This window comes from Talpa occidentalis, unplaced genomic scaffold (assembly GCF_014898055.3).
Source record: "Talpa occidentalis isolate TD23 unplaced genomic scaffold, MPIMG_talOcc4v2.1 talOcc4.14, whole genome shotgun sequence".
Classification (NCBI taxonomy): Eukaryota; Metazoa; Chordata; class Mammalia; order Eulipotyphla; family Talpidae; genus Talpa; species Talpa occidentalis.
Genome location: NW_023601433.1, coordinates 8,743,790 through 9,032,147, shown reverse-complemented (window position 1 = coordinate 9,032,147; position 288,358 = coordinate 8,743,790). Strand labels below are relative to the sequence as shown.

The 288,358-nt window shown below is 43.7% G+C and overlaps 1 protein-coding gene and 3 long non-coding RNA genes across 15 annotated transcripts; 3 read left to right on the top strand and 1 right to left on the bottom strand.

The window, feature by feature from the left end:
• Nucleotides 1–58,053: 58,053 nt before the first annotated feature.
• Nucleotides 58,054–71,435, bottom strand: NR2F2 (nuclear receptor subfamily 2 group F member 2). 4 transcript variants are annotated; one of them, XM_037510046.1, is made up of 4 exons: nt 71,260–71,435; nt 70,869–70,976; nt 62,292–62,819; nt 58,054–59,536 (listed from the first exon to the last, which is right to left on the bottom strand). In XM_037510046.1, the coding sequence occupies exons 2-4, from the start codon at nt 70,909–70,911 to the stop codon at nt 59,262–59,264; spliced, it is 846 nt and encodes a 281-aa protein (XP_037365943.1). In that variant the 5' UTR covers nt 70,912–70,976; nt 71,260–71,435; the 3' UTR covers nt 58,054–59,261. The 4 variants fall into 4 exon arrangements, with proteins under 4 accessions (XP_037365943.1, XP_037365944.1, XP_054550728.1 ...); XM_037510047.2 differs by lacking the exon at nt 71,260–71,435 and adding an exon at nt 71,068–71,101; XM_054694753.1 differs by having other exon boundaries at nt 70,869–71,435.
• On the top strand, nt 69,682–271,165 carry LOC119244320 (uncharacterized). Of its 9 annotated transcripts, none has more exons than XR_008551642.1 (14): nt 69,682–70,215; nt 91,479–91,654; nt 107,123–107,284; nt 108,900–108,990; nt 110,396–110,537; nt 114,220–114,340; nt 160,019–160,172; nt 199,719–199,992; nt 202,896–202,961; nt 203,570–203,693; nt 249,177–249,255; nt 254,574–254,636; nt 269,145–269,293; nt 271,043–271,165. It is a non-coding gene; the product is annotated as an uncharacterized LOC119244320 (long non-coding RNA). The 9 variants fall into 9 exon arrangements; XR_008551643.1 differs by lacking the exon at nt 271,043–271,165 and adding an exon at nt 270,319–270,335; XR_008551641.1 differs by lacking the exon at nt 271,043–271,165 and having other exon boundaries at nt 69,684–70,215; nt 269,145–269,861.
• Nucleotides 160,234–176,034, top strand: LOC129145709 (uncharacterized). Its single transcript, XR_008551649.1, has 3 exons — nt 160,234–166,394; nt 171,741–171,980; nt 172,766–176,034. It is a non-coding gene; the product is annotated as an uncharacterized LOC129145709 (long non-coding RNA).
• Nucleotides 271,166–271,300: 135 nt separating the features above from the next.
• On the top strand, nt 271,301–285,240 carry LOC129145710 (uncharacterized). The gene is made up of 4 exons (XR_008551650.1): nt 271,301–273,231; nt 273,548–273,612; nt 282,032–282,098; nt 284,543–285,240. It is a non-coding gene; the product is annotated as an uncharacterized LOC129145710 (long non-coding RNA).
• The last annotated feature ends 3,118 nt before the right edge of the window (nt 285,241–288,358 follow it).

The following is a 288,358-nucleotide window of genomic DNA, read 5'->3' as shown; positions in this document are numbered from 1 at the left end:
TGCCTGTCGACGGCTTTTCTGACCGTAGGGAGCAGCTCAGATGACAGGCACACAGATGGACGGGGTGTGTGATTAATGGCCTGCACCAGGCCTGGTGGTGAGGACACAGGAAATGGTGGGGGGCGTGAGCTGCTCCCCTTTTTGGTTTAGTGCTCCTTCCAAGCTTTGAAGTGGAGAGTGATCAGGAAAATTCCTAACTGTATTCTTTGTGAGACAAATATGTAGGCATCCACATTCTTTCTTCAGAATGGCTTTCTAAGAGGAGCCCCTGCTCAGGATGTCAGACCAAATTCACTGTTGCCCATCACCCCCTGTTCCCTCCCCCATCCCTTGTTCATTCCCCACTTTCTTTTGCTCTTTTTTCCTTGCCCTCTTTCTCCCCAACTGTGCTCCATTTCAACAACCCTGAGGTGCACCCTGGACCACCAGAGTGGGTTCCCTGAAAAGTCTTTATGGAACAGGCAGAGGTGTGCAAAGTGGAGACACATCAGAGCAAGTGGCACCAACTCTGTAGCAACCCCCTAGCCAGTGCCATCCGAGCAGACCTTAGACTTTCTAATCAAGTGGGTCCTTCCTCAGCACCAAGAATGCAAGACACTCAACTATATAAAAGATGAAGTTTGTCATCAGCTGTGACATGGATGGAATTAGAGGGTGCTGTGCTTAGTGAAACAAGTCAGATGAAAAAGCAAACCCTGCATGATTTCACTCGTGGACATAAAAAACAATGGATAAACAAAACAAACGAAAAACTCATAGACTGTAAAAACAACATGGTAGTTACTAGAAAGGGGTCATGAGGGTGCGGGGAAATAATGTTTTGTGATGAATGAAAGTAGAATTCTGGAGGCAAACATACAGATGTTTATGTATGTATGTATGTACATTTGTTTTTATTTATTTATGCATACAAGAGCTGGGGTATAGGCCTGAAGTGCAGGGGTGAGAGGATTCACCAGAGACAGAGTGGGGAACAGAGCAGGCAGATTGACCAAAGTACACTGATGAGGGGAGCAGCGGGCGAGACAGGAGAGGTCTGCTGCACCATGTGTGTTGCTCCTTGGCCGGCCGGGGATCGAACTTGTGCTGCAGAGGCTGCGGTTTGCTTTGTAGTGCAGTGCTTAACCTCTTGTGCCACCAGGGAGGCCCATCTTGATTAGTTCTAAACTGGGGCAGAAATGAACAAAGATGCTATAAACACTTTGCAGGTGTTCTGCATGAATATGCATCTTCAACTCATTTGGATAAATATCAAGTAATGTGATTGGTAGTTCATATGCTAAGAGCATTATTTAGTCTTACAAGGAACTGCCAAACTGTCTTCCAATCCAGTGCATTTTTTGGTGATTTTAAAGTACCCAGTAAGGGGCCTCCCTGGTAGCACAAGGGGTTAAGACGCAACCTATGAATCTGTCTGCAGCCTCTGCAGCATGAGTTTGATCTCTGGCCGGCCAGGGAGGTGACCCACATGGCGCGGCAGACCTCTCCTGTCTCCCCTGCTGTTTCCCTCAGCAGTATATTTCAGTCAGTCTGCCTGTTCTATTCCCCACTCTGTCTCTGGTGAGTGCTCTCACGGCCCACACCTCTGGCCTGTACCCCAGTTCTTATATGCATAAATAAATCAATCTTTAAAAAAGAAATAAATAAAGTACCTAGTAAGCACACCAGGTACGTAACAAAGATGAAGACCCAGGCCCTGCCAAAGGCTCCTGGAAGACGTGGGGAAAAGCTGCCACCATCTGGAGGAACACAAGGTCACTGTTCAGGGCCTGGACTTAGACCAGCCCACCCAGGTTTGCTACTTGCTGTTGCCACATGCTTGGGCTGTGACCTCAAGCAAGACACTTAAGTTACCTTTTAAGTGTTCTCAAAGGACATAGGCTTGGTAAAAGCACCCAGTGGAGAATGACTTGAGATACTGCATGCTGGTCTTCGCACAACTCTCGGTACAAGAAAGTGCTCAGTGCTTTCTAAATGCTAACTGTTTTTCTGGTTTGTTTTTTTTTTTTAAGATTTATTTATTTATGCATACAAGAGCTGGGGCACAGGTCAGAGGTGGGGGTGGTGAGAGGAGTCACCAGAGACAGAGTGGGGAGCAGAACAGTCAGACTGACTGAAGTACACTGCTGAGGGGAGCAGTGGGGAGACAGGAGAGGTCTGCTGCGCCATGTGGGTAGCTCCCTGGCCAGGGATCGAACTTGTGCTGTACAGACTGCAGATTGCTTTGTAGTGCGGTGCATATCACCTTGCGCCACCAGGAAGGCCCTATTTTTGTGTCTTTTAACAAAACCCAACGTCTGCCCCACTTAGTGCATTCTTTGGTGATGAATTTATGTAATTGTTCATGCAAGAGCACCACAGACAGAACACGTTGATACTTTGTGAAATTCGGAGAGAAGATACATTCAGCAGCTAAATGAAAATAAAGAAAAACCAGGAAGGAAAGTCTTTAGGCAGAGTCTTTGCCATAAATTCCCTCACTCCACTCTCGCCTCTGGCTCCCCTCAATGACTTGCAAGTCTGAAATCCTCTGGGGTGAGTCCTGGGTTATGAAATGCCCTCTCTCTGGTGGCCTGCCAAAGACTGCGCCACAGACACCCCGCTAACCTGGCACCCCGCTCTTCATGAGCAGGCTCCTCACCCCCAGGGCCTGACTAATGCTTGTATTTTCCTTTTCAGACAACTCGACAGACCAGCGGCAGAGGAGGAGGGCCATTAAGCAATCCATGTGCTAATGTTTTTTTTAGTTTCTTTGGGCAATTCTTATATGATGACATGAGGGTATGTGCTAACAATGGAAAATAAATGCACCGTGGCTGTATCTCTCTGCATCGGGTTTATTTTGGAAATTAACAAACACATAAAAAAGACATCCTCTCTGTGTCTTCCTGATTAATAATCTATGGTTCCCCACAATGCCCACACACCAGAAAAAAATAGAAACATTTGACAGCATCGACCAACTGATTTGCTTTCACGGTATCAGATGACTAGTTTTCCTGTTTTAACTGCCTGTGCAGGGTTTAGCTGTCATGAGGTCAGAGCGCACAGAATTTTTTTTAAACTAAGGGTAAACAATGAAACCTGAGAACTTTTTTAGGACATATGGTTCATAAGTAGGCAACTTACTAATGTGAGTCATATTGCATTAATAAAGCATCATACTGAGGGCATATTTGGATCAAAATATTTTTTTGAATAATGTCGAAGTGAAATATGACATCAGGCTGCAGAATCCTGCTGAGGAATGAAAAACAAGGTAGGTGTGAAAAGTTAAACACTAGGACAACTGGGTCTGCCGGTGTCTTCTATGTTTTAAGACCCTTCAATTGAGCCAGAAGGAAAACAGGAAAAGGGCAGAGGATGGAAATCGGCAGGATATTCCTTATTCATCTCTGTCCCTTCCTGGTACCACTTAACACAGCCGTGAGGAAAAGGAAATAAAGAACAAAGGAAAGACGGAATCAATCTCAAGGAGAAGTTTGCCACTCTAAGGTTGTTCGGGATGCACTAGGCCCCAGGGACATCTCTTTTCCTTTCTAGCACCTTCTGCATCTTAAGATCCAGTCTGATGAGTCCAAATGATGATTAACAGCATACTGTTCAGAATCAGACCACAGAACTGAACTTGGAGCTCTAGTTCCACCTCTTACTTGTGCCATGACTTTGAGCCATTCTGTCTCTAAGTCTCAGTTTCCTCCATAGTAAAACAGAAATGGTAATAGCTATTATTCCAGCTGCTGTAAGGATCACAGAAAATAATAGTGCTTGACCGTCTCTGGTGCATAGTGAACGCTCAGTCTAGGTCGTTACTGTGTGATTATTGTCATCATTTCTATTCTGAGTCAACTACTCCAGTTAAGGATATATTTCTCTCTGGAACATGAAATAGGCAAGAAAGGAGTCAGTGCAGTGGATTTTGGGCAGTGTCCCCAGGGCTGGGGATTTTAGCATCTTGAGATAATTCTGGCTATGCCAGGTGAGACATTTAATTTTCTTCAACAAATGTGCTCTGAGGCCCTTCTCTATGGAAGATTTAGTGAAGGGTCCTAGGGACAATGCCAGGATTCTGGGGAACATGGCTGATGACTGATTAGCCAGATAAGAGTGTTGCCTGTACAGGGCCTTTCCAGAACATGGCCTCCCGGTGCAGCCATGCTAAACTGGAGATAGTTCCTCAGGGTAAAGCATTGGTCTCTTTAGACCTGAATTAGCACACACCCTATTCTCTCCAATATATATTATATTTTAATAAAACTCTCAATTTAAACTCCTTTTAAAATATTATCTGAAAAGGGCCTCCCCAGTGGCGCAGGCAGTTGAGCGCTGGGCTGTGAAGCTGCCCGCAGCCTCTGCAGCTACGGTTTGATCCCCGGCCTGGAGGGCGAGGGTCCCACATGGCGCGCAGACCTCTCCTGCTACGCCCGCTGCTCCCCTCAGCAGTGTACTTCGGTCCTTCTGCCTGTTCTGTTCCCCGCTCTGGCTCTGGTGAATTCTCTCACCCTCCTGCGCTTCTGACTGTACCCAGTGCTCGTATAAATAAATAAATCTTAAAAAAAAATTATCTGAAAAGTACTTTACAATGTCTAAGCAAAAGAGCTTCATCTGTACTCCCCCTGAGGAAAACTTTACTCCAAACGTTGAAGCAACATAGCCACCCAAAGCATTAAAATGCTGACCATATACCAACTGTCCCTTGGCATACAAAGCATGTGTCTGCCGTGTAAGAAATGGTAGTCTCAACTATTGAATAACTTGGCACATAACCTCTGCTTCCACTGTAATGTTTTCTGGTTATAAAAGAGTGTTTAGGAGCCTACATTTCTTCTTCTAACCAAACTGTAGAATATATTCTTACATTTGCACAAAAAAAAAGAAAGATATCTTAGATATCTTTACTGCCCACTTTCCTTTGTTAAAGTCAACAGAAAAATATATTAGGGGCTCAACTAAGATAGACAAGCAGATAGTCTGTTAAATTGACAGATTTTTTTTTAAAAAGATTTATTTATTTATGCATACAAGAACTGGAGTATAGGTCAGAGGTGTGGGGGGTGAGAGGAGTCACCAGAGACAGAGCAGGAACAGAACAGGCAGACTGACTGAAATACACTGCTGAGGGGAGCAGCGGGTGAGACAGGAGAGGTCTGCTGCACAATGTGGGTAGCTCCCTGGCCAGCTGGGGATTGAACTCATGCTGCAGAGGCTGTGGATAGCTTCATTGGTTGCGTCTCAACCCTTTGCACCACCTGGGAGGCACAAATTGACAGATTTAGTTGATTGACCGGTTATGATTTGAGAGCCGTGGGGAGGAGGGGACAGATGGCATTTTGATGTCCAGTAAGTCCAACTCTCTCAGGCAGAGCTATGAGGAGCTCTGAGGAGGACTCTCCAGCGAATTTTCTTTCCTGCTTGCAGTGGACTGTCCTTTGGTCTCCTGTCAGTCTTGGGGACATGAACAGATGAATGGATAGGGGCTGGGACTTTTATTTCCAGGGGCAATCCAAGCCCTGCAATTATCTTTATGCAGCAATAAGAGGATATGCAGGAGAATACGACCTTGACCTCTAATTTCCTCTCATTGTCATCAGAGTGACCCTCCTCTTTGATGGGAACACTCAGAAGTTCCTTAAATTTTTGTGACTTTTATGACTTTGGTTACAGAAAAAGAAAAGATTTGGAAGATAGCATTGTATTAAGTACATGGGAAAAAGTGCTTTCTATGGTGACTCGAGGTTGTCTGTGCCAGATCTTGAGAGGTGAATCCTTAAAGAAAAATCTCTCTTTATGAGATGAACCTCTTTGTCAGTTTACAGCAGAAACAATGCTGCACCCAGCTAGTGTCCCTGGCTGTCCGTAGCTCATAATCAGGTCCTCATATTTGGAGGAAGACACAGTGATACAGATGTTTGGTATATTCTTAAATTCCCAGTATTCTCTTCTTTGAAGTTCTAAAGCTACTTCAAAGGAATGTTCGGTAATGATTCCAACTCTACTGAATTGTTATGAGATTGGGGGAAAAGAATACATTTTTCCATATAGCTTTTCAAACATACTGTCCTTGGTTTTATTTTCAAAGCAACAGCTGCACTGCAAGTCCTGTGTCCTCACCAGCAGATGCTCCCCTGAACTCCCCACCACTCCAGCCCTCCTGGATCCCAACCCTCCACCCCTATTAGACTCCTTTCAGTTCTTCTGCCACATGCTCATTTGCTTTGTGGGTGACTTTTTCTTCCCCTCACTCATGTCCCTGGATGATTTCCACCCACCCCTCTCAAGACCATTTTAACATTATTTCTCACAGTTAATCTTCACAGACCCATCAAATAGGACATGTCTCCTCCAGTTCTTCTGGCTCCCCAAGATGACGCTCAGCAAACTCTATGCAGTTGCTTTTTTTTATTTTTTAAGATTCATTTATTTATGCAAACAAGCACTGGGGTCTAGGTCAGCGGTGCAGGAGGTGTGAGGATTCACCAGAGACAGAGTGGGGAGCAGAACAGGCAGACTGACGAAATACACTGCTGAGGGGAACAGCAGGCGAGACAGGGGAGGTCTGTGCCATGTGGGTAGCTCCCTGGCCAGGGTTCCAACTCATGCCACAGTGGCTGGTGATAGCTTGATAGTGCTGTGTCTTCAACATCTGCACCAACAGGGAAGCCCGTTGTAGCTTTTTGATGGCCTTCTTGCTCTGAGTTCAGGGACTTTTTCTGTCTTAGCACTGCACCCCAGTCTCAGTGTCTAGCACAATATTTACATATAGTAGATGCTCAATAATCTTTGCCAAAAGTAAAAGAGAGCAGAGACTATAGGAGGTTGAGGAAGGGAGTGGGAGGAGGAGTAGAGGCAAGAAGGTGGGTAAAAAGAGGCGAAGAAGGGCAAATAAATGGTGTCATGGCAAAGGCATTCCTAATTCTTCATGCCCCACCCCCCACACACACACCATGTGCACGCACGTGCACACATCCTGGCCTGTCCTCTCCTTTCTCTTTTTTCCTTCCTAATCCATCTTCTCTTTAGAGAAACACCAAAATTAAAACCATCCCTCCTCACTGCATACCCCAATTTGATCTGTGTGTGTGTGTGTGTGTGTGTGTTTAGGATTCTCCACCCTGCCTCCAAAATTCCAATATTTTCCCAAGACTACTGACTCAACAATACAAAGTATCATGTCTCTCTCACTAGTATTTCCATAAATAAATGACAAACTATGTTTTATTCAAATACAACTTTTTATTTAAGGTTTGAAAATCTTTTTTTTTTTTTTTTTTCAGAACACAATGAATTGCTTTATTTCGGTATGCATCCACATCTCAGCATTTAGTGGTCCTGACATTTGGGACCCTCGCGGGTGGCCCGGGATCGAACCGGCGCTGCAGAGGCTGCGGGCAGCTTCGCAGCCCAGCGTTCAACTACTGTGCCACCAGGAGAGGCCCCAAAGTTTGAAAATCTGAACAAAAGTTTTCCTAAGTCATCAAGTAATTCCATCTTGACAGTGAGTTTGCGAAACTACTAAAATAGTAAAAATTTACCTTATTTGGGAGTACAGGTGGAAATAAGGCACATCTTGGCAAAAATCTCGAGAAAATGTATACTGAATAGTTAAACAGATATTTGTAATGTTGTTTCATTAGTAACAAATGCTTGGAGTGCTGTTTACTTAATTAAATGGATGCCCATACTATTTAATAAAAAAAAAAAAAAAGGCTTGGCTCCTCCCCAGGGGATGTAGAAATTGAAACAAAAGTACATCAAAGTTCCTCTAGGACTTTTCCCATAGGATAAACCATCCCAAAGTGCATAGCTCTGTATGAGGGCATATTGCATTGCTTGTGAGGATGAACTAGGAAAAAAATCTTTCAAAGAGATTTCCAATTAGTTTCAAGGAACATTTTTGCAGAGAAATCAAGAAAATGATGAGAGGGCGCTTAGGGCAGTAACATCACTGAGCAAAATGGGGCTTGTTCATCTGCACTGCTGTCCTGTCTTCGCTCCCTCACCTTGAGGAACACAGTTCTGGGGGTGACAGAGCGCCAGAGCAGGGCCAGGAATCGAATGCACGGTAGACTCACTCATGGCAAGAGATTTCAAAAGTTAGAATTACTAAATCTGGGATGGAAAATAAGAGAGATTTACTTAGGCATTAAAGCAATGTCCTGGGCAGTAAAACTGATAGATCCTTATTACATTGCCCCATAAGAGACTGGGCCACTCAGAGAAGTTAATGCTAAAGAAATTTAAAGCAAGTTATAGGAAATACTTCTTCACCTGATAGAATTCATTCTGAGGAATTTGCTGTCACAGGCAGTCATAAAATCAATCACTGAGTTGGATTTTTCAAAGGAGCAAGATAATGTATGACCCACTTCTCTAGCGAGTTGTAGAGGACAGAAGCAATCAATTCGCCTGCTTCTGGAAGATCAGAGTTGATTACAAGTGGGGTCAGCAAAAAGATGTCCCCCCACACTTGATCAGGATAATTAATAAGTGTTTGCCCATGCTCACATGTCCTAGAATGAGAGTGGAAATAGCAGATAAAGATTCCATGACCTGGTTCAATATGATCCATGTTTTATTTTTATTTTTTGGTCGGAACACAAAATTAAACAGTGTCGAAATTCAATTTAAGAACTAATTTAAGGATGTTCCCCAAACACTTTTTCACAAATCACTTTTTACCTTGGTAATATAAATATCACTTTAGGCTTTTGTTTTTTAACTTGATTTCCTCATCAGTATTTTCCCAGTTCATCTGCAAGACTTGAGTATCAGTTAAGAGGCAAGACTTTCTTTTTGCCATGGAAAGTTGAGTTTAACCAAAAGCTGTGAATACACTGTAAGTATAATCAAGACGATGTTAATTTTGAGGTTGTCATCATGTGGAATGTCCATAACAAAGCCCTCGGATAATGGAATGGTAATTTAAATCCAGCAGCTTTTTTTTTTTTATCTACTGCCACCTCTTTAACTTCTATTTCTTGAAAATTTGGTGTCCTCTAGGACATCACTTTATCCTATTGCTGAAGCATCAAAAGCAATATTGCACCTTTGACATTCTAATTTCTGAGCTTCTGAAAGAGACACTGTAGAGGGATTTCAAGTATGGTTGGGGTCCCACATTTTCATTTGGGGACAAAAGAATGTCACATAATCTATTAAAAAAAAAAAGAGAGATTTTGCTTTTAAAATTACCAAAAAAAATCTTGAATAAGTCATAGTAAAACCTAGTCTTTGAATTTCAATAAAATGTAGCAGTGATAAAAAAGCAAAAAAAAAAAAAAAAAAAAGGAAAGGCATCCTTGTCACCTCCCGGAAACTAGGATATGTTACTGACTTTAAGGGCCAATGACCTGTCGAGTTTCATTACCCATGTTAAAGAAAAAGCAAGAGTAAAGATAAAAGATGTCTGGAAGTTATTCCATGATAAAACCACAGTAATTTGCAGTAGTAGTTATAATTTGGAACTGAAGGACACCCTTATTTTCATAAGCACATTTTATTAAAACACTGTCCTGGCCAAACAATTAAAATGATGAGAGTAGATATCTCAATGTTAATGTCAAGGGAGGTTTTCTGCTGTTGCCATGGAGCTGTGCTGAGAGTTACAAGGCATCCCTGAATCAACTTATGTGGGACACCTTTTTATTTAAAGATTTATTTATTTATGCATACAAGAACTGGTGTGCAGGCCAGAGGTGTGGGGGGTGAGAGGAGTCACCAGAGACAGACAGATTGACTGAAATACACTGCTGAGGGGAGCAGCAGGCAAGACAGGAGAGGTCTGCTGCGCCATGTGGGTTACCTCCCTGGCTGGGGATCGAACTCAGGCCTCAGTGGCTGGCACTGCTGGCTACAGCTTGATAGCGCTGAGACTTTAATCCCTGCGCTACCAAGGAGGTCCCTGTTTTGACCATGCTATTGGAGATTGAACACTTCTCTCTCCAATCTTATATATAATGTTTTGAGTACACACAGTGTAAACATGGCAAAAAGATAGAGCAAGTAGTTAGAGCTAGAGGACTGGTTCAGGCAGTTCCCTTCCCATTTCATCCACACCTGAGAGGTGCAGTGACGAGAAGCAAAAGCACAGAGCAACCTGCATGAATGACTCAGTTCTTCATTTCTCTTTGTGGACACAGCCTGACTACATTTAAAGAACTGGGCCTCCCTGGTGGCACTACCAGGGAGCTACCCACATGGCACAGCAGACCTCTCCTGTCTCTCCTGTTGCTCCCCTCAGCAGTGTATTTCAGTCAGTCTGCCTGTTCTGCTCCCCACTCTCTCCAGTAAATCCTCTCACCCCCGCACCTCTGGCTTACACCCCAGGTTTCGTAGGCATAAATAAATCTTTAAAAATAAAAATAAATAGGGCCTCCCCAGTGGCGCAGCAGTTGAGCGCTGAGTTGCGAAGCTGCCCGCAGCCTTGGCAGCGCTGGTTCGATCCTGGGCGAGGGTCCCACATGGCACGCAGACCTCTCCTGCTGCCCGCTGCTCCCCTCAGCCATGTACTTCGTCTGTCTGCCTGTTCTGCTCTCCGCTCTGGCTCTGGTGAATTCTCTCACCTTTCCGACTTCTGACTGTACCCAGTGCTTGTATAAATAAATAAATAAATCTTTAAAAAAAAAAAAAAAAGAGAGCTTCCTTTTAATAAATAAATAAATAAATAATAAAAATAAATAAAGAGCAATAACTAGCACTTTCAAGCAGGGTCTAGATATATACAGAACTGCAGTTAAGAGCTGTGGATACATCTTTTTGCTTAATCGTTCCTAGACTCCTAGGGGTATGGAAGGATTACAATAATACAGGAGAGTAATTTGAGACTATTTGATTAAGAATCTCACCCAAGGCCACACAGCTAACAACTAGCAGAGAGAAGTTTCAAACCTTTGGTCACTGCATTCCAGAGATTTCCCTCTTAGCTTCTAACCAACACTATCACCCTCACCCGAACTTAGATAATGAGATATGGTGAGAAAATAACCGAGGTCTGGAATCCAAAGATTCACATTAATTATTGGTTTGAGTAGGTCACTCCATCTGTGTTTCATCATTTGTGATATGAGAATAATGATATTATTACTGCCCTGCCTACCTTCTAAAGTTCCCATGATCATCAAGTGAGATGTTTTTATGCAAGAATTTAGGGATCAAAGATGTGCTAAACAAATATTAATTCATAGGATTTATTTACAAGCATGGTCCACTGATGGATGTGTATGAATTTAATTGGTATGTGGAGAGTATTTTATGTGTGACAGTTGAAAATGAGTTCCACCCAAAACAGATATAAAAAATGGATGGAAATAGTGGATTTTGCCCACACAGATAAATGGATGCAATTTGAAGGGAGTGTCTGCCCCGTAACCAAGGGGATCAGATTTGGGGAAACAGTATTGGTGTCTACAGAAAAGTAGAACAGCAAAGACAGCGTTCCCTTCTGAACACAGGTGTGCTTGGAACAAACATTGCCTTCAGCTTAGATAAAGGAAAACCCACATGAATAACAGGGATTTCCAGAGGATTTAAAAACATGATCTTATCTGAAAAATAGGCCAACATCTCCATATATTTCTATTTGGAGAATACAGATCACTTTCAAGTTTCAAAACATGTTTTGCAGCCTATGCAACTTCTCCTCAATATCCCGATACATTTTTCTATAAAAAAATGTAAAAGATGTTATCTACCTCTGTAACATTTGCAATGCTCTGGGAATTGATAGTGTTAAAGGGAAGAAGGAAACTTGAGATCCAATTTCATCTATCAGATTTTTCCACCTGTCCTTACCATCATAACTCTCCTTGCTTTCAGCATAAAATAACACCCTTGGCTACAATAATTTACTTTCTCTCTAGCATTTGTTGAGTTCTCAAGCATATCGCTGAGTGCTAGAATAGATATCTGTAATTTTTCTCTGTCCAGCATCTATTCCCCCTTATGTAGGAGCACCTCCACTCTTCTTTAGGACACGCCCCCTTTCTCTTTTCTCAGCCCTTGAGATTTAAATAGGGTTGATTCCACCCATTGGTTCCAGCAGGTGGCAGGTGACCTAACCCTGACCAATCAAAATGACAGCAAATTTTTAAAGACATGATTTAAGACCTGAAGCCATAAAATGCATTGAAGGAAACATAAGCAAAACACTCCACACTATTGGCCAGAGGGATATCTTTATGGAGTCATCCATTTGCAACTGCAAGAGAAACAAAAGCAAATATAAACAAACGGAACTACATCAAATTAAAAAGCTTCTGCATAGTGAGAGGAACTATCAGTAAAACAAAAAGAACTTACTGAATGGGAGAAAATATTTGCATATCATACATATTACAAAGGGTTGATATCCAAGATCTACAAAGAACTCATGCAATTAAAAAAAAAAGAAAACAAGTAAGCTCATCAAAAAATGGAGAGAAGAGCTCTCTAGACATGTTTCCAAAGAAGACATGCAGGTGCCTAAGAGGCACATGAAAAATGCTCATCATTCGTTATCATCTGGGAAATACAATCAAAACCACAATGCAATTCTACCTCACACCTGTGAGAGTGGTCCACATAGAAAAGACGAAACAATAAGCACTGGCAAGAATGTGGAAAAAAAGGAACCCACATACACTGTTGGTGAAAATGTGGATTGGTCCAGTCCCTGTGGAAAACAGAATGGAGAGTTCTCAAACTATTAAAAATAGAAATATTATACGATTGAGGACTTCCACTCCTAGGTACCTACCCAAAGAATACAAAACACTAACAACATATAAGAGATATGTGTACACCAATGTGCATTGCACACCTATTTACAATAGCCAAGTTATGAAACAAACTAAGTGCCCAAAACAGAGGAGTGGGGCACTGGTGGGGCAAAGGTTTGAGCACAGCACTATGAAGCTATCAGCAGCCTCTGCAGCACGAGTTCGATCCCCAGCCAGCCAGGGAGCTACCCACGTGGTGCAGCAGACCTCTCCTGTCTCACCCGCTGCTCCCCTCAGCAGTGTTTTTCAGTAGATCTGCCTGTTCTGTTCCCCACTCTGTCTCTGGTGAATCCTCTCACCGCCCCCCAACCCGGCACCTCTGGCCTACACCCCAGTTCTTGTATGCATAAATAAATAAATCTTTAAAAAAAATCTGACTGGAGAATTTAGGCTACAATACACCGAGGGAGGAAACAGTGGTGTGTGTGGTGTGGGGACAGGCATCTGAGGAGGTGGAGCCTACCTCTCTGAATCATGTACAGTGTTGTAAACCCACGTTACCTCAATAATAATAATAATAATAATAATAATAATAATAAAAGATGGTGAATTTTTTAAAGTCTGGACATCTGACCCAACCAAGTCCTATAGGAATTAACCCTGGAATGTTTGGTGCAACTATTGAGAAAGAAGCTAAACTAGTAAGATAAAATCTTTGAGCTGCTATTAGCCATCTTTGCTGCTACTTGAAGAGAATCTACATAAGAATGAAGCCAACACAGCAGAGAGCAGAGCCAAGGATTAAAAAAAACTCATATCCTTGGGGCATCATTTGCACATTTAGCTCTTCCCCTGTATTTTTTTTTTTCCATTGTGTGAACTTCTGTGTGCTCTTGGTAATGTAGCCAGCTTCTGGTGAGCTTCTATTACTTACATCAGAAAGCAGTCTCACTAATCCAAGGAGATTTATCAGTTGTGTAATGTTTCTGTGGATACAATATAGTTTCTGTCAAGCTCTGATAGCTTCTCAGGAATAGAAAGCAGAGACAGAATTTGTTGAGCTGAATTTACTTTCTTAGTTTTCCTTCTCTGTTTATCATCATTCTAGACTGTTGAGTAATAGTCAGGGCAGACACGCATAGAGAGCAAGTGCGATGTGACAGATAGTCTTCTAAATCCATGTTTTGGGTATAAATATCTTTATTGTACCAATTAAAGAAACCAAAAATCCAGAATTATATTCAGAGTTTCAAAAGACCTCCAAGTACTTAAGACAGAGATGGATCCTCAATGTAATACCTCCAGATGTTAACAGCTAGTGTATTTTTATCAGCATCAAGATCTAGTCCAATGATGTTCCTCATTCTGCTACTGAAAAACTGTTGAAGTTTATGGAAAGTCACCTAAGTATTCCTTTCACATCAGAAAAATCAACAATGCCAGGGAAAAGGAAGGAAATGCATTAACTTATGCTGTAGCATTCGCCTTGAAGATCAAAGTTTTGGATTCTAGTCCCTATGTCAACATTAACTGGCTGTGTGAGCTTGGGGAGTTCACACCATAGCCCTGGGTATCTGTAATGCTAAGCCAATGACCTTCAATCTGCTTATCTCTCCCACAATATGTGTGAAGCAAATGAGAACAGATACTTTAAAATGATTTGAAAAGTTTCAGGTTCCCAAGTATGTGCAATATAGTGCTCCTACTTCTAGTAGCAAAATTCCTATTTGCCTGAATGAGAAAACTTCTGTCATGGTAGTGAAGGGCATGACCTGGAGATCCCAAGGCCATAATGAGAAAATAAACCTTGCCTGGGGTGGGATAGAGACAGAGAAATTAAGATCACAGCAAGGTCATCATTCATCATTCATGCTTGATGATTTATCTCACATATTCTTTAGCTCAGCAATATTTTTGAGCTATCAACTCCAGCACAGAAAAGAGTATACTGTAAAAATAATAGCAGGAATAATAGTTCATATCAAAAGACTGGTTTCTAGTGCTGGTTCTTTCACTAGTTTACATGGTGACCAAGGACAATTTCCCTTTAGCCTTCAGTCTTCTTGAAGGGATTGAATGATGTAATGTGATAGACATCACTGATGCATGCTGGACTTTAATATCTATAAGCTTTCATTTTCTTGCAAAGACATAGAAAACTGTACTTCACAGACCCTTTGTAGTTATTCTGGGCCCAGTGACTATTCCTGGCCAAGAGGATATAAGCAGAATTGCTGCTCATCAGTGGTCTCTTTTCCTGCTGTCTCCATAGAGGATGCCACTAATTTGAGATAGTCTAGTTATAGATGATGGAATCTCCATCATCTTAGATCCTTGACTGGGCAGATGGACCAGTAGTCCCTTGCCAAATCACAATTGATATGCTGCATGAATAAGATATAGCTCTTTGTTTTGTTAAGACACAAATACTTTAGTGCTAATCATTACAGCAGTATAACCTAGCTTATCCTGTCTAATACAATCACTTCCATTTTGTCTCTCAACTCTAAGTATTGATATAATTTTTATGCATATGTATTTTCTAAGCTGAAATAATAGATCTGGAACAAAAATAAGCTATAAAGCACACAGATCTGCATATATATATATATGTATATATATATATATAAAGAAACCAAAAATACAAAATTATATTCAGAGTTTCAAAAGGCATCCAAGTACTGAAGATAGAGATGGATCTTCAATGTGATACCTCCAGATGTTAACAGCCAGTGTATTTTTATCATCATAAGGATCTAGTCAAATGACGTTCCTCATTCTGCTACTGAAAAACTGTTGAAGTTTATGGAAAGTCACCTAAGTATTCCTTTCAGATCAGAAAAATCAACAATGCCAGGGAAAAGGAAGGAAATGCATTAACTTACACTGTAGCATTAATTAGCCTTAAACATCAAAGTTTTGGATTCTAGTCCCTATGTCAACATTAACTGGCTCTGTGTGTATGTATGTATGTGTGTGTGTGTGTGTGTGTATATATACATACATATATATATATATATATATATATATATATATATATATATAAACCATAAGGGGAAACAGGCATAAGGAGAGGCCTCGTGGAGTTTCTTTGCCCCCAGAAGTGGGCATTCAACAAGATTTCCCCAAATGTGTCTTTCAATTGCCCCCACCAGGACAATTTAAAATAAATAAATAAAAAATTGTGTTTTATCTTATTAAATATCAAAAGCAGGGTATGAAACTCAAAAGACACATCTATTGATGGAAAAGTGTGCAGAAGAGAAATGTAGGCTAAATATAATAAGACATTGCATTGAATTTATTAGTCATATTTATTTGAAGATGTGTCCCAAAGGACTGAATAAGTCCATTTAAATATACCCACTCATTAATATCCTCTTCCTGAGTGGGCTCATTATATCTTTACTCTCCAAACCAAGGAGTATGCACAACCTGGCTGGTGTACAATAAACTGTATGTGTTCATGTTTTGCTGCCAAAACATAGAAGACCTATTCAAGAAAAATACCAAAAGGTTGAGAATAGTAATGATGGTGTTCTCACAGCCAAGGAGTAAGCGAAAGGATGTTTGGAGCTTGGAGAAAATGAAAAAGGTGAACAAGGTAAAGAGAAAGGCTAAGAGAACATGCAGCCGGCCTACACATCTGACATAATCAAATCAAGGTGACACAATCAAGTGATGACCCAGTCACTTCTTCCTTGACTCCCTCATATAGTCTTGAAGATTTTTGGCTTTTTCTGCAGCTCCCCATGTAACTTGAACCTCAGAATTGCAGTTTAGTGACACACTGGATTTACCCTCAGGGTCACTTTGAGTGGCGCCAAAGGAGCCTCCAAATCGATCAAGAGAGACCAATGGAAAGACAGACTCAGAGCTGAACAGAAGCCCATTGGCAGTTGTCTGGGGCAGCAGGATGTTCAGCATTTCTCAAAAGTCAACCCTGAAGATGGCAGGTGTGGCCATGTGACCTTTACCCTACCTCACAGGTTCCTCTTAGGGCCTTGGAGAAGCCAACCAGTGCTCGAGTCATCCTCCGTGACTCCAGGATTGCAAATAATCTACTCCAAGGAGTAGAGGGAGAGGAGATGCATGGGAGAGAAAAGGGGTCTGGCAATGTAGGAAACATGAAAATGCACCACTATTAAAATGGCTGACAACTTTTGAAGTGCCGACAACATGCCACCTGTAAGTTAAAACTTTTAAATGTCTTGTCCTTTCAAAATTCCTGTATCATACAATTGTTAGGGGGAAAAGGATGTCCCAAAGCTATTTCCATATAGGCTTTGTGGACTCCACCCCCACCCCAGGTCAAAGCCAAAGACACTGGGAGCTCCAAATCCCATCACCACCAAAGGGAAGGTGGCTGGGACCTGAGGGTGGGGTTAAGCAGCCAGGTGGATAGAAAAGGCAGACACGTGGGCTTTGGGGGACCCCATTTTGGGCTCTCCACCAGCTCGCAGCGTCCGGCCCGCTCTGAGAGTGACTTTGGGTTTCCAGGTCGTCGGATCGGGTAGGACGCATTAAAGACTTCATTTCCCTATTTTCTCCCTGAGTTGCACATTTTCCTTATTTCCTTTCCTCTTGTAAATAAACCTTTTATTAACCTTTTTGCGTGTGTCTGTAGTAGAGTATTCATAAGTCCCTTTAAAGTGCGTGGGTGAGGACCCACAGCCAGGAACCCGTTTAATATCAGGGTTGCTCTATAACACTATTTCTTGGCTTTCTTTATAAATGAAGAAAACGAGGCTCGGAAAGGATGAAATGATTTCTTGAAGTTCTCACAGTTGGCCCAGGGGTAGAGGTAGGATTCCGGGCCAGGTTATCTGACCCAAATGCCAGCTGCAGGCGCTCTCACACCTCAGAGAAGGGGAGCTACATCCCCCAAGCCACTCTCCTGACAGTTGGCTACTTTGCATTAATCATATCCGCTGGTCTCATTCACTGTTGGAGGCCTTGAGCGTGGCAGTATAGAAGTAATGTCTGTCCTTCCAACAAACCTTCACTTTTTCATCAGTTGTGTCTATCTAACCCAAAATCTAGATTTTAACTTCTATTAGCAGAGACTTGCAAAGAGACCTTCAATAAATATCTCTTCATAAAAGCTTGGCAGATGTTCAAATGCACTCAGGAGTATTTCCGAGCTGAAGAGCTGTTCATTGACAATAGTAATGGCCATAAATATTTGTTGAATGACTGAACTTTTAATAATTAAAGAGATCCTCTCTCAGAAACACACTTCCATGCAGGTACTTTAGAAGAGGCTATAAAAATAAAGACTTGGATGGATATAAATTAAACTTTTCATTTATTCATTTTTATTCATGGACTCCACAAATATGTATCTGTACTCTGGTCAACACCTGACACTATAAGTTACTTTTTAGGCATGTACTAGTTATCTAGTGCTGTGTAACAAATTAACCCAAAACGCGTAGTAGGTGAAAGCAATGAACACTGTGATCTCACAGTTTCTGAGGGTCTGGAATCTGAGAAGGCCTTGGCGGGTGCTCCTGACACCTGCAGGGTCTCCCCTAAGGTTGAGACAAGCTATTGGCTGGTGCTGAGGTCATCTTGAGACTGGCCAGGTCTGAATAATCTTGTTCCAAGTTTGCTCACATAGTTACTGGCAGACTTCAGCTCCTTGCTGGCTATTGGCAGAGCTTCAATTCCTCGCCATGTGAGTCCTCTTGAAAATCTTCCCAGAGCCAGAGATCCAAAAGAGACATAAAGAGAAACCATCCACCCAAACCAGAAGCCACAGTTGCCTTTTTATTACCTAATTTCCAACATCCCTCTAGGTCACTTCTGAGAATTAAGCTCCATTTCTCAGAGACGTATCATTTCAAAACCACAGAGTGTGGTTGGTTAGAAAAGAAACTTAAAAAATTTCTTCATATGCTTTGCCTTAGTTTTTTTTACAAATTAGAATGAACATGTCTTTGGTTGCAACATAATTTTCTGCACAGGGTTTTAGAGTGTGTACAAGGCAGCTCTAGGGTGCCTCTGGCCACATGTCAGGGGTAGGAAGGGACATAGTTAGACATGGGTCAAGAGGATGAACCTCTTCTCCGTTATCATTCTCTCCATCAGAAATCCAGTCACTCCTCATCAAAACATTTGATGGGGGCCTCCCTGGTGGCGCAAGGGGTTAAGCACCGCACTATGAAGCAATCCACAGCCTCTGCAGCACGAGTTCGATCCCCGGCCGGCCAGGGAGCTACCCACATGGTGCAGCAGACCTCTCCTGACGCGCCCGCTGCTCCCCTCAGCAGTGTATTTCAGTCAGTCTGCCTGTTCTGTTCCCCACTCTTTCTCTGGTAAATCCTCTCACACACACCTCACACCTCTGGCTTGTAACCCCGTTCTTGTATGCATAAATAATCTTTAAAAAAAACACATTTGATATGTTTAAATGAGAAATGTTATTTTCCACTCATGTGACAAGGTGTTGCAAAAACCATGCTCTAGTAAGGTTGGGATCTTATTAGTTCAAGGAGAATAGGTAAAAATTAAGATGACACCAAAAAAGACCATCCAAAAAGATCATCGGGGAACCTAGAAATTGCTCCATTAATGCATTTCGCGATGATTTTCAACGTTTCAAGTCATTTAACTTGTAATGGCCTAACGGTATATTGACCTGTTGAACTGTTTTGCAGATTCAAATTTTCACCATTGTCCTCCACATCAAATAATGAATTCCGAAGCAGAATTTCCATCCATCAGTCTAGAGGAGGCAGCAGCTCATCTCCGCCTTGAAATCAAGTTCCCCTCACCTTTCAACAGCCGAAGCACCACTTCATCCTCGGCAATGCGGAAAGTCACAAATCAATTAAACTTACCTTGCATTTATGAGCACTCATGAATTGCACTTACAACGCTGCTACAAAAGCGGTGGTCGCACTGGGTGCTCGGCACGGGCAGGCAAGTGGGGCGATGGCTGGCGGGGCCGGTGCCACCTCCTTCTGTGTCCTGTCTGTGACTCCAGCTGAGTGCTTCGTCTTTCTTCTCCTCGGGCGCACTGCCACATCAACATGGCATTACTCCTTGTTGCTTTATTTAAATCTAATAAGAAAAGTGGGTCTCCCTGGTGGAGCAAGGGGTTAAGCACCACACTATGAAGCAGTCCGCAGCCTCTGCAGCATGAGTTCGATCCCCAGCCGGCCAGGGAGCTACCCACATGGTGCAGCAGACCTCTCCTGTCTTGCTTGCTGCTCCCTTCAGCAGTGTATTTCATCAGTCTGCCTGTTCTGTTCCCCACTCTGTCTCTGGTGAATCCTCTCACCCCCTGCATCTCTGGTCTGTACCCCAGCTCTTGTATGCATAAATGAATACATCTTAAAAAAAAATAAAAAATAAACCGAAGAAGAAAAGCACATGCAGGATTCTGAAGAGCTGCGTGGGGCTAAGAAAGCCTCAGGTTGGAATGCAGTCCTGATAATCCCCTCAGAGGGTGGAAAGGAAACTACCCCCAGAAGGCTGCAAACACAGCCCATACCCCTTGGAGCTAGATTTTGCATCTTGTTTTCTGCTTTAAAATCTCTATTGGCTGCACATCTGAGAAGGCTTAAGAACATAATTTATTCCATCCAAGGTTCCCAGTAATTTATGCTGTCTAAATTGGCAACCTAGGAAGAGTGTGTCCACGGGCCCATGGCAGACTAGGAAGGGGCATCTTGGCCCAGGCAGCCCACACCGCCCTGCTTGAGGCAAAAGGGAACTGACCAGCCTCCTGAGTGTGATACTAAAATAATCTGTATCATTTTGATTGACAAATTTATAATGCCAGGTTTGGGATAATTGCCCCTTCACACAAAATCCTTTTCTGTATTCAACTCCAGGACATATTTCATATTCTTTGGGCCCTCTTCCTCCAATCAGGTAAATAAAAGAAAAAAATCCTATTTTTATAACTCATTCCACTTGCATATTTGTTTTCAAGTGTAGATTTATGCCAATATAATAGCTCATGGCAGGCCTTCCTGGTGGCACAAGGGGTTAAGCACAGCACTATGAAGCTATCCACAGCCTCTGCAGCACAAGTTTGATCCCCATGCCAGGGAGCTACCCACATGGTACGGCAGACCTCCCCTGTCTCGCCCGCTGTTCCCCAAAGCAGTGTGTTTCAGTCAGTCTACCTGTTCTGCTCCCCACTCTTTCTCTGGTGAATCCTCTCACCCCCCCCCCTTGCCTGTGGCCTGTACCCCAGTTCTTATATGCATATCAATAAATCTTAAAAAAAATAATAGCTCATGGCTCTGAAATTCTTGCTTTCTTGACAGGTAAACATTAACTGCTCTCAGCTTTACTTTGCTCAACACAGACAGAATTGACTACCTGTTCTTTCTTGGCTTTGTCCCTTGGTGAAAAACAAATTATATCCATGTGTACACACTAATGGTGATAAGGTAGGACATGAATTCCATGATTTTCATAAAGCTCCCAAACTTCTGGATATTTAGTACCTATTCAATCATTAATGAATTTTCATTTTTCTCCCAATTTTGTTTATATTCAACAAATGCAATCACAGGCAAAAGAATGTTAATTGTGATTATTTGTTCATTATAATTATTCCATAATGCTATAATAGAGCTTCCCCATTATTTCCTGGGAATGTTTGCATTGAGAACATTAAATCAATACATTGGTTTTAATAATTATTTATATTCCTAGGTGTAGACATGTATGCCTGCACAGAATTCTCCAGGGTAACAGTGAATACTAAATTGGTTTCACATCATAATCTCAAAAGTGAAATCCCCACTTTTTATAGATTTCATTGAGTCATCAGAATGCAGAAAGGATTGCCAACTCACCTAAAGATGGATTTCCAACTTTTGCATTTATGGCAGCCAATCCCATCTGAAACCCTCCTCACAGACCTTCTAGAATCATATTATAAAACTGCTAATAAGAGAGTTTGATTCTATCCTTGCCCCTGGAGGCCCACAGCCTACAAAGTTTCGCCTTCCGAATCAAGCGCTGATGGTGGGATGGTATTTGCACAGTGCCTCAGCTCTCTGGGTGCCCAGGCACAGGCCAGCACCTCAGAGATACTTATCGAGGCGAACACAGCCTCTTCCACTCAAAGCAAACAAAAGCTATAAACTTCGTTGCTGAAAACTTCTACTGCTCCCCAGAGCTGTGAACACCAGTAAACACAGGGCTCAGAAATGTATTCTATTTCACTTGTGAATTCCTTTGCAATTTGAATTGTAAAAAGAGAATCCACAAGAGAGATGAGGTGGTGCAGAGGAATTTTTTTTTTAAAGGAAGAATGCATTTAGAGAAGAATGAGAAGATGTCTTGCCACTAAGCCAGTGGGAATTTGAAATCACTCCAAGTCAAGGAGCCAATAGACTGGCTGAAACATAAGGTAGAATTCAGAGGGAGCTGATCATGTTCTGATCTCATTTTATGCTTTTCTTCTTGCTTGTTTCCAAGATCTAATCAGTGCCTGTGTTGGAAAATGTTAACTCACAGCAGCAGTGCAGAAGAAAGGCATCAAAACATCCAAGATGAATCCCTCACCCTACCTAAATCTTTGCCTCTGTGTAGGCCAGTGACATAAAATACTAGTTTTTAAATCGGGCTGTTCTTAGGACACCCAAAATTTAATATAGAAGCCATGGCGAGAGAGATTGTTTTCTTGACCACATTTTAGTTCAATTAAAAAAGTATATTGTGGACCTCTCCCTTGGTGAAAGGGTTTAAGAGGCAATCTATAAAGCTATCCGCAGCCACTGCAGCACAAGTTCGATTCCCGGTCAGGGAGCTACCCACATAATGCAGCAGACCTCTCCTGACTTGCCCGCTGCTCCCCTCAGCAGTGTATTTCAGTTGACACATCTGTTCTGCTCCCCGCTCTGTCTCTGGTGAATCCTCTCACCTCCCACACCTCTGGCCTATACCCCAGCTCTTATATGCATAAATAAATAAATCTTTTTTAAAAATTTAAAAAAGTATATTGCTCAGGACCTCCCTGATGGCACAGAGGTTACATTCTCAGTGCTATCAAGCTATCAGCAGCCACTGTGGCATGAGTTCGACCCCAGCCAGGGAGCTGACTTACATGGTGCAGCAGACCTCTCCTGTCTCCCCTACTGTTCTCCTCAGCAGTATATTTCAGTGAATATGCTTGTTCTGCTCCCCACTCTATCTCTGGTGAATCCTCTCACCCCCCACACCTCTGGCCTATGCCCTAGTTCTTGCATGCATAAATAAATTCAAATAAATAAATCGTTAAAAAAAAAAGTATATTACCCAATGTTCAGACTAGAAGTAAAATGACAAGAAGACATGCACAAAGGTCATACGAGATTTTATTATAGTTCTGAATGATGCAAGGCCAAAATGGGGGTGTGGTTGACCTATTGTCATGCTGAGAAGCGAGTAGGGCAATAAAGTGGACAAAAATGATCTGAAGCCTCTGATACAAGGGTTTTCAAACTTGCAGCTCTTGAGGCTCTTGGAGGTGACTGCCACAGTCAAGAGCACAGTTTAATATCTATTCTGCTCAGGTTCTTCTCTACAGCCAAGCTGGTTCCACCATAAGTAAGAACTAGTTTGTAGAAGAACTAGTTTTTACTGAGGTTGTTCTGTGCAAAATGACAAACATCAAAAGATATGGAGATGCTCCAATTACCAATGAGAGAAATTAAAACCCAATATTCTTCAACTTACACCATTCATTCATTCAGAACGTACTGAGCAGTTATGGAGTTCTGGCACCGTGCCAGGGACTCAGAACATAAGTGAATCAGCTATTCTCTCAGCCTCCGTGGAGTTTCCAGCCCCAAGGGAGAGAGACACACAGAACTAACCCAAACAGCGTGTCTCATCTGTTCTGATGGAAGCACGTACTGAACAGAGCACCAAGGTGCCAGCACTTGGCCTGCGCGCCAGGTCAGGAGCCCTTCTGGGCAGGAGTCTGGGTCTGTTGGCCTCGACCCTTCTTGTACTAATTTCCTCTGATATTTCCACAACCCTGTCTATGTTTGTATGCTCTTTTCTGTCTTAAACCCTCAGGTAGGGCTTCCCTGGCGGCTCAGAGGTTAAAGTCTCAGCACTATGAAGCTATCACCAGCCACTGAGGCATGAATTCGATCCCCTGCCAGGGAGCTACCCACATGGTGCAGCAGACCTCTCCTGTCTTGCCCACTGCTCTCCTCAGCAGTGTGTTTCAGTCAGTCTGCCTGTTCTGTTCCTCCCTCTGTCTCTGGTGAATCCTCTTACACCTGCACTTCTGGCCTGTACCCCAGGTCTTCTAAGCAAAAATAAATAAAATAAATCTTAAAAAAACAAACAAAAAAAACCTTCAGGTAAATGCCCAGGGTACAGGAAGCTGGATTTGGGAATCTAACGTGTCTCATCAGTGGATGGTGGCTGAAAAGTAACTCCATCCTAGGGCCTCCCCGGTGGCACAGCAGGTTAAGCGCCACGCTGTGAAGCTGTCTGCAGCCTGGGCAGTGTGGATTCGAACCCGGCCAGCTGGGGAGAATCCCACATGGCGCAGCAGACCTCTCTTGTCGCCCCTGCTTCTCCTCTCAGCAGCGTTTTTGGTCATCTGCCTGTTCTGTTCCTCACTCTGTCTCTGGTGAATCCTCTCACCCTCCGGCACCTCTGGCCTGTACCCCAGCTCTTGTATAAAAATAAATAAATCTTTAAAAAAAAAAAAAGAAAAGAAACTCCATCCTATTGGAAACAATTTCAAATCCATCCACTCCTCTTGCATGAAAATGATGAGGTGGCTGAGGACATTCCCTGAGGACAGCATGTGACACCTACAGCTTCTTTACAGGAACTCCCAATAATCCAAGAACAGTGACTTTGACCTCCCAGAGAAGAAACTAGCCTGACCTTTTGGGCCTTCACTTGTGCTACCCTCCAGCTGGAGGTTCTGTTCCTCTCCTGTCCCCTCCCGTGCTTAGCCCTCATCTCCCTATCTTCTGAGTCCCTGGGAAAAGCCACCTCTGCCGTGAAGTCTCTGCTGGGCAACTTCCCGTGGCAGGAGTCTCACTCTCTCCCAAGCTCCTGATGGTCTTGGACCAGCTATCAGTGTATGACAATGCCCTGTCTTGCCTCCCCCCCACAAACTTAAAAATTTCTTGAGGCTGAGATCCATAACTTGTTCATCTGTGTATCCACGAGTGCTGCCCCATGCGGGGGACATCCTCCTACTCAAAAAATGGATGTTAAATAACTGCTTAAGGAGCCTCCCTGGTGGCACAAGGAGTTAAGACGCAACCTATGAAGCTATCCGCAGCCTCTGCAGCATGAGTTCGATCCCTGGCCCGGGAGCTACCCACATGGCACAGCAGACCTCTCCTGTCTCACCCACTGCTCCCCTCAGCAGTGTATTTCAGTCAATCTGCCTGTTCTGTTCCCTGCTTTGTCTCTGGTGAATCCTCTGACTGCCCCACCCCCCACATCTGGCCTGTACCCCAGTTCTTGAATGCATAAATAAATAAATCTTTTTTTAAAAAAAGTTAACAGCTGATGCCACAAGTCTTAATAGTAGCAATGACAGGGTACAGCCAGAATTATCCTCATAGTGCCCATAGGAAACCATAAGTTTTGTTATTTGCCTGCTTGCGATAGATTGAATGGATGGATGGATGGATGGATGATTAAACAGACAGGCAGACACAGATACAGGTACACATAATCATAGGCACATAGGAATAGAAGCAAAAAGAATAAATATATCTATAAAGAAATGTTTTACTTATTGGATATTAATATATTAAGACATATTATGGATAATACAAAATATAAACACACACACAAACACACACACATATATACACACACACATCAAGGAGAGTTTCAAAGAGGATGTTTTCTTATATTCACTGAACACAGGCTTGCTTAGCTCACAAAACCACCCTGAAGAGGAAATCAACAAAAGAAAAGGTTGGTCACCTATGATGTACACCAGTTGGATAGGACCCTTGCTAAATGGTCTTCTGTGGTTGCTACTACATAAATCTGTTGCAATATACACAAGACATAATCTGCTTTCTCAGCTGAAAAAAAAGAATGATTTCAGAGTCTGATTTCTTATGAATCTCTGAAGAGCATGGGTGTAGATCAAAAGGGAAACATGGGGAGATTCTCTCCTTGCCATCTATCCCTCCCTTAGTGCCCACACACAGGTACCTCTGTGACATAAAAGGACAGCTCTCTGCTCCACCCTGAGCACAGTTTCCTGGGGTCCCCTGAGGAAAGTGGACCTCTTCAGTAAAGGGGAGTTCTCCTGGGTGCATTTTCATCAATGAGTGCTTGAAACCTAACTACTTGTTTTGATGCAAATTGCACTGTTTGCTAAGCACCCACCTGTGTTCATCTCCCAGGAAAAATTTGTCCAAATGTTGCCCCATATCATAGGTGCTTGCTTTCCTTTTCTCCTGCTCCCTCCCTTACTAATTCAAATGCTCTTTTCATGCCCTCTCAGAAAGGAATAAGTACACTGGGAGTTCTTTTACAGGGATCCACAGAAGGACAAGCACCTCTGGTTCATTTCTAAAATACAAAGGAGCAAGATCCTAGGACTTCCAGCCCAGGTAGCCTGGGTGGAGAATTGCTGCCCTTCTGCCATCTGTCAATAGTTCACAGCTGAGCAGTTCAGGCACCAGGCAAGGGAGCTGCTAGGAAACCCCTGAGGACTGCTGGATGTCCTCTCTAGGGAGGGATTGGGAAGAGACTCTATTTGGTGCTCTAAGTTTTCTTCTGAGTGCAAAAGCAGACTGAGAGGGCCTCCCTGGTGGTGCAAGGAGTTGAGGACCACACTATGAAGCAGTCAGAAGCCTCTGCTGCCTGCCTGGGAGCAACCCACATGGCGCAGCAGACCTCTCCTGTCTCGTCCACTGCTCCCCTCAGCAGTGTATTTCGGTTGGTCTGCCTGTTTTGTTCTCCACTGTCTCTGGTGATTCCTCTCACACTCCACACCCCCCCCACCCCCATCTCTGGCCTGTGCCCTGGCTCTTGTATGCATAAATAAATCTTTAAAAAAAAAAAGGGGGGGGCATACCGAGAGAGGGTAAGCAGGGGTTCCACCCTGGGTAGCCTGTTCCTAACTGGCTAGCTTGGACACGTCTGCTCACTTCTCTGAACCTCAGTTTTCCCAGCAAAAAGGAGACGATGGCAGTACCTGCATCGTGGGTGTCATGAGAGTGTAAAGAGATACAGCCATGGGATCCATGGTTGACTTCTGCTCTACAGATCTCTGGAATTCCCTGCCTGCCCCACCCCCCAAATAATCTGTCTAGTTGCTAGCAATCAACTTGTTGTATAAAGATTAACACCCGGTGAAAATCCCTGCAAAGCAAAGTTTAGAGATGAGGAAGTCCAAATTGCCAGATAGGGATTCATTGGCAGGAGGGAGGGGGTGCAGATGGCTCACGAGAGGGGGAGCAGGAGTGAAGGAAACAAGCACCTCTATCTAGCTCATTCTGGCCTGAGATGAGGGTCTCTGGTCAGCCAGACCCAGCCCGGCCTGGGTACTGACCCAGGGCAAGCAAAATGAGGTTCTGATCTGATTCCCCAAAGTGCTCTGACGCCCCTTCTTTCTTGGGCACCTCCTTGTCCTCAGTCTGGCCAGGTTACCAACACCCAGGTGCCACAGGTGGGGACCTGTCCCGTCTCAGGGATGCTGGGGTGCAAATCAAAGATTCCCGGGATCCCTGATGAGAAAACTGAGTCGAGATGCCTGAGGGCCCGGACTGGCTTTTCCTCTGCGCTCTGTTGAGCCTTGACTCGACCTACTCCCACTTGGCGCTGCCACCCAGTCTAAGCCGGGGCCTCACTTTCCTGAGTTCCCCTGGATATTCCTGCCTCCCAACTCCTGTATCCACCCCTCCCCCCCACACCAGGAGGCCACAGGGGATTAGAGGGTAGGAAATGTTCTCCACCCCCTCTCCTGGTCACTCAGGAAAAGAGAAGAACTTGGCTTCTGCAGAGAATTAGATAAGGAGGGAGGTGGCTCAGCTCTCAGGGCCACAGCCCTGGCTGGTGTCCCTGAAGGCCTCCAAGAAGGGTAGCAGGCGTTTGGGTTCTGGAGACTTCTGGTAACCTGTCTGGCAAGCCTGTGGGAAATGGATCTCCCAGGAAAAGAGATCAACTGGTGTCAAATGATGCATTTGGGGAATTCAAACAGCCCCTACTTCCCCCCTACACACAGGCATGCTTGAGCGCACGGGCACACACACACACACACACACACACACACACACCTGTTAGGTGAATCCCAAAGCCCACAGCCTTCCCCACAGGGCAGCAGAAGACCAGACCGCCCTGTGCCTCTTCTCCCTTGAGCTTTTGCTCCCTCTGGCTGGTTTTACTTTCACTCCCAACCCCCGCTGGGCAGCTCTTCGGAACACACAGATTTCTGCCAGGCTGCCTGCTGTGTGCTGGGGGGAGGGGAAGGAAGGGGGTACTGTGTGGCATGGAAGCCTCAGCCTTCTCTGGCTGACCCACCACTGAGAACTGAGGACACCCAAATGCAAGCTGAGGAGTACCCTCTTGGCCCAGTGCTCTGCTCCCAACCACAATCTGGGCACCCCCCAACACACGCACACCACACACATACACACATGCACATATGTATGCACTTCTCTTAACTTGCTTCACTCCTGGAAACCTTTCCAAAGACTTCTGATAGCTGGGAGCCCTTGGATGTCCTGGGAGAGGTGCATATGGATCTGAAGTCTGCTCTCTGCACCTGAAAAGCAGTGTGGACCCCTTTTGGACCTGGAATGGGTGAGGGGTGGCAGAGAGAAAATCTAGCCCTGGAGCCACAGCTGGATCACTGCTGGGGGGTGGGGGGAGAGGCCCAAGAAGGGTAAGAGAAGTCCAACCGGTAAAGCAAAGGTGTGGGCTGAGGAAGGAGGCCAAAGAAGCCAGAAGCTGTTCAGGGCTTAAACCCCAGGATGAATGAACAGGTCGGGCCAGCAGGTGGGGAAGTACACAATCCGGGGAGCTTGGCACCCGACCCCATCCTCTGGGCCCTAGCGGCAGAGCAGGACACCTTCCTATTTCTTTGGGGAGAATAGGTACCAAGAAAGGCCAGCCTGAAGGAGGGAGAGGAGGTGGTGCTGACAACCCACACTGGTCAGCGGGCAACACCAGAGAACCACATCCGAGGGAAGAGTGAAGGCAAAGATCTTGGTGAAACACTGATTTCCCTCGTCTCTGCAACTCCAGGTCCTGTCTCCATGCCTTGCACAGACTCAGCTTTGGGTTCTGCCCCAGGGTATCAGGGATGCCCACTGCTGGGATGGTTCCCCACGGGCGGGATCCTCCCGTTGCACTGAGGTCGTGCCAGCGCGGTGTCCCCAATCTCTGTGGGGCAGCTCTGCCTGGCGGGCGGCCGGTGACCCCAGGAGGAGGACAGACAGCCGAAGGCCGGAGGGCGCAACTTTTTTTAAACGCATTGCTGTCCCCCTGAAAGGTGTTATAACAGCAATTCAATTACAGTAAATGGCGCACATAGTCCTCACAGCTGGAAAGTAGGTAACAAACTGTGACGACCGGTGTGTATCGGAATGCAACTTAACACAGGCTACTTTTTCTTTACTTCTCCCCTTCTAATTCCAGCTCTTTACGACTTTTCCTCTCTCTGTATTAATTATAGCTGGACCAGAGGTTAATTAACTCCAAAGAGCTTAGTCTATCTTGACAGAAACACACTGCGAAATTGGCAAGAGATCCCAAAAACTGGACCTGGCTTCAAAAACATCTTCTGAAGTTGCTGGCGTTCCCTTCGTGGGCTACAGCCTTTGGCTCCAAGGCAAAGCCTCCTGGGAGTGTGGTCATCTGGGTGGGTGTGTGGCCCCAGGAGGCCAATTCTGGGCTTAGATCATGGAGCCTCATACCAGGACATGGTGCCCACCAAATCCCATATGGCACGAGAGGGGTCCCCTCCTGGTGTGTAGCCACTTCAAGTTCTTTGGAGATAAGGACAGATTCGCCATTCATGTCATGGCACATGCATTTCGTGCTAAACTTTAAATAGCACCCCATGAAATTAGCATTATCAACAAAAATGAGGCAAGGTGTTGGGGGCGCAGGGGCGGGGAGAGCGGCTTGCTTTCCAGAGGGGCGCGAAATCATTACTGTACTCCATATGTTAAAATCTAGAGGGAGGGCTGGAGAAGGGGGGAGCCCCTCACCTGTCAGCCTCAGCAATCATTTAAATAAAGGTAAAATTAACATTCGCGCCTTTGAAGTTTGAGTGTAGATGGCTTAAAAGAGGATCGCATTTCGTGGATGTCATATCAAACGGGAAGAAAGGCGCTGCCTCTCCTGGAGTTTTCAGTTTCACGATTTAAAAAAACAAAACCCACATCATTTTAGAAAAGGCCCCGGTGGCAGCGCGGGAGTTCGAGTGCGCTCCTGCCGCCCGGCGGGGCCGGCTTCTCCCAGCGCCGGGGGGAAGTTTCCAACCCTGGAAACGCACAGTTTTCCGCGCCAGTGGCAGCACAGCCTGAAGCAGCTTTGGGTCGCTCTGCTTCTCCCCATCCGGCACTCGATAGGCCCCGGGGCAGTTCATTCCAACTCCAGTGCAGAGCAGGGCGCGCGGCCGTGGAGCTGGAATGGGCCCCGCGCAGGGGCTGCCCAGCCTCCGGCGCCCCTGGGCTCTCCACCGCGGTCCCCAGCCTCCCCTCCCCAGGGGGCCAGCAAAGCGGGTGCCCTGGGGTGTCCTGCCTCGAGGTCAGCCCGGCAGAGGCGCGCCGGGCGCGGCCAGGTTGGGCAGGGGACGATCCCGAAGCCCAGCGCTCCGCGCCCGGCTGCCCTGGAGCCCCGCGCTCGGGTCCCTGCGTGGCCAAGGGTGTTTAGATCGTTTTCCGCTTCGCTTTAAAGCCTAGAGCTCGGGTTCTCTCGAGCTCCGGGAAGCCCCTGACCTTCCGTGTGCGATTCTCCAGTGGGGCCTGGCTTTTGGGGGGAAGGCGACAATTAGGATGTGCAGAGGAAGGTGGCTCGGCGCGTGCTCGGCTCCTGGGGCAGGCGAGGCCCCGTCCATGTGACCGGGGGTCGCCCGCACGGCGGCTTGGAGGTGTCGCCGCCGTCCCGCCCGGGGAGTTGGTGGCGAAGAGGTTGCGGGGGCGCATCCCCGCGCGTGGCCGGCGGGACCCGGGAGGCGGAGGCTCCCCTCGCCTCTCGGCGGGAGAGAAGCCCTCCGTGGTGCGCAAGCGGGCGGCCCTCGAGGCCGCTTCGTTGTGGCATTTTTATTTAATGGAGCCTCCTGCCCGCGCTGCCCACCGCAGAGAGGTTACCCCGAGACCTCCCACATTCCACCGCAGCAGCCTGGCGTCCTCGGCGGCCCGGTTCGGGGGGAATCCCCGGCCTCTCCACCCGCCGGCGGTGGCGTCGGTCTCAGCGGACCCCGCGCCCCGCGTCGCCGCCGGGGCCCGGACGCGCCTCGGGCGGTCCCCATTCGGCCCAGGCTCCCCTCCCGCCTCTCGGCGCTTGCTCAGGTTTTCCACCCCGGTCCTTTTGCACTCCAGAGCCTTCTCCTGGGAGCCGGGTCCGGCCCCGCCGAATTCGCTGCAAAAAAACCCGGCTTTGAAAGCCCAGCTGGGGGCCTTGGTCCTACGTAGGAGACAGAAAATGAGGGGAGAGCCCCGGGGGAGGCCCTTCTGCAGAAACGAGGCTCTCCTTCGGTTGCATCTCTGTGCAAGTTTTCCCAAGATGTACCGAAGACCTGCTCTACTTTACTGTGGATCTGGAAAAAACACATTTGGCGAAGCCGATCTGAGGATCGCGGTCACCACGAGCAGAGAGGGCCGCTCGGAAGGTCCTGCGGCCGGAATTGGCAACGTGGGTGTCTGCGAAAGCTCTAGCCGTGGGACTAGAGGGGCTCCACACGCTCCACTTGCCACCCCCCCACCTTGCACGCGCGCGCGGCGTCTTCCCAGAATCATCAACCCTGGGTACCCGGGCCCGGCTCGCCCCTCGGCCTGGCGCACAGAGCAGAGGCAGCTGGGGCCTGTCCTGCCTGCCTGGCAGTCCTCGGGGTCTTACTGCAGCACCCCAAGTCCGGGGCACCCGCTGCGCCCGCCCCAACCGGCAGACGCTAAAGGAGTGTAGGATTTGAACTTGTAAAACCAGTTAGAGCAACTCTTACTCGCTTCCTTTTCTGTCCACCTGTTAAGGAGCCGCCATTGTTAACAGTCTGAGTGGATAATCCAGGGAACCGGAGTCACACTCGACGCGGGTTTTCCCCTCGACCGCGGGTCCAGCCCCAGGCGAGAGCTCCTAATTTATGTACTTATGGGAAGTTCTCGGGAAATCTAACTTCTGTGCATGTCTGCCTGGGGGTTCATGAAACCCAATTGTGATCCAGATATCTACCCCCGGATACGACGTTGTTTGTCTCAGGTGGGCAGAGAAAAATGAAAACTGATAAGATCTCGATCCTTCCCCTTGCACGTCCTAAAATTCATTAAACCCATGGAATTAATTTTAGAAGATTCCCATTTTGACATAATTGGCATTACTTTGGGTTGTTTGCAATGTTCTCCAGCCCTGACTGTTGAGCCAGCTTCTTTGCATCTGCTCAGCCTGGTCCCATTTCAGACTTCCTCGGTTTGATCTGGCTTCATAGAAACCACCACAAGCCACCCCCACCCCACCCCCAGCTCCTTTTATTTTCTTTCCCCCTGGTGAATCAATCACAGAGACAATTGATTTTTCTGTGTCCTGTTTGAACCAGAAAGTGCTGACATCTTAGAGGTTGGGCAAAATATGAGTGAGCATTAACTCCCAGGAAATCTGAGGCAGCCAGGCCAGTCTGCAGGTTTAGCGATTAACCTTGTAGGCATATACATGGACACGTCAGCCTCGACTCGTGTTTGCCCACCAAACTTGCTCTCAGTTGACAGTGGGGAGAATCGGGAAGAAATTTCAGTGTAATACGGGAACACAAACTAAATGCGAAACCATTTTAATCACCTGGAGAAAGGCAGGGGAGAACCAGACCCAAATATAGAGGTGTTGGTCATTAATTATGAAATAAATACGAAACCCTTGTGAGCTAGGGTCCTATGCTCGCTAGAAAAGAATCATTTTCCCTCTTTTATTGAAAATAAGACCCTAAATTCCCTTTGACTGAAGGGAAGTTATGAGGCAAGATGCAATTTTCTCTTTCTTTTCTGACAACTCTGTCATCCAGAGGATCACAGCCGTGTCAGAGTGTCTGTCTTGGAAAGAAAAAAATAGAGCCAGTGCGAGTGAGAGAAAACCTGCAGCCGTGGACATCTTTGCATCAGAATTTTCCAGACCTCTATTTTTGATTGTGATCCCACTGATCTGAGTTTGAAATGCGAATGCAGTGAAGCCCCTAAGCCTTCAATCGTGTGAAATTTTCAAAAGATCTCTAGAAGCAATCTCAGACTGCCTGACCCCTGACAGGCACCGATCTCTTTATTCCTCTCTCTGCCAGCACTTCATTTGTTGGAATATCTTTCAGATTTGCACCTCCAGATGACAAACCTGAGTGTTTATTATGTGTACATGAATCGGAAATCTTCAAGCCTGCACAAAAGCACCATCTTAAACATAATATTTAATTTCCCTGCCTGAGTGCTGGCTTCTTTATTTGCTTTTCATTAGCTTAAATTTTTCCCCAGGTCTCCTTTTGTGCCACTTTGATATTTAGATGATTCCCTCTTTAATCATTTTCCCCTTGAAAACTCTCCTGTCTCCCATATCTGTGGGAACCCCATTGCAACGTCACTGAGCAGAGGGCAGCGGGGCTGCAGAGCAGGGTGCAAAGCCATTCTGGGTGGAGCGAGCCCCTCCAGGCGGGGTGGGGCCCTTGGGGTGACAGAGACGCACTTGCTTTTTTAGCTAGTGTCCAGGGCTGGGGCAGGACCTAGTGATGATTCTCCTTCCTCATGCCACCTCTCCTCCTTCAGGCCTTTATAATTCTTTATATTATAATTTTCTAAAAACCAAACCTCAGGCGGCTTGCAGAAATAGTGGAGCAGCTTTAGCCCAGCTGCTGAGGTCTCCCAGCAAATTGGAGGGGTGGCAGTAGGGGTGGTGTCTAGATGCCCCACCCACAACAACCAAACACTGCTTCCCGTGCTGGCATGCCCTCCCTCCCTGTTGCCTTTTTGGGGCCCCCAAATCTCCGGGACTTGAGTGCTCTAGAGGGAGAGCAAACAGGGTGTGGGGGCTTCTTGGAAGAGGGCTGCTGTCTTGTTAAAATGCTGCCTGCCACTTAATTCCACAGACAAGATTTTGGGTGGTGAGGTGGCACACCTTTCCCAATCTCAGCCTGGGGTTTTCTATCTATCCCAGCCTGGCATGCAGGTGGACTGACTTGAGACAGGGTCGCACCTCTCCTCTGCATAAACACCCCACCCCTGCATAAGCCAGAGGTGAATCGCCAGAGGAAGCAGAGTCCGCAGGTCGGGAGGTGCTGGATTGTCTTTTGACGCCCCTCCTTCTGTGTTTGGATGGGGCCGTGTTGCTATGATTAACTTATTAAACCCCCTCGTAATTATTTTAATTTGACTGGAAAAAATACTTTGGGCGGCGTTGTGATGTGTTTGTATTTATCCATCCCCCCCATAAAACCTGTGTTAAAACAAATGTTACTTTTCTCTCTCTGTACATAGCCCCTCCCTTTTTGAAATAGACCGCAGGGACTGCCATTAGATCGAATGCAAGTCTTTATGGAAAGTGTTTTGCATAATTACATACCAAAGCCAGAACAGTCACCTCCACATTTTATGGGTCACAAACCATCAACAATTGCCGCATTATTGTCCACGAAACCTTAGTCCCTGCATTGATGGAGCGGAGTCCGCGGCCTAATCTAGAACGAGAGAGGATGGAAATTTCTTCTAATAAGAACCCGAGAAGATTATGTCCCCACTGACAACGTGTTTACATATAGTTATAAAGTTCAGAGAATCGACAGGAAGAGAAAGGGAAATCGCACTAGCAGGCCTGATTGAGAGCGCCATGGGCCTAACACAGATAGTGCATCAAAAGGAGCGACTGAATGCCTCTCCCCTTTTCAGACCCGACCCCCTTTTCTACCTTTGTGATGCAGTAATTAAGATATTCTTATTTAGACAGACAGCTTCTCTGGCAACTGAATGATATTAGCTCCTTTGATGTCAAACTTTTGACAGTTATCACACCAGCACTGGGCAATTTAGCACAAATGCCCTCCTTAAAAAAAAAAAAAAAAAAAAGATAGAAAACCCCCATTGGCTTTGAAGAAATCTAATAAGTGTGATCCTTATCACCAAATGATCTAAATCGCCGCCGACAGGCCGCCCGGCTATAAATTACACTCGGTGTTACATAATGAAGCCGAATTTGGGTTGTAGCTCATGGAGAAAGCATGGTGCAAAGTGGGGCGGGAGGTCCCGGGTTCCTGCTCCCCGGTTCTCAGGCCCAAAGCCGCTGCGGGGAGCGGAGAGACCACCACACACAGTCTCGGGGCGCGCGGCGGGGCCCGGGGGGGTCCAGCCGCGGCGGGGGCAGCGGTGGGCCCCTCCCCGCGCCCTCGCCCCGGCTCCGGAAGGTCGGGCGCGACCCGCCACCTACTCCCGGGATGACACGTCGCCGAAGCTTTCCGAGCTTCGTCGCCAAATTTGGGATTTGCCAGATGGCTGGATTATCTCCGCGTCTGTTATATTATGTGCGTTGGGGGGTGCGCGGGGGGGGGGCTGGAAAGCCAAGGCAGGAAAGGAACCGCGCTGGTTCCTTTCAAACGCACGCACGAGTCCTCGGGGCCCGCGCCCGGGCGGCCGCGGTGGGGTCCCCGAGCTCCCGGCACGCGCGAGGCCCCGCCGCAGGCAGCAGGCGCAGCCCCGGCACCCCGGCCGTGGGGCCGGTCCCCCGCCCGCGCCTCGAGACCCGCGATCCAGATGCGCGGCGCTGGGGGAGGGGGCCGGGGAGCCTCCCTCGCCAAAGAAAAGGGGGTGGCGAGTTGGAAGGGAGCGGGGCACAGAGGCGGGGGAGGAAGGACAAGGCGGTGACGCGGACACCTGGAAGGCATTGTCCTCGCGAGCGACACCTGTCAATCTCCGCTCCGGGGTCCGCGGCCGGGGCGGGGAGGCCGCGGGTCTCCACGGTGATGTCATCGCCAGCCCCGGCCCCGCGGAGGGCTGGGAGGGGCGCGGAGCCCCGCGGGCCGGGAGAACGGGGGGGGGGGGTGGGGTGCGGAGGCAAAGCAAGCAATAAACAGGAGTCGCGCTCGCCCGGCTCGGGGTTTACATGAAAGCAAGAATTCACATTTAGGGTTATTCCTCCTCGAGGCTGACCCGTCTCGCCGCCCCGGAGCGGGAGGCGGAATCGGGCTGCAGCTCGCGTCCCGCAGCCCGCAGCCCTCGGGGGAGCCCCGTTATCCCAAAGCCTCGAGGTGCCTGACCCTCCCTCTAGACCCGGCTCCCTCTAACCCCGGCGGCTGCTCCGCGCGCAGGCTGCAGGCTTGCGGAGGAAACACTCGAGGATGAGTTTGCAAAGTCTGGGGCTATTGCAGGGGGCGAGGGGAGAGTTAATTAACGCCGGGCTGGCTCAGCTAGTGGCTGAGGGGGCCTCGGCGTGGGTGGGCGGGCCGGATCCGACGTGGGGGCGAGCGCCCGGCTCCCAGGCTCTGGGGCGAGGGGTGTGCGCGGAGGGGGGCGCGATCAGCGCGGGTCTGGGGTGGGGTAGGGGTTGCAGGGTTGCTGATCTGCCCGGGAGGGTTCGTCCCGGGGTCCTGCGGACATTCAGCTCTCCCACCTGCAGAGCCCCAGCCCCACTCCCCCAAACCCTCCTGGGCTCTCCCAGTTCCTATTCTTTTCGGCCTGAGCTAATTAGCAGCCTGCCAGCGGCCTGATTTATGGAAACGCGCGGCGGGCGGAGACGCGCCGCCAGCCGAACCCCGGCTGCCCGCGGGCGGAGCAGAGGAGGAGACTCCCCCGACCCCCTCGGACGAGTGACCCTTTAGCCTCCGCCGGGCCGGAAACGAGAAGTCGCCCCCCGCCCCCCACGCCACTCCCCACTCTGGCGGGCTCGGAAGCGCCCGCCCCTCGACGCCCCAGCCTGGGACGTTGCCACCCGGGCGCCAGCGGGGCGGGCTTGGGGCGGCGGCCGCGCACCCCGCTGGGAAGTCCGGGCGGGCCGGCTCCGGCTCCGGCTCCCGCTGACCCCGAGGGCGCGCGGGCGGGACGCGGCGGGTGGAGCCGGACGCCCCAGCGCTGCGGGTGGAGCCGTGCAGGTCTCCAAAGAGGGGACTCGGACCTGAAGGGAGCGGGGAGACGGCACCCGGCGGGCTTCAGGCCCCCAGGCCGCGAGGAGGCGTCTCGGACCTGGGTGGGCCCCGAAAGGAGCCGCCAGCTGCGCTGGCCCCCCAGTCGCCTAGGAGTAGCCCAGGGGAGGGCGTGGGCCTCTAAACTCTCCCTCCCCTCGACTCCCCCGGGGTCTCATCCTCAGGGGGGTCCTCTGAGCGGAGCTGTCGGCCAAAAGTCCAGGCAGGTCCAGACGAAGGTGGGGCCCCAAGTCGTCTTGAGGGCCCCCCAGCCAAGACACCTTCCCTAAAACCCCAGCGCCCACTCCTCGCCTTCAGCTCCGGGGGGCCCGGGGGAGGAGCCGAGAGGTGAGCCTTGCCTCCCCTTTTGACCCCAGACACTCGGAGGGAGTGGAGGGGTCCTGAGAGCAGGCTCGGCAGGGCCTGTGGCTGCCTCGCCTCTGGGGAGACCTCCCGACTTCTCCCGGAGCCACCAAGGAGGTGGAGGTTAGGAGAGAGGGGCGAGTCCTCCCCACCTCGTGCGCGAGGAAAGACAGACTGGGGGACCCGGCGGGGCAGACAGCAGCCTTCTCCTCCCAGACTTGGGGTGAGATCAGCACGAGGGGTTTAAGTCCCTGGGGAAAGCCCCAAAGCCCCCAGCCCCCTGGGGGGCTGCAGACAGGAGCTGCAGTGTGAGGAGTGTAGATCTAAAAAAGAATAAAAAAGTGTAAAAGTTTATCTTGAAACACCTCATCAGTGCACCTTCCTCAGGAGCCAAATCTGAATTCTCCCACAGGTAGGAACAGAACTGAGCCCCTCGCCCACAGCACAAGACCACTGGAGGCCAACCCCATCCTGCCTCCAGACTGGCAGTATCCCTCCTTTCCGGGGTTCCTTCTAGATGAGACCCACTTGATGTCACTGACAACGCAACCCCCCAACACCTCCCCCAGAGACCCCCCAAAGTAATTTTCTGTTCATCTTCCTTCCCTTCCTACCTGCCCCTCAGCCTGCGCTATTTTCAAAGGGTTATTAAAACCCCAGGTGTCAGCAGGCCCTGGCCCTTCCTCCACCCCCCTGGGGGAAGGACAGCCTCAGTCTGGGGGTGCTGGGCAGAGCACCCTTCTATATTGTGTTTTTCTGTCTCCTTCGGGTTGCCGCCCCTCTCCATGCCCCAATGTGCTCAGGGGCAGCTGGGGTCACCTGCCCTCACACTGCAGTGGCCCAAATCTGAGGGGAAATGGAGACCCGGCCCTCCACCAAAACATCACCTTTCCTCAGCCTGGCAGGGGATGGGGGTCGCCCGGCTGGTTAGGTCACCCAGGGGGCCATGCTCAAAGCAGGGCCCCCCGCTGTGCCCCCTATGCCTAGGACACCCAGGGGGACGACAGGACCAGCAGCCCGCTCAGCAAATGCTGGCAGTTGGGAACCTAAATAATATTCTCTATTCGTCTTTTTCAAAGTTGATTTATAGCAATCGACAGGTTAAAGCCTCATCTGACTTCATTACTTTTAAAAGCTGTCTATTTCACAACTGTCACTTTTCATCACTTAACTCAAATAAATACTTGAAGAAATGAATTGGAAGAGACTTTTAGATCATGTTTATAATTTTTGGTTGCCACGTTAACATTCCTAATGACCTGACCCTCGGAGTTTCTGCAGACTCCTAAATTGGGCTGAAAATTCCTGCATTTATACCAGAAAACTTCAAGGGGATGAGATGGCTGGAAATTTGGACTAGAGGAAGTGCAGCTGGCGATGCAGTGATGACCCCGCAGGCTCCGAAAAACTTCTGGACAGTGGCCAGTGCCCAGGCTCCCCGGGCCCCCCAAGGTCACTGTAGAGGAGCAGCTCCCCATCAGGGGGTTTGCCTGGAAGTACTGCGACCCGTCCCCCCAAAGCCGGGGAGACCACGCCAACTGCAGACTAACCTGGAAATTCATGCAGGATGGAAATGCTATGCATTTTGACTATTACTATGATTATTTCTATCAACGTTTCAAAAATGGTTTTAAAGGGCCCACTGGGGAAAGTGGAGAGTTGGGGTGGGGGAGGCATTTCTCTAGGTCATCTTTAACTTAGAGCTCGTGAGCTATCCAGGGAAGGGCAGAGCTTGGAACAGAAATCACATGAATGGAAGTGCGCTCAATAAATCGAAATAGTTTCTTCCTTCAATTTTACTGCCATTTTCCCAATGCTGGGTCTTCAAGGGTCTCTCTCTCTCTCTCTCTCTCTCTCTCTCCCCCCCCCACCTACCTGCACAAAACCAGCTCTCAACAGTAAGAAAATGCAAGGATGGATGGAAAGGAGGGACAGAGAGGGAAGGCGAGAAGGAGCGAGCGAAGCAAAGAACTAAAGGAAAAAAGAAGGAAAGTCGCAGAAAAGGAAAAGGAGAAAAAAAAAGCCATCACACTGGGAAGCTGCCTAGTTTGAGGGGTGTGTGTGGGGGGAAACAAAGCAAAATCAAGTGCATTAAAATTTCCTAAAAAAAAAAAAAAAAAAAAAAAAAAGACAAAGAAAGAAGCGAAGCCTCCCGAGCCGGGCGTGCAGCGGGCGACTCCGGGTGCCTGTGTCCGCGCGGGTCGTGGGGTCTGGGCCCTCGCCCCGGCGGCCGCCCCCACTCGGGTCCAGCGCGCGCTCGAACGCGCGGACTCCGGGGAGCCAGGGCGCCCCGAGCGTGCCCGGAGCTCGGCCCGCGCGCTCCCGCCTCCCCGGGTCGGGGCGGCCGGCCTGGGCCCACCCCGAGGACCGGGGGGCCTGGAGGGTCTGAGCGCTGCGGGACTTGGGCGCCGCGGCGCGAGGAAGCGAGCGCGACCGAGCCCCGAGCCGCGGCCTCCCGGCGGGAACGCAGCCTGCGCGCTCGGCGCCCGCCCGCGGGGCGCTGCCGTGCCCTGGAGCGCCACCTCGCTGCGGAAACTGGAATGGCGCGGCCGGGCCTCCCTGCCGGGGCGGTGCAACTTGAACGTCACCGCACTTAGCCTCCTGCACCCCGGGCTGAAGCCCAGCGGCACAGCCTACCCCCCACCAGTGCAAACCCAATCTCCAAGACCGACCGATCGCACAAAGCCTGCTCTGGGACGGAGGGACTATAACAGGAGAAAGTGGGGAAATAGAGAGGCTCGGCAGGGTTTCACCACGACGAAGCTGCGACGCTGCTTTCATAGAAAAAAATAAAATAAATGAGTGGTGACTTTAGGGAGGCCACGGGTTCGCGGCCGCCGCGGTACGTTTCTGGTCCCTCAGCTGGAACCAATGCAAATATTTCCCAGGAGGCCGGCGCCTCTCCAGTTATCCCGTCCCAAGCACGACTGGCACCTACACCCACTGGCCCTGGTCAGGAGGGCATCAGCGAGGGGCTCTGTCCTGCCAGTCGCTCACGCCGACACTGTCCCTCGCATCTTTCGACTAAGATGACGAAATAATCCCAAAATGCAGCCCCTAACGTGTGCACTTTGCAGCTGCCGAAAGCAGCCACCGCAAGAGTTACACATTTCACAGCATTACCCCTCGAGGTGCCACTGGCCACTGGAGCCTATTTTATCCAGGTGGTAACTTCAGAGATTTGCCCCACGCAGAGCCATACCACTAAAAATAAATATACAGAATGTTTAATTCATTCGTATGGGGAGTCTTGGCTTCGATTTGTTTTCAAAATACACAGTAACAGAGATAGGTGTTGTAAGTAAAAACCAATTTCACTAAACAAGATTTTTCCTGTGAAGTTGCCAAGTATTAAAAGTAGGGTGTCTATTTCGTGGTCCTCGGAGGCTTTCTGTGGTTGCTTTGTTTTGAGGGGAGGGTACAGACCCTTTTCCTAGTGTAGTTTTGACCACACATTTTGGTTTTCATTTTATGGCGTTTAGTGGATCCACGTATAATGAGGGCGCAGCGGTAGAGTATTATGTGGCTGTTTATGAACCCCTGCATGTTTCTGTTCTAGCAAATCTAACATCGAGCCTCTCCTGACAACCAGCCGCCCTCCCTGAGCTGTGGGGGTGACCTCCCAAAGGACAGGCGGAAAGTGGAGGCAGTGCTTCTTCTCCCTGTAACCTGCACCCCTCACTGCAGGTTAGGGGGCTCTGGGATCCCTGGCTCAGAAATTACAGGGCTGTGCCAGGAAAATAGCCAGGTTGGCTTTCTGGGTGGTTTGTCCCTTCTCCGTCAAGGTAGAGAAGATTCTTGAGCGAATCAAACAAGAAAGAGGCCTGACTTCCTAGCAGGAAGGAAGCTTCCTTCCTTGAAGGGGGATTCCTTACCCCATTCAGCTGAGCCCCCGGGGGCTCTCTGGCCTGGCCCTGGGAGGATCAGCTCCCTTTTAGAGAGTAGGGAGCTGCTGAGAGTTCCTAAGAACTAAGAGGTGATTCCTGAGAGGGTCCTGGGGCCACTGAGGGACAGCAGTGAGAAGCAGGGGCAAACCCGGAGGAGAACAGAGCACAGAAAATGACAGGCTTCAATCTGCACGTCTAAGATTTTGAGAAGGGGAGTCTCTAAATTGCAAAGGGCTGGCGCTGTCTCTCCGCTCTCCCTCTGTTCTTCGCACATTCAGATTTTCTTTTCCCCCCGCCGAATAATGCCTGGAGATGAAAAATGATTTTTATTGCTATTACACTTCCTACCGCAAGCTGCACTGCAAGGCGGCAGAGTTTGTATTACAACTATGTCATAATGTTTCACTGATGCAAAACATGTAGCCAGAGGGTGTTGCTAATGACTCCTGGATTAGAGAGAGATTGAGCCTGGGAGCAGGAGAAAGAGCGAGAACAAGGGACAGAAAGTGAGAAGAGAGCAATTTCATTAGAGAAGAGGGCTTCCCCCAGAATCAGGTTTCATAATCTAATCGGGATATTTTCAGATTTCAAGGTATTCTGCACGCCTGAGAGTGTGAGCTAAACAGTACAATCTCCTTCTAAATGCCACAAAGGGCTGGGTGTTTTTTGGATTTTTTTTTTTTGCATGTTAATAACTATGAATTACGTTTCGAGCCAGTTAACTGAAGAAGTCTCCTTTGGAAAGAATCAAACTTCGGCAAACGCTTAAGATCCGATTAAAAGCTTTTTTCCAGGAGCCCAGGCCGCTCGGAGGGAGGTGGGGACCCGGTATGCACCCGAGGGCGCCTGGAGCACCGCGCGCGCGGCCGGGAGAGGCTCCAGGCCCGGCCGTGGCGAGGCCCGCGCGGGGACACCTGGCGCGCGCCAGGCTTTGGGGCCCAGGGCGGCCCCCGGGCCGTGGCCGGGCGCTGCGACGCCGCCTGCGGCTGGGGCTCGGCCTGCGCTCGGTCTTGGCGAACAGGTCCCTCCGGGCTCCGAACTCCCCGGCGCCCTCCCCCGGGACGAGCTCTACTTAGGAAAGCGGGAGGATCGCGGTTCCTACCGTGGCCCAGGCCGGTCCCACCGCCCAGCAGTCCGCTTCTGCCCGCGGCGCGCAGCGAGGAGGGCATTCCCTCGGGGCTGCGGCCCTTTGAACCCGGGGAGCCCTCGGCGCCCGCCCGGCCGCGCGGAGCTCGCTCGGGGCCGGGCTGCGGAGCGGAGTGTGGGTGGCGGCTGGGGTTGGAGGGGAGAGGGGGAGGCGGGAGGGGGCGGAGGCGCGGGGGCGGGAGCCGGGCGTTAAGCCTGGAAGCTTGGCTGTTTACCCAAACGATTTTCCTTTCAGGCCCGAGACGCCAATGAGACAAGATCAAACTCCCCTCTTTGCAGTGCGTGCGTGCGTGCGTGTGTGTGTGCGTGTGTGTGTGTGTGCATGTGTGCGTGTGTGTGTGTGTGTGTGTGTGTGTGTGTGCGCGCGCGCGCGCGTCGCCTCCTCCAAGCGGGGCTTTGTGAATGGGGCTTGGGGCTGCAGGCTGGGCGAGCTCAGAGGCCGACCCGGGCACCAGCGCCTCCTCCCGGGGGCCAGAAGCAGCCAGGCGAGCGCGCGGGGTCTGAGCGCACGGAAGGGCGCCCCGGACGCGCAGTGGCCCGGAGCGAGAGGAGCCGGCGACAGGGGCGCACGCAGGCCGCGGGGAGCTGCGCGCCCAGTGCCCCCAGGCCGTGCGGGAAGGCGCGCGGCGGTGGAGGCCGGGGGCAGGGGTGGACAGTCTGGCTCCCCTCCTCCTACCAGTCCCTGGAGTTCCGATCCAGCCCCCCCAAAGCAAAATCGAGCTCCTTAGACCACTGCTTTCTTCCCCACCCAACGCCAGAGCTCCATTAGCTGCAAATTAGGCCAAGGTTTTGGCCACTACGGCGCAAGGCAGGCCGTGGGACATGCGCCGCTGGGCCTGCGCCTGGGTCCTTCCTCGCGCCGCAGAATGATTAGGAAGCAAGAGAGGCTGCATGGCCTGTATTGACAAGACATTTATCATTTTTAAAGGGTCCACAACCAGGATGATCCAGCGGCCTCGTAGGAGGGGGGCGGGGAAGGGAAGCCACCATGAGGAGGGCGAAGTCCCAGCCGCTGCGCAGCAGGTGATCGCCGTGCTGGGCGTGGCTCCTGCTGCTGTCCGGATTCGTTGGAGGTGGAAATGTCTTTTGCAAAATAATGATAACAACAACAATGTCATTAGTATTATTGATAGGAAGAATCAGGACAACGGGATTATATTTATTTAAGGTCACAAGATTCAATCGAGCTGCAGGGATGTCAGAGGTATATTTAGTGGCGCTGTCTCCAACAACCCCTTCCCACCTGCCCCAGCTGTGAAAGGCTTGCCCAAAGAATTGTTCCAGAAAGAACAGGGTGGCATTCTGATGCTTCTGACTCAGCTACTTTTGCTCCTCCAGCCTCGGCCTGCCCCTGGTTGCCTCCCCCACCCCTCACACCCACATACACTCTTGTCCACCAAAGGAGTCCTTTTTTGTTGTTTTAAAACGATGAACCCCCGTCCCCGTTCTCATTTCACTGAAATTCCCTCCCCTGGCACTGACCTGGGCAGGGTCCATTAGGGACCTGCTCACATTTGCTCTGGGGCTGGTGTCTTCGGATCAGGATGGCTGGACCTGGACAAACACCTGGGGGAGGAGAAGGCGGCTGGGACTTTGGGTTTTCCCCCAACTTGTCAGGAGTGAGGGGCTGTGGCTCCAGGGTTCAGAGGAGGTGGGGGTAACTTGCAGGCCCCCAGCACGGCGACTACAGCCGTGCAGCAGTTGGTCTAAGATACAGGTGTGCCAGAGATGAGATGGTAACAGAGGAAACCAGACGTTCCTAATAATACCAGTTAACATTTATTGAGTGTTTACTATGCACTTGTCACTGCATCCACATGTATCTTCGGAGCCTCCCAACTCAACAATAAACCACTGTGGCTAGTGGTTTGAGCAGGGAGGCCTAGACAAGGCAGGTGAGACTGCTGGGCAGGGGGTTGGGGTGTGGCCACCCCACCCTTCTGCACCAGGAGAAGTGGGGCCCAGTGGCAGCCAGGGGCCGGGTTCCTGGGCCGTCTTTCCCAGCCTGCATTCCTCTGGCGACCATCCGTCTGCCCCACTTGGCGCGGCCTAGTCTGGGCCCGGGAGAGTGACTGTTCCATCTTGTTCTCGCTGGAAGGAACCCTGGAGGAAATTAGGCCACGGGGGCCCTGACGGCCGTGACAGCCTCGAAGGCCAGGCTCCGGCTAGTAGCGAGTGCCAGAGGGCTGGTACTTGGGGACCAGGCCCAGCCACACCAGAGGTCCGGGGCCTGGCCTCCGCCCCTGCAGGTCACCGCAGCTTCAGCAGACGAATCGCGCCTCCCTCGCGGTGCCAGGGGGCGCCTGACCGACTCCCTGGCCTCAGCCGCTTATTAGGGAGAGTCTCGGGACGCACGGCCAGGGCAGTTGCCCGAGGAGGCGCTGGGAGGCCCTGGCCGCTCTCCATCCAGTCTCCAAGCCCTACCCCCTGGCCGAGGCCGCGGCCAGAGCCGGAGTTTTGCTCCATTCAGAGTCTCTCCCGCCCACCCCCCCTAAAGCAGGGGCTGAGACTCGCCCGCCACCCCGTGTCATGCCCCGCGAAGGTGGGAAAAAGCAGGCGCTGCGCGTTCTGGAGACAAAAGGCCTCCGCGCTCGGGCTTCTGCGCGGCGCTTTTCGCACCCGCCGCCACCTGTGCAGAGGAGGCAGGAGCAGGTGGAAGTGTTTTGGGTGGCTGGGAGTCCAGTCGAGCCCCGACTGATCCCAGAAATTGGACGCCGCCCAGGTCCAGGGCATCCTCACCTGGGCGCCTGCCCCAGCGCTCCCCGCCAGCACCCACCCGGCCATCCTCCTGTACACCAACCACCCCCCCCCAACATTTCTGGTGTTTCCCCTTCTAGTCTCATTGCAGGTCCCCTGACAGCTTGGATCCGCACGGCCCTGAGATCGACTTGAAGAGGGCGGGTCATTCTTTCCCTAAAAATGAATCTGGTTTTCCATCTTCTACTAGACCCGAGGGAGAATCGCTGGTTTTAACATTAAAAAAACAAACAAACAAAAAAGAAATCTTTAAACTCTCTAGGTGTGAGATGTGGTTGGAACGCAGGGCGTCTCCTGCCTCCTCACACCGACTCCCTCCTGCACCTGGGCAGTTAGTCCTGCGATGCAGAAATCATATTTTCCTGCGGTCTATCATTTCGGTATTACAAATAACAATCCGGGAGTGAGAAAGACCCCCCCCCCCGCCAAGGATATTGATAGATGATAGTAGCGATATTCACAATCGATCCTTTAATAGGCAGACGTCATAAATCATGTTCAAGTCCCTGACAGCACAGTGCTTCACTTAATAATATAATTAAGATTAAAACTGGAGAGGTATTGGAGGCAGCATGTATTGATAGCTTCAAAAATTGCCTTCTAGTGGAAAGGGAAACTTTGGACAGTCTAACCCCCTCCCCCAAGAGGTGGGGTCTTTGGGTGTTTGCCACCTGGGAATCCTTCAGGCTGTGCCCCCCCCAACCACACACACATTTAGTGATCCCCATCTCTGAGAGAAGTGCAGAACATAGGCCCACTCTTTCTTAGAAATGGTATGGAAGAGGGCGAGGAAAAATGGGTCTTGGCTCTGGGGAGGTTCCTGGAGTTAGGAATCCTTTTAAAATCCATATCTTCCGTCTTGGATCTGGAGAGTAGGGGGCAAAGTGGTCAAGGGAAGTAGGCGATGATGCTGTACAGTTGTTTCAGGACAACTAATTTCCTTGAGAATGTTTGAAAAAATTGCATAGAAATAACTGAACCTTTCCAGTCAGCATCATGGACCTCAGGATGAAAAGCAAAACTTCACATCAGAGGAAAGTCAGTGGAGCAGGAACCCAGGCAGAGAGGAGGGTCTGCACTTGCTTCATGGGTAGAGCTGATTGTAAGTGCAGCTAAAATTATTTCCAAGAGTGGAATGTTAATCAAATCAATCAGAGCTGACAAATGAGAAATATTTGAAAGTCGGTGGTAATTTACAACTTTGTTATTAGTTAAGGATTGCCAGCCTTGTAACGGTAATTAACAACACTTAGAAAGGAATGATTTGGAAAAACCCTTCCCATTCTTTTTATTTTCCACTGTCTCTTAAGGCAGGAAAGGGAGAAAGGAAGCGAATTGAGTGATCAGTCGAAACAGGAAAAACACTGAGTCGTTTGTGGGGAGAACAAAACTGGAAAATATAAAAGAAAGGGAAAAAAGATTAGCCCCATAGGAGGCCATCAGGAAATAAAGAAAATATAGGAGGAGGGGTAGTAAATCAGAAAATGAATTCTGTAACCATACCCCATGAGCAGGCTGGCTAAAGGTTGAATTTCAAATGGCTCAGAAACCCCATCAAAATGAACAGTGCTGCTAAAAAAAATCTTGAAAGTAGCTCAGCTCTGAATCAAGGCAGAGCTCAAGGCATTGTCTGTTTTGTTGTTGTTAACAATGTATTTCTTTATAGCCCAGGCGCAGCCCATGTGCAGGCTCTTTCCCAAATTCCATCCCTGGGGACCCGACTGGCTTTCATGTTCCTGGTTTAACTCTCCTCTGGGTCACAGACAATCCCCTCCCCCCGGTCTTACATTGATTATTAGATTGTCTCGGCCCCACCTAAACAACACACCAAAATAATGACTTGTTGAAAAACTATAAATCATTGTAGTGTCTGAGCTAGGAAAACCACTTCAGTCAACAGGCTTGTTATGGAAGGCAAAGAAATTCCCAACCTCTTCCTCACTCAGGAGAAGCTGCTACTTTCCTGAACTTTTATTTGTTGGAGGAGGGAATTTTTCAGATTGGTGTTAAAAAAAAAAAGGATGGGGGGTGGTGGATAACTTTGGGAAACTTTATCTGGTCTTTATTATAAGCCCTTGTCTTGTCTCATGGAGCTCAGGCTGGGGATTGAGATGTATGGGTCCCTAAATGAAAAGATTCATTTGATATAAGAGGTTAACTCAAAGTTCCTATACCGTGACTAGCTTCGGCAATGGCCTCATAGTCAGCACAAAAGCAGTTCAAAGAAATCTTAAACACACACACACACACACATGAGATATAGACACACAAGCACACTCACCCACTTAAGCTGCAAATGCAATTCTCTTTTCTTTGTTGCATCTTCTGTCATTACCAAACTCCAGCTTCTTCCTAGGTGGCTGGGATGGTGGGTTCCCTACACATAGTCAGCTGAACTTTGCCATTTTGTATCTTTTGCTTTTACCAGCAGTGAATGAAATAATAAAGGGGGGAGGAGAAAGTAAACTGGGAGCAATGAACTAATTCAAATAAAGCAGACTATGGTTGTAAATGAGGTGCATGGAGGAGGCAGAACATGGAGGAAATGGGCACTAGGAGTAAAAATAGGCAAACTGGCTGGAAATGGATTAAATGAGTTTTCTGTGATCAGTGCCTATGGGTCCAATAGGAACCTGGCAGAATGTAAGGTTGTGAGGAGGGGAGCAGAGCGAGAGAGGCTGTGCCAGAGGCTTGGAGAGGGGAGCAGGGAGGGACCCGAGAGCCAGTGCTAGGAGCGGACTATGGAGATGCTAATGAGGGAAAATTAACCTTCGGGTTGGGTCTGTGACACGGGCCCTCTGCTGAATGCCTGACCCAGGGGCTGCAAGCGGCTTCGCTCTGCACCAGCGAAATGAGATAATCACTCTGAAACCCACCGGCCTTGGTGCAAACAACCTCTGAGACACTATGGTGGAAAGTAGCTAGCAGCTCTGTGCAAAGAAAAGGGAAACCCACGGAAAGTCACCAGGTGCGGAGAGCGAGACTCTACAGTCAGTTAGGTACCTTTGCTCGGCTCCAGCTTTAGGGAGTTGGTGCTTTAGGGAAGGAGCAGGGCCTGGCAAAGGTGAAATATTGCCACCGCTCTTGCTCCCGTCTGTCACCAAAGCCCCGATAGCTGGGCCTCGGTGCGCCAACACAAGGGATAAATGGATTTTATCTCCCGGAACGTGGCCACTGGGCCAGGGGATTATTGCTTAGCCAGAGAAAATATATGGGGGTGTGGGGGAGGGAGAAAGAACAGAGGGAAGTTGGAGAGGACAGACACAAAAACACAAAAGAAATGCAAAGGGAAATTTAAAAAGCGGAGTGCCTATGGTTCCACGTCACAGACACTGAGATATTAAAAAAAAAAAACACAGGAATTTTATTAAACAAACAAGCCAACAACCAAACGCACATCAAAAACACATTTGCTCCTGCTGTCACAGTAAAGGAGGCTGGAAAAGATGTGGGGTTCTGGTGGGGACCTTCTCGCCTTTATGGCTGTTTTCTCTCTCTGTGTCCCTCTCTCCCTTCTCCTCTCCTTACCCCACGCTTTTCACAGACCCTGAGGTCCCCGCTGGTGAAGGGCCCCCGCAGAGGCTGCCTGGGGAGGACTCTCCCTGTTGGAGGCAAAAGGGTCGTGTTTCCAAGTAGGGACATCAGCAAACCGCAATCTTACTGACAGTGACAGCGCAAAATTATGTTTAATGTTGCAAGGGGAAAAGGGGAAATATAAAATTAGCGCAGAGAAAATGTTTCCCAGACCTTCATCACAATTAGGGCAGCGGCCTATGGACCGGCACAGAGTAGAGAGGAAGCCAGGAGGCCGCCACCAGACAGGGGCACTGCGCTGGACGGAGGCAAAGGCCCTCCCACCCCCAAGAGCGTGCTTTTCCTAGGAGGAGGGATAGGAAGGCTTCTAGAGAGTTCATGGCACACCACCTATTCTCGGTACTCGGTTCAGAACCATTTTTGGAAAAAGAGAGGCTCTTCTAGATGGCGCATCCTGTTGGAGATGATAAGTCAAAGTCTGGTCTGCTTGGTCCTAAAGCCACAGGTTTTTGTTGTTGTTGTTTTTTAATTAGTGGTGGGGCTAGTGAAGGGGTGACCAGGGGGCATGGGAAGTGGAAATGGAATGGGGGGTGGGGGGATACTTATGCAACCCAGACTCCTCCGCATCCTTTCAGGGAACTTGGATGACAGTAGGATGATGATGGGAAGGAAGCAAGATTATTTCATACATTAGCAAGTCCCTCTTTGGAACTTGCTATCAGCCCCGGTTCAGCTGTGTCTGTACAAGGAACAACACCCCACCACTTTCTGACAGCCCCCCCCCCTTTATGGGTCACCCTCGCCCCCCAGTGAGGGCCAAAGTAAAAGGCTGCCAGGTAGCCCTGGGGTTGGCCCAGTGAGAGCCAGGCAGGTGGGAGCTGTGGCATTTCAAGGAGGAAGCAGTTTCTGTTCAATGCAGATTATTTCCTAAACTGCTTATTTAAAAAGACAGAGATGGGGGTGGGCGGTGCAGCCAAAGAAAGAGAAAGAAGAGAATCACCTATCCCTGGCTTGTTGTGATGATAAAAAATATAATTTTGCCTTTGTCTGGCAACCACTGTATTATTGTAGTTATTAAACAACATGGTTTCCCTTCTTGGTGTGTATGGGGCGGGGGTGAGGGAGAGGACACATGGAAAATTCATTGTCCCATGATACAAATGAAAAAAATAAATGCATTTAAAAACTAAGTCTGACTGGTAAAGGCAGGAGACGAGAGACTGCAGTAAGAGAGAGAAGAAGGAGGAAAACAGAGAAAATAATCTGCTTTTCCAACGACTAATCTGTGTCGACTCATCAGGAAAACAACTTGGGAAAATAAAAGTAACTGCCATTTCCTATGTGGGAGCTGCCCGACCTTGGCGAGGTGGGGAAGCAGCTATATGGTGGAGCTGGAGTTCTACACTTTGATTTTCGCAACAAGTATCAAAAGATCTAAACTAATTGATTGTCGAGTTTCTTTTCTTGGCTCTTCTCCAAAGAGCAATATAGATTTAATTGTATGTTGCTTAAAACTCTATTTCTGGAACAGTGTGAAACATGTCATAAAAGTCATAAACCGTATCGGAGATTCCCACCCCCTCCCCAGCACAAATACCCAACTGACATTTGGAAATCTTAAGTAATACTCCTAATGGGTTAAAAAAAAAAAAAAAAAGCAAGCATCCGAGACGGGTAGCCACATAATAAAATCTAAACTGTTAATCCATTTTAACTCATTCAAAAAAGAACCTGCGGTTGCAGATGGGATGTTTTGCACAGGAGGGGTCGGGGTAAGGAGACCCCACATGAGACATCTGACTTGTTCCAACGCGGTGCATCTAAACCGCACTCTCCCCTGCAGGAAAGCAAGTTCGGGTCTTCCACAACACGCCAGAAATCTCCCTGCCCAGAAAAAGGGAGCTGAAACTTGCAAGCGAACAGTCTGGCTGGAACGTTCCTCTCCCCGAGCCGGGGCAGCCACTCGGCGGGGTTGCCCTCCGCGGGCCTCCACCGGCTTCCCCCGGGGAGAGAGAAGAGGAGCCCGGGCTGGGCTCCTCTTGGAGGCTCCGCAGGAGCGCCCCAAAGCAGCGCGGCGCCAATCCCCCAGAGGGCCTCCCCGGCAGGCTCCCCCCGCCCCCCACCCCGCGCCGTATTGTGCTCCTCAACCCGGCGATCCCCATCTGGGCGCATCCCAGGCGGCCCCTGTCCTCGCCCTGCGCCCCGGCCCCGGGCATCTCCGGGAAGGAACGCGCCCCGGGCGCGCCAGCGATCTGGTCCCGGATCAGCCGCTGCCGCCAAGTTCGCGGCGCCACCAAGCTGGTGGCGGCGGCGCGCGGCGCGGGCAGTGCCCTGGCGTGGCCGTGAGGGTTGACTGCAGGCGGAGATCTGTAAAAATCCACGTGAGCAACCCCCTCCTCCTGCTGCCCGAGGCCCCTGACACGGCAGCATTGAAGCCGGCCCGGAGGTCCCTGAGGTCTCCGAGTGTGACAGTACTCAGCATAGCGGGTAGATGGCACAATTTTCTAACATTTAGAGAGAGGAACCCACGCTGGGAGCAATAAGTCCATTTAAAAGCCCTTTATTTAAAAGGAACAAAGATAACTGACAAGCGAAGTACAGAGACATCTCAATGAAATTTCCAAAGAAGAAAGAAATCAGAGGCCAAAGCAAATGCGGACTGGGCTTGATGGAACAGGCCAGCACTTCCCTCCCCCTCGAAAGGAGAGGAAGATGAAAGACAAAAAGAAAGAGGCAGTGGTCAGTGGGCCTGCGAGCGCTCAGGAACACAGTCGGAAAACTCCCAGGCGGCACAAACTTTAAAATGGCCTGGTCAGCCCTGCCTCTCCAGGTGGGGAAGAAGCCAGGTCTGCTTAGGGGGAGAAACGTGCAAGTTTTGCCCAGGCCTGGAAGGCTAGCGCTCAGCTCGCTGAGAGCCCCTCTAGCTTTAGCTTGGCAGGGTCCAGAGAACCCCCGGAGGGTGGTCTCACAAGGCTCCCACTGTGGGCATACCCTGGCCTATCAGAGGCCTGGGGGTGCCCAGCTCGATGGCCTCCAGCTGTCTCTCCTAGAGAGGTGCCCCCGCTCGGGCTGCAGGACCCAGCCAGGATCCCACGGATGAGCTTTGGTGAAAGCCAGGGCACTCGAGAGCCCACTGGCAGGCTCAGCGACAATTGCTACCCTTTCAAAATCAAGAAAGGCGTGAGGGCACCCACTGACTTCTCCCAGGGTCCTGTAGCACTGCTACCGAGGCACTCCCCGCTCCAAACCTGCAGGCCAGGCCCCCCAGGTCCACTAAGAGACCGGCAGGTAGGCCGGAGAGAAGGAGGCAGAGGAGGGGCCGAGAGGCCAGGGTTGGGGGAGCGGTGCCTTTCTGGTTCTCCCGTGTGGCGCTCGCCCAGGGCGACCTTGGCCCCGCAGACTGGCAGCGGGAAGGGGCGAAGCAGCTAGGGCCCGCAGGGGGTCAAATGATTGTATTTGGGTGGGTGCTCGCCGACATATTTGCTGAGTAAACCTCCCTCGCTGTGCTGAAGGCGAATCCCCGTTGATAAATCCATCATTACCGTTTGGATTCAGGGAGGCAGCCGCGCCACTAAATTCATCTTACATTTGTAGCGCTTTAATAGACATTTATTAAATGCTTTTAGAGAGAGGCATGGGGCGCGTGATTACATCCTAGTTATAGACAGAACATAAAGACCCACGTTAACACCCATTTGCAGGAAGGAAGGAAGAGGTGGGGAGGGAGCAGCGAGGCAGAGGGATGAGGTAGAAGAGCCGAAGAGAGATGAGACGGGCAGGGACACAGAGCCTGGGCGTTATTAGCAGCTAAGGCAGCCTGGTGAGGACAGAGCCCGGAGCTGCGGGAAGTCACAGGCTTCAGAGCGAAGTCCCTTCTCGCCTCACCGTTCCCTGCCTCGCTGGAGTTCGTATTCTCTGCGCCAGGGCACAAGGGACACCTGAGCTGCCTTTGCTGACCCCCCTTCTGTTCCCACCACCCCTATCCTTTACTTTATTCTAGGCCTCTCCAGCTGAGACTCTTCGGAGCAGACACACTAGGGAGAGAGGGAAGCCCCCACATTTCAGGACTCCAAGAGCCTCTTTAAAGCATTCTCTTTGCCCCAGCTGCCCTCCAAACTAGTTAGCCAGAGAGCCCGGCCAGGCCTCCTGCTGCACAAAGTGGCCCACTGGGCACAGAGGCCTGGGACAGCCCGCTGGAGCCGGGGGTGTTTTTGGTCTCACATGCTTTGCTTACAGATCTCTCTCCCGATCATCGGCGCCAGGAGGAAGCAACGCCAGCCATCTCTGCACCTTTGACCATCTCAGGCCTGAGGACCTGCCTTGGGCTTGCCCTCTGCCCTTCAACCCTCAGGGAACTGGGCCTGTGGGGCCGCCTGCGCCTCCAGAGGGCCTACTGCCTTCCTGAGTGCCCCAGGGCCTTCTAAAGGCCTGGGCCTCGATGCCACCACTCCCGCACTAGCCCCAGCCCCACCCCAGCTCCCTTGGGACACAGCCACCGACCCGGACAGCACCGGTCAGTACTCGGAGACCCTCTCCGGTTCTTGGGAAGGAACACTTCGGTTATCTCAAAGTTGCCATAAGAAAATAAATACAAGTGACACTGCAATGGGCTAAAGCTCATTAGTTCGTTGTCCAGGCCTAATAAAGGGACAGAAGCGCAAATTATAGAGTTCAGCTTCAACACACCCTCTGTCACCCGAGATCAGCGGACCGCGAGCCTGATTCCAATTGCTTCGAACTTGCTGCGCAGTTCGCCTCTCACCCCCTCCTCGCGAACAGGAGGTTGGGTGGAAAAATATAGTTCCAAAGGGGGTAATGATCAAGCTTTTCCTCTCGGAAGCCCGCGCCACCTCATTTCCCATCAGTAATCCCAATAAAATTAACGTCGTGGCTGCAATTGAAAAGAGGAGGGCCCGCGACACTCCTGAAATAACACACTCTCCCCCAGCAAAAGGTAAAAAGCAAAACGGCCCTTTGTTCAGCTAATTAACGAAGGCCCAACTCCGAAAGCAGATGTGTTTGCTTAGCTAATCACAAGCATGTTTCTTTCAAGGAACGTCATTTTGAGGGGCCCACTGGGGGGGATCCGAAAGGGGGACCCTGCTCCCTACCCCCTGGCCCTCTCTGCCTCTGGGGTCTCTCACCCCAGACTAAGACCCAGAGGCTGCATCCAGGCAGCTCCCTTGCACCTTGCACCCTTGGCCCCAGAGGCACCTCGAGGTGGTGGGAATGCCAGGCCTGCAAGGCGCAGGGGGTGTGGGGGGGGGAAATAAAAGTTTTAATGACACAGATGCCATATTAAATGAGGCAGTTTTACAATTCACTTTGAATAGGACGCTAACTTATTACAAGTGTGTTATCAGAAGGACGATAAGATTTATAACGCCAAGAGTCAGCTTTTCGCCTTAATGACAATGGATGTGAAGGAGAGGAAATCTGTTCTCTATTAGAGGAGATGGGAATCCCTTCCATGTTTTCGGATATTTACAGATGCGTGGAGGAGGGCAGATACCAAGCCCCTTTGTGTCTCCTTATTAAAAATTCTCCCTTTCTCCTCTGGCCATGAAATGGGGTCTCCTAGCTGGGTTAGCACTTCACTCAGCGTTTGAGGGTGAGCATGGGCAAGAGAGTGAGAGACAGAGAGAGAAGAGAGAAGAGAAAAGAGAGAGAGAGATAGAGAGAGTGAAGGGCCAGGGATAGAGGCAGGGATGGGGATGGGGGGCCGGTTCTTGCAGCAAAAACTATTTCCCTGGCTTTCTTTGCCTTACAAAAGATGGCTTTCCCCTAAACCAACACAGTAAGCAAACTTTTAAAAACTGGGGTCCTATTACAAACCAACGCCCAGCACTAACTGCTTTAAAATTACTGCATAATTAGATTTAGTTGAATTTCACCATTAATTAGGCAGCCGCACTGCAGGGAGCCTTTGAAATCTGAGAAAATGGGAAAAATCATCTAAAGCACGTTTTTTAAACCCAACTTCAATAAATCTTGACAAGGCCCTGAATTCAAAAGTACGCGCTCCCCTCCCAGGCAGCTGAGGGTAGGGGTCTCCAGGCCCGGGCTGAGGCTGGCATTGAACGAAAAAGGACAACTTCCCGGTGGGCTGCGAGCCGGGCCCAGGCCCAGCCACGGGCTCTCCAGAGGCCTTCTCAAGACCCTCTCTGGGAGGCCAGGTCTGTCCCTCCACCAGCCCCGCTCTCCACCCTATTAGCGAGACGGGGTCCTGCGCGGCAGACGCGCTCCTGGCACGGGCACGGCCCCCGCGCGCGCGGACATCTCCAAGGCCCGCGACCACCCGTCCGGAACCGGCTCTCGGGCCCTGCCTGGCCCCAGCCCCCCATCAGCACCGGCCCGGAAAGCCGCCGCGCCTCCAACTTGGACACGCGAGCAGCAAGTTCTGCCCACGTCCGGAGGGGTTCGCCGCCGGCCCCCACCCCCAGCCCCAGCCCGGCGCGCCCGCGCGCAGCCCCGCGCAGCCCTTGTGCATTAATGAGCGCGAGACTGACCGAGGTCTGTAAATACTGGCCTCTCCCCTCCCCCTCGGCCATTCAAACACTTGAGATCGTTTGCGGATACAGAGTTTTTCTTTTTCTAATTTGGTTCTCCTCGAGAGGGGAGACATGAAATAAACTCTCCAGATTACGCAGGGGAGGGGGCGGGAAGGTGGAGCTGGGGACCCTGCGTTGCCCATCTCTGCCCTGCGAATTCTGCTGCTTTAATTACAGAATAATCCAAGACCGCACTCACTTGCCAGCCAGAGTTTAAAAGAGGGTTTTCTGCCTGCAGATGGAAGTGCCTTAGCCCCCCCACCCCCTTTTTTTTTTTTTCTTTTGGGTAACCAATGTGTTTTCTATTACCCGGCCCTGCCGTGCCTGGCAGCCCAGCGCTCGCGGTGCAATGGGAGACGCCATGTTGGCTCAGCTCATAGGACCAAGTCAAAAGCGAGCTTCGAGGCAGAGTTTCACACGCTCCGGCTCCCCCTGACCGCCCCCCGCCCCCCGCCCCCCGCCCCCGCCTGTCGCCGCTTAATGCACATCCCCGGAGTGCAGCTCCGCGCGCCCGGCACCCCGGACTTTCCGGGGGCGCTGGCGGAATTCCGCCGCACGTAAGTGGGGGGCGGGGGCTGGGGGGGCAGGCACTTCTCAGCTGCAGCCGCAGCAGCAGCAGCAGCTGCTGCCAACTCCAGGCCCCCCGTCCCTGCAGCCCGCCGGATGCTGGCCCCGCCGGCTCCGCGCACCCGGCCCCGGACGCCGCCCGCTAACTTTAAGCCCCAGCCCCTCGCGGCCGGGAGGGAACCCCAGCTTGCAAGGCCGAGGCAGGGCGACCGCGAGCCGAGCGCACAGGCTGGGGATCCCCCTCCCCACCCCCCGCCCCCAGCTCAGTCTTGCCCCAGGTTTGTTTGAAAGTGGCCAGAAGCAGCGAGCGCCCCACACTCTCTCTCTCTCTCTCCCCGGACTATTGTTGCATTTCGCGTCTAACTGGGTTCTCTCTCACACCCCCGAGCGCCCAGGGGTAGGAGGGGGGGCAGGGTTGGGAAAAGAAATAAAGCGAGCTCAGATCAGATGGAAAAAAAAAAAAAAAAAAAAAAAACAACACCCAGCAAGGAAAAAGAGACACTTAAAGGGAAAGAGTCGCCATGTTTAGCAGCTTTTTTAAAGATCTCGTCAATTTCACACAGAACGCACTCGCTGGGTCCCAGCCCTCGTCTTTTGTCCAATTCAGTCGCAGCAAAGATCTTTTGTTCTAACTCAGCGTGAAAAGAAAAACTTTCTTTAAATGCAATAAACTTAAACCAAACTCAAGACTCTAAACAGATCCTCCTCCGGCCACTCCAAACATATACAAGGGGTTTTGTTTTAAGCGTTTGAAAATTTTGGGTCCTGTTTTTCTGCCTCGCAGACCCCAAGCTCCCTGCTGAAACTTAGGAGTGAGAGAGAGATTTGCAACGTCTAGCACACATGCTTAAAGCGTAATAAAACAGGGACTGTCTTTTGCTTTGAAAATCATAAATTATAATTTAATGCCAATAATAATTTACAACAAATGGCTGTTTACAATAAACTAACACAAAACAAACAAGGGGAAAAGGGCCTGGGTTTTACTTATTAGAGAAACTTCACACACTCACATGGATAACACTTGCAAGAGGAGAAAATAAACAACCACCGACAAAACCTGCCTCTTAAGGTCAGCGATCTCCTGCCGTAAGCCCAGACTTCTATTTACGTGTGGACGGAGCTACAGGGAGAAGCTGGGGGTCCTATGAAGAGCTCTTGCTCGAATGCACACATCAGACACATTTTTCTGGTCTGCATGTATTGACTGGAACTGAATATCAAAGTTTAATACTTTGCAAAATGATCCCTTTTCTGTGTCCTACCCACCCCCAACCACCCCTTTTAAAAATTAAACCACAACACGGGGGAAGTATGAAGTGGGGGTGTGGTGGTCCTGGAAAGACTCAAAAAGAACAAAATTGCCAGCTCCCACACACTGAGCTTCCCCCTCACCCCAAGACTGAAACAAAATAGTTACATCCAAATCAGCACTCTTTCAAGTTTCCTTCTTTCTTTCTTTTTTCTTTCTCTGTTTCTCTCTTTTTTTTTTTTTTTTTCTTAACTTGGCTTCTAAGGACAAAGGATCCCAAGAGCAGTATAGATTGTATCTACACAATCTGAAATGTCAAAATGTCGATGTGTTTTTATGTACATAACTCCAATGGAAAAAGATTCCCTTGACCTGTGGTCACGCTCTCACAGAATGAACGTAAAGGGGGAGGGGTAAGAGGCCAACTGCAAGTTATCATATATACATTAAAAACAGACCCTTCGGCGCTAAAAGCTCTATCACTGAATTTGAATTCCTCTCAACAACCAGGCTAGATGAGAACCACAAAATATTTTTTAAAAATCACACCTACTTAAGGAAAAACTCATTGCAACAACTGCCCTCTATTTACAAGGCTGTGATTAGCTGGCTTGAAAGATTCTCTGCGTGACTGTCAGAAATGTACAAAACAGTATTTTTTTTTTCTGATCATAAAATAGATACTGATCTCAAGATTTCTAATACTTTTCACAATACCTTCCCTAAGCAGGCACTTAAGTGTGACAAATATAAGGGCCTTTTTTTTTTTTTTTCCTGGAAAATCCATTTTTAATTAAAAGGAGGATTAGGTGAATGGGGCTGGTTTACTATATCAGTATGGCACTTCCTAAACCATAGATAAACCATTAACTTCAGCTCCCCCACACACACCCCCAAATTAAACAGGCAAATACACTAGTCCACCTTTGAACAAACTGACTAAGGGGAGCAAACAAATGCAAGCCCCCCGGCGGGGCTCAGCGAGAGCCCACAGAGGCTCTTCTGGAGGCAACACAGTGAGTGGGGACAGCCAAACAGGTTTCAGATATCAAATAATATTTTAATTTCTGAATACTTTCAATTTTCCTTGGAATATAACACACAAAGACTCGACCAAACAGTTCAGTTATTATAACTTTTACAGTATACAGAAATGTTGCACTTAAAAAAAAAACCTTCAGTTTTTTTAAAACACAAACTGTAAACTCTAAGATACTGAATCAATCACGTTACCTATAAGTGCCAACAGTGTTATTTTGTCATGCTGATTTCAATGGTATTTTTTAAAAAGGGAAAATATCAACAATTATAATACAAAGGGTTTGCAAATATACAAACAGATAGAGGATTTTCATAACAATTCAAGAACTAAGCGGGACCCAATTCAAATTACAAAAGTTCACTTTTTATTCAAAACCTCAGCATGTGTCTTGGACACATTCCTTGGCTGTCAATAAATTCCACAGTTCATTCTCTTTCTTAAAATATTTTTAAAAAGCTAAGTTTGTCATGGTGTCTTTTTATTTGGGGGGGGGGCAGGGTAGGGGAAGTTAAGTGTTGTATGTGGTTCCTCCAGTTCTCAAATTAGAGTGCTCAACATCACCTAAATTTTTTTTTTGGTCACCACTTCTAAGTGCATTTCCATCATCTTTGAGTTGCCTTTTAAAGTTTTATGTCTTCCTATGATATTTTCATGGACTCAGTTTTAATTCTTGCAGAACATATATTTTAAGGATACACAGTTTTTAAGAAGCCAAGATTATATCAAAACTTATTATAGAACCACAGAATAAACTGGTTTGGAACCAGAAAAGTACAAAAAAGAACAGCTAGAGGTACATAGACACAGGACAATTAATAATTTGGAAAAAAAAAAAGACTTACTTTCTCCATTCTGCTAATTTTCTCCCAATCTCCTTAAATGCACTTTTAGCAATATTTTTCAAAAATTTACCAAAAAAAGAAAAAGACCAATTTCCTTTTTATACAAAAATGATAAGTAGCAAGTTGTTCTGACCGACACAGGAGTTTTTTTTTTTTTAATGCATTCTGTAAAAGTTCATTTGACAGTCTTTTTTTTTTTTTTTGAAATTCACAGTCCATTAAATTCTTCCCCTCTCTTCTTTTAGCAAACTTGTAACATCCTTTTATATCCTTTCTTAACAGAAGGAATTTAAGCAAACAAACCAGTCTTTTGCCTTTTCTTTCTCTCTGTTTCACTCCCCCTTCTTATTTTGATTTATTTATTTATTGAATTGCCATATATGGCCAGTTAAAACTGCTGCCGGACAGTAACATATCCCGGATGAGGGTTTCGATGGGGGTTTTACCTACCAAACGGACGAAAAACAATTGCTCTATGACTGAGGAGGACACGGTGCGGAGAGAAGGGAGACGGAGCAAAAGCTTTCCAAATCGCGTTGGCTGGTTGGGGTACTGACTCCTAACGTATTCTTCCAAAGCACACTGGGACTTTTCCTGCAGGCTTTCCACATGGGCTACATCAGAGAGACCACAGGCATCTGGAAGAAAGTTTCAACAGAAAAAAAAAAAAAAAAAAAAGAAGAAGAAGAAGGAGGAGAAGAAGAAGAAGGAGAAGAATTCAGTCATCAGATTAAGGGGTTTGAAATGGGTCACATGAGGTGTGTGTACAGTGTTCTGTCAAACTGCCCCAACCGGAGTTGGAGCAAATGCCTTCGAAGTGAAAACTTGGGGGGTGGGGGTGAGCATGAGCTGGTCCTGGGGTATTTGCTTTAAAATCAAACACAGCTCAGCCCGCTGCAGGCTGGGTCACTGGGAGGCCCAAGCAAAGTGCATTGGGTGAATCTGGCTCAAGTCAGTAAACAGACAAACAGATGAAACTCAACTGGCTGTGCTCCTTCCCCTCCTCCTCTGTAAATAACAGTTTGGCTTATAATTATATGGGGTGGGGGGTGGGGGGTGGGCAGGCAACAACCTGGCCCAGCCCCTAGTAATGGCCACCAAGACCCAGCTTCAGGTTCTCCCCAAAGAGGGCGACTCATTTTTCTGCAGTCTTTGAAACTGATTTAAGTGGCCCTTTAAAACTGATCTTGTCAGTTTAGCCTATTGAAGGGCAGCCATGCAAACTGTGATCTCTCTGTTCATTTGAGCTGTTTCTTTTCCCCCCTTTTCTTTTCTCTCCCTTTTTCTACTGCTCCCCCCCCTTAAAAAAATCTTGGCCCCTCCAAGAAGAACCACCACCCCCCCTTCCCGTTATCTTCAGGAAAACACTTTTCTTTTTTAGATACGTGAAAATACAATAGGTGCCTTTGAAATGAGAGGCTTCTCAGTGAAGGCGGTGCAGGTTGTGACCTGACCTTTGGGGGCTCCCCAGACAAGACTGGGGCTAACACATGCATATTGTGAATCCTTAAAACAGAGATTCTGAAACAGCCGCCACTACCTCCACCCCAAGGAGCAGAACACACAAGCTAGCTCCTCACGTGTCTATCTAGGCTCCGTATGTCTACAGCAGGCAGAGGTGTCTGTGGCCAGGAATTAAAAGATCTGTTTGCATAGGATCCTTCCCTCTGCATGGGCACTGTGTGTCTCCCTCTGAATCAGATAACAGAACCTTTATCTCTTTGTGAGGCGATTTGCATTCTCCACACAGGCCTCTACATTTTGCAAATAGTAATAAATTAAACTGTTACGACAGTATCAGGCATTTCTTTCCCTGAAAGACCAAGGGTAAGGCTAAGAGCTAACAATGATATCAAGAAATTAGCAGCCACCCCCATCATCTGGGGATGTGGGCTGGGTGGCAGGGTTGTGGGACAGTGTGAAGGTGGCTGTGAGGTAGGGGGATACCCTGCTGTACATCTGCATCAAGCAAATGGTCTAGAGATGTCAACCCCCCCCCCCACCACCACCCCCCCAAAGCATCCACATCCCAGCCTTTGCAGAGTGCTCTGCCTTGCCCAGATAGTGCCCTTTAGTTGATGATCTAGGACTCTCCAAGGCAGGATTTGGGGTGGCTGTGGGAGTGGGGGGAATTTCACGGGAAAAGCAGCAATGTATAAGACAGTGGGTTAAGAACTCGGAGCCTGCAAATAGCTACAGCTAATGACTTGGGCCCCCACATTGCCTTCGAACAATAAAAAAGAGATTGTGGATCTTTTTGTTTGCCACACCAACTACACAGCTCTCCTAGCTGCCCGGCTACAAGCGGAGAAAAACGCAGTGGGTGCTGAGGTGCCAAGCCCTACCAACATCCAGTGTTTGTTATTCTTAATTGGGAACCCCTCTTCCCCTCTCAGCCGTGACAAAGGGATCAGCTGACAACTTAGAACAAGAATGTGGAGGGGGCTGATATCCACCCACCTGGGCTGTGCTGAACTCCGCCTGGAGGCAGCCAAAAGGCTCAGGTGTGGCCCAAAGTAGAAAGCCAGACACCTTCACAACTCATTTGGCCTCAAGAGTTCATTAATATTAGATCTATTACTCACACAGGTTAAACTACATGCAAACTAATTAGATTTCATAATGCAGTCAGTGATGGTTTTCTATCTCCAGCAACATTTGCATCCAGCCCATGTTGGCATACACTTGGGGTTGTTTGAAAATCGCTTTAGGTGTGCCTGGGCAGGGCAAGAGATGGGCCGGACTCCTCAACACCCCCCTGTAGATGCTCTGGAGAGCTCTGATGCCCCGTCCTTCCTCTCGCCCTTGCTGACAGCTCTGCCCCTCTCCTGGCACCCTGCATTGTTTTCATAAGAATATGATTCTGAAAATTGCTGCCCTCAGGTTGGGTTTGTTTGGTGCCCCAACTCCTACTGAGTTAGCAGACCAACTTTTCCCCTGCAGGGGCAAACTTTCCCCAGCAGGGATGATGCCAGGACGATTCCAGTGCCCAGGGGCATCTCCTAGGGGCTCAGCCAGGGTGACAGAGCAAGCCTTGGGGCTGAGGAGTTTCCGCAGGCTCAGCTGGCCCAGAGGGCCTGGGCCAAGGAAGGGGGGCAGAAACACTCATCTCAGGCTGGCAGGAGAGAAGAGGCCTCAGAGGCTTCAGCCAGACCCTCTGGGAGCGCCTGTATCCCAAGCATCCTTCCGGCCACCCAGCAGTCTTCAAGAGGATGATGGGCCTGCTGGGGGCCCAGCAGCTGCACAAAGTTCCCACTCCAAAAAGCACTACCCCGTGGGGTCTGTCAAGGGTTGTGGGGGGAGGCTGGGCTCCCTTTGGGGAGTCCCAAGTTCTCCTGGCCCTAAGTCTGGGCTAGGGTCCCTTGGGCAGGGGAGGGCAGGGCACCTTCCTACCTGAGGTGAACAAGACTATGGCCTTGAGGCAGCTGTACTCGGCGGAGTCGACGTGCAGCGCCTTGAGCTTCTCCACTTGCTCTTGGAAGATCCGTATGTGGTCCATAAAGGCGACCACCCGGTCGGCGGACATGGGCGAGGCGTGTAGGCCGGCGGCGGCCAGGAGCGGGGCGACGTGGAGGGGCATGGAGCACTGCGCCGCGTTCAGCACGAACAGCTCGCTCCAGGTGAGGCGAAGCAGGGCCACCTGATCGGTGATCTGCAGGTCCGGGAAAAAGGGGATGTTGCGGGCCCACTCGACGGCGCTGAAGAGCATCCGCGCGGCCAGTTCGCAAATGTTCTCGATGCCCATGATGTTGTTGGGCTGCATGCACTGGCTGCCGAAGCGCGACGTGGGATAGGGCTCGGCGCGCAGCAGCAGAGAAATATATCCGGACAGGTACGAGTGGCAGTTGAGGGGGTCCCCGTTGGTCAGCGCGAACTGCCCGTGGGTCGGCTGGGTGGGCGGCATCCTGCCCCTCTGCACCGCTGCGGGGAGGAAAGGAGACAGTCGGCAGTGAGTGACCAGCCTTGGCCCCGGCTCCCCGGGCAGGGTCGGCCCCAGCCCGACCCCCACGTGTCCCCCGGCCCCTCGCTGCGCGCCAGACCGCGCAGGCTGGCCCTGCTCAGCGGCGAGCCAGGGCCCAGGCCTGGGAGTCGCCGGGAGCCAGGCAGCTCTGCTCCCCGGCCACCCCCCAGGCCAGCTCTGGCGGCCGGAGCCGCACACTTGGCTCCGAGGCCCGCTCGGGGCTGGGCCTCCGAGGCCCCAGAATGGGCCACTTTGCCTCCGGGTCCCCGCTGCGGTGGGCGGGATGGCGGATTCCGGGGGCATCTTTCTTCTTTACTGCTAAACAGTTGATATTTCTTATTGATTGGAGGAGAGGGAGCGGGAGGGGCGAGTCTGGGGTGGGGGGGGAGGGCGAGACGCTTTTGCTGGAGACACCAGGGTTCACCCCGGACGGCCTGTGGCCACCCCGGAACGACTCTCCCCCCTCCAAGCCGCGCGCAGCCCCAGCCCGGCGGAGCCCCCCGATGAGAGACGAGAGGAGAGCCGAGGTCTGGCGGCAGCGCGCTGAGTGTGCTCGGAGAGAGAGAGACCCGGGCGAGGGGAGGAGACAGAGGCCGGCCGAGGCGAGGGGAAGCCGGGGAGAGGCGGGGAGCAGGCGGCCGGCGCCGGCGCAGCCCGGGCAGGGCCCGCGAGGGCCGGGGCGAGCCGGCGCAGCTCGGGCCGGGGCTGTTATCTGACGCCGGCCCGGGAGAGCCGCTCTCGCAGGAACACAAAGAAACCCCGGCGATCGCTCGCCCCAGCCCGGCGCCCGCGCCCGGCGCCGCGCGCGCCATTGGCCGAGCCAGGCTCGCGGCGCTGGGCGCATTTTATGGCACAAAGACCCAACTCGCGCAGGGCGAAAGCGGCCGCGAGGGTCCCTCGCCCACCCTCGCCCTCCTCCCGAGCGCGCTCTCCTCCCTTCAAAAGTGAAAGGAAAAAAGAAAACCGAGGTTTTTTTTTTTTTTTTTTTTTAAAGCAGAATGTTAATCCACGGAGGGTCACATGAGCGCTGCCCGGGCGGCGGCGTTAATACGGCGAAGTGCATAAAATTGCCATTTGTAATTTGAACCTCCCGTACAAAAGTACAATCTCAGGTTGTTGTTTTTTTTTTTTTTGGGGGGGGAGAGGGTGGGGGCTGGGGCGAGGGGTGGGGAGGAGGGACATATGTTGAACATGCAGGAAAAACAAGGAGAGAGAAACTGAGCGAGGAAAAGAGCGAGAAGTAAGGCGGGCTGGAAACCCACGGCGGCCGCCGCCACCAGCACCACCCCATCCCTTGCAGAGAGGCGACCTGGCGAGAACTCTCTCCATGCAAAGCAAAGCAAAGCAAACAACCCGAGGGGAGAGAGAGAGAGAGAGAGAGAGAGAGAGAGAGAGAGAGACAGAGGAGGAAACCAGTCGGCCCGAAGCAAGCGGGTGTGGGGTCTGGGTGCCCGTGCAGAGCGCGCGGCTGGTAGCCACCCCTTGGAGCCGCAGCACGAAGAGACGAGCTCCGGGGGCGTCTGTGTCCTTACCCAGAGCAGGCTAGCCACACGCACCCCAGGGCCCCGGGACCCCAGGCGAGAGGGGAGAAAGAAGAGGCCGATACCTTCCCGTCTCATGCCCACTTTGAGGCACTTTTTGAGGCGGCAGTACTGGCACTGGTTGCGGTGGTGCTGGTCGATGGGACAGTTCCGGTTGGCGCGGCACGTGTAGCTAAGGTTCCTCCGCACGCTGCGCTTGAAGAAGCTCTTGCAACCCTCGCACGTGAACTGGCCATAGTGCTTGCCGCTCGACTTGTCCCCGCACACCACGCACTCGATGTGCTGCTGCTGCTGCTGCTTGTCGCCGCCCGGGCCGCCCGGGCCGCCCTGGCCGCCGGCCGCCGTCTGGGCCGGGGTGCTGGCCGGGCCCCCCTGGCCGGGCGTCTGCGGCGTGTGCGGGGCGCCGGGCGGCGGGCCGGGCACGGGCGGCGGCTGCGAGGCCTGGCTGCCCTGCGAGCCGGGCACCTCGTCCTGGGGGTCGCGCCACGTGCTGACTACCATTGCCATATCTATGGGGGCCGCGTCCGGACTTCCTGCTCCCCTGGCTGCGGGCGGCGGCGCCTCCCGGGACCCGGGCTCCGGCGCGCCGCCTTTTGTGTGCGCGAGGGTGCGCGAGGGCGCGGGAGGGCGCCCCGGGTGGCTCGGGGGCTGGTTGGTTGAGGTTGGTTAGTTTTTCCTTTTTTGTTTCTGCTTTTGCAAAGTTTTGTCGCCGGCTCGTCGGGCCCGGTGTGTTTGTTTTGTTTGATTCCCTTGGCTCAGCGTGGCTGGTTTCGGGGGGCTCTCCGCCGGGAGGGGAAGGGAAGGGGTCGGGGGAGCGCGAGCGGGAGCGGAGCGTGGAGAGAGGGAGGGGAGGTAGAGCTGCAAGTCGATTGTCTGGCTTCAAGACAGAAGTAGGAGGCAGCAAAAAAAAAAAAAAACCTCTCCCAAGATCTCGCTCGCGCTCACTCCCTCCCTCTCGCTCGCGCCCTCGCCCTAGAGCGGGTGTGCAGCCGCGGAGTCGCAGCAGCAGCAGCAGCAGCAGCAGCAGCAGCAGCAGCAGCAGCAGCAGCAGCAGCAGCAGCAGCAGGAGGAGGAGGTCGAGGAGCAGAGGCGACCGTCCGGGGGCCAAGTCCAGGGCAGCGCACAGTCAGCCATTCAGGAAAGCCATGGAGACCAGGAGGACTCGGGGCGCGGAGGCGCCGCGCGCGGGTGCGCCCGGAGAGCCGGGCAGGCCGGGGCGGAGGCCGGCGGCCCGCGGGGTGGCCGGAGCGCTGCCCGGGTCCGGGGGAATCAGCATGAAAGTGGTCCGCGTCGGGCGCTGCGCGGCGTCGTCCTGGCGCTGGGCCGCTGCTGCTGCCGCCGCCTGCCCGGGGGCGCCCGGCGCGCGCCTGGCCCGCTCCGGCCGCCGCCGCGCGCCTTCGCCGGATGGAGGCCGCTCGCCGCTCCCCGCGGGCCGCCGGGGCCGGAGCCGCCGCCGGAGCCGGAGCCGCCGCCGGAGCCGCCGCCGGGTCGGGCCCGGAGTCGCCGCGTCTAGCGCCGCCGCCGCCGCTGGAGCCGCCGCTGGAGCCGCTGGAGCCGCCGCCGGAGCCGCTGGAGCTGCAGGCGCCGCCGCCTCACACACATAGGGAAAGAGTCAACTCGCCGGCGGCGGGGGAGAAATGATAAAAGAGAGAGGAGCGCGGATCACCACCTAGAAGCACATCCTCCGTGCGCGCAGGGGGAGGAACTCGGAGAGGAAGAGTCGGGGAGCGGGGAAGGCGGCTCGGCGCCCGGAGAAAGGAGGCAACTCGGGGAGAGGAGGAGGAGCAGCGGGGCACACACGCGCGCACGCACACACACACCGCGGAGAGAAAAGAACAGAGAATCAAAGTGATCAAATATGCTAAAAAGGGGGGCGCGGGAGGGAATGCGATTTATAGGCGCCGGGGCTGGCAGAAGTGGCTTCTCCGCGATCAGCTCACTGAGCTCTCTATATAGTGAACTTTGACACGACTGCTGCAACTTAGCGCACGTTGCCATGGCGACGGCGCGCCTTATAAGGCAGCAGCCGGGGTTGGCCTGGCCAGGCGCGCGCGCGCCGCCCCCTCGCCGTCATTGGCCGGAGCGCCATGGCGGCCGCGGGCGCAGCCCGGTCCTAGCGCGAGCGGCGTCGCGGCCGCGGCGCGGGGCGCGCGAGGGGCGAGGTGGAGGGGAGGGGAGGGGGGGGGGGGCGGGGGGCCGGCCGGGCCGCCGCCGCCGAGCGGGGGATGGGCGCGTGCCACGGCCCCGGGCGCGCAGCCCCCCGCGCTCTCTCCGGCGCGCCCCGCGCCCGAGCTTTGCGCCCCGGCGGGGAGAGGAACGCGGCGCGCACACACGACGCCTCTTAAAGGCTCCGCGAGAGGCTCGGGGTGGAAGCCAAGACTCTGCCTTGCGCAACTTGGCGATGCCACGAAAGCCGCCGCCGCTCGCTCGCTCGCGCACCACCCGGGACGCCCCGCGCATCCCTGTGCCCGCGGTGCCAGGGCGGGAGAAAAGTTCCCCCGGGGTCTCCGCAAGAGGGGTCGGGGGTGGGGGCGGGACCGTGCCGTTGATGGAGCGCGCCCGCAGGATCCCGACCAACGATTTGGCCAAATCCGGGTGATGGTGGACCCTTCTCTTGACTCTGACCACTCGCTTGGGTTGGTGGCTCTTATTATTTACTTTTTTTTTTTTCTCTCCCCTTTTACAGGGGGGAAAAAAGTCCTTCCGTGTCTGTCTTTTTCCTTTTAGGGTTAACACTTCGCAGGTATGTGGCCTGACATTTTAATTGCTCAAATAAAGCATCTCGGATGCTGAGAAGCAGACGGAGGCTTCAGCTCATTGTCAGGACGCAATTCAGATCCGTTTTCCTCAACTTTAGCCTCGCACGTTGGTGGTGGCTCACTCGAAAGCCCACGTCCTGCCACACACACCCAGCCATGGCGAGAGGGGCAACGACCCCTCTGCCCGCTGATGGACAAGCGGAGGCCGCCTCCCAACCTCCCCTGTGCCTGCCCTCTGTACACACATGTAAGCGCACATGTATCAGATGCGCATTTGTCAATGTACACAGACAAAGACTTCAGCGACTATGCTTCTAGGTCATAGAACAGTTGAGTATGGACTTCATTGTTCCTCAAGTTCTTTTTAAGCATTCATATAGTCATTAAAGCACACCCAGAGATCCTGCCCCAAACTGGAAATAATGCCAGTACGACTCCCAAGAACCAAACACACCAGCCACAGTCTACTTGAGAAATCCTATGCAATAGCAGCAACTTCACAGCCTGTGCTATTCTGCTCAGGGGGCTAAAATCATCCCCACGAGTAGTGTTTTCCGAATTCCGGGGTGTTTGGTTTTAAACATCAAACGTCCAGAATATACAGCGCCCCCAGACCCCCTCCACCAAGACGCTCTATTCCAACGAAGTGATCTTTCTGTTGGATGATGACAACAACTTAGTGGATTGTGATTATCCCACATCTATAGAAGAAATCTGTGACTCCGTCACACACACACTGCACCAAGAAAAAACTGAACTGGCGAGCCATGCAGGTTTATGAACAATTAAAATATTTTACAGCAAACACGCAGAACTACAGGAAATATGGCCACATGTAAAGAGCAAATTGTCGACCACAGGAAAGCATCCTTGATAGTTTAAAAAAATAATCGACGGAGACGAGGGATTAAGAAACAGCCATTTGTGCAACTGACATGTGTAGATTGCACTTTGCATTGAGTACCCTTTACACAGACACAGGCAGAATACAAGGTAGGGACTAGGTGAAGGTGTGGGCAGGTCTTTAGGGAAGGAAAAATCCTCTTTATGTTTTATCCTTGAAACCCGCGACCCTCTTAGCCCTCAACTCTTTTCCCACTGAAATCACATATTTCACCAAAGCTGCAGGTGCGGGGATTATTTGAAAGTTGTAAAAACAATCAAACAAACAAACAAAAAACCTACAGTAGACACTGAACTTCATAAACCTGGTGTGTAATGAGATTGCTACAGAGCGAAGCCAAGCTGAGGATTTCAAGTTGATGAAAGACACAATATAACTTTCTTCTAAAGAGGACAAGAAGGATGGAAAAGAAATCATTTCAGATAAGGTTTTGTTTCCCCACCACCACCACCACTATGCATGGAGGAATTGCATAATATCACAAATGTCAGTAGATGAGAGGAAAACTCAGCAGAGAGGTGGTGGGGCCAGGGTTGAGATAGGAAATCTAATGTCCATTCCGATCTCAACTTAATAGAAAATGGGAATAATTGATTATAGGGAAATCTTAATCTTGCCCCTGGAGTGCAGACACTTCCATAATAGGATCACCTTTTATAAACATGCAAAGTGAAAATTTTGAGGATCAAGAGCTTCCTCGGTCCATGATTTTTTTGGTGTTTCAAGGACGCTCTGATGGCCTCAGATTTAAAATGAATTTCCCAGTCATCTCCACCAGAACTGTTGCCTGCTAGGCACTAGGCACAAGACCACATCGTGTACCACGAAGCCAGAGGTGTCTGGCTCCTTTAGGACTCATTCAGTTATGGGGATGCTATTCAAGAGAAAAAAAAAAAAAACACCTGTATACATGGTATTTAATTTTTACTGCACTGAGGAAGACAGAGGACTACAGACTGAGGGAAAAAAAAAGTGTGTGTGTGTGTGTGTGTGTGTGTGAAACATTTTTAAATGTCTTCTTCAGGGATGCTCACTTCCCTTGAATAAAACAACTCTTAAGACTAAAAGATAAATACCAGCATGTTGTTACTGTTTTTTTTTTTTTAAACCCAGCCCAGTCTTTTATTGCAGATGTAAATTTATTTTAATGAGAGGAATGGCAAGCTTTAATTTGGCCCGAGAAAGTTGGATAAACATTTGTCTTACTCTGGGAAAAAAAAAAAAAAGGGGGGGAGGTGAAGAAAAAGAAAACCCACCCAGGAATATGATTTTCTTGCAGAAAGTGTCCTGATGGCTGTAATTCTTCACAGATTAAATCACAATATGAATACAGACCCCAGCAAACGCCGAGTTTAACTCTGAACTCAGTAGAAACCAGTTCTGTCCTCCAGGATTCATTGAATTCCACTTTCCCCCCAATCTAGTCCGTGTGTGTTTTTCTCTTCCACCACACTGGAGCTCCATGAATAGGCAAAGGGGCTTCCATTGTGTCCTTCTGAACTTCCAAGTCAATGCAATTTTTAACCACTGGCTTGTGGTACTTTGAAAATCACCAGGGGCTGTCAGAGTTGGGTCCTCTGAAAAATTTACAGTGCTAAATCACAGCATATGCTGGGAGGGAAAAAATTACTTAAGATTGGAGCAAGTACAGTATCTGTCTGCCCCCTAGTGTAAGAGTCCTCGCTGCCTAAAAATGCAACTTTAAAAGAAAAGGACCTCTTAAAGGGAAACGACTTTGGGCTCACGTAGGCAAAGGAGAATGAAACTTCTGTACATTTTAATCCGAATCATTCTCCAGGATTTAAAATTAATTGGCTCTGGCTTGGTTGGACCGGCCTCGCATCTCGCCACCTCTGCGCTTCCCGAGTCACTGGCTGGGAGCTGATGAATTTTTTTTTTTTTTTTTTTTTTTTTTTTTTTTGTGAACTGGGTTTATGTGAGTCCCCCCTCACCCCCTCCTCTGCTCTTTTTTTTCTTTCTCTGTCTCTGTCGTCTCTCTCGCTGGCTTTTTAAAAATGAGGACCCGTTCCCTGAGCGTTCTGGACAGAGCAAAGCATTGCTTCCAAAGTCAGCCCGCCGCGGTGGCAATAGACAGCCCCAAGGTACAGGTTTGCCTGCGAGCCGCGCGCCAGCTCCACCGCCCCGCCCGATGGTGAGTACCCTTCGGCTTGCGGTTCTCCTCCTAGCTTAGCCGGGCGCTCGCCTCCCCGAGCCGCGGCCGAGGGCGCCGGGCACAGCTTTTTCCTCCCGCCTGGCTGACTGTCAACTGCACAAGGTTGCAAAATGAAGCGCAGAGGCAAATCGCACCGTAAATTCTGCTACTTAGGGCGAGCCTAGCATCTCCTTTGCGAGCCAAGCGAGTCGTCTGTGGCTTGCAAAAAAAAAAAAAAAAAAAAAAAAAAACACGCTTCTAGCACCGGTTTTTAGTTTTGCTCTATGGAAGGAAATGAGTTTGAGGAGATGAGGAGACAGGAGGAAAGAGCTGGGAGGCTCCGCAGTCTTTTACGCTTCGGTTTAATCATATTTTGGCAGCTTCGCAATGGTCTTTTCCTCCGCTCCCCCCACCCCCCTCCGGCACCTCTCCTACCACACACATGTAATAAAACATGGCAATGCATTGAATGGACGCTCTCCCCACCCCAGCCCCACTTCCCCGAGCCCCCTAAAACCACAGTCCTAGGCATTTCATACACGGTAGCAAAGCGAAATTTTGAAAATCCCCAAGTCATCCCCAGCCCCACACAGCACAAGGACAAAAGTGAGACAGGAGAGAGAAGAGAGAAAAAATACTGTAAGTAAACATACCAAAACCATATTTGCCTTGTTCAAGGTCCCACACCGCTTGCATCTTCCTTCTAAACTGGAATAACTCTCCTTTAGTTTGGCGGGTGAAATACACGCTTTGTTGGCCCCCTGAAAAGATATGTCTTTGATAATTAAAGAGGATCTCCTCCTCGGGGTTTATCTAAGCGATTGTGCAAACTGATAAAAAGTAGGCACTAGCCTGCAGGGGAAAAGCGGAAAGGTGTAGGGAGAGATCTTCCACCTCAGGGAAGTGCTTCCCCATGTATTAGGCGCTCTCAGGCTTGGAAAAACCCTGCACGCTAACTTTAGAGAGACAGACGAGGTTTCAGGGAGCTGTGTACATAGCTGCTGAGGAATGCAAGCCTCGCCTTTAAGAAAAAAACCCCCAAACCGTAGGTAGGAGATGTCTGGAGTGATCCTTGTCTCTCATCTCATTCCTTAGAAGGAAGAGCGCGTTGTTACACCTTGTTTGGGGCTGGAAAGACGAGACTTTAAAAACACCCGTCCAATTGAAAAAAATCTCCCAACTTAATGAGTTTAGTCGGAGGCTGGAGCAAACGGCTCAGCCTCAGCAAAAAAAAAAAAAAAAAAAAAAAAAAAAAAAAAAAAAAACCGCCAACAACTATAGGCGATATTGCAAAGCAAGACGACCAGAGGCACAGCCAAATTCCACTGTTTGGGGTCGAGAGGGATGGAGGCTAATCCTAAAGCAAGTTGGAAAAAAACAGAGGTGGGAGTGGAGGGGGGAAAAAGCAGCAGCCTCGCAGACTGGCAGGCAGACTCCCCTCACCCCGGATCAAAGATAGAACTTGGAACAGGAGGGCAACATTTTCCTAGGAATCTGTGGGATTCCTCATTTTCTACTTTTAACTCAGGACCCCCCCCCCAACTCCCCAACCAAGTGATTTTTTCCCTCTCCCCTGCAGACTTGTGATTCTCCCCCCACCCCCACCTTCCTCTGTCCCTATTCTAGAACTTTCCTGGGGAGGAACCTATTTCTTTTGGGGGGAGGGGTTCCCCATTTCATGTCTTCAGATAATGAATGCTGAATTCACCCCCTCCCTTCATCCACTCCCCAAAACAAATAAAGGAAGCAGAAATACAGTAACCAGCGAAAAATTGAGAATAAACTAGGCTGCCTCTCGCAGTTTAATACAGTTTTAACTAATGGATTTTTTTTTGTTTTGTTTTGTTTTAAGAGAAGAATAATGGGAAAACACGGATCTTTTATTTTAGGAAACTGTTATGGTAAGATGTATGTCAGACTTGACAAATGGAACTAACGCTCTTCGGCTGCTTCTTGTCCTTGTCTTAAACAGGAATTAAGTTAAACACAGTGCTGAATGTTAATTACATGTTTACTGGCTAATGAAAATTACAAATGGTTTTGCCACCTCAAACAATGATGAAAACTCTGAAGACACTGTAATTATATACTTTGAGGGAAATAACTCAGAATATTGATCATAAGAAGTGTAAATCTTTTTTTAACTATTCATTAATACCATAAATATGGGCTACAGAAGTTTTTCCTTGCGGTTTGTCTCATCAGTTACCCTGAGTAGATGGATGTTAAGGCTCCTCTGGGGAGGTGGTGAACTCATTCTCCCAGGAGAAGGAGGTGACTTGTGTAACTTGGGGGTGCCCCCCTCCCAGCCACCCCCACCCCCTTTAGCCCCAGCAGAAGGTTGAGGGGTGGTGGAACAGGGGGGGCTGGGCTCAGGGCAGGTGAAGGTGATCACAGCCAGTCTCTTGCCCCTCCCTTCCCCTGCCCTCTCTCCCCGTCTCCCTGCCAGGTCTGATGGATGACCGCCTTCCCCAGCCTGGGCGCCTGGCAGATAACCTGGCATTCAGGGCTCCTAATGGAGGACAACTCACCGCACCCCAAGTGACGCAGCCCTGCCTGACAACTGAAGTTCCCTCCTTTAGAGGTGGCTAGGGCAGTTCGTTGCAAGAGAAGGAGAAAAGTTGAGAATGGAGGTGGTTACTTGGGGAAGGTGGCTCAGGCTGCTGAACCAGAACTGGTTTCCCTGGGTTTTGGGGGCACAGAAATGTTTTGTTTTGTTTCGTTTTGCTTTAACTTGGGGTTAAAGACTTGCAGCTCTGCACTCTGCAGAGTGGCATTCACTCCGATCCTGGGGGTCAAAGGTGAGGGCTGTACTAACCCTAAAAGCCCGGTCTGGTCTGGTCTGGCCTTGCCAGAAGGCCAGGCCAGGAAGAGTGGTGAATTGTCAGCCACACTGCCTGGAGCTTCTAAGGGGGTGCCTACGAAACCCGCTTGCGGGGCACACTCGGCACCAAGATGGGGGGTTTTTTAAGTGCAATATTGAGGATTTTAAAAAAGTGCCATAGACTTGTGGGATTGGAGCCCTCTTTTCCCCTGAGAATTCCCAAGGCTCCGGTCTTTGTCTTAGAAGGAATGGAGTTTCTGAATGGTGTGAAAGGGACAGAGAGGGTCGCTTCAAATCGATTTTACTTGTCCTTTCTGTCTTTTCGGATCAACGCCCTTCAATGGGCACAGAGGTGCTCTTTCAACCAAAAACTTGTGCTACATTTTCTGCCTGTATTGGTGCTAAATACAATAAGCACTGGGCAGATTTTTTCCCCCCTTCGCTCGCCAAAGCAAGAAAGCACCCTAATTAAATTGTTTGATATGGACAGTCAAGACGGACCAATTAAGTATGCATTAATATAAAGATAGAGTCTGCAGATAAGGCGGTTTAGAAAATCAGGCGTAGGACAAAGGCGAGGGCGCGAGCCTCGAGGAGGGGTATGTGGACTCGGCAAGGTCATTCACCTTCCTCCCTGGGCCCCGGGCTATTGCAGAGGCCGGAGCCCCAGGTGAGAGGGGAGCGAGCCGGCTAACAGGTGGCGACAGGGCTGGAGTTTTTCAGGCCCGCGCCCTCGGCCGTAGAGCGGCGGCGCCCCGGGGATTGGTGTCCCTCCCGTCCTGCTTCGGGGACCCCGCAGCCGTCCCGAGGTGGCAGGGCCTGGAGGAGGGGACGGGAGCGTGTCGTGCCCACCCCGCCTCGGCTCCTCGCCTGGAGTCTAGGTCCAGGGCCCGGCCTCGCCATCTGGAAAGAGCGCGCGCCCAGGGGAGACTCGGAGGGCCCGGGGGCACCGACTCTGTCACCGGCGCGGCCGCAACTGCCTGGCAGTCAAGATCAGGGTAGGAGGCCCCCCTTCGAGACCCCTCCCGGCTCCCCGCTGTTTCGCTTCTGAGGAAACGGGAGCGTCTCTGCGAGCCAAGCAAAGTTCCCACCCGACGCCGCCCGGCCCTAGGGGCGTCGAGACTCGGTGGCAGAAATGGGGGAATGGCCGAGGCCGGAGGAAAGGGCGCGAGCGAGGAGCTTGGCGCCCAGTTCGGCGGCCGCAGGCGGCTCGGGGCTTCTCCAACCCCTCTCGGCCCTCGGAGGTGTGGGCGGGCGGAGGGCCTCTGGCCCCGAAGGCGGCGACCCCCGACCGCGGGGCCCGGCCCTCCGCGCGTCCCGGCGCGGGGCTGTGCGAGGGGGTCCCCGGGCCGCTGGGGCGCGAGCGCGGCGCGCTGCTGGCAGGGAGGGCGCGCGGGGCGCACGGGGCGCCCCGGGGCAGGAGCCGAGTGTGCGCGGGGTGGGGGGGGGACGCAGGGCTGAGAACCAGAGCCCGGGGAGGTGGCTGAATGTCAAAAGCAAAAAGGTTGAAAAGCCCATTTTCCTGGCGCGCTTTCGCCCCCCTTGGCTGGTAGCAGAGGCTGTAAATCAGCGGCCGGCGGCGAGGGCGGGAGGAGCCCCCTTGGCGGGCTCGGCTCGGCCCCACCCGGGCCGTGAGCACCTCCCGGTGGGCCCCTCATCGATCCACAGCCTCGCTGAGGATGTCACCGCACTAAATATTTACTGATCACACACAAATAGCCGGGGCTCGAACGATTTTCCTCTGTGAGGAGAGCGCAGAGAGAAGGGTAAATCATTTTATTAGTGTGGATAAAGCCCAGAGCACACTCCGGGCTGGAGTGTTTTAAGATGTGTCTTCAACGGGATGAAAAGAGTTAGGGAAATCGATACCGAGTGATTAGAAGCCCCCGGGGTGACCGAGGGGGCCGGGGCTTTCAGGGATTTGGCGAGGCTGGGGGTGGGGTGGGAGCCGGCCTCGCGGGGGGCGGCAGGACCACCGCCGGGGCGCGCCGGGGCGCAGGCCTCGGTCCCTCCCTCCTCGACGGGAGCGGAGTCCGCCGCGGCCGGGCGGCGCTGGGCCGAAGCGGGGCGCGGGCGGAGAGCCGCGGGCTGGAGAGCCACGGGTCCCCGCCGCCAGGGGCCCTGGCCAGGCCGCGGCCGCAGGTCCGGAGCGGGGCCGCCGCTTGTCCCCCACGGCGCGGGCTCTGCGGGCCGGCGCCTCGGGCGAAGGTGGGGCCCAAGCGCGCGGCGTTTATCCCGCGGGCATCTCGGGCCTCCCCGCGCGTCGCGGCCCAGGGCTCTGCCCCTCCTCGCCTTTCGTGTTTCTCGAGAGGACGCCGCGGCCCGGCCCCGCTCTACGCCTCTCCCGGCCACCCACTCGGGGTCAAGGGCGGCGGCCGCGTGGCCGAACCCGCAGGGACCGCAGGGCGAGAGCATGGCAGGGTCGGGGCTCGCGGGCAGGTGGGAGCAAGTCGGAGGCCGAGGAGGCCGGCCAGAGGGCAGGGTGCCGGACCCCCACCCCACCCCCAGGCCGCCCCAGGGCGTCTCTGCTCTCCCCGGGGCGCGCAGCCAGCGCGGGAGGATGCGGTCACGCCCCAGCAGTGGACTTCGGCCTGGGGACCCCCAGGCCGGGTGCAGGCGCCCAAGGTGGCTGGGGTGGGGAGGCTCAGCAGGGCTGGCTGAACTTAGCGAGGCTTGCGGAGCCCATGCTGGGTGGCAGAGGACTGCCCTCGCCCCCAACTCCAGCAGCAAAGTGCTGGCGCGAAAATGACTTTTCACTTCTGGAAGCGGGAGGCTCGCTCGCTACTGTGAGCAAACCTGGAGGTTTGAAACAGCTGCAAATAATCAAGAAGGCACTAATTTCGGGGGGAAAGGCGGGGCGTGAGGTGAAGAGAGGGGAGAATCTTTTTCGTTTCTTCTTCCCTTTTCGCTCTTGACCACTTCCTAAAAATCTTGTTCTTGCTGAAGAAACTGATTGCTTGCTCTCTATCCATTTGTCTGTCGGTCTATCTATCTACCTACCTACCTACCTACCTACCTATCTATCCATCTATCCATCTATCCATCTATCCATCCATCCATCCATCCACCCATCCATCCATCCATCATCCATGCATGCATGCATGCATCCATCCATCCATCCATGCATCCGTCCACCTTCTTACCTTCCTACCTGCCTGCCTGCCTACCTATCTGTGTATTATTTTCCCTTCCCTCCCAATGGCTACATCTTATTGGCAACTTGTGGTATTCAGTTCATGTTGCCTTGTTCGACTCCTCTGTGCAACAGGAAATGTAAGTGCATATCCAATTAACCGTTTTCCAGAAGGGAGAAATTTTTTTTTTAAATATGAATCCCAGTGGATTGGAGCGGTGTGTTCAGGTGTGAGGCGATTGGTGCCTGGAATTCCTTCCTTGTAATCCTCTAATTCCTGCAGTGGAAGCTCCAGACTTTCGCTGACCTGGAGGCTGTCAGGAGCCAGGTCTCCATTAACCCTTCTTGGTCTTGGCCGGAGCGAAGGTTAACTACACTAACGGATCCAAGAGCTGTAGCTAGAAGGGAGGGGGGTGTGGAGGAGGAGGAAGAGCAGGGGGGAAGGTGGATGAATTCACTGGACTTGCAAGGTTTTTACTACCCCGCCCTGCCCTTCACTGGTATCCCCCACACCCACCCTGTGAATGCAGGTTTCCATTCAGACATGCAGGGTCTCATCCATCAAGGCAGCCCCCATCATGGAACTGGACTTTAGGGAATAAAAAAATACAATGTAGTGAAATATTTGCTTCCTTTTAACTGACCACCCAACTCACTTAAAAAATATATTTCTAACATATTTTCAGCAATAGATAATTCTGGAAGGGGGCTAAAAAACCACAAACAGAAGTCCTATTCCATATTTTACCTTCTTTCTTTTAAGTAGAAGCTAATTTAGAATCTTGTCAGCAGCCAAATGATAACCATAAAATCTGGGTGAGATTAGAAAATATATATTCTGTTGGCTTCAAACCCGGTGGCATTTTAATGGGTGGTTATGTAATAGTTATGTGCATAAAGGTGTATTCACATAGATGTGCATGTATTCTTGTGGTGTTAAAAGTTCCTGCATGGATTGAAGGTTCATATACTCAAGCATTAGATAGAGGCTGTCACTCATGTGTACATTGTTGGGGGGGGGGGCATCTGGCAGAAAGCAGTGCAGAGAAGAGTTTTGAATGAGCTCCTTGCAATCACTATTGTTGAAATACAAGCTGAAGCAACTTAGTAATGGTAAAGCTATTGTGCCTTGCAGAATCACAGAAGAACACTTCAAAGTAAAACTGTCCATTTTCAGTTTGGTAGCTTTGTCAGGGCATTTAAACAAAAGGTGAGCATCTTTTGTCTAATATATTTATTTTAAAACTCAACAATATGCTACTCTGTTTATTTTACTTTTCAATGAATCGAAGAATTTAAAGAGAATAGACTCTAGCTAGAGAAGGTGGTATAGGGACTCACTGTCCATTTAACTAAGTCTGATGCAGTTTCTACATGCTTTTAATGTTCTATTGCAAGGCAACTCTTGCTGAGAAAGTTCCAAAGACATCTAAAGACATGTGGACATCACTTCTTTTTTAGAAGTGGGCAGTGAGGAAAGATCTGTTTACTTTTTTCTTTTTTTTTTTCAAGAGCCAGGGAATGAAATCTTTAAAATGACAGTTAATTTTTGGTATGTCAAAAAATGCATTAATCAAATGGTACCAAGTGCCAGTCACTTAAATGTGGAAGGTGTTAGGAAGGCAAATATCCAGATAAAATAATATTGTTAATTAGCTGCATCAGTGTACTTAAAATATAAACAAACAACAAAGCAGAGCTTTCTGATTTAATTTCCTTTAGCTATAAACTCAAGGTGAATTTCAGAAGGAGAAAAATAATTTAAGGACTAATTTCCATTCTGTTGGTTTTTAGAAGGCTAAAAAAAGAATCAGTTTCAACATAAAGCATATAATTAGAGAAGTAAGTAGATGGACAAAGGCAGGCACACTGCCACGATAGAAAAGCATTAGGTATGAATTTAGAAAACATAATTAATTAATTACCACTACATTTCTTCTCTTAAAAGGTTGGTTTTTTGAGATGTTAAAGGTACCCATTCAAAATAAAGAACTTCTGTGCAAAATTAAGAGGAGTCTCTTCAACAAAATACCAGCTTCTTACTATAGAAAGTCTCAGTTTGAGAGTTTATAAAGTGTAACACTCAAATGAAATGTACACAGGTCTTTTTATTTTGAATAAGGAACAGAGAAAGATATTTTTTAAGCCATCCATTACAATTTATAACAAATTAATCAGCCTTATCGAAGAGATTACGATGTGCTTGACTGAGGTAAATTGATTGAGATGATATCACTTAAAGTAGTTAAAGCAAAACTGAAAACAAAAGGAAGGGCATATTGACTTCAGTGAAAAATGTCACATTGGATATTTCTTGATGGGACCATATCACATCCCATGTGAGGGAGGACAAGGTAAAAAACTCAGGTAGCCCTATTTCTTTGCGGAATATATGTCAATAACTTAATTGTTGAATCCAAAGTTGTAGGGCAAATTGTCATTTTGCACATAGGCTGTTGTCATATTAACAAGCAATTAAAAAGAAGCTGTATTGTGAAATTTAAGGGGGGAATTTAAAAAGATATTTTTCTTCATAGTCTCTCCTGAGAGATAAAGACTTATGCTGCTTTACTCAATGATTTTTATATGATTTTAGCTAAGTGACTGGCTTTTAGAATCATATATATTTTGCAGAAGTCGTATTGTTTATAAATTGAAACCAAATTCAAGGTATCAGATCCTTTTCAGAGAGTATAATTAAATGTTCAGGTATTGAAGAATTTAAGTCTCCCAGGTTCTATTAAAGACACACATATACACAAATCCTTATACCCATGCTTGCCTTACAATGCTGAGAATCATAAACGGCATGGCTGTGAGTGGATATTTTATATAAGAGCCTTTCACACTTTTTTTCCTATTTACCCTGGAAATGTCTTTTATGTTAGTTACACTTTTAAAAGCAGTTGTCAGTATGTTAGACTTATTTGCTCCTTTTTAAAAACACAGTTATATAATTAGAATAAAATTCTTATATAAAAAGAGGTGTGTTGTTTACACTGAAGTTTTCTTAATAAACTAGAAGAAAACCTATCCCAGATATATTTAAGTAGGGCAGCTACTGGATATGTTTTATATTCCTGTCATTCTATCTTCTTGCCTTTTACACTAGCATAGATGGGTTGTTTTGGATTCATATACTGACTTTTATTAACAGTGAATTTTTGACATTAAAAATATTTTTAAATTGTTTACCATTACACCTTAATGAGGTATTACATTAAAAAATATTTACCCTATTCAAATTTGAAGAGATGAGGTCTGTTCCCTTCCCTCTCAGCAAAAACAACAACAACAACAACAACAACAAAAACCTATATATTAGCTAAAGAGAAAAAAATTAGGATTCAGGAGGCTGGAAATGCATGCACATGATTTTTACAATGGAGCTCTTAATTAGGATGTTTTCATCTTAACTGTTTACCAAGATGAGAACACTTCAGTTTTATGAATAATTTTTGATTTTTAAATAATTTTTAACAACATATCATTGGAGGCTTTCTGATTTGAAGGAAGATTTGAAAAATAAGCCTTCAAAATAAGAGAGAGCGAGAAGTGACAGGACACAATGGCTTACCTCAGTGTTTAGTGATATTATATAAGTTGTATTTTAACAATTACAATAACATGGCTTTTTTTCCCCACTGAGTATAAACTGAGAGGATTGTAAGAGAAAAAAGAAGAAAAAGATTTCCCCCCATACTCTTCCTCACTGAAAAACCAAACCAACAAAACAAAACAAAACAACACACAAATAAACCCCGATCCTAAACCCCACACAGGAAGCCCGGTCCCTACTTTAGGGAAAGTTTCTGTGTAAATGTGGGTCGTGCCAAAGCTGCTTGGTCGACTTTTTAAACTCGGCAGGGAGTGGTTAGACTCTGCCAGGAGGCTTGCAGCCTCCAGAAGCAGGAAACTTTCCAGCCCAGCTGCAGATGACCTACCACTTAGAGGTAAACTTTGCAAAGCAACTGTTGAAAGTTAACCTTTCCATTCCAGAGGAGGTTTTCAGAGGCAGGTCCACGAGAGCTGATATAACATATTTTATTATTTTCTAAGGCATGCCTAACTTTTATGATTCCCCCCTCCTTTACTATCTGTCTTTGTTCCTCCAGAGCCACTGAAGGAGCAGGGCAGATTCTAGATTGCTTTCAGAGTTTGCCTTCTCTGATGATGGATTACCATGTCAATTTAAACGGCATAGGATTAATTTGTTTCAATGATTTCTCTTTAGGCTGAATGCCAGCCGTTTTTCCATCTTTTTCCTCGCTCTTCAGAACAACCACCACCACCACCACCACCACCACCAAAAAAAAAAAAGCTTTCTTTCCAGATTCTAAGTTAGGAGACAATAATAGAAATAGACAAGTTAGGTGTAATGTTGCAATGCAGTTAAAGGTCTGAGTGTTTTTATCTCCACCTAAGAGGCTGAAACATACAGTCAGTCACATTAAAATGAAATTGGACTCAACATTTATTCAATAAATACTTGTCTTGTAGATAATCCAGTGCAGAGTGCTTTTGACACATAAGGACTTAATTTGTCTTGGATAACAGGTTATTAATATGGCACATTTAAACTTGCCACCTACAATAAGGTTTTTGAGATCTATAACAAACTCAAATCATCAGTGAGAAAAAAAATTTATATGAGGGAGGATGCCATTTTTAAGGGTGTCCATGTTTATCCCATGCACACACACATGCTAGTAATATTTCTTTCCAATCACAGATGGACACAGAAGTTCAATGAAGTTAAGGAAATTCCATTTATTATGCAGAGGTACCTAACCTTTTAACATAATAATATACCAGAGATAGTATTGTCAACCAATGTTACCTCAATAAAAAAGAAGAGAAAAAATGAATATCAATCGCATTAAGAAAAAGAATATGCCAGAAAATTTTCTCTTCTGAAAGATTTCTCAAGTGCACGAGAAAAATGCTGTTCAAATCCTATTTCTTTGCAAGACCAAATCCATTATGAGGGTGAAAATGGCACAAAAAAGCACTTAGGTACAATCCAAAATCAAATGCCCCCTCCATTTTTTTTTTTTTTTACCTAGACTAACCTCAGAGACAGCTAGAGCATGCTATTTGTTGGGTCAGGACAATTTAAGTGAAACAATCTATCCCTAAAGTGATTATTGTATTTCCTTCTCTAGCGGGAGGTTTCTCCAGTGGCTGCAAAGGTACAGGACAGGGGTTTTTAATCCCCTGGACTGAACACACTGAATAAATGTGGACATTTGAATTCCGGCTTCTTTTTGACCACTCTCTTTCCCAAATTGCCACTCCTTTCCCCAGAATTCCCTCCACGTTGAAATTAAACATCATCATTCAGCATTATAAATTGCTTTTAGAATATGGACACGAGTGGATTTTATTGCCTCCCTATTCCTCAGCCTTCTCAGTGCACAAGCGGACTTTCTCAGGCCGTGACGGTCAGAACTGCAATCTACGCAATTTTAATTTGCAAAAAAGTTGTTGGTTGTTAACCTTGGGGGGAGATGGGGCATCTCTAAGAAACCAAATCTTTGAGAGCTCTCCCTGGGAAATGATGTTACACATGAACAGTAAATCCAGGCAAGAAAGGCTAATTGAATGAAGAGAGAGAATTAGGTTAAAAAATAGAGTACAATCTAGTATCACAGTTTCACTAGTGTAACTCGAAATGAAGGTGTCTTCAAGTCGCTGGTGATGCCGAGTGTTTAGATGTTGGCCACAGATGGGAACACCTATTGAAATGTGTCTGAAGAAGATTAATAGGGCTTGTCACTGTTGGGAAAGCACTGCTTTGCTGTAAATTTCTAACAGCACAAGATGAATTACCGATGAATGCTCACTTATCAACCCCATCACTATCGTTCGACACTAAATCAAATTGAGAAGTTATCTGCAATCAGAAAATTTCTTTTTAAAATAGACATACACCTTTAAGCTCCAACTCTTTAATAGTCCCATGCAGAAAACAATCCCCCAACCCATGATACTTTTTTAGCTTAAACAAAATTAGATCTCAATAATGAATCTATTTTTAAGTTCCTGGGTAAAGTTATCGTCGAGACCAAAATTTGACAGTATTTCAATAAAGGTAGGAAGGCCCTTTGGAAGGCACTATTTAGTATATCACAAAAGGTGTTTTCTTTACTTTGAGATATTAGAAGGGTGTTTACTGTTTTTCCATTCCAAACCCTGTGCTTGAAACCTAATTGTCATCTAATCCTCTGGTAAGATAAAATTATGAAAGAACTGCAAGTTGAGGTAGAGATCAGCAGGATAGGATTAACTGGGTGACAGTGATAATGGAGGAAATGCATTTATCCTTTTATGATTTAATGGTGTCTCATTTATCTCATTTCTAAGGTGATTTGTTTGAGAAACAATGTCATGACGTTATCTCTTTGTTTGCTACCCAGCTCTAAGCATCCAGAGGCGTTCCAAACTAGCAATAATCATGTTTTAATAGCACCATCAACCCTTGTATTTTTATGGGGTTTGATATGTTAAAAAAAGTTCTGTTAAGTGCATAACTCATGTAATTTTTACCAAACTCCTGTATGGGCAGATATTTTTGAATTCCCATTTTACTGTTGAGTAAACTGAGGCTGAGATGTTATCTGAGACCATGGAACCAAATAGGAACAGTCAGATTTCAGAGCTGGGTCTCCTAGGTTCATTTCAGGATTTTTTTTCATGGAGAATTATTATGGAAATGAAAAGATGATAATACTGAAAGTAACTATGTATCAGTACTCTGGTCAAGGAAGATATATGTTATTTCACCTCTGTACAGCTCCTTAAGGTAGATACTGTTATCACTTCCATTATCTAAGAGAAACAATGGGAGGCTGACTGAGCTTGGGACTTGCCTGAATCTCACATGGCTAGTGAGTTGGGGACCTTTTACTTAAACCCAGGAAATCTGAATCCGAAGCCATCGGCCTAGGCAATGTTCCTATTTCTTTTTTTTTTTTTTGAGATTTATTTATTTATGCATACAAGAGCTGGGGTACAGGCCAGAGGTGCAGGGGGTGACAGGATCCACCAGAAACAGGGTGGGGAGCAGAACAGGCAGACTGACTGAAGTACACTGCTGAGGGGAGCAGTGGGCGAGACAGGAGAGGTCTGCTGCACCATGTGGGTTTCTCCCTGGTCGGCCCGGAGATCGAACTTGTGCTGCAGAGGCTGCGGATTACTTCATAGCGCGGTGCTTAACCCCTTGAGCCACCAGGGAGGCCCCAATGTTCCTATTTCTCTACACAAGGAGTCTTCAAATATAGTAAATGCTCACAAGAAACTTTACTTCCTTTGGCATCTAAGGATCTGTCAGGCTCTGTAGCGGTGTGTCACGGTGGGATCGAGCCTGGTTTGGAAATAAGGAAACTGGGGTTTAGATTCCACCTATACCAGTTACCAAGTATGTGACCTCAACTTCTCTGGCCTTTACTAAATTGAGGAGTTTGAGTCAAAGGAAAGAAGATCATTGCTTTTGGAGCGTCCCTAAGGGAAGGAAGAGAGAAACAGCAGCCACCTCTGAGAGGGCCAGGAAAGGTGGTCTGAGGCTCGCTCCCACCTCTCTAGGACAGGCACTGGGGATGGTCAGCATCCTGTGAAGTCTTTGTTTTCTTCCTCTCTGCCTGCAGACAGGCCGGATGACTTCAGACAATGGAGATGCTTTAGAAAACACAGAATTTAAAACTTACGGGAAAACCTTTACGTCCCTTATTTCCCAGACAAAAGCAAAAAGAAAAACCTGAGGTTGGGAGAGGTTAGGTGACTCACCTAAGGGCACCTCATTGTTCGATGACAGACTGAGGAAAGGTGATCCCTTTTCTCCTTCTGCCCAAACCTGAAACTCACCCTCTCCTTCCAAATGCCTCCCCAGCACCATGCTTCTTATTCGCTAAAACCCATACTTTTGACGGTCTGGTCATGTTCCTGTCATTGCTGTCTTTCTAGTTTATGATAAGAGATTTTTATATGGGTTGTCACTGGCTGTACTATGAAACCTTCTTAACTCCCTCCCACAATAATTTTTCATAAAATCTGTTAAGCTGGCCAGCCAAATAGTGGAAGCTGAGGTGAAGAACCACACAATAATAAGAATATTCTATAATCTCCATTAAGTCACTGTAATATTCAACCTGTATTTATTACCACCCTCCTGTGATGCTTACATAACCCAAATTGTTAGATTTATATTCTCTCTAATGGTTCCCCAATGGGAAAAACCTGTGTGTTTTATCTTCGTTTTCCTGTCCCAAATCACCCTTCCACATACATTGCCTGCATTGGGAGCCCCCGTCTGGGTTTAATCAGAACTTGCAAGACAAAATGTGCATTATTAAGAAATATAAATATTTTCAGAAGCAATCAAAGGGATGAAAGATTGATTCAGCATGTAGATTGGACCTAATTCGAAGCAGCTTTGTTCTAATGAGGGCTACCGGGATATAAAATCAGGAGCTGTTCGAGCTGCCATTTAGAAATTCCAACTCATTGGAATAATCTCCGTCAGGGTTTCTCTGGCTAGGTATGCTGAAGTCCTGTGTTTGCAAGGTGTATTTCCTAGTCTTTGGACTGAACCACCTTTCTGGCTACCCTTTGGGACTTGTAATAGCTATCTTGGAGAAATTATGACTAATTCCTTCTCTTCTTTAGTTGAGATCAGCCAGTAACTCCCTTTTCACAACTCGGAAGTTGGCTTAGCATTAACTTTCATAAGAACATTTTGACCTGAAGGCATCTGCATTACAATTTCTTTCTTGGCTTAATAAAAGGTATCACATTATCTACCTGGTCAATCTCTATTGGCTTTCAAAATAGAGACATGGAAAAACCTAATAAGCCTCATTAGGATATCTGCTTTAAAAACAACGGACTGCCTCATTTAGCACGTTGCTTTGAAAAGTCCCGGTAGAGCTGGGTGGTCATTGCTTGAATACAGGTATTGCTAATTTGGGATCTTTGTTAGCCTGATAGCTCTGGGAAAAAAAAAAAAAAAAAGTGCCTACTGTGTAGGTGGAATTTTAATACACAAGGGATCAAATCCTGATTGTTGTATTTTGTTTTTGTTTTCTTTCTTTCCTTTAATCCCACTTTTTGTCCACATGGCTATGTGTGAGAGATGGCTTGATTTTCTTGATATAGTTCACCCATCCACAGCTGGAATTCCAAAGAGGACTGAAAATGTCTTTAAAATCAACACAACTCAGGGAGCCTGAGAGAACAAGTTTTCCTTTGTTGTAGGGTATAGTATTATTTGCTGTAGGTTTTTTGATATACATTCTAAATTAGGCCTGCAAAGGCATGCTTCATCTTTAATTCATCACTCTCAGCTGAAAGAGATTAGCAATGTCTAGCACGCACCCCTCGTATGGTGCTGACCTCATCAAGTATGGCCTGAAATTAATTAGCCTCATTCATTCCAAATGGAAAAGGATAATGGAGCAGCATTTTAGAGATGACCATCACAAATTGTATGCAGCATATTTAAAAGGCTCCTATTTTCAAACCATGTAGATTAAAATTCTTTCCAGGGCTTACAATATGCCAGAGTTATCAAGGACTCAGAGCAAAGCCGGGCCAGGTTGCGCGTGTATTGGTGTGTGCGCATGCGTGTGGGCACGCGCGTGCACGCCGAGTTGCTTGTGAGTGTTGAGTTTGTGCAGAGATGTGTCTGTGTTTAGCTGCTGGCTGTCCAGGATGATACCTGAAATCTTTGCCCAGCCACCATCTGATGTTTAATATTGTTCTAAATGACTCTGTAATAGAATATGCTAAGTGGCCTTTTTTTTGGGGAGGGAGGGTGTGGGTAGATGTAGACCTGCCAGCAAAAACTTAGCTGCTATTTTCCAGTAAAACGCTGTTCATCTTCTAATTTAGAAACAGAAAAGTCCCTTAAAGAAATGCTCAATTTTTCTATTTTGAGTTATTTTTAAAACCTTTCTATGTCTTTTCCCAGTCCCTACTGTTTGATCATATTTCAAAACATGATTGAGGACTTAGATTACAGAATCACTTAAATTTACCATCTTTCTAAGATTAGCTGATTTTTCCCTTTTGGGGATTGACTCAGAGAGGCCAAATTTTTGAATATCAAAACTGCTTTCTTTTCTAGCCAAAAAAAATCTTGACCGGGGTTCTTTGGGATTCTTAGAGATGTTGTAAAGTTTATTTTTATGAGTCGTCCTTTTGGGACTACAGATTAGAAGGAGAAAACAGCCATGACTTTTTTGGTGTGCTTTTAGATTTTAATTTTTAAAACAACATAAAATGTGATCAGTTTATGAGAAGATATCAGTGGTATGGGGAGGGGTGGATTTTATCTAGTGCACGGTGTTAAGGAAAAACAATTTAAACCCAGAATAACTTTGTTTAGTTAAATTTAGTAGAAATCCAAAATAATGGAACCATAAAGCTTCTGATTACTTGTGGGAGTAAAAAAATGCATTTTAGGCAAATAAGACTTTTAGACTTCATTTATATATTAATCTTGTGTACATTTTTAAAGATTATTTTGTCTTTTAATAAAACACAAACTGGAAACACATTGCCCATATCTCTGCAAATTCAGGACCTAGAAATTTCTCTAAACTCACTTTTGCCTAATCTTCTCGTCCCAGAGGTCTCCTTTATCTAATAGGCATATGTCATTTATATGTACAAGATCATCAATCATGAACCGTGAACCTATCATTTTGACATAAAAGATCTATCCTTAAATCTCCCCAAACCTCTAGCATATAATTTGAGGAAATTAGCTAGCTTAAGGTCTGGGATTCTGACTTCTGGGGGATGAAATGCAAAAATGGAGAAAGCTTAAATTATACAAATTTGATTTTAAAGTCACAATTTAACTGAGCCAGGGATAAAAAATGATATGGTGCAGCTCTTTAAATGTTGACAGAAATAGATGATTTTGTTAATTATAATCTGGTCAATCTTGAATCTCATGCCTAAGAAGCATAGTTTGAAATGAAGGGGAATATTTGCAAAAATAGTTTGACTCATTCAAGCACGCAGTACCAAAACCATATTTTCCTCAGTTATTTATTATTGAGACAAAGAAACACATACATTCATAATGTTGCCACTTGCTTAAGTATGGAACCACCACTTGATTTTTAACTTTTTTTAATCAACTGAGGTGAAAATGGCAGAGAAACCATAAATACAAGGATTAAGACTGCATGAAATTTGAGTTCATTCAAATGACAAAGCCAAAGTAAAACTCAGATGAACTTACCAAATTTCATTGGGTATCCACCTGAAACTATAAATCCTCTTTTGGCATTTGAGAGTAGAAAGGAGGTTCACCTAAAATTCAAACCAGGTTTTTCTAAACCCAAGCCAGCGTCTGTAGCTTTAGGGTAAACTACAGCTGTGCTTTTGGTTCATAATAAAACTTTCATTCCACTTTAGCTAATGATGCCTTGGTCAGGGGCCGGGGGAAGCAAACCAGAAGATGTTTTTGGAATTGCTGTGTTGTCTTACTTCATTTCATATTTCCTGTAAGTAGTTCTGAAGTAGGAAAAAGATATGAAGCAAATTTTCAATGATGTACCTGGGATGAGGACCACCTGTGGTATACTAGAGGGGAAATTGAGTTAAATATGCATAGAATTTTTTAAAAAGGAGAACCCTAGATGAACAATTACCTAACTTTTTTTAAAAAAAATTATTTATGCATACAAGAGCTGGGGTACAGGCCAGAGGCGTGGGGGGTGAGAGGATTCACCAGAGACAGAGTGGGGAACAGAACAGGCAGACTGACCGAAGTACACTGCCGAGGGGAGCAACGGGTGAGATGAGAGAGATTTGCTGTGGCATGGGGGTTCCTCCCTGGCCAGGGATCGAACCCGTGCTGCAGCGGCTGGGGGTAGCTTCATAGGTTGCGTCTTAACCCCTTGCGCCACCAGGGAGGTCCCTAACTAACATTCCTTGAATGCTTTCTATAACTCAACTGTTTCAAGCATTGTGCAGGTATTAACTTAGTTTAACTTAACTGTATCAGGCAAACACTATTATTTCCATTTTGCAGATCAGATACACAAGGCACAGGGAAGTCACATGACTTGCTCAAGTTTTTGCAGCTCCTGAAAGGGGCTAGAAGGCTCACACATCTGGTCTGGCACCTCTGTACTCAAACACAACGCCATGCTGCCTCCCAGAGAAAATACAGTTGCAACGTGGTAAAAGAAACTTCTACCAATGATGAATGGAGAGAGATTTTCCCATTTTTTTTTAGATTTATTTTTATTTATTAATGCATACAAGAACTGGGGCATAGGCCAGATGTGCAGGGGGTGAGAGGGTTCACCAGAGACAGAGTGGGGAGCAGAAGAGGCAGATCTACTAAATACACTGCTGAGAGGAGCAGCAGGTGAGACAGGAGAGGTCTGCTACGCCAGGTGAGGGTCAGCTCCCTCTCTGGGGATCGAACTCAAGGTGCAGTGGCTGGTGATAGCTTGATAGCGCTGAGCCTTTAACTCGCACGCCACCAGGGAGGCCCAGATTTTCCTATTTTTTCAATCAACTAAGAGCAGTAGTGAAATTAATGGGAAAAAATCAATGAAAACATGGTTCATTCTTGTTTAATGTCCTTAGCCCAGAAGTAGGAAGGGAGTAGATTTTCCAAATCTCTCATAAGTCTTTGCCCGTCTTCCCCTGGAATGCTACATATGTAGAATACCATTGTGCCAAAGAGCAAAAGATAAACTGAGTGGAATTCAAAGAAAAAAAGTGCAAAAGTGACAGGGTGAGAGATTGACTGGGGAGGAAAGGTCAAAAGAACAAAATAAGTAAAACTTGGAGGAACGATAGTTAATATAGATCTCAATAGCATTCTAGAAATATTTACAAGAAACGTGAAGGCCTGAGAAATGTCACTAGGAGATTGGAAAGAGGTAAAGAGGAAGGCCTAGGAGAGAAACAAATTAAAGGAACTCAGATGTTGTTGCCATTCTGGAAGATCCAGCAAGAAAGCAATTGTTTCTTGGAAGAATGAGGCCCAAGCCAGAGATTTCACAGGAAAAAGCACCAAAAAACTATTGTTCCCTGTTTTGTGTAGTTGAAGCAGAGAGAGAGAGGCTAAAAAATTAGAACGAAAAAATAAAAAAGAGCTTTCCCTCCTCCTGTTAAGTGGAATGTCCCCTTAACCTTTACCTTTACTTCCTCATTTAACCCCCACGATGAGTTTGCAAGGTGTAGATGATAATCTCCACTTTATAGGTATGGCCACTGAGGTTCAGCGAGGTGGTGTTGCCTGCCCAGAGGCACACAGCCAGCAACCCTTTGAGACTCCCCAAACCCCACAGCCTGTCTTTTCTCACTCATCATCCCTACAACTTAGCCCAGAAGATGGTGTTGCAAAACCACTGGTGTTGGGCCAAATTCATTATGGTGCATTGCCTTTAAAGAACGCACCGATAAGAGCCATAACCCTGCTTCTGAGACCTGGCTGGCATCCTCCGGGGTGGCCCTGTGTGCTCAGCTCTTGCAGAAGCAGTGCGTGTTAAGTCAACACACCACCGTGGGCTCGCGTGTGGGAGCAGACGATAGATGGGTGAACATGTGTGAAGGAAGTGGAAATCTCCACACAGGTCCCAGCCCCTGTGTGTACAGACCGCCCCCCCCAAAAGAAATCACCTGACTGTTTGAAGGCATCTCAGTGCTGATGAAAAGACTGAATTACACTCCCAACTGTTTCCCTGCCAAAGAGAAAAGTTCCAGGTTCTTTAAAAAATATGTAAAGCATCTGATCTGAAAAGTGGGAACAGCATTTGGGACCAATTACCCAGATTAAGAGGCAACAATGCTCTGTTTACACGTTGTAGCCAAGAGCCTTTTGGCTCCCGCCCACAAGCTGGAGATTGTAAATTACAGACATTTCAGCCTAGCGCTGACTTCTCTTTTGACCCGTGTGTCTAGTGCAGAAAGCAGCAGATAGGAAAACCCTCTTGCTACTTGGCCTAAGACTCCAACGAATGGGGAACTGAATACTGTCTTCCAGGTAGCACATGTAACACACAGGTCTCTGCCGTGAAAGTGTGGATTTTATCACGCAGGGAGGAGTCTAATTGACCGTGTATGATGTGTCAGGATGTGGTTTTTCAGTTTGCCACTCGTCAAAAGTGATTTTGGTGAGAGAAGTTAGGAAATAGAAGATCGCTGACATCTTTTGCTTAATTACCATAGCACTCCCATTTAACTCCATTTTCCAATACACTGGTTTAATCAGTCACAAATGGGGAGCGGGTGAACTCACTACCGCAAGAGCAGTGTGGTTAGACACAGCAGCCATCAGAGGCAAAAATACAACATCATTTGGCCAAAACGCAGAAGCGGATGGGGGTTGGATCATTTGGAACTGAGATGTGTGTAGTGTCTCACTCGACAAAGAAGTACCAGTCCTACCCCCAGTGTAACCCTGATAATTCCAGAAGGTTTTTTTTTTTTTTTAATATTCGTCTTTCGGTTAACATACTCCTGATGTTAAGGGCTCGACCTTGCCAGGGGGGCAGGAAACACAGAGGTCAAACAGCAAGGAGGAGAAACTCGGAGGCGTGTATTCTGAGCACAGGCCTGCCAAACGCAGTGATGTGGAAAAGACCAGTCATTATTTTGCTGATAGCTGGGATGCGTAAGTGTGCGGTGTTTGAGAATTTAGTGCACAAAATACCACCTTGGCACCATCAAATCGGGACTATCCAACTTGGATATCAAATTAGAACTATCCAAGGCCTCCTTCTTCAGGTATTGTAGGTTGAGTCCTCAGTTAGAGGAAAACATCATTGAAATTGTGATTATGGAATAACACGGAAACTCAGAGCTGGAAAGTATTTTTATCCAGTCACCCAGTGCCTTATATGGGGGAGGTCTGAGAGTAGAGGCAACTCACATTTGATGCCTTTCCAGCTCCTCCCGAGGTCAACATATATTTCTGATAAAAACTACTCAAAAAATGTAACTTTATTCAATTTTGGATTTTTCTGACCCTGGTCTATCTTGATGTTTTACCATTTTCTGCAGTGTCCGTGCTTCCTGACATTTACAATTAACTCACAAATTAACTTAGAAATCATAGTAAGCTCTCAGCTAAATGACATAGAGGCCACTGGGGACCAGACCAATTTTCTAGAATAAGGTTAGGACTGAGTGGCTCTCTAACAATGCTAAGGCTGGTTGTGCAGAAGTGGTTATTCAAGTGTGAGCAGGAATCTAGGTGTGTGAGGGGAGATGTTATTTGCCTCTAATTTTGTCGGTTACTCAACTCTGACTATTTCTTCATCTGTTCAACAGGGATCACCAATCTTAACAATGTTTTAGAATCCAAGGCTCCAGAGTGGAATTAAGAAGTTACGGAACCCTTGCGAGGAAGTTTGGAGAACACTGTTCCAACTTCCCACTGACCCCAGAGGTCTGGAGATGGGCAGATATGGATTCAGTCCTTTTTGGGAGCTGTCACTGCAAGGCAGGTAATAGAAACGTGTGAAGGTCTAGGTGAAGCCACCAGCTTGGCTAACTAAGCTCAGTCACCTACAGAGATGGGAGGGGCAGGACTCCCTCTCCCCAAAGCTGCCACTATTGGGAGCTTTGTTTTGAGAAGTTTCTATTCCTTCTCTGGTTGTAAATATCTGAGTTTCGAGCACCTCTCCATTAGGGTGGGATTCTGTCCTCAGAAACGATATGACCAAACTTCATATGACAGACATTCAAATATTTGAAGATAACTTTCATTCTTTCTGATCCCTCAAGCCACCAATTTTGTTTTGTTGGCTAAATTCCCCCGTTCCCCAGATGACGAGGGCTCAGAGGTTTTGTTCTTCCCAGTTGGCCTTAGTTGGCCAGACTCTTTGAAGAAGTGTCCAGAAACAGATACAATACTCAGAAGTCGTCTGACCGGCACAGACAACACTGTCCATTACGTCATGTGACTGGCTGGAAGCAGAGCTGGAGTCAGGGAGTAGCCCCCATGCTGTGGAGGCAGAGCTTCAGCCTCGAGGGCTTGTAGAGGGGATTTACTGCATTTAAGAATGTCTCATGTTTATCCCCATTAAATTGCATTTTGTTTTGGCTTTTGGGGTAGCTTTTAGAGTCTGTCTCTCTCATCTTTTGTTCCTTTGCAAATTGACTAGCTTGCCCTTTTGCAGTTTTGCTGACTCATTGATCAAAATATTTCAGAAACCAGGGTCTCTAGCTTTTCATGCCACAGGTAACTATGTGGAAACTAGTTACAGGTGTTATGTCTTCAGCCAGCTCATAAGCAATATTAAAAATACTAGAGTCTCTGCTAGGCTTGCGTGCTTTTAAATCCTGGGTCTGCCAGTCTACCAGGTGTGTCATCTTGGATGTGTGGATTTATGTGTGCCTCAGTTTCCTCATCTATAAACTGGGACTAATAATAATAAGTAGCACCCGCGGTGGTTTTGATGATTAAATGATCTAATATATGTAAAGCACTTAGATACATAGCAAGTACAATTAATTAGATAAAGAAAAAAATTCAAGACAAGGCCTGTATGCATAGAGATGGCATTTCCTTATATTTCTACCTCCAGAGACCAGCACAGTGCCTGGACTTTGGGGCAAATATATTGAGTACATGGATGAATGAGTTTCCTTAGTGTCTGGACACAGGAGCGTAAGCAGATAATATAATCCTTGCTATGGTTTCTAATGCTAACAAATCTTTAATATTATAGAAAAGAAGATCGTGACCATGGAAAGCGATTATGTATATGCATAATCAGATCATCCTCATGGTGGTGATTTTGCCACTAACTTTTCTATGAATGTCTCCCTTTAGCATGGGACACCTGAAAAAAAATCACACCCTAAAGCCCACTCTCAGAGAAAGGTTTTTGGCTGACTTTGTGTCCCTCAGTCTGAGAAGGGGACACTGCCTATTTTTAGTATAAAAAGGAGTGGAACCAGGGAATTCTAGGTTTCTTAGTCAGGTCTTTGTTTTGTTTAAACTTCTGTAGCTTTTGAGATCCCAGGCAGATTCACTCCAAAATGCATGCTAACAAAACTGAAATGGGGGCTCCCTGGTGGCGCAAGGGGTTAAGCATCAGCACTATGCAGCTATCACCAGCAGCTGCAGCACAAGTTCGATCCCCGGCCAGGGAGCTACCCACATGGAGCCGCAGATCTCTCCTGTCTCACCCGCTGCTCCCCTCAGCAGTGTATTTCAGTCAGTCTGCCTGTTCTGCTCCCCGCTCTGTCTCTGGTGAATCCTCTCACCCCCCACACCTCCTGCAACCCAGCTCTTTTATGCATAAATAAATAAATGATCTTAAAAATGATCTTAATAAATGATCTTCAAAAAAATGATCTTAAAAAAATTAATCCGAGATGTTCCCACACCATCCATTCAAGTTTCTCCCTCTCTCTCCTCCCTACTGTGAATCCTGACGTTGCAGGGCCGCCAAGGGTGGGTCTGGATTTAAGCTGCATAATACTGCCCTTGCTTCAGCTCAAGTTCTCATAGGGTTGAAAATATAAATCTTTCAGAGATATTTTATACCTGTAATTCCCTTTGAACTTCCATCCGTGCTAATTTAAGCACGTTTGGTGTTTTCCTCTTTCTCTGTGAATACAGGCAAGCTCAAAGAATAAGACTCACCAGTGTTTTCTCCTTTGTGTGTGCTCAATAGGTGTCCCCGAAGCAATTACCTGCGGGAGACGGGGAGGAGCCAGTGCAGGAGCAGAGGCCACCGGCAATATGATCTGTGGTTGTTGTGTGTGCAAAGTGCTGATACTTTTGACAGCTCCCATCCTAAAGGGGTGTAGCAAGTCATTTGAAATTTGTACACAGACGGCCCTATCCATTACGCATCGCCAGTATCATACCCCTAATCTCCCCAGGCAGAGCTGCTGTTACACTCAGCGGCCCAAGGTGTGTCCCGGTGTCTCCTCACGCCACTCCCGGAGCCCCGTGCCTCGAGGCCCTTCCCTGGGGGGCACCACAGCATCTGTTCAGCTCAGGACAGTCAGAACCACTGGGGTGCAGCTGAACAGAGAGACCTGGCTGTGTGTGAAAAAGGCAGAGGAAGAACAAAAAAAGCTGTCAGTTTTCATAAGAAATTTTTTTTGAAGTCATAGGAATTTTATTTAATTTATTTTTATAATTATTTTATTTTATAGAATTCTTACATCATTTTTCATTTTTGCACAATGTATGCATTTCCATTTTGGTTAGATTCCCCATACAATTCCCACCCTCCTTACTCTGACCCCAATCCCTCCTCTCCTTCCCTGCTCCCAAGTGTGGCTCTGGTTTACAGTTGCTTGTTGATTTTGATTTTTACTTTATTACAATTAGTCTTTTTCCTGGTTTCTTATTTAGGTTTTCTAAATTCCTGCTATGAGTGAGACCATCTGGTATTTTTCTTTTTCTTTCTGGCTTATTTCGCTGAGCATGATCCCTTCCAGCTCCATCCATGTTGCTGAAAATTGCATGTGTTCATCTTTTTTGATTGCTGAGTAATATTCCAGTGTATATATGTACCACATCTTCTTGATCCAGTCATCTATTTTTGGGCATTTGGGTTGTTTCCGCATAAGAAATCTTATCCCTGGAGCATTAACTGTAGCCTGAACCTCACTACATGATCGTCCCACAAATCTGCCCACACTGGACTGGGCTTTAGAAACAGCAAAAACAGAGTGGAGTGGAGGAGAATGGCCTGCTACAGGGCATAAGACTTTGCATCCAAACTTATTGTCTGTGTGTGTGTGTGTGTGTGTGTGTGTGTGTTTGGGTGGGAGGGGTTGTCTCTCCATAGTGCAGTGTCAGAGCCTTTATTTACCAAAATTTAAAGGAGCATTTTGGAACCAGTGACCCTTTTTATATATGGAAAATTTTCTTTTTTTTCTTTTTAAAGATTTATTTATTTATTTATACAAGCACTGGGTACAGTCAGAAGCATGGGAGGGTGAGAGAATTCACCAGAGCCAGAGCGGGGAACAGAATAGGCAGAACAGTGTACAACCAAAGTACACTGCTGAGGGGTGCAGCGGGCGTGGCAGGAGAGATCTGTGTGTAATGTGGGACCCTCGCCGGCGGCTGGGGATCAAACCACTGTGCCAACTGCTGTGCCACTGGGGAGACCCATGGAAAATTTTAAATAAAATTTAAAACAAAGACACAAAGATGCCCAGCCTTGGAAAGTCACCTGGCTGTGTGTCTGGAGTCACATCATCACTGGGGTTAGAACAGAGAGCGTAGGTATCGTCAGGCTGACTCAATCTCTGTGTATTCATCCTCTCCTGGTGTTTTCTGGCGTGTGTTATCTAAGATGAGTCTCTGGAAGGCCTTTCCTGGCCTGTCCGTTCCTCAAATCATACTTTATAAGCCCCCATGTGTCACTGACATGATCTCTGAACTGAGTGACTTAATCCTCATTCCTTAGAGTCACACCCTGGCAGTTGTGAATCACAGAAAGTGCTTTTGTTTGGGGAACAGAGCTGAGTTCCAATCCCTGCTTCTGCGTGTCACGCTAATTGTGTGCCTGGGAATGCTGCTGACCATCTCCAAGGCCCAGTTTCCTTATCTGCCAGTGGTGGTTAGCAATATTTTCTTCTTGGTGATGCTTTTAAAACACCACCACTTAGCACCACACAAGAGCTCACTGTATGAGCGGAGGCCTATGTCACTCAGTGTGGCTCCTAGCAGGCGCTCAATAAAATCTTCCTCCACCATCCTCTGCTTTCTTCCTATTTTCTTCCCTGCCATGGCCCAGTAAGTTCACACTCATGCAAACCTATGTCTATTAAGAAAAATACTGCCTTCAAAGACAGTAACTTAATTAAATATTATCCTGTGAAAGACAAATGACTGCGCATTTAACAGAACACCTTTAAAGCTATACTCATCCTTAGATTGTTGTTATAAAACAGATAAGAACAATCTATTCCAAAGGAAAATAAAAAATAAAGAGTAAGCAAAGCACCAAATTAGACATTCCGTCAAGTCTGATTAATGGCTGCTTCCAGTGGAGATTTTAGCTGAGTTTAGTATCCTGGCCTCTCTGTTAATGGACAGTGGGTAGGGGTGGCCGTCTGATGAAGCTGAATGCATAATTCATTCAAAGTTCACATAGATTTTTTTTCTTCATTTGGGAAAGCCCAGAAGCCGGGTACAATTCTGTTAATGCTAAACTACTAGTAAGTTTCATGATAATGAATGTAAATATAGAAAACTATCTTTCTCCTGCATAAATTTAGCTTCCTTGTCATTCCTTTTCATTTCTTCAGTATGAGGACCCTATTCAGAGTAGAATTAATCGTGAGTTAAAATATTACATCACTCTAAAAAACGTCCACTCCTTCTGAAAAAGGTAGTCTAGGTCACATTAAAAAAAGAATGCACTCTTGAATAGGAAAAAGTGCAATAGGTTAATTTGAAAAGTATGAATAATTCAACACAGAATCATGCACTTCTTTTTACATATTTTCCCAGATGAAAATGTTGCTTTATCATTGTTAAGTAAATTCCCATTGGCACGTGTAACTCCCTGAGAACTGGGATAGAAAATGCAATATTGTGTTTACTAGAAGAAAGTAACAACTGAAGTTTAATAAATTTGGGAAGGGCCCATGCAGAGTTGCATGTGTGTGTGTGTGTGAGAGAGAGAGAGTTTGTGCGCCTGTGTGAGAATGTGTGTGTGTGTGTGAATTGTTTCTTTCAGTTCACAAAGTAATCTTCTCTGGTTTGATGTTGCAGTTAGAAAATGTTGAACAGGAAAAAAAAATGGACAAGATTTTTACAAAGTTCTAGAGTTCTGGAAAGCGTGGGAGTTAGAATTTGGGGGCACCGATGACAGTGCTGTCACTTCTGTTTTTGCTATAAAATCAACAAAAATAAAATAAGATTTACTCTAAACCTAAGTTTAGGTGGTAAGTCAAGCTCTAAATGGAAAATAAAATCAATACACATACTCCAGATAAGCACCACCAACTCTTTAAACTCCGCGTCTTATCAAAGATAATAGAAAAAGAATAAAACTCAAAGCTGCCTTCTGACCCTCTCAGCTCTGGGTGTGTGGTCAGTGAGTTTGGTTTAACAGAAACTCCTTTTTTTTCTTTTTAAATATTTATTTATACAAGAACTGAGGTACAGGCCAAAGGTGCAGGAGGGGCAGAGGATTCACTAGAGAGAGTGGGGAGCAGAACAGGCAGATGGACTGAAAACACTGCTGAGGGGAGCTGCGGGCGAGACAGGAGAGGTCTGCCGCACCATGTGGGTATCTCCCTGGCTGGCCGGGAATCGAACCCACGCTGCAGAGGCTGCGGACAGCTTCACAGCACTGTGCTCAACCCGCTGTGCCACCGGGGAGGCCCAGAGAGAAACTCTTTTTAAGAAAGCAAGGTATTCCCCCTTCTCCACAGTTTGCCTCCATTTAACTCATCCCTCCACATGCCTTCGCCTGTCAGGTCATCCTCAGGCACCAGCCTGCATCAAATCAATTTAGGACACCAAGCATTTCCTCAAAAATTAAAGTCCCCATGAAAACTTAACAGACCCAACAACAACATTAGAAAATCGTTATGGGAAAATTGCCAGCAGTTGAGCTGAAATGAAGGCAGAATGCCTTATATCAGGGAGAAGGGGAAAAGGGTCAGACAGAAAGAGAAGCGAAAGGAAAAGCAGGGCAGGAGGAGAGGCCCGAAGGAGAGTCACCTAAATTAGAACGAGAGGCTATGTTTATTAATACCCTTGCTGACCCACAGGCCCCTGACACAAAATACATTAAGTATTGTTAGGACATTGCTCGGTCACTCACAGGAGCCACTGATAAAATGGTGTTGGGCACAGCTCCCTTTCTGAGAACAGATGAAAAAGAACAAACAGCCAGAATAAGGTAAAGCCAAGGACTCACTGGCCACTGGGGGTGCAGGGACAGGCCTCCTCTGTCTCCTCCTGCAGCATTCTTCAGGCAGCTTCCTCAGAGCTCCTTGCTTCTCGCAAGCTAGGATGGAAACACATAAGACAGTATTATATTTTCTTGGTTCCAACACATAACGCCTGTCCATTGTAGAACATCTGGGAATTACGGAAAAGCAGGAGACGTGAAGGAACAGCGATGTGCCCCGCTAGCTTGGTATCACCATTTCTAGACTTTCTGTTTTTAAGATTTATTTATTTATACATACAAGAACTGGGGTACAGGCCAGAGATGCGGGGGGTGAGAGGATTCACCAGAGACAGAGTGGGGAGCAGAACAGGCAGACTGACTGAAATACACTGCTGAGGGGAGCAGCGGGGTGACAGGAGAGGTCTGCTGCGCCATGTGGGCACCTCCCTGGCCGGCCAGGGATCCAACTTGTGCTGCAGAGGCTGCGGACAGCTTCACAGTGCGGTGCTTAACCCCTTGAGCTCCCAGGGAAGCCCAATTTTTAGTCATTTTGTCATCTTTCTTCTCCTTTTTCCACGCTTACATTTGTGTGTTTGAAAGGTAAGATGGAGGCCTTGCTGCAATCCACTATTTTGTAATCTGGGTTTTCCATCTGACAAGTCATAATAAATATTTTCTCCTGTTGTTAAAATGTTGTGAAACCTGATTTGTATGTTGGGTCACATTTCCTGATTTGTAGGTATCATCACTCTCTTGACCTCTAGTTAGATATTTACATTGTTGGCAACTTTTTGCCTCTGTGATTCTTAGTGTGTGTCTCCATTTCCTCTGGCAACTGCTCTATGCAAAATTCCTGGGTGGAAGATTTTTTTTGGCTTTGTTTTGCAGGGTTACCTTTGAAATATTTATGCCAATTTACATTCCCACCTGCAGTGAATGAGATTTCAGAATTCACAAACCCTCATTCACCCTGCCCAAACTAAGATAGGAAACTGAAATCTTTTTATTTTATTTTATTTTATTTTTTGTTTTTTAAGAGCTGGGGTACACAGGCTAGGGGGTGGTAGGGAGGGTGGGGTGGTCAGAGAATTCACCAGAGGCGGTGTGGGGAACAGAACAGACAGACTGACTGAAATACACTGTTGAGGGGAGCAGGGTGCAAGTCAGGAGAGGTCTGCTGCACCATGTGGGTTGCTCCCTGGCTGGCCGGGGATCGGACTCAGAGGCTGCAGATTGCGTCATAGTGTGTTGCTTAACCCCTTGCGCCACCAGGGAGGCCCAGGAAACTGAAATCTTAGTTTGATTTGTATTTCTTTATTTGTGAGGCTATCTTCCCTCATGTTTTTGGTTTTGTCTTGTTTTCTGTGAATATTTGCCTGCTTATTTTTATTTGTCTTTATTTAACGTTTCCTGTGTGTTTCCACTTTTCCATGGAAGTGTCTATTGATTTTCTATTAAATCTCCAAAGTTATCTACAAATTAAGTTTATTAATCTTTGCACTATCATGTAGTGCAAGCAATTTTTTCTCATTTGTTTTTAGTTGTTAATGGATGTTTAATGACTATGTGTCCATGAACGTAAATACATAGGTTTTTTTCTTTCTTCCTTCTTCCTCTGCTTTTAAGTTTAGGAAAGCCTTGGTATTTCAGGGTCAGATGGAGATGAACCTGTATTTTCTACTGGTGCTTTTGTGGTTTATTTTTATTTAAAAAAATTAAATCTCTCAGTAATATGGAATTAATTTTGATCTGTATGCTAAGATTCTACTTAATACAACCTCATCCTTACTGATCTTAAAAATTGTATGTTATGATGCCTGTTTCATTGTTTCAAAATTTTATTTTATTAAGCTTTTTTCTTCATCATGTCTTTGGTCAAAACCCTCCCTTTTTATTATTATCATTTGAGACTATGCTCTCATGAAGAATAATGCAAGTGATTATTCATTGCGATTAGTTTTCTGGGTGAAGGTCATGTGTTATTAGCTTCTGGGTGAAGGTAGGTGCTATTCAATAAAAACTCATCAAGTTTAAAATGTAGGAGAATACAATTTATATATTACTGCATGGGCATTTGAGGCTGTATCATGTAGAAATCGTGTATGCATTTTCTTTTTTTTTTTTTTAAGATTTATTTATTTATGCAAACACTGGGTACAGTCAGAAGCGCGGGAGGGTGAGAGAATTCACCAGAGCCAGAGCGGGGAACAGAACAGGCTGAAGGACCAAAGAACACTGCTGAGGGGAGCAGCGGGCGGCAGGAGTGGTCTGCGTGCCGTGTGGGACCCTCGCAGGTGGCCGGGGATCGAACCGGCGCTGCAGAGGCTGCGGGCAGCCTCGCAACCCAGCGCTCAACCGCTGCGCCACTGGGGAGACCCTCGAGTATACACTTTCATTTATCTTTTCAGATGAACTTCTATCAGCTTGTAGTTTCTTCCTATAGTTTCTTGATATAGTCTAAATTTTATTTATTGCTCCTTTGAACACAGCCTCTCTAGTAAACTATAGCTAGTTACTGAGGAAAGTTATTCACTTATGTATTTGCTACTTTACTGGGTTCTTATTTGAGTAGTTTATCAGCTGGTTCTTTGGAGCCACCCAGTAGATATTTTTCTTTTGCAAATAATGACAGTTTAACCCCCTCCCACCAAATGGTATAATTTCTTCATTCATTTTTTCCTGTCTTAGTGCAAATGATTAGAACTTCCAAATTATTTTCAACTATTCTCTGTTTGGCATGCTTCCAGTATTTCACAACTAAGTATGCTGGTCTGAATACATTGCATTTTGGAAGAGCTCAGCCTTTTAAAAGTTCTTATCTTCAAATATCATTGTCCCTCTTGCAACCTTCTGTATGTCTCCCATCTCTGCCTGCCCAGCCCTGAACAAATCTTGCCTGTTTTATACACAAGCATGTTCTTGCTCTGTACAGACAATCTCACCACATACATGTTGCTGCTGCTATTTGAGCCAAAATGCTCACATTTTGCTGTGGGAGAGCTTTCCTTCATTCTGAGACAACCCTCGACGAGCCAGCTGATTTGTATGATTCAGTACATCCTCTGAAACCACCAGGGTGCTTTCTGCCACTTAAAAGTTAGAGTCCTGTGTGAGATGTCTTTAGGCTTGTATTTTAAGAAAATGCTAAACTATTTTCTCACATAGAAATTATCATTTAATTTGAATTTGCTGACTTTTTGCCAGTGAAAAGTAAAAATAACCTGGGAATTTGCATAGGCCATGCAAAAAGGATTGGTTCCATGGGTTACTGGTTAAAACAATATGTGCATATAGAAGGAGGAAAGACTAATGGCAGCAGTTAGCACAGCGCTGCCTGGGCTGAACATGGGAGTGAGAACAATGAGTCCTTTGGGGTAGACCAGACCGAATAACTGTGGGGACTTGAACAAGTGTCTGTATCACCCCGAGCCTCCAGTTCTTCAGATCTGAATTTGGGATCATGCCTTGCTGGCATAATGGACGTGCCTGCGTAAGGAGAAGCGATGTACGAGTCACCTTGGACTCCTGCACCTAGTGGACATTTACTAGGAGAGGCTGGGTCCTGGCTGGTTTTGAAGGCAGGAAGACGTGTCACATTATAGGTAACAAAACAGAAAGAAAAGACCCCTCTCCACTATGAATTTCTGCATAGAGCCAACCCCAATGCTCAGAAATTTTAGGATTTAGCCAATGGGCAGAGCTGTACCTGGGGCAGTTCTAAAGGCCCCTCAGACATTGCCTAAGGCAGTGGAAACTTCTTTTTTCTCCTTTATCCAATAGGGCCTTGGCTGTGAATGCCAAGTATCACTGGACTCTACTTTCTTTCTTGATGGAGCTCCCGCTCTGAGTGTTTAGATTTTGTCTTCCTCTGAGGGGTACCAGAAGCTCTCCTCATTTTGATTATAGAGTAAAATAGTCTCTATGGCCATTTGCCTGGCATTTAAGAACCTCCTCATCAGCATGCCTTAATTTTCCCAATTTGTTAGTCTGGAAAACACCCTTATTAATATCAAACTTAGGTTTTAACAAGGCAGAATAAAAATTTTCTTCCATCATTCCCGAAGTGAAGATAGAGATCTGAATTTTTTTTTTTTAACATGGTGGGAGGTATCTGTATTATATTGTTTAAAATCAATTATCCTTTACTCCATATTCTTTTTCCATTGTTTATTTTATCTGTCCTTTTCTCCCAGAGGGGCAGAATTAAGGCCCCCATTTGGTTTTTATTAGTGTAATCAGTTAATAGCTGTTCTATAATGCTTTACTTATTGTGTTAATTTTCTGTAGTTATGTCCAGAGGCAGCTCCCTGGAAGACTACATTGAAAAAAATAGAAGATCTAACTTAGTTATTTTTAATGGGTCCAGTTACCATTTATAGCTTCAGTTACAATTATTGAATACATTGATTCATAAGGTCATTGAAAATATATATAATCTGCAGCTCCCATTTTAAATATACCTCCAGTAAGCCTAACGCTTTCATCAGGATGGTGAAGGTTGACACGTTGAGGTATCTCACCCATTCTTTGGATTTGGGTGAATGTATCAGAGATATTCGTGTATGTTCTTCCCAGATCTGACCTGTCCTCAGGTGGCTACCCTCTGGGTCACAGGGACCATTGTCCAAAAGCTGTCAGGGCCTTTCATGGACTTGACTATTGTACCCTCCATGGACTTGACTATTCTTGCGAGTAGAACTCAAATTAAAATGGAGCTTCAAAGCAGAACATGGGGACAAACTAACTTACAAGATGGGTAGATACAAACTAATTTACAAGATGGGTAGATACAAGAAGATATTCATGATAAATGTGAGGGGGCCCCCATTTTAGGTTGCATTCGGAATTAGGGGAAAGTATTGAAGCCAAAGAAAATGACACAATGACCAGCACCATGGGTTCTAGATGGACCTTGGGCGTGAGCTAGCTCTAAGATCTTGTGGGACCTCAGTGTCGTCCGTGAAACAAAAAGTTGAGATGACAGTTCTAAGATTCCTCTGACACTCTAGGAAGTGTTTGGTCAGTGATTGCTCTGTGGGGAGGAATCATTAGCAGGGGATTGAATCAGGATTAAAAGCTTCCCATTCCTTGTTAAGTCTCTCTGGAGGTAGGCATGTGCTTGGCACAAAATAAGGGCCCACCATGCTTTCATAATAAACTAGACTTCATTTTTTTTTAAAGATTTTATTTATTTATTCATACAAGAACTGGGGTACAGGCCAGAGGTGTGGGAGGTGAGAGGACTCACCAGAGACAGAGTGGGGAGCAGAACAGGCAGACTGACTGAAATCACTGCTGAGGGGAGCAGTGGGGAGTCAGGAGAGGTCTGCTGCACCATGTGGGGCAGCTCGCTGGCCTGCCGGGGATCGAAGTCATGCTGCAGTGGCTGCCTATAGCTTGATAGCTGAGGCTTTAACCTCTGTGCCACCCATGAGCCCCAAACTAGTCTTCATTTTGAAGCCTACATAAAATTCTGTTTGGAGAACTGTTATTGATAAGATAACTGAGTGGAAATGAACAGACCACAGATGGAAGGACCTGGGAGCCAGGTGGGTGACCCTGGGGAAGTCACTGCCTTCCTCTCTCGCGGTCTTTTCTCCTTCATTTGTCAAATAAAGGGTTTGGAGAAAAATCACCTAAGTAGCTCCTAACTAAAGAAAGTTGGTGACCTTGTAAGAATTGCCTGCCTTTAAAGCAAATTAGAAGGTTCAGATGTTCCCCAACATCTGGTACCAAGAATAGTTAGAGCGTGTTAACTGGGATGCAGTGCTCTCTGGGGACAAGTACTCGAGCTTCTATGGGGCTGTGCTGGGAAGAAGGGACAGAGAGGAGAGCTGAATGCTGAGAGTTGCCTGGGAAGTCTGTGCAAGGAAGGAAAAGAAGGAAAAGAAGTTTCCGGAGGGTTGTTGCCTGTTTGTGAGCTGCAGAATGTGTCAGATGTTGTGTTAAGCTGGTGCAACATTGTCTCAGAGCCAGTGCCCACCTGTTTCCTGTGTTCCTATCCCCTGTGGTGGGGGTGATGTTTGAGAGCCTTTAAGCAGGACAGTCAAGAAGGCCCAGGGCAGCTGGCCCAGCCAAGTCAGCACATGTTTATGTCAATGGAAGAAATTTTAAGACATTTCCAGGAGGAATCTGGGATATAATTTAAAAGTTTTAAAAGAAAGATTCTTAACATAGACATGATTTTCCTCTGTACAGCATTCAGGTAGACCAATTTTCAAGTGCTAAGCTGAAAATTCTAATGGTTGGACTCAAATGCTTTCGTTTGTGCCTTGAGACTTCTGTAATTTTGGAAAAAATTACAAAAATTATTAAGACGATTTTTCAGAGAGATTAATGCAAAAGGCATTTGCTGGTCAACTATAGCAGCAAAGAATAGTCAAGATCGAGAACTAGACTCAAATCATTCAGGGTTCTAGTTAATAGCACTGAACTAAGAAATCTGTGAAGTTGCTTTGATGAGGAAAAACTGTGTGATTGCAATTTTCCTTTCCAATTGCTGTTGGGGATTTTTAATGGGAATGTATCCTATATGGATTTTAGTATTCATGGGACTAGTTCTCAAATTAAAGTGGAGCTTCAAAACAGAGCATAGGGACAACTAACTTACCTGAAGGTTAGTGCAAAGGAGATTCTAAAAAGGAAAGTAATACATTGAGCCCCTCTCTTAGGTGTTTCTCCTAAAATATTTAAAAATCCTTCATGGCATTTACATACACATATGTAAATATATAAACATATGTACATGCATGCACACACACAAACACACATAGATATGTAAATGAATGAATGAATATATATATATATATATATATAATATATATTGGACTATCAGTTCCCTGATGGCAGATAATGGATTTTTTTCCTTTGTTTGTTTTGCTTTCCCTGTGCCTAGCACCTAATAGATTTCTATTTAATGTTTATGAAATGGCAGAATAAAACCACTTTGTTAATTAAACCAAAGTGATTGCATAACAACGAGGAAGCATAGCTGAGCTGGTCTACAGAATTTGGCCAGCATCTGCCTAACCTTTAAAAATCCAGAAACATCAGCGTCACATAACTATGGATTTCTGGAATCTTTTGAAAAATCTGAAGATGTGGCAGCATTTGGTCCACAGACAGGCATGGTGACAGTTAGCTGGGGCCCAGGAACAACTGTCCCCTTTAGACAGGGTCCTTCTTACTTGGCACCATGCCCTAGCATAAGACTCTGGGCCAACATTGCTTTCTTATTTACCAACCTGGCCCATGAGCTGAGCCTTTTCACAAGGAGAGGATGTTTGCTCCTAGGTATATAGGCTTTGAACAGGTTCAAGCTCTAAGTGTGATCGCAACTGTTTTCTCCAGCCTCCCCATTCCCCACCCCCTCAAAAAAAGAGGAGGCACTCTAAGCGAATCTGGAGTGTGCACAATCTTAGGACTTCAATGTGCTCCAGTAGGAACAGAGCAAAATCGGAGCACTAAATGACCCTAATGCCATCGGGTAGGAGTTCATCAGGGAGTTGTTCAAGTTTGTCAGAGCATATTAAAATACAATACGTCCACATTATCAAAAGAATGCATCGGTCCCTCTGTCTGTACATTCCTTTCTGATGAAATTTGTCCAGGGACTTTTCAAAATGACATCACCTACACATTCTTCCTTCCTCAGTGAATAAAAATGTGGGAAGAATGGAGAGCAAATCAGAATAATGCACATTGGTGAAAGTCCTCTAATTGGAATCATTATTGCTTAAGACACCATTGCTTTAATCAGCCCGATCATAAATCAATGTGTTTCACAAGTGAAGGTTTAAAATAAAGTGCTGTTAACCAAATTGGGTCTCTTAAAAGGCATGATGCAATCGGGAAGCTCCTGCAAATGGATAAAAAAGTGGTGTCTGAATGAATATACTGTTTCTAGCATTTTATCTTCTACTTAATTTAAAAAAAAATTACCTGGTCCTTTCTTAGAAATTACATATTGGAGGTCTATAATGGCCAAGCCTTTAACCCATTAAAAAAATTTACTCCCAGGAACAGTTAATATTTGACGTTTAATTGCTTTTTCTTGTTGGAGAAGGAAAATCTGTTTCTTTCCTTCCTTTCTTGATTGACTTTTCAAAAATAACCTTGTGAGCCATAAAGATGGAGAGCAGTAATTGATTTTCAAAAGCTCGAGAGCATGCCCAGGTATTCCCATACGTGTGTGTGTGTGTGTGTGTGTGTGCGTGGACACAAAATTCTCCCACGTACCAGCAACTGGTGTGGCCTTCTCAATAACTCTGCCAGGTAGCTGTTGCTATCCCCACTTGGCAGAGCAGGCAGCGGAGGCCCAGAGAGGTTAATTGCTTATGTAAGGTCACACAGTGGAAGCGATGGGAGGCTGAGTCTTTATTCCTTCTCACAGGTTGCCTGCCTCTAGGTGGACTTCCTACCAGGTAAGCAGATACCCCTGGAGCCAGGACAAGATGTCGTACCATTGGTCCCGGTGGTTGGAGTGACTAATCCTATCAGCTTGTTTAGCTAACACCAGGTTCTGCAGTTTAGCAAATAATGCCACGCCATTCACAAATGTCAGAAGAGCTCAGGTAGGCACCTTCACGAGAAGGCCTTTACTTTCCCACAAGGGAAATGGTAGCAACTCAGAAGAGCTTTCCACTCCGTATTCTGAGTGGGGAGTTCAGATGTATTTTCGTATCAGCCCACACAGATTTAACTTGTTTCAAGAGTAAACAGGGATCAGGGTGTCACAGGGTGAAAAAGGTGAAAAAAATCCTCTGCGAGGTCACCTCAGTTAGAAATTTCCTGTTTCCATAGTCAGTCCCTCACCTTCTCCCGTAGTAAATTTACCACCAGAGGCTAAGGTGTTTTCGTTTCTTTTCTTTGCTTCTTTTCTTTTTTTTTTTTTCTTCCCACAAACCTGGGTATTATTTAGGTCTCTGGCAAAGCTGTACAAACCAACTGTTCCTCCTCAGATTATCGCTTTCAGAGTTCAGGTGATATGCCTCCTTGGGTTACACCTTCCATGTTTTTGTGGTCAGATGTGGGCTGTGTCATTGTACATGATTGCCACCTTGCAAGAAAATATTTATGTGTTAGTTTTCCCAGGTCTTATTTCCTCTGGGAATGGTCCGGTGCGGCCTGTCTGGATGTCAGTGCGGACAGTTGAAGCACTGGCCTTCCTGGACCACCGGACACCTGGCAGAAAACCTGGAAGCCGCTCATCCCCTGGGGATTCCACTCGGCCGAAAACTGTACAAGGTGTGTGGCTGCAGGAGGAGATGTTTCTGAGAAATTGAGTACAATGTTTAGAGAAAGTGCTTGGAAGAAAACTGGCTGATGTTGAGAAAGTGGAAACTTGTATAATTCGTAGAATTACTTTTTCTACATATGGCAGCATAACAGCTTGCTTGTGCACAGTTTTGTTTTTTTTCTTCTGTCTGTTGTTGTTTATTTTCATTTTTTGTCCTTTTTATTCTTGGTAAAAGGTAATCCCCATTGTTCACCCCAGAGTAGTAAAATCGATGCCCCTGTTGCCGTGATGCAGGATGTAAGTAAAGTCCTTGTGGAAATTCATTTAGTTATGTGTATCCAGAGCCATAATTTTTTTTTTTAAATAACTCTTGGTCAAATAGTTTTACTGCTGGCAATCCATACTCACTACCAAAAGATAATCCTCAGAGATGTTGGTAAAACTGTTATTTACAGTAGTTAGAACCTCAATACAACCTCAATGGACATGTTCCCTACAAAATATTTTGATGTTGATAATTATGCAAGCTATGTAATAATTGGAAATTCTTGCAAATGTGGTGGCAGAATAGGCACAATGAAACCAAAAGGCAACATTTGTCTACTTAATCTATGATGGGGGCTATTTATAGTCACTGTCGCCTCTAATCTGTTCTCCAGATTAAGTCAGATTTTATTTTATTTCTATTGTATAGATGATGTAAGAGCATCCTGCAAGGTTGGTTGGTTTATTTGAAGTCAATACAGCTGATAGAAGATTTTGAATGCCACTCATAATTCTTCATGGCTGTGGTTAATTTTAAGTAAACAAACAGATATCAACCATCAACACCCACCCCAACAACCCAACACCAACAAGCAAAAATCTGACAAGCTCTACCTATTTTTCATGTGAAAAAGTAAATAGGAAATCTTCCACCCAGAGAAAATAGCTCAACTTGGAAAAGCTTATCTTCTACAGTTAATAAAAATGACAGGCTGCTCTCTGACTCAGGGAATAAATGTTTTAGCTCCTTTTCTCTGGATAGGAATTAGATAATATGTATGTGATATTTTACTAAGAGATTCTAGTTAATATTTTTCTGCCAATTTAAGGCAACAAATTTTATAAGGGAGCAACTCTTACATGTAGATAGAAAGGACTTAGGAATTTTCTTGTTGACCAGGACCTAAGCCGAGGTTCTTAACTTATTTTGCATGAGAGCATATTTGAAAATATTAAGGGCATCTGTGATCTCTCTCTCTCTTTGGGTCTTTTTCTCTCTAGAGAACCACATATATTAGCATTTATACAACATTTTAAAAATATCTGTTTACTTTGAATTGGGGATCTTTGAAATCATTTAGTTTCATCCTGGTTGAGGATTAAATTTAAATTTCCCTTTCTATTTTGGCTTGCAGAATTTCTTTGTTCCACAGTTGTGGAGATGTTCCTTAGTTAATAGTTCAAATGCTGATAGAGTTTCTTTAGAGTCCTGTTTACGCATGGATAACTAAGTTTTGTAAAATAAGGAAACATAATGAGTGACTTTATAAAAAGTTTTCTTTAATATGATAGTATGATGTTAGGGATCCTTGTGTTTGGATGGGTGACTGAAACTATCTTTTGGATTTTCCATGTTAGAATGAAAAAAATGCACGACATTTATCACCATGAATCAAGGCTGTGCCCAGCAGTGTCATTGGCTTGGTAAAAAAGAGCAAAGCTTCAAAAGGTAAGTGGATAGCATTATGGACTGCTTTCCTTACCATACTCACAGAAATGCACATTCATTAAACACCAAAGAATAAGAGCAAGTGTATAAAGCATAGTGTCAGAGGGAAGTGAAATGGAACATGCAAGCCTGGGAAAGCACCCATCAGAGAAGATTCAAGCACACCTGCATACATGGCCACCCTCAGAAGTGCAAAGTCACCCATAAGCTCAGTGCCCATTCATAGAAGCCTGGCTAAAGAAATTGTGGAATATATCCTTAGTGGAGTACTATGCAACTATTAAAAAGATGAACTAGTGCTTGTGGGACAAAAGAGGATAGATCTTGAGCGGAATGTGCTAAGTGAAATAAATCAGAAAGTAAAAGATAGTTTCTGATGGTCTTTCTCATCTGTGGAAGATCCATCCAGGACTGGGGTGCACTGGGGTTTGAAGTCCTGCCCAGGCATCCTCCGAACACTGCTGCTAGTAGATTATATCCAGGGTGTGACATCACCCCATGACATATTTTCATTGTCAGAAAGAAGAAAATTATTTTTTTACCATTCCTTTTTTTTCTGAAATTGAAAAGCTTTCAGCTGTGAATCCCAAAAGATTTGGGGTGTCCCCTCTACCTCCTGTTCAGGAAGGTGTGACTAGAAGCACAAAGACCAGGGTAAGAGCTCCCTGGGCTGTCTTCTCCAGGAACTACCCTGGGCAGTGGGCTCTGCCTGGGTTACAGAAGACTGCAAAAAACCAGCCATCCTGCATCTGGCCAATTATGCAATGGTTGATCACAAGGGAGAAATTCCTTCCTCACCCCAGCTGGTGAACAGTTATGCCCTGGAGCCCAGGACGGACATGCCTTGTAACTTTTTAACCTAGTTAGTGGAACTGCCAATATTATTCCTATTCATATAAATGTCTAATCCTTTCTTGAATCTTGCTAGACTATTTGCCTCAATAATATCCTGCGGCAGTGCATTCCACAGGTAGATTATACGCTGTTTTAAAAAGTATTTCCTTTTATTCGTTTTAAATTTGTTACCTTTTAATGTCACAAGATGGTCCTTGTTCTTGCATGAAGTGGCATAGGCACAGGCATTTTAAATTGAGTTTTCGTTCTTCCAAGCCCTTTCTTTGTCATTACCAAAACCCACCTTCTTTATGTATTTTCTATGTGTACCCATGTCATCTTGATTTGATGAGATAATTTACATGAACAGTCTCAACTACATAGTAGGCACTGGGAAAAGAAGCCCTTGATAGTCAATGTCAGTTATTGGATAAATAGTTATTGGTTACCTCTTGAGTGCAGGAATTATTCTAAGTATTGGAGAGATTTGAACCACAGAGGGTCCCGATGTTCTAGAGCGTGAAGACAAGAAATAAAATGGTGAATAATGGTATGAACTACATGGTTTCAGATTGTTTCAAATAGGATGGGATAACCAGAAAGCAGTGGCTGGGAAGGAACAGCAGGGGCCACTTCAGATCGCATGGTCAGGGACATGGCCAGCCAGGATTCCTGTCTGATACCCTCAGGAAGGTGACCCCAGCTTCTAACAGGTGAGATGCTATCGTTATTTGTTGAGCAAATAAATGAATCAGAGTTGAGAAGGGAAATCTTTTTTTTTTTTAAGATTTATTTATTTATGCATACAAGAACTGGGGTACAGGCCAGAGGTCTGGGGGGTAAGAGGATTCACCAGAGACAGAGTGGGGAGCAGAACAGGCAGACTGACTGAAATACACTGCTGAGGGGAGCGGCAGGTGAGACAGGAGAGGTCTGCTGCACCATGTGGGTCACCTCCCTGGCCGGGGATCGAACATGTGCTGCAGTGGCCGCAGATAGTTTCATAGGTTGCGTCTTAACCCCTTATGCCACCAGGAAGGCCCTGAAAAGGGAAATCTTAGCTAGGGAAGTCATCTTGTAAGTTAGGCATAGAATTGGGAGGATCGTTTCTTAAATCCCTGTTTTCTGACCGACCCTTAAGTTGATCTTGGCATCCATGCACCTCATGGCATCCATGCATCCCAGAGGTGGCTTGAGTGGGGTGGGTTGACCTTTCTGAGAATTCTATTTCTTAAGAACCTTAAAGATGCTGGTTGTTGGAAGAGGGCGCCAGAAGCATATTTCCAACTGTGGTTGCTCCCGTTTATTTTGTCTGTTGTGTCATCTTCTGAGGTGAGGTGAGTCAGTGTTCTATAGATGAAGAAAGAAGCCTGGTCCAGATTTCTGAGGAGCTCTTCCCCAGAAAGTGAGAACTTGGTTGAAAGGCTCTGACTGCTTGCCTTGCACTTCCCCTGGCTCCAGCTCGGTGGGCATGCGCCACTTCCTCTCGCTCCTTCTTGTTATTCCTTCTAATTGCCCCCCCACCCCACGCCATTTGCTTTTTCCCCCACTTAGGGAATTTGAAGTGCAAGCATGTAGAGCTCTGCATAATAATGCATTAGAGAGGCATTTCAAGGAATAAATTATTAGAATTGTTTACATGCAGAGTTCACATGTATTGGCATATTCCTCAGGCTCAGTTGGTTGAAGTTGCTGCCAGCCAGGCTCCTTCCGGGTTGGCCTCTGAAACAGGAGACACTTCCTTCTGGTAGCCCTCACCGACACTCCCTTGTTCCTCTCCTTTCAACACCTCCCTCCTTTCCTGCCCCCACACAACTCTCTGCAGCTGACAGTCCTTTTACACCTTCACGTGAAGACATTTCATGGGTTCCACCCCCCCAGACAGGCCCCCAAGGCAACTGAGGTGTGCAAAGGAATAAATCTTCAGTGGTATAATTTTAGCCCCTGTGGCAACTGGCAAGGGTGGCTATTTTGGGCTGTGGGGCTCTCTCCGTGACCTGACATGATGGCACTTTGCCTGCTGCCCCTGAGCTCCGCCAACCTGCACATGAACCTGGTAGCAAGGTTTTCGCCTCTCCTGGGGCAGCTTCTTCATTTCTCTGCTGGGCAGCTCTGCTCAGGTCGTGGGTCTGTCCACACGCATCACCCCAGCTCCTCACAGTGACATTCCGAGGTGGTGGCACAGGCTGCCCCTCAGCTTTATCAGCTGCCAGAGACCATTCTGTGCACCTCGCCCCCTCTGAGCAAGGCCAGCGGGCAGGTCTCCAGGCACAGAGTCTCAGCATCCCTCCTACGCAGCCGCCTGAAGCTTTTGTCTGGGGCCCCTCACTTCAGTCCTGACCACCCTGATTGTCTTCCCACTCAAATGCCTGAGGCAGCTGCTCCCTGCAGATTCCCTGCTCTGCTGGGGAAGCGCCTAGGGCTGAGGAGGGTGGGTGGGAGGGCCCCAGAGAGGTCCCAAGGGGGCCCTCAGCGGAGGGTGAGGTTATAGCCAAGATCTGCACTGGGTAGGGTGTCTTCACTGTTCCACTCTAGAAAGTGCACACAAATCTCAAAGATCCTTCTGGCAGAAGGGATCAATTCAGCAAAGAACACAAAATGGGAACAGTTTGTTTAAGAAAGGATTTGAGCTTTTTATGCCAAAAAAGAGAAAATAGGGGACTTTTTATAAATACAAAGAAAGTTCTGGCTCTAGATGGTAGTTCTCTCTCCTACAAATCCCGAGCTATTTATAAAAAGGGGAGAATTCTGGATTTGGGGAGGGGGGAGCAGAGGAGGAAGAGGAGCATCGGGGCGAGCATCGGCATCTCTTGGATAACAAGAGAGTCTGACTGAAGGACAGAAAATAATGGAGGGTAAAACAAAGAGGAAGAAAACATTCAGAGATAACGTTGGTTCCCTTATTTGCTGTTGATTTAATTTTGACAGATGTTAATTGAGAACCAGCTATGTCTGTTCCAGTTCTCTATTTCTGTACGTCATCACTTTTACCCACTTACAGCCCTGGCAGTCATGACATGATCATCTGTCATGGCTCTGCGTGTAGACTGGGCTCTGTTGGGTGGGTCTCTCGCACCCTTTCACGAGGACAAGGTCCAACACCCTCCAAGGCTGGATCACCTCTGCCCCTTCCCTGTCCGCCCCGTGATGGTGGCTGCATCTCTTGCTGCTACCTCAGCTGAGATGGTCAGCTGGACGTCTGTGGTGTCGCTCCCTTCACTCCCTGTGGTCTGAGTTCCTCAGCATCTCACCCCTGTGAGATGACCCTTTCCTGACCCCTCAGACCTCCAAAGGTGAGGGTCCCAAGAGAACAGGGTGAAAGCTGAAGCCACCTCTGTCGTCCAGCCCAAGTACAAACTTTATAAAAATTCCAGTCATTAAGGGCAGATAAGCCTTTTTTTTAATACGAAAAAAAAGCAAAAAGATGTTTAACAATAACATGTCTATCTCCTGTGACTCCAGCATGACCGTGTAACTCGCCCACGTGGCTTCAGATGCCATCTTAGCTAGATTGTCGTGACAGAGGACGTCAGGAGGAAGGGAGGGAAGGCCAGTGAGGGAGGTTACCGGGGAAGACACAGTAGACAAAGGTATGCAGGTGAGCTTCAAGGCCAGCTGCACTTGACGGGAGAGCAGAGATTTGAGAAATGTTGAAGAGTTTGTGGACATGTCTAAAGACTCGTAAAATGTCCACCAGCAATTTTAGCTGTTCCCCACCTCCCAACAGCCAGGGGTTTCCCATGAAGTTGGAGCAATAAAGTCAATTAAGTCATCAGTGAGAAGTCATGAAATATTTATTTCCAAAAGAGCAAGGTGATAGAGGAGCCCAGTGTGCTCCTCTAGGAGGGTAGGGAGAGCTACCCTCCTAGCTCTAGTAGGGTCCAAGGTGAGGCCTTGTATGCAGAGAGGCCATTGGCGGAGTGTGGTCGGGAAGGCCCTGGGCCACTTACCATTTGGAGAACATTCCCTGACTCTGGAGCAGGTGTTCTGGCTCGTCTTATTCAAGCCCAAATGTTTGTCCTCAATAACTAACCTTCTTCTTACCTGTCTTGTCTTCCTTTGCCCCACTTCAGTGACCAATGTCCTTTCTTTCAATTACTTTATTCCTCTAATGTCCTAAACTCCAGCAATGTCATTATTTCTCAGGGTCATCACTTTATCCTTTCTTTGTGTGAACAAGACTTACCACCTATTCCCCTTCCTTCCATATTTGCTACACCGTTGCATTTTTCAGACCCATGGACTCTCCCTGCTCTGCCTCACTTGATTGCTTGAAATATGTATTTTCGTTTTGGTTTCTTCCTTTATGGCTATTATCTCTTGCCTTCTAGAATTGTCTCTTATATTCCATGTAGCTCATGCCTTTCTTCTCTACTCTGATTTTTCTGATCCTAGGAGCAACTTGCCTGCACAGTGTCACGGAGCAATGACCTTGGGGCACCCAGTGCTCAGCGTATCCATGAGAGACAGCTTGGGCTTCTTTATCACCTTCTCTTCCACTCCTAAGGACTTTCAGGTAAGGTTTTCAGTTCTACTGCCATCCTTTTAATGGCAAGAGTGTCCTACATCCTATCATCACTAAGGATATGTTTCTCTTAATTGAGCCTGTCTTCTCCAAATATTACCCATTCTAGAGATTCTTTTTTAATGCTTACATAGATTGGGGCCTTTCTCTACCCTGAAAATTTAGAACATGTGAAAGGGCAAAAAGTCAGAAAAATGTCATACATAAAAATAATGTTAATACCTTGGTGTGGTTCTTTCTCATTTCTCACCTCCATACTTATGTCTTTTATTTACAAAACATAGAAGTACTACTTATATGGGTAGTTTCTCCTCTAAGCATTTTCCTATTTTATAGGACCAGTCGTTCTAGAATTCTAGCCCCTGGTCCTAGCTGATTGGACGAAGTTGGGGGTCAGGTCTTAGGAGAGCTGTACCTGCTCTTTCTTTAGGATTCAATAAGGTGGCCTCAAAGAATGATGCTACAACATCACATCGAGGTGGAATTTGAATTTTCACTGGACACCTAAAACTTTATAGGAGATGGTGATTTGCAAGAGACAGGGAGGGGAGTCACAGAAGAAGAGATTGCAGGAGTCTACAGGGATTCCTTGTGTCCTGGCACTAAAACTTGCAGTGATTTTTTTGAGTTAGTCTTTGATTCTGTCCTTAAGTCTTTCTTGAATGAGAGCATTATCTGTGGGATTCTGATCTTTTACTAGCAATTCCTGGGTAAGATGACAATTTCATAACCTGCTTTTCTCACTTAATACTTCATCATTTTTTTTTTTTCCTGGATCATCAAGTGATAATTTTGGTGCTAGAGTGAGTTCTGTGACTGTTCTAAGATTTATGGTAGAAGTGCAATGTGGCTAACTAGTGGTGTTAAATAATGCTGAGTTCAAATGCCACTCTTGACACTTGTTGGCTATGTGATTTGAAGAAAGGATCTGCACACCCTGTGCCTCAGTTCCTTCATCTGTAAGATGGATCTACATGATTAGATGATATAATGAATCTAAGTTTCCTGAACATAATCTGTCACACAAGTAAGTAAGGGCTCAATAGATTCCATCATCATTATTAATAGTCATGATCTTAAATCCTCAGTTACTGCTCGTGTGGTAGCCTCCATATTTTCAACATTAGAAGCAAAACTGCAGTGAGTATACTAGCAGTTGGATATTCATGCATGGTTATTTCTTGAGATAAATGCCTAGAAATTGCATCATTGCATCAAAGATTATGGACTTACAAGAAGTTTTACAACATGTATTATCTTTGCTTTCCCTGGATCTTCTAAGTTGCTCACACTCCAGTCTTTACCATTTCCTTGTCCTTGTCCACAATTTCAGAGACAAGAGTCTCTTCCTGAATCTAGAATTTGCTCTGTGCTCACCTTCCAACAAAAATCAAAGCAGTGCCGCATCTCAAATTTGATTTGGGTTTTTTCAGGTAGATATCACTTATTTATTTACTGACTTGTAAAATAAGTATAGATTAAGCTTATGTATAGATTAAGTTTACAGATTAGGTTTATATTTTGAGAGCTGACTCCAGTGTCACTAACCATTGAATGAGCTTTGGCGCCCTAGTAGGAAGAGTGCCAGACAGTTTTAAGGTAGTCAGATATTGACCAAGACTCTCGACATGTATAAAATATTGCCTATTTAGAAATAGGGACATGGGGCCTCCATGGTGGCACAGGGGTTAAAGACATCGCTATCAAGCTATCCGCAGCTGCTGTAAGCACGAGTTCAATTCCCGGCCCGCCAGGGAGCTACCCACATGGCACAGCAGAACTCTTCTGTCTTGCCCGCTGTTCCCCTCAGCAGTGTACTTCAGTAGATCTGCCTATTCTGCTCCCCAGCTCTGTCTCTGGTGAATCCTCTCACCCCCTGCACCTCCTTCCTGTACCTCAGTTCTTGTATGCATAAATAAATCTTTGAAAAAATAGAAATAAGGACATTTGACATATGGATACTGCTTTTCTGACCTGCTTGGAATTATTTCCCACTTGCAGATCCTACCCTGGCTTCCAGGCACGGGAAATATCAGCAAGAAATTCAATGAGATATTTCTTTGAATTATCCACTGTGCCAGGAGCTGATAAAATGAAGATAACCTAACATTGTCCATATTCTTGAGGAGCAGAGGCTGTTGGAAGAGTAGATGCACAAATAATTGCTGTGCAAAGTTAGATTTGCTGGAAGGGAGGTGTGAGCTGTAAGGAAAACCCTCAGTAAGGTGGTCTCAGGGCTGGAGTCTGCATGTTATTGACTGTTTGGCCCCCAGAGGGTTTTGTTTGGCCCAGTGTTAGATCATTAATTTTTTTCTAGTTTCAACAGTTACCCACTGGATATTTCAGATAAACAAATGCAGATTTCAGCCTTGCCTTGAAAGAAAAGGAAGATTTGGCAATACCAATTCCTCCATTCATCACGGCAACAGTGAGAGCTGTCTAACCATTTAGCGTGGGTTCTTTTTTTAGCCACAGTCCCCTTCACTCCCTACTGAAGTACCTCATTTTGCTTCACTTATTTACGCTATCTGCGGGGCTTTGTGAGTTTGTTATCATTTACCTATCCACAGCATCTGCAGCACGAGTTCGATCCCCCAGCTGTCCAGAGAGCTGCCCACATGGCGCAGCAGACCTCTCCTGACACGCCCACTGCTCCCCTCAGCAGTGTATTTCAGTCAGTCTGCCTGCTCTGCTCCCCAATCTGTCTCTGGTGAATCCTCTCACCTTCCACACCGCTGGCCTGAACTCCAGTTCTTGCATGCATAAATAAATATTTTTTTAAAAAACAACTGGATATCTGATAGGAGAGCAGCTAAGAGATTCCTCTAGCATGCCTGACTTCACACGGGCACCTTACAAAGCACCTGATGGGCAGAAGCTCATTGAATCCTGACCCCAAGTTCTTGAGACCTGCACTTTTATTATCCCCACCAGATAAGAGGAGAAAATGCAGGTCGAAGGAGGTTAGTTAAGCGACTTCCCCCAGGTTACAATCAGGAAGTAGCAGAGCTGAGCTTGCCATTGAATCAGGTGGGTTCGTGATTCCCAGAGGGCATTCAGGTTTCAGGACTTTTTCCAGCACCAAAGTTGGGGTTGTCTGGGGAGGCTGCTGGGGGATCACTCAGTGGCTAGGCAAAGGACCAGAAGACCTTCACCGGGGATCACCAGCACCAGGCAGACAGCCCAGGGCTGGGTCAACGAGATCCTCCCTCACCAAACCACAGCCTTGGGAGTCTTTACTCCCACCTCTGCATTTCAGAGTTTTGTGCATATCCCCATAGAGCTGGGTGCATCTCACCCTATCTAGAGTATTTCAGGTTCCTAAAGGGCAGGAGGAATTATGCTTTATTTGCCTTAATATTTTTTTTTTTTGCATTGCTGAGCACAGCGCTTTCTTAAATGAATGAATTCCAAAATTATCTTTTCAGATCATTTCTCCTCGTGCGTGCATTTCAGAAACGAGCGACAAGTTAAACATGGTTTCTTTCAAAATACGAAAATAATTTCTTTACACATTCTACTTTAAAACTGTTTTCCAAAACGAGGAAAAGTAAGACAGGGAAGTTGTTTAAAAACGCAAACCCTTTTAAGAGTCAATGTCACATTTATTGCCATAAAATATTTTGCTCTGTCTGTGAGACATCTGGTTCCCATTACAGACAGTCCTGGGTACTTGAGTTCACCAGCCATTTTGCATACCAAGCAGCGCGCTTGTGAAATCCCCACACAGCCTCCGCCAGGACGTATCTGCACCAGGCAATTCTTCCAGACGACCCTGCTATCACCAACTTAATTCTTACCAACACACTTCCAAGGTTATTTTGTTCATACTTACCTTAAGGACCAAATTGCCTATGTCTGAGACATGAAGAACTTCAAAACCCTGGGGTGTTTGCTTTATGTCACGGTGTGGTCCAACTATCTATAATCTAGCACTGAAGTCAATGAAACATCTAAATCTTAAGTCTATATTTCCTAGGAACATTGACCCAGAAATGAGAAACACAATATGGAATGTTTGCTAATGAGTCATGAATTTCATTATAATTGCTTCCACATTCGGGATAGCTCCTTTAAACCATCTAATCTTGACATATCCTGCAACAATCCCATGTGTTGTAAATGATTTTGTTTTATTTCTTAGGTTACTGTTAAGGGCTTATTTTATGGTTCATTTCATTTTCTTAAAGAAAACCACACACGTGAGAGCGTGTGTGCACAAACACACACCCTGCGTCTGACATGCACCCACACACCACCGAGGTTCCGGCCTCCCTCTCTAGTTTTTTGAAATAAAATAATTATGAACCCAAAAGGAAGCTTCGTCCTTTGGTTTGGAAATAAAAATAAACACATTGAGGAAGAACATTGAAATATGGTCTATGTTCGAGTTCTAATTCAGGTTTCTAAGAGTGAAAGCTAGAATGACCTACGTTCCTCTCTCTCCCTGCATTTGAGACTCCGAGCAGAATGGACAGAAGCAACCAGCACTCAGTACAGTAATAATGGGAAATTAAGTATGACTTTTAAAAACTGCTCACATTATAAAGTGATCTATTAGTATCATATGACTTTGGTGCTTAAAGTGACTGATTCTAATTGCATGATTTGGCTCATGACAAGTGTTAAAGAGGCTGCAGAATCTTCCGGGTATTTTATCTCTTTTAGGAGATTTTTAAAGTGAATTTTCTTTGGAATACAGTTTGTTCTTGCCACACAGAGATGGTGTGGAAATAATCTCTCAGTTCTGGTAGAAACAGGGGTAATTATAGTTTCTTCTTCTCTGAATCCTGAATCAATAATCCAAATATTACATTCTTATGGTTCTTTCCCCTCCCTTTTCTTGATTAAGAGAAACTCTGTCTTTTTAGCTTAGGGATGTTTCCCCCAAGTGAAGGTGGATGCCTTTCTCTAATGAGGGATTTTAGCAATCAAGGAGGTGGTCTCTTCCTGCGCCTGGTTATCATCCTATGTCCTTGGGAATCTTTTCTAGACAAGTCTGTGATCCTAAGACAATATTGTAGAGTCACACTTTCGATCAAAACTGATTTGAACAGGTTATCAGAAAACTCCAGGGACTTCTGAGCATCTATGTTTCTTAGGTGCACCTACTAAGGACTTTAGTTTTTATAAGAAGGGAGCGTATGGGAGGATATCACTGATCTTTGGATTTGGCTTTATATTTATGACATCAACAGGCTCTTTTATTTTATCGTATGCACAGCAGGAAGCTTATTAATGGAATTGAATTGCAGTTTTTCATGCTAAGGGAATTCTTGTTGCCCTTATGTGCTTCATCAGTTTAAGATAAACTGAGGGGCTTCCCTGGTGGTCTAGGGGATAAGAAGTCTCAGCGCTATCACCACTGTGGCATGAGTTTGATCCCTAGCCAGGGAGCTGACCCACATGGTGCAGCAGACCTCTCCTGTCTTGCCCGCTGCTCCCCTCAGCAGTGTACTTCAGTAAGTCTGCCTGTTCTGTTCCCCACGCTGTCTCTGGTGAATCCTCTCGTCCCCCCCACATCTGGCCTAAACCCCAATTCTTCTATGCATAAACAAATAAATAAATCTTTTAAAAAATCTTAAAATAAAATAAGATAAACTGAAATTTTACATCAGTCAATGAACACATGGATTTTCTGGTGGTGATTTTCAGATCTCTCACCATAGAAAATTTGGCTACTATCCTTTAAATTTTTGAGGTAATGACCCACATTGTTATTTGTGTAACTGACATTGAACTCTTGAACATGTAATTAAAACACCCTAGTAATCTGGCTGGAGTATAAACACCAACCTTATTTATTTAAACATCTCTCTCTAAAATGGACATTTTTTTTTAAAGACAAAGTTAAGTAGAAAGAAGTTTAAAGGCACTCTGGCTAGCTTGTAAATTGCTATCTTTTCCCTCAAACCTGGAATCCACAAAAGAGAGCAGACATATTTGTTATTGACCTGAATTAGGATAAAAAGAAAAGAGGTAAGATCATAACTGTCAGCACTTTGTTGATAAAAACATCATTTTGAGGAGATGCTTGAATCAGGCAAAAGTAATGTGTCTCCCTTCTCCCCTAGCACATATAGTTTTTTAAAGATTTATTTTCATTTATGAATGCAAGAACTGGGGTACAGGCCAGAGGTGTGGGGGTTGAGAGTATTCACCAGAGACAGAGAGGGGAGCAGAACAGGCAGATTGTCTGACATACACTGCTGAGGGGAGCAGTGGGAGAGACAGGAGAGGTCTGCTGTGCCATGTGGGTAGCTCCCTGCCCAAGGATCAAACTTGTGCTGCAGAGGCTGTGGACAGCTTCATTGTGCTGTGTCCTAACCACTTGTGCCACCAGGGAGGCCCTCTCCTAGCACATCTTAAATGCTACCTTCACTGTCAAAAAAGGACAGTGCCCACAATGAGGGCACTACCTTGCCTGTGTGCTAGGGTGGCGTGTGATAGTATTTCATCCTTACTATTTTCCTTAGGCATTCTAGAAATATTTAACAAAAAATAGATACATATAAAAAGATGTATAAACATCAGAACAGAAATTTTTAAATTCAAATTTTAAAAAGTTACATTTTATTTAAAATAGTTGAAGTCTCAAAAGAAATTGTGAAAATGCAGAGAGGTCCCCTGTAACTCTCACCGTTTCCCCCAAAGATAACATCTCACGTGGCTGTAGTAGCTTGTCAAAATTAGGAAACTGATCTAATATTACGATTCAGCTATGGGTCTTGTGTGGGCTTTAGTAGTTTTTACAACAGTCTCATTTGGGAGTATATTAGTGTATAGAAATTCACTAACCTCTAGAGTGAAGGCAGTGTCCCTCACCAGTGAGTACTGATGATAAGATTATCAGATCATGTGGTTATATGTGTCCTATGACTAACTAAAGAAGAGATAGAGTTGTTTGCATTAAAATGAGGGTAATTTTTTTTAATGAGGATACTTTTCATTGATTGCTTTATTTATACATTAATAAACTAAAAAAAAAAATAACTCAATTCTACAGCAAATGCCCACTGGAGCCACAAAGGTCGAAATAGTGATTCTGCTCTCAAAAATCTCACAGGAGGAGACAGCAACAAGTTGACAATTACAGCACAGAGTGTTGTTTACCACAGGACAAGAGAAAGACACCAAGGTATCTAAGTCCCTGCAAGGCCCAGGCACTGTACCAGGCATTGGTTATGAAGCAGTGACAGATACATGCCTCTGTCATTCTGTGGGTCTTACTGTTGAGTGGAGGAGATAAGAACACTACCAAGTGGTGACCATACTATGCTCTAGTGGGGTTAGGGGTTCAGGCAGGTAGGTCTTGGCTTGGTCAAGAGGTACAGGAAAGTGACTTGGGGGCATGCCATATAGCCATGCTCAGAATGACTGTTGCATCTTTGGACCAGCTCCTACTCTGTCTCATCTACAACCCCATAGAACCTGTTTAGCATCTGCTAGCTTTGTTATAGAACCTGTGTAGCATCTGCTAGCTTTGCTATAGCAATTGAGCAGAATACTTTCTAATACAATAACAGTCATTGTTTCTTGGAACTGACTCAAAATCCCTTTGATATCATATTTGATATGACACTTCTTTCCCACTCAACCCTGGGAGGTTTGGTGTTGGGCTTATATAGGACCTGAGTTGGAAAGGGGGTGAGTTTTCTTGCCATAAAGCCTTAGAGTATGGTTGGTAGTCAATGTGGGAAATGAAACAATTGTAGGTTTCCTTCTTAAATCAAGAATCTTTATTCAAACTGTGACCACACTCTTACCATCTAGCCTACTACAGATATGATCAGGTGCATCTTCTGTAGCTGGTGTGTACCCAACCTAAGTATTTTTTAACATATTTTATTTATTTTAATTTTTTAATTTAAATATTTTATTTTATATAATTCTTACATCTTTTTTCATCTTTGCAGAATGTACGCATTTTCATTTTGGTTATATTCCCCACACAATTGCATCTCCCCCTTATTTTGACTCTAGTCCTTCCTTTCCCTGCCCTTCCCTCCCCCCCCAACCTAAGTATGTTTTTAATCAAACAGATTATTTGTTTTGCATTTATGTAGTTATTTAACAATGTAGTATAAATTCCATCCTTTTTTTTCTGTAAGTTTTCATCAAGGAGTGTGTGTGTATTGTCTGTGTATGTGCTTATATTCATTTGCAAACGTTGCTCAAGTCTAAGTACAAATCATGAGCTGCTGCTCATGGAATTTAGTGAAGACACAGCCTATTTTGCCAGGTAAGAGCTGAGATTTTGGAGTTCAAGTTCCAGGGACAAGATTCAACTTTGCATTTTTTTAATAAAGATTTATTTATTTTTATACAAGAGCTGGGGTACAGGCAGAGGCACGGAAGCGCGAGAGCATTCACCAGAGACAGAGCAGGGAGCAGAACAGGCAGACTGACTGAAATACACTGCTGAGGGGAGCAGCGGGAGTGACAGGAAAAGTCTGCCACACCGTGTGGGATTCTCACCAATTGGCAGGGATCGAACCCGCACTGCAGAGGCTGTGGACAGCTTCACAGCGTGGCGCTCAATCTACTGTGCCACCGGGGAAGCCCTCAACTTTGCATTTATTGACTTGTGACTCTTTGGACAAGTTGCTTCACCTCACTGAGCCTCAATTTTCCCTTCCAAGTTTGGAGTAATGATAAAATTCTTTACCTCATTTATCTCATAGTATTATTTATTTGATGAAACTTATATAAAAGAACTTCAAGCATTATTTAGTACTTACTATGAGTCATTGTTACAGAATAAATATAGTCAAAATTTACATAGCCTATTTCAGATTTGGCATCACTGTGGCAGGTTGGCATTCAAAATTTTCTAAGAACAATAAAAATTTACATTTCTTATGTTATAGGTTATGCTTTACATGATAGTTCAATGTTGAGAAAGTTAACGCCCAAATAAAGTCTGGTAAAAAGTTTTGCTTAAATATTAAGTATTAAGTGAATTTTCATAAACTGTTTCTGGGTAGCTCATTTTTAAGTATTTTTGGAAATTCTATAACATTAGAATCACTTTCCAGCATATAGTAATAAACTTTCCCAAAAGGTTTTATTTAACCAAGAAGGATTAGAATAACTGGGAGGAAATGCCACTTATGTCACAAAAGGCTATCTCAACCATTAATTTAAAAACATTATAAATCTAAAAATGCACATCCTATTCAGTGTTAAAAAATTAGTGAGATATTTTTGTTATAAAAATGGTTTTCTAGAAACTCAAATGGGTTCATATTCAGGAGGACAGGGATGGATTTTTCAGTGAAACCAGAAAGTGTTTGGTGGGGTATACACATGGGGTTGTAGATGAGTGACAGGAAAAAGGAATGTTGCATTTGATACAGCAATTAACATCTTGATGATATTACTTATTTTAGAGCACAATAGATAATTTTGTTTCATTTTATTTTTACTTCTTTTCTATTACTTACTTGCCCGGCGGGATACTTTCCCCCCCTTTACTTCCACCTTCATGCAACTAAAGAAAACATATTAAAATATTGCCTACAAGGAACACAAATGGCTTTGGCCAGACACCAAGCGCAAGTGATCATTCTCATTGGATCATTGGTGCAAACCTCTGACAGCTGGTGCATGTAAGAAGTAAAAGAATAGTTTTGTGTCAATTATGAGATCAAAGTTTTAGATCTTGAAAAGACAAGATGGGGGAGTACAATCCACTTAAAAATGACTGTTCAATCTAGGGTGCATGGATAGATTCCACCACCTAAGAAGAGGGTGTCCCGCAACTTGAGGGGAGACACAGCACCTATTTTTGGTCAGCTGGAGTCTCACTGGACACCAAGTCACCATGACACTTTGCCAGAGTCTTTGGGGTCTTCATTGACCCGTAGAGATGCCATGCGCACATGGTCACCTCAGCCACCTCAGAGCAGCCCAGCCCAGTTGCTAGATGGTTCTGGAATATTGGAATACCACTACCTGGGCAGTTTGTTTTTCTCTTCAGTGTTGAGTCCTCTGCATGGAGGTGAACCACAGTTAGGGGTTGCTCAACTCAAACCTCAGAAGGTACACACTCTGCATCTTTAAGAAATAGTTTGCTTGTGAATCAGTAAACGTACCAGACAAAGCAGTCATTACTTATGCATTCCTGCATACCCAGCAAGGTGAAAATAATAGAATAAACATCATATACTTCATTATGATATCGGTTTACACTTTCAGGGTACACAAAAAGAGGCCATTTCATCAAGCTAATTGCCTGAAAGTAAAAGAGAGAGAACTTTAGCTATTAGTCTATTATGGGGCTTTTTTCTTAATCACAAATAGGGGCCGTGCGTCCCTGGGGGGATGTGTATTCTAATTTACAATTGAACTACAGATCACAGCAATCAATCTCGGGCAGCACTTTTACAGTGTAATTGCTGCAACATAACAAATAAAAAAAAAAAAAAAGAAGAAGAAGAAGGAGAAGAAGGCCGAAACTGAGCTTCAGCTTGAGGTGGAGATATTTCCAGGCACTAGTTCAGGGTGTGAGGGAGGAAAGAAACGCCACAGACATGAATATGCAATGAGGCTCATTAGCAGCCCAGTGTTGCCATGACGAATGGCATTATCCCCGGCCTGGTGCTGCCTAAACATGAATTTTCTAACGACCCATTTATCATGACTTGTCATGGGCTTCTGCACTGTACTTTTTTCCAGCTCACACACCTTTTCCCATTATGATGGTAGAATCGTCCCTTTTATTATTATTGTTTCCTTTTGTATTGATTTCTGGCTCTTCAAAGCAAGTGTGCAAATATAGCAGCGTGCAGCTGAGTGATGTGTGACTTCAAAAAGTTGAAGGGCGAACACTTGATCATTCGTTCCATCTTCTCTGCAGCCATAGAATTGAGAAAAAAGTCAGGCTAAACTTTTAAAGACATTTCCTCACCGGCGAGCTTTATTTACGGTGGCATTCTAACCCTGCAGATTTTTTTGAATTTATAATTAACTAGGTTTTTTTTCCTTTTGCTTATGTTATTCCCCTTTTTTTGGACTTCAGCATCTTCAAAGTAGAACTCCAAAGTTTTGAGGTCATTCCCAGAAAGCTTTCAAGCCATGATATTACAATATAAGATTAAAATGCTGAAAAAAATTTTAGTGCTTAGCATTTGAGAAGCACACAGGTTGATTTCTCACTTCCAGATCCACTTAGATTTTAAGGAAGAAGGCTGGCCAGTTCTGTGATGAGGGATTCCCAGGAAGTGCGACTTACCAAGAGTAAAACAAACAGGAAGGGAATCTCCTTTGATGGAAGCCATGAGCTCTGCCCACCGTTTGGGGGTCATAAAATCACTCTCTGCAAAGACTTGAGTCTTTTCCGTTGAGGATAAAGGGTTGAGATTCTGTCCAGGTGAAGCCTCTGGTCCAAAAATCAGGTCCAAGACTGGCAGAAGCATCTCATCAAAGGAGAGACACCTCAACTGGGCTTAAGATTAATTTACTTTGTTGTTTTAATGAGAGGGGGGCTGAAATGAAGTAAGGACACTAGGGCACAGGGAAGTAGATTCCATGCTGCTTTGCCTATTTAGATATTATAGTTTTTCCTGTGTGTAATTCGTAAACAGTAAATATTTGACCTGAACTTTTTTTTTTAAAAAAAGATTTATTTATTTATGCATACAAGAGCTGGAATATAGGCCAGAGGTGTGGGGGTTGAGAGGATTCACCAGAGACAAGAGTGGGGAGCAGAACAGGCAGTTCTACTGAAATACACTGCTGAGGGGAGCAGAGGGTGAGACAGGAGAGGTCTGCTGTGCCATGTGGGTAGCTCCCTGGGCGCAGGGGGGATCGAACTAATGCTGCAGAGGCTGCAGATAGCTTCACAGTGCTGTGCTTAACCCCTTGTGCCACCAGGGAGGTCCTGACCTGAAGTTTTTGAGTGAGAGGCTCACTATTGTGCTGTGAATGCTATACCAGTACAAATGATACTTTTGCATGGTAATACACAGTAATGATCTTGATGTATTATTAATGCAAAGTTATTTTACATATCAATGATAAATCAATGCACTTATGGTTAATAGGTGATATCCTGTATAGTATGCCATTCTATGTCATTTATATTACTAATAAATGACAAACTAATGCTAAACTATTTTATATATTAATGATAATTTTGCATTTGCAAAGCATTTTGACATTCCAAAGATTTTCTAAGTCAGATTCTCAGGTTAACTGGGAATAGGGTTATTATTCTCATTTTAAAAAAGAGAAAAGAGAGGCTAAGCGCTAAGTGACTAGCTCAAGGTCACACAGCAAATGGATGGACAGGCAGGGGCCCAACATCAATTCTTTAAAAACTTAGGTCAGAGCCTCGATGTGCCCAAAGTCGCCAGAAGAAACATTGTTTCTGAAATACCAAGTTATCTTTTCAAGGATTTAGTATTAAGTGAGTAAGTTGGAAAAAATCCCTTTGAAAAGATGATCATCATTTATGCTTGAGAATTTGTTAGTCTCCTAAAGTATTTACTAGAATTGGAATGAGCAAGCATATCAATTAAAATTAAGTTGCCATTCCAACCATTTAAATGGAATCATCTTGCTTTATTTAAAGATGCAGATAGAAAGTGTTTTCAGCATAAAGACTTGGGCACCATTCTGGCTGGTGTTCTTGTATCCATGGCATCATATTTTTTGTTTCTAAAGAAAATATTTTCTTTAGAAAATGTTTTCCCCCTGTGAATGAGCTAAACAGAAATTTTAGGGATATTTTGGTAAAGAAGGAATTCAAATATTAGCAAATAGTATTAAAAAACATTGTGATTATGTCTGAATAGTTAAGACTGTGTCTACGTGACATTGGACATCTGGATGAAGATGGAAAAAATGAGTAAAAAAAAATCTTGATGTTTTGTTTATTTGATACCAGACATCTGAATCTTTAACATCTGGGTTTCTGACTCTTTTTCACCCAGGTTTTCTCTGGGTATTGCAATCAGAGATGGAAAGGTACCAAAGAAAATTTAATACCATTATTATCAAATTAGATAAAAATTTGTATTTAATTCTTTTACAAATATTAACTAATTATTCTATTTACCATAACATTTAATGAATAAAATTGTCCGCCAGGCAAATAACTACAGAAAGAAAAGATGTAATTAGGTGATTTAAGAAGAAAACTTGGCTTTGAGCATATTTACATCTTGGTCCTGGTTTATTGACAGTAATTTCCTTGGGCAAGAATCCTTTTCAGTTTTCAGACAACACTTTTCTCTCCTGGGGAGTGGTCTCCCCTGTATAATGAGGATCTGTGAATTTACAATGTGTTTTGACAATTGTAAAATTTAGTAAACACTTAGTAACATATGAGATATGTCTAGGAATAGACGTTTTCTTTGCCAAGTGAATTATCTGGCCTGATAAAATCAGTGTAAACCCTCTCTCTTAGCAGCCTCTGACATGCCAGAGGCTGAACCCCGAAGAGGCATCAACTGAAACAGGACTTCAAAGACTCCATTGCAATGTAAAGCACCTTATGTGACTGACATTCTTTTGTGATCTCATCTAAAAAAAAGTTATCATAATTATTGAACATTTCCTCTGTAGTTTATTCTCAATCCAATCAGTTATAATGAAAATAGTCTGTTTGCTTTTTAGATTCTCAAGTTTTCGAAATGATTAGTGCTTCCTTGAGATATCCCATTAATTGGACACACAACCCAGATGAAACACTGAAACCCAAGAGTATATAAAAAAACATAAAGTTGTTGCAATTTAAGTGCCTTCAAAAGACCTAATTTGATTTTTAAAAGCAATTCTGCAGATGTGAAAATTAAAGGCAGGCAGAAACAAGATATGGTTTAATGAATGTGTAGGTTAAGAAGCATTTAGAGGTTTCAGTAGCCTTATTCCGAATTTTCTTATTTAACTGTTAGCTTGGAAAGATTGGGTCCAGAACACAATTGAAATCACTGAAGTTTATGGGTTTTGTTATTTTCTTTATTGGATTACCCCATTACTGGTGTGTTTCTGAAACTGCTTGGTATCCGCATGCAGAATTTCAACCCCAGTAGCCACGCAGCAGATTTCGAATTCAAATAAAGTAAAATAGTCGCTCCACTTGATTTGTCATAGCTGCTTCATCAATGAGCATATCCCCCTCCCATGAGGACCCAGTAGCATACTTGTTCCCACTTCAAAAAAAAATTTAAAAAAAATCCTTCTATTGGCTTTAATGACATCTTCAGTCATTAATGAGTTAATAAAAATCTCAAAGTCATCTGGGTCCAGATAAGGAGGAAGAAAGAAAAGTATTGTGCTGTAATGACAGGCTCCCTGGCTGCCCTCTGAGATGTCATGGGTCAGTCATGTTAAGAATGTGTGTGTCCAATCATCTGCTGATTCTTATCAGTCAGCCCTCCAGCAGGAACTGACAAGGGCCAGTTTGGAGTCACAATGAATAAACAATGACTCTTTCGGTTGTTGGGGCCTGTGTAATAGAGTGAGGGGTGTATATATACTAAAACACGATGACATTAACAATCAATATACCAATTAACAGACAAGTTATTGGATGAGACATCCTCAGGTCTTTGGCCTGTTTGCACTCTGAAAAGGCACCAATCGGGAGTCTCCCTGGGCTCCAGGGTGGGTACAAGCCTGAGACCCTGATCTGAAAGTCACACCCTGTTTCTCCAGCTCCAGCAGTCCAGGCATGGAGGCTTGGAGTCCTGGGAGAGTTTATTAAAAGTGCAGCTTCCTGAATCTCTTTCCTAGAGATTCCGTCCCAGGAGTTGATCATAGGGCTGACACGTGGTGTTTGTAGCAAAACTTCCAGGAAATTTTGATCAGCTAGGTTAGGGAGCTGCTGTGCAGTTGTCATTCCCAAGTGAGGTCCCAGGTCAGGAGCATGGGCTTCACCTAGGGGGTGCTGGGGAAGCAGATTCTCAGACCCTACCCAGAGCAGCAGAAAAGAGCCTCTGGGCCTGTTGGTCCAGATGATCCCCATGCATCTTATAGACTGAAAACCAAGACCAGAGCCCGGGGACATGGTACCAGTTATCATCCTCCGCCCCCCAGGCTCCCCAGGGGTGATTTTTACTCATAGGATTCAAGATGCTGAAGTGTGTACATGATCCAAGCTTACCTCTATTCTTGCTTCAGTCCTTCATGACCACACTTCCAGGTTGTCCTAAATGGCCTTTTTTTTTAAAATTTATTTATGCATACAAGAACTGGGGTACAGGCCAGAGATGCAGAGGTGGGGGGAACTGAGAGGATTCACCAGAGACAGAGTGGGAAACAGAACAGGCGGACTGACTGAAATACACTGCTGAGGGGAGCAGCGGGCAAGACAGGAGAGGTCTGCTGCGCCATGTGGGTCACCTCCCTGGCCGGGGATCGAACTTGTGCTGCAGAAGCTGCAGCTAGCTTCATAGGTTGCGTCTTCACCCCTTGAGCCACCAGGGAGGCCCCTAAATGGTCTTGATGTCTGAGTGAGTTTGATTAAAATTGAAGGGAAAGAGCAAACATGTTTGTCTCTTATTTAAAAGAGAAAGGAAAAGGGGTTGTGTAAGTCATCTTAAAAGCCAAAATCAGTGTCATGAAGCATTTATTTACTAATAAATATGACAGATATTCATCTGGGCATTCTATGCCCGCAGGCTTGGTTGTGTCTTAGTGAATTCTACTTTAACAGAAAAAGAGCCACAGAACAGGTGACTGGACCTCTTACTACGAGAGGGAAATACACAGGACCCAAGGCCGCCATCTTACCCAGAGAGAGTGGCCAAGGCCTTCTCACCCTGAGCTTCGGGATTTCTCCTATGTTGCCTAAAAGTCTTACTTGACGGTGCAATCCAGAGCTCTCTAAACTTTCACAAGGGGTGGGCCAGTCTGCCATACACACAGTAGGTTTCTATCAGTGTTCCCCAGAATATGTTTCAAAGAACAATGCCAAGTTTCTGAGCATTAGTCCAATATAAACAACAACAACAGCAACAACAAAATACCCACTTGGGTTTAAATGAGAAACTCGTTTAAAGTGAGCTAAATGGGATTTATTTTCAGCAGTGACCTCTAGCAATGACCATGCACTGTGATTCTCCAGCAAAACCCTTTTATCAAGGATGGTGTGGTAGAATTAGCATTCCCAGCACCAACCTTTATGAATCATGGATTCTTATCTTCCAAGATGGCAGATACCTGTGGGTAGAAGTTAGGTCTAGGTGTTGCAGAGGAAGGAAATACTTTATTTGTGATAATTTATTAAAACCTCTGTGTCTGGCATTAACATTAATTATGTGGTGGCTTGAAGCCAACAAGAAGGTTTATGTAACCATCACCAAAGAGTTAAATAAGTTGTCCAGCTGTTGATGGTCTGGCTGAATCATCCCTGAATTGTTGGCATCGCTCCCAGAATAGGTATTCATTAAAAAAAAAAAAAAGAAGAAGAGAAACCTGGATCTTTCTCGTGAGATCACATTGTGTCTTCACCAAAGAGGGCTAATTCTGTTGCAACTCCTTACATGTTCCTGGACACTCCCTACAAAAAGCACATGTGTAGCCAGCCCGCTGTGGCCAAGTGCCTTGGCCCCGTAGACAGTACTGCCCTGAATTTCCACCTCACTGGGTTCCAGATGGCTAGGGCTGTGGCAGCTATCTTTGCTCCCACACTGGCAATTCCTGAAGGTGACAGGAGGTTGGGGGTTGTGTATGTACTACAGGGACCAGGCGAGGAGGGATTTGAAGCACATCCTTGGTTGTAGAACTACTCTCTTGAAGTTTTTGCCAGAGCTGTGCATTAATGCCAAATGTTAATTCTTGCTAGGGACATGATGTCTTATAAATGTTATGAGAGAATATCATTTTTCCCATAGAAATGAAGGTACTTTTAAGGCCATATGAAGAAAGGGATTGGTTTCCCAAGTAACATCTGTAGGTCACGTGCTTGTCTATAAATCGCATCTCTGCTAACACCCGCCCCCACTCATTTGTTACACAAGAGTTGGAAGGCATTCTCACATGGAAGAGAGAATAGAACTTAAGTGACACTTGAAAGATGTGTAAAGATTAAAAATAAACAAACAAAAAAACCCTAAACTTAAAGCATTCCCATTGCCCATGCTAATATTTGTCATCTTTTCTACATAGTCCTACAAGTCTACGCAAGACTCCGAGCTCATTAGAATAAGTCTCTGAACTAAAAATAAGAGAGCACATTCAACTTTGGGAGGTCTCAAAGCCCTTTTTTTTTCATCTCCTTTGTAAATATATCCCTGTTGACACCACATGTGCTTCCCAGCTTTGAGGCACCAGGCATTTGCAGAGGGCTTCACTCTGCACCCTTGTCGGCTAGAGCAGATCAGCACAGTTTACTGAGGTCTATCCACTACTCCTCTCGTTTCATGTGGAGTTGAATATTTCTCCCCTTTCTAGTCTTTGAAATGTTTCGAATTAAAATAGCTTACTCAAGGTCACTGAAGGCATATGGTCCTGCTCAAAACTTTAAACAAAACATTAGTTTTACAACCTTTTGTAATTTGGTATTGTATACAACATGGTTATATGTGGAGTTTCTGTAATCTTTTCAGTGGGTGACAGAAATATGAGAAGCAAATTTATAAGCCATTTAGTGAAGCATTTAATCAATTTCATGCATAGGAAATAACTCCGATTGCTTTGCTTTATCAATCTTTCTTTCCAGGAGAACTCCAGTCAAGGCGGTCTCCAAACACTGGTGTGGTAGGGGGTGGGCAGAAAGCAGGCCCGGGGCTGGGGAGAGATGTGGAGTGCCTTCCGATGCACTCAAAATGTCAGGGACTTCTGAAGTCTCCTTAACAGGGTTGCCAGTTTCTATGAGCTTTCTGGAGGCTGTTAATGTATTTCAGAAAGAAAACATGGGTCTAATGTTTAGAGAAAGTTTTCAAGGCCTTTTACTGCAAAGTTATTCATTAAACACCCTTTTCCTAGAGTGACTCTCATGAGTCCGGCATGGCAGACTGGGCTCAACTTCGAGGTTCACAGAAATACGAAAAAATACCCACTTTATTGGTTATTTCTTTCAAACACAGGCCGAATGAGATGATTTAGGTTCACACTTACACCTGAACCAAGGATTCAGAGCAGTGTGACCAAATAGCCACCAGTGTCCTGCAGGTAGAGGTAGTTTTAGCATTTCTCAGACTCCCTGGGCTGTCTTTAAGGGTTCATGTTTTGATTTTCTTTTGAATTGCTTAAAAGGTTAATCCAACTCTTGGCTACATAGCGAGTTAATATTTTCTTTTCTGTCTTGTGCTAGAATCCCTCTTATAACACTTTACCCCAAACACCATCAAGTTTTTAACTGAACAAGTCCTGAGGGAGCAAAAGAGGATCTTGTGATAATCACTATCTGCTCAACTATATTAAAATTACAATAGCTCTACCTTGTCTTTTAAAATTGAAACATATATAAAAGAACTGTAGACATAGTTTCTAATTTAGAAAATAATTTGCTTCCACTTATTTCTGAATCTGGAAGTAAATTTCAGTGAATACATTCCAATGTAGACTATTTAGTTGTGATTTTAAATCAGCTTTGTTCATGGATTGCATCTCATAGGTTATGATGTTTCCTGTTCTCTTTTAAATAGGATATACACAAGGATGTTCCTGGATTGGAAATTCAGTGGTATGCCATTTGACATTTATTTTGCCACATTATTTAAGCTGTGGGACTATACAATTTTACCGAACAGAGATACTGGCTTTCTCACTCATATATTCATCCATCCATCCATTCATCCATCCACCTATTGTTATTATATCACTCATTCCTGGATAAAACATGCCTTTACTGAATTTCTAAGGAAAAAAATGAATGACTACTGTATTTTGTGGTCTAAAATAATGTGAGAATGTAAATCAAATTGTAGCTCTAGGGGGCCTCCCTGGTGGTGCAAGGGGTTAAGACACAGCACTATGAAGCTGTCTGCAGCCACTGCAGCATGAGTTGGATCCCCAGCCAGGGAGCTGACTCACCTGGCACAGCAGACCTCTCCTGTCTCTCCCACTGCTCCCCTCAGCAGTATATTTCAGTAGATCTGCCTGTTCTGCACCCCACTTTGTCTCTGGTGAATCCTCTCACCCTCACCCCCCACCCCTGTACCTCTGGCCTGTGCCCCAGCTCTTGTATGCATAAATAAATAAATCTTTAAAAAATAAAGTGCAGGTGTCTAATCAGGAAATGACCTGGTATGTGACCCATGGACTATTTGCTACTGGGAGCATAATGAAGTTGACCCTATATATATATATATATAAAACATATTTTGCCTGTATTATATATAATAATTCATAGACAAAAATGATGCTTTCCAGTCTCTTAGTAGAACATGGACTTTTAACTGATATTTGACATAGAAAAGATCCATGTTATATTGTTTTCTTCTACCTGTTCTGCTTTGTGACTTATGCTTTATGTACACTTATGAGTAGCCTAGTGGAAGATTTTAAAATAATCCTGGGCAGCCTTTCCTTTTCTCTAAGAATAATTGTCAAATATTGGAAATGAATCTTGAAAATTAGCTTTTAAAACTTATTTATAATAATAAAAATTGGAAGCCAGCGAGAAGTCCAAGAGAAGTAAATCGAAAATATACACGTAGTATATCAATACTGAAATATGTGCATATTAAAATATGGTCACATCTGTAACAATATTGAAAAGTGTTTCTATGTACCCCTAAGAAAAGATAAAAGGCAAGCCCATTTGTAAACTTAACTTTATATGTATATAGACCATGACCTTGTCAGGGTAGTAGACTTGTGAATAACTTTATTTCCTTGAAATTACAATTAATGTTACAATAATGAGTAGATACTGAAACCCACACATTACCCTGGCTCTGTGGCTCCTTACTGAGTTGGGAAGAGTTGAAATGGGGGAGAACTGCTTCTCCCCTTCTCCCAGAATAGCTGCTGGAGGGGCTCCCCAAAGAAAGAAAGTACATGTTGCTTTTACAAACAATGAGAAACCTCCCTGATTCCACTCAAGGAGTCTGGTTTAAACAAACACTTGTAAGAGTAACCTGAAGCTCCAGCAAAGGGTGTAACTCATCATCTTCCCTGGTTACTATAAACACGCAGTCTCCCGCTCTTGATGGATTGATTACCTTCTGTGAGGACAAAGAAAACTTACTGATGGGATCGCCAAAGTGCTTTTCTGGCCTTTGAGGAACCGTGAAAAATGAGAGTGCTTGGAAATTTAGAGGCGTGCAAACAGTGATTTACTTTCCAAAGTATTTTGAAGGTTAATTATGGAAATTTTGGAGGCATCGAATAGACCATGAATTAGGTGTTGGTCTTCAACATAATTTAGGAGAACTTGTTAATTGGATATTTTCTGTTCCATTATCAGAGGATGTTGGGAACCTAGAACATCAGACTGAGGAGGATTTTGGGAATAGAAGCAGAGATTTCTTGGATCCCTCATGGGTCCGTGTCTTGCTGACTAGTTTTTTTTCTGAGAAGATGAATGCATAGTAGGGGCTGCTGTAGATCAGGCCTCTTCAAAAGGACCTGAGATTGTTGTTAAAATGCATATTGTGATTCAGTGTGGCTGGGTGGGGTCTGAAAGTCATTTTTTTTTAAAGATTTATTTTTATTTGTGCATACAAGAACTGGGGTGTAGGCCAGAGGTGTGGGGGGAGGGTGAGAGGATTCACCAGAGACAGAGTGGGGAGCAGAACAGGTGCATCTACTGAAATACACTGCTGAGGGGAGTAGCAGGGAGACAGGAGAGGTCTGCTCTGCCATGTGGGTAGCTCCCTGGCTGGGTATGGAACTCATGCCACAATGGCTGCTGATAGCCTGATAGTGCTGACTTTAACCCCTGCACCACCAGGGAGGCCCTGAGAGTCTTTATTCCAAGAGAAGCCAAGGTGATACTGATGCTATTGGTCCTCGGGTCCACTTGAGCAAGGATTCTAAATATGGCTTGTTAAAAACCAGATCCTTGTGTTCTCTGTCTCAGATTTCTGATTCAGTAAGCACAAGACTATTTTTTCAAGTTTGCAAAGTAATTCTATGCTGGAATCTCATAAGAAACAACTTCTGCATAACAACTTACAGTATCATTTAAGTTTTGATCATAACACAGGTGTATTTATAACTGGCTGGACCTTTCCCCAGTCCTAGATAAAACTGATCACTGCTACTTCTGTATGACTTCTTTCTTTATACATACCTTTTTTTTTTTTTTTAAATATTTATTTATTTATTTATACAAGCACTGGGTACAGTCAGAAGCATGGGAGGGTGAGAGAATTCACCAGAGCGGGGAGCAGAACAGGCAGACTGATGAAGTACACTGCTGAGGGGAGCAGAGGGTGCGGCAGGAGAGGTCTGTTGCACCATGTGGGACCCTCTCCAGTGGCTGGGGATTGAACTGGTGCTGCAAAGGCTGCGGGTACTTCTGTCGCTTCATATTACATTTTCTGTTCTTGCAGGCCTTAGCTTCTCCCACTCATGCCCTCAATCTCGTCAACATAATTCTAATGAACTTTGTATGTAAATTACTTGCTTTATAACTGAATAGATGGTGACTTGTTCTGTGTCCCTGAGCATCAGGCTTTCATGTGGACAATAGACATGATAAAACCATCTCTGTCTACTCTGGGTGAGCATCAAATAAGAAGCCGGAGGAGTGTCCAGTGCCTAGTGTGGTAAGCCAGTAAGCCCTGCTCAAACCTGTAATTCCTACTCAAACCAGTAAGCCCCATGCCTAAATTGGTCTGCCAAATTTCATGTAATCTCAGACAAATCATCTGAGGACTTGGGCACTCTCTCACAAGTAGCAAAAAGGCTCTAAAAAATATAAAGTACTAAATAATCTTGGGAGAGTTTGTTACCTTTTTAAAAAAAATTATTTGTTTATTTATGCATATAATAGCTGGGGTACAGGCCAGAGGTGTGGGGGGTGAGAGGATTCACCAGAGACAGAGTGGGGAGTAGAACAGGCAGACTGAAGAAATACACTGCTGAGGGGAGCAGCGGGCGAGACAGGAGAGGTTTGCTGCAACATGTGGGTAGTTCCCTGGCCAGCTGGGTATCAAACTTGTGCTGCAGAGGCTGCAAATGCTTCATAGTGAGGTGCTTAACCCCTTGCGCCACCAGGGAGGCCCCAAACACATTTTCTAAAACTAAGAGCAGTCTTGGGATTTCCTCCAACATACATTAGCGGTATGCATTTCATACCTCTTTCATGTGGGCGATGGACATGATAAAACCGTCTCTGTCTACTTTGGTGAGCATCAAATAAGAAGCAGCCAAAAGAGTGTCCATTCCACATTAGAGGTATGCACTGGAGGTATGCTGATTTGGACGGTCAAATCAGCATTCTTGTGATGCTATCTCGCTTGTATCATTCTTTGTCTAAATTTTCTTTTCTAAAATGTTCAACATCACTTGTCATCAGGGAAATGCAAATCAAAACTACCATGAGATACCATCTTAAACCAGTGAGAATGGCACATATTAAAAAAACTAGCAACAACAAATGTTGGCGAGGGTGTGGAGAAAAAGGAACTCTTCTGCACTGTTGGTGGGAGTGCAAACTGGTCCAACCACTGTGGAGAGCTGTGTGGAGATTTCTGGACCTTCTAAACATAGAGCTTCCATACGATCCAGCAATTCCACTCCTAGGTATTTACCCAAAGGACACAGAAACATCAATTCCAAAGAACACCTGCACCCCTATGTTTATAGCAGCACTATTTACAATAGCTAAGCTTTGGAAACAACCCAAATGCCCAAAAATAGATGACTGGATCAAGAAGATGTGGTACATATATACCATGGAATATTACTCAGCATTCAAAAAAGATAAACACATGCCATTTGCAGCAACATGGATGGCGCTGGAAGGGATCATGCTCAGCGAAATAAGCCAAAAAGAAAAAGAAAAATACTGGATGGTCTCACTCATAGCAGGAATCTAGAAAACTTAAATAAGGGACCAGGAAAATGAATAACTATAAGAAAGTGAAAATCAAAATCAACAAAAAACTATGAACCAGAGACACTTTTAGGGGGGCGGGGGCGGGAAGGGAGGGATTGGGGTCAGAATGGGGGGGCTGCAATTGTATGGGGAATATAAAAATAAAATTTATTATTTAAAAAAAATAAATTTTCTTTTCTATAGTAAATTTCAGAGAGTAGAGATACAGACAACTCATTTCTTTCTTTCTTACTTCATGAACAGTTCAGTGAAGAGAATCCAGTTAACTACATTTAAGTATGAATTTCTCAAGGACCTAGATGACTAGGATATTGAGCTAGAAAATGGTGAGTTGGAAATGGTGAAGACATAAGTGGGAGAGTGGGTTAAGAATATGGGTTCTAAAAAAAAAAAAGATTATGGGTTCTGCCGCTTGGGCTTTTATTATGGTATTACTTCCTTCTTGCGGGGTGACCTTAGGTAAGTTACTGCTCCTCTCTGAGGATCAGCTTCCCTCATTGGGCAAAGGCAATTAAAACAGGCAATTAATTCTCCTAGAATCTACATAGTCCACAGAAGTAGAGATCTTTGCTTTGGTCCCCCAGTGTGCTCCAAGTGCCTAGAAAACTTTCTGGCACACAGTAGGCACTCTATTGGTGTTTGTTAGGACTAGATTTCTTCCAGAGTAACAGAAAATATACAAGTCTTTACCTAAGTTCCTGCAAGTGTTCCTCTACATTCCTGGAAGGGCTGCTTCACTGGGATGCTCTTACAGTTTTTTTTTTTTTTAAGATACATTTATTTATGCATACAACCTGGGTGCAGGCCAGAGATGTGGGGGGTGAGAGGACTCACCAGAGACAGAGTGGGGAGCAGAACAGGCGGATCAACTGAGATACACTGCTGAGGGGAGCAGCAGGCAAGACAGGAGAGATCTGCTGCACCATGTGTGTCACCTCCCCGGCCCGGGATCGAACTCATGCTGCAAAGCTTGCGGACAGCTTCACAGTGCTGCGTCCTACCCCCTTGTGCCACCAGGGAGGCCCACTCTCATAGTTCTTTGATAGCTACATGGCCCCAGGGTTTTGTTTACGGTGCCAGACAACCAGTGGCACAACTAAAAGTTCAAAAATGCTCTGTGGATTTTCACATCATCTAAAATGTTTATGGACTTGAACTAAAATAGATGCAACAATTTGAAGCTTCCACCAAGTTCAGTCTTTTTTTTATTATTATTATTTTACTGTTTACAAAACAGGATATTTTATGGATGTAATTTATACATCAAATGGAAGAGGGCTATTCCCAATATTATCTTTATCTTCTAGACATAAATAACAAACAACTCCAGTAATCAAAATTTACTACAAATGTAATAGGTTTTGGCAGAGTTTATGTATTGGATGCGATGCTAACATAATGTTGACTTCCAAAGATAGAGACCAGGATTTCTAGTTTGGCTTTGTGAAATGGAAGGAAAAAAATCCACTACTGTATTCCGAGTTTTTACTACATTCAAGAAATTGATTCTCATAAATAAAATTGTTTATACTGGTTTCTAATCAGAAAGTTGAAATTATCTGTAGCAATGTAACCACTAAAAACTTGTATACTATGAAAATATTTCAATAATTAATGCATGCTCCATCTAGAGTAATTGACAGGAGGTCATAAATGTAATGGGCCATCTGCGTTTGATTTGTACTTGAAAACGCTTAAAGGGATAGGCAGGTAGTTCAAGCTTCTCTGGCAAAGATTTGTTCCTTCTTCTCCAAGTGGCAGAGTTTCTCTCTTTCTCCCTATCAGACTTATTGATGTATATGTGGTTCTCGGCCACCCCCAACATTTAGACTTGGCTCCCCAAGCCATTTCAGTAGGAACTTGAAAGCCACATCTGAGTAGAAATTATCAGAGGCTCAACTCCAATACTATGACTTTATCATTCTTCCTACTCAGTCTGATCACCGCAAGAATTTATTATTGTAGTTTTTCCTCTTCTATAAAAGAAAGAAAGAAAGACACAAATATCCCTGCCTGTAACTATTAGAAAAGAACAGTACAACCATTAGTAAGATTCTTATTAATCACCCTCTTGAGGGGATTTTGTATTTCTGGATGCAAAATGATCTTGGTGAACATTAGAGAATGTTCTAGAATTTTCTGTAAAAGGAACCCAAAGAACTTTGCACAACTGTTGAGAACACTGTCCTGAGACCCAGAACCATAAATTCATCCATGAACACATATACAACTAGGTTTACTGAGCCAACTGCCAGGTATTATTCTAAATGACAGTTATGAAGGTCATATGTCTGGTTGGTTGAACTAGAACAAGAAGATCTCTGCCTTCATGGAGCTTATATTCTAGAGAACTAAATTATCTCTCTGTTCCTACAGTCACAGCCTTAACTCAGTTCTTTTTTTTTAAACAGCTTTTAAAAATAATTATTTATTTATGCATGCAAGAACTGGGGTATAGGCCAGAGGCGTGGGGGTGTGAGAGGATTCACCAGAGACAGAGTGGGGAACAGAACAGGCAGACTGACTGAAATACACTGTTGAGGGGAGCAGCGGGCAAGTCAGGAGAGCTCTGCTGCGCCATGTGGGTAGCTCCCTGGCCGGGGATCGAACTCATGCTGCAGTAGCTGCGGATTGCCTCATAGTTTGCATCTTAACCCTTTGCACCACCAGGGAGGCTCCTTAATTTAGTTCTTAATAGCTTTTTTGTCTAAAATATTGTAACAGCCTGCACTTTTACTTCTTTACCAACCTCTTCTACATACCTTGTCAGAATATTTTAAGCATGAAAATGTTAATAGCATTTTGTCACTGCATGTAAAAATTTCTCACTGTATGAGTTTTGTCTGTCCCTCAGACAAAACCCAAACTTTTTAACCTGGCATCCACTTTTGCTCACCCGGCCCGGACCTGATTCTACAGTGCCACTTTTGCTACATACCCTGCTCTTTAGTCACACATGAGTGTATTCTAAGTATATCACAGTGCCTCAGTGCCTTTGAACATGCAGTCCCCTCCACTGGAGGCCTGGGGATTGTTCATTATTTATACAGATACACATTCTTCCCCCATCAAACTCCTTACACCTGCCTTTATGTACCACTTCCTTCCTTGACACTCATCCGGGTTACTAGTGGCCACTTTTCCAAACATGCCAAGTTTACCTCTATAGCCACACGGTGAAGATCTGTTTACTTACCCTAGGTGGTCACACTGTGCCTGCATAAGAGAACTTCACCTTGTGCCCAGCACTGAGCTATGTCTGGTCTAAGGCATGATAGAGTTTAAAGTCAATTCTTATGAGTCTTTGTCTTTAAATGATGTTGACAATGACACAGGCTCGCTCTTCTTTCCTTCATCCTGTTATTTATTTGGAACCATTTTTAAAACTAAAGTAACATTAGATTTTAACAGGAACCAATTGTTAAATCACCCCTGCTTTTTTTCTTTTAAAGTTAATTTTGTCTTATAATAATTTCTTTTTAAAAATATTTATTTATTTATGCGTACAAGAACTGGGGTGTAGGCCAGAGGTGTGGGGGGTGAGAGGCTCACCAGAGACAGAGTAGGGAGCAAAACAGGCAGACTGACCAAAACACCCTGCTGAGGGGAGCAGCGGGGGGCGAGTCAGGAGAGCTCTGCTGCACCATGTGGGTAGTTCCCTGGCGGGGGATCAAATTCAGGCTGTGGTGGTGATAGTGCTGAGATTTAACCCCTATACCACCAGAGAGGCCCTTAAGTTATATTAACTTATAAATACCACTTAATATTCAGCTATGTGAGTTCTTACAACTCTTATTTGCAAACATGCCTTTTAGTAGCTTTCACCTCTGCCCTTAATATTTTTCAAACACCTCTAAGGAAACCACAAGAAAAAAATTAAATTCATTTAACTTAATTTTTGTAGCTTTTCTGTTCCACTGTGGCTTTCTACAAATCCCAGTCAGCTAAATAAAAATCAAAAACTAAATAAACAAAACAACCCAAATCCAGTTCTTCATGTATTTGACATTACAAAGATACATTATTTAGATATTTAACTGAAACATCCTTTTTTATATACTTTTTTTTTCAGAAATACAACCCATCTTTCTCTCTTGCAGAAGAAAATGAAACTCCTAGCTACCCTTCTCATCTGTAAACAGAAAAATATAAACTATATATCAATTTATATAAATATATAAAGCCTATTTATATATTTATATGTAAAATATGTAAACATATCAATAGGGTGTGAAATAATACATATTAATATATAAATGAGAAAATTGATACATAAATATAAAATGTGTGCTTCCTTGAACACATGTTCACTACCTCTTAATGTAAAAAGTTTGCTTTCAGAATGATAAGAAAACTGAGAACTTTGGAAATCGATCATGAATGTGCTTAATATTTGGACTGAGGCAAAGCACCAGGTTAACAAACTAGTGTCATCACAAAAAGGAGGCGCAAGAGGGTGGGGGGGCACTGTTTGTGGTTTGTGGTGGCTTTGGGCCTGGTGGGGAGCTCAGGTACTAGGCTCCACAGGAAGCTACTGAACGGGCACAGGGTGGTGACCCGAGACAGCCTCTGTTTCTCCTCAGGTGCCAAGAGAATGAGGTTGATTTTCCCTTCAAAGCCTGGCACTAGTTGATCACGATTTCATCCTCATGATCAGAAGACTTTGTTCATATCTTCATGCATATCCCAACCCTGCATCCCACAGAAGACAGTCATAGACTTTGCCACCCAGATGTGCAAGGCAATAGTGACAGGGGTGACCAGGGACCATGGAGTCATCTGGCAGATGCACTAGCAGCCTGATCAAACAGCAGATGAAAAGGTTTAAGTGAGGACAGTCTCAGCTGGTTGGAGATAAGTGCCCAGTGTGCTTTCTACCAAAATGTAGTTTCTTTGATTGCTTTTTGATATTATAAAAACAATGTGTGCTCATTACAGAGAAAACGTAGGTTGTACAAAGAGCAAAGCTAAGAACACCCAAGTGAGTTTCCCCTTTCACTACAAATCGGCTCTTGTGACCCCAGGGAATGTGTCCTTGCAGATGTATAAGATTGCATTCTATTCTGCACACACTTTGTAGCCAGCCTTTCCATTGCATATATTTTCAAATTAACAACGTATTTATTTTTTTTTTATTTTTTATTTTTTTTTTTTTGTTTTTTATTTATTTTTATTTTTATTTTTTTTTAATAAATTTTATTGTTATATTCCCCATACAATTGCAGCCCCCCCATTCTGACCCCAATCCCTCCCCTCCCACCCCCCTAAAAGTGTCTCTGGTTCATAGTTTTTTGTTGATTTTGATTTTCACTTTCTTATAGTTATTCATTTTCCTGGTCCCTTATTTAAGTTTTCTAGATTCCTGCTATGAGTGAGACCATCCGGTATTTTTCTTTTTCTTTTTGGCTTATTTCGCTGAGCATGATCCCTTCCAGTGCCATCCATGTTGCTGCAAATTGCATGTGTTTATCTTTTTTGAATGCTGAGTAATATTCCATGGTATATATGTACCACATCTTCTTGATCCAGTCATCTATTTTTGGGCATTTGGGTTGTTTCCAAAGCTTAGCTATTGTAAACAGTGCTGCTATAAACATAGGGGTGCAGGTGTTCTTTGGAATTGATGTTTCTGTGTCCTTTGGGTAAATACCTAGGAGTGGAATTGCTGGATCATATGGAAGCTCTATGTTTAGTAGGTCCAGAAATCTCCATACAGCTTTCCACAGTGGTTGGACCAGTTTGCACTCCCACCAACAGTGCAGAAGAGTTCCTTTTTCTCCACACCCTCGCCAACATTTGTTGTTGCTAGTTTTTTTAATATGTGCCATTCTCACTGGTGTGAGATGGTATCTCATGGTAGTTTTGATTTGCATTTCCCTGATGACAAGTGATGTTGAACATTTTTTCATATGCCTGTTGGCCATTTGCATTTCCTCTTCAGAGAAGTTTCTTTTAAGCTCTTCTGCCCATTTTTTGACTGGATTATTTTCTTTGTTGTTGTTGAGTCTCATCAGCTCTTTGCAGATTTTTGTGATCAGTCCTTTATCATTAGTGTTGGGTGCAAAAATGTTCTCCCAGTTGGTGGGGTTTCTCTTTGTTTTTGTTATTGTCTCTTTTGCTGTGCAAAAGCTCTTTAATTTGATGTAGTCCCAGCTGTTTATCTTTGCCTTCACTATCACTGCTTTGGGTGATGTGTCTGTAAAGATGTCTTTGATGTGCAAATCACGTAGTGTTTCGCCTATATTTCCTTCTATATATTTTATGGTTTCAGGTCTTATGTCTAGTTCTTTAATCCATTTTGAGTTGATTTTTGTGTATGGTGTGAGGTGGTGGTCAAGCTTCATTCTTTTGCATGTAGCGACCCAGTTTTCCCAGCACCATTTATTGAACAAACTTTCTTTGCTCCAATGCATATTCTTTGCTCCTTTGTCAAAGATTAGTTGACCATAAATCTGTGGGTTTATTTCTGGATTTTCTATTCGATTCCATTGGTCTGTATGTCTGTTCTTGTTCCAATACCATGCAGTTTTGATGATTATGGCTTTGTAGTATAGTTTGAAGTCTGGGAGTCTGATGCCTCCATTCCCTTCTTTTTTTTTCAGGAGAGCTTTGGCTATTCGGGGTTTTTGGTGATTCCATATGAATTTCATCAATAATTGTTCTATTTCTTTGAAGAATGACATTGAAATTTTGATTGGAATAGCATTGAATCTGTATATTGCTTTTGGTAGGATGGCCATTTTAATAATGTTTATTCTTCCAATCCATGAGCAGGGGATGTCTCTCCATTTCTTTGTGTCTTCTTCTATTTCTTTTAACAGTGTTTTATAGTTTTCTTTGTATAGGTCCTTTACCTCTTTTGTTAGATTTATTCCCAAATATTTGATTTTTTTTGTTTCAATAACAAAAGGGATGGTCTTTTTGATTTCTTCTTCTTCAGATTTATTGTTTGTGTATAGGAAGGCTACTGACTTTTGCGTGTTGATTTTGTATCCTGCCACTTTACTGAACTGATTGATGAGTTGAATTAGCTTTTCTGTGGAGTTTTTGGGGTTCTCTATGTATAATATCATATCGTCTGCAAATAGTGATAGTTTGACTTCTTCTTTTCCTATTTGGATTCCTTGGATGTCTTTCTCTTGTCTTATTGCCCTGGCTAGGACTTCCAGTATTATATTGAAAAGCAATGGTGAGAGTGGACATCCTTGTCTTGTTCCAGATCTTAATGGAATTGCTTTCAGCTTTTCACCATTGAGAATGATACTGGCTGTTGGCTTGTCATAGATGGCCTTTATGATGTTGAGGTATGTTCCTTGTATCCCCAGAATTTCAAGGGCTTTTATCATGAATGGGTGAACAACGTATTTATTTAGTATCATTTGTATGGCTTCAAATGATTCCATTGTCAGGATTTATTAGAGTGTATTTAAACAATGGATGCTTATGAAATATTCACGTTTGCTTCTGACTTTTCTGTTTCTTAAGATACTGCTTTAAAATATATGCAGTGAGATGTTTTGATTGGCATGATCGCCTTGCAGGTTTTGTGCTTGAACAAGAAACTATTGGTTGGCAAGAAGGCACGTTACATGCTACAAATCAGTTCACATAGCATCTTTTTTAAAAAAAATTCAAACATTTAGAAAGCTGAGAATAATATAAAACAACATCAAGTTTTCATGTTTCTTCATTCTTAACATTTAGGTGATAGGCCTTGTAAACAAATCAGCTCAGGGTTTGAGAGTGATGGAGGTAGGTATTCTTAAGGGACAGGTGTGGACTTCAGAGGGCCAATGGACACACATCTGAATTTCAGTTTTTGGATATCATGACTCTGGAGTTCAAGTGTTGGTAGGTGAGACTACTTAACACTCTCCTTGGCACCCTACAGGCCTGGGGAACATTGGCACCCCTTTAAATTAGTTGAAAAAGTAGAATCTCAGAACATGAGTAGAGTGAACACAGGCAGTGTGAGATGGTGGTAAGAATGTGAAGGAAACACAGTTGACCCTTGAGCAAGTGAGGGGGTGGTTAGGGGTATAGACTTCCCCACTGTCAAAATCTCAAGTATACTTTGGACTCTTCCGATATTTAAAGGTGTCCCTTGGTCCTAGTAGGAGATTAGTTTCATGATACCTGTCTCTCTTCCCTGTGATACCAGAATTCATGAGAGCCCAAGTCCCTTAGAGTTGGCTGTTCCTACCCTCAGGTTCTGCTATCATGAATCAGTCAGCCAGCACTGGCTCTGGTGGGATCTGTATGTACAGAATCGAAGAACAAGAACATATTTGCAGAACTGGACCCATGTAGTCCGGGGCCAGTAGCACTAAAATGGATGTGCCAGAGCAATGCAGAGGTGATGGAATTCCTGGTCATGGAATGAGGGAGAAAATGCCACCCAGTGCTGTAGTGCAGTAGAAGCCTCTGATGGAGGCGATGATGATGACAGCTAATGTACAGCGTTCACAGTAACAATGAGAACAGCAGTGACTCATATTTGCATGGCATTTACCTTGTGCCAAACAGGGTCTGTAAGTACTTTAAATATATTCGCCACACCCTGTCTGACTTAGCTCCTCCAACTGTTGTAAGGACGAGATAGGTTAATATTTGCAAAGCACTTAACATAGTGCCATCTCCACGTGAATAAAATCCTGTGTGTACTGAGCTACAGAGAGGTTTAGCCCTTTATCCTGAGGCAACTTGTAGTCAGTGGCAGGAGTGGGGATGGGACCTGCTTCTCTGTCACCAAAGCTTAGGCTACCTCCCAGAATGCTCCCACAGAGTGAGGTGATGAGGGTGGATTCCTTGCCTGCTTCCACCCCTCCATCTGGGCCACCATCTCTGGGGTGAACTGAGCGGGAAGACACTCTTGAGAGGTTTGGTGTGACATTCTGTAGCAAAATGGAAATGAAATACAGACTACAACTGTAAAAATGTCAGCATTACTGAGAAGGAATGTCACTGTCCACACACTAACAAGGATGTAAACAATGGTACGTCAATTAAAAAAAAAAGAATACATGTGAAGTAAATTTCAACAAGTAACTAAAGAAAAAACCCTCCTTAAAATAACCCGTCTCTCCAGGACCACTGAGTGAAGACTGAGCTAAAGCGTTCTCTTACCCTTCCTTCTCCCAGCTCCTCTCCCCTCACCTGGCTTCTGCCCCTCGCCCCCCACCTCCCCATGGGTGACCTGATGACAGCCAGGCCACAGCTGCAGAGCTCTCTCTGTGGGGAGACACACCTCCGTGCACTCTCTCATTTAATCCCTGAACAGCCTTGTGAGGAAGAAACTGTGGGTTTTTTTTTGGCCTACTTTCTATGTAAATAAATTGAGTCTCAGGGAAGGTGAATCAATCGGCCTGTGGGTGGAGAGGCAGGGATTGGTGCCAGATCTACCTGGCGTAAACCTGCCGCTACCCTTCTCTTCCATACCCCGAGGTACTGGTGCCACCTCCGCTGAACATCCGTTTCCAGCATCATGCACGTATTTCGAGGATTATTAGATGGACGTAGGTGTTAGATGTGCTGGCAAGAAGCTTTACTCCTCTCGTAATTTTTAAAAAGTATTTTTTTAAGGTTCTACAATGGGCAACATGCTGTTCTAGGCACTTTGAGGGAGAAAAAGAATTTTTTAAATTGATGGAACTAAGCCAAAACAAATCCTAGAAATATGACTGCAGATTTGAGCTTCTAGAAGGGGAGGTGGGAGCAAAGTCAATGGTCTAGGGTAATGGACTCTGGGTACTTTGGCGGTGGGGGTGGTGTGGCGACTTACTCTGGGGAGATGTGAACCTAGTCCCTAAATCATATACAGTGTTTGAAACCAATGTAACGTCAATAAAACAAAAAGAGGAGGGTTTCTTAAGGTTTTTGAGGTAACATATATTTAAAGGTAATATAAGCATGGCAGCTGTGGACTGCAGGAGAGTAGCTGGATGAGTAGTCACTGCAGGAGAGTAGCTGAATGAGCAGGTAGATGAGATGTTCAAACTTTGTATCCCGATAAAGCATATATCCTGGAATTATCTTTATTTTTTTAGAAAGTAAGGATTGAAAACAAATTTTAAAATGCATAAATTCCAAAGTAACAAAATAAAGCAGGAATGTGGACAGAGGGAAGTCATAGTGATAAAGGCAAAAAGCTAATGTAATTTAAAACAAACATGGAAAAGGATAAGTAAAATCAAAAGTAGATTCTTTTGAAAGATTAATGAATAGATTCATCCTGCTAAATCTGATTAGAAAGGAGAGAAAGGAGATAACTGCAGTATGAGGAAGGAAATATAAGCACAGATACAGGGAAGTTGAGGAAACTTACTGATGGATACCATGTGCAATTCTGTGGAAATAAACGTGAAAATCTAGAGATCACGCGTGACTTCTAGTAAAAGTGCAACCCTTAAAATGGCTCAAGAAATGAGCTAGCATGAAGAGATGAATTGTTACAGAAGACACTGGAAAGTGAAAGATTTGTCTCTGAAAAGGCACCAAACCTGAATAGCTTTACAGGTGTATCCACTATCATCTTCAAAGACCGATTCTACTGCTATACAAATTCTATTTAGTCAAAAAAAAAAAAAAAAGAGATACTAAAATTATTTTGTGAAGCAAGGTGCTAAAGACAGTACAAAATGTGAAGACCAATTTCAAAAATGAATAATAACCAGGGAATTAGCAACTCAAACCCATGAGCACAGCAGCTCATGACACCATTACCAGATAGTCTATCACCAGAGGCAAGATGCTATGTGAACTGATTTGTAGCATGTAACGTGCCTTCTTGCCAAACAATAGTTTCTTGTTCAAGCACAAAACCTGCAAGGCGATCATGCCAATCATTTCAATCTTAAAAAAATTGTGGGGAGGCTTCCCTGACTCCTGAATAGCATGGTGATTACAGGAAGGAAGGCAAGGTGGAGGGTGGACATGGAGGGAATAGGGGAGAGTCATTTAGTTTTAAGCAGGTGCCTGAGTTGTGCAAGCTTATTTGTTTAATATGTAGGACATGCAGGCAGAGAAGAAGTGATAAATAACAGTGAACTTAGGCTGAATATCATATCTACCATGTTCCCAAACTCTGCTTAGGCTTTGGTGTACAATGTCATTTAATAGTTGAATCCAGTCTGGGTTAATAAGCATACTCACATCAGTGTCTTCTGGAAACATTCATTCATTAAAGAACAAAAAGCAACCCAATATTTTTTAACAAGTATATAGGAGAAGGGCTTACACAGAGAACGCTCTTAAAGACAATGGCCATGGGACCTCCCTGGTGGCGCTAGGGGTTAAAAAGCAGCACTATGAAGCTACCCGCAGTCACTGCAGTACAAGTTCCATCCCAGGCCAGGGAGCCACCCACATGGCACAGCAGACCTCTTCAGTCTTGCCCGCTGCTCCCCTCAGCAGTGTATTTCGTCAGTCTGCCTGTTCTGCTTCCCACTCTGTCTCTGGTGAATCCTCTCGCCCCCTGCACCTCTGGCCTGTACCCCAGCTCTTGTATGCATACATAAATAAATCTTTACTTTAAAAAAAAAATAAAATGGCCACAGCACTTCAAATACTCCACTGACAGATGTCATTCATGAGTCAAGGGAGATAGCTGTTTTCACTGACTTGTGAGTTCAAAGATCCTAGCATTGCTTTAGAAACTCCCTAGACTGCTTTTGCTGGTTGTGGGCACAGAAATACCAACACCATGCTCTGCTCACCACGCTTTTCTCAGGCTGTCTAAATAGGGCAAGTCTCTGCTGATTGTGCCAACTCTCAATGGAGAATCTTAGACCCTCACAATGCCAGGGCAGAAATTTTCTTTTCTGTCCAGCATAGCTCTATCTGATGCCCCACGGCATCCCAGGTATTTGTGTGGGTTCCAAAATGAGAGGGGGTTACTCTGGACATGGTTTTGTCACAAAGCAGTTGCCCAGCACATCTTTTGACAGTGTTCTCTGCTTGATTTGTCTTTGGCATAGCCCAGGAACTGCTTTCAAGGTTTCTTCCTTCTGTCTGTCTTGGGAAAGAAGATTCCCTGGTACAATTATCCACCTTTATAAACCTGGTGCTGTCTTGGGAGGGAAGTACGCCTTCTTTCTTTCTTTTTTTTTTTTTTTGTGGGACCCTCGCCGGCGGCCGGGGAATGAACCGGTGCTGCAGAGGCTGCGGGCAGCCTCGCAGCCCAGTGCTTAACCGCTGCGCCAGCAGGGGAGGCCCTCTTTCTTTCTTTTTAAAATTTTTATTTATTTATTTACGCATACAAGAACTGTGGTATAGGCCAGAGGTGCAGGGGAAGAGAATTCACTAGAGACAGAGTGGGGAGCAGAACAGGTGGATCCACTGAACTACACTGCTGAGGGGAACAGTGGGCGAGACAGAAGAGGTCTGCTGTGCCAACTGGATCATCTCCATGTCTGGGAATCGAACTCATGCCACAGTGGCTGAGAATAGCTTGATAGAGTGCTGAGACTTTAACCCCTGCACCACCAGGGAGGCCAGGAAAGTACTCTTTCTCTTGGTGCAAAAAGCAACAGAATAGGACTCTGTCTCAAAGACATTGTTAAGGAAATTTAAACGAAGAAAACTGTGGACACCTCACATGTAAGACTTCATAAGTTAACGAGATGGAGTAATACCTATTAGGTCAGTTACTGTTAAGTCTATCCTATAAACAGGGATTATAAGATTTAAACAGGGCTTTGCCTCACAATTATGTCAGCAGCCAACGGTGATAGCTCTGGAACTCTCCTGTCTTTCTGCTTCATCACTTAATGTGACAGTATCCAGCTTTCCACTCTGCATCTATCATAAAGACACATTGATTTCCTTTCTGGAGAAACACATATTTCTTTTCTCCTGCTAAAAAGATAAATCTGACAGATTTTAATCAAATGTAGTTGTTCACAACTCCAGAAATGTGCTCTGTGCCACATATGAAAACAAAAATATACTAGCAACTGAAGAAGGAGCTTTGTGGCCAAGTTTGTTTGTGGATAACATTTGTATGAAAAGACACACATTTGTGGCAAACACTTGTAATAAAAGGCACAGGCACACACACACAGAGCAGTGAGGTCTAGAAGTTGGTTAACATTAGTCAAGATAGGCCATTGCGTTAGTGACGTCAGTAGCTGTTGGTTTCTGTTAAAATTTCCACTTGAACCATGCTGTGCAGACACTATGTTAACACTGAGATGCTGGAATATTGGGACTTGGTCTTTAAAATGAGGGGCCCCACAATAGAACCGGAGCATCATATGACATGGAATACAGATTGATGGAGAATCTTCGAGTCTCCTGCCCAACAGACTCTCACAACGGCATGTTTATTCATCATCTGGCTATGACTTGGCTAAGTGTGTTATGAAGCCTTTGCATTATTTCATAGATGTGTCTATTGTTACATTATGACACAATCTGACACACTCTTATTCTTTTTAATATGTTCACAGAGGCCCGAGATGTTATGTGTATTTTTTTTTTTTCAATTTAGATAGACACTTAAATGGAATTTTCATAATTTTTTTTATATAAAAAAGTCTGTAGGGGCCTCCCTGGTAGCTCAGGAGGTTGAGAGCAGTGCTGTGAGGCTGTCCACAGCCTCTGCAGTGCTGGTTCGATCCCCGCCGGCCTCGGAGCAACCCACACGGCGAGCAGACCTCTCCTCTCTCACCCGTTGCTCCCCTCAGCAGTGTATTTCATCAGTCTGCCTGTTCTGTTCCCCACTCTGTCTCTGGTGAATCCTCTCACCCTCCCGCACATCTGGCCTGTACCCCGGTTCTTGTATAAATAAAATAAATCTTAAAAAAAAAGTCTGTGGGCAAGGTATATATATGCATATATATTTGGTCTTCTTCTTAGATGTTGTGCCTGAGTTGATTTTTAATGTCACTTTTCTAAATATTTGAGTCTGTGGATTGTTTTGTCTTTTCTTCTCGGAGTATGTAGAGCTGATTGCATTGTCATTGGACTGGAGAGATTGGGTGGCTCTTGTTCATGCCCAGTGGCAATTTCCAACCAAGATATCACACAACTAATTTTCAGAGGTTAAAAAAATTCTATCTAATGAATGGTAATGTGGAGATGGTTTGAATTGACCACCAATCCAATTCTACCTTCTTTAATCCATCTTTTCAATCAAGTTTTTCCTTTCTAAACACATCATTTTGAATATTTTATTAAGTTCTATGCTTCAAAGAGTCATATTTTGAAATATAAGTCTTGAAAGGAAAGTTATTTTAATGAATCTACATAGTGCGTCATAATGTATATGCATATATAATTCCATTATATTTCACTGGGTAAAAACTAAAGAACTAGTTGAAGTGTGGTCTTTAGAAAAGGCCTCCCAGGTGGCTCAGGAGTTAAGTCTCAGCACTATTAAGCTATTGCCAACCACTGCAGCATGAGTTCGATGCCCGGCCAGCCAGGGGGGTGAACCACATGGTGCAGCAGACCTCTCCTGTCTCGCCTGCTGCTCCCCTCAGCAGTGTATTTTGGTGGATCCACCTGTTCTGCTTCACACTTTGTTTCTGGTGAATCCTTTCACCCCCAGCACCTCTGGCCTGCACCCCAGCTCTTGTATGCAGAAATAAATAAAAAGTAAATCTTAAAAAAATAATAAAGTGTGGTCTTTAAACTTAGTGTGTTTTCACTGTTATTTCTCAGTTTAAAAAATTACAAAATATTATTGTTTGTATGATAATGTGCCCTATGAGGGAATTACCCTGCAATGCTTTATTGGGTTAATTTTGACAACCACTTGGGTTGAAGAATGATCTCTAGCTTTTGATATTGGTCACTGTAGTGCCATTTAGAGAGATGTCTTCTGAAAAGCAAAGGGTGACATGGGAAAGAGGAAAGATGAAGAGTGGACAAAATGAGTCCTTACCTTGCAAAAAGAGCATTAGAAGAGGCTGGCATTTAAACAAGAGGAATACATTAACTTCTCAAAGTACAAACTAAGAAAAGGAAACCAGGAAAAGTGGCTGAGCTCATTCACTTGAAAACCACGGTGTCCTCATTAAGCCTCGGTCAAGAAATCATTAGTTAAATATGTGTCCCAATTTCCATCTGAGACTGGTGTCATTTGAAATTTTAACCCAAAATGAAAGGCCATCCCGACACAGGAAATATGGGCCTATTTCCTGAGAGAGTGTCCATGCTGCCTCTCACCACAGCTGCTGGGAGGGTAGAAGGCAGGTGTACCTGGGCCGCCATTCTGTACGCCCAACACACAATGAACTCACCACCCGTTTTTGCCCCTGCAGAAAGAACTGCCAGCTACCTATAACTCCAGCATGGTATTTCACAGCAGTTTTTATCCAAGTTTCTTCTTATTTACAAAAGAAGCAATTCATTTTATAGAACATGTCAAACTGGCAAATGGCCAACAATTTTGACCAAAACTGGGTGCAAAACACAAAGCGAAAGAATATTTACTAAAGATGGAAACAAAAAGGAGGATTATTCCTCCTTCCATATGGCTTTTTATTTTTATTTATTTATTTTCTAAAGATTTATTTATTTATTTGTTTGTTTGTTTGTTTATTTATTTATTTATACAAGCACTGGGTACAGTCAGAAGTACGGGAGGGTGAGAGGATTCACCAGAGCCAGAGCGGGAGCAGAACAGGCAGACTGACGAAGTACACTACTGAGGGGAGCAGTGGGCGGCAGGAGAGGTCTGCGCGCCATGTGGGACCCTCGCCTGGCCCCCGGGGATTGAAATGGCACTACAGAGGCTGCAGGCAGCTTCGCAGCCCAGCGCTCAACCGCTGCGCCACCAGGGAAGCCCCCCATATGGCTTTTTAAAAACATTTGCTATTATGTACGGCATATGGTAGTTTCTATATATTTTTTTTTTCTGTTGAAGGCAAAGAACTGAATAAGTTTGTTAATGCAACACAAAAGAAAAGGAAGAAATATAGGATGACAATGGAATTTAGCTGATTGTTTGAGGCTCTGCAGTGCTAATGACAGAGTAAACCAGGAGAATAGAGAATGTGATCTCTTTTGTATTTCCAGAGAAGGATTTCAAGGACTTAACCAGAAATTAAAGTTGCTAGTGAGAGCGTGAAACATAAGAAATAACAGTCCTGCTACAGTTACGCATCTGATTGGAAAGGTACAGTGTCTCAGAAGTTCTGGAGTCTGAGCTTATTCATCTACCTGGTGTGCTTGGAAATGAACTTCAGGAGAAAGTGGGGCTTAGATAACTCTATACAATATATAATTTGGCTCATGTATATGTCATGTAATTCCTTGTTTCTGTTATGATTAGACTGGAAGGAGATTTATAGTCACTGGGGGCCAACTGGGATTCTTGGAGGTTTCTTGGTCTTTTCCATAGCTTCCAATGAAAGTCTTTTGTAGACAACAACAGTTAAGTAATAAGACATTTGGTTTGTCAAATTATTTTTATATTTTCATAACTATCTCCCACCTTAACACGTCATCATGTGACAAGTCTGAATTTTCTGTTTTTTTTTTTTTTTTTTTGCACACAACACTAATGATAAAGGACTGATCACAAAAATCTGCAAAGAGCTGATGAGACTCAACAACAACAAAGAAAATAATCAGTCAAAAAATGGACAGAGGAGCTAAAAAGAAACTTCTCTGAAGAGGAAATGCGAATGGCCAACAGGCATATGAAAAAATGTTCAACATCACTTGCAATCAGGGAAATGCAAATCAAAACTACCATGAGATACCATCTTACACCAGTGAGAATGGCACATATTAAAAAAACTAGCAACAACAAATGTTGGTGAGGTTGTGGAGAAAAAGGAACTCTCCTGCACTGTTGGTGGGAGTGCAAACTGGTCCAACCACTATGGAGAGCTGTGTGGAGATTTCTGGACCTACTAAACATAGAGCTTCCACAGGATCCAGCAATTCCACTCCTAGGTATTTACCCAAAGAACACAGAAACATCAATTCCAAAGAACACCTGCACCCCTATGTTTCTAGCAGCACTGTTTACAATAGCTAAGCTTTGGAAACAGCCCAAATGCCCAAAAATAGATGAATTTTCTGTTTTAAAGGTGCATTTTCAAAAGCTGCCTGTAGAAGTTCACTTTACATTTGTTTGGGAACTAATCCTTGGAACCCTTCACAGCTCCCTAAAATTGGAAAATACCTTCTTGAAGTATTTCTTGAAGGAAAATACTTCCTGTTTGGATGTGGAGAGACCTGAGGTTGAGCCTCAGCTGGACGAGACTAGATGTGCAACCTCAGACAAGTCCCAACACTTTTAAGCCAGAAATATATCACCTGGAACAAGGAAATGACAAGGTTTGCCTCATAGAGCTCCATGTGCTAGTGTATTGAAAGCACCAACATGCAAGAGCTTAATAACAGCGAGCTAAAGACAAGTCTAAAAAAAGGTGGGAGAGGGTGACGTGGCTTTTAGACTGTCTTCTCTAGCATTTTTCTCCTGTCGTTTCTGCGACTTTGCACAGACACTGACCTTTCTAGACTTCGTGTGTTTGTTCCTCATTTTTTCCTGATGCATCCCCTGCTCATTTGCTGCAGACCACTCTACATTGGGAACCTGAAAACTTCAATAAATGAAATCTCTAAATTAAATCCCGGGTGCTCCTAAGGCACGATTCAGGGAAAACGAGACCTCAGACCGGAAGCAGTGAGTCCTCTGTCCAGAGAGCCCAGCCTGCCCCAGGATTAGTCACTTGGCTGCCTTGCGATGCAGCTAGCAATTCAGAGATAATCATGTTACCAAGATGCCATTTAATCTGTGCTTGGCATATCACAAGTTTTCATCTTCATTAATAGAGCTATCAAAGTTTGATTGTGCTGATTGTTATAGGGCACATAGTATTCACCCAGAGGGGGGTTTGCCGTCCGCATGGAGAGACTCTGCTTGCCAGATGGCAGCTGTTAATCTGCTTGTATCACAGGGTGGGGGGGCTAAACTCACCTGGCCGCTAGCCAATGGGGCCATCCCTCACCTCTGATCACACATGGCCAAGGCGCAGCCACGGGGGAACCTTAGTCCCCCACTCCCTGCATGCCTCAAGGCACCTGGGGGCATGGATGTTGATGAAGGGTGGGGCTTCTTTTTCTGGCCTTCTGACTTTGTCTCCACTGCCACTAAATAAATCACTGAATCCAAAACTCCAGTGGAAGGCAGTGTGGTCCAGTGGAAGGTGCTTGTCTGTGAGTCAGAGAAATATGACTGAGTCCTGACTACTGCTTACTCAGCTTTGTGAAGTGCAGCATTTCATGCAACCTCTTTGAGGCTCAGACCCTACCACATGCATGACATGAACTTGACCTTGTTGCCATGGCAGGCGGTCAGGAAGCCAGATGGAGAGAGGTCTGTGGTCCCTTGACCTGGCTGTCCACTCCTGGGTTTAGAGCCCAGAAGAGCTCCCCTATGGGGCCGGGGGGAGGGGAGAACCAAGTGAGGATGTTCATCACAGAGTGATGGTAGTGATGAGGATGGTAGCGAGGATGGTGCTGCCCAACAGTTACCACTGGACGGAGAATGAAATGTCAACGGACTCGCCACGCAATAGCATGCCGGAGTTTGAAGTAGTGCAGCAAAATGTTAAAAACCGCTCTGGGTGAAAAACCAAAGCAAAAGAAACAACAAAGTCTGTGAATATCCACAAAAGCATATACTGCATGTTTTGTGAGGATGTATACGGAGTCAAGGGTATCATCCAACCCAGCAACACTGTTGCTAATGGCTTTGGGGGGAGGAAGTCAAGTTGGGGGTGGGGATAAAGGTGAAAGAGCAGGAAATAAATCGAGAACAGTTTGGGTGTTAAGAGTAGAGGTGTATGACTTAGTGTTTTTTTCCTGGACCTAAAAAAAGGGCAAAGATCAAGAAGAAAGTCAAGGAAAGGGAGAGGATCTAATAAGGGTAGTGCTGGGGGGTTTCAGGATGAGGGTACTTGTGTGGCTATGAGATGGCTCTTCCTTGGTTCATTGCTCTGTCTCTGTCTGGTTTTCTCATGGGAAGAAGTCTTAGGAAATGAAACTGAATGGCCTGAGATACTCATTCACTCTTATCTGATCTCTTCATGTCACTGACCCTAGTTGGCTAAAGGCACTTCCCTAATTTTGCCCAATTCTTCTTGTGGACCCAATTTTTGTGACTTGGTCACTGCAGAGCTTCTGGAAGGTGTGGTATGCAATCTTGCTAAACCAGTTGATAGCTTCCTGGATTCTTGAGCCTTTGGCCCAGCATATGAGTGTAACTGCTCTTCCAGTCAATAAGGCCTTTGTGTATGGGAGGGCAGAAGGATATTCCTGTGTGAGAAAGGGCCACAGGAAAACTCCCACCATTTTCTGAGTCTGAGAAAAAAATTATAAATGTGTAGAGGCATGCTCTGTAGTCTCCTTTTGTTAATTTATGGATTGAAAGATGAATGTGTAGTTATTGGAATGGTATAATTGAGTGTCACCCATGGTCACATCATAATTATCACCAAGTGATGAAGCAGGGAAATAAACTCTTTTCCTTCTGAATAACATTGTGCATATAAGCCTGGAAGCTGTGTCTACTTCCTTTAAATAAGGCAGGCAAACATAGGAGACATCATCTGATAGGGGGAGTGGAATCATGTACTGTCACTTCCTCACTTGGAACTAAAATTTTTGAGATGACATTTGAAGATAAAAATTAGCAAGATAACTCTTGGGCTAGGAGAGATTCACACCTCTATAGCTTATCAAAGTTGTCTTCTATTCTTTTTCCGTTTCCCATTTGGCCAGATGCCTTCCCCCTCTGAAGACTATGATTAGGTCAAGATGGGTATGTGGTCCAGGTCATTCCAATTTAAGGTTCCTTATGATTTTGATTAGTGATATAAAGAAAGACAAACTCTCTATATTCCACATGTAAGTGACACCATCTGGTATTTTTCTTTCTCCTTCTGAGAAAGTTCCATGCATGATGTCTCAAAAGTCAAGAGTTTTATCATTTGTTTGTTTTGTTTTTGTAGCTGTGTAGTGTTCTATTGTGTATATATACCACGACTCCCTAATCCACTCATCTGTCTTTGGGCACTAACGTTGTCTCTGTAATTTGTCTGTTGTAGATAGTGCTGCAATAAGCAAAGAAATGCAGCTATCCCTTTGAATTAGTGTTTTTACATTCTTTGGGTAGATACCTAGGAATGGAATTGTTCGATCATAACTTCAGTGCCTCAGTGGTGGGTATGGTGTTATAACATACACTTGAAGAGTGTGATACTACATCTCTGAATCATATGCAATGTTGTAAACCAATGTTACCTCAATAAACAACAACAAAAAGGAAAATTCTAGAACAGCTGTATAGAAGCCAATAACTATTAGGGAGGAGAACTGACTAAGAAGGAAGCCAGTGAAGACAAGAGCAGAGTAGAACAGGAGTAGGAGCCATAGCAAGATGGACGTGACACCATTACCTGAGAGCCAGTATTCATCCATCCTTGCCACCAGGATTCCCTAAGCTCTTCTCTTAGGTGAACAAATTAAATCCTCTTTGCATTGAGTTGACTTTTTATCATTTGCAAACCCAAATAATATGCCAAGCAAATAAGGCATGCCCTGAAACATTGGTGACCATACACTCATTTATCAACTATCTAGTATATGCTTATTTTATGCAGAAAGAGTCTTTAAAGAGTAAAATCACACTATTCATTTGAATCATGTTCAAGTAAAGACAACAAATCCATGTGTTAGTTCAGGGATACTTATCTCCTTGGGTGTCTGAATCCGTGTATGTGTGTGTGTGTGTGTGTGTGTGTGCATGCATTTGTGTATGAGCCCTTTTCCTTCAATAACTGTAGAGGAAGTGACCCTGTGTTGGATAGCAGGATCGCAACACATAACTAGACACACCTCGTGAATTCTTTCCCAACACTTTCATTTGCATCTGAGTGTGACGACTACTTCAGTGCTCATAGGCTAATGAGTTGTATGACCTTTGGGGATTTACTTAACCTCTCTGCACTTTTAGTATTCACCTGCAAAGTGGAGTAATAACAGTCTGTATATCAACCTATTGTTGTGAGTAATAAGCAAATATATATTAAGTGCATAGTGACTGGCATGCAATAAATCACTCAATAAATGATAGCTGTTGTTATTACTATTGTTATCATCATCATCATCAAGAAAGTTCACCAGTAATTCAAATAATTTGCATGCATGTAACCTTTTATTTACCATTTGCAAAGTACTTTCACATACACCATCCACTGGATATAGTTAATTTACAGTACATCACAACGTCTACTTCATATCTAAGTTTCTTGCATGTTGATAACAGCAATTTGTTCAAAGGTTTCCATGATGTTTGGCAAGATTTTCCATATTTAACATTACATGTGAATGACTGAGAAATGCATTTGTTTTTGGCAGATGATTCAAAGATCAAGGAATACATGTTTTGCACAAATGTGGCCAGGTCCTGAATATCTTTAATCAAAACTGGAAGTATAACTATTTCACAAAATTTTAGTTACAGCTGTTACACTGGTGAACAGACCTCATCAGAGAGATGTTATGTTCCTTTGATGAGAGTGTCAAAGAAGTTCTGAAGCAAACTCACTTTGTCTGCCATTGGCCATTTCAAATATTCCTCAAGTTGGTTGGGCCTCCTGAAAGACTGAGTGTGTTTCATATTACCAACAGGGCAGATTGTTAAGTTTGACACATTTCAATGTTTTCTTTGTTTATGGAATTCCTTCACAAAGACATGCTTTCAAAATGTGAATATATGGACCCACAGTAACATTTTTTTTTTGGACAGAAAATACTTTTGAATTAATAACTGGGTAAAAATCCTCATTTGTATTATTGAAGCGATTGCTGTTCTTTTGATCTGACATACTTTTCTAGGAGAACAAAATTGTTTTACTAATTGAGAAAAGTTTGTTAGTAATTCTGTCACTTTGGGATCTGGATGTTGTTTAATCTGATTCAAGGAAAACACAACTTCTTTAACTGCTAATGGAACAAGGATGCTGTCAAAGGAAGAATTCATACAATTTTACAAGTATAAATTTGAATAACATCTTGCATTATAAAAACAGCAACAAAGGAAAACTTTCTTAGGCATTTAGATTATTTCCTTTTTGTGAGAGCATCTGCCAGAAACCAGAAGAAATATTTAATTCTGAATTTTCTCTGTTTAGGCTACTCACGTATCTCCATTACTAAGTGACTTCTGATATTGCAATGTTAAAAAAATAGTCAAGAAGTATTCTTCATTTTGTCTCACTGATTTATTAATCTAGTCCCATCTAGACTCTTAAGAGTAACTTATCATGTGTGCTTATATCTTCATTCTTCATTGCAGATCACAAGGTGAATGCTGACTTCTAGACTTACATATTGATGCCCAGAATTATAGGCACTGATCATTTTATGAAGATGAGTCATAATATTTAGACTTTATGAATATTGAAAGCATCTTAAAAGACCAGAGCCACATTCTTCGAACTCTTAAACAATTGCTTCATAGTAAATTGGGCCTCTTCAAAGCTGTATTAATATGTGCTGCAGAATGGTTTGGTAATGAGTGGAAGAGATGTGTCAGTATTGGTGGAGAGTCTGTTCTAGAGAGCGAAGCCACAGGACAGACTAGCAATAAGCTTTTTAGGTAAATCCCTGCCAGGTGTTCCAGGAGTAATGCTCAACATTTAGTTATAAAGTCAGAAAATATCACTCTTATGTTTCAGGTGGGTCTGCATGTCCAGCTGAGTAGTTTTTGAGAACCTCCTCTGAATACCAACGGGACCTTCTGTGTGTGCCTGGTCCCTCCCACTGTGCCATCACTCTCTGCTGGGCTCAGCTGTTCTCCATCACCAGTTACCATGGAGAGTCAGAGTTGCTGTGAGTTCCGGGGTTGGGTGTATATGTGTGTGTGTGGGGGGGGGGGGCTCTGTGTGTCATACTTCAGCCTCCAAGCAGCACGGCTTGGGGCTCAGTCTCATAATGGCTGATCCATTTTCTTGTGTTAGCCTCACCTGTGGTGTCTAGATAAGAGTGTCAGACTGAGCTTCTGGCACCGTGGAAACCGATAGATCCCTCTCCATCTACCTGGAGCCCCATGACTCCCAGCACATATCTTGCTACTTTAGTTTATTTCCTTATAATCGCTCACTTGAGAAGATGCCTTGAGCGTAGTCATGGTTTGGTCTCAAGGGGTGAATAGAACCAAAAGTTTTATAAAATGCCTCCTTTGTGATTTTGTGGATTTAAGAAATTGACTCTTGATAGATGATGGTGTGAGTACAGAGACCATCACAGACAGTGAATAGGAATTTAAAGAGATCTGTGAAAGATCAAAATAACAAACTTTCTGCCATGATTTCTCAGGGCAGTTCAGATATCGAAGAGACGTGGGCGCACAGAGTAGTCAGTGACTCTGCATGATATTTGCATAGAGAGAACTTTAAAAAGGTTACATTTCTTTCCTACTTTCATATTTACTTTGTGTTAAGGTTATAGGATCTCGCTGGCAATGGTACTGATACTATTTTTGTAAACTCTTAACTCAGTGTTCAAATGGATGGGAATTTTGAGCATCAGCAACAATAAATACATATTTTTTGTCCTTGTAACATTCACACTGTGGTATGCCTCAGAGTCAATAAAGGTTGCTCGCTGCTTTCAACTCTAGAGCAAGAAAGAAACTTTTGTTTATAAATTTTAGAGATTTTTGTCTTTGCACTTGCCCCAGAGTCAAATGTAGATATCCACTTTAAGCACTTTTGGCAAAATATCAAATACACCAGGTTTTAGATAAGAAGAAAAAAACCCAGGTTTTCATCCACATATGTCCTCTGCTCTTTGTTGTGGTAGGTGACTTCTATTGGTCAAGCCTATGCTTTTGTGGACTTAAGGAATACAGAGCCTGTACAGGAAGTAAGAGAAGCAGGTGTGTTTTCTGGAATGTCTTTCTGATCCATTTTAGTTATGTCTAATTTGGAATAGGCTTATGTAGCATTTCATATACAAGAACCCTATTTATAGATTCTTTACTCCTGCCCTCCAAAAATGTAAAATTTTGTATTTATTGGAGTGAAATGGTCAGTGTTTAAAATCAATCAAAGATTATTTCATTGTGTGTCAGTGTGTTTTATATTGGATTTCCTTATAAAGATATTTGGTGACAGAAGTTTGGTATAATCTTTAACTCGCCATGCTTAGATGTGTGTACTAGACAGAAAGCACCTTGTAGGGCAGGCTATCTTGTTCTTTTTGTTAATCCTATAACACCTCATGGGAGGCTCTTCAGGAAATAAAGCATCAGTTTTTAACTGTATAGACTGTAATTCCTGAAGATATCTGTGACCTTGTATGGTTCTTGCAACCATCTGGCAAGGTGGCTCAGGCAAGTCTTATAATCGTCATTTCACAGATGATGAGTAGTGTCTCAGAGTGATTTGTGATACCCTCGTGTCTTTCATCCATTCATTTTTTTTTTTTAAATCTGAAAACTAGACACTTTATATTGAGCAAAAGGAGCATTACCAGGCCAGGGTGGGAGGAAAAGGGCCACTGAGAAATGGTTCATTTGCATTCATGAGTCAACTTGGTGACAGTTGAAGAAGACTTTCTACAGAGCCATAGAACTTGTCCATCACCAGCAGCATCTCTCTTCTAGAACTAGAGCAGGATCAGATTACATTCCAGATGGCCGTGAGCAGACCTCAGTGTGAAGGGCAGTGTGAAGATTTCCAGATGGGTGGCAGTGGAAATGCATTTCTGGCTTGAAAGTGGTCTCCGGGACACCTACTAGGTACAGTAGTTTTTCCTGAAGCTTTAAGACCAGCCCTTGGGTGCACCGCTTTTTCCTAACTTTGACCAGGTCTTGTTCATCGGAGATGTGGCAGACGGGTGGTTATCTCTCAGACAGAAGTTGTATTGAGAATGAATCAGCGACAACCAGCGTGACTCTGGACACAAGTCACCTTGTATCTTTAGGTCACAGATATTCATGTAATAAAATGTTCTTAATGCTCACATTGGGCTTGAGAGGCTTAATATTGAACTAAATTTTGCACATCATTCTCAGCCTTGGCACTGTGCTGTATGCAGATGCTTTTTAATACAACAAATAGTTTACTGAACAAATAGTTTACTGAACATATGATACATGTGGTTGACTGAGCATATGATACATGTGGTTGACTGTGCTAGTGCTGGCAATATGGTGGAAAGTGACACACACAAAGTACCTACCATCAGGAGACATAAAAACTAGTGGGGACAGATGAGAGGAAAGGCATGGCAGTTGGATTAATGTAATGAAAAGAACTGTCCCTCAATGGGAATAGTTTTTTCAGGGTTAAGTATGCTTGAACTTTCTGGTTGTCTTGGGTTTAAATTACCTGGACTTCTTAATGCCCTTATAGTAAGGCTCTGCCTGGTCTTAGTAGCTGTGAAATATGTGGAAGTTTCATGACCTGTTGGTGCCTTAGTTTTATCATCAGTGAAACATCGGAGTTAAACTGTATGATTTTTAAAGTCTTTTCAGTGAAACATTGAAAGGTTTTCCTTTAAGACCAGGAATAATACAAGGATGCCCACTCCCACCACTCCTATTCAACATAATTCTGAAAGGCCTAGCCAAAGCAATTATACAAGAAAAAAGGATGAGACACCCAAATTGAAAAAAAAAAAGTAATATTATTTGTTTGCAGTGTTATGATCTTATATAGAGGAAATCCTAAGTATTCCACCAAAAATCTTATAGAACTAGTAAATTCAGTAAAGTTTCAGGATATAAAATAAATCAGTTGCATTCTATATTGCACTATACCATTTCTATACTAGCAATAAAATTCCTAAAATTGTAATAAAGACATCCTATTTACAATAGCATCAAATCTATAAAATTTAAAATAAATTTAACCAAGCAAGAAAAAGATCTGTATGCTGCAAACTTTGACTGCGGGAAAAAATCAAAGAAGACACAAATAAATGGAAATATATCCCATGTTCATGGATTGGAAGAATTAATTTGATGAAATATGCATACTACTCAAAGTCACCTATAGATTCAGTGCAACCTCTATCAAAATTCCAATGGTATTTTAAACAGAATGTGAATAAAAACCCTGACATTTATAGAGACCACAAATGATTCTTAATAGCCACAGCAATCCTAAGAAAGAACACTTCCCTACTGTTTCAAAACAGTATGGTACTGGCATAAAAACAGATTATGAGAACGACAGAACAGACTAAAGAGTCCAGAAATAAACACATGCATATATTGTCAATTAATTTACAGCATATGAGTCAAGAATATATGATGAGAAAGGACAGTTTCTTCAATAGATAGTTGAGAAAACTGGATAATCACATACAAAAGAATGAAATTGACCCCTATCTCATATGACTCACAAAACTAACTTGAATTATATTAAAGACTTAAACATAGTCTCTGAAAGCGTAAAACTCTTACACTGTCTCCTAGAAGAAATCATAAGGAAAAGGCACCTTGACATTGGTCTTGGAAATTACTTTTTGGAGCTGACATCCAAAGCACTAGTAACAAAAACAAAATTAAATAAGTGATAGCACGTCAAACTAAAATGTTTCTGCATAGCAAATGCCCTTCCTCAGTTTCTTGACCTATTAGGTGGGGCTAAAAATATCTTATGGGGATGCTGGTGCCACTGGACATCACAAATTACAAAATGTGCAGTGTCTGGAAAGGAAATGTGGGATGAGGGATTCTCCCTCCCGATACTCTGGTAATAACAATCATTTCACATCCCCACTTACAAACCACCACTTCCAATCAAACTTTTCAGATGAAATTCTAACTCAGTCCAGAGGCCGTGCCTGATTTGATCCCTGTCCAGGTTGCCAGTCCCATCTTTACCCAGTCCCTCTCGTCTGGTTGTTTTGGTTGCTCAGATGGGCAAGAATTACCTTTCCACCCCAGGACCTTTGAACATACCCTGTTCTTGGGTAAAAATACTGTTTTATCTTTCCATTAACTCACTAGCCTTTCTTGACCTTGAGGTCTCAGCTTAAATGTCACTTTCCCATGGAGTCTTCCCTGAACTCTAGAAAACCCCAGACCTCCTCTTACGCATTCCTAGAATTCCTTTTAGTGGGATACTCCTGTTAGTGGTAATTAACAACTTAATTCATCATTAATTGTGTGATGTCTGTCTGGTCACTGGGATGTAAGTTCTGGGAGGGCAGAGCTATATCCATTGAGTTCGGTTCTGTCCTCAGATCCTGGCACTGGGTCTCACTCTGAGCAAGCATTTGCTGAGTGTTCATGATATAGAAGAATGAAAGAAGTAATGAGCTGATGAATCAACGAGGCCCACTGACACTTTCCTACATGTTTTTATCAAAAGAAGACCATGAGATGTGAGCCATGGAGACTTTAGGAAAGTCACAGGTCTTCATCCAAAGTTGTGTCCTTTTCACCCCTGAGGGCGGCACCACTTCCAAGGGGGCCATTTGTCACCTGCGGCACAGCAGGCAGCCTCGTGTACCAAATGAGCTGTGTCCACTCTGACCAGAGTGATACACGGGATGATGAAAAGACACCACCTCTCTGAAACAGATGCTTCGTTTTACGATGGAAAGGGAGAAACCGCAGGCTGCAGGTGCGGGCGGGCTGACACGGGCTCTGTGGAGGATCATTAGCGCCTCCTCAGAGAGGCAGCTTTAACTCTGTTTAATCAGCCACAGGCGGGAGAAATGGCTTCATTTCAGCTCGCAGAGAGCCAGATCACAAAAGGATGATAGATGGCCAATAGGGTTCATCACTATCGGCATATTGCCTTAATTTGGAGGGACAGCCTGGCACCCGCACTAATCAGGAAGCAAGATGGAATCGGCTGGTGCCGCGGCCCAGTCAGGTCTGCTCTCGGCGCCCCTGAAGGATGGCCTCCTGCTTGTTTCCTTAATTAATATTTTAAGGAACGTGAGAACCATAAAACATATGACTCCGTCACTTAAGGAGTTGCCTGGCTTGGAATTCAGGACGCTGGAGGAAGGCCTCTTCATACCGGAAGTGTCTGAGTTCCCGCCTAGAGACAAAGGATGGCCGCCATGTTGATGGAGAGCCCGGCCCGCCATTTGCTGGCTGCTAGTCCTGTATACTGATGTCCGCGTCGACCCGGAAATAACTACAGGTGGAGACTGTGTTATGTTTCTGTGGGTTCCTGTTTTCCCTGGCTTGGGCCTCTGTGGGCCTTGTTCTTCTAGAACACACCCTGGTGGGCTCTGTGCAAATGGATATTCAGATCAACTACACTTAGCTTCTGGCTTGCCCAAAAATGCCAGAAAAGGGATTTGAAGCTTGTGTGGGAGCAAGGATGTGTATCTGAACTCGGTGTCCTTGTCAAACCCCTCTTACTTGAAGGAAAAGCAGACAACGAGTAGTTTGGGCACTTAACACACAATGGCTGTTTCAGAATCATTTGGTATGTGTCACATCTGAGTTTTCATGGTATCACCCAGCCCCAGCTCAGAGTGCTTTTATAGCCCTCCCCACCCCCGTGACTATTTTCCAGATGTTCTGAAACAACATCAAGTGACCCAGTTTACCTGGGAGAGGTTTAAAAAGGTGCATTTATGAGAGACTGGGGTGGGGGAGGCTGAGATATTCTCTCAGCAGCTTAGTTCTGGATAATCTCCCGTGAACGCAGTATCGAATCTTACTTTACCTAAGGCACATTGAGTACTTGTTTTTGAAAACGATATGCTAAACACTCCTAAAGTGAAGAAGAAACTTAAGAAGCTTAACAATGGATGTAGAAATATTATCATCAGCTATCAGGGTAACAGTATCCAGTCGCTGCCCTCCTACAGGCACAGATTTGGACTTAAGCAGAGGAAGACAAGGCGGTCGAAGTGTGTGGTCTCAGAATGTGTAATCATCAGTGAGTTGGGGGAGGAAGGACTCGGTTAGCATAAAACCTGAGCAGTGACATTTGCTTTAGGAGCGGAATATGATGAAAGTGAAATCACAATTGCAGAAATGAGAATGACGTACCAGGAGGCGAGCTGAGCTTGTGCACAGATCTCTATGGGGCGGCGATGCCATCGGAAGGAGAGAAGTCAGCATGGCAGGTAGGAGATTGTGAGGAGCTGGCCACATGGGCAGCAGATTACCAGAGCAGTTCCTGGGGTCAGAAACCAGCTCTTTGCCTATCAGGTGGGGACACACCATATCTCACGAAGAAACAATATGTTGCCTTCTATACACTCATGTGAAAAGAGCCACCAGTTCCCTCCAGATGGGCATCAGGCATGATGACAAACTCTGGCAAGAAGGGGGGATAACTCTTCCATGGCACATCTGCTATGGGGAGACAACTCAGTGGAATAGGTCCCTGCAACCTCCAAAGTAAGCAACATGCCAGAGCCTTGCCGTGAGAAGTGCTTCATGTTCTCGAGCATGTCTGTTTTCCCGAGGCTGCCAGTGCGAAATGAGCAACCTTCCTGGCAGGGCTGAGGTTCCCCGTGGCACCGAACTCCCTCCAGCCATCCTGCTGTTCCCATGTGCAAGGGAACATGAGCACTCAGGAGAGATTCCCATCTCTCTAGCGCTCAGAAGGCTTGCCGGTGGCCTGCTGTCCAGCAGCCATCTACACAGGACCTTCTGTTGTGTGGTGACAGGTCCCCCACAAATGAATGACAGTCCTTTCGCTGAGCTCACAAATAGATACCCCTTTCCCTGCTGGAGGCTGAGGGTCTCAACCGGCACTGGCATTTCATCCAGCTCACGCTCTGATCAAGATGTTATCAGGAAACAAAGGAATAAACAAAAGTAAACCAAAACAAACCCAGAAATCTGACGGCAGAATTGAGGCTGGGGTGGGGAGAAAGCAAAGGGGGGGGGGTGTCCCGTGGACTGTGGTGAAGGATTATGGGCACTTTGGTGGTGGGTGTGGTATGGGAGCCTCCCTCTGAAGAGGTGTGAACCTGTAGCTCTGAATCCTGTCTGCTGTTGTAAAGCAACATTATTTCAATAAAAAATAGCACCACATAAAGGATAAAAAGTATAACTCTAGTTTTCATGGCAACCAGGGTGCCTGCTTGAGATAAGATGGACTACTCTTTGCTCTGAACACATGTCTGTGGCCATTGCTGGTGCTTTTTTGATTCCTGCAGCTGATCTGTGGCTCACAGGAGCATGAGAGTTACATTACCCTTATCTTAACATCCTTGCCATCAGTGTTATTATTGGTCATCAAATTAGCCGCTTCCTCTCATTTCAGATCCACTGAGAGTTTGGGGTGTTTTGAGTTGAGTGGGTAAGACAAGGGGAAATAGGCGATTTCCTCTGCCTCTTGTAGAGTTAATCTCTCCTCCAGATACTGTTAAAGCATCTCTTTCAACAGCAGTCTTTACTCCTAGTGCAGCAACATGACGGTAAAGAGCAAGTTTCTTCCTTACAATGGCCCAGCTCAAAGTCCAAATGATAGATGATTTCCTGGTCCTGAAGAAGACATTTAAGCACTTATATTTCTTTCAACAATTTATTCCAGTTTGAACAAGACAGTCCATTTCTCATGTAAGCATGGAGCAAGCAGGTTATGTGTGCAAACAGAAGTGTCTGGCCTCTAGTCAAGTGTGGGGTGAAAGAAGAACCTGGAAAGAATGTCACTCGCCAGAGATGTTATTTCTTGTGTCTATCATTTGAGATCTAGGGGCTTCCCTCCTGCCTGCACAAATTTCCTCTGTTCTTAAAAATCTTGTTTGGGGGCCTCCCCTGGTGGTGCAGCGGTTGAGCGCTGGGCTGCGAGGCTGCCCGCAGCCTCAGCAGCGCTGGTTTGTTCCCTGGCCACTGGCGAGGGTCCCCCCCACACACAGACAAAAAATCCTGTTTGTGTCTGCTAAGAGGACAAACTTTCTTTCTTTCTTTTCTTTTTTTTTTTGTTTCTTTATTATATATATATATATATATATACACACACTTTATTATACTTTATATATACTTTATATATACTTTATTATATATAATATATATTATATATATAATTTTATTTTGTATACTTTTTACATCATTTTTCATTTTTGTACAATGTGTGCATTTTCATCTCTGTTATAGTCCCCGTGAAATACCCACCAGCCATTCACCCATGAACTATCACCATGGTCCCTTGTGCTCTTCCCACCCCTGTTTTGATCCTACTCCCTTCGCCCCCCACACCGCAGTATGCCTCTGGTTTATAGTTGCCTGTTGATTTAATTTTTTAAAAGATTATTTATTTATGCATACAAGAGCTGGGGTACAGGCCAGATGCAGAGGGTGAGAGGATTCACCAGAGACAGAGCAGGAACAGAACAGGCAGACTGACTGAAATACACTGCTGAAGGGAGCAGCCGGTGGGGCAGGAGAGGTCTGCTGTGCCATGTGTGTAGCTCCCTGGCCTGGGATCGAACTTATGCTAGAGTGCCTGTGGATAGCTTCATAGGTTGCATCTTAAACCCTTGTGCCACCAGGTAGGCCCTTGATTTTGATTTTTACTTTATTATAATTTAATTTTTTTTCCTGATCCCTTATTTGGATTCTTTACAGTCCTGCATAAGGGAGGCCATCCAGTATTTTTCTTTTTCTTTCTGGCTTATTTCACTGAGCATGATCCCTTCCAGCTCCATCCACATTGCTGCAAATGGCATGAGTTTATCTTTTTTGATTGCTGAGTAATATTCCATGGTGTATATGTACCACATCTTCTTGATCCAGTCATCTATTTTTGGGCATTTGGGTTGTTTCCATAGCTTAGCTATGGAATAGGAAAATAGTGCTGGGATAAACATAGGGGTGCAGGTGTGGACAAACTTTCTTACCAAGGATCTTCTTTGTCTACTATGGTAGGCCAATAAGGGACATTTCTAGTTCTTCCTTCTCTCTCTCTCTTTTTTTAAAGATTTATTTATTTATACATACAAGAACTGGGGTGCAGGCCAGAGGTGTGTGGGGTGAGAGGATTCACCAGAGACAGAGTGGGAAGCAGAACAGGCAGACTGTCTGAAATACACTGCTGAGGGGAGCAGCGGGCGAGACAGGAGAGGTCTGCTGCACCATGTGGGTAGCTCCCTGGCCAGGGATCAAACTCATGCTGCAGTGGCTGCCGATAGTTTCATAGTGCTGAGACTTAACCCCTGTGCCACCAGGGAGGCCCCTCTTCCTTCTCTTCCCCTGACATCCCCAGCCTGTCTGTCTACTACTTGGGCTGTTCAGGGGGTCGAACTGATCTGGAATCTAAAAGCCCCCACAATTTCACTTATCCCAACAAGGTTCCCTTTCCCTGAAGTAAAGTAAGACATTTGTTTCAACTAACATGTTTTGTTCTCTGTACTACATCCTAACTGCTGAAATGTCACTTCTGCAATATTACTACTTCTACTAGGAAACATTTGCAAACATCTTTAAAAAGGACTCCTTTCTTACCCCAGCAAAAATATGGCCAAGTTGGCACAAGTATTTCTAAAAAATCCATTTCCCTGAAAAAAGTCATCCCTTTTCTTCCTAACCAGCAGGAAAAGGTAGATATGCCACCCAAGGGAGAAGCCTTATATATTTTGCAATATGTAATTGGCCCATAGAGGCTCAAATGAATGGTCACACCTTTGGCAGAGCAGAGCTTTCAGTGATCCTGTGACAGGTTGTACAACTGGTAGGTCTTTGGGGGTACTGAGAGCTGCTTCTTCCATGGGAGCCATCCAAGGGAGCAATTAGAATCAGAAGTGACTGGGGGCCTCCCTGGTGGCTCAAGGGGTTAAGAAGCAACCTATGAAGCTATCCACAGCCACTGCAGCATGAGTTCGATCCCAGGCCAGGGAGCTACCCAAATGGCATGGCAGACCTCTCCTGACTCGCCCTCTGCTCCCCTCAGCAGTGTATTTCAGTCAATCTGCCTGTTCTGCTCCCCACTCTGTCTCTGATGAATCCTCTCACCACCGCCCCCGCCACACCTCTTACCTGTACTCCAGTTCTTGTTTGCATACATAAATTTTTTTTAAAAAAAAGAGGTGACTGGTACATTTCTCCCATATTTGTATTATGTACTGAGAGCCCAAATATCCAAAACTCTCCCCATGTGGACCTTCTAGAAGATTGAACAATCTTAATTCAACCTGCCCAGGAAACTTCTATCCACTTTCCCCTATATTATATGAACCTGACTACTCAGTGTAAAGTGTTGGGAAAATTGTGGCTCTTCACAGAGCAGCAGCTGCATGTTGCCAGGCACTAATTCCAGAAAGATGTTAAAAGGAGGTCTTCATTTCAAGCCATGCATCTCAGCTAGAGCCTCCCTGTCAGCTTTTAAGACCATGGTGTCTCCTTCTTGAAATGTTACCTCCTTTCTCTGATAGGACTGGGAAAACCAGGACCTGTAATTTATGGCTCCTATTATGAAGGTTGGCTGGACGTGTGGACAATGTGTCAATAATTATTTCTGGTGGGATCCTAATGGTGGAGGAGGTGCCCCTGTAGGATGGTTTATTTCCACAGAAGACAGATATGCCTGACCTGGGTTTCATGACAGATGTCAAATAGATCGAAGTGTGTTGTGAAGCAGATCACCTTATTGGCAAAGAAATGAAAGGCCACCAGGAAGATGGATGGGCAGCTTTCCTCAGAGGACTTGCTGTCTCTGTGCAGGTGTGGCAGTGAACTTGAACAAGGGCAGATGCTTGCCTAAGAGTGGTGTCAGGGGTAAGCACTCTGAACAACTGCCTGTCCATGCAGCTTGGAAACAGAACTCTGGGGGTTTTGGGGGGATAGTGTGGGATGAGGGTGATATGTGTGAGGCAGCCTCAAGAGCCCCTACCTTCTGGACTTGCTCAAGAAATGTCAGTTTTCCAGCCTTTATTCCTGATTTCAGTTCACAAATACTTGAAGGTCTATCTTGTTTCAGGTGCTGTGCTGGGCACTGGGGGTTAGGACTCCAATCAGAGATTTCCCACCTCCCTTCCTCTGGGTCCCTCTACTATGGGGGAGGACACGGGATGTTGGGATCATGGATTTTATTTTTATAAGATTTATTTATTTATTTATTTATTTATTTATTTATTTATTTATTTATTTATACAAGCACCGGGTATAGTCAGAAGCACAGGAGGGTGAGAGAATTCACCAGAGCCAGAGCGGGGAGCAGAACAGGCAGACTGATGAAGTACACTGCTGAGGGGAGCAGCGGGTGCAGCAGGAGAGGTCTGCGCATCATGTGGGACCCTCGCTGGTGACCGGGGATCAAACCAGCACTTCAGAGGCTGTGGGCAGCTTCACAGCCCAGTGCTCAACCGCTGCACCACCAGGGAGGCCCATTGGGATCATGGATTAACAGCTGGGTTGCCTGGGATAAGTCGATGCACCTTTCTGAACCTCATTTTCCTTAACTAGAATATGGGGACCCATATTCCTATTTAATGCCAACTTTTCAGTGTCCACTTTCTAAACAGGGTGATGTTTTCCTCTACCTTCTCCCTTCTGCCTCCTTGATTGATGAGAATCAGAATACATGAACAGCAGGGGTTTGAAGTGCATGGAGAAGATTGACCATAAGAGCATCTTTATAGTTGTTCCATAGAGGCATGGTGAGCGAGGACATGAAGTCTGTGGCTCAGAGTGTGTCCGACACAGAAGCAGAATTTCATATAGTATCTCAAGTGCTTGTTTGCTTCCTGCAAGAACTGTGGGCGGTGAGTACAGCTGACCCCTGAATAATGCTGTGGTTAGGGGTGCAGACCCTGTGCATCAGAAACCAGAGGTATAACTTCCTCCCTATATGTGGGTTTTGCACCTGTGGATTCTACCCAAGGGCATGGCAGGTTGGTTGATCCATGAATGTGGAACCAGGGATAGAAAAACATCCACATATAGATGGATTCAGGCATTTCAAACCTGTGCTGTTTACGTGTCCTGATTCTGGTCAAAATCAAGGTGGAGGAGGTAGAGAAAAACATCCACCTACTTAGAAAGTGGCCACTGAAAAGCTGGCACCATAAAGCAGGAAATGGTGACCACCCCATGGTTTGCCTTTTATCTCACGTGCATGCCAGGGCATTTGTGTTACCCTCTGCTGAAATGATCTTCCATTAGCTTACAAACTCCCTGTAGCCCATGTCCTAACCTCCCATTTGTCAAATATGGTTATCAGAAAACCATGACCAGGAGACCGGGGAGTCACCACTTGCAGGTGGGTGTAGCTGGCACTGGGTGCTGGACGAGGTGGGAGAGCCACCTGGGTTTAAGCTGGCCCTGGCTCTGGGCCCCTTGCGCTGTGCAAGCTCCTGCTCGCACCTCATGCAGCCCCTGCGTGGACTTAGGAAATGTTTCCAGACTCAATTTATTACAGTCACTGCTGTGCATAGAATGAGGACATTATATTTCAAAGAGATGACTTCAGTTATTGGGAAGCCATGAAGGCTAAACTACAGGTAAAATGTAAGAATTCATCTCACTGGTGTTTGTCTGTCCCAAACAGGAAAAATAACACAATGTTTCCTTCACTCTGGATCTTCTGGAAGTAAACTGATAAGCTTGTTTATCTCTCGATGAGCCGAGGGTGCATATGGAGTATGGGGAATCAACACCACCATGGATCAGGAACAAAAGGAGAGAGAAAAGAGGTCCCCCCTAAACTTGTGCCCCGTCCCACAACCTGCTGTTCATGTATACCGATTCTGGTCAATCAAGGAGGCAGAAGGGAGAAGGTAGAGGAAAACATCCCCCGATATTTGTGCCCAATATTTTTCTTTTCCCCCCTGACTTAGTTCACTTAGCATCATCCTGGAAGAGAAATCTTAATGCCGATCTTACTCGCTTTCTGGAACTTCAATTCTATAGTCAGATGTCTAGGGTTTGTTGTGGTTTAGTTCTGTCTGTTCTTTCGTTTTGTTTCTTTATATTTCACATATGGTGTAACCATCCGGCATCTGTCTTTCTCCTTCTGACTTATTTCACTTACCGTTGTCCTCTCCAGCCCCGTCACATGGAGAGAAATCCTTTTTAAAATTTGTTATTTAAAATTTTCTTACATTGTTCATTTTGGTACAATATTAGATTTCTTCTCTCAGGTGTAGTCCCCACAAATCTCCCGCCACTGTAGCACCCGTGACCATCACCATAGTCCCTTGCGCTCTTCGCTCCCCTGTTTTGACCCCTCTTCCTCCCCCGCTGGATGGCTCAGGGCTATGGTTTGCTGCAAATTTTGTCTTTTTCCTGATCCTTCTTTTCATTTTTCCTATAGTCCCCCTTTAAGTGAGAACATTTGATATATTTTTTAAAGATGTATTTATTTATACAAGCACTGGGGTACAGGCCAGAGGCACAGGAGGGTGAGCAAATTCACCAGAGACAGAGCAGGGAACAGAACAAGCAGAAGGACCGAAGTACACTGCTGAGGGGAGCAGCGGGCGAGACAGGAGAGGTCTGCCGCGCCATGTAGGTATCTCCCTGGCTGGCCGGGAATTGAACCCGCACTGCAGAGGCTGCGGAACAGCTTCACAGCACTGCACTCAACCCGCTGTGCTACCAGGGAGGCTCGATATTTTTCTTTTTTCCTTCTGACTTAGTTCACTTAGCATCATCCTGGAAGAGAAATCTTAATGCTGATCTTATTCGCTTTCCCTGTTTCCCCTGATCTACTGCTGGGCTTTTGAGCATGGTGAACCATGGAGAGAGATGGGTGGAGCGGACCTGGGATGTGAACTGTCTTCATAGGTTTCATTCTCTACCACTGCCAGGGTGGTTAGATGCTTCTCTGCAGAACAGAAAACACTAGCCTCCCTTAGAAGCAAGCAACAAAGATCTAGCTTTATGTAGAAGACAGCTGAAGGCGGGGGTGGGAGGGGGATGGAACTTAAAAGAGAATTTCTACATATGCGAGGCACTTGCCTTCTCTGAGATCCTAAGGACTAAGTTCATGGCTGTTACTGAGGAAGGTGGGGTCTAGCCAACATCTTCCTTTCAGACAGGCTGGCATATCAAAGGAGAAATGCTTTTTACTTTGAATCTAGAAAATGTAGACTCTGTCACTGGGCTGAAGGAGGAGCAAATGGCTTTGGAACCACAAGAGTATTCCACAAATTCATATTCTTTTCTCCTCTTCATTCTGATTTCTTTTGGTCCCCTCTGCTCCTTTTATTTCCCTTAGAATTTGTATTAAATTCGTTACATGCTCTTAAGGGAGGGAAGTTCTCAAGGGTTTAATCAAGGCATAAGATGCTATGAATAAAAAAGGTGGGAGGGGTGGGAATCCACAGTGGCTTCATTGAACGAAACCAGAACTCCCCTCAAGTGCTTCCCCCCTTTTGAAGAAAAATATCCCACCTCTCCTCCAGGAAGCCGAGTCTCAAAGGCCTTTATTAACTTGATCTTTGGGAATAGTGTTTTAATTTTCCATAATCATCATGCAAATTGATCATGATAATCTCTGGAAAGGAAAAAAACGTGAGCCAATGGCCTCATTAACCGCGATGCTAGCGGGACCCTCGTTCCTAAGAGCCGCTGCCCTCAGCCCCGGCCTCCTTTGTGTGTGACTCGGTCCAGTCCCCAGGGCCAGCGGTGACTCATTCCCTGCCTGGCCTGTGTAAATTGCCTCATGCATTTTACTCCCTCGCAGTGCCACAGGGGAATCATTTGAAAGGTCTCAACCTTATGAGAGAAACATTGGTGTTCTGTTAGATTCCAGCCGGGATCTGCACCTTTGCCTAAGCAGAAGCACCCTGTCCATGTGCGTGTTTTATCCACATCTCGCCTTAAAGACCTCCAGGTCTCAAATTGCTAAACTTTGGAAAATAAATGGAAAAAATGAACATGAGAACGTGCGGCTCTGATGCCTGATCCCAGTTGCCATTCTGCTGAATTCTGGGGCTTTTGAAAAAATTTGTCTTAATTTTTAACAGGGAAAAATGACAGAGACAAGTAGATTTGCCCAAAATAGATCGAGTGACCAATTTTCGAGTTGGTTATTCATTTCATGTAAGTGGCTCCACTTTTTATTTTTATAAACTGTAAACTTTAGGAGAAAGCCAAATCAAATGCAACACGCTCTTAGGGATTGCCTGCTATGCGCCAAGCAAGGTGAGACATGTCCTCAAATGCTGCCTCCTTCATCCTTGTCCTACAGGTGAGGAAAAGGGAGGGCGGGAAGGTGAGATGACCTGCCCAGCTGGGAAGTGGCAGCGTCCTTTGCAGATCCCCCTCATCATTAAACAGGATTTGAGGCAACTCTTTGCAAATTAGCTTCTTTAGAGCTCTGGAGAGTGAGGCTGTTTTTCAGCGGCCCTTGTCCTGCTAGTGATTAGGGAGGATTCCCCGTAACCCTTGGAGTTGCTGGCTCTGTAAAGCTCTGGGTGGTGAGTAGAGTCGCTAAGTGTCTGCCTCCACTGATTCATTCGTCTCCGGCTGAAAAACACTCTCTCTTTCTTTCCTGGGGCAGACGGTTCCCTCCTTGTGAGGTCCAGAGGGGAGATGCTCATGGAGTTGAGGGAGGGGAGACACAACGAGTCTGCAACAAGTCAGGGTCACATGTACGGCTCCTCTTGGAAAAACTCTCTCTCTCTTGCTGGGCTGCGAAGCTGCCCGCAGCCTCTGCAGCGACGGTTCGATCCCCGGCCACCGGCGAGGGTCCCACATGGAGCCACAGACCTCTCCTGTCTTGCCCGCTGCTCCCTTCAGCAGTGTGTTTCATCAGTCTGCCTGTTCTGTTCTTCCCTCTGGCTCTGGTGAGTTCTCTCACCCTCCCGCACTTCTGACTGCACACAGTGCTTGTATAAATAAATAAATAAATCTTTTTAAAAAATTAAAAATAAAAAAAATAAATTAATGACACGGTTTTGAAAATGCAAAAAAAAAAAAATAACTCTCTCTCTCTCTTACTGCAATGAGGGATGGGTTGTGTGGTCCTTAAAGTCACTTTCCTTGTCTCAATAAGTGTTGTAATACAGAAGTATTGACACCTGCTAGCTAGAAGGGATTGAATTACAATGTGACTAAATATGCCGTCCGTCAATGTTTGCTGAGTGTTAGCTATCGGTTGGGAATTGGGTTAGGCGCTCCAGATAGAAAGACCAAAGGCACAATGATCTTGTAGGAAAGGTGCAGCCTTGAACACATGGGTGCAGCATTCATTGGAAGGATGGTGCATCTAGAACAAACACCAGGGGCACAAGGAAGGCTTGAGAGAGGCACAGGCATTAGAACTGGGCCTTGAAGTTACTAGCGTGAGTTCTTCAGATTGAAAAGTGGGAGAAAACACATTCCATTTTCGAAGGTCCCTGAAGTTTCTCTTGCTAAAATAAGAGTAAGTTACCACCTTGGAAATCACCGTAAACTTGGTGTAACTGGTATAGGAAGGTGGTGTTTCATGGAGTGCACCATAATGGCGCTGCAGTTGATTTATCTGCTACAACGGTATTTTCTGAAACAACACTCAGAAGAACACCACTTCCTTGAGATGTTAATTGGTGCTTTCTGGGAAAACAGTTTTTTTTTTAAATTTTTTAAAGATGTATTTATTTATACATACAAGAACTGGGGTGTAAGCCAGAGGTGTGTGGGGGGGGGTGAGAGGATTCACCAGAGAGAGTGGGGAGTGGAACAGGTAGATCCACTGAAATACACTGTTGAGGGGAGCAGTAGGTGAGACAGGAGAGGTCTGCTGTGCCATGTGTGTTACTCCCTGGCTGGCCGGGGATCGAACTTGTGCTGCAGAGGCTGGCGATAGCTTGACAGCACTGTCCCTAACCCCTGCACCACAAGGGAGATCCCATCAGTTTTCTTTTAAAGTCAAACAAAATATGGGGAGCATTGACTGGGGCCCAGTTCCCTGGACAGTTTCTGCAGGACTTCTCAGAGCCTTTGGAGTACTCCTCTGTGTTGTAAACCAAGAACCTTCCATGCACCAATTTGTCTTGCCCTTTGCCCAGTGCTCGCTGAATTCCATGGCTCCCCCAGTGCAAGATCTGCTTGAGTGTAGGGGCAGCTATCAGCCATCTTCAGTAAGTGGATGTTTCTATTTCAGAAAGAAACCAGGGGCACAGGGGTGAGAAACTGGACATGAGGCCACTTGTCACCAGATAGTTAAAATCTGAGAATGAAGGTGATGAAGATGGACAGGAGGGGACCAAATTGATATGTTTGGAGCAATGGAAAAGTTATGTCCATAAAGAGGGTGAATGAGAAGAGAGATCTGAGAGCGACTCTCTAGATTTTGGCTGAGAAGCTTGAACAGTGAAGAGAAATGTTAGGTAGAAGATGATAAAGTTAATTTGATTTGGGATGTTTTATACCAAAGTGCCTATAAGACCTATAAATAGAACTGATCAACTCAGCCAAGAGCTGGAGACAAATCTGCAGCTGAAGACATCCAGGAGTTTATTTTTATCCTTCGGTGATGCTTCAGGAGACGCTTTATTGTCTAGCAGTGTCTTAGGGGTCATCCTAATTAGCACTGTGTTGCTTGACCAGAGATGTATAGAAATGCAGGTTGTAGAGAGCTTGGTTTAATATAAAGATGAATATAGATTATTCACTAGCTATATACATACTGAGATATTGATATATGACTAGCACAGCAATTGTGCATGGGAAAAACAAGCAAACAAAATAAACAAGTAAATAAGTAAACCAATAAATGAAAGAAAAAAAGAAAAAGACCCAATTCTTGCTCCAGGAATAATTATCTTAACACTTACAGCAGATTTTGAAATCGGCGAGATTACATGTGTAAGGATCCTGTCCTTCCATTTGCTCAATGACCTTGAATAGCTTATGCAACTATTTAAACCTTGAATTTTCTCATTTGTGATATATTATTTGTAGAATGCCATTTAATATCTTCTTCATTAAGGAGCTGTTGAGGATAAGCCAGGGTTAAACAAAACTTTATTTTGAACGTATAAAATAAGTTTAGGTAGGAAATAATGTATGCATTGTGATCTATTTAATAATTTTTACTATTATTTTATTTGATTTCCAGTTAATACCCAATAATAACCTGTCTATTTGAATTGCAAAACTCAAGCTGGCTTGAATTAAAGAAGTGTGAAAAATTCCTGGGCTGGCAAAATACATAACACTTCCATCAATTAAAAATAGGTAAAATGTGTTAAAAATAATGAAAAGTTCATGCTTTAATTGAACTGGCTTTTCATGAGTTTATGTTTTTATGAAGCTTAATGAACAGAAATTGAAATGGTGCCATTATGAAATCTGAGTTAATTGTTATTATTCCCATAAAGCTCACAGGATCAAGAAAAGTTTTGCCGTTATGCCAACTAGAAATGTACAGTACCTGCCTTCATTTTCTCTGGATTTATTTTTGGTAATAAAGACCAACATTCACCTCGGCAAAGAGAGCATTTGCTAAATTGAAAACTTCCTTTAACCGCTCTAGCAACTTCTGACACGAGCCGGCCAGAATGGCAGGGTGCTGTGTCCATCGGACAAGACTTTCATTGTGCTTTCTGACTTTGTTAAGAACAAGACTTTCTCCACATTACTGTTACTCCAGTACCATCCTAATCTTAAATATCATTGTGCTAGAAGGCACTCCAATGTTAATTAAAAATAGAGTCTAATTATTTACCGTACTTGGTTCATACAAACCTCTGCAGTATAATCAGTGGACTCCCTTAAGGGGCTTCACGGTATTTGGGAGTGAAATCAAAAGGTCTGTTGCTGACTTACTCTCGACTCAAGAGTGTAATTAAGTATAACCTACAATTCACCTTTAGGTCACAAGATCAAACATAACTTATCTGGGCAAAGTCCAAAGGTATGTGCTTGTGTTGACTGGCTACCATTGGGCGGCATACATAAATGAGTGGCACTTTTACCTCTGGGCCACCCAGAGAACATTCTGGGTGTTTCTGGAAATAGAGGGAAAGCAGAGGGTGACCGACTGGGTCCTTCACTTTAGACTGTCTTCATGACAAAGCGCCATTAGCCAAGCCTAAGAATGGCTCTGCTGGTTGTTCAGCTACAATCTCTTCCCATTCTTGACTTAGCTAGCCCTGGCTTGGAGTTACTGAGGAATGTTGTCTCACCATTAGCGGGCTGGGCCATCACGGGGCTTTGCCCTCTGGAAGTGTAACAGTATTTCCAGGGCCAGCATGGTGGTCAGCTCTGCCTTTAAAATCTTATATAACTGGGCTTATCTGGAATTTTCTTTTGCATTTTTTAATGAGGGAGAAATCCCTTCCAAAAGTAGGCTCAAAGGGTACATTGGTTTCTACCCCTTAATATTCAAATCAATATCTTAGAGTCCTACTCAGTTTGAAACATCTAATTGCCTGTCCTGAGGAAGAAGCAAGCCAAATGAGATAACAGTATAAGGTGGTAAAAGAATCGGACAATGGGAAACAGCAGCAAAAACCAAAATCATATTAGAACTCAAGGTAGCAGAACTGGAAATTCATTAGACAGATTGTGAAGGTTGAGATACTCAAAGCATGGAAGGTTTTGAGAATCTTGAATATTCTTTTGTAAAAACACTATGGAAGCAATTCAATGGGAAGGACTCAGTTCTCCAGAGTCTGCAGTGGGAACAGGGATTTGCTCTGACCTTCCTGATTAAATTCAATCTGAAATTTTGGCCAGGAGAATTAAGAATTCAGAGTCAAAATGGACAAAATCTGTTTCATCAATCGACAGGTGTCAGCAGTCAGAAAGGCAAATTGAGATGCCAAAGGTGAGGAGGGTGCTCCATGAAGCTCCCATGGGTGGGGAGATCTATGAACAGGACAAAGGCTAAAGCAGTCAGGGATGGCAGTACTGGGGTGTCTGCCTGCTGAAAACTGACAAATGGGGTTCTTGCCAGCCAGAGGCTCTGACTCACAGAAACTTGAGAGTTCCTGTGAGCCATAGCCAGGCAGAAAGGATTATATACACACTCAAAAGGTTTTAGTGTGTGATATGTTAATCTCGATATTGGGGATTGGGCTGATGTTGGGATGAATCTGTTAGAAAACATTCCCAAACACACCACATCTGTTCCAATGGATAAACTGCCATCCAGAGATGACAACAGTATTTATGGAACTTCCCACTTGCAGATGGCTGAGATAAGCAAAAAAGAGGCATGTCCCTGACCCCTAGATGCTTACAGTCAAATGAAGTGTCTGAGGAGGAAATGTACCTGCTGTCGTACCAGCACTGTGACAAAGGGGAGCAGGTGAAGTGTGGGGGTTGTGGGAGCAAGAATCAAGTCCTACAGGGCCTTTGTAGGTCTGGGGGCATATCTTATTTTTATTTTTTTGAAGATTTATTTATGCATACAAGAACTGGGGTGTAGGACAGAGGTACAGGGAGTGAGAGGGTTCACCAGAGACAGAGTAGGGAACAGAACAGGCAGATTGACAGAAATACACTGCTGAGGGGAGCAGCGGGTGAGTCAGGAGAGGTCTGCTGCACCATGTGGGTCAGCTCCCTGACCAGGGATCGAACTCATGCTGCAGTGGCTGGCGATAACTTGATAGTGGTGAGACTTTCACCCCTGTGCCAATAGGGAGGCCCTAGAATCTCTGTTGTGTTATGGTGACTGCATGTGCGATCTTCCAGGACCTCAGAATTTCTGAATATTTTGACATTTTGGCGTCCAAAGTTGCTGCTGCTTATCTTTGTGAAAGCAGAGAAAGGTGCATGAGATGTATGCATTGTGTAGCCAGGAATGGTCTGCCTCTCAGAGAAGCATGGATTTGGGGATTTTAATCCCTGGATTTTCTGGTGCACCCAGAATTTACTGGTAAATCCCACTGACAAACAAGAAACTAGTCCAGTGCATCGGGTTTCTGGCTGAGTGTGAATGCTGAGCCATGTGTGCAGCAGCATTCGGCTCCTGTTGTGACTGACCTGCCTTCCTGGTCTGTGTGGCCTGGACACTGGGGGTGTGGTGCTGAAAGTCATGGCGTGGGCACTATCGGGCCTCTAGTGGTGTCTGAGGTTGGGGTTTACTTGACTCTTGACATGTCGTTGTCATATGATGGTGCAACAAACTGACACCATGTCTATTCATTCACTGAATATTTGTTGAGTCTCTACTAAGTCGCAGGCAGTTGTCACATGATAGTAAACTTAACACAGACGTCCCGATTACAGAGCACTGAATTCTGTATTTCTGAATTCTGAATTCTGAATTCTGCTTTCTCAGAAGACAGAAAGCAAACAAGCAAATGAAGGGATATATTCGTGCTGTTGTGGGGAAGGCAAAGCAGGAGCCAGGGATGGGAGTGGTGGGTGGGGGGGTCCTCTGTGTGAAAATGGCATCCGAGCCGAGGAAATGGGAGAAGGACTCGGGTGAAGGACCGCTGAGTCGGAAAAGAACCAAGTCCCCTCATCGGCTGAGGGAAGGAAGGGCTTGAAGCAGGGGAAGGAGACGCACTGGACTTTCTGGCCAAGTCCACACGTGCGTTTTTGTCTGTAAAGGAAGTAAGAAGCCATGGGTGGGTTTTAAGGCGAGGACTGTGCTGCTGTTTTCAAGGGTCCTCTTGGGGATGTGCAGTAAAGGAGGGGGCCAGGGTGGGTGGCATGGAGAGCTGCTTGACATCATGACAGAAGCGCAGGCAAGAGAGGGCAGACCAGACCAGTTGCCTCAGCCTGGGGAACTGCTGACATTTTAGACTGACATTTGGGCTGTTGTTGAGGGATGCCCTGGTCACGTCTCCTTGGCATCTACCTACTGGATGTCACAGCACACCACCCCCTGCTCCCCAGTCGTGACAGCTCCATACAAATAGCCCCTGAGAGGTCAAACTGCCAGAATCACTAGATCCTGCTGTTGGGGCTGATGGGAAAGAGGACAGGCCTTAGGGGCAGAGTCACTAAGCCGTGGCATGAGCAGGAAACGAGCAAGGATGAAGGTGGAGCCCAGGAGGTCCAGCCCAGGGGTGGTGTCCTCGGCCCTCTGTCCTCGGCCAGCTCGGTCACCTAGAGAAGGAACACAGTGGAAGCTCACTTAGGTGGGTTCTAGAAGAGCCCTTGAGACCCCTTCCCTCCAGCAGGAGTGGGGGCAGCAATTTGAATTTCCAGACCTGGATTGCAACCGAGGAGAAGAGGTTTAAGTTGGTGATGGTGGCTGGAGATGAAGGCCATCCTTGGGTGGATGGAATCTATTAGGAAACTACAGAGAAAGGAGGGAAGGGGGGCTGAGATGAAAGCCACAGGAAGCTGGAGGAATAAGCCCTCCAGGAAGAGCCAGTGAGAAGGGTGGAGGGCACCCTGGGGATTGTAAGAACCCCAAGGCTACAGGAGATAACAAGGTGTCAGGACAGGGCCAAGCAGCTGGAGTCCAAGCAGCCTGGCTTTGAATCCTGATTCCAGCACTTAAACTTGCGTGACTGTGGGCACATTACTCAGACTTTCTAAGCCTTGCAGTGTTGTTAGGAGGGATTGAAAGTAAGGTTGCATGTAACATCTATGTGCTGGTTCATAGCAGTGCTCAGTAAGTGATGCACATCGAGAGAGATCTGAGGAGCTTGGGCTGGCACACAGGGCTGAAGAGAGAGAGAAGACAGCCTGAAGACTTCAGCTTGGAGGCCTTGGCAGCGTTCATAGGAGCAGCGACATCTCAGCCACTGGCGCAGGAGCTGCTGTAACCCTACACAGCCGAAGCAGGCATGCCGGGGGTAATGTAATGAAAGGAGTTTTCCTGCCTTCAGGACAGGTGCTCAAGTGATACAATTTGGAGTCTCAAATTCCAGAGCTTAATTGTTTGTTTTACATACAAGTTAGCCCAGTTCAGAACACCTGTGGACTAAGTTCTTTTGATGCCCCAAAGCCTGTCTTTTATTAAGCTCTTTGCAGGCAGTCAAAGTAAGACCAAATGTCCGTGTGTTGCTGAATGGGAGCACGGACAGGAAACGATCGTCCCCAGGACTGCTGGGTCAGCGCTCAAAATAGCAAGTGAATCCTAGGGCTCTGGAAAATACTGTTCTGTGATTAATGTAACCATAGTTAGATATAAAATAAAATTAAATATTATGTATAGAGAGAAACTTGTCTACACACACATAAAATCCCCTATTAGTGTACTTGAGGTTTAACCATGTTGAATCGATAAAAAATGATTTAGAACGGCTGCTTTTCAGCAGCTGGTTGCACTTCCAGCCTTCCATAAAGAAGTTAAAATTAATTTTAATATGTTGATGGTGCTTATTGATGATAATATTCATAATAAATATCCATTGGAAAAATTCTCTGGCACATCTATGTGACAGAGAGGTCAAGAATGTTAATGACAATCACAGCTACAAAATGCAATTCAGTCAATTACTTTAATTAAATCTAAAACTACTTTATGTCTTCTCATTTATATAGTAAACTGATAGTAGGGGAAGGGCATCCTCTTTTTCTGCCTCAGTTTAGAATCCGAAGATGTGGTCTCGCATTGTGTGTTAACATTCGTTGCTCTTATCACCTTGTGGAATGGTTAAGGCAATTATGAGCCTTGCAAGAAATGCAGCTTCTTCTAGAAGGGAAAAAGAGGTGGGGCTTTCCTTCTGAATGCAGTTTTTATAGAAAGAAAGCTTTCCCTTCTCAGACACTAATCTTGTATTTACAGACTGGGGTATGTTGGGCAGAGCCAACATTCCAGGGTAAATGGTAGAAACGTCTATATTTCAGTGAATCCTTTTTAATTATATTGTTTGGGATCAGAAGAAAAGGAACACAGCTGTCTGAAGTTCTCACTGCCACCGAGGTTCAAGTCCCTACAACTCAGTCATCATAACCGTACAAAATGCTATTTAAAAATGGATTGTGGGGTCACGCAAAACTTTGTTTCCTTAAACATTTATGTTGCTAAACTTGGAGAATAGACAGGCGAACATTTAAAAAAATGAGTCAGTCAATTCATTAACAACTCCCACCACCTTTCAACAGTTAGCTTTCTAGGGCCTGCTGTGTGTCAAGCAGTGATCTGGGTTTCCAAATACAACCTTGAACCATGCAGACAAAATCTTGTCCCTGCCTGCCAGGAGCTTCCATTGTAGTTTGGAGGTAAAGAGAAAACCAACAAGTGTATAATATCGACCAGTGGCAAAGAGTATGAGAAACAAGAATGACAGTAGCCACACTGGATGACTGGTAGGGTCACCAACTTTTCTAGGTTTGGCAGGGACAGTCTCAGTTTTACTTAAGAAAATATTGCCTCCCAGAAAAGACCTCAGTTCCAGGCCAACTGGGATGCTTGGCTGCCCTTGAAATAGATTGACTAAGGGGGAATTTCTTTTGGATGGACAGACAGGGAAGGCCTCCCTGAGAAGTGACATTTGAATTGAGTTAAGAATGATGCGAAAGAATTGTCTTCACACATCTGTGGCGCCATCAGGATGGAGCTTGTCCCTGCCTGGAGATGTTCCAAAAAGGGATTTGGCTTTGAGAACGTGGATAAACATTTATGGAGTGTTTTCTGTAGGCCAGACAATGTCAATATTTTATCTTATTTCATTCTCACAGTCCAAGTGTTAGGCATTATAATTCCCATTTTTATAGGTCTTCATAAAGTGATGAATATTGCCCAAAGTCTTAAGCTAGTAAGTACAGATTTGGGATAAAATCTTGTTCTGCCTGAGTTCAAAGCCCATACTATTTGGATGAAAAAGTGAATTTGAACTACTTTTGGGAGGAAAAACCACTTCCTGCTTGGAGGGGAGATGAAAATAGACCCTTTATTCCATGGAACCCAAGCTTTTCCCATATAACCAATTAAATCTCCACTAAACAGGACTAGCTTGGATGTTATTCTTTATGCATTTTAGACCTGATAGCTTCTGGGTTAAGCGGTCTTTATTTATTTTATTTATTTTAATTTTTTTTAGAACTGGGCTACAGAGCAGAGGCATGTGGGGGTGGGGGGTGTGAGAGGGTGAGAGGACTCACTAGAGACAGAGTGGGGAACAGAAGAGGCAGACTGAAATATACTGCTGAGGGGAGCAGCAGGTGAGGCAGGAGAGGTCCACGGCACCATGTGGGCAGCTCCCTGGCCAGCTGGGGATCAAACTCGTGCTCAGAGGCTGCGAACAGCCTCAAAGTGCTGTACTCAACCCCTTGCGCTACCAGGGAGTCCCCTGGTCTTTAAAAGGAAGGGTACCTGCTAAAGAACCTAGCATTCCTTGGGGAGAATATGAAGGACTGCGATGGTGAGGTTTGTAGTTTTTGCAAATCACAAGGAGGAAGTAGACAAAGAAGAAAATATATCTTGGTTTTACCAGATACTATTTCTCTCTGGGCTAGCGTTGCCTGTGGACAAATGGGAGCCATATATCTTTGTCTTATTGTTTAGCTTCTGGTCTATGTTTATCCCTTAAGTCTTTTCAGAACAGACCTTGTGGACTATGTCTTTAGATTTTTTCATTACAATTAACATATATACTTGCATGTAGTATGAAATCCCTAAGTTTCTTCTGAAATTCAAATATTTGAAGGATCAGGAGGATTTGGAGGATTTGGTTTCTTAATAGACAGTGTAATTTTAAGTGATTTTTCTGGGTTTGGCTAACAACTTTGGACTACCACTTGCCATAGTTGTATTTTAACCCAACTAATTTTTAAAGATATCAGTTTATTTAAATTAAACTACAAACATGTTAGAAAGCAATTATGGAATGATAAAGTAAGGACATAAAGAATTTACTCCTCTACAAGCAATTAGAACACTGGCAAGAATCTCAAAATCCACATTTTTCAGAACCCTAGAAATTATCCAGAGTTCTACAGTGATCTGAAAAGGTTTTATTCAAGCACTGAATAGATAAACAATGGTAAGAATAACAAATGTTGTGGCATAGTCACTTCCCTAGTCCAATCCCACCCTCCCTATTCTGTAGCGTTTTTGAAATACAACAGCTTCATAAATATGGTAGCTGTGTAAACAAGTAACTCGGAAGCCAATGAAGGAGGAAGAATGGTTTTGAAGCTCCTCAAAGGATTATTCTGAGAAAGTATCACTCCTTGGTCCCACAGTCTGTCTTTATTTGACCTTACTTAAACAATCATACTATACAAATAGCTTTTCCAGGGTGTTTATTAAAAACAATTAGTGACATCATTTTAATAGCAGCTAAACTGAGTTAATATAGCAGCTCTCTGGGTTACTGATAACAGTAGGGGTTACCAAGAGACATTAGAAAGGAAAAATTGGGGAATGAAATTTCTATAGAGGTATTTAGAATTCCATATATTTCTGGAAACCTAAAAGCCCATATGAAAGTACAGAGCTATGGATATATCCAGGAAAGACCTGAAGAAGTCTCTACTCTTTTATCTTTTATCGCCGAATGACTTTGAGAATCTGTGTAAGCAGAAAGTGAAAGCTAGGTTGGAGTTCTTAGCTGCACTGAAAGATCCTCCCCTTTCAGAACTTCTTGCAAAATATTGCATGATTTTTTTGATTCAAATGATTTAAGGGAATCTTTGTCAAAGAATTCAAGTGATTTAGGGCATAAATATCTAAACAGAAACATCAGTGGCTGTACAAGATAAGTCTACAGACTTTACATAATAAGCTTTCAAGAACTTCACTAGACAGATAATCAGTAACAACAACAACAAAAATCACCACCAATAACAACCTCTGGGTGGTGGAAGATTATCTTAAGTATAATATCATATAATTTTAAAAACTGTCTAATTTTTAAAAAGAAAGGAAAGTGTGACCCACACTTAGGAAAAAGTGGTGAAGAGAAACTGTCCCAAAGTAGCCCATAGTTGGACTTACTAGACAAAGACTTGAAAGACTTAAGAAAAACATATTTAAATAATTAAGGAAAGTGTGAGCATAATGTTTCATCAAGTAAAGAATATCAATAGAGATAGATATTATAAAGAAGAATGAACAGAATTCTTTAATATAAAAGTACAAAAACTCACTAAAGGGGCACAGCAACAAGTTTGAAATGATAGAGACGAGAATGAGTGATACTTAAGATAGTTCAATGGTGATTCTCCAGTCTGAGAAACAGAAAGAGAAGTGAATGAATAAAAATGAAAAGAGGGCTCCCTGGTGGTGCAGGCAGTTGAGCGCAGTGCTGTGAAGCTGTCCGCAGCCTCTGTAGCGTGGGTTCGATTCCCGCCTGGCCAGGGAGATTCCCACATAGTGCAGCAGACCTTTCCCGTCTACCTGCTGCTCCCCTCAGCAGTGTATTTCAGTGGATCTGCCTGTTCTGCTCTCCGCTCTTTCTCTGGTAAATCCTCTCGCCTTCCCGCACATCTGGCCAGTGCCCTGGTTCTTGTATGCATGAATAAATAAAACTTAAAAAAAAAATGAAAAGAGCATCAGAGACCTATGCAGTACTATCCAGTGCACCAAAATAACATAATAGATGTCACAGAAGAAAAGAAGAAAGGGACTGAAAGAATATTTGAGGAAATATGTCTACTACCCTTCCAACTTTAATAAAAAGCATTAATCTGCACATTCCAGAATCTCAACAAACACCATGTAGGACAAATTAAAAGTGATTTGCACCTAGATACATAATAAAAATATTCCCAGATAAACAAAAACTGAGAGACTGTGACTAGCACACCTGCCCTACAAGAAATACTGAAAGGAGTTTTTCAGGCTGAAGTGAAATGATGCCAGACAACCACCGGTAAATGTAGCTACATTGATAAATATAAAAGAAATGTATTTTTACTTACATTTTTTTGTTGTATTGATGAGTTTATAATGCATAAACACCTCAGTTGTATGACAGTAATTGACCAGAGGAGGGGAAGGGAATGGGAATGGAGGTGTATCAGAGCAAAGTTTAGGTATATTGTTGAAATTAAGTTGGCATTGGTCCTCCCTGGTGGTGCAAGGGGTTAAATCGCAACCTGTGAAGCTATCCTCAGCCACTACAGCATGAGTTTGATCCCTCGGCCAGGGAGATACCCACACGGCGCAGCAGACCTCTCCTGACTCGCCCACTGCTCCCCTCAGCAGTGTATTTCAGTCAGTCTGTCTGTTCTGCTCCCCACTCTGTCTCTGGTGAATCTTCTCAGCCCCTGCACCTCTGGCCTGCACCCCAGTTCTTATATGCATAAATAAATAAATCTTAAAAAAAGAAGATATTAAGTTGGTCTTAACCCAAACTGAGCTGTTTTAAATTAGGATGTTGATCATAATACCCACTGCAATCACAAAGAAAATGAAAAACAATTGTAAAATGACAGCAAGGACACTAAAATAGGATACTATAAGATATCTAATCAACATAAAAGAAAACAGTTATGGAAGAATAGTGGAACAAAAAAGACATAAGAGGGCCTCCCCGGTGGCGCAGCAGTTGAGCGCTGGGTTGCGAAGCTGCCCGCAGCCTCTGCAGCGCCGGTTCGATCCCCGGCTGCTCCCCAGCCACCAGAGGAGGGTCCCACATGGCGCGCAGACCTCTCCTGCCGCCCGTTGCTCCCCTCAGCAGTGTACTTCGGTCCTTCTGCCTGTTCTGCAACCTGCTCTGGCTCTGGTGAAATCTCTCACCCTCCCGCGCTTCTGACTGTACCAGTGCTTGTATAAATAAATAAATAAATAAATAAATAAATAAATAAATAAATAAATAAATCTTAAAAAAAAATGGTATTGAGATACTGCAAAGGAATGAAATTGGACCCCCCACCTTACTAAAAATGTACCAGACACCTGAAGATAAAAGAGAAAACTACAAAACTGAGTTAGGCAATGGTCTTGCAGCTATGACACTAAAAATTGAAGCAACAAAAGAATAAAAAACTGAGACTTATTAGAAAAATAGCTTTCAAAAACCATCATGACCAAAGTGAAAGCAACAGAATGGGAGAACATTATCTTCAAATCATATAGAGGGTCTGATTTTCAGAGTATACAAAATATTCTTCCAACTGAAGAAAAAAAATCAATCAAAAATGGGCAAAGGATTTGAATAGACATTTCTCTAAGGAAGACTCTCTGAAGATTTACAGATGGCCATAAACTGGTGCAAAGATCATCAATATCATTAGTCCAGGGAAATACAAATCCAAATCACAATGAGATTTTACTTCACACCCACTAGGATTTTTTCTTAAGACATTGACAAGTGTTGATGAGACTGTAGAGAAATTGGAACCCTCATGCATTGTTAGTAAGATTGTAAAATAGTACAGAGATTTGGAAAGAGTTTGGCAGTTTCTCAAAATGTTAAATACAGAGTTACCATATGACTGAGCAATTCCACTTAGGTACAGACCCAGGAGAATTGAAAACATATGTGGACACAAAAACTTCTTCAGGAATGTTCTTAGCAGCATTTCCTAATAACTGAAAAGTGAAAGCAAGCCAGATGCCCATCACCTGATGATTGGATAAACAAATGTGGTATATCCACATAAAGGATATTATTTGGTCATAAAAAGGAATGAAGTATTAAGACGTGCCATGGCACAGATGAACCCTGCAAATATCATGCTAAATGAAAGAAGCCAGATGCAAAATGCTATATATTCTGTGATTCCGTTTCTATGAAATATCTAAACTGGCAAATTCATTGAGACAGGACTAAGTAGTTGACAGGGAATGAGACAGAAAAAATGGGAGTGGCCTGGGCCTCCCCTGGTGGCGCAGTGGTTGAGCGCTGGGTTGTGAGGCTGCCTGCAGCCTCAGCAGCGCTAGTTCGATCCCAGGCTGCTGGCGAGTGTCCCACACAGCGTGCAGACTTCTCCTGACGCGCCTGCTGCTCCCCTCAGCAGTGTACTTCATCAGTCTGTGTGTTCTGTTTCCCGCTCTGGCTCTGGTGAATTCTCTCATCCTCCCATGCTTCTCACTGTACCCAGTGCTTGTATAAATAAATAAATAAATCTTTAAAAAAAAGTGGGAGTGGCTGTAAGAAGGTGTGGGTTTTCTTTTAGGAGTGATGAAAATATCCTGACATTGGACTTGGTAATGGTTGCACAACACTGTGAGTATGCTGAAAACCACTGACTTTATGGTATGTAAATGATATCTCAATAACTGTCATAAAAATACTTTGTAAGTAACTTCTCTAAGAGGAAAGTCGACATCTTAGGCAGTTTTCTAGAAGATAAAATATATGTGGCCCGGATTCAAAATGGACCTTGAATCTGTAATTTTCTTTTGTTTTAGGTGGTTATAGAGTCATTTTACATGGACTGTATTTCCCAGCTGCCTTTGAGGGTAGGGGTAGCCATTGAACTAAATTCTGTTTAGAATGAAATATTTGGTGAAACTTTTCTGTTGTGCCCTCAAAAGGCAGTTGCTGGCTTCTATTCCCTGCTTCCTGATTTAGACAGGCTCAAGCATGGCCAGGGGGGTGTTGAGCCTTTGAACTGGCTGTCAGGAGCTCCACCCTAGGCCATGACAGAAAACAAGATGGAAGGAAGTTTATTTACTGAACCACCTTGAAAAGCAGCACCTTCTGAGTCATACTCTGCACCAATATTGGCCTTTGTTATTTTGAACACTTTTAAAGCAGTCAAAGCAACCTTTTAATTTGTGTAATGACATCTTTGGGATCATGGCAATTTTTGCTAGACTTTTTTTTCTTTTTCCCATGGATCTATGCTCCAACAGTTTCAAACAAACAGCTCTGACAGTGGGAGGATAAATAAGGCATAGTTCTTTTCCTCTGAGAGTTCCAAGTGTAGTGGAAGAATTTGTTGCGTGTTAAGCATCTAATGTAAAATGCAATAGATATAAAAGCTGGGATTCAACAGAGTTTTGTAAGGGTAGACGTGAGGTTGTGGGGAGCAAGGGAGGGCTGGAGGAAGGAGAGGTTGGGGTGAGAACTTGTAAGGAAAACCATTTGTGAGTAAATGAAGGTAATATGATTTCTCGCTCCATGGTATGTGTTCTTACATACTGTATGCAGGTTTTTTTGTCTTGATAATGTGTTACTTTTTTAAAAAACTTTTTAGTTTGAATTTTAGAGTTGAAGAAATAGTCAGTGCAGAGAATTCCTGTATACCCTCTACTCAGATTGTCCTAACATGAACCAATTCAATAAGCATGAACCTAAGAAATTAAGGACAATTAAGAATAACACTATCAAAAAAAAAAAAAAAAGAATAACACTATTAACAAAGCCCTGGACTTGATCAGCTTTTACCAGTTTTTTTTTTTCTTTTTTTTTTTTTTGTCCCAGGATCCCAAACCACATTGAATCTTTCGCTTTTAAAGCTCTCCTTAGTCAGATTTACTTAAATCAGATTTAACTCCTAAATCAGATTTAGATGGCGGTATTCACCGAGAATCTCTCCTGTCCATTTGAAGACAAGAGGACTAGAATGAGAGCCACGCAGTGCCCATCTGTCCATGGCCTGGCTCAATCATTCGTGAAACCCTAGTCCATCAAGTGGATGGTTGTGGGGATCAAGAATGAAAGCACTCTGGGCCTCCCTTGTGGTGCAAGGGGTTAAGCACCGCACTGTGAAGCAATCCACAGCCTCTGCAGCACAAGTTCCATCCCGTGCCGGCCAGAGAGAAACCCACATGGTGCAGCGGACCTCTCCTGTCTCTCCCGCTCTCCCCTCAGCAGTGTATTTCAGTCAGTCTGCCTGTTCTGCTCCCCTGAATGAATCCTCTAACCCCCCCATCTCTGGCCTGTACCCCAGCTCTTGTGTGCATAAATAAATAAATCTTAAAAAAAAAATGAAAGCACTCCAAAAATTACAAAAAACTATCCTGAGGAAGATCATTTATTCACTCATCAATCATTCAGGAACTTTTCCTGAGTGCCAGCCATCTCCAGGACCCAGTCTGGGCACATGGTCCACACGGCACATGATTCCCATGTGTTGCATGCCTGCCAGTTCCAGGCTTGTAAGGCTGATCATTAAGTAGTTACCAAACACCTACTGTGGGCCCTGTGATACAAACTGCTAACTTTGCATCAGAGCACATCCTGTGACTATTCCATTACAGGCCTCAAAGAGTTAATGTGTTGTCCGTGCCTCCCCTGTGCTGGGGATTCTCTCACCAGTTCGGGGGAGGCTGCAGATGCATTAGGCCTCCAAGTATATATTTTCTTTTCCCCTCTGTTTATGTCTCTGTTTTCTGTAAAGTCTTCTAAGCAGCGGACGTATCTACCAAGTTCTTTGACAATGCTATAAATTTCATTAAGAAGATGAAGCCTTATGGGGCAATTAACTCCAAAAGTGGTACAAAGCAATAGCAAGGAGATAGTGGCCTGTAGTACTTAGCACTTAGCTCTGAAATTGAGATAAGCCCTATCAACTCGGGGTTGTGTTTAATGTTCACTGCCGCTGCCATAGCACAGCTACAACCTAGCGGTCACCGTGTTAACACTCCCCAATATCTATTACAATTAGTTTTTGATTAAGAGGCCTAACATGGCTTTTGAAGCCTTTTATGTTGTGTCAAATGGCGAGTGATGGAGTGGGATGGGCAGACACCTCAAGTAAGAAAGCATCTTGTAAAAGGTTTCGAGTGAACTATTTTATCATCCTAATGGAAACCAGATGACCTGAACTCCCCCCTTAATTTCAACTATTTACTGGAGAGTCCTTGTTTTGAATTACTTAAAGATTTATTCTTAAATGACTACATCCTGCATTAAGAATCACTAATAACGGAGCCATTTGGAATTTGGGGAAAGCTTTTCAAGATGACTGGCGGTTTTCACAGAGGGTTCATTTTATTTTGCTTTTGCTGTCGATTTTCAAAAGAGCACATGTCTTTGCCCTTTTCTTGTATTTAATTAATATTTTAATTATTGTGGGAGGCCTTTCTCTGTCCGGTTAGGCTTTCTCCGCTAGGGGTTCAGTCAATAGTTGGCCTATTTTCTAAGAGAGAGGTCACTGGTATTTTGTGAGGGAAAAAAAAAAAAAAAAAAAGCTTTGTTTAGTTATGTAAGATTTAATTCTGCATGCATGGGAAATGTTATTTTTATAAAGGTCAAGTAGCTTAAACAAAGAATATCGAAACACTTTGATGAACGGTAAAATATGCTTGTCGATTTAATGGAAAGAAGGTAAATATGACAAATTGTGAATGTGAAACATAGTAATTGTTTTCAATTAACTGTCTTTTTAATTGTTTTAAATTAACTGTCTCTGGCTTTGGCTGTAGAGTACCTGCCTTGAAATTTGGTTTCATCATCTGTAATTTGGGGTTGGACTGGATGAGTGAGCCCTGCGTTTTCGGTCCTCTCTGGAAGTCACTAGTTCTGTGATATCAGATGTGCTGGAGACTAGAAGCTTCTGGTGTGTAAGGGCTGTGGATGGTGCCCTGGGCTCAAGTATTGTTGGTAGCTGTGTGTCCTTTGGTGTGTCTTGAGATTCAGGTTTCTCCCATGTAAAATAAGGGCAATATGATTTACCTCATAGCGTTACCATGAATAAATAAGTCCAGTAGAGAGCGTGCACAGTAAGCGGTTGCCTCTCAATTACTTCGCCTTCCATTCCTTCCACATTCTGTCCTGTTCAGTGTTGTCCACTGGCGTTTCAGTGGATGAAATTACTGCCATGTTTGTCACGTGCATTGTCATATAAACAGTTTGTGAGTATTTGCTAAGTGCTGGTATCCTACTAGGCCTGGGAATCCTGAGAGTAGAGGTTGGGTCTTTGTTCATTCACCAGTTGGGTCATAGGATGAGATAGCAGAGAATTTTCGGGGTCAGGCAGATGGGGTGAGTGGAAGGTGCTTCCAAGCCAAGTTACAATCAGGACTTGATCATATCTTGGGTAACTCTTCTCACCTACCCACATCATTTCAGGTAGTCATCTCAGCCATCCTGGAGCCTGACAGCACAGGTGTGATCATCTCCACTTCACAGCTGAGGAAGCTGAATTGTTGGATACTTTATGGCTATGATGAATAAGACCCTTCAAAATAAAGTTTGTTCTCTCAAATGTTGTAGAGAATGTGCACAAAGATTTAGACTTATGGGAAAAGTGCTGATGGATACATGCAGTAATATTTTACTTCTTGGCCTTCTTGTTTTAAGCACAGTGTCTCTGAGATCCATTCATTTCATTTATTTCCAAGTTCAGTCAACATTAGTGGACTCTTTTCCAGGCATGGGGCTAGGTGGTGGGGATTCACAGAAGAAAAAATGTCACCCCTTGCTTTTAACCAGGAATTCTCAGTGCTGTGGGGAGACAGACAGGTACGAACCTGCATGGCACCCACGATAGTGCAGGGGTGGGTGCTGAGAGTGAGCAGGCAGGGATGCTTTGTCAACACAGAGGCGAGGCACCTGAACCCCTCTGGATGGGTAGGTGAAGTTTTCTGAAAGAAACCCTTGAGCTTCTCTGAATTCTATAGGACCAATAATGACTTGTCTGTGTGAAAAGGGAGGGTGTCGTGAAGAAGGCTTGAAACTGAGAGGCTGGGTGAGAAGACAAAGCTTGGCTTTCTGGGCCAATTGCCAAGGGTGAGAATAAACCACCAGGTGGGATGTGACCGGATTGTGAGGCCCTTGCACTGACACCCATCCTGCCACACCACCTTCAGAAACAAGCCCCCTCTAGTCTATGTTGGTGTCTGTCTCACCTGTGACTAGTAAACAAGTAAGCACCTGTTTTTCTTTCTACCTCCTTTCAAACCCATCTCGTTTGCTGCCTTTGGCTAGTCAGGTTTTATGGTCCACCTTAGCAGTTGGTTAGAGGCTGTTATTAGTATAACCAACCTTAAATAATTTGATTTTCAGGTTGGGTACGTCACAATATCTCCTGTGGGCTTGATAGTCAAACTACACATTTATTTAAAAATTGGTTTCTTCACATTATACTTGAAAGCAGTGCTACTCACTCATCTGTAAACCATTAGGCCACACAGATAAAAGTATGTCATCTGACTTTTATTCATGTAGTTCTAAGGAGGAAGTTGAGGGCTGTACAGATTTTCCTCTTCCTTATTTAGTCCATCGTCTTATTTTATTAGTTTTCTTTTTAAAAACTATCCTTAGAGAGAACTGGGTATTTTAAGGGAAAGAAGCTGTGTACAAAGTTTAAAAGACGTACTCTGATTCTCTTCCTTCTTAATAAATTTTCAGTGACTTTGGTTTATTTATTTTGAATTTAGATAAACTGGGCTGACATAGCCCACGGGATATACTTATAGCCTGGCTTGTGCAGGGTTTCAATGAGTGGTTAACATTTAAAAGTGCAGAAATCTTGATCTGTCACATCCAATCTGAATTTCTTGAAAAAGCAAAAGATGGGGTGTTGGTGCTACAGGCTTGCAGGAAGATACTGGGGTGGGGGCTAAGGCGCTCTCTCTCCTGACTCCCCAAATACCTAGGGGCTCATATCACCCACCAAGATTCCTACCTTTGCCTTTACAACCAAGACCTGCCTTTGACCTTTCCTAATAAGCAATGGGTGTGGAGCTTCTGCGCACACAAAAGCCTGCCCTGGGCTAATTACAGGAATGCTTTTTTTTGTAAATCACCCAATCTCAGAAGCCACCCTGTGTCCTTTACTTGGTGAATGGATAAGTTAACTGGCACATCCAGTTTAAGAAGTGAACCATGGGCCTTCCCAGTGGTGCAGCGGTTGAGCGCTGGGTTGCGAAGCTGCCAGCAGTGTCTGCAGCGCCGGTTCGATCCCCGGCCGCCGGAAGAGGGTCCCACATGGCGCGCAGACCTCTCCTGCCGCCCGCTGCTCCCCTCAGCAGTGTACTTCCTTAGTCTGCCTATTCTGTTCCCTGCTCTGGCTCTGGTGAATTCTCTCACCCTCCTGCGCTTCTGACTGTACCCAGTGCTTGTATAAATAAATAAATAAATCTTAAAAAAAAAAAAAAAGGAAAACCATCAAGCCATGAAAAGACATGGAGAAAGTGTAAATGTATACTATTAAGTGAAAGAAACCAATCTGAAAAGTCTCCACCTTTTAGGATTCCAATGACAGGACATTCTGGAAAAGGCTGAACTATGGAGACAGTAAAAAAAAAAAACAAAAAATACATAAATCATTGGCTGGCAGGAGTTAGGGGTTAGGAGGCTGGATGAATAGGAAGAATAAAGAGAATTTGTAGGGTAGTGAAAATTGCATGCTCTGTAGTGATGGATACGCGTCACTCCATCTGTCCAAACCCATAGAATGTATGACACAAGGAGTGAACCTTCACTTGAACTATGGACTCTGGGTGATTAACATGCTGTTCTGTTGTAACAAATGTACAATAGGTGTGTGTTGTATTGTATGTTTGTTCCAGTAAATGTAACTGATGGGGGAATGTTGTAATGGGTAGACTGTGTGTGGGGCCAGGGGTTATATGGGCATTTCTAGACTTTCAATTTTGCTCTGTATACCTAGGACTGCTCTAAAAACATAAAGTCCTTAAAAAACAATGGAATTAGGGGGTGAATGCCAATGAGCACATGCATGATTTAGTCCTCTTGACTCAGAAGTTTTAATCTAAGGCATGAGACATAATGACAAATCAAGGGAGACAAGCCTTTGAGAGAGATCTTATAGGTTGGTGATAAAATACATTTCTTGAACATTGTACACACTATCATAGAAGAAAAATAGGGGACCACGCGGGTTATGCTAAGTATAACTTTTCAAATTAATGGTCACCCAGAAGTAGATTTTCCCCATGGTCTCACTTATTCCATCAAAAAGCTGCTTTAGAGGAACATGAGAGAAATGTCAGAGGGGAACAGTAATTTTTTCACTGTCTGAGCAATCAGAAATCACCCTAGGTTTTTTTTCATCCTCTTCTTGGTGGGGGGATGGGGGGGGAGGGGTTTCCTCAGCACCTCCTTTCCTGAGTTTGGTTAAAAGTGCTAAGTTTTTCCTGGTGTTAATTATTAATGTGACCTGTTGAGGCACCAGCTATCAGGCTAACCATTAATATCTGTTTACTCATTGATGAACTTTGCAGTTTCGTACCTCTCTCCTGGCTGCAAATGTCAACCTTTTTTTCCCCTGTCGTTAGTATGAATAGTGTTTTCTTTCTATCTGCTTGCTACCTGAGGCAGCGCCTTCACAAAGTACAATAACATCAGGTGACACAAATAAGGTCTTTGCGTCCAGGCAAAGCCAGAGAGGTGCTGTTGTTTCAGTTTAAGACACCGGAACTTCGCTTTTAGAATGGCAAATTCGGGGCTCCCACAATGGGGGCAATGGTTGTTGAAAAAAATTCTTTTGCTTCTCTGCTTACATGGAGGGGAAACTAAGGCTAGGACTGTGAAATGGTGTTGGGCAGTGAGACCCAGTTCTCCCTCTTCAAAATGTCAGTATTAAGCGCTTGCACATTCAAGCCAGCCTGCAGGATTTATCTCTAGTTACCCGCTCGGTCTACATTAACCCCAACACTGGCGACACATTGCCATTCGCACAAGTGTAACGGCAAAAGTGCAGATTAAACCTTGCGTCTGGATTGGGACAGCGACCAGTGACCTTCATTTTACCCATCATTGGAGCCTGGGTATGTTTGACTTATCTTAATTGCATTTGCCTAATTTAAACAGATACTAGCAGCCCAAGATATTTTTTTTTTTTTTACCCCCAAACAGTAAAAAGGAAGAAGAGCTTTATTCTTTTTCTTTCTTTCTTTTTTTTTATAAATATGTGTTGCTCTTTTTTTTTTTTTTTTAAAGATTTATTCATTTATTTATACAAGCACTGGGTACAGCCAGAAGCGCGGGAGGGTGAGAGAATTCACCAGAGCCAGAGCGGGGAGCAGAACAGGTAGACTGATGAAACACACTGCTGAGGGGAGCAGCGGGTGCGGCAGGAGAGGTCTGTTGCGCCATGTGGGACCCTTGCTGGTGGCTGGGGATCGAACCGGCGCTGCACCACCAGGGAGGCCCACTTTTTCTTTTTTTTTTTAGAAATTAAGAACAGGACGATCTTACTATGGCCATGGCTGGGGTAACAAAAGCAGCTGTTTTTTCTTCTTTTCCTCGCCCTATTAACAGACCAGCACAGGAAAAGACCCACTGAGTTATTATGATCTTTGCATAACAATACAATTGCAAGGTGTCCCAGCGCTTCTTTATTGAAACACTTTAAAATATTAATATCATGCCAACCATCAATAACCATTATGGCATTCACAGAGATTAAAGTTTTGAGATATGCCCTAGGTGTGCATTCACATTTTCTCGTTCATTGAGTTCTAACTTCAGTAAAATTAGTTTTTTTAGATACAGCCCAGAACACTTGCTGCGACTGTCACTTCGTGTTGAATGTATCATATAGAATTTAAAGCGGAAGACAGGGGAGCAATCTGTCACGAATGATTGTATTCGTAATCTTGGAGGGCTGGGATGGGGGCTGGGGGGAGATAAGCATTCTAGAAGGCGCTTCACCCCGACCGCTCATGCCACTCCAGTGGCAGCCACGGAGAGAGGATTTGGGTAATGTGTTTTCCTCAAGCCTGTCCGTGCTGGATGGAGCTGCTGCTGTACTTCATGCGCATAAATGCCTCTCAGGTTTTCTCAGCTAAATGATAACTCAGCTTGTCTTTTCCAGTGAGTCCAGTAATAAATAGATATATGGGCCAGACGTGGGGTGTTCTGACTTAGTTAGATACTCCAGTGTCCTAGAACAGACAAGTAGACTCAATCATCGTGCAGCCACGAGGCACAGCCTTTCCAAGGAAACACGGGGGCCAGGGTTTTATGCTAAGTTTCCAATGACATGAACTGAAAAGCAATTCAAAATCAAGGTGAGTGTTGCAACGGCATGTTAGTCTCGTCCATCTAAGGAGGGGGACGGATGGTCCAAAAGCACCTCCTTTTTCTTTGAAGACTGAACATCTGTTAGGGGAATTTGAAATTATAGGTAAGTAGAACAGTTGAGTTGGTTCTTGATCTCACTGAATGTGTATGTTTTGCTCTGGGAACTAAGACGCGGATTTTCCCAAGACTGCTATTCAGGCCTGTATTTTCTCCCTGTGATGTGCAAAGCAGGCATTTCTTTACAGCCTCTGGATTTGGGAAGTTGGGCCGCCTTAATAGCTTGCAGATCTATATCTGGGTATCCAAATCAGAGGCTTTGAACTTTGCCAATCAGAATCCCACATTTACATTTCCTCTTCGTGTCACATGAGCGCCAAGCTTAATTGACACATGGAAAGTTTCCTTTACACCTCTTAGTCAAGGCAACACTGGGAATTTGGGTTTATGGAATGTGCCGGCAGCTCTGCTCTGTCTTGGCTTCTCCACCGTTGGCTTGGTCTGTGGCCCAGCGTGATGCCAGTTATGCATCACTCAGAGGTCTCAAATTAACTGCTGGAGTGTGCTTGGGCCCAGGAGCCTTTCAGGAGGACAGGAAGGGGAGTGGGGAGGGGGGCTCTAGCTCACCTCCCGCTGTGAGCGGGGATACTGCTGTTTGTAAAGACTCAGGCCATTAACTTATTCAGGAAACCTGCCCTCATTCCCACCTTGCAGTCTCCTCAGGCCCCTTGCGCCCTGCGTCCCAGGGGATACCGGGGTTACCCCATTTTGAGCACTTACCACATTGCATTGGAAAATCTGCTTATGTGTTTCTTCTTCCACTAGGCCACGGACGGCTCGACGGTGGGGTCCTTCGACATCCGGCATGGCGTGTGACAGACGGGGACACTCGCAAGGGCCGGGGCAGCCGGACAGGCTGGAGGACTAAGCGGGGCTGGCCTCAGGAGTAGTGGGATGGTGGTGGTGGTGGTGGTGACGGCAGTGGCAGTGAGGACAACGGCTTTGTCTCCTGATCGTTGGAAGTTTCTCAGCGGCTCTGAGTGGTAAACCTGTGACTTCATCCCAAGTTCACAGAGGAGAAAACAGTCTTGCAGGCAGGGTGAGTTAGGGTGAGTTGGGAGGACTGGCAGGGAGGAGCTGGAGCTTCCGGCCGCCTCTGCTGGACTCAACCTGCTGAGCAGACGCACCTCCGCTCTCTCTGGCTATAGGCAACGTTTCCATCGCCCAGACACAGCTCAGCAGGAGTCCCAGCGGTGGGGATGATCAGACACGCCTCCTCCAAGGCCCAGAGAGCCTCCTGCCCTTGGGCACTTATGGCCCCCCCCCCCCCCCCCCCCCCCCCCCCCCGCCTCTTCAGCGTCAGCAGCTGTTGTCAACCTTGTGGCATTTTGCTCTCAGCAGTTTACAGTAAGTCTGTGGGGTTTCTTAGTGCCGCTCCCTGGACTGAACTCGGGGCCTCACCACATTCTGTCTGTGTGATCTTGAACAAGTTGCTTGACCTCTCTGTGCTGAGTTTCCTGCTCTGTGTACCAAGGCTAAGAGGGTTGTCTTGAGGAGCCTCTGTTCTAATTCTTGCAAAGCCCCTAGTACGGTGCTTCACACAGCCTGAGCAGGCGGCCATATTTGAGGTTATGACACCATTTGACTCTGTGCCTGTCTCCTCTGGTTGCCACTGCCCAGGGCTGCAGAAACTTCACGTCTTCTGCGGGTACAGGGGAGTTGGTGAGGTGTGTGCTGAGCCCAGGGGCTGGGGGGCTCATGTAGATGGACCTGAAAGTCATCCTGTTTGTGCTCTGCTTCTCCCCTGGGGGGGTGGCCTTAGATGGGGCCCCAAGGTCTTCTGGTGTCCTCTGGCCTTCACCCCCTTCTAGTCTATCAACATCTGCCTCCCTCCTTCCCTCTCTCTCTCCGCTCTCAAGCCCCACGTTTCTCTCCTCTGGCTCCTGGTGGGCATGATCTCCTCGCAGCCCGGGGCTCTGGGGAAACCAAAGCCAGGTGTCTTGGGTTTGGCCTCTTAACACAAACCCCCCCTGAGGCAGGGCCTGGCTTCCTTTGTAGAGGAGAGAGCCGGCAAACGCTGAGATAAAAACACAAATTAATATATCAGTGAATGATCCCACCATGCTGACATGCTCTCTAATCAGGAAGACAGCGAAAACATGGGAGGGTGCCAGGAAAGGGGCTGGAGGTGGGAGGGAGGCCCAGAGACGGAGCTGGGGGAGGCGCGGCTTCCCGGCTTCAAAGCCTGAACTTTTCCCCCGAGATTTCACTGGGTGTGCAGGAGCACCAACTACTGCCGCCAGTGGGAAGCGGGTGGAGGAGCACCGTGGGGGGGAATGGAGGGTAAAGGAACCCCAGAATGACAAGAGACAGGCGCAGGAGAGTCAGGCTAGAGGGATCATGGAGGGTGCGCGCTGAGACTGGGAGTAAGAAGGCCGGCCATTGGGGGACTCTGCAGAGCCTGCATGTGCCAGGTCCTGCCTGTGCTGAGACTGGACACCCCGTGATGCTCTATTATCATCACTACCCCTTCCCTAGCAGACCTGCTCACTCCCATTTCAAAGATAAGAGAACTGAGGAAGTAGAGAGGTAAAGGTGGAGTGCATTTGCCTAATGCCCTCCAGCCACGAAGGGTGGAGTCAGGTTTCCAGCTGCAGCATTCAAGGCTGGAGAGGCTACAGCATTCAAGGCTCAGCTTGGTCTGAGCAGACTCCCCAGAGACAAGCCCTGGTTCTGATCCACGGTACCAAAATTCATGTACCCTCAGCTTGGGAATGTGGTGGGTACATGAGGAGCATAAGTGAACACCTCGTAGAATGAGAAGAAATTAAGAAAGTAAGAGAAAGACGGTCTTCTTGTAGGAGCTCACTACGAAAAAAACTTTCAAGTGAAGGAACAAGGCTGTCACGTCCAAAACTGATGAAGCTCGCACGAACCTGGCCTCACTGGCCGCTCAACCCTGTACGACAGAACAAATAGAGCAGATTGTAGATGTGAAAACTGAGGCCCATGGCTGGGAAGTTGACTAGGAGACAGAGATCAAGGCCAAACATGCTCTCCTGGCTTGAAGTCCAATGATGACAGGATCATGGACTTCATCTGTCATGGGGACCCACAGCCCTGGGCCTGTCAGGGAAGAGGAGGAAATTAATACCCTGGACCCCAGGCAAGTAGTTGGCCTCACTCCAGCACACCTTGAAGGTCGGGTGTGGGTATGTACAGCTGGGAAGGGGAAGGGGATTTTCAGGCGGGTCTCAGTTTAAGCATGGGGTTCAATAGAGGAACAAGAGAGTTGGGGTTCAAGATGGAAGTAAGCATGGTGGAGGAGAAAGAGCGTAGCAAAAACAGGGCCGAGCTAAGATGAAGAGGAGCTGCAAGAGGGCCCTGAATGTGGTGTCCAGAAAGTTCTTGGTCTGCAGTTTGGAGAGAACATCAATGGGAAAGAAAGGAGGAGGTGAGAAGAGAAGAAAGTGGAGAAGGAAGCCACTGTTGTGGATGATTTCAGGTTATCCTCAGAAACTGGAAACACTGCCTGAGATCTGTGTAGACAGAGTGTGTGGGAAGGGGCAGGAGAGGAAACACCTGTGTAAAGAAGGGTTCGGGTGAAGTCAGGGCCACACCCAGACCAGAAGGTTCAGGCTAGTTGATGGACATCATTGTGATGAGGTAAGAATCATGAGTTTCAGCCAAAAAAAAAAAAAAAAAAAAGCAGGGAACAGCAAAAGGAAGATCACAAGAACCAGTCGTTCTTTTTAGAAGTTTCTGGAATCAGAAATGATGCTGCATTAACTATTAGTCCAATATTTCCTGAACATGCCCTGTAATAGCTCCTTATCTTTTCTACATTTGAAGACTATCTTTTGTGTATCGTAGGAACTGTGTTTTTATTTGTAGCACTAAGAAGCACTTTATTTCCTCCTAAATTCTGTCTTTCCAAATTATAGCACATTTTGAGTTTCAAATGGCGGCTAATAATTCTTAGCATTCTTGTTGCTTTCACAGGGCCTGCTGATGTGTGACCTCTCAGAAGGAATGAACTGGAAATCCCGGCTTCTGTTTGAATTTTCTGTAAGTATCACGGGATTTTGAGTGTTGGCTTTAGAGACTTCCAGAAGCAAATGTCTGAGCGTGGTTGCTCCGTGCTCTCACAGCTATTTTGACTGCCCTCAGGATTTTTCTTGCTTCCTTCCTTAGTTCCTAGCTTCCATTCAGAGAGCTGAATTTTCCAGCTAATTGACCTCCAAATAGTTGAAGCATGATTGTGTTATTGCTACTAATATTGGCATTGCATAAAAGCAACAGAATCAGCCTGCAGATTATATACTGCAGAGGCCCTTTAAAGAAACAGTTAATCCAGAGATTAGGCTGCATATTTTGAGGACTTTTTCAAATTTTTATCATGTACACATTCTCATCTGATGTTGGCAACAGCAGTGAACATACAGTTTGTCAAATGACAGTGACCTGTGGTATGAAAATACATGACAACTTACTAGTGAGGCTGAAAAGTCCAAAAATACAGTCAGGACCAAATACATTCCTCTTCTTTCCACAGTCCCACCACGCAAGGGTGTCAACTCACTTGTGAGATTTGCACTGTTTTCTGCAAGTGAGTTTAATCACAGCATCTCCTGGGGGTTGTTTCAGTACCTTTCATTTTATGCATCTTTTTATAGTAAACAACAGACCCAGAATCAAAACAGTGAAGAAATTAAAGCTATCTCCTTGCCATGAAGCAGATTCTATCATCAAATATACTCGTATCACCGTCACAGTGCTTATCCCCAAGATGTCTCTGTGGTGAGTGCAAGAAAGGGCACATTAAAGGACAATGAAAATTAACACTGAAATGGTTTTCAGGTGAAGAGACATGCTGGTGTCACTTTGTGCTACGTTTAGAGCAGCTGGTTTCGTACCAGACCTTACTTCTATTGCCCCATCCTATTTTATTATGAAAATTAAAACTTACCCTGAAAAAGCTGAAAGGATTCAATCTAGAAGCTACAATGAACATTTTCTCTCCTTGCTTTATCCAATATCTTGCACTCTGTCCATCCCTCAGTCCAACCATCCAATCATATTGCTTTTTTGATGCATTTCAAAATAAGTTGTAGGTATCGATGATTTCACCCCTGAACATTTCAGTGTGCACTAACTAGATCTCAGTAGTTGTCTACAGGATTTTGTTTTTTTTGAGACAGTTACAATGTCAAGTACAAGTTGTCATATCTTTAGATGTGCAACTCTAACTTAAGTGGTTTTCAAGATCTGGAATATAGCCATCATCCAGAGAGTTCCCTCATGCCCAGTCCATCCCTGGCCATTCTCCTATGGACAAGCATTGTTCTGATGTTTTTATTTCAGCATAGATAGTTTTGCCTATTTTAGAATTTCATTCACACAGTCGTATCATGATAATGCTTTGTGTAAAGTTTTACTCAGCATAATGGTTTACAGATTCATCCATGTAGTTAGGTGTCTCGGTAGTCTGTTCTTTTTCAGTGCTGAGTAGTATTCTATTGTATGAATATAACATGGGATGCTATTTTAAGAGGGATGGAATATGTGATGCCAAAGTAATTCTAGAGAAAAGTTCACAGGATAATGAGAGTTTGGAGGGGAAGGGGCACTCCAGATATTTGTCACAAAAAAAGATAGCACATTTAGGTAAGGACATGAGACTCACCTGCAAATATTAAAGTAGGGTCAGCAAAAGTTTTGGTAAGGAGCCATATAATAAATATTTTAGGATTTCAGGAGACTTAGTGCTGAATAAAGTTGCAAGTACTTTGTGCAGTAGAGTGAGAATGGCCATAGCCCATATGCAAATGAAGAAGGGTGGCTATAGCAAGTAAAACTTTATTTATGGACACTGAGATTCAAATTTCATATGATTTTCATGTATCACAAAATATCATTCTTTTTAAAAAAAATTTTAAAAAATATTTATTTATGCACACAAGAACTGGGGCATAGGCCAGAGACGCGGGGGGTGAGAGGATTCACCAGAGGCAGAGTGGGGAACAGAACAGGCAGAAGGACTGACATACACTGCTGAGGGGAGCAGCGGGCGAGTCAGGAGAGGTCTGCTGTGCCATGTGGGTAGCTCCCTGGCCGGGGGATCGAACTCGTGCTGCAGTGGCTGCGGACTGTTTCATAGGTTGCGTCCTAACCCCTTGCTCCACCAGGGAGGCCCCTTTAATTTTTTTCCCCTACCATCCGAGCGTTTGAAATCCACTCAGCTCATGGCTCACATAAAAATGGGCTGTAGTTTGCCAATCCCTGTAAGAAAGGATTTTGAAACTGAGGAAGGAAGAATGATTCTTATTCTGTTGAGGGCTAGCGAGTAATAAGAAGACCACAGGAGGCATTCTCGGTTCAGAAAACTGAAGATCTTTCTCTTGTCTAGGGTGGAAATGGATCCTCTTTCTTCACTCATTATCTTCCTCTGTCCCTTCTGGTGGTGTAGGGTTAAAGGGCTGGTCTGTTTCCTTCCATTTCCCCATCCCTTTTGTCTAGCTGTTTGACCTCCAGCAAGTTATTTAACCCCTTCCTGTTTCTAGATTCACATAAAAGATCAGAGGCCTTGTAATGATGCAGCATGTTAGCATCTAAAAGTCCCAAGGACGAGGCTGGCTTAGTCAGTAATCAGTGCATCTAGTCCAGAGTCTGCGCCTTCTAAGTACGAAGGAAGTGTTTGTCGTTGCTTTCACTCTAGTCATCATGTTTATTATCGTCGTTATAGTTATTATCACTCGGGGTGGATCGGCATCTGTGAGAATTTTGTTGAAGGGATTCCTCCTTTTCATGGTAGACTGAACTAATAGATGCTTCTTGTTCTAACAATCACTGTTCTCTTCAATTCAGTGCCTGGGGCCTCAACCCAGAGCCTCAACTGTTGTTGAAATGCGAGAAGAAACAGTGTAGTATTTTAGTTATTAATCTTCGCTGGTCTGCACAATAAGGTAAAAGAGTATTTGGTTTCTGCTTGATCTTTCCTGATGTCGGCTCTTAGCCTCACCTCTCTGGGTATCTTATTAATCACAGGGGCTGATGCATGAACTGCCTGGTCATGACACTACTTGAATTTTTTGCTCCTTACGAGAAAGTGAGGGAGGCACAGCTCTCTGCTTTGTCACAGGAAATGGGTCACATTAAAGGCTTTAAGCCAGGACATGGTATTTCTGCAGGCTGCATTCGCCTATTAGGTGGTACCGAATCACTAAGTCTCTGTGACCATGTGCACTAGGGGGCAGGCACCATGTTGGCAGGCGGTGCCCTGCGCCCATCGTGATTGCTGCTGACGGTCCAGAACAGAGGACTGAGAGTAGAGCTGACTGTGGCAGAGCTCCATTTGCCCCTGCTTGTCCCTCAGTTTGAATTCTTGTCCCATCTTGTCTTTGTTTACTGGTCTCTGACGTTGGTATTCCCAAGCCTGTTTATTTTTCCTGGTGTCTGATTTATTTTAGCTTCTTTATCTCCCTTTGCTGACCGGAATGATGGCACTCAGAGGGGTAGCACTAGGGCACATGGGGGAGCCATTAGCAACTTCTTCATTCTCTAGGTGGGGTAACGAAGTCAGGTGAGCTGGGCCCACATGCTCCCACAACATCCAGTCCAGTGCTCTTTTTTTTAAGATTTATTTATTTATGCAAGAACTGGGGTACAGGCCAAATGTGTGGGAGGGTGAGAGGATTCACAAGAGACAGAGTGGGGAATAGAACAGGCAGATGGACCGAAAACACTGCTAAGGGGAGCAGCAGGCGTGACAGGAGAGGTCTGCTGCGCCATGTGGGTATCTCCCCAACCTGCTGGGATCAAACCCGCACTGCAGAGGTTGCAGACAGCTTCACAGTGCTGCATTCGTGGGTATCTCCCCAACCTGCTGGGATCAAACCCGCACGGCAGAGGCTGCAGACAGCTTCACAGTGCTGCATTCAACCACCTGCACCACCAGGAAGGCCCTAGTCCAGTGTTCTGTTTGTTATAACACCTGAATCTTGGTCTATAAGCAGGGTCTGATGTGGGGTGGCTGGAGCTGGGGGCAGGAAGACCTGATGGACATGAGCTCCACATTCATCCTTGAAATACAGAGTTTTGCATTCTTTCCACATAAAGATATGCCGTCACTGGAATTAGTTTCTCTATTATATTGAACATTCTCAGATCACTTTCATGAATATTAAGTATTAAAACCTAATCCACTTTTTGAACGCTGTTTGGGGATGTCTCTATTATTTCATCTACTGGAATTTCAGAATGCAGCGATGGTCTCAGCCTTTCTGTAACCCTGAAAAACCTTGCTGATGATGGGGTGAAATCATAGTATTTAAGTGGAGAAGGGGAGGTAGAGAGCTGGTAAAGGCCCAGAGCTCTATCAAGGCAGACATTGATTAGACGATCAGTTAAAAAATAAAAGTCAATAGAGAAGAGATGGGAAAATAAAAGAAAGGAAGAAATGGCCAGCTAGTGGGTGAGAAGGGGATTGGGGGGCCATAGCCATGCCCAAGAAGTTCAGGGGGAGGGGGAGGGGCCTTTTTGACAATAATTAACTAAGGGGTATCCCAGGAGCTTCCCTACTTCATATCACTTAATACAAACTATCTGATCACCCCATGTGTTTTTTGAAGCATGGAAATATTTGAATGGATTCTTATTATTTTCTTTTTTCTTTATACTGCTGAGGGGAGCAGCGGGAAGGCAGGAGAGGTGTGCTGTGCCATATGGGTCACCTCCCTGGTGGGGATCAAACTGGTGCTGCAGTGGCTGTGGATAGCTTCATAGGTTGCATCCTAACCCCTTGCGCCAGCAGGGAGGCCCCGGATTCTTATTCTTTTCTACCTTGATCTGAAGGGGGAGAAAGTTCCAAGGTTGCACATAAACAATGTCTTGAGGCTTATCAACTTTAGGGGGAAGGATTATTACCTCCTAACTGGCATTCTGAACTTTGGAGGTTTAATAACAATCGCTTTATGTGCAAAGGGTTTTTACTTCTTACAGTAGAATATAAAATGACACATGACATGAACTAAATTGGTGAGTGACCCATATTTTCTTATAAGATACATCTATAAAATTGGGGAATCATCTTAACTTCTTATATAAAATACCTATCCTAATTAATGCCTTACTCATTCATTTGAAAGAGGCCTATGCTAATGACTGACTCATCCATTAAAGCAACATTGGTTCTGAGGTGAATAAGGAAGTCTGTTATGCAAACAAGTTGAAAGTATAAGATTTGTTTATCAAGGTCGAGATTCTGATTCTGAAATCACTCTGTCCATTAGAGGTGCTGTGCAGGGTCACTGAATTTCTATAAGAGACAGCCAATTAGAGACCCGCTTTTCCTTTCAAGTTCTCTCTGTTCCCTTCACCCTCTTCAAAGCACCCTTTAGTGGACATATATATCACCAGGTCAAAGTAAAAAAAATAAAAGAAAGCAAGACTTAGAACAACGAGAAGTTTCTTTTATTATCTGATAATATGAGCATTTTAGTTTTCAATACCCATCATGGGGCCTCCCTGGTGGTGCAGCGGTTGAGCGCTGGGCTACAAAGCTGCCCGCAGCCTCTGCAGCACTGGTTCGATCCCCGGCTGCCGGCGAGGGTCCCACATGGCGCACAGACCTCTCCTGCCACCCGCTGCTCCCCTCAGCAGTGTATTTCGTCAGTCTGCCTGTTCTGTTCCTCGCTTTGGCTCTGGTGAATTCCCTCACCCTCCCGCGCTTCTGACTGTACCCAGTGCTTATATAAATAAATTAATTAATTAAAAAAAATACCCGTCATGATCAAGAGGAAAACCAAGCCAACTGTCTGATAAGATGTGCATTTTTTCGTCAAGACTTCTGATTTAAGCAGCGAAAGTGGCTGAAGGGAATCGCTGATTTCCCACCATGAAGAAGGATGTCTTTAAGGCTGCAACAGAAGTGTTTGTTTAGAGTGGGGAGGATCAAGATTTTCTGGTATTTACAGCGGAAAAAACAACCACCACCGGCCTATCTTTTGGAAAAGGAATGCATGGTTAAAGTGGCTCAGCTTGTCCTTAGCAACCTGAACTCGGAGGCCACATTTTTTCCTCTCTAAGAAGCAAGTGGGAACTTGAAAAGTATGTAGCTTGTCATGAAAAGGGAGCAGTGAACTTTGCCCAGGTCTGCAGCCAGCCTGAAATCTGAACCTTCACAAGTTTCAGGGCTGATGGCTTTTTCCCCTGCTCCTTCCCTTTTTAGTCTCTCTACTTCTAGTGTTTTTACAAAGCACCTTGGTCTGGAAGCAGGTGAGCCCCACTTCTAAGAGAAAGCCTCCTCACAGGTGTCATTAAAAAAAGGTACTCAAACCAAAACATTCTCTTTATACTTAACCCAGTTTTGTAGATCAGGAGGACACCTAGGAAGATTTCTTTTTTTTTTGCATTCATTTTAAAGCAGAATGCCCTGATTTTTGAGATTGCCCATCTAGTGGTGATCACAGGCTGGAAAAGTTTCCCTACGGTTTGTGGGGGCAAAGAAACCTTCAGGAAAAGCCCTGCACGAAGGCGACAGGCAGTGTGAACCTTTTCACAGCATTGAGTTCCTAAGTAACTTGAGCTGTGTTCGTTCCTGAAATTCTTTCACATAATTGAAGATTAATTTGATTCCCTAGATTGTTGACGGTGGGGGGCTGGGGTGGGTGGAAATAGATTATTCAAATCACAAAGAAGGAGGTGTACCCAGTGACTGTTCCATTACTGCTCAGAAATGTTTGCCCTCCCCAGTCTCCCTCCTGCCCTCGGCGCTGCAGGACAAGAGGGTACATGCCAAGGTGCAGAAAGCAGGTGGACCTCAGAGAGACTGGGGTATTTGGTAAAGAGTCTGCTATGTATTCACGGCTCCTCCAGAATCCATTAACGCCCAAACTAGCCTACTCAAGGCCTCTGGTTTTCTCAAGTGTCTAATGTAAACAATATGAAAGTCAACAGTGGGGGACATTCCAAGATAGTATTAACACGATTGATTTATTGATGGTCACACAATGGGAGGTTATCTTTGTTAATTGACTTAGTAAATAATCTCCTAGGTGGCAGTGGATGGTGGTGGTGGTGGGGGGGGGGTTAGTTGGTGGACCAAAAGGTGAGGCACCTGGCTTATAATTTGTTCAGCTCCCAGCTTGTCCCAGTAAATTCCAAAGATCACTTCCGCTCCCGGCCTCAAACCTACACCAGTGTTGTTAATTCTGCATAGAATTAATCACCGGTCTTCTTGGAGGAGATGAGGGTTCAAAAGCCTTGTATTCCTATCAAACACTATTTTTATAAATTTTTGCTTCAGGAATGTTTATAGCCTAGTAGTACTAGGGGTGTGTGTGTGTGTGTTTGTGTGTGTGTTAGAGAGATAGAGCGAGAGAAAGATAAAGTTAGTTGTGGGGATCAAGAATGAAAGCACTCTGAAAATTATAAAGAGCTATCCTCCCTGGGGTCTCCCCAGTGACACAGTGGGTTGAGCACAGTGCTGTGAAGCTGTCCGCAGCCTCTGCAGCGCTGGTTGGACTCCCAGCCAGCCAGTGAGCTACCTACATGGCACGGCAGACCTCTCCTGTCTTGTCCGCTGCTCCCCTCAGCAGTGTATTTCAGTCAATCTGCCTGTTCTGCTCCCCACCCTGTCTCTGGTGAATCCTCTCACCCTCCCACACCTCTGGCCTATACCCCAGTTCTTGTATAAATAAATAAATCTTTAAAAAAACACAAAACTATCCTCTGGGAAGATCATCTCCAGGAAGATCATTTATTTATTCATCAGGAACTTTATCTGAGCACCAGCCATCTCTAGGACACAATGCCAGGTACAGGGCCCACACAGCATGTGATTCCCATGTGTTACATGCTGGCCAGTTCCAGACTCATAATGCTGATCATTAAGTGTTTATTGAGAACTTGTAAAACTTGTGGCTGCTGAGCAGTGAGTGAGTGAATGATGGTAGAAGACACTGTTTGATGTTGGCTATCACGAGATAGCCCTTCTCCATAAAGGTTACTCTAATTTGGTAGCTCTTCCTGGGAGAAAAGAGGAAGGAAAAAACTCACTACAAACCTTTATAAATTCTGGGTCATTCCCACTATTTTATCAACTGAAGCTGAGCCTCCTGGGATGTGATGTAATATTTGAATTTGTCAACATTTCTTTGACCGACTATCTTTCCCAGTTCAATTTCTGCCAGGTATTGAACCAACTCAAATGCTGTCTCCTCCATGGAGCCAATTTGGGTTTCCCACGCCTCTTCTCAACCCAGCTGGGTGTGCTTTGCCCCTCTTGGAGCATATATAGTCATCCGCCTAAATCATAGATACTCCTATACTTGTTTTATTCTCTCTTAGTGGGAGGGAAATGCTGGGAGACAGTGGTTAAATCTTCTTTTTCTGTGCCTGGATCCTTAATGCCACATAGTAGTACTTCCATAGAATACGATCATTGGATTATATTGATTTTTATTTCTTTTTCAGTTTTGCAAGACATTTTTCCTTTCTCTTTTGATTATATGCTATTGTTCTCTGTGTGTATGTATGTGTGTGTGTGTGTGTGCATAACTTCACCATTAGCCCAATTTACTCTTTTAGTCTGGGAACACACATTTATTATCCATTGGTTTAAAGCTGTGTCCAGGATGGACCCATGTATGGGAGAAAAGCTCCTTCAGCTCAGACCCACGCAGCTCTCTTTGGGTTGTCCAGCTTCATGTTCTTCCTCTGCCTTTTTTAATGTTTGAGAATGCGTTACACTAAAGCTCCCTGCGCAATGAGCTGCCTGCAATTGGAGATGCAAACTCCAACCAACCCTGTGGGCCACTTTTGGGAAGCCTGTGGTCATCCGGGAAACAAAGACACCCCTGTTTCTCTTTAACAATTAAAACATCAGATTAATAGAATCTTTAAATTCTTGAATGATGCTTGCAGAACAGTTTGTGTTTGCATTAACACAAAGGAATACTTTCCAAACTGGAAAGGTCAACCAAGAAATGAGAGGCTGCTTATGTATGAATCAGCCATGCTGGTAGACTTTTGGAGAATGGCATGGGTCCTTCATTCATGGGGTGTGCTGGCTTGGGAGTTCCTGGATGTGGGAGCTTTCTGTCATTGACTTGGGACAGACTTTTCCTGAGCAAGGAGTCCCCTGTGTGGAAGGGGCCTGCCTTTGGGAGGAGGAGAGAGATTGAAGACTGGGGATTGTTTTCATGGTTCACATTCTAGGGTCCATTTAATGAGAGTAATGTTGCTAATGAGATTGAACCACAATGCCTGTCTCTAACCTTCTCACCAAAAGGGCAATCTACATGGCCCTTTTGTTCCAATACTGTCTGCCCAGAACTATTCAGAAGTCTGTGCTCTCAGTTTTCTCAGTGGCGATCCTAGAATTATCATGAAGAAGTCATATACCAGACTCAAGTTTCCTTACTGAAACAAGGATTAAGTCCCAGTGCACAAAACTTCTCAAGCAGTGTCAGTTGCTAAACATCCCAAGCTAGAAGGCCCTTAATCTTGCTCTTTTATAAAGTTTGAGATCAAGTTAGGGTAGGGAGTCTCGGGCAAGGCAATTTAGCTCCTTTAAAGGTTTGCTCATTGAACAGGCAGGGCTGTATTTAGCTGTGATGGCCTCTTAAGAAGCTAAAACCACCACACAATTAAATGGTGAATGGTGTGTGTGTGTGTGTAAGTAAAGAATGCAGATTTGGGGAGATGATAATGTAACCTTAGAAAAGAGGCTATTTAGGAAAAAAAAATTCCCAACAGTTGCAAACTCCCATGTAGAGAAAATAGCCTATTGCTTGACCACCTGTTGCACATCCCAAATGTTTATGCTTCCCTGGAGCAGAAGGGGCCTGTGTGACTCCAGATTATCTAAGCCCTCCTGTCCAGCTCAGCCACCCCTGCAGGTGGCAGAAATATTAATAAGTTATCTACCATTTATCGAGTATCTGCTGTATACCAAACACTGAGCTTCCTTTCTGTTCCAGTCTTGACAACCATGCTCTGAGAAGCAGATTCCAGGAGGGTTTGGACACAGTCCATGTAAATGCTAAGTGGCTGAGACAGATTTGAATGTAGTTCTCTTTCTGACTCACTTTCGGGTGCTTCTCTGTCTTACCCCACCCACCTCCTTGGCTGTTCTCTGCTGCATTGGCATTTCCTGGTTTAAATTTAATATACGAGAGCGCTCTGACTTCCGGAGAAAGGCAGGCACAAGAGACACAGTATGTGTATATATGTAATCGTCACCTAAATCTATATCGTAAGTGCAGCGGTAGCCTTAAACACGGAATAATGAGGAATGCTCATTTACATTTGAATTTGCATTAAGATCTCCTGGGACTGTAACTTATCCCTGGCTATTCTTTTATTTATGGTGACCCCAGGGATGATACTATCTATGCTCATATTCCTAGATCCAGGGTGATGGGGGTGCAGTGGGGGTGGAGGTGTTGGGGGTAGGAAGGTGGGATAGAGATTAGCAGGGTAGAAACTTGTAAGGAAGGGAAATAGGGTAGAACTGAGTGCCACAAAACCCACTTTCTGTGGTCGTTCCTTCTATTTTGTATGGCAAACCCAAGGCCCATCTAAACTGACATCTTTGGATTGAAACATTGGCCCAGTGAGGGGGTGACTGACTAACTCCAGATAAACACTGGATTATAGTAGGGCAGACAACTTGATATGATTTAATCTAAACAAAGAGTTCTTCTTCTAAGGGCATTTTAGTGAAAACCGCTTTTCCTTTTTTGTACCCATCTTTGTCCCGAGATTGGTGAGACTCAAGGCTTCTGGAAGTTTAATTAATGTTCTTTACTAAAAAAGCAGAATATAAAGACTTAAATTTCTTTGTCATTTTTTAACTGATTTTTTTAAAAGATTGATTTATTTATACAAGAACCAGGGTACAGGCCAGATGTGCGGGAGGGTGAGAGGATTCACCAGAGACAGAGTGGGGAACAGAATAGGCAGACAAAAGAAATACACTGCTGAGGGGAGCAGTGGGTGAGACAGGAGAGGTCTGCTGCACCACGTGTGTTGCTCCCTGGCCGGCAGGGATCAAACCGGCACTGCAGAGGCTGCAAACAGCCTCACAGTGCTGCTCTCAACCGCCTGCGCCACTAGGGAGGCCCAGACTTAAGTTTCTTTGAATGATATAGTTGTTCCCTCTATGCCTTGATTGAAGAGAGGATTCAAGAAGTATTTGGAAAATCAAATATGGAAATAAACATTCAGATATGAAGGGCCTTGCAAGGTTTTCCTCAAAGCAAAGGAGTGCTTCCGCCTCCTGGGACTTCTTTGGCCTCATTGGACATGCTCACGCTCTAATATTCTATGAATCTCTAATACTCTATGAGAGCCAAACTTCCTTTCATTTCTGGGCTCTTTACTTGAGGCATGGGGATGAAGTGATCAGGTCAGCCAAAATCAGTTTTTCAATCCAGATGCAGATGTAGATATACAACAGGATTTTTTTCCCTCCCAGATCAAAGAGAAAAAGTTCTTTAGATCTGCTCAAGTCTGAAGCAGAGAAGGGGAGAATAAATACCGAGCATTAGAAATAGTGGTGGATATAGAAATCTAGACATATTACAGAGCTGGGAAGCAACTCCCATGAGGACGGTCCTGCTGCCAGCTACCTGGAATTATTTAATCACAGGCAACTCATGATTACCTGTGATGGAGGGAGATGGAGTGGAAAAGTCAAACAGTAGATGTGGCGAAATCATGTCAATTGACTTGGGGATCGACCATTGCATTCTCCCCCCAGAAATTTGCCTTCCTAATTATGTTTTGCTTAGCCTGATATTAAAAATTAGTTGGTTTCCCCAGAGTAGGTCTGGAGTTACCCTGCAGAGGGAGTTGGTTGAAGAGCAAGTCAATTGGAATATGGAGGCTGAAAATTTTCTGGCACTAATATAGCAATAAAAGAAAAAAAAAAAGCCCAAAGTTATTTTAATCTTAAAGAAAAGGATAAATCTGAGCACTTTAGCAACCTTCCGATATCGACTAGAACGGTCTAAACATTTATAACAATTACAAAAATGAGATTACTTTTACTTAGGGATGTGTTTTTGCCTTGAACATGTTCTCACTGCTGCTCGCCTCTGCCTTCATGGAAGGTAGCAATAAACCAAATCTCTCCAACTCAGGCATCGTTCCCTGCACATGACGTGACTAGAAATACTTGCTGAATAAACAGACGTTCCTGCTTAGGTAAGGCCTCATTCTGTAGCACAGAAGCAATAGAGTAAGTCCCACTTGAAATGTACTGACTGGGGGGCCTCCTTGGTGGTGCAAGGGGTTAAGACGCAGCACTGTGAAGCTATCCACGGGCACTGCAGCACAAGTTTGATTCCCGGCCAGGGAGCTACCCGCATGGCGTGGCAGACCTCTCCTGTCTCACCCACTGCTACCCTCAAAAGTGTATTTTGTTAGTCTGCCTGTTCTGCTCCCCACTCTGTCTCTGGTGAATCCTCTCACCCCCCACATCTCTGACCTGTACCCCAGTTCTTGTATGCATAAATAAATAAATCTTTTTTTTGAAATCTCTTTTTTATTTGTTTATTTTTTTACATCGTTGTTCATTTTTAAACAATATTTGCTTCCCCCACTCCCTCAGGGGAGTCCCCATAGAGTTTCCTTCCCCAGTGCTCCCGTGCACCATCACCTCAGGTCCCTGTGCTCCTCCCTCCCTCCCTCTGATCCATTTGCCTCCTCCTCCCATGCAGGATGTCTCTGATTTATAATTGTCCATCTTTGCTTTGTTGTGTTTTGTACTGTTATTATTTTTTCTCCTGATGTCTTATTTGGTTCCCCTATATTCCTGCTATAAGTGAAACCATCCAATATTTTTCTTTTTCCTTCTGGCTTATTTCACTGAGCATAATTCCTTCTAGTTCCAGCCATGTTGCTACGAATGGCACGAGTTTATCTTTTTGATTGCTAAGTAATATTCCATTGTGTATATATGCCACATTTTCTTGATCCAGTCATCTATGTTTGGGCATTTGGGTTGTTTCCAGGTTTTGCCCATTGTAAATAGTGCTGCAATAAACATAGGGGTACAGGTGTTCTTTTGAATCAATGTTTCTGTGGAAATGTACCAACTGGGGTGGCTTGGGAATCCAGGCTCTGCCTTTGTGGTCCTGGGGATTCTCTCCCTTCTTCTGGCCTTTCCTTCTCCATCCTTCCTTGCCTTTCTTTACATTTGAATTACTCCCTATTGTTATGTTCCTTAGGACTGTACAAACTCAAAAGCAGCCTTAGAATCCTTCAGTGAATGCCTCTTCCACACCTGCCAATCCCAAACAGATCTACACATTGAAGCCAAATAAAATCACAAACCCAATATTCAAAGTAACCACGTTGATTTGAGGTGATGGTTGGTGGTTTGTGAGCAGCGAGTTGCCCCTCACCGTGTTGATGAGGCCCAGGTCTGCTGAGAAGCTCTGCTGTCAGCCTGCTTCCGTGTCCCTGTGATGGAGACCATGATCCTCCTAGCATGGGTCTCTCCTTAAGCCGCTGCCAAGCCTGGGTTGGCACAGTGTGCTGAACACCATTTTCTCTTCTCTTGGCATCAATCTGTAGTTTACTGGGGCAAACCCAGGATTTGTGGAGCCTGAATACTGTATAATTTTGAGGACTTATTTGAATTAAAAAATAGTGAAAAGCAACTTGCCAGCGACCTTCCTGGTCCTCGGGCAGAACCTGTGCACTGAGAGCTCCTGCAGCCCGGCCCCTTGGCTAAGTCCATCTGTGCTCAGGGGCCAAGGACGTCTCTTTCTCTCCTTGTGTCCATTAAGCAGCAACGATCAGAAGTGACATTTTTTAAAAAATCGTGTTTTAAAGACATCAACTGTGAATGACACATCAGTGCTTTAAAATTATTGTCAAAATAAAATCAGTGATTAAATATTTTCATTGCTTACAGAGAGTCAATGAAAGAGTTTTCTATTCAATTCTTTTCCTCCCATAGATTCCTCAGAGGAGAGACACTGGGACAGAGTTTTGGGTTCTTGTTCTACTTTGCTCTATTTGAGTTACTGTGGTTGAACTTTGGGGTGGAAAGAGAGGCGAGCGACCCTGGAATAATTTCTCCCCACCTGCCGTCTGTGCAGAGCTTGAGTTGTGGGCTCTGCCATGGCCACTGTGAGTTGACAAGCCTGGGGCTCCATCAGCTGGACTCCATATGGCACTGGCTGGAGGGCCGGCCAGCAGGTGGGGCCAAGTTCAGGCTGGTATTTCTCTGGAGGCCACAGGGACAAACAGAACTCAGAGTCTGGGCTCTGTGTCTTTGAGACCAGGGTTGTGATCAGGTGCATTGGGAATCAGAATGCAGGAGGCAGACAAGCAGGTATGGGGTCAGGAAGGGCCAGGCAGGCAATGAAACCAGGACTCAGGAAGAACTCAGAGCCAAGACTTGGGTTGGCAAAGGGTGGGGGGTGGGGCGGGACAGGTAGTAATACTGTCATAAAGAAACTCTCATGCTTTGGGCTGGAGGTCTTCCTTCCTTCCTTCCTTCCCTGCTAGGATTTATGTCTACAGGATTGTTCTTGGGTCATAAATGCTGGGTGTGAAACCAGGTATGAGGACAGGAAATGGGTGTGGCTGGGGAGAATCTGGAGTTGTTTTTACTAGAGCTAATTGGGGAATGAAATATGATGGCCGTGATCTGCCCTACCCCCTTCCGGGACTCTTCCTTCTAAGAGAGGAGAATCTTCTGGAACCTGCCAGAGAGAGAAAGAACCCCCACGGGGCTGGTATCCAGGACATGTTCTGATTGGAGTTCTGAAAGGAAACCTTTTGTAAATCAGAACCGGCTGAGCTCTGAAGTCAACCCCTTTATCTAATCAATTAGACCTTTCTACAGTCAGCTGATGCTTGGGTAGAAAATTCATTCCCAGTCACGTGAGGGCATATCTGCGATAAGGCAGAAAATGGACTAGCCACCCTTTTATCGTAAGAGGACAGCTGTGGACTCACTTACTTTTCTTGAAATATTTGGGGGCTCCTGCAAGCTGATGAAGTAAACTAATGGCTCTCTTAGGGGGACCCTCTCTGAGACATTGTGGTGAGCAGGGTTCACCTTTGCCAGTAACTTCTATGATGTCAAGAAGAGTGGAGAAAGCTTAATCCTACTTGCTCGGCCAGAGCATCCCGGTAAATTGACTGGAGCTGGCAGGCTGCATGCCAGTTGGCACCTCTTCCCCACCTAATCACATACAGTCCAGGTTTGGGGTGTGTGAGAGGCCCCTTCGATGGAGCCCAGAAGGCACAGAGCAGGCGAACTGGTTGTGGAGGGGCTGGGAGGCGTAGGCCAAGGTCCCGGGCCAGGCGGTGCTCAGCTTGCTCGCCCTCAAGAGCTGCTGAAAGGTTAAAACAGCAAGGGAAGCAGTTTTTGTTCTGTTTCTTTCGGAATGTTTCAAAGATGAACTTCATTTCTGTTTACTCCCCAGTTTTCCAGATAGGCCTTGCTTTGAAAACCTTTTGAATCCCTCATGTGATTATCAACTCTTCTGTGAAAGGAGTCAGGTTTTCCCGGGAACTTCGCTGAATAAAGATGAGTTTATATTTTAAAAAGGAAACAGCTGGATGGCAAAAGCCAGGGAGGGAGGCAGCTCTTGTTTCATTAGCGAAGGGAAGTATGAGGGCCCAGAGAGAGCAACTGGGCCAGCAGCCACGGCGGGGAGAAGAAAAGGAAACACCCAATCATAAAGAACTAATCATGAAAAATGGAAAGTGAGGCCGAGCCAAGAACAACAAGCAATAAATAGATTTGGAAGTGGGAGAGAGAGGAAGAGCCATGTGAAGCCCAGCTCAGAGAAGGGGCAGTGAGGGCTTGTTTGTTTCATTGGAAAAAAATGAATAATTCTGAAAATCATGAAAATGTCCTATGTCAGTATTTTAAGATAACTTTTTCAGGCCCAGGGGGAATTGCTTTTGTGTCATTTCAGGACCCATTTCAGCACATAGGTGGAGGGATGGGGCTTGGAAATCGAGAGAGAAACTTAATCTATAAGGTGCCAGAATGATGGACTTCTTTCTTTCTTTCTTTTAAATATTTATTTATTTATGGATACAAGAGCTGGGGTACAGGCCAGAGATATGGAGGGTGAGGGATTCACCAGAGACAGAGTGGGGAACAGAACAGGCAGACTAACTGAAATACACTGTTGAGGGGAGCAGCGGGTGAGTCAGGAGATGTCTGCTGTACCATGTGGGTAGCTCCCTGGCCGGGGATTGAAATCGTGCTGCAGTGACTGTGGATAGCTTCACAGGTTGCGTCTTAACCCCTGCATCACCAGGAAGGTCCCACTTTCTACCTTTTTTTAAATTTAAAATATATTAATTTCTGCCCAATGGTAGGGAAAGGAAGCAATGAGTTTGTAGGGACAAGTCTTCAAGAATGTAGGCACAAGACTGCATTGAAAGGGTTGAACCAAGGCTTTCTAAGAGCAGCCCAAGCAAATGCCAGCCTTAGATGGAAATAGCCCATACATTCTTTTTTTTTCTAAGCAGTAATCACCTATTTGTATGGCGTGTGGGAGAGATGGTTTAGGTTCCATCAATGTATCTCTAAATATTGTCAGATATTAGCATGGATTTAAGGACATCTCCAAGGAAAGTTAGAACTAGTCCTTCATCTTGAAATCTGCTCAACATGATAAAATATTTGCATGCACAACTATGACCAAGAGTTCAAGGAGGCCTAAAGAGAAGACTTAAAAATCAAAACAACAAACAAAAACAAAACTATTAGAAGTTTTGCATTTGAAGCTTTACAGACAACACCTTCCCAATGAAATGGTGCTGAATAAATGAAATGATCACCAAATGAAAGTATCCATTTTGGGGGGTGCTTATTAGCTTTTTTTTTCTTTTTAAATTAGTTTTTAATAGCAGCATTTGTTTAAGGAGGAAAAACTGCTTGGTGGTGAGTTCTGGAATGTACATTAATCTTGTTAATGACACCAGTGCATGGTTGGCAAAACAGGACTTTTGAAATCAACCTTTTTTTTTTTTTTTTTTTTTTTTTTGATGGTAGCTCTACTCCTCTTGAGAAATAAGACCAGGGCATTAGAGATGGATGAAAAGTGCATGAAGACAGGATACAGGATTTCCTATGATTTTATGTTGTTCTTAATTAGGAAGCATATTGGCAGCAAATGCTAACATGTGTTAGGATGTTTAGTTGTAGCCAAATAAATGTTTTCTATTACAGCTCTGAATTCCATGCCTTGTCGGAACCCAGGCAGTTCAGTCCATGGCTTACAAAACCTCTTTACAAGTCACCTCAAGGGCCAATTTTCTGTTGGCTCACAAGTCGAAACTACTTTCACCACCTGGTTTCCTGAAGGGTCATTTCAACTCGGGTGGAAATCACCCCTCGATTGGAGGAGTATGACCTCTGTTCTTGGAATGACCTTGCTTGATACTGAAGAGGGGTCCTTAATAAGCACACTCACTTTGACCCCGGAGTCGGAACTGGGTGTCAATGAGCTAATGAGCATCCTTTCCAGTGAGGTTTATTTTTGTCTTGATAGGGGAAGAGGCAAGGGAAGAAGGCGAGGATCTTGAGAAAAAAGATAATGAGTTAAGCAGCTATGTTAAGAAATATTTGCTTGTACACAAGGAATCGTGTACAAGTTGTGTTGATTAAAAGTATTGTTTGCATCACAAAGGAACAAATAAATACACTGTGGTATGGAATACTCTAGAACAGTTAAAAAGGATGCATGAAGACTACCTATAACTAGAAGACTAGGTCTTTACATGTTAGGGAAAAAAATCGTGTTTTTTAAATACTACGTATGTTATAATAGTATTTGAATTAAAAAAAACCAATAACACAATGTCATATATTTTCCTGGATTCTTATAAGTGTGTAAGAGTAGCCTATAAATTCTGGAAGTATATGTGTAGAGTAGTCCTATGTCCTAGGAGCTAGTGAAGAAACTGAGATTGCTACTAAGATAAAAGGAAAACTTTATTCATTAGCAGTATGTCTTTTTTTCTAAAATCTATATTCATGTTCTACTTCTAAAGTTAATAACTAATTGAAAAAGAAAAAAAAGTTATGAAGCTGTTTCCTAAAATTCAACATCAAAGCATTTTCTTCTATACATGGATCTTATTCTGCAAGCTGACTGTACAACCTCTGCCATGCTTTTAGAGGTAATTGGTGTATAGATTATTTGGTGTCCTGTAAATCTTAAAAACAAGATTTTCTATTAGAGGCTTTTCCTCTGCTGGGTCTGAGAAATTTTGCACACTCTCATACTTGTAGCTGAAACGACAGAGGCTTGTCATAGTACCTGTTCCTTGGTTAGAAACCACCCTCACTTTTTAACATCCATGAATCGATGAAATTCAAGGGGTGAGTTGATGTGGAGGATTCACTCACTAGGTTCTGAATATACTGTCTGGAACTCTTTGCCTCTTTACCCTGTCAGCGCCTTTATACAGGCTGGTCTGTTTTTCTCAAATACTCCTTCCCTGAGGTGTTTTTTTTTTTTTTTAAAGATGTATTTATTTCTGCATACAAAAATTGGGGCACAGACCAAAGGTGTGGGGGCTGAGAGGATTCACCAGAGGCAGAGTGGGGAACAGAACAGGTGGGTTGACTGAAATATACTGCTGAGGAGAGCAACGGGCAAGTCAGGAGAGGTCTGCTGCGCCATATTGGTAGCTCCCTGGCCGGGGATCGAACTCGTGCTGCAGTGCCTATGGATAGCTGCATCTTTACCCCTTATGCCACCAGGGAGGCCCCCTTCCCTGAGTTTTGAATGGCCTATTTCCTCACCTCCTTCAGGTTCTCCTATTTATCCCAGCTTTCCTTCATCTCTCCATCATCCTTTCTCTTCCTTGTAATTATGTTTTATCTTTGCTTATTTATTTATTGTCTCTCTGCTCTAGAACATAAATTCCAGGCAGAAAGGGATTGTTTTTGTTTACGGAACGCACAGGAGTGTGGTGGTTTCATATCTGTGGTACATCCAAAAGTGTGTCATTTTCAAAGCCTTGGAAATTGTTAAATCATTTTTCTGCATGTTTCATTTAAAACTGTTATTCGTATGAAGAGTCGGCTATACATCTAAACTGCCTTTTCTTTTCCTCATAAACAATCCCACAAAAAATTTAACAAAAGAAGAGAGAACGTGCCAAGTAGCATTCAGTTAGTGAAAGGGGGTGATTGTTTTCTATATTCTTAAGTGAAGATCTTTTAACCAATATATCAGATTTTTCATAAGCCATGAAATGAAATGGCTCTCAGAACTCATTTTGAGAAGAAAAACTGTCATCTCTAAAGCAGTAAAATCTCCATAAAAATGTGTAAACTAATTACTAGGTTAAGGGACATCACTGGCATCTAGCGGGACCCTTCAGTGTCTGCAGACATAATACAGCAATTCTGCAATATTCGTGCTGGAAAAACCCTGGGCTAGGCAGGATGAAGTCCTATTAGAGTCTCATGTAGTTTTGGCGCTGAGACTTACAGAGAGAATGCTGGTGGCAAATCACAGGTACCGAAGCAACAGCTGCCAATGCAGCACAATCCGAGGTAACCTTGGAGGCCTGAGGATCTTGAGCTCAGTGGAACTTAGATGGACATGACACACCCAGTTATTATGCTCAGGTGTCGAAGGGTAAACATTTTTAAATGTACTTGGCTGTTTCTTCTCCCCATCCAAAGGAAGTGGAAAATATTTTATAGATAGTACTTTTTGTTTTGCATTATTTACCTGTTACTATATATATTATGTTTTTGCATTTGCATAGCAACTAAATACAAGAGTGAAATTCACTGGGAACTTCAAAAGAACAGATGCCCAGTGGAAGACCTCATGTTCTTTTGAATTAGTAAAACCACCATATTTTAACAAGATATGGTGGTAACCCATGGCAAATCACTCAGATTGGTTAAACTTATTAGAGTAGCGAATGTTTATTTTATTAGGCAATTTTTCATAATACATAATACTGAAATTGGTATAGTTACATCAAACCCCAAACTAATGATCATATAGGTAGTGTCCATATATACACTATTTACATGTACATGGCATATACCTACACATAATATATACACAGTATACACGCAGGTGTACATATAGTAGATACATACACATAGTGTATACATAGTATATGCATAGTTCACACATAGTTCACACATAGTATACACATAGTATGCACATAGTCTATACATAAAGTACCCACATGCAGAAGGTCATTGCTCTAGATTATAACTGGCTGTTTATATAAGTATCCTTCTCTTGAGAGTGTACACCAAGATAAGCACTTCCATCTTACTTGCTTTATTCCCCAAGGTCCAGTTTGTGGCTTGAATACCTTAATGGAAACCTGTTTCTTATTCCTTCACTATTCCTTTTTTTCCCTAGAGGTAGGAATCAAATACAGAAATTTGTTCAGAATATTGTTGGTGTCAGAAATTGATTTCGCAAGACACACAAGTTGATGTTCTTATGCTCAGGCATGTCAATTTCTAGCCTGGCTCAAGGCTGTGATTCAGCGAAGAAGGGTGCTGGCAATCAGCCTTCTTAAAAGTGATGAGTATGAGACCACAAGCTCAGAGGATAGCAAAGGAGGAGGAAAATTGGGAGAATGCATTAACATGTACCCAAATAGCTTGCATAGTAGGATCTGGGTACCCTCCCCCACTCCAATTAAAGTGGACGGAAATCTTTGAGCTGGTTTGGTTCTTTCCTCTGTTCTTGACTCTGCCAATGCCTGGCTGCCCTGCATGTCCCTTTGGAATTGATAATGAGGTTCAAGAGAGAAGTACAGCCCTCACTAGGCATGTCACCCCCATTTAGCACCTTTTCCAGGATGGCAGCCACTATTGTTTTATTACGTCCCTGATCAGCTGTCACTATTCATAAAGTAATCACTGCCATTAACACATCATGCTTCAAGCCATCTGCTGCTGCGTGGCACACTCAGAGCTGTTGGATGCAAGCTAAGAGGTGTCACCTAGGAATGACAGTATTACGGTAAGGGTAGGAGGTCATCACAGCGAAAGAGGATATGTCATGTGAGATAATTCTCTTTTTGATGTGTTGTAGTGCAATGAGGAATGGTACTCTTGCTCAACTTGCAGAAGGTTCAAAGAAAAATTCTTATTTGAGATACTTAACTTTCAATCTAGTAAGTTTCGGAGATGAAATGTTGATGATAATAGCATCTACATGGTGAATGAATGGATTATTGCATTAAATTTCAATCAAGTGTAAAACCTTCTTGAACAAACTTTCTAACCCACCATATATTCATCAGACAAGCATTTGTTGAGCACTTGCTATGTGACACTGACATGTGGCTGGTCCAGTCCAAATGTAAAATCCCTACTTAAAAAAAAAAATCACCAAATAATGTATACAGTGGATATCCTTGACATTTACTGAATTCCTAACTCTTGTTCTGTCCCTAAGACCTATCCAGATTTTGTACAACTTTCAGTTTCTTATTACTTTCCATATTGACTAGAGTTCACGTATCTGTATTGAAGATGTATTCATATTGGAAAAATAAAATGATTTAATAAAGTATATGAAGAAGAAGAATGTTTCTATAATCAGTTATCTCTTCTACCATCTTCATTACAAAGAGGATTTATCTTCATAAAATCAAGAGAGGAATGAGAAATTTAACTGAGGATTTTAAGTGTTAAAATGGATGAGATTACTGATCATCATTGGGCCAAAGGCCCTTCCTGTACCCTCCCCTTCTGCATGACAGTGAACTTGCATCCAAGTTCATTTAACATCAGCAAATTCACTTATTTTCCCTTGACCAAGATAGATAGGTAGGTAGGTAGGTAGGTAGATAGACAGATAGATAGACAGATAGATAGACAGATAGAGAGAGAGATAAACAAGCAAATGAACTAGTGTAGCTAGTTAATCTGCCTTCCATTCCATTCTATGAGTATTTATTTCTTCCCTGAGAGTGTAGGTGAGTGAGAAGTATGGGATGAGGGTTTGGATTCCAGCCTCTCAGTTACTCTTAGCACCCTTCCTGCACCCCTTCACTGTCCACAGTGTTGTTCACCAAGAAGCATTTCTCCACACAACCTCTATGGTGCTAGTGCTTCAAGGTATTTTCAAGGACAAATGCAGTTTCACTATTAGCATCTAATTTCTTTAGGGGTATGTTACTTGATTGAAGAGCTTCAGGACATAATCCTGAAGTCTACAGACAGCAAAGAAATTCATATTCGAAATCAGGATTTCTCAGTTTGGAAACTGACCTCCTTTTGAGAAACCTGAAAATTTCAGCCTCTTTCCTCACCCTGAAGATTTGTAGAACCAACTATTGTAGCCAAAAAAGATACAGTCAAGCTTTATTTTATCGTTTGTAGTAGGAAAAATGCTTTGTTTTCTCTTCAAAATCTGTAGTTATGATCTATATTAATATGCTTTTATATATAATTTCAAAATGGGTCCTCCTTTCTTCTCTGAGATTCTGACATACCCTGGTTTGCATCTCTCTCCAATTCTTGGTCATTTTTTTTTTTAAGATTTATTTATTTATGCATACAAGAGCTGGAGTACAGGCCAGAGATGCAGGGGGGGAGAGGATTCACCAGAGTCAGAGTGGGGAACAGAACAGGCAGACTGACTGAAATACACTGCTGAGGGGAGCAGCAGGCGAGACAGGAGAGGTTTGCCATGCCATGTGGGTTTCTCCCTGGCTGGCCGGGGATTGAACCTGTGCTGCAGAGGCTGCGGATTGCTTCATAGTGCGGTGCCCAACCCCCTGTGCCACCAGGGAGGCCCCTCTTGGTCATTTCTTGAGAATATGAATATATATGTGAAATGTGAAATGAAACAATTTTATTATAGTCACTAAATTAAAAACAGCATTGGGGCCATTCTAACTGTGAGATTGAAATCAGGAATCTGAGGTGCATACCTTTCAAGATCCTGGTGAAGTACAGAATGAACGCGTACATTACTTCTGGTGACTTATTGTCCATGCCTTTTTAAATTTTTTTTACTTCCCTCCTACCAGCCACCTCCCGCTCATTCCTTAAATCCCTTTGACATTTTGTTTTCCCCCTCCTCTCTTAACCTCAGAAACCTCATTTTGTTTATTAGCATCTGCAAGTTTTCATATGTATTTTACTTTGTTGAATTGTCCACTATGCAAACATCCAATATTTGTTTCTATTCTTCTGACTTGCTTTACTACACACGATTCCTTCAAAGTCCTTCCACTTTGCTGTAAATGGCAATGTTTCAATATTTCATCTTTCTTACTAGTCCATTGTGTGACTATACTACATCTCCTTGATCGAGTTCTCGTTCACCTGGCACTTAGGCTGTTTCTGTGTCCCAGCTATTGTAAATGATGGGCAATAAATGTTGTCGCATATGTAATTTTTTTCAGTTAATGTTTCATGTTCTTTAGATAGATGCCAAAAGCGGGATTACTGGGTATTTTCGTTTTTAGGTATTTATTTATTTATTTATTTATTTATTTATGCATAGAAGAACCAGGGTGTAGGCCAGAGGTGCAGGGGGGTAGAGCATTCACCAGAGACAGAGTGGGGAACAGAACAGGTGAATCTACTTGAATACACTGCTGAGGGGAGCAGTGGGCAAGACAGGAGAGGTCTGCTGTATCATGGAAGCAGCTCCCTGGCCTGGGATATAATCATGTCTTGGTGGTGATAGTGCTGAGACCCCTGGGCCACCGGGGAGGCCCCATTTTTAGGTTTTTAAAGGTAGATCACTTTCAAAGATTATACTGGTTTAAATTTCCACCAGCAGTGTAATCAGGTTCCTCTTTCTTTTCATTCTCACCAGCACCTGTTGTGCTGGTCCTTTCTAAGACATAATGCAAAATCTGTGATTATTGGCTGTGGTCTTGCTTTCCAAGGGAGCCCCTTGATGGATTTGACCTTGACTGTTTCACTTTACTTAATCCTTTCATAGAAAGTTAAAACTCTAGTTATTTGATATTTAGATTGTATTAAAATATTGTGGCTCAAAATATGGCTTTATCAGATTGACGTTTCAGTATATTACATGTCTCTGTCTAGGGCTCATAAGGAAAACAAAGATACTTACACTCCACTATGATTTCAGAATTTCAACATAGAAAATGGCTAATGACTGTTAGATGTCACACCCAGTGTTTTGCCCCTTCTGTTAAAATAATATTTGTGTTGAAAACTTAGCAAGGCACAGCAGATTCAAAAATCAAATCAAAGAATGTTTTATTGTATCTTCCTCCAAAGGAAGGGGTCACCTTCAGATTTTAAGACATCCCACAAGCTGGACTGTGCACAGGTTTGGAAGTTAAAGAAATGTCAGTGAATGCCTAAGAAAAGGTTCTTCCGAAGCATGTGTCTATATTAATGTTTTTTCTACTGGGGTTGTGCTCCTACAGTCAGAGCCATTTATGGGTAAGCAGGAAGCAACCATGTCAAAATGCATTGGTGGGAGTGAGGAAGAGGGAGTGAAGATTCTCCTTGATAATTGAACATATTCTTCAAAAAGAAGATACATATTTATGTACATGAATATATACATGTCAATATATGTATACTCAAGTATATTCATATGAAAAAATATATGTCCATATGCACATTCATGTATGCCTGTCTATTGTCTATTTCTCTCTTATTGAATCTGTCTCTATGTCTCTTTTCTTATGGAAGTCTTCAGGGGAAAAAAAGTTCTCGGTCATTTGCTATTTAATAACTGTCAGGGTGGGTCATTGTCCTTCAGTACGAGCCGTAGGCTTTCCTGCCACAGCTCGGTTTTCTTCTGCATCCCACACCTGCCAACTAAATAGACTTGGGGAAGTCTATTTAACTTTTCCAGCCATAGGCCTCTGGAGTTGCTGTTGAGTCCTTGAGACCCCAGACAACGCAGCAAACATTTACTTAACACCAAGATTCCCTCTCTAATCTAGAAAATGACACAACCAGAAGACCCACCCCAAAGGGTTGTTGGGTGATAAAAACAATAATACTTACAATAATATAGACATTTATGACATTTCCAATGCTCATAACATTTATATATATAATTTATAAAACATTTATATTTATTATGATATGCTTCTAAGTATGATAAAATATAATGTGTCTAGCACATGGTAGGAACTCAATAAGTTATTATAGATTAAACTAATATTTGCATGTACAAAATAGTATATAAGAGCAGGACAGAAGGCTTGGCTAGCTGAACTGAAGAATATCTTAAGGGGAGTATTTTAAAAGTAGATGGTATTTGAGCTGGCTGATGAAAGAGAAATAACTGGTTAAGGGAAGTGGCATTAACAAAGTTTTGGATCAGGGAAGAAAACCAGCTGCTTTCTTCCTGCATCCCACACAGGGTAGTGTTCTCCGTTTGCCCTTTTATGGATTCTTCAAACAGTTTGCCCATTTTTATGTTTACCTGAGTATAAAATCCATCTTTAGTTTCTCTTTATGGAGACCCAGACATTTAAAAAGTGTCTAATAAACACCATTATTCATGAATTAGTATTAGTAAAGGGTATCTTTGTATTTTATGCTTGTGAGGCAATGATATTAAAGATTTTCTCACCAGAATCAGCTTTTCCAGCCTCCCTCATAAATGACTCATCCTTTATATTTAATGTATTATTCAGTTCTCTATTCCTTTTGACTGAGTGGGCTTGGGAAATGGACAGAAAAATGGGAGTGGAGGCATACAATTAGAAAAGAGCTTATAGAACTGCTTGCTATTTTATATGAAAAATGAAATTTGAGATCCTAGGACTTAATATGTAAAAATGTCACCACTTTATCAGAAGAGGAATCTTACTATATAAAAACATCACCACTTTATCAGAAGAGGAATCATAGTACTGGACTGGCAAATAATCAGCAGATATTTGTCAATTCTACTTGTCACCTGTGTCTTCATTCACAAGGGCCCCTGGATTTCCCTTTGGGGAGCTCTCCCTGTTTGGTCTCAGTTCAGTGTTCAGCTAGGTCCTTGCTCAGTCCATTCCCCGCCCCCTTCCAATGCCAGGCATGTAGAGCAGCTCAAGCCTGGCCACCCAGGCTCTCTCCACTGTGAAGCTCAACTTTGAGTGGAGAAACACAACAATGATAATATGAGTGGAACAGATTTTATTGCGAGCAGCACGTTGAAGAGGCTGATTATTAATCCTGCTACCTACCATCCAGCAGCACCCTTGTTCCCACCCTTTGGTCTTTAATGTCCCAGGTGCCCAGCTTCTGAAAGCTGCGAGCTATTTTCTTCCAGTATTTCTCTTTTATTTAATTTAGATTGTTTTTAACTGATAGACTAACTAATAGAGTAAATATGCAAACAGGAGAAATATCAAAAGATGCCAAGCTCAGATTTTTAGAGGGTACTTTCTTACTGAACACATACTTTTAAAGCACATTCAAGGTACCAGGAACTGTTCCAGGCATGAGATTCAAGGGCACACTAAAGAAAGTATTGAGAAAAATAGATGTTGTAACAAAGTGGTTGGACTTTTGGAAACTAAAATAATAGACTAATGACATTCACCCAAACTTTAAGATAAATTTCCATATGCTACGATCCTCTATGAGAACTTGTCATTGATTCTTTTACAAAAAGAATATTAACAATAACCCAGGTATATCTTTTAGAAAAGAGTTCGTCTTGTGCAAAGGTAAGCAGAGTGTTCACTTCTATTTCTCAATGATCTAAGAGTTAAAGTAATGTGTTTCAAATACAGTCATATATAAAACATATCCACACAAATAGCAAAACCTGTAACTGTAATGGGCAAAAAATAATAAAACTATCAAAATGTATTTTCTTTATACCAACTCTATTCATTAATTTCTTACAGTCTTCTAGTGTGCACATTACCCTTCATAAAATAGATATTTGAAAATGAGATGAGATTCACAACATAAACAATGGGAAGTTAATATAAGGAGGAATGTAAAGTTGTTCTCTGCTGATGAGAGAGAAGAGAAAGCAGATTCATCTGGAGCCTTCTCTGAGCAAGCCAGAGGTTGTGGTCCACACCCTTTAAGGGGTGAACAATGTTCAGAGCTAAGTGTTTTTGTATCAATATTTTGACTATTTGCTTCTCTAAAGAACTCAAGCACAAGCTATTTGAAATAACCAAACTCTCTTTGGTATAATACTTTATAAGAATATTGTGAATCTCAGCCATATTGACCATTCTTAAAATCTGCTATGGATCCCTGGGTGATTGCACAATGTCTAAATTCAATATGATGATGATGTGCTTGCTTGAGGCAGCAGGGATTAGTGGGAAGGAGTGGTTTTTCCTTCCCAGTGCGTTCTAATCCTGACTATAACATTCATGTACCCATGTAACAATTTGTTAGAAGAGTCATTTGACCCCCATGTAACTAGATTTCTCATCTACAAAACTGAGATTAGAGTTTCTAGAAAATGGTAGGCAGCCAGGAGATGCCAGTTCCTTTCTACCACCTCCATCCTTAATTCTGATCATCTTTTCTCTTATATTTAGAGGTCATAACCATGTTGTTAAAAGATTCCCACTTAGAATGTTCAATATCCCTTGATATTATCTGTCAACTCAGTACAAAGTTACATGCTTGAAATTCCTAAAAATAAAATAATTGAAAGGCTGAATTATTTTACTCATGTTAAACTAAGAATCCGCTCTATAGTCCAATTTCTGGAAAGGAGAGCAGATGTGAGTGCTTCATTTCTCCACTTATTCAACAGGCACTGAGCACCTATTAGTTGTGGACCCAATGCTAGACATCTAGAATACAGCCAAAAAATGTGTCCCCCAACTTCAAGAGCCAGAGACCAGGGTAAAGATTGCTCTCAGAGAATCCTATACAGTAAGTGTAGGGGTGGTGTGTCTCTAAAGCAGTGAAGGCTTGGGGGTGGGTGGTGGTGACAGGGAGGTCTCCCAGGGCTGGTGGTGGTGATGTAATGTGAAGCCTTTAGCGCAAGGGTTGGAGTTAGTCGAGGTGGATTAGGTAGGGACTAGGCCTCTTAGATGAGTAAGAGGCCATTCCAGGCAGAGGGTCAGGAAAATCAAAGGCCTAGACAAATAAACCCACCAGCAAATGTGGAAGAAGCACCAGCGATCAATGCTAGGTAGCTAGGCTGGAAGCTGGGAGTGGTGAGAATGATTCTATGGGAGAGACAAGCAGATGCCAGATTATGGCTAAGTTGCTTAAATTTTGTTCAATAGAATGTAAGAAGGCATGGACAGAATTAACATGCATAGAGAATTGCAATTAGGGTGATAATGTCCATTAGGAAACTGGAGCTGTGGTCTGTGGCCCAAGGGTAGGCTGGGAGGACAGTACAGGGCAGATCAGACCAGGGAAAGTGCTGGAGGCTGACATCATGAGGATGGAACGGGGCTGACTGACGGGGCAGCAGGGAATGGCTAGGACCTTAGAGCACAGTGATGTGAGGAAGACGGAGGAGTCCAGGGTGACTCTGAGCCTAAAGGTGGTGAGACCCTCCGAGATAGGAAATGCAAACAGAGAAACCAGGCTTAGGGTTCAATCTTAGACATCAGTGAAACAGTATACAAAAGAAGTGTTTTACCAGATTGTGGGCTCCTTCGGAGATGCGTCTGATGCTCAGTTTTGAATCCCCCGTTGAAAGGTTTATGTGTTCTGTATTTACCACCTCTCCCAGTGCCTGGGAAAACCTGCCGGGGAGATCATGGAGAAGGTGAGCCCCCGAGCCCCTGGTTCTGTTACTTAGAACTCTGAGATGAGCCATTTTATCTCCCAGATTTGCTGGTCTTTATTGATAACACGAGTAGACTTGACAAATATTCTCCAAATTAAAAAAAAAAATCTAATTTGACTTATTAGAAATACTTTATGTGGTTCCCCCTTCCATTTGGGAGGCCAATCTCTTCCACTTGGGCAAAAGGCCCCCCGCATTTAAGGGATTTGAGATTTGATACCATATAAGGGTTGTCTTTACTCTTCAAACTCTTCGTTCCTTCTTCTCAGGAACTGCTTGCAACACTTAGATGATGTGAATTACTCCCCCTCACTCCCCAAAGCAGTTATTTTCCCAACATTCAAGTGTATTTTGGGGGGAAGCAAGTATCAGCTCTTAACTAGAACTTGAATGGACACAATATGGACTCTCAGCCCTGAAGCTTCACCCCCAGCCCCTCAGTAAACTCTGGTGCACAGTGGATCATTTCTGGAGCAGTAGGTTCTGACAAGAAAGGATGTGTTAGGACAAACATGTGTTTTCCAAATTAGCACGTACCATAAAAAGTATTTACTTGGCGCACCTGAATGGCTTTCCAAGAACCATTTGGCTTCACGGGCTGCAGAGGGTGGCGAGTATCACCACGTCTGCACAATGTGTCCTAACGTAGATATTTGAGCTGTAAATATAACAGGACAAACCAATTTCTCTTTACATTCTCCTTCACTCCTTTTTTGCTAAGTAATTTTCTGAGCTCATTTTAGAGCAAAGAGATACATTTTCTCCGGGTTTATGTGTTTGCTTGTTCTGTTCCAAAGCTCCAGGTGTGACTGAGAAGTGCATTAATCTCTGGCGTGGTCTAAGTGAGGCATTCTACGTGGTGAAGACTTGAGGAGGCTTTAGTAGACTTTCCTTATCAATAGAGACACCAGCAAAGCATAAAAGTCTAAGATTAATGGACAATGTAAAATGTCTACATGATAGAACAACTGCTTTTGAAACAAAGCAATAAAAAAACCACCTCTGCTTTCTCCTATCAATTAACGTTTGAGGCACTTTAATTTGACAAACTCAGGGTTTAAATTGGAAACCTATCCAATTGCTGTCTGTCACCAGGGGAAGCAGCAACAAAGGGGTTAATAATTTCTGACATTTTTTTTAAACAAGCAGTTTTATTGCAGAAATGGGAGTTGAACCGGAACATTCCCAATCAGGAGGAAAGAGCAGGCGGGCAGATCTGGAAAACTCACGATTGTGTGTGAAAAGGCAAGTTTTCATGGATTTTAGTGAGGCCAAAGAAAAGGGCTTATGTTATATTTGAGGACATAGTTTAATTTAGATTTTTAAGAATAAGTCATCAAACATTGAAAAATCCATATATAATACTCTGGAGAAATGGAACAATACCTCTATCTGATAATGGGAAGAAAAGCATTCACATTTGACGAATCTTTATGCAGTGTTTATAATATATATCTCTAGGTGGTTTCGCAAGAAGTCAACGTGTAATTGAATGTATTGACTGCTCTTTCTATAGAACCATGCTGTTTACCTGGCTATCTTGGAGCTTAGAGTTCCACCTTGAACCACAGTGGTTAAAGGACACCAGTTGACCGACGTGGACCTTTTGATAATTTCCAGATTTTTGCCTGAAGACACCCAGAAACAGAGACTAATTCATGGGCAGCATGTGATAGCAGAAATAGCACTGAACTTGGGAGTCAGATGATAGAAAGCAAAGGCTCTGTCTTTTCATTAAAATATGTGACCTGGGCCTCCTCGGTGGTGCAGTGGTTGAGTGCTGGGCTGCGAAGATGCCAGCAGCCTCTGCAGCACCAGTTCGATCCCTGGCTGTCCGGGGAGGGTCCCACATGGCACACAGACCTCTCCTGCTGCGCCCACTGCTCCCCTCAGCAGTGTATTTCATCGGTCTGCCTGTTCTGCTCCCCGCTCTGGTTCTGGTGAATTCTCTCACCCTCCCGTGCTTCTGACTGTACCCAGTGCTTGTATAAATGAATAAATAAATATTTAAAAAAATATGACCTGGGGAAACAGCTGTTACAGTGGTTCTCAACCCCAACTGTCCAGCAAGACCGCCATCCAGCTTTATAGAACCACATGTACCCCTGGACCACACTGCTGAGGTTCTGGTACAGTAGGTCAGACATTGGTGTCTGTGTTGTTCAAAGCAGCTTGTAGTCAATAACTCCTGATAAAGCTACTGGCTTTCAGTGTCCTCATTTGTGATATAGGAACAGCGTTTCCTACTCTTGGTATATAGGGTTGTTTTAATGCTGTGTCTAAGACACCACCTCCATGCTCAGAAGATTCACTTTTATCTCTTCCAGTGGCCTCGGTTGTTCTAGGTCAGAGCCCCCCAAAGTGGGTTCTAAGGAGGGGAGTCCTGTGGGTCCCAGGCCCCTACTGGGGTATTAGTCCCAGGTTCTAGAAGCAACTGAAGGCAATGAGCTGGCTAAATTTGTTGAAGGCAGTGTTTCTCAAAGTTCTTTAAACACCCACTTCTTTTTGTTTTTTCTTTTAACCCTAACCCTCACCCTCACCCCAGCCCTAGCCCTAGTCCTAAACCTACCAACTGCTTTTTCAAGTGGCAGTTATTAATGGATATTTAACAGAATATAATTTGGGAATCACTTCTTTCTGGGATTTCTAACTATTCAATAATATTCTGAAATGCTACAACCTCCCTCAGGGAACTCATGCTATGTGTGGTTTGCTGACAAAGACCCTTTCTGATTATCTTGAAGGAGGGTTACTTGTTTTTTCTCAGTGCTAGTTCAAATGGACTCTCAGAAATCATTTTACTGACCTATTGTAGCTCTGACTTGAACTGCTTGAGCTTATAAGGGTAGAAAGAGGATATAGGAGGGAACTAAATCAACCCTTCAGAAATAAAATCAACAACTAGAAATTGGAATTCACAAGTCTATACTTGCTAAAAGAAAGACAGACGGTTGCATTTTGGGATATCATACCTTACCCTTAAAATCAGTGCAGTGGAATACATTTAAAAGTAAAGTTATGGTTAGAGTTAAATTAATCTAAGAGTCAAAACCAAACTTGATAGAAGTTTTATGTAGGTGAACACACACAAAAATAAAATGGAAGATAGCACCATTTCCATAAGGTTAATAGTTTTAAGAGCTTTATGAAAACGGAATATAATTATGTTGATTTTTGACCACATCATTTGCCTGCTCTATACTCTTTGTGCAAGTGGAATATTTGACTTCTACTCTGTCCTGCTGGGAATGAAAAGCAGAGGTGGCAAAATATATCACTGGTGGAGGTGTATTTATAAAAACACATACTCATTCAAGCATAAGTAGAAGATATTCCTACATGGAAACAGGACCTTGGGATGGTTGGGTGTATAAAGTTCATAGTCCGGTTGGGTAGAATTTGCAGTAAGAGTGTGCCTCAAATAGCTACTTTTTTTTTTATTTTTGCAAGCATCTTGCTTTTGCAGGTTTGCTATGAAAATCTCAGAACAACAGCTTTGCTTGTGAGCTTTCCGATATTTCTACTCTGATCCTGGCCAGAAACACTGTGAGAACACCCTTTCATTTGGTATTTGAGCCCTTATGCCTCTGTTCCTGGCTGCAGACCAAGGGGAACAAACACAACTGAACATTTCAGAACCTCAAAATAGTCAACTAAAAATGGTTTGCTCTGCTTTTGGTTCTAAAAATGATTGACCCCAGAGCCTTGTTCCAAATGATCTGGTTGATCATCTCTAATGTGGATGACTGGGTTTTAGAAAACATTGGTAAAAAATTTCAATATTAATACTCAACCAAAATGGTCATAGTACAGGTATCCGGTCACTTTGGCAGAGGCCAGAATTTTATGAACATGCCTTATGTTCCAATGTAGAATAATTGAATAAACAAGGGGTTTAGGATTGGGGTAGGGTATCTGAACTTGAATACTGACCTGATCAATTATGAAGTGAGTGACTAGTGCTCATTTCTGGACTCAGAAATGAGTCCAGAGGAAAATTGACTAACAGTAAAATTGATAACAATCATGAGCAATAATTATGCCCATTTTAATTGGGTCCTTATGAGGAACAAAGTATTTTAAAAATACTTCTGTGATTGCAGTGTCCATGAGACCATGAAAGTTAGTGCATCTGAGTTACTAGGTGGTTGATCTCTATGATTAAACTCATCTGGGTTCAAGTCCTAGTCCTCTCCTGTTTAGCTCTGCGACCTGTGCAAATGACTAAACTCGTTGACCATAGATTTTTTTTTCATCTGTGAAATGGGACTAGTGTTGTTTGTAGAAGTAAATGAAATAATGTATATAAAATATTTGGTACATAGCGTTAGAAAAATTGGCTGCTATTTATAAATGCATAAAGAGATGATGGTGATGGTGATGGTGATGATGATGATGATGTTGACTTCATATGCTTATAATTCTAGGAGCCAGTCCAAATACAGACATATGAAAACCCACTTAGACCCTTGAGAAGACTCTGAACCTTTCTTCCATAAATTTGCATGCTCTACAGAATCTTACTGGGGGAGTTGACACTATGAGGCTTGCAGGTTTGAGCCTTGGGTAGCTATAATTATATAGCTTATCTGGTCAGACCCAAAATATAAGATGGATTGAATGTATGGATCTACGCAGGATAGGTCAACTGGTCCAAGGGACTGTGGGACACCCTCTGTGATGCTAGATATTCTGTACTCAAGACAGGTATTAGAATGTCAGCCATTACTTCTGCATTCTAGGCAAAGAGGTCACATTCTAGGCAAGGGTCATCTGTGGACCACAAGGAGCTTTCCTGGTGCAGCACCAGCCATCTTTGCTCACATCTACTAACTGGAGCAGGTTGTACAACTACCTTATCATCAAAGCAGAGAAATAGTTTAAAAACATTTGCTTAAAAAAATTAAAGTTCTATTGAAGAAAATGCAAAAAGATATTGGGTAGGCTATCAACAAAAGGGTCAGCTCTATAAAACTGTTCTCCTCACTGCGCTGTTATTGTAAATTAAACTTCCACTGACTTTGGAAAGAACTTAACACCCTTTTTCCCATCACCATCATTTTCATTCATTCCTTAATGATCTTTTTGCTGAGATGATAGCCAAGTTGAATGGACTCAGTATTCCCATATTCCATGGTTACTATTGAACTTTTTCATCAATCCATTTACTCTACAAAAAAATGTTGATGCTTGGCAGAGTGCCACATACTAAGCCCTTTGGCTTCAAGGTCTCAAGGTACAACTGGGGAGGTCAGCATGGTACCAGTTTATTCCAGTGCAACATGATGAGTGACATATAGAGACCAATGCAAGAATTGTAAAAACAGAGAGAAAACCATTATTCATTCAACTTGCAGTGAATGAGCGACTTCATAGAGGAAGTGATTTGAGTTGACTTGTGTTTTATTAGGAGTTTCTCAGGCTAATCCAGAGAGAAAAAAATAATATATTTTCTGGTTTTATAAAATACTTATTATCAATGAAAAAAAATTGGTTACATATTTGACCTCACTCTGAATTTAATTTTTGAATAAAATAATCATAAGCGAAAGCAATTTTAAGTATAACATTATAGGGCACAGTTTGATAAATGAGAGGAAAACTGGTTCTTAAAGAGTGTACCACTCACTTACCATGCCCTGAAATTAACTGAGAACTCATTTGTCAAGAGAGCACCTACCCTACGGAGAATTCTTCCAATTAACATCAAAAGCGATCATTCTTAACCTTTCATGCATTAAGAAAATCTTGTCTGCACCCAATGTTCTGTTCATAATCAATGGAGCCCTTTATGTATGTTATTTCAAATTTATCACCCTGCATATTACTAAAATGAATTAATTAATAAATGAATCTGCTCTAAGTCCAGAAGCCAGATTTATTTGTTTTCTCCTGGTTCTCATGAGATTTTATTTTGATCTCTGAGATATTTCACTCTGCAGTTTCTTGTAGATTGAGATATATATTGATAACTACTGGTTGTGTGTTGTGCTCATAGATTGACAATGACTGTATCAAAAAGTCTTTGGGAGAGTTAGGTAGGATCTGGAAATGTCAACAGAATGGCTATCAGGCTAAGTAAAAAGGCAATGCAATTATTATGTTATATCAATTTTAAGGGTCTTATATTGTTATAAAAGCAGCAATCATGGTTAATTAAATCATAACAGATAATAATGATGAGGTTTTGGGAAGAGTGATACCTTCATAGATGTTTGTTGAAGAATAAAACCATGCAATGTTCCTGAAGGCCGATCTTGTGATACCTAACATGATCCTTGAAAGATTTATATTTTTTAGTCTTAATTCCACTTGTAAGAATCTACCTATGAAGATGATCAGAAATTTAGGATTGTGGGCAAAGGGTGATTATTGGTTATTAAGTCAAATGAAGAATCTCCATGAACTAGAATAATAATGAACTGTAATCATTAAGATTTGATTTTCAAAAATTTTTGATTTTCAAAAAATTTTTGATCATACAGTTAAATATTCAAGGTGTTCAGTGATATGAAAAAGAAGAAAGACAGTTGAATTAAGATTTGATCTTTCTATCTCATACATGAATGCTCCACATACACACACACACACACACACACACACACTTATATACTCACGCCTCTTTCAAATGATTTGTCTCAAGATGTTAATGCTATATGTTTACATGACTTCTATTATCATCTTGAAACTTTTCCAACTTATATAGACTTATATAGAAACTTTCCAACATATATACTTTGAGAGGTAGGAGTTTTATAATTAGAAATAAATCATTCTTATAGGAAAAACTAACAAGAGTCATGCCCCAAAGGATGAAGGGGTTGTAGATTGGCCTTGTTCCTATCTGGGTTGTCTGCACTAATAATTCTCATACCTGAATTCTATGTGAGGTCTCAGTTCAGGCTGTGACCAGTTCTCCATGCCGCCATTCTCTCCCCTTGCTCCCCACCTTCCACACTGGGGTTGGATTTCTCTTTTCATGCTATTTCCCTTTTTGAAACATCATGAAAGGCTTCTGGATTGCCCACTGAGTTGATATGCTAGACTTCTGCTGGCTCCAGCCATGTTTTCCTTCTGGTATTGCTCATGCCTCCCAACTTTCCTACACTCCAGTTAAACAGCATAGCTCCCATCAATCCTCTTCCAACCAATTTTAGCCTTATTTTTGCTTCTTAAATTCCTATCCCTTTTCTAAAGGCCCACTCACATTCCCAGAGAAGTCAGTTTCCTTTTTTCTCTATTATTTCCTCTTTCAGCTTATTAAATTTATCAAGTTTTTATGCATATTAGGGTCACTTGTATGTTTCTGTCTTGATATTGACTTTTAACCTTCCAGATGATGCCTTCCTTTGTGCTCTTACACAGTGAATGGCCACTGTTAGCATGTGTCACCATATCTGAGGGTTTGTTGGGACAGGTGACTGGGACACACCTCCAGGGTTTCTGACTCTGTACATCTGGAGTGGGTCTGAGAATTCTATTTCTTTCTTTCTTTAATATTTATTTATTTATTTATTTATTTATTTATACAAGAAACTGGGTACAGTCAGAAGCACGGGAGGTTGAGAGAATTAACCAGAACCAGAGTGGGGAGCAGAGTAGGCAGAAGGACCGGAGTACACTGCTGAGGGGAGCAGCGGGCGGCAGGAGAGGTCTGCACGCCATGTGGAACTCTCCTCTGGTTGCCGGGGGTAGCCGGGGATTGAACCAGCGCTGCAGAGGCTGCAGGCAGCTTCGCAACCCATCGCTCAACCACTGTGCCACCGGGGAGCCCTGAGAATTCTATTTCTAACATGGACCTTGTGGTGCTGCTGCCACTGCTGGTGTGGAGACCACATTTCCAGAACCACTGCTTTTCACAAGTGGGGGAAAATGAACTAATACACACAAGCTTCCACCTTGCTGTGGAAGGCGGAGTGCAGACACAAGGAGTACAAGGTTTAGAACCAGAGACTTGGGCTTGAATCCCAAACTTCGCTTGATGATTGAATATGTTCTCAACTCTTAGAAATGTTTATTTTCTTCTGAGACAAATGGAGATACTATTACCTCTTACACAGGGTAGTTCTGAGGGTTATATGAGATCATGTTTATAAAGTGCCCAATAAGTGGCATCTGCTTTTATAATTAATCCGTTTATTCTTCCAGTAACTTTCCAAAATAGATTTTGCTCCCATGTTACCTGAGGCACATGGAAGGTCTGTAGCTCACCTGAGATCATCTACCTTATAAATTAAAAATCAGATTTTAATGGAAAAGTCTTCTCATACTGTAACACAGTTAGCACATTATACCTAAAGCACATCAAAATGGTTCCTAAAGTTGGATTTCTAGATTTCTTTGTTTGAAAAGTCCACATTTCAATATGTCTTCCTGGACTTTGGGAGTATTTCCAATGTGATGGACACCAGTGTGATTTCCATTTCACTTTCAGAGGTTGTGAGAAGTAGCACATCAGGTAGGTAACAGTGATTATTAAAGATGGAACTAACATTAAAAATATAAAGCCAAGTTGTTTAAGCAAGGAGTCATCTCACCAAACTTTGTTACTTGGTGGCTTTAGTAGTTTCAGGAACATTATAAAATATAGTTTAATTTTCTTTATTGCTGCTTTTCAAGGGGGTAGAGAGTTTTTTTTATTATAGATTTTATGATAAATAACTTAATTTCAGTAGCACTTTTGAATTTGCTAGACATTAAAACAATAACAACTGTTTTGTAAATTGAAAATTCACCTGTGAACATTCAATGCTGAGATTCGATTTCTTTGTTTCTATAGAAACAAAAGAAAATTGAGATTTGAATAAGCTAAAATGGAATCAAGTTTTATGAAATTAATAAAGGAACTTATTTTACTTGTTTCCTTATTTTCCTTGTTCCTTAGGAACTTATTTTACTTGTTACTTAGGAACTTATTTTATTTGTATCTTCAAATAAATTGTATATCAGGCAATTAAATCTTGGTGGGGGTTAAACCTAAAAATCATTTCCTGAGATAGGAGGCTTTTCTTAGGAAGACCAATGTTGGCAGAGTAAAAACAACTCCCAACCTCAAATTAAAGATTCGGGTCAGAATTGATGGAGCTGTAGAATTTGCAATGGAGAGTTCTCCTGGGCCATGTGCTCCACTATGTGAAGTGGGATTCCTCTCTCAGAGTACTGTGGGTAAGACGGGCTTACAGTTGTAGTGTTTTCCAACTGAACCAACCTTTTGAAATATTGAAATTTGGACAGGAACATTGAGTTGCTAGGCTGTTTAAGGCAGTATTTTCTACTATGTAGTCTAGGAAGGAAGAGAGCTGATTTCAAGAGAGAATACACAAATCAAAACCACAATGAGACACCATCTCACACCAGTGAGAATGGCACATATTAAAAAACTAGCAACAACAAATGTTGGCGAGGGTGTGGAGAAAAAGGAACTCTCCTGTACTGCTGGTGGAGAGCAAACTGGTCCAACCACTATGGAGAGCTGTGTGGAGATTTCTGGACCTACTAAACATAGAGCTTCCATATGATCCAGCAATTCCCCTCCTAGGTATTTACCCAAAGGACACAGAAACATCCATTCCAAAGAACACCTGCACCCCTCTCTTTATAGCAGCACTGTTTACAATAGCTAAGCTTTGGAAACAACCCAAATGCCCAAAAATAGATGACTGGATCAAGAAGATGTGGTACATATATACCATGGAATATTACTCAGCATTCAAAAAAGATAAACACATGCCGTTTGCAGCAACGTGGATGGAGCTGGAAGGGATCATGCTCAGCGAAATAAGTCAGAAAGAAAAAGAAAATACTGGATGGTCTCACTCATAGCAGGAATCTAGAAAACCTAAATAAGAGACCAGGAAAAAGACTAATCAAGGCAAAGTAATAATCAAAATCAACAAGCAACTATAAACCAGAGACACACTATAGGGGGGGGATTACGGAGGGGTGGGGAGAGGAAGAACTAGAGTCAAAATAAGGGGGGGTGCAATTGTATGGGGAATATAACCAAAATGAAAATGCATACATTGTGCAAAGATGAAAAACGATGTAAGAATTATATAAAATAAAATATTAAAAAAAGGAGAGAATAAAAAGGGGAAGATAGGGTGAAGACGTTGTAGAGATGGGGACTAGAAGGAGGGTCTGTTATATTTCTTGGGTCTATTTGCTTCTATTTGCTTGGGTCTATTTGCTTCTCATACTATTTATGAGAAAGTCCTAACTATATAGGGATGAAGAGATTTGATTTAAGATTTAAATCAACTGTTTCATCAACTCAGTTTAAGGTACAGTTCTTCTTATGTTGAGAAAATAAACCTTCACCCTGCCTTCTGTAATCTTTTCCTAAAATGGCAGTGTTCCCGAGGCGTTAGTGTCTCACTATTTTAGTGACCTTGTAGACGAGTGTGTCCCACTGGCAGCATGTAAGAAGTGACCAAGATCTGTCTTCTTGCTTGAATTTTTGTGAGTTCTGCTTTGTTCTATGTATGTGGTGTGAATGACTTGAATGTGACAAAAGAATCAAATGATCTTGCAACTAAACAGAACTTAACTCAATCCACCCTTAAGCTAAACTTTTGCTTACCAAGACCACTTAGGGGTTGGCAGAGAAGAGATGGAAATATAAGATCCACCTTGGCACATTAACAGCAGTGTTATTAAACACACACACACACATATTGTACTCTCAGTAATAATGCCTATCAGACTCCTCTGATTTTTGTTTCTCTTAGACAATATGGTCCAGTGGGAAAAGTTTGGGATCTACAGGCTACTTCTTCAGCTTTGTGTGTTTAGTCTACCTTTCTGAATCTCAATGGAAGGATTTGCATAATGGAAATAATAATTTCCTCTTTGAAACCTACAAGATACTATCAGGATCTATAAATAGCACATTGCAGAAAAAGGCAAGAATCTACATAAAAATGGAAATGGACTCTAACCATCTTATCTTGCTCCCAGAGTGGCCGAACAGGGAAATGAGATTGGAACAATTTATTTTTGTTTCCCTAGTCACAGAGACATTGATATGGGAGATATACTTTTCTGTTCTGTTCTATATTATATAACTTAAAATAGTCTCCTAGAAATATATTATGAAAAATGCCAAGGAAAACTCATTCTTGGTCTTTATCTCAAGGGCACAGAGCTGATGGGGGTGGTGAGGCTGGACTTCATCAGGTTAGGTAGATCAACTAGGCAGGAGTGAAATCACCCTGTCACACATGGTACCTCGCTGTATATGGGGTATTGACTCAAGTTTATTTGACCTCCGACAGAAATACTAATTCAACTGGTTTGTGCACTCAGGATATTTATTGTTGGATTCAGTACAAAATCTGAAGGTGGGGTTCTGAGTTTGGTTTGTTCAGCAGTCCAGTGGCATAATCAAACATCTGAGGCTTTTTTTTTTTTCTGCTCTGAGGGTGATGTTTCTGTTCTTCTCCCCACTCTCAAACCTCACAGCCCCCCTCATGTTGCTACTGAGCTGTCAAAGCTCAGCCATGCTCAGAACAGGACAGGGTGCCAGGAGGCCTCTCCCCAGGGACCAGGCTGGCTGTGCATCCATCACCATGATGCCCATTCCCAAGTCATGGATATATGATTCCTATGATAGATGCACCCCCACAGCTGTGGGACCCAGATGAAGGACATGGGTGTCCAATATCTGAAGAAAATTCGAGGTCTGTAGGCAAAGAGCAGGGGAGAATGACAGTGGAGAGGAAACTGCAGCTAACCTGTGGCAAGAGCCTGCTTTGATAAGAAGACATTTGCATTTTATGAAATTTTTAAACTATGGAATATATTGTTGCCTTCATTTAAGTCATCAGGATTATTTAAAAAATGGCCTAGAATGATACTTTTCTACATCTGTGCTACATCCAAGAAATAAGTCACGTTTCCTCTTTTAACAAAGAGGAAATAAAATTCCTGCATACTGAATTCCCTCTTGAAACCTCATCCTCCTGGTTTTAGAGAATTGCATGTGGTTCAGCCATAGGAGCTGGTATGGGATTTTTTAAAATTAGATTTGGTTAAATCCACTGCATGTCTCTAATCATTTGGTCTATTCACTCTTCATTGTTTGTTATAATCTATAAGTTCACATCTAATTTTTTAACTTTAATCTCGTAAATGAATGCGCTTATCCTGAAATTGTCTTACATTACTTTGAAACTTCCAAAATTTTTGAGTGGCAATGACTGGTCAAAGGAGGAACATGAAATAACAAATCAGGAAGTATACCCTATTTCTGGGAGAGCCCCCTAAATATTTGGTAATGCTTCCTAAGAAAGTGTGAGGTTGTACTTGATATAAACATCCTTTACCTCCCCTTTCTTAGTAAAGTCAGATCTCACCTTTGATTCACACTCAGAACAATTCCAGTAGCTTCTGAAATATGTTCCTAACAATGTTGTCAAACCAGGAAACTTTATAGCATAAACATCATTCTCTCTCTCTCTCTCTCTCCCCCATCCTTCTGTGGGTCCCTGTTACAAGATCAAGTTTCCTTGATATGATGCCCGAGAGTCTTTCCAGTGTTGCTCCTGCCTTCCCCTACATCTTCACAAAGTGCTAACTCAGTCCCATTTCAAAAGTCCTTCAAGGTTGAATTCACTGTAGAATCCAGTCATCAGGAATTGATTGTCCTTCCTTCCTCCCTCTCTCTCTCCCTCTCTCTTTCTAAAAAAGATTCATTTATGTATACAAGAACTAGGGTGCAGGCCAGAGGTGTGTGTGTTGGTGGGGGCGGGGGGTGAGAGGATTCACCAGAGCCAGAGTGGGGAACAGAACAGGCAGACTGACTGAAATACACTGCTGAGGGGAGCAGCGGGCGAGACAGGAGAGGTCTGCCACCCCATGTGGGACCCTCGCTGGTCAGCCGGTATCAATCCAGTGCTGCAGAGGCTGCTGACAGCTTCACAGCTCTGCGCTCAACTGCCTGCGCCACCAGGGGAGGCCCAGGTGTGACTCTAAAGACACTGATGGTCCTTGCTTGCTCATGGGAATCCTCTCCACTAGAAGGGCCAGCAGAAGGTTTTATGCATTTGTAAATTCACATAAAGTAAAGACAGAGAGGGAGATTGATCCCAGAGTACATATTATCAGAATCGGGCTCCAGATGGAGAATTTATGTGATTCGGTGTACGTTTAAATTTAGAATCGCTTTATTCCAAAGCTTAAGAGGAGAGGAAGGAAACATTTTGGCCTTGACTAATTAAATAAGTATAAGGAGTTTCCCTAAAACTTAAATGTGGGTGACTGTTGGCTTATTCACAGAATTTATGATTTATCTCAACCAGGTTTATGATTTCTCCCCTTATTTTTTCTCTTTTAATATATATTAAAAACATCTTTATGATGAGAAATTTTGTTTTTTTCATAAGATGATAAGTGCTGCAGGGGGAGAGATGAAAACCATCATGAGGACTACAGTCTGCAGGGTGAGGGTGGTGAGCCCTGGAGTCAGGGGTCCTGGGGATCTCAGGGGTGCCCTGCCTCCCTCCAGGCTCTTCTCTTCAGCCCTCCCCCTCTGCTTCACCTTCTCCCCTATTATTGATTCTGACCATCATCTAAAGTGGAACAATGATTCTTTCTTTTTAAATCAAAAAAGAAAAAAATTGCGTGGAAATTCTGTAATAGGTTGGTGGAGCAGGATTACTTAGTTATATGAAATAATTTAATGTGGGCAGAATTATATATGCCTTGTCATATAATTAAATATGCATGTGCATACATGTGTATACACACATATATGTATTTGCATAGGTATATGAACATGTGTGCTCATATTAATTATATTATATGACATAATATATATAATCACACATGTGCATGATGCATATTCCCACAGACATGTTTATGAGTATGTGGACATGTGTGCACCCACACATGCCTATTTAAATTGTGATGATATTTCTTTGATTTACCCTGTTCTTTCTTTCCCCTGCCTAGCAGGTGACCCCCCACTTCCCTCCCCACAACCAGCCCCACCATCTTATCTGAAGTATTTATTTACCTCAGGGAGGATTAAGATTACTCTAAAGGGACTACAAAAAGAAAGAGGAAACAATATTCAGCTTTTAACATCAGGTGGAAGAATTTGAGATTATGGCAAGTTGAGATTATGGCAAGTTGGCCTTGATTGAGAAAAATTCAAAATTCACTTAAATTCTTACCAGCCCATTTGGATTCAGGCTTGGAAGACAGGATCACCTATTTCTTTCTTTTTTTTTTTTTTTAAGATTTATTTATTTATGCATACAAGAGCTGGGGCACAGGCCAGAGATGCGGGGGGTGAGAGACAGAGTGGGGAACAAAACAGGCAGACTGAGGGAAATACACTGCTGAGGGGAGCAGTGGGCGAGACAGGAGAGGTCTGCTGTGCCATGTGGGTAGCTCCCTGGCTGGCCGGGGATCGAACTCGTGCTGCAGAGGCTTTGGATTGCTTCAAAGTGTGGTGCTCAACCCCCTGCGCCACCAGGGAGGCCCCAGGATCATCAATTTCTTCAGAGGAAGACTCCATTTCTTGAACCAGGCAGCTAAGCTCCTCAAGAAGGGATGTACTTGAAACTCAGGAAGAGGAAGACGAAACTCCCCCATTTTAACTCAGAGTGTGGGAGGGAGGAGAGAAACAGAAGAGATGTGTCAGAATTAGGCTTGATTCTGAGTAACAGGAAGTCTAAGTGGGGGTTAAAACAAGATAAATATGTGTTTCTCATTCCTGTGGTTGCCTGGAAAAGGGCAATTCAAAGATGTGCCATCACATAGCTACCTCATGGCCCAAGATAGCTGCTCCAGCTCTAACCACCTCACTTGCATCCCAGTCAATTAAGAGAGAACAAAGTGGAAAATGTACTGTTATTCAGGGAAGTCATAGAAAGTGATAATTACTCTAAGGGTTCAATGAGTGAATCAATATTGGGGGGTGAAGAGTAGGGTGAACAGATCTGGAGGTGTGCTATAGATGACCAGAAATGAATAGGAGACTCAAGAGCAGGAGAATTTGTCTACATCCACGACAGTCTGGATACTCCACCCTTTTGGAAAGGGCCTTCTGGTGCTCGGGATGACGCATGGTGTGCCTGCGGCGACACCACTTCTCACCACACCATGTCTATGGGATGAGAAGTTCCCACAGTCTTCTGTGGGAGGGGGCGGGGAGCATGTTGGGTCAGACTATGAGCTAGTGGAGGTCTAGTGTTAGAATGAAGATGCAATGGAGCATGGACCTTTGCGCCGAGGCCTGCAACCATATAAACTGTAGACAATCAGCCTGAAATCCTCTGACACCAGATGTCCCCAGAGTCTCTGATCTGATTCAGAGTCTCTGAATCTGATCCATTGTCTTCCTGCCGCCATGATGACACAGGGGCCTCCCCATACAGTGGCAAAATCTCGAGGAGGAGGGAAAGAGGGGATGGAAACCCAGAAGACAGCATTTATCTTCGAGAAGCTTAGCTAGAGAAAGCGACGACTTCAATAGGAGAGGCTCTCACTCTGAAACTTGGCATGGCAGCGTTTTTCTTTCCCAACAACTTAGTGGAGTGGGTGTGTGTGGGAGGAGAGTGTGGGTGATGATAGATTCCTGAGAAAGTTTAGATGAGTTATGGCAAATAAGTAGCTTTTTTCATTAAGCATCTCAGCTTAGCATGAGTGAATTTGCTATCCTGGGTATGGACATACGAAAACCACACTTGTGATGCCAAATTACTTATTTTTGTATTCACCCTTCTCAGAGTGTAAAGTGAGCAGACATTAAAATTATTGAGATTTTTAGGGCTAGTGTAGAGATGTGAAATTTAGCAGTATGATCAGCCTGAAGCCTTGTCCTTAGGGATATACCATTTATACAAAAGATCTTGTTAGCAAGTGATTAAATCTTTAAAATGGAGAAGTGCCAGGAAAGATAAAAGTTGGATGGTCAAGAGAATGAATCACCCACAAACCAGCTGTTTTCAGGTTTGCAACATTCAAGCAGAGACTCAGCACTCTTATGCAGTGCTGGGTCACAGTCTGGGTACCGGAGGGGAGACATTTCAGTTACACACTTTCCCTTGTCACCCACCAGCACATTCAGAGGAGATCAGGTGCATCCTGGGTGATATGGCCCTAGAAAATCAGCCAGCATATTCAAATGCACTTCTGAAATGATGATTTTTTAAAATTACCAAAAAAACTTGTTTTCTTTTTTCAGTGTTAAACCCAGACTCACAGATTCCAGACAGAGAGCAATTATATGGGGCTATTGTGTCACTCTTGCTGCAATTTAGATAAAATCAGGGCACACGTGGCTTGTACGTACACATGTGTGTGCACACACAACATACATACATTCCATGAGGTGTTCTGTTAACCCACACACACCCCGCAAAACCAGTCCAACAACTGGAATCAGATGACAAGCTTCATTCCTAGAGCACTGTGGCAAAAAAAAAAAAAAAATATATATATATATGGTTTATATATATATAAATCCTACTTTTTGTTTGGCAAAAAGTAGGGATCCCATTCTCTAGAGACCCATGGAGTTCAGGTGGACTGACCACCCCTGTAGTGCTTACATAAAGTGAGTGTCTCTGAGCTGCTGATTGCCATTTTAGTAGATCAAATGTCTAAGGGGAGACTTTTTCTCTGCTTTGTTCCTGATGTTTTAAAAAAATGAAAAAAAAAATAGCAAAAGATACAATCTTTAATGAAATAAGGGTTTTTGCCCATTGCTATTCTTGTGTTTGGCCTACTAAGCTGGCTGGTTGCCCCCCACAGTCTGATGTTGACACAGATCGGCAGAGAGAACCTTAAACTGCTGTAAACACCTACAAAGTGTAGCTTCCCGCACACGGCTGGTGATGAGGCCTCTGCACATATCATCTGATAAGCTCAAGTCAGGAGTCACTGGATTGCTGTGCTTTCTCTGCAGATGTCCAAGACTCGAAGGCTTTTAATGTTTTCATAAGTAAATTACCTAAACATGTATATTCCTAGTGCACATACTAACTCATCAGGGGCCAAAGTGAACCTGAGATTCTGCAAAAGATCAGGGGCTGTTCACTTGATGTGTTGTAACTCCAAGATCGAGTTTTGATGAGAATCACCCAAATATCTGAAATTACATTGATTGGCAGTTATGGGATTCCTTTTAGCAAGGAATTAGCACAATTTTAAGTGAAAGGTTGGCTGTTCTTCCATTGTGGACACCATGTGCACTCTAAGGGAAAGAGTTATCAGTAGGACTTTGATGAAGGAAGAACCCTTTTCTAACATCAAGAGGAATTTTGATGTTAGAATTGGTCATTCCGTTCATTTCCTCCTATGCAGATATATCATGTCTGTCTTACAATGTCTCAGAGGTTGAGGTAACCGTATTTTCTTTGTGCCACTATTTGGGATTCAGTGAATGTGAGACCAGGTGTCTAGGCCAAAAAACAATAAATCATAACAATATCCCTCCATCATCACCAGGTGGAAGACCCTTTATTCAATGAATCATAAAGTCATGAACAGAAATGCCTGGGTGATGGAAATTTCAACTGATACTAATAAAATCTTTATTCTCTTCCAGATCACTTTTATATAACGGAGGCTGGGATGAGGGGTGGCATGTAAAACGAGTGTTTCAATACCTTGGATAAAGAACTTAGGTAAGTAAAGAGGGAGTGCTCTTTGGCTGTCAATTTTCCTTTGCTCCTTCCCTTCATTTTCTCTTCAGGCTTCAATCAACACTCTAGACTAGGTGGGGAAGCACCAGCCAGAGCTTTGCTTGGCTTTGGGGATAGCTGTATATGTACAACTTTAAATTGTATGCAGTGGCCACTGATGGAGGCCATAGCAAGGATTTTACCCCACATGACTTTAGAGCAAATCATCGTGCTTTTCTGTAGGATTTCCGTGTCATCCATCAAATCAAATTTTTTTTAAAGATTTATTTATGTATGCATACAAGAGCTGGGGTACAGGGTACCCAGGCCAGAGGTGTGGCGGGTAAGAGGATTCACCAGAGACAGAGTGGGGAACAGAACAGGCAGATTGACTGAAATACACTGCTGAGGGGAGCAGCAGGAGAGTCAGGAGAGGTCTGCTGTGCCATGTGGATTGCTCCCTGGCTGGCCGGGGATCAAACTCATGCTGTGATGGCTGAGGATTGCTTCATAGTACTGTGCTTAACCACTTGCACCACCAGGGAGGCCCCTCAAATCAAAATCTTTTTTTTTTTTAAGTCTTCAGTAATTTATGGCAGCCCAAGTTTAAGAATTTCCCTTTCAAAAAAAAAAATTTTTTTTGTCTTCATAAGGTAACAAATTACTACATTATCTCTTCAGTTCAATTTTGGCTAGTTAAAATCATGCACACTAAATCCAAAAATGCTAAAAAATGGACAATATTAAACTATTTTGTACCACCTTAGGTATTATTAATCGCGCCACTTATTTTCAATCAGGTCATAACAGTTCATTCATAGATTATCTTGTAAAAAACATCTAGCTATTTTAAAAGAATTATTCATTTTCAAACTCTTAAGTAAAATACACAAGTTCATTAAATTCAGTAATTCTAAATTGCAAGATTTGTTAACAAGGTAACAAAATTGAATTTGTAAACTTAACTAGAATTGACATCATTAAATTGAAATTGATTATCAAAAACTGATTCTTACCATTGCCCTTCTAAGTAACAATTTTTTTAAAAAGGTATCTAGCATGTTAGAAAGAATCATCATTTATAATTTAAAGTACTCAGTTATTTTTCTGGCATTTGTAAGTTATTTTTTCTTCACAGGTCTATATACATGGAATTAAATTTTTATTTATTTATTTATTTTTTCATGTTTTAAAAATTAACTTTATTAAAGGGTAATGGATATACAAAAAATGCATCTTATTTTAAGAGTATGTTTTAATGAATTTTGACAAATGTATGCACCCATGTAAACATACTACCGTCACAATATAAAATGTTTCCTGAAACCCCAAAAGTTCTTTCATGGCCCTTTGAATCAATCCTTACTTCCTAGTTTCAATCTGCTTTCTGTTATGGCAGATTAATTTTGCTGCTTCTAGAGTTGCAGATGAATAGAACCAGACAGTATGTATTCCTTTGTGTCTAATTTCTTTGGCTCAGTTTAATATGCTTTTGAGTTTCATCCTTGTTGTTTCCGCATATATCAGTAGTTTAAACCTTTTTATTACTAAATTGTATTATTTTGAATAGAGAAACACATTTATCTATCATTCACTTGTTGATGGGCAAATGGCGCATGGGTGGTCCTAATGCCAGAAAGGACTCTGTGCATGCAGCTCAAAGCTAGTCTTCTCTTTCCAATCGTAGATTCCATACCAACCATGTATAATTCATGGATACTTTTAGGTTAAGCCTCACAGAGTTTTCTCAAAAATAAATAAATAAAATGAGAGGGGAGGCAAAAGAAAACGCTGTGTTAAGCAACCCAAGCAAGCCCAGGCACTACAGGAGGGAGGTAAGATATTCCAAGTGAACGGAATCTCTGGCAATCTTTTTTTTTTTTTTTTTTTCCATTTGCACTGATTCCCTTCTGGGCCAAAACAATTTGTAGCTAAGAACAGGCAAAAAAAAAAAAAAAGTTGATTTTTAATCTCTCCAACACTAAGGGGGTTGTCTCATCACCCAGAGGAGATGTGAATTTTTATCCTTTATCTAATCTTTAACATTCTGCCTCAGCACTTGGGGAGTGGCACTGGCCCAATTTCGAGCACTGATTTCTTTTGGAAACTGTGGTTCCCGACATTATTTACAAAATCCTCTCCCATCCTACCCCAATCCCAATCAATCCACATGTTTCTGACTTCAAAGTCACTCCCCACTTGACATGCCCTTGAACTTGACAATAAAATCCCTTAGTTATACATCTTGGGAGGTGGCGAAGATCTATATTTTAGATCATAGTCTTGTTCTCATGTCACCAAATGATGATTTGACATGATTGAGTTATTAAATTTTTTGGTCTCTCCTTTAGGAGTTTAAATTATTTCCAGCTTTATTGAGCTATCATTAACATCCAGCACATATAAGTTTAAGTACAGAATAATGACTTCAAATGTATGTATTTTGATATGATCGCCAAAATAAGGTTAGTTAACACCTCCATCCTCTTGTATAATTACCATTTTTTTGGGTGATGATAACTTTTAAGACCTACCCTCTTGACAGCTTTCAAGTATATAATACCCTGCTGTTAGCTCTAGTCATCAGGGTATATATTAAATCCCCCTAACTTAATCATCTCATAGCTGGAAGTTTGTGCCCTTTGATCAACATTTCCCTATTTCCCTCACCCCTTTACCCCACTCTGTCAACCACCATTTTACAGAAATTCATTTTTTTTTAAAAGATTTACTTATTTATTTATTTATACAAGAACCGGGTACAGTTCAGATGTGCGGGAGGGTGAGAGGATTCACCAGAGCCAGAGCAGGGAACAGAACAGGCAGACTGACGAAATACACTGCTGAGGTGAGCAGCCGGAGAGCCAGGAGAGGTCTGCCGCACCATGTGGGATTCTCACAGGCCGGCAGGATCGAACCCATGCTGCAGAGGTTGCGGACAGCTTCACAGCGCTGCACTCAACCACCTGCGCCACCAGGGAGGCCCCAGAAATTCATTTTTAAAACCAAGAAAAGATATAAACTATTGGAAATTGGGTATAATCATGAGGTGGGACAACAAATTTGGGGTTTGACCTGCTTGAAAATCCCAGGTGACCTTCCAAAATTGACCTTGCATAAATTATAATGAATATGTTTACAGACTTTTCCTCCCAGACTTACTCATCAACTGTATTTTCTCTACAGGAATATCCAGTATCATCTAAGTGGATAATTAACATTCAAGGTGCTAAGACCATGTCCACATGATGAAAAGTGTTTGGGAAAGGAATAAATGAGTGCATTACTAATGAAAGATTTTTTTTCCTTTGCAAAAAGTCATTGAATTATGCTATCCAGACAGCCCAATGTCTGATAATGCATTGATAAATGGGGGAATAGACAATCACATTAAGAATGTGAGAACATCATTTGCAATTCTCAAAGTTGGTATTCAGAATCAACAAGCTATGAACTTTCTCTCAAAATTAGAAGCAATCACTTCCTCACCTGAGTGGCATCCATGGAGACAGAAAAATGAAACACATACTTTTTCTGTTCCCAAGAGCCTTGAGTCCAGAAGTGTTTTTCAAACTGGGTTGGGTGAGAGCCACATTAAGTACTAAATTTTACATTGCAGCCCAGATGCAAATGCATATGTCTAACTGAAACTAAACTTTCCAGTGTAATGTTTGCTTTATTACCCACAGTGAACACTGATCTTTTCTATTATATTCTGTTTCACTTAAAAAATTAATGCTAGGGGCCTCCCTGGTGGCACAGGCGGTTGAGCACTGCACTGTGAAGCTGTCCGTAGCCTCTGCAGTGCAGATTTGATCCCGACCAGCTGGCGAGAATCCCACATGGCGCGGCAGACCTCTCCTGGCTCTCCCACTGCTCCCCTCAGCAGTGTATTTCTTCGTCAGTCTGCCTTTTCTGTTCCCCGCTCTGTCTCCAGTGAATCCTCTCACCCTCCCGCATATCTGGCCTGTACCCCAGTTCTTATATAAAAATAAATAAATCTTTAAAAAAAATTAATGCTAGGTGCAACCCATAAAATTCATGTCCCAAATAGGAAGTTGTGAACTGCACTTTGCAGAAGAGGGAATAGCAGTTATCGTCAGCCTACATTTTTGATGAAGGCAGAAGATGGACTCAGAAGTTTGCACAAAAATTTGTATTCATAAAATTTGTATTCATAAGTATTCATTCATTTGTATTCATAAAATTTGTATTCATAAGTTGGTGGACTAAACACAGGCCTATGGTCATGGTATATGCTGTAGAATCAGGCTCAATAAAAATGGAATGAGATGATTAATAGAACATAGTAGGAAGAAGGTGCAAGGGGTGAGCCATAGCACACCAGGAGGTGACTAGAGGAGGGATGGTTTCATCTGAACAAAGGTTTTAGGCTGATTCTTAAGTAAAGTGGCAGTTGGTGTGGCTCTAAGTATCAAGTACTTTCTGGACAAATAATGAGATGATGAGAAAAGTTGAAAACCTTTTGTGACATTTGAATCCCGGATTCTATACTTAGTTTTGTAAGTGTGGGTACATCTCAGTGCTAGTTTTCTGTCCTTTAATGTTGGGGTGATGATATCTGACTAAAGTGGCTATGATGAGAATTTCTAATAATGCACATAACAGACATTATAGGGCTTCATGTGTAGCAAGTGCTCCATCCACCATCCATCCATCCATCCATCCATCCATCCATCCATCCATCCATCCATATTATATTGTGTGTCAGAGGTTGTTATGTTGACAGGTAGCCCTTATCTTTGCCCAGCACCTGGGTTTAGCATTCTGTCTTTCTGGTTCTAGCATCTGACAAACAGGATGATTGCACCTTTGTGGCTGACTGAGGGACCAACGAAGACCTATTGGGTTACAGTCAGATCTGTGCTAGAAATGACAGGAAGTTGTTCACCAGGCTGGAGGAGGGCCTAAAACCCTAGGTTATCATTAATATTATCTTCAAAATACATACTTTGGGTGCCATGTGTTGGAAAATGTGTACTATAATCAACTATAAATAAGTATACTTATGCTCAGCTATATGTATATTTAGATACAGCTCAAATATTTTTCCATGTCATCTATGTTATAATAATTAAAGCAAATGTATTTAGTATTTAATTTTATGGCTATTTTTATTTTACTGATCCTCCATTTAGGTTATTGTTAAAATTTCACAACTTTATTTCCTCATAGTTCAATTGTTGTACTAATGCATATTTATTTATTTTAAATGAGAAACATAGCAAATGTTTAAATTGTTTTGAACAGGACATCAAAGAGATGTATGTTTGACCCTGTTTATTGCTCCTTACTCACAGTACCCAGGACATGGAAACTATACAAGTACCCATAAACAAATGGATGGATAGAGAAGATGTGAGGTATGTATATATGTATCTATCTACATATACACACACACACAGGCACATACACAATGGAGCTAGGAGAAAGAAATATATCCTGTCATTTGAACAACATGGATGGATCCTGAAAACATTATCCTAAGATGCACAGAGAGAAATGGTATATGATATCACTTATGTGTAGAATCTGCAAAAGCCAAATTTGTAAAAACAGAGAATAAAATTCTCAGCCCAGATTACCAGGGCTTGGGGTGTGAGGGGATTGATTGTTGTTGTTTAAGGGTACAGACTTGCAATAGCAATAAATAAGGCCTAGAGATCAAATACACAGTAAAGTAAATAGTGTATTATAATTACCAAACTTGCTAAGAGGCTAGAACTTATTTCAACTACTAGAAACAAATGATAATTATGTAATGGTAATAGGATTGCGTTGCTAATTATTGCAACTATGAATGTTGTACATCTTAAATTTATACAATGTTATTTGGCAAATATATGTCAGTAAAGAATTAAAAAAAAATTAATGATGAGAAGAGTAAATTGTTTTGAGCTAACAAGATTCATTTTCTAAGTCAACTGGTTGACCAAGTTGCCCAGACAACTCATATTATAAGGTGCCTGAACACCTGATTATTTCAGTCAGTTGGAAAAAACAACTGGTCAATCCAATGCCTGATGCTATCTTTTCCCCCCTTAAATGGGAAGACATATCAAATTCTTAGAATAGTTTGCAATCTCATCCTGCCTTATGTGGCAGAACGTGCTAACTGACAGAAGACACCGGTCAGCAGTAGGCTTTCATTTTTCAGATGCCATATCAGAAAGAATTCCTCATATTGCTTTTCTCAGCTAAGTCTACAGTTCTCAGTTAATTTCTCAATGAAGTCTAGTTAGGGACAAAACTAACTGGCCCTTTCACATATCCCCAACGTGATGATCAGTAACTGCCATTAGAAAAGACAGAAAACATCGAGTATTGCCTATAGTAGCGAACAAGAAAAATTTGTTTGATGGAATTGAAGATAAAATTGTGTTTCAAGGTCTTTAAAGAATTCCTCCTCAGTGCGAGTCCAGGGTTGGAACTCCACATCATAACTACTGGTCACTGTGAATTCAGCTAAAGCAGATCTGGGCTTGCTGAATCCTTCACTCAGTCATCCATGCCTTCATTCTCAAGATAGACTGGCATGATCACAAATGGGGAACAGGAATTAGGAAAAATGAAGTGAAAGAAATTATAATGAAAGAGACTATGGATGCAGATTTACAGATGCTCCAAAGAACAGTGTTTCCTAGACCCCATCTGATTTGATATGAGTCTATACATAGTGCAGGTCTGTTTCTATTCATATGAAGGAAAGAAAAACCGACCAGTCACAGCACCAGCTGTTTAATTTGTGGCCATCATTATTTTCACATTAGCACCTGTTGAATTAGGGGTATTAACACCAGTTGATTTTGTCTGCACATCTACATAGTAAAATGTTCTTGACTGTGAGTACAGTGTGGAAAAGAGTCATATTAATAGACTATGATATATAAAAAATAATGGAAAGTTGTCCTAGAGGTTTCTAACAAATTAGTGAAAAGCTTGGGTTGCCTAAACAGACCTCAAAATTAGGATAAATGCTTTGAGAAATTCTGAGACCAAGCAGCAGTCACCACATTCCCATTTGTATAATGAATGCGACTGGTCTGGTGTTTTAGTCCTGGGTTGAACTTTGTGGCTCCAGAGACTGACAAAGACACAGCCTTGCTTTGAAAGTACAAAAGGTCCAGATAACTTGGCTTATTTGTATGTGTATATGTATGTGTATGTGTGTGTGTGTGTGTGTGTGTGTGTGTGTGTGTGTGTGTTTGATTGAAGTTCATGGGGTATTGTAGTGAGTTTGTATTTAAGAATTTAGGAAAATGGGCCTCCCCTGGTGGCGCAGGCGGTTGAGCGCAGTGCTGTGAAGCTGTCTGCAGCCTCTGCAGTGCCGGTTCAATCCCGGCCAGCAGGCGAGGGTCCCACATGGTGTGGCAGACATCTCCTCTCTCACCCACTGCTCCCCTCAGCAGTGTATTTCGTCAGTCTGCCTGTTCTTTTCCCCGCTCTGTCTCTGGTGAATCCTCTCACCCTCCGCCGCTCATCTGGCCTGTACCCAGGTTCTTGTATAAATAAATAAATCTTTAAAAAAGAAAGAATTTAGGAAAGCTATTAATCACTGGTATTTCCATAGCCAACAGATTTATTACTTGAAATGACTATTTATGAAACAAGAAAAATTAGAATACCATCAGATGAGGTTACTCTTGAATGAAGAGCTTAGAAATAATCAAGTTCCTATTTTTTCTAAATCATTTCTACCAGTCTCTGTTTCTTCATTGAATTAGTTAATTAATATGACACTTTAGATACTTCTGGTCACCTCTGACTTGGGTATTAAGGTGCAAAAAAGAAACTTCCTTGTCACATAGCCACTTTCTCTGCCCTAACATCAGGATTTTGGTACCATGTTAACTTTAAAGACACATAAAATATAATACTACAATAGTCTTTTGATAATTAAACCTATCTCATTTGAGGTGGTGTGTAAAATACCTCCAAGTAGTGAGAATACGTCTCCTTACAGGATTAGAAATCAAGCCTTTTCTCCCCTTCGCCTTGGGTATTTGGCTTCACACTGTATTTGAGTTCACCTGGCTTCAGCTTTTTGATTTCAGGCCTCTTAGCAGCATCAGAAAGCCTACGGCATGGCGCATCCATCCAAACCACCTGGAGGACTGACGAAAACATGGGGCACTAGACCCACCCTGGAATTTCTGCTTTGGTGGGGTTGAGTCCTGAGGCTTGTCATTCTGATCAGATCTCGGTGCACACTGAAGCTGCCAGTCCAGGGACTACATTTTGAGAACACTGCTTTTAAAAGACTCCATTTTGGGTTTGTTTCAGCTTTTTTGCTCAGTGACATGGGCAGCAACCTTGAACTTGTAGAATGAAGCTGTGAGAGCAAGCAGCGGGCAGAGACCACGTTCGCTAAGTAGGACTCCTATTTTCTTGGTGAGGGTGCAAATTCCTGGTCTATATCACTCTGGATAAATGGTTGTACTGACAGCCAGCCGTCCCCTTGAACGTCGCACTTGGGAAAGTGTTACAATAGTCAGACACATTGAGCTGGGTGGGGGAGTCGCTGCTGAAGATCTTGTGGGACAGGCACATAATCAGTACTTAGCAATTTGCTGAATGAACATGCAAGCCAATCAGTGACATCCTTTCTAACTCGGGTGTGTAGCTAGTTCGCGGCCACCCCCATCATTTTCTCCCCCATGACTGTTTGGAGGAGAAAATTAGGAGGAAAACCATTCTCTTCACATAGCAGTCTCTTAGCCATCAGGACACACTTCACTTTTTTTCTAAGGTCTCCTGAGATCTCCTTATGTTCAAGAAAATTTTGAAGTCCTAAAAAGCAGAAATCACTCTCCCCCTTGTATAGAAAGAGGAAGAGAGCCCAGGGAAGGGATCCCCAAGACCACTGAGCTAATGAATGATGGGGTGAAACTGAGCCCCAGTGCAATTGGGCCCAGTAGGGCCTTCCCCCACCCTCCTTGTGCCCAGGCTAACAAAGGGTTAACACACACCAGGAGCAGCTGTGCTCACACCACTGCCCTGGTGGGTATTGAGAAGGAATCAGCTGTTGGGGTGCTAAGAATTCCCCCAGGACCCTGCTTTCGGTTGGTGCTGCAATCAAAAGCTTCCAACACCTGTGGAGCCACCTCACCTGGGAGCACGCACACCTGTTGGCCACTGACTTTCACCCTCAGATGCAGGCAGAAACCAGAGAATAGGTAGAGACCGTCCTAGGATTACCTGGCTGCCCATCCCTGCTCCCTGCTGCCTTTCTTGCCTGTGAACCTTGAACTCCCCTCTGCCTCTCTGTACCTTAAAGCCGATTCTACTCACACGAAGCCTAGACCACCCGATCTTAGCGAAAGCTTGCAAACAGTCTAGGCAGCCTCAGCAGGACTCACATGTCATTGAAACTAACCCCACTGATGCTGTCCCTGGCACAAAGCAGGCGACTGCACATTTATTATAGAGCAAATGGATATTGTCCCGAAGACAAAGCCCATCATTGGTTGACACCTGATATTCAAAATATTTTGTGTGCTTGCCTGTTGGGGTGGGGTGGGGGAGGGATCTGTGCTATGCATTGGGGTGTGTGAGGTGAGGTTGCTGATCTATACCTTGCCCTGAAAAGATTTTAGTGAGGAAAACAAAGAAACCAATGACAGTCCTGCATGCACACAGAGAAAAGCTCTGTCTTGTGCAGAGACACAGGACATGCCTGCAACCTGCTGTCCAGCTGACGCTGCAATCTAGATCTTTCTCTTCAAGATCCAGTGTTAGCTAAGACTGCTCCTTGTTTCCCTGCTACCTGCTCTGTCTAGCTCTCTCTCTGGCTCATTTAGCTCTGGGTGTGGGGCTTGCCCTCCTCCTGGCATAATTTTGATCCTAGCTAGTGGCACCAGCATCAGTGGGTAGCTAGACTTGGCTATAAATTAAATCTGTGACTCTCAATGTGGCAGGCCAAGGAAGTGGCAGCAGCTCCTCCCTTTCAGACACCTACCAGGGATCCTTCTGAAGGAGCATGGATTTGTCCGCTCCTGTCAATCTTCTGGAACAGGAGGTGTGAGAGAGACTGAATGAGCTACAGTCCAATTAAAATTGTCCCTACATGGAGGTGAGAATTTCAAAGGCCAATAAAAGTCACTCCGTGCAGAAGCACTCCAGGATCTGGGTGTTCAAGGGATGGTTCTCTTTCTCGATTTAGAAAGAACGACGTCATTCCAAAAAGAGCTGTGTTGAAGAACATGTTAATTAACCTAGTTGTGCTTGACCAAAGGGAAATGTCACAAAGCATTATTCCCCTGAAGTAACATCCCACTTCAGAAAATAGACGGGTCGTAGAAACATTGGGGGGGGGCATTTTGTGGCATTAATTCCCTAGAAGTTTGGCCCTTAGTGCAAGGCTAATAACGTACTTGGATGAAACCATAGCTGTTCAACTTCCTACCATTATTTCCAGAAAGCCCCACAAGCCTGGCATCCTGCAGGCAGAGCTCATTTACAATTTTTATCTCCCTATAGTCAATTCTGAAATTCCGGTGGTCATGTTCAGACAAAACTTACCAGAAGAGTCATTTCACTTGCAAACATCTTCATTTTCAAGACATTTTGAATCTCCAAATCTGCTCGATGGGAGTCTTCTTGATTTTGATGTGTTCATTCTGGCTGAATCAATTTAGTGTTTCAGAAACCAACTGCAACATTAAAAATTATGTTTTTTTCCCACTGGCTTATTCTGTCTGAGCAAGGACAGTGACTTTTATCAAGACTCTAGTAGAAAGACTTTTCGTTTCTATTTTTTATGGAGAGTGTATTTGGTCAACTGCAGCAGAAAATTCTTCTGCTCCTTGCTGAGCCTGCCTTGGAAGGGAAATTTTTGAGAACTTTGGAAACACTGGCAAGGGTCCCAAAGAGGTACACACCCCAGGGGGCTGAGACAATGGCAGATATCCCCTCGGGGAGCGCATGGTTTGGGGAGAAGGACCCCCACTCGGGGAGCAGATAAACCTGGGTTTAGCACCCAGGTCTGCCACTTATTCCTTGTGTGACGCACCTCTCCACAAAAAGAGGGGATGGTCAGATCTTCCTGCCTGCTGAGTCAGGATGAGTCTGTGAAGCGCCTGGAACAGTGGCTGACCCTTCCTAAAGGGTGTTAAGTGGAAGTGATTTTTTTTTTTAAAGATTTATGTATTTTTGCATACAAGAACTGGGGTATGGGCCAGAGGTGTGGGAGTTGAGAGGATCCACCAGAGACAGAGTGGGGAGCAGAACAGGCAGATTGAGTGAAATACACTGCTGAGGGGAGCAGCAGGCGAGACAGGAGAGGTCTGCTGCTCCATGTGGGTAGCTCCCTGGCTGGGGATCGAACATGTGCTGCAGTGGCCGCAGATAGCTTCATAGGTTGTGTCTTAATGCCTTGTGCCACCAGGGAGGCCCGGAAGTGATCATTTTTACTGCGTTCTGCTGGCAAACTTGTCCAGAATATGCTGGACCTGATTCCCCTGGCGTTGTTCTGATTTCTCTGTTGAGAAATGAGGTGCCCTCCCTCAACCCCTCCTGACAGTTGTGCTTGCAACAGTACTGACTGGTTCAGAGTACTGGGCCACGGGATGAAATGTATTTTTGGAAAGTCAGGTGCTGCTTAGAATTCTAAATAATAAAGGGTAAAACAACAATAACAACAACAACAAAAAAAAACTACCTAGAAAGCAAGAGATCACAGGTTACAAAATACTTCAGAAAAATAAAAACTGGTTCTAAAAAATAAAGATCCTTTTTTGTTGTTCAGAAAATATGTAGTAATTTAACATGGACCCCGTGGGGGAGGCAGAGATGGTGCATTTAAAAGTGATAGTTACTGTGAATCTTCTTTCTCCTTTTCTATAACCAAACTCACTCAACTTAGAACTCACTAAACTTCTCCTTTGTTAGAAAAAAGGTGTGATGGTTGATTTTTGAAACAAACTTAATGCCCTCAAGTTAACTTAGTTGCTTCTGCTTTATTATTTTTAAGATTTACTTATTTATTTATGCATAGAACTGGGGTGTAGGCCCGAGGTGCGGGGTGAGAGTTTTCACCAGAGTCAGAGCGGGGAACAGAACAGGCAGACCGAAATACACTGAAATACACTGAATACACTGAACTACACTGCTGAGGGGAGCAGCGGGCGAGACAGGAGAGGTCTGCCGCACCATGTGGGTAGCTCCCTGGCCAGGGATCAAACTCAGGCCATAGGGTATGATAACGCTGAGGCCCCATCACTTCTGTTTTAATAGGTCACCACTATGTCACTCCTTGTGCAGGCACACTGTCCACCTTCCTGGGAAGAACTCTGGTTCTTGCAGACTCCATCGAAATCTTGGTCCACCTGATCTTTTTTCCTAATTAATTTATTATTTTATTTCTTGCATCATTGTTCATTTTTGTGCAATATTTGATTTCTCCCCCCAGAGGTAGTCTGCCCCTCTGTGCCACCCTGTTGGGCCACCTGATCTTGGAGGGAAGTTCTCTGTCCTTCTAGGATGTTGAGCATAAGTCATCAACTTGCAGGGTGGACTTGTGAGTGAATGGAGAGAAAAATCACCATTGGGAAGAAGTTGAGGGATAGTCCATTCAAGTTCTCAGAGGAGGTGTCAGCATGAAGGGGATCATAAGGGGTTATTTATGCTCTTCTGGCTTTGAAAAGCAAGGCATAATGCAATGTTTATTCTAGCAATGGGTCTATGAAAGAACCCTCACTAGCATGATGATTGTTGAGTTAACCTGGCCCCCTGACACAGCCCTGCTATTTCTAGGATGCTGAGAACACACATGCTGATATGTCTTAGCATATTTCTTCACATTATTGAGCCAGTCATCTTGACCACAACCTCCAGGAAGCACGGACCTAACATTTGCGAGAAAAGCACACGTGTTGCCTCTCTGGTTAGCTATGAATAGCAAAGGCTCCCCTTTGCTAGATGTTCCTGATGTAATGCATCTTTATCCAAACTCCAGCTCCCCCTCCTAAGTATATGCAGAATAGCTCACATTCTTCCTTTTCCTTTTAGAAGGCGGATTAGTACCACCTGTCTCAGCTGACATTCGTGGGATTCGGCAGGAAAAACAGTCTTAGGAGGAGAAAGCTCCTTTGAATGCAGTATTTTAGGATTATTTCTTTGGTTGCTAAACTGCTACCTTTGTATTCAAAGGTGATGAGACATTTTCTGGCTGAGAGACAGACATCCCAGAAAGGTGTCAAGTTAAAAGAGGGTTGATGAAAAGATCTGAGCCCAAGGCTGGCTTGGAGGAGGGTAAGCGATTGATTGCATTTTCTTCTTACTGTTACATTTGAGGGCAGGATTGTGGTCATCACCTCCTGCCCCACCCCACCCCTTCTATGGAAGGTATTAACCTGGGCCCTCTCTCCAACTGGATCTTTGCCATCCTGCCCTGGCTGCTCAGTGGCTTCCTCTATGTAGGGAAAATGGGAGAGCTGCAGTGACGGAGGCTCAAAGGGCGGTTGCCAAGATCAGAGCCCTAAAACCTGCTCTAGGATTTGACAATCAACGGGGCTGGCATCATGGACTGGGCATGTAATTTTCCCTATCTGTGTGTCCTCCATTTGTAAAATGGAGATGACAGAATTCTCTCTTGAAATTGGGAAGATGAATGATTTCATGTTTTGTGAAGTGCTTTGAGATTCTCAGATGAAAGGTGTTACATAATAATTATAAAACACTTTGTTCTTACATCGTGCCTTTTTTCCAGCAAGCTCAAACTACTTTACAAAAATTATTTCATTAATCCTCATAGTATCCCTCCGTGGCAGGTGGCAATTATTACCCTCCTTCATAGCTCAGAAATCAGGGACACAGAGAGATAAAATGACCTGGCCAAGGTAACACAGGAGGTTATTGATAAAATTATCAGTTGAATTCAGGTCTCATTCATTGATTCATTGATTCACTCACTCATTCACCAGATGTTTACCCATAACTATAGGCCAGACACTTGAACTACTTGAGAGGATGTGGTTTAAAGGTAAATAAAAATGTTTTTCTCCTTCCTTCCTTCCTTCTTTCCTTTTTTTTTTTTTTTTTTTGCCATTGAAGAGCTTGGCTTAGTCTACTTGTCTGGGTAACTGAATAGCTATAATGAAGTATAGCAAGCACTATAATGAAGTATAGCAATCAGGTAGTATGTTGCAGTAATAGCAACAAACTTGTACCTTATCCAGCATAGGCACCAAAGAAAAAATAAGTGACTTTGGTTTTTCTAAGGGGATGTTTTACATGGGAGTCCTGAGCCAGAGAAAGAAGCTGAAGAAGCATGTCTCAGATAAGAGCCTGGAAGGGCATGGTGAATCTGGGGTGTGGAACCTACTCAGTGCAATGGGAAACAAAGAATATTTTGGACAGGGAAGTGGGCAAAGAAATTTGAACTTTATGCTGAAGGCAATTGGGATTTTTTTTTTTAACTTTTTTTTTTAAAAAAGATTTATTCATTCATGCATACAAGAGCTGGGGTATAGGCCAGAGATGCGGGAGGTGAGAGGATTCACCAGAGACAGAGTGGGGAACAGAAAAGGCAGACTGATGAAATACACTGCTGAGGGGAGCAGCGGGCGAGACAGGAGAGGTCTGCTGCACCATGTGGGTAGCTCCCTGGCTGGCCGGGGAATTGAACTTTTCCTGCAGAGGCTGCGGAGTGCTTCGTAGTGGGTGCTTAACACCTTGCACCACAAGAGAGGCCTCAATTGAGAAGATTTGGTCATGGTTCAAGTAGTAAGAACAAGGTCAACTTTATATTTCGAAAATTGCTTTAGTGGCTGAGTATTAGAAGATTTGGATATGAAAGACACTTGAGACCAGAGACCAGGGAAACAGTTTTCTGATTCAAAGTGAAGACCATTTAGTCGGTCAACATGAACTAGCATTCCAAAGCTGTTTTGGAATTCTGCATATGGTACTTCAAGAAAACAGCTATAACAACACTTTCATGGCTAGGATGTTTTCTCATTTCAAGAAGCATAGAAATGTCTTAAAAAACAAATCATCTAAAATGCAGCTTTTCAATGATGGTACAGTGATTGACTGTCACTCTTTCGTGCTGAAATCCATCAGGCAAAATGGTTAAGTCGACATCAATTACTTATTATAATAGAAAGAAAGTCTTTGTTATACTATTTGTTAAGTATCTCTCCAAATTAGATACAAGAGAATGATCTTCAATGCAAACGAGTATTCATTTTTATTTCACATGATAAACTATTCTGTGATTAGACATATTTATTTTTATTTTTACTCATCATTGTAACTATATAGTCAGTTCTAAGAATGGTTTCCTGATCTTGTGTGTTTTTTTCCTCTTGTCAAAATCTCCCTTAGGCGTCTGACACAGAAAACACTGAAACCATTTTGTCTTCATCAGAGAATCTCCAATTTTTTTTTCTTTCAAGAATGGATGAATGCAGACCCACAGGCTACCTGTGTGGGTGGAAGTGGACAGTCCACATGACATTCTGTCCCAGATCCCTTAATCATCACTATTCATGGATATTAATGAGCTAGGAAAAGGCATTCATTCCAACTATTCTACAAATTAAAGTTTATGTTCCTGACACATGCCTGGTTAAACATTTCTTATCCTGTGGACATGCAGTAGCTACATCTTGATGAGTTGACAATTATTTCATTTGGAATGTATATTGCATATATATATAATGTATGTTGCATTTATATATATTGCATATATACTGCAATATATATATACACTGCAATATATATATATATGTGCGTTATTTGTCTTATAATGAAGACATAATATTTGGCCTTAAGTTTAATAAGTGTTATCAGTTAGGATAGGCAAAGTTATGCTGCAGTAATAAACTAGGTAGAATGACTTCAACAGTAAAGGTTTAATTCTGGCTCATACAAAGTTCATTACTGATCTGAGTGATTTCAGAACACTATGATCCTGGGGATAACCCTGAAATTCACCTTCTCATCAACATGCACATCACTGATTGCAGGAGCAAAGGCAAGAGAGAATCCAAACACTGGTGATTACAAGCTTCCACTGAGAAGATCTGCATTTCACTTCCACTCACACTTTACTGGTCAAAGCAGGTCCCCTGGTCATCACACCTAATTTCCAGTGGACTGGGGACTACAATCTTTCCATGTATCCAAATAGGGAACTAAATATCAGTGTACATTGTAAAATTTGCTGAAGACTTTTCTGGTGTCCTTCAAAGTAATTATTTTTTTTTTCTTTGAAAAACCATCCATTTTCATTTAGTGAACTTATATTTTAATATTTGAAAACCAAGTGACTGATTATATGTGGTACTCCTGGAAGACCTACAAGTATTAGTAATTCCATTGATTAAATTTAACCTGCAATACAAATCTATTGGTTAATATGTCACCTAATAGTGTAATTTTTTAAGGATAGGGGGACCAGATTTCCCTTTTTTTCTACATTCTCACCTCCTAGAAGATCTGCTGGCACAGAGCAGGCACTGAACACCTTCCCATGGTCTTTGACATGAACAATTTGTACTTCATAGACCCCTGGAAGTAGTCCTCGACAAGTAAGCTAGGATCATTTTTCTCTAAGGAGAAAAAAAATCCTATTTTATTGTGGTAGAAAGTATTCAAAATGTTCTGTACTTGAACTTCTGATCAGTTGTCTAATTACACATGAACAAAAGCTAAGGTATCCAGGAAAGTGAAATAACTCTTGAAATCATTTTTCAACCTAAGTTGGGGTGGGGTAGAGTTCATTTGTGCTGCAAATAGTGGGGAGGTTACAAGGCAATTCTGCTTGGAAATAAGTCAGGTAATGAACTTAAAGAAAGCGAACATTCCAGGTGGAGAAGCTCATTGTAAGTCATGATAATTTAGGAATCATTCATAAAACTGTCTTTCTGTACCAAACTTTCCATATTTGTTAAATCTATCCTTAGGTATGTTAAGTCCATGAAACTTAAATCCATTAACTATAATACAATTCTTAAGAGTGAAATGATTTGTTCACTTCTTGAATTTCATTTCCCTATATCTAGTACTTCTTTCTCATCTATTTAAAAGAATTCCTTCTCCTCTTTGGCAAGGATATCCTTTGATGGTTTCAGCGTGTTTACATGATGAGCTACAATCCTTACGTGGCATCTCTACTCACCCTCCCGACCCACTGCTGAATCCTCATCACCTGTGTTATGCACAGAGGTGTCACAATCCCTTAGATACAGAGGCAGTAGACCCCACACTTAACATGCTGTGGTTTAGCATCTGTGTACGAAGCACGCATGCAATCATTTTTCCTTGCTATTTTAGAACCTCAGCCCCTTTGCACCTTCAGTTTTGCTATCTCCTATCTGCTGGTTAGGGGGAGTCCCTATGGTGGGTTCAAGGTGAGGTCAGTGAGTTCCCTTTGGTATATATCTGGAGCACCAGGGGATTTTCTTTCTTTCCTTTCTCTCTTGGATCCTAAAAGCCAGCAAGGGGCCTTGGATGGAATTAGAATACAGTGGAAGCTGCCTCTTACGGAGATAGAAGGGGAGGGCAAAGAAGGTCAAGTAACAGTTGCAGGTGTGGGTGTGCCCTAGGGAGGGTCCAGAGGAGGGAGGCTGGAGGGGAAGGTACAAAAATGCAACCATTGCTTTGGGACCGTGTTTACAGATTTAAGATTTCTTGTCGAAATGACTGAACCTGCGAGTGCCTAGTGGGCCACTTTGGGTGAGCAAAACTGGCGTTGCGAGAGGAACTGCAGGGCATTGGCACTGGAGTGGAAGTGGAGGTGGAAAAGGCAGGGTTTCAGGAAGATGCAGGCAGTCAGGGCACCCCGACCTGAAGACTGGAAGGTGGCCAATTGCACCTCCAGAAGTGACTTTCCTAACAGCTTTGGCGGTGTCAATTGGAGTTGTCTCAACTGGGTGGAAAATAGGCAGAAGGGAGGAATAGATGCCAACAGGTCAGGGCATCTGAATTGTTGCATCTTTAAAAAAAACACAATTATTTGTTTTTCCCAATTTGTGTATATTTGAAAGTGGTTTTGGGAGGCAGACCTCTGGAGCTTGGTTAGTGAGGACACACATATTTTAAGCTATGTTATGTTACACTTTATGGTCATGCCCATGCCTGCTGTTCTGCCTTTTTTTTTGCTCTGTGCTGTTTCGTATGTGCTGCATGTCGATATAGTTCACTCAGAAGTCATTTTTCATAGCTATCTGTGTCGTATTTAGTTAAGCTACTACATTTGAGTTGGCATGTATTTAAATTTTAGAGTTGGTGATCTTTCTGATTTTAAAAACTGTATAAATTTACATAATGTAATGTAAAATGTTTACATTAGATACTAAATTAGATACGAGCTAAAGGTTGCCCTCTTTTCTCTTGCTCTTAATTCCCAATGGGTTGCAGCCCCCAAACTTGGAGATTTCTGAATCCCAGCGCTCATCTCCAAAATCATCAATCCCAAGAAGGTGATTTTCATGTAATAATTTTCTGCTCGTAGTTTTAACCTCTTTTGGTGCATTTCTATTATTTCTTTGTCCTTACTGGTGGTTACACCAGCTCCCAGTTTAATATCATTTGCACATTTCATTAATATGTGGCTTACTCCCTCTTCGAGATCCTTAATAAAGATGTTAAATTAGATTGTATCTGACATTGACCCCTGGGGCACTGCAGTGCTTTAACGATATCCCGCTTTCCTGTCTGCAGTCTATCGAGTTCTTGCAGAAGGGCATGCAGTGTGGCTTCAACCTGGGATAAATCTTCAATTTTAATTCTAAAGCAGAAGTCAAGTCATGTGGTTTGGGATAACTTGACATTGCCAGAACATACTTGTAGTTGCTAGGAAGTCATATTTTAGCAATTAAGTACAGGTTTGCCAGAATTATATGTCAGATTGCCAATCTGCTGACAATTACAAGAGATAGTCTCTCTATTCTGCTTAATGCATTTCAGTCAAACTGCAAAGGGTCTTGTTTTTTAAAATGAAACTCAGCTTTTTTTATTTCAAGACTAGCAATCACCTTTCACCAGCTTTTAAACAGCATGTCTCTTCTGTGTTGCAGAGCAGAATTATTAAAAGACTCTTGTACCCAGACACCCACAAGGACAGGCCTCAGGGAGACTTACCAGGTGCCCCGCTGAGAAGCCAGACATGAAATCAACTTGCAAATTTCAAGCATTTACAAGTTCTTCTTCCAAATTGGCAATGTTTATTATTTTTTAATAGAGAAGGTATAATACCATACAATATTTTTGGCACAAAATTTAACTCTTTCATAGTATTCTGTGTAATCAGAGAAACTATATATGTATATCAGATGCAAAATGTCTTCCAATAAATTGTGGAATGATATCTTGAAAATTAGGTTGCATTACCAAGTCAAACAAAATTCCTATAAAGTGAAATTTACCATGGTTAAATGGAATATATTCTTTAATCATATCACCAGAAAGCCTTCTAAATGGTGACTCCAAGTGATCAACTATTTTAAAAGTTCTATGTTAGACATTCATATCAACTTCACTCACTATAACTTAAAGCGAACTTCCTTAGTATTGCAAAGATTTTTGACCTCATCTTTTTTTTTAAAGATTTATTTATTTATGCATACAAGAACTGCGGTGTAGACATGAGGTGCGGGAGGTGAGAGGATTCATCAGAGAGAGTGGGGAGCAGAATAGATGGATCTACTGAAATACACTGCTGAGGGGAGCAGTGGGTGAGACAGGAGAGGTCTGCTGTGCCATGTGGGTAGCTCCCTGCACGAGGATCAAATTCGTGCTGCAGTAGCTGTGGATTGCTTCATAGTGCTGACATTTAACACATTGTGCCACCAGGGGGGCCCAAAAAAACAACTTAATTCTTTACTCGTTAAACTACGTTAGATTAAGATCAGTCTTTCCTCTAGATTGTCACAGGGCAGTGTCAGCTGTGACCTGGGGATCGTAACACACCAGAACCCAGCAAAATACCACACCAGAACATTTCTGAGTGAATGATGGAAGAGAATGAGATGATGCCAGTCATAACTTCTTTGAAGCTGCAAATTAATTTCAAGTGAGTTAATGACTACTTATAGAAACAAAAGGGTAGATACCATTTTTGATGATATCTAGAGCTATCTAGAGCTATCTAGCATTGAGATTGACCCATGGATCATCTAGAAGACTCTCCTAGGAAATATGTTAAAGAATTGTAGTATATGATTTTGGAATAAGGCTATTTTTGTAAATGTAAGTGCCTCAGTGTTTATTCTATTACCAAGGTAAGTCCATCCATCCCAAGTGCCAGAAAATAAAATATGTATTAATGGCAATGAAGTTAAGGTGATATGTATATGTGTATGTATGTATGTGTATATATATATATATTTGCTATCAAATTAGTCCCTTTTCTTATTTGAGGCCAAATAAACTTTACCAAATCGGTATTTGTCATTTAAAATTAATATTCATTTGCATTACATCTCTGTAACAGTTAGCTTCTGATGGATGAGAAAAAAATTGTTTTAGTTGATAAGCATTGAATTAAACTTGGTCAAACAATCGTTAATCTGATCCTCTTCATCATGGTGAATCTATCTAAGGTTTAGTGAAAATCAAATTTTTTCAAAATAGTATAGCAAGTGGTAAGAAGATAACAGATTTTTATCTCTATGATATATTTGGATTTTCAAGATTTATTTAAAACTTATTTGGTATAAATCAGTTTACAACTCAGTCTTACATTTTTCTTCGAAAGTGAATATTCAGCAAATTGCTATGATTCTAAAGCAGAATAAGCATTGTTTAAATTTATGACTGAGAGTTGGTTTTATGAAACTGAAGAGTTTTTCTTAAAGGCTTTTATTATAAGTCCTTATTAGAAAGTGGTGTTCAAAGTAACTTTTTTTTTTTTGCATCCAATCTATACATGCACATAAAGTTGTTCATTGCCTAGCTTAACAATGGAAAGATAAAATGGACCATTCTGAACTAGAAGTTCAGAGATGATATCAGTCTATGAAAATTTACAGCTCAAGCTTAGGGCTGTTGGGGATGAAATCCATGGATTTTAAAGAAAGGCTTTTCTTTTCTTCATAGGTGGTCAGTTTGTGCAACAAGTAAAATATCCCACTTTCAGAGGTAAACAAAAAAGATAAGGAAGAGGGTGTTCGTGTATTTTTTTGCCTTCTGTAAAGTTCAGATCATGTATCATATCTAATGAGCTTGATAAAGCACAGCAAGGCAAATGGGCTGCCATTCATCATTTTTCCCATTTCAAAAGTGACAGGCATACCACAGGGGGAAAGTCTTAATTTTGTAACAATAAAAATAAAGTTGGGAGGTCAAATAATCACATTTAAAACATTATCTGTAATGGAAGCTTAACAATCCCATCAAATACAAAATCTGTCTTCTTATACTGAGAATTTGTTTGGTTAATGCTGTACCAAAACTTCCCACCAATGCCTGGAAGCCAAGCATTTGATTTTTGTATTAAATCCAAATTTGGGGGAAAAAAAATCTGTGTAGAAATCTTTTCAAATGTTGGTGGATAATGGGCTCATATTGTGAGAAACAGACCCAGTGTTTGCAGTTGCTTAACAGGTACCATTCCCTTTCTTGCTGACCTGGTGAATGCTGGGACATAAAATATTGAAAGGTCTAAATGAAATCCATTCTATAGCGAATTGTTAGCAACTTATATTAATATTCTGAGGATGTTTGTTCATTTGTAGAAATGGCTCAAAAAATACCACCTCCAAAAATGCATCTTTTCGTGCTTCCACCATTTTCTTTGGAAATCAACTTTATTATCTTATAGCATGGACCTGAGCCTCTTACATCTCCCAAGGATACAAGAAGAGTTAGAAACCAACTGAATAGCATGAGCTATAATCACATCTCTAGTGCCTGCAACATCCAGCCTTGTCTGCAAGTAATAGAAGGTGGGTGGGGGTCTCCCTGGTGGCTCAAGGGGTTAAGCACAGCACTATGAAGTGATCCACAGCATCTGCAGCACGAGTTCGATCCCCAGCCAACCGGGGAGCAGCCCACATGGCTCAGCAGACCTTTCCTGTGTCACCTGCTGCTCCCCTCAGCAGTGTATTTAGTCAGTCTGCCTGTTCTGGTGAATCCTCTTACCCCCTGCACATTTTGCCTGTACCCCAGTTCTTGTATGCATAAATAAATAATTTTTTTTTTTTTAAGGAGGTGGATGCAGCATGGTTTGTAAGAAAAAACAAAAGATAATGTCAAAAAATTGCTAGTTTTGGAGCCTCCCTGGTGACTCAAGGGTTTAAGACACAGCACTATGAAGCTGTCCATAGTCACTGCAGCAGGAGTTCGACCCCCAGCCAAGCTGTTGACCCACATGTGTACTTTGGTCAATTTGCCTGTTCTGTTCCCCACTCTATCTCTGGTGGATCCTCTCATCCCCCACACCTCTGGCTTATACCCTTGTTCTTGTATGCATAAATAAATCTTTTTAAAAAATTGCTAGTTTTTTACAGGATCTCAAAACTACAAACCCACATTTGATCACAAAATATGACACTTTTATAATGGCCAAAGAAGGCAATGATTATTAAGAAGCCCAAGGATCATGTTTATTCAAAATTATAATATGCATAGTAATGGACAACTAATAGGGAGGCTCTGGAGGCCTAGTAGCTTTTATCTGGCTTTGAATATGTAGAGTCCATCTACAAGGTTTAAAATATGGAAACATATTTGAATTTAATACATTATGATTCAGAAGACCCTGAATCTTTACATTGAGATATCAAGGGTCAAGGGCTCCAGGTTAAGATGAAAACTCTTCTCTATCACTTTATTTGCCCTTTAGAACATATTGTATTTGGTAGATTGTCGGGGGGCAGTCCTGTGGGAATGATAGTAATTGGGGGAGCAGTGGGCGAGTCGGGAGAGGTCTGCTGCACCATGTGGGTTTCTCCCTGGCTGGGGATCAAACTCGGGCTGCAATGTCTGGCGATAGCTTGATAGCGCTGTCTTTAACCCCTGTGCCAGCAGGGAGGCCCTGTTGCTTTTTTTTAACTTACATTTCTTCTCAACGTTTTCTGTATTTTGTGAAATTGCAAAATGGTTTTGAATGAACTTGAACCACCATTTACAATCATGGATTTCAAGCAGAAGAGGAAGAATACCATGAGTTTTCCCCTTCTATTAAATAATATTAAGAATAGGAATAATTTTAACAAGCATAGTAGAGTTTAACATCCCTTGAAGAAGGATCCGTTGCGGTCATGTTGAAAGCTTTCCTGGAGATGGGAGGCTAAACGCAGGTTAATGCTTTGTACACATTTCTTTATGTAACCACTGACTGGTTCTCCACAATTTTATAAAGACAAATTGGGGCTTTTTTCGTTGTCAGGGAAGACTAGGATGGCATACTTGGCCACGGCATGATCCATGAGTTAAAGACGTTATTATTTGCTCTTTCCCATGTTAGGACTTTCTCCAGCATTTCTGCTTGTCTGCTATCTAAAGAAATCCCAATCAAGACACCACTAATCAGGGCTCCACATAGGCTCCCTGATTCTTTAAGAATGGTAAAAGATGAATCCATCAGTCTTGAACACCAAAACTTCATCACTCTCTGAGGTGTGGCCTGAACCCAGAAAACAGCCTCACAGTGGCAGGAGGGAATGCTTCTTAAGCTGAAAGTCAGAGGCCTTTGGGCTGAGATGGTAAGGTCTGGTGTAGGGATTGGGATCTACTTGGAGAGGACTCTGTCCATTCTGGAAGGGTCTGGGTGGGAGTGCTTGCTAATCTCTGAGCTGTTCTGAGCACCCAGATTCCCTGCTTCCACTTCTTCCACACTCTGCTATCGACAGTAGTAAAATACAGAGTGTCAGGAGGCAGTGGAAATTCCCCAGGCCGCTGGGTTCTTCTTGGCCTAGGTGAACACACAAGTTACCTTCAGGCAGAAGAGTAGAAGAAAGGGACCCAATAACACACGTATGGAGAATCTACATGAAAATTCATTCCAACGTAAGTGGGACAAGCAGGGGACTCGTAGCCTGTGCTAAGGGCCCTAGTGGTATCCAGGAGAGAGTGGGCACTGTTGTGACCAGGAGGGGATAGAGAATGACTTCATGGGACATTGCCCTGCTTTCAGTTAGGTGGTTAGGTTTCTCCTGAACAACCACAAAAAAATATGAATTTAAATATGAATTAATTTAAATATGAATTTAAATATGAATGAAGGGGGAGGGGCCTCGACTGATCTGAGCTCCACATACCAAGGTGAAACCTTGGGAAGGGCCTATCTAGACATCTTGGTAAAAGCCTATTTGAATCCTTACAGGGGGATGATCCTGTAAGAGCAAACCATGCTGGTTCAGTCTATAATGTCACATCCACGAGGAAAAGGTAAGATGGGACCAAGCTTTATTCTTTATTTCTGGCTTGTGGAAGTGGGGGAATTATCAAATATTTGGGGTCCTACTCATGGCGGTGGTGAGGATAATAATTTAGCAGAGTGTCCCTGTTGTTTAGCAGAAGGCAATGATCTGGCTGTGAGCCGTCAAGGACATGACATTTCCACGCTGGACAACAGACAACCTTTAAATGATCTTGGGAGGAAATGGAGGCCAGTCAAGGTGTTGTAAAATACCTAAATAAATAGATCTATATTTCCACATTTCCTTTTGTGTTAAAAAGATTACTTTAAAACCAAACGTATTTAGTGTTTCTATATGAAACCCAGGAGAAGGCAGGGTCCGGGCCTTCCTGGGGAGAGCTGTGGACGCTGTGGCCTCGAACTTTGCTTAACGGTGCTTAGGAGAGGTATTGATTTCAGGCAGCATTTAACTGCCACTGAGGCCTTTTTCTTCATTGCTTTTGCTGCTTCATGTTCTTCTACTCAGAGGGGTGTCAGAAAGTGGGTTTCAGGTTTTGGCCTGCTCGGCCAGGGGAATACTTGATCTACCCTTTAAAGCAACTGGATTTTTGCTACTCGAATATGGGCAACCTAATTACACCCTGGTAAATTCTCTTCAGTCTACCAAACACAGAAAAAAACAGTGACAGAATCTGAAAGGCCAGAAAAGAGAAGAGTCCCTAAGACCTAATGAATCCAAACTAAACACCTCTCCACAGAAATGTCAAACATTTCTCTTAGCACAAAACAAGGCTTAAAGAATTCCCTGCTTTTGTCTCTGGCCTAATTCCTTAAGCAGAGAGGGGGATTTTCCGCTGGGAGTGTTATTTCACAAAGAACGAAACAGCAAATAAACAAAAGACTCTCAAAGAAAGAGAGAGTATAAATAAAATTCATGACTCTTTAAAGAGTTTACACTGAAAGAATGTGGAGGATTATTTACAATTAAAGCATAGCCTCTAGAATACAGTTATTATATAGATAAAACAAAGAATAAGAGTTCATTTCATTTTGTTCATAAGAAAATGCACCTGGATACTCGCAGCATGAAGAAATCAGGAAAATTCACTTTCAAGATCTGTCTATTGCTGTTTTTTTTTTTTTTTTTTTTTGTAGAACATACATTTAAAACTTCTTAAATGTTTAATAGAACATTTTCTAGTTAACTTATACCTCATTATTTTTAAAGTGTTGTGATTGTGATATATGTTGCTATTTGATTAAAAAAACAAAACAAAACTAACTGTTCAAAGACACAAGTTCCAAGGAAAAGTCCAGTTGTGTTTGTATTTAAAAGAAATTTTCTACAATTAACAAACACCTTTAACATAAAGCTTTCCAGTAGCGAAAACATTCCTTGGGTTCAACAAACGAGAACTTGTAAGTTACTAAAGAAACAAGTGTGAATTAAGAGAAAAGTAGGAGAAAGAACAAATTTAGAACTCTCTAGTCTCCTGGCAAATCCTCTGATAATACAATGGGGTAGTTAGTAACAGAAATGAGGTTAGAGAAGGGGTAAGATGAATACAAAACAAATGTGAGATTGTGGTATTAATGTAATAGGCAGACAGAAATAAATGGTTATTAAGATAAAGAAGCAGAAGCGAATGAAACCACTTGATTATAAATTATAGAGCAATTAGTTCTCTTTTCAAGTGTGTGTGTGTTTACTGGACATTTAAATTCTTCTCTGAGTGTGACTTAAAAAAGAATGTCGATAGTAATGTTAAAAGCTAAGGCAACAGAGCCTTGCAGACAAACGGACCTTCAGGCGGAGTTCTGGTTAAAGTATGGTGTTGGAGGGTTAAGTCATGGCCTGGGAGATGGGGCGAGGATTTAAGCGCTGGCAGAGTTTGCAGCAAAGTTTAGATTGAGTCTTACCCTGACGTGCCTGTCTCAGTGAAATATCTGAAACCGTTGGCCCCAAGAGATTAAAAGAACAGTGCTTATATTTAGCATCTGCTGCCCCCAACTCCAACTTTGCTACTAATAAAATTCAGCACTATGGAAAAGAATTTGAATTCCAGCTGGGCAGTTTTCAAAATAAGATGAAAAGTTAAGCAGGCAATTGGTGTGTATTTAGGGCTGAAAACACCTTGCCCCCTAGAAGACTTGAAGGAGTTAATCCCTTCTCAAGATAATCCACTAAAGAAGCATCCTTCATTATGATGTAAAAGCAAGGATCAGTGCTGGGCTGTCTAACAATAGACCCGAGCACATTCTTCCCAGGTTAGAAACAGAAGCTGCTGGGATTCCAGCTGAAAAATAGAGCAGGACTTTTCTCTTATGTTAAATATTCAGGATGGTAGGAAGGGGGATGATCTATCACATTAGAGTTCTCCTTAGATAGTTTTTCCCTGGAAAATAATCTTGCCGATTGAAAAAAAAAAAAATGGTTGGATTGTCGTGACAGGAGTAACTTTCTAACTCTCCAGCCACAGCGTTTGGAAGCACTTTTGATTTCATACAAAAGCAAATCGCAGATTAGATTGTACCTATTAGTCCCCAGCCACCCTCTCCCCGCCACCGTACACATTCAATGAGATAAAACCAGCCATAAACTTTGACCAAAGCTACATGCTGAAATTGTTATTGGGTCAGACTTGATCCTGGGAGGTATTATGGTTTAGTCTTACGGTCAGATTTTATTTTTCAGCGATATTTAATCGTTTTGCATAAGAAATAAGACAAAGTATTTAATGTTTATAAGTAAATCAATTTTTAAAAACCTGATTTTAAAATCTTATTTTTTACTACATTTTAGTACTTTCATAGTCTGGGTAATATAATTTATTGTTTCTGGTAGTTTTCAAAGTATTGTATAAGAAGATAACTTTAGAAGTAAAAAAAAATTCCTCTAAAGATCTGGAAGATAAATCGTGTCTTAGGTAAATCAGGATGGCAAAAGTTGGCCATCACAGCCTATCAGAAATGTTTTCTTCATCTTTTTTTTCTTTTATTCAAGTGCAAATATATTTTTGAAGTGTATTTGTTAAAAAACTTCATGCTTACCAAATGAAAACAAGACAGGGGTAGATATTTTCTTCTAAAGTGTGTTTCAAGTGGATTCCACTGCGATTCCTGGTTCCTGAACGTGCCTATGTTTTACAACAGTATCTGCTTGGGGTTCCTGTGTGCAGTCCTGCACAGCTGGGTTCAGAGAACCCTGAGCTCTGAACGCAGCCCTCAAGTTGCTGAAGGTGGGCAAGCCTTGCCCTGGGGCCCATGTCACAGTGGTGGTTGTAAGTCAAGAGGGACTCCTTAGAAAAGGAAGAGGCCACAGCTGCTGTGATTTAATTTGGATGGACTAAAAAACCACCAGGAAGCACTGGTATGACTTGAAGGGAAAAAAGCCTGTATGAAATATCAACAGATGCCCTTAAAATATGCTCAAAACCCTAATATATGGAGAAATACCAGAGGTTAGTATTTTAAACAGACTGTTATTAATATTTAATTTCCCTGAGAAGCATCATGGAGAGGGAAGGGGCTTTGTGGTCAGAATTCCAGCACTTACCCATGATATGATTTGCTTCTGTGTCCTCATTTATATTTTATGAGACTAGCTATACTTGGACCATGGGTGAGTGCAAGGATTCCTAGAGACAAAGCATCAAAACCTCTGTTACTGCAATACAGTGGCAGTAAAGAAGGGAGGCCTGAAGCTTGGCAGCCTCCAAGTGGACCAATCACGTGACCTTGGACAAGTCCCTTGTCTTTCTAAATCAGAGTTAGCTCCTCTGTGAAGTGAGAATGGTACTGATTCACAGAGTTGCTGGGCGGATAAAATAAGCAGTCCATAGATGACCCAGAGCCTGGCCTATAATAAAACTTCAGTTAAGGCTGAATAAAAACAGTGAAAGGATGCAGACATATTGCAGATTGTTAGAGATGTAAAAGATGCACAAGAAAAATTAGATTTTCTTCTTTCTAAATATATGCTTTTTATTTTAAATATGTGCTTTTTTATTTTAAAAAGTCTTATGAAAGGGACTGCATTACTAAAGGAATGAAGGCATTACTAAAGATGTTGATCTTAAAGTCTAAGCATTTCTCCTAACTCATAGACCTGCTACTGAATTTTACTAAAAAGTTAATAAATAAATTAGTGTGAACACGTTTCATGTATTTATTGAGTTGCTACCTATTGTGAAAACAAAGCCAGATGTACATACGATTTGCTTATCACCTACTGTTGCCTCATATAGTCCTCTTAACTCTTATGTAAAATAGAAATATGACTGCAGAGTCTAAGCTAGAGGGCATGGAGGTGGAGTGGGTAAAAGGGGGAGGCGACATGCTAGTATATGGGGAAAGACTGTGGGTACTTGGATGGTGACATTCATATGACGAGGTGTGAACCTGATCCCCTAAGCCATAGAGTGTTATAAACCAATAATATCTCGTTGGGATAAAATGAGGAGGGAAAAAAATGTCAACTTTTCTTCTGCAGTTTAAAAAAAAAATCATCCTAGATTCTGCTTTAACAGATAAGGCAAAGCCAGAGGTGACACTTCCAGGCTCCTGCCCTGGATGTTTTCTCCATGAAGGCCCGAGGGTGCACTGAGGTCTTGTTCCACTTGGTTCTCCAAGGCCTGGCATCTGGGAGATTTTAGGAGATGATGTGGGTCTGGACTGCTTCACAAATGGAGATTTACCAGTTTTATGAATGGAGACTCCTGACTTCTACTACTATTCTGTCTGATTGATTTATCATCTGTCCATCCATCCATCTGTCTGTCCATCCATCGATCCACCCATCCATCCATCCTCCATCCATCCATAATTCCATCCGTCCCTTCATCCATCCATCCATTTACCTAAAAACAACAACTCTACTTCTCTGACTGGAGGAAATTCCTCTCCCAGGAAAGGGAATTCTGCTAAGGCCCTAAATATATGGTATGTGCACCTGCCACAGTACAAAATGTTCTACAGGGGAATGACCTAGACTTCTGCCTTGGAAAAGAACCTTGGTGTTACTTAGGAAAACTGTTCCCAGGCAAGCAGGTCAAAGACCCAAAGAGGAAATCAAAATATTTTTCACCATTCTAGAGCACCCTACATTGGATGGATATTCAGTAACTACTAGTTGAACTGAATTTATTTGACAAATGAAAAACAAAAAATTGGATCAAAAATTTTCTTAAGTTTAGATGCCTTCTTGAATTCACAGCTTAATCAATAATGATTTACAGATTAATTATTCCCTAACTTTAAGTCAATGTTGCTTACTTGTTTTGCAAGCCTTTACTAGGCACATAAATACTTTCCTCTTTAATGAAAACGAAGCTGGGCAGTCTGTGCTTTCTCATAAAATCCCATTTGATTCACAAATGTTTAGGTTTCTGTTTAGGCTTTTCAAAAAGTCATTAATTTATTACCCCCTTTTTTTCTTATCTTTAAAAAAAGAAAAGGCAATGGGAAGAAGATCTTACTGGCTAGAGGAGAGGACAATTTCCTATAAATTGAATCAATCATAAAGGTATTTTGGCAGCTACAGGCTAATTTGGGGGGAAATCGGTGACCCTTGTTTCCATCTGCCACACAAGCACAGATTGTGATCTCATCTGGATGGACTGTCAGCTGTGGGGACCCCAAATCACAGATGAAGTAGGAAGAATATTGTCCATATATCATAACAGTGGGACATTAATAATCATCAGAAAATGTCCCACCTCAGATGTTTACATCTTTTGTCATCAATCCCTCTTCTTAGAGATTGTGCATTTATAGATAGGTCTTTTGCTTATTTATTTATTTATAACATATGTAAGATGTCATTTATTTTCGTCAAATCAGGTATTTTCTTTTTTTTATTTAAACATTTTATTTTATATAATTCTTACATCTTTTTTCATCTTTGCACAATGTATGCATTTTCATTTTGGTTATATTCCCCATACAATTGCACCCCCCCTTATTTTGACTCTAGTCCTTCCTTTCCCTGCCCCTCCCCCACCCCAGTGTGTCTCTGGTTTATAGTTGCTTGTTGATTTTGATTTTTACTTTGTATTGATTAGTCTTTTCCCTGGTCTCTTATTTAGGTTTTCTAAATTCCTTTTATGAGTGAAACCATCTGGTATTTTTCTTTTTCTTTCTGACTTATTTCGCTGAGCATGATCCCTTCCAGCTCCATCCACGTTGCTGCAAACGGCATGTGTTTATCTTTTTTGATTGCTGAGTAATATTCCATGGTGTATATGTACCACATCTATTTTTGGGCATCTGGGTTGTTTCCAAAGCTTAGCTATTGTAAATAGTGCTGCTATAAACATAGGGGTGCAGGTGCTTTGGAATTACTGTTTCTGTGTCCTTTAGGTAAATACCTAGGAGTGGAATTGCTGGATCCTATGGAAGCTCTATGTTTAGTAGGTCCAGAAATCTCCACACAGCTCTCCACAGTGGTTGGACCAGTTTGCACTCCCACCAGCAGTGCAGGAGAGTCCCTTTTTCTCCACAACCTCGCCAACATTTGTTGTTGCTAGCTTTTTTAATATGTGCCATTCTCACTGGTGTAAGATGGTATCTCATGGTAGTTTTGATTTGCATTTCCCTGATTACAAGTGATGTTGAGCATTTTTTCGTATGCCTGTTGGCCATTTGCATTTCCTCTTCAGAGAAGTTTCTTTTTAGCTCTTCTGCCCATTTTTTGTATAGGTAGGTCTTTTAAATGTGTTCTTAAAGAGAGTAATAGAGTTTTCAAAGAAGAGCCATTATTATCAATAACAGAACATTTATGCCCCATAATTACTATTGCTTGCACCTATATTTTGAGACAAAAAATAAATACAGAAAAAAATCATATTTTAATATTTTCTAGTTTAAAAAATGGTTAGTTGAAGTTTGTACCGCAAGCTGCCTAACAATTAAGATGTTTAAATTCAATTTAAATATTAAATTATAAAAGCCACAAGGGGCAGTACTAGGGTTATTTTTAATATCTAAAAAATTAAAATGTTTTTGATAATTACAGAAATATCCAAATAAAATCAAATTTTGTAACTAAGATAATTAAATGATTAAAACTAAGAGTCATTAAAAAAATTGTCTTTCCTATAATTTTGCACAGTTGATGGAACTTCTCCAATAATGTATGTTCCTTGGTAAATATACCTTATCAGCACATAACAGTTTATTTTTAGGTCAACAACAAACCCACAGACTATATGGCCCTCATAACCATTTCTTTCTCTTATTTTTTTGGGTGGTGACATATAAGATCTACTTTCTTAGCAGTTCCCAGTACAATACAATATTATTAATAATAATCATCATGCTCTTCATTGGATCCCCAGATTTTATTCATCGTATAGCTAGAAGTTTGTATGCTTTGACCAATATCTTCCTTTCTGCCATTCCCCAGTGCCTGTGAATGACCATTCTAGTCTCTGTTTCTATGCTTTCAGCTGTTCTAGAATCTACATATGAGTGATAACATACAGTATTTGTCTTTCTCTGTCTGACTTATGTCACTTAGCTTTATGTCCTCAAGGATCATCTCTATTTTTGCAAATGGCAGGATTTCCTTCTTTCTCATGGCCGAATAATATTCCAAGTTCATTCATTCATCTGTTGATAGATACTTAGGTTGTTTCCCTATCTTTATATTGTAAATAATTCTATAATAAACATAGGTGTGCAGATATTGCTTTCAGATTCTGTTTCCATTTGGTTATATACTCACAGGTGGGATTTCTCGGACATAGGATTGCTCTATTTTTAATTTTTGAGGATAGTCCAGACTGTTTTCCATAGTGGCTGTGTCAATTTGGATTCCTGCTTATAGTGAAAAATGTCTTCCTTTTTTTCAAATACTCATTAACACATCTCTTTTGTTTTTGATAATAGCTTCTTTAACAGGTGTGAGGTGATAGCTTACTGTGGTTTGGATTTATATTTCCCTATTGATCATGTATTTCCCTAAACTGTTTCAGGTACCTATTGGCTTCTTAAATATTTTCTTTGGAATAATGTCTATTCAGTTTCTCTGTCCATTTTTTTTAAAGATTTATTTATTTATACAAGAACCGGGATACAGACCAGATGCGAAGGAGGGTGAGAGGATTCACCAGAGGCAGAGCAGGGAACAGAACAGACAGACTGATGAAATACACTGCTGAGGGGAGCAGCGGGTGAGACAGGAGAGGTCTGCCTCACCATGTGGGATTCTCGCAGGCCGGCAGGGATTGAACCCGAGCTGCAGAGGCTGTGGACAGCTTCACAGTGTGGTGCTCAACCGCCTGTGCCACCAGGGAGGCCCTCTCTGTCCATTTTTAATTGGATTATTGTTGACATCTTTGGCTCTTGAGTCAGATGAGTTCTTTGTATATTTTAGATATATCAACTTTGTAAATATAGTTTTTGCTTTTCTTATCTTTGCTTTGGCATTTTTTTGTGTGTTTTTAGGTAACAAAGTTTCTGGAAGAATACTTATTAAAATGTTATCTATTTTCTTCAAGTGGAGTAAAATCAGGTAAGTGAAAATGAACTATTTGTAGTTTCCACAAAGAATATGTCCCTGAGTGAATGTTTTTAGATTTTCTTTACAGTCATACTTTTGGGTAAATTGAAACCATATCCTAAAGAACTGTAATATATTGTGTGCTTTCCAAATTTATCCTCATCACTTCAAGTGTATTTGTGTGAAATACTTTTTTATAGTACGAATTCCTGTTTTTAATAACAAGCAATTCTTGTTCCATTTTCCACCCTCTTTCATTCTATTTAGAAGGGGAATGGACAGGAGTACAATATGAGGCCCTCATACTTTAGATCTGGGATCTTGTAAAACTTTTCAGGAATTTACTTTCACTGTAATAGAGCTTAAGTGTACTGGTGCAGGCATCAAATGATGCTGCTGCTCAGTTTAATGAACATTATCCCTCATTCTATTAAGTCTCTACCATATAACTACAGTCAATTCTATCATCTAGAACACATGGCTAACTCCTAGTATTGTAAGTACAACTATAACTGTTAAATAATGCAAAACTCAATGATTTTTTTATATAAACTAAAATATGTACACATGGTTAAGCCAATGATTTATTAAACCCCATTTTCAGTAATACTAATGCCATCTTGAGCATGTCATTTATCTAGAAAGTTAGCTGGCAAGTGCACCCAAGGACAACATATATCTTTAGAAACATTTATGATGCATGCTCTCCAACAAACCATGTCAATAATGTCCTTTGAGTACTACCAACTGCTAATAATTGCTCTTGACCATAGGATGCGATGTTCAGAAAAACCCAGGAGAAACACACACACACACACACACACACACACACACACACTTGAAAAAAATCTTCATCACTTTTCTCTATCTTATTTTTTACTTGGTTTTATATAAAAGCCACATGTGACCTGTGCCAACTTAAATTTATTCAGAACCTTTGGTTTTCTGTTTGGCTGATACAAACATACAAGTTGTCAATATAATCGTATGTTCTCTCCTGTATAAAATGGAAAGAGTCACATGAAACTAACAGAATTAGAACTTTCTGGATGAATTGGCTACGCAAACCAGGGTCACCTTATGAACCTGATATTTTTCCATGAAAGGAAAGATTCCATTGTCTCATAAACCAGGTGAGAGTGCCTGTGTTTCTTTACTTGGTCATGCCATCCTCCTACCCCCAGAGTGGGCCAGTGGGGTGCACTTGTCTCCAGCCTGTCATGTTCATCCTTCAGTATTATGGAATAGGCCTTTCATACATGGGCTCAGACACTTTAGTAGAGGAAGCAGTGGCAATGCTTCCTAGAAGGAACTCCTGGGTCAAGCAACAGTCACCAGTGCTGGCTTTTTGCAGGGCCATCTCCCTGACAATTTCCATTAAACATTCCTGGGCGTGTACTGAATATTTTACCAAAGATAAGCATCCAGAATGCTGTGCCTGCAGAATGAAGGTTTTCCCCCACCTGCTTCGGAAATGAGTGACAAGAATTTTATTAGTCAAGGAGATGTCTATTGATGTAACGCAACAGTGATTTTATTGCTGCCAAAGTGGGGAGCTGTATTGTGTGTGTATTTGTTTGCTTTTAATCATTCTCTGGTACTCAGATGGATGGTATATAAATGTAAAGATTTTTTTTAGCTTGATTGTTCGAAAACATAAAGGAGTAAAACTTAATTAATGAAAATCAGCCTTATTGGTTAGCGAGTCTATGTTGAAAAGCTTGGTGATAATACAAGAGATTTTCTTATTAATTATTAATACCAATCATTAGTTATTATATCCTTTAATCTGAAAGGGAAAACAGAAGCCTGACATTCAGCACTAACAATTGCTTTTGTGCATTTGAGTATTTATAGAGAAGGTGCATCAAGGATCTTGAAGGCTGTCTTGTCCTATAGGAATGTCCTATTCCTGCATTTTTGGACATTAAAGGTCAAGATGACTTCTTGTCTTTAGAATGTCATCCAGACATTGTCTGAAATGACTCATTTCTTTCCTTCCCCCCAATCCACAATGCTTGTTAATCAACAACTTTTGAGGCATCTCATTTTTATACCAATTATCTCTAAGTCTTAACGGCATCGCTTTGGTACCCAGCATACGTATCATTTCAAGTTTCAGTTCTCAAGTCTGATAAAACTAATAAACCCACACTGCCAGAGGTGGCACATTAAGCTGGTAAAATGGTTTTCATCTTAATTGGATATGAGCACTGTTATCGCTAATAACCCCAGGATACTTCTAATTGGACTCTCTCTCTCTCTCTCTTATTTTTGAAACACTAATCTCATTGACCAGTCTTAATTCTCCATCTCCCACTCCTTGAACCCAAATCTTGAAAGGTAATACAAAAATCTCCTAATTTCATGAGGTTGTTTTGGTATTATTCTTTTGTCTTAAGCTAAAGATGGTAAACAGTCTTGTAAAGATAAATGTGTCCCTTTTAACTTTTCAGAAAAAAAAGAAGTTGTGGGAAGATGATGCTGTTGACATTGTAATGATGTCTTGAATTCACTTGACTCAACTTCAGCTTCACCTAAGGATAGCTTCTTAATTTTCAGTAATTTAAAAAAGACGATGGTCTTTTCTGTTGAATTATTTATTGTAATTTTAGTGTAAGTTATATAACCAAAGGAAACTTTTAAAAGATATTGTATAAATACTAGAATGCAGCTTCATCTAGATTTTACAAATATTGGTGAAACTATATTAAAATCATAGAAATCTGAATGTCAACATTATAGTCGAGATGAACACACAGGAATATTAACACTTAATTCTGCTGTTCCACAATGTCAATTTGAAACTAAATTTCGACAGGCAAAATCAACTCCTGTTTTCTTTTTACTAGTCTTTTTAGACTCAGTAGGCATATCACGGTACTGAAGAAATAAGAAAAATAAATTAAAGTCTTAGTGTCACAAAAAAGAATAGAAAAAATTCTAATTTCACAAACAAGCACTCTCCAATAAGTGTAAAAACGGAAGCCTGCATATGCTGTATAACTGTTGAAAATATCATGTGAGTCATCAACTGGCAGAAAGAATTCATTTTTAAAAAATATAATAATTTTTTTCTAAACCAATAAATGTTTTTTCAGCTGTGTATGGGTCTCTATAATTATTATCACTGTTCCTATATAATTGAAAGCCTTTATGTGGCTATCATTAAATAATTACTAATGTGTGATAGAAATGCTTACCAATTCTCCAATCTATATAGTGATAACTGGAAAAAATATTTATATTTATGTTTCTGGCAATTAAGTTACTAATACCTGGAGCACAGATGAAGGTAGGTCAAAGGACTTTCATCAAATGCGGTTTTTCTAATATCAAAATGACAGTGACATCACAGATGCCTGTAATGCTGACTTTGAAAATTACATTTTTTTTTAAAGATTTATTTATTTATGATGTAAGAACTGGGGTACAGGCCAGAGGTATGGGGGTTAGAGGATTCGCCAGAGACAGAGTGGGGAACAGAACAGATGGATTGACTGAAATACACTGCTGAGGGGAGCAGCGGGCGAGACAGGAGAGGTCTGCCGCGCCATGTGGATCACCTCCCTGGCCAGGGATTGAACTCGTGCTGCAGTGGCTGGGGATAGCTTCATAGTACTGTGTCTTAACCCCTTGAGCCACCAGGGAGACCTCAACTGTCAGTCTTGTTTGTGTACATCACAAGGGTGATGATGGTGGTGGTGATTTTAGAGCTGGCAAACATTTAGTACTTCTGGAACTTATTCTTTGTTTCTTTTCATTTAAAAGACTGAAATGACATGATTTCTACATGAAATTTTTCATGTATATCCAGATCTCAATCCAAGAAAGGGTGCTCTTTGCCCCCTTTTTGAAGGGAGATGATAGGGAACAAACTCTTCAGACCCTTTCTGCCTCTCACAGTGTGGTCTGGGGTACCTGCCTGCTCTCCTGTCAGCCAACCCAAACTAGGAATGTAGCAGTAGAATCAGAAAAAAGTGGTGATGGAGACAGAAGGGCATTTTCATGGATTTAGTGTTGGTAGTAGGAAAAGAAAAGCATCAAGGACACACCCAGGTTTTTAACCATTTACAAACTAGACATGGAGGACACTGCCTTAGACGGATATGCATGGAATTTTGGGATGTGGGACAATCTGAGATCTGATTGACGTTGTTAAATTTAAGACAGATGTTTAAGGTCTAAGCAAAGATTTCCAGTGGGCAGTTGGATACATGTATCTGGAGTTCAGCAGAGAGGCAAAAGCTGAAGTATAATAATGGGGGTCAAGAGCAGGTAGACAGTGCTTAAAGCCAATGGACTGAATGAGACCCCAAAAAGAATATATAGTAGTGAAGAAAGCTAGGGTGATTAGAATTGACACAGGGGAAGAGGATCACGGTGAGGGAGTTGAGAAAGATTGGCATGTATGGGATACTTTAATGCTTTTTGAAAGCAGCCACCCAAGGGCTCCCAAATTGTATTTGCACAATCACTCAAACATCTCACCGAACACATACTATTGAACAGCATTGAGTTAGCTTAGGGGCTATAAAAATTATTAAGACTCACCTTCAACTGGGAATGAAAGATAGAAGCATAAAAGTTTGTAGTGAAGTTTATTAGCTTGCTTCACTTCTCTAGATTATAATACTGCAACCTGTTGCCTGATGTCTCAGCAAAGACAACTCAGACTGGCTGATGGATTTCCTGGTCCTACTGTTCCCTCTCACAGGCCCCACTCTGTTGAGACAGCATTCAGCTACAGACATGTGGGGTGAGTAACTTGAAGATCTTTAAGAGATCACACACAGTGTGCTGAGGATGGGAAGGAACAAAGTGGCTGCAGATCATTCCCTGAGCAGTGGAACAAGTGGGGTGTGGTGTGGGGTGTGTGTGTGTGTTTGTGTGTGGGGGTGTGTTCGTGGGCAGAGATCTGGGGGTTGGGGTTGTCTGGGAATGGAAGTCTAGCTTGATTTTCTTCCATTTCCAACAGACAACTTGTAATTCTCTCTTCCTTCCTGGCCACTGTGTCAATCCCACCAACTTTCCCTCTCCCCAGCCTCCAGGTCCTCCAGTAAGGTGGTTTGGGGGACTTTACCACTGTTTGGGAGAATATGAGAAAGTTCACCTTACATTTGGTCCCCAATGAAGCAGTCCCACTAGTAAATCTTCTGTTTTTAGGAACAAATAATCTTCAAGGGTTCGCAAAGGAATTGCCTCTGCCTGATTTTGTTTTTAATACCTGATGCCTTCCCCTTAAAGTACTGGATATATTTCTATGTAGAGAAACAATATTCATACCTCACTATTCAGACACATTTAACTTACAAGATATGTTCACGTTCATGCTTAACTTGGAAGTTAAAAAAATAACTGTGCATGGAGATATTTTTAATTGCTACATGCCTAGACTTATTTTTTATTTTTTTTCCCAGGAACTAGTATTCATTATCAAAGTCATATTCCATATCAACAGGACACACAACTACAAAACAATACAGCATACATCGCAATCACAAAGCAAAACAGTCATTAAGAAAGTAATTCAGTTTATCCCCAAAAAGCAATTGAATTTTTTTTAACATACTTTAAACATCCAGCCAACAAATTTAAAGGGTTAACAAGAAAAAGTACAAATCCAGAGGTCTGGTATTGATGTTTAAAAAGGCAACTGCTTAAGCATTTCTATCAATTTGAACATCAATCTCTCGACCATTCGGCCTCACCCCATTCATCACCCAGCAGGCTCTCAGCCACCTATGGAGACTCACTCTTAGCCACACCACACCCCTTGCACTTGCCGTTCCCGTCTATCTTCATGCTTAAATCCCAAAGTATTTGAGTTGATTGAGTAGGTGTATGCAGGGAGACACCCCTTCCTGGCCTGGTTTTGCTGTATTTTATTCACGCAAAGACATTACCTTTTGGTCACTGTGTGGATTGGCCTGGAAATGCTTTAGTCTTCATCATACAGCATGGCCGTGGGTGCTGGCGGCCTTTGCTATTTAATTGCACACTAGCGCGGTGGCCATACGTCACGTGGCTCAGGCTGCTGGGCCACCTTTGATAGATTAAACATCTTCCTTAGCATTTTCATCCCACTCAGGCCTCGGCTAAGCTCTTTTTTTTTTTTTTTAAAGATTTATTTATTTATGCGTACCAGAACCGGGGTACAGGCCAGAGTTGGGGGGGGGTGAGAGAATTCACCAGAGACAGTGTGGGGAACAGAACAGGCAGACAGACTGGAAACACTGCTGAGGGGAGCAGTGGGTGAGACAGGAGAGGTC

What these genes read in the sequence shown, in the direction of transcription:
- NR2F2 (XM_037510045.2), bottom strand. Translation starts at nt 64,907, where the DNA reads ATGGCAATGGTAGTCAGCACGTGGCGCGACCCCCAGGACGAGGTGCCC. An exon ending in AGTGGGCATGAGACGGGAAG is followed by an intron (nt 62,820 to 64,465) that starts GTATCGGCCTCT and finishes TCCTCCCCGCAG; the next exon opens with CGGTGCAGAGGGGCAGGATG. An exon ending in CATAGTCTTGTTCACCTCAG is followed by an intron (nt 59,537 to 62,291) that starts GTAGGAAGGTGC and finishes ACTTTCTTCCAG; the next exon opens with ATGCCTGTGGTCTCTCTGAT.